Source organism: Eretmochelys imbricata, chromosome 7 (genome assembly GCF_965152235.1).
Source record: "Eretmochelys imbricata isolate rEreImb1 chromosome 7, rEreImb1.hap1, whole genome shotgun sequence".
Taxonomy (NCBI): Eukaryota; Metazoa; Chordata; order Testudines; family Cheloniidae; genus Eretmochelys; species Eretmochelys imbricata.
The window spans coordinates 42,791,485-43,035,277 of NC_135578.1; the positions used below are offsets into that span (position 1 = coordinate 42,791,485).

General features: G+C 41.4%; 1 protein-coding gene across 2 annotated transcripts; it reads left to right on the forward strand.

Annotated features, from left to right (window-relative positions):
- Positions 1 to 102,878: 102,878 nt before the first annotated feature.
- On the forward strand, positions 102,879 to 242,633 carry SFMBT1 (Scm like with four mbt domains 1). 2 transcript variants are annotated; one of them, XM_077821806.1, is made up of 21 exons: positions 102,879 to 102,974; positions 181,073 to 181,229; positions 190,893 to 190,987; positions 205,870 to 206,110; positions 207,375 to 207,463; positions 208,632 to 208,878; positions 210,945 to 211,042; positions 212,403 to 212,504; positions 214,989 to 215,139; positions 216,684 to 216,766; positions 218,260 to 218,386; positions 220,131 to 220,244; positions 221,557 to 221,599; positions 222,943 to 223,007; positions 225,665 to 225,804; positions 229,254 to 229,363; positions 231,498 to 231,673; positions 232,429 to 232,607; positions 232,968 to 233,213; positions 234,546 to 234,674; positions 236,681 to 242,633. In XM_077821806.1, the coding sequence occupies exons 2-21, from the start codon at positions 181,202 to 181,204 to the stop codon at positions 236,819 to 236,821; spliced, it is 2,604 nt and encodes an 867-aa protein (XP_077677932.1). In that variant the 5' UTR covers positions 102,879 to 102,974; positions 181,073 to 181,201; the 3' UTR covers positions 236,822 to 242,633. The 2 variants fall into 2 exon arrangements, with proteins under 2 accessions (XP_077677932.1, XP_077677934.1); XM_077821808.1 differs by having other exon boundaries at positions 234,555 to 234,674.
- Positions 242,634 to 243,793: the final 1,160 nt, after the last annotated feature.

Sequence of the window (243,793 nt, forward strand, 5' to 3'; positions counted from 1 at the left end):
TTCAGCACAATTTTGATTAGGATTCATGGGTGGATGAACCTTTCCATCCCTTACCTGGTCTTTCCTTGATTTGCTTTCCTAATGTTGTTCTCTGCTAGCACCTCCCTGTTCTTTGAAGTCTTCTCTGTAGGAGCAAGGCAAGACTGTATTTACAGTTTAAATTAAAAGGATGCCTCTGCTTTTCCCAGCATGTTCAGCAGTTTGTTGTAAAGTGAGAGACAAGAAAGCCTCTCTTTTTCCCCATTTTACTATCAGTCCAGCTCTGGCAAGACTACTGCCCTGGAGTACTAGCTTACTTTTCTTCTCAACTTCCTATTTTCAGTGAGGAGAGTAAATTTATAGTGGGCCTTACTCTCTGGTATATCTCTCTATAACTGTCAATCCCTAAACCTGCTAACAATGTGGCTCAGGGAAAAGAGGAGAGGGAGCTTCCTCCTCCACCTTTCAGTTTCCATCTGTTGTCTCTTGTCTCATATTTAAGCTGTAATAATAATCTTTCTCTCAGGCTTAAATTTTAATAAACCGTATTACCATCAATTTTATAGTAAGGATTTCAATTCGACGGGTTCTGTAAATAATGCTGGAGAGATGAATTAGTGGATACAGGACAAGCAAGACACTGAAAAGCAAGTGACAAATTGCAAAGCCATATAATTTTTTTCACAAGCCTCTCTTGTCTGTCACAAGGATATCACCTCCGTGTGTGTAAATCATATACACACACATCTAATAAGACACTAAAATAGCTTAAATTCATTCAGATGTAGACTATAGAAGTGAGATAGCATATATATTGACTGGAGTGAAACAATAAACTCACAGGGAGGCTGCATGAGCCAGCTGATTTAACATGTCAGTATTTGTAATCTATAAATATACCTTTCGTAAACTCTATCTCAGTTTAATTGTGATCAGGAAAAGGAAACCAAAAGCAATTTATTATATAAATACAATAGATTTTATAGACTCAGGATTTATATTTTCTGTTTTAACAATGCAAGTTAGACCACCAAAACAATATTGCAGCTGTAATAGGAAAACCGTCTTACTCAGAATTTATGAATTTATAAGAGAGTATAGTCAGTTTTCTTATGAGAGTCAGCAGTAAATCACTACTTACTTATTTACCTAGCACTCTCATTATTCCCCTTACCTTCCTGCACAGCTATGGATGTACTTTCGATACCTTATTATATTTTAACAGTTCTAAGATACATGGCAATTGCCACTTTTATTTTATTTAATACAATAGAATCCTTACTGTTACTTCTCTACATAATATGATATGAAGGATTTGATCATGTATTAGTGTCCGTAAAAGGTTTTGTTCTGGTTTCATATTATAGAATCAGTACATTCAATTTTCAAGGTTTTATTCTCAGTCTGGTTTTCCACACAAGCAGTCCCTCTTTAACCTTGCTTAGGAAGTGGGCCTTATGAGCCGAGTTTTCAAATTGCATGATAACCTTTATGTATATGGGCCCAGATTTTCAAACAGGAGCTTAAATAGGTTTTTTAAATCCATACCTAGGCTCCTAAATAACTGGCCTGTTTTTCAAAAGCACCCAATTCATCGAAGTGACTTTATTGGGAACTACTGAATGCTCAGTACTTTTGAAAAATCTGGCCAGTTACTTAGAAACCTAAATATGGATTTAAAAGACTAACTTTAAGCTTCTATTTTTGAAAAACCTGAGCTGCATTTTCCTGTTGCGTGTAAAAACTGGGTAATTGCCTGTCCTAACTAGTCTGTGTTAGCAAGCTTGTTAACCATACACACGAGTGGATCCCTGGCCTGTTTTAATGTTTGGCCCGTGAAGTCTGGTATCTAAGTGTGCTACTTGGTCTGTAATACTGTTATCTGAGGGATGAGGAAGTTTGGTTTTGGTTAGGAAACTGAAAACTCCATTTTGATTGTCTCAGAAGGTTTTCTCCTATTCCTCTTAAGGGCAGGAAGTAGCTTTGTCTCCACTGATGGATTATTGCCATCCTTATTACAATTTAATAATCACCTTATACCCGGTGTCAGCAGGTGACCTCTCCCACACTGTGGGTATGTTTACTGAAACTGGGCTGTGTGACTGCATCACGTATAAACATATCCATGCTGGCTTTGATCTATCTGATCTATTTGATTTGTATGTGAATCTAGATAGATCAAAGTTAGCTCAGCTATTTCTACGTGTGCTGTGATCACACCTTCCAATTGCAATGTACACATACCCTAAGTCCTCCGTGTGATGACTGAGAAAATAATATGTTACCCACAACAAAGCTCTCTCACTGAAGTGGATGAATAAGGCTTAAAAATGGTGCAGGTCAGCCAACTATGTGCCACACACCCTCTTCCATTAGGCTCTTTCTAGCACTTTCAAGAAGTCCCATAACTGGCGGTGGAGGACTGTAGTAGGGAGTAGAAGAATGTGGCTGAAGAAAATGTATTTCGGACAGCCCTCTTCAGAGTATGCTGCCTGACAGATTTGCATCCATTTCAGAATGCCTTGCTATGCCACTGCTCTCACTGCAGAATGAGACAACGTTCTGAGTGAGGCTTTGAGCCATTCAGTTTGCCTGCCTGCTTGATATTGCATCCCCAGAGTACTAACACAAGGCACACAGGTGGAAGTGAAAGATTATAGTTATGTGCTATTGAATGCTGAGTTTTCCATGTATCACAATTAGAGAAAGTGCTGTGCTCCACAATGTTTTTCCAAATCCTGTGTGAAGTTTCACAGTGTCAGGCTTTAATAGCACCCAGGGTTGTTTATTTTTAATCTGTGATGGAGTCTAATGGGTGCACATCTGGCGTCTCTACGAAGTTTTGAAGAATTTTCTATTAAATTTCATTTTATATATTACCTATGCATCTACTGTTCTTTGGTTTTAAGAACACGCTGATGTCATTTATTTGATGGTTGGCTGTGCACCATAGAGCACATGCAGTCATGTCTGAACAAGAATTGCGGGTCATGCATGGGAGAACATACTGTGAAATGAATAGATTATTTAGGAGCTAAAGAACATATCTGAAACTAGAAATCTGAAACATCATATAGATGTTTAATCTAATGTGATGCTAATCACTGCCTGAAACCCTACATATGGAAAAGGTTGTCAGTACTTAGAGCAGAGGCCAGGGAGAGAAGACTCCTGTTTTCTATTCCCAGCTCTGCCTCAGCTATGTACAACACCATGTAACAAACAATTTACCGTCTCTGCCTTTGTTTATCCCTCTGTAAAATGGGTGTAATGTTAACATTCCTGTGAAGTAGAATAAGCAATTATGAGGATTAATGTCAGTAAAACAATTTAGGAATCTTGCATTAGAAGAAGTAGTTCTGGATTATTATTATTATTATTATTATTGTTAAGGTTAAGATTTTGTCACTGTTATTTTTAGTAAAACTCACGGACAGGTTGCAGGCAATAAACAAAAATTTAAGGAAACCCATGACCTATGTGTGACTTTTACTAAAAATAATGTTGGGGGGGGGCTGCTGGAGGGAGGACTGAAGCCTTAGCCGGGGGGGGAGGGGTGTGGAGAGGGAAAGAGCCTGAGCTCTGCTGCTGCGCAAGGAGGAAGGATCAGCACCTGCTCCACAGCTCCTGCCACATCCCCAGTGGCTCAGAATTCCAGGGCCCTTGCTGTCTGTGGCGGCTGACGGCTCTGGGGTCCCCCCGTGGCACCTTGGAGCTGCAGCATCCCCGTGGCGCCTTGGAGTTCCAGGGCTCCTATGGACTGACAGCTCTGGCCCTTCCACCCTAGGGCTGAAGCAGAAAATGCCATGGAGGTCTCTGAAAGTCACGGAATCCATGACTTCCTTGACCTCTATGACATAATCTTATCCTTAATTATTGTATTTTATGATGGAAGTTTACTTCTAGCCAGGTTTTTTACAAAACTGTTTTCTAAGCTACTTTCCTTCTGCACAAGACATAGGCTTCTCCCCTTATATTTAGCTCACTTTAGCACTTTATATTTTAGGACTTTAGCACAGATTTTCACTGAAACAACAATTATCTTCAATTCATACTTTAGTCATATTCTGAAACAAAAGAATTTAATTAAAATTGATTTCCTTAGTTATTTTAGAGTGTGTTTGTTTGTAGATCTACTTTTAAGGCCAAATTATGCCTGGCCTTAACATGGGCAAGCCAGCGAGTTACATGTCCCATCACTCTGCATGGCCATGTTATCTCTCTCCAAACCTTAGGCCTGGGAGTGGATGGGGAAGAGAGCAGAGACTTTGTATCCAACATTCTTTCCAGATAAAAGACCCTACTCCTCCATTCACCACCGAATGGACCAGCCAACGGGGAATGCTACACCCAGAAATGTGGGGTGAGCAGGTGAGGAAGAGCTACTGTGTCACAATTCCTTCCCAGGATGGTTCCTAGGGCAGCACTGCTGCCCACTGCCCCGTAGTCAGGCATTGAGCAAAGGCTAAATCGAGTCCTGAAGAGACTAATTGTGAAAGATACTATTGATACCATTCTGACACTGGAGGTATGTAAAAAGAATTAGAAATAAACTCCCATGAAGGAACAAAACCAGATTACATTACAGTATCAAAGTGTACTTGACTGGTGAAATGTATATATCACATATTGAAATAAACTGTGTGTCACACTGAAATGGATAAATAATCCACTTGGGGGGAAACTGTACTCAGTAGGAAAGTAGCTTAGCTACTGCATCTGACACATTGCCTGTTAATCCAGATATATTTACTGAACCAGATAATCATTGCTTTTTTTCATTCCAATGTCAAATTCTGAATTAGATGTATTATTCATTGCATATGACAATACCGTATATAACCTTGGATGCAATATATCACAGTGTTGCACTAAACTAAACATCACCTGCTAAATCAGTATATCTACTGAGTAATATATATTCCTGTTAAATCAAATATATCATAATAAACTAGATAATATAATAATAATAATAACCTGCTATATCCAGGATTTAATGTACTAAATCAAAATTACCAATTACTAATTGAAATTATATCCTCTACTGTAGCACAATATAAATCAAAGGCATTTTCTGTAAAATCCATGCATCATTTGAAAGATTAATCCTCAGGCAACTATAAATGTTTTTCTACTACATTCATTTGGCCAAGCTGGAAAATGGTAATAGCCTCGAGGTTAAATACATAACACAGTATGCTGGAGCTGATATAGCAGTTACCGCTGCATACGTCCAAAGCACTGAACACACTACACCAGCTTCTGAATCACCATGATAGTTAATGTACTACATGCATTTTAATGTAGTAGTCTTCCCTGAATCTTAGAACTGAATAGAGGTCATGCATACAACATACTTGGGCATCTCTTATATTGTCCTCTGGGACAACAATTATATAAAAGTAAGTGAGCATTTAACACATACAAAACTAAACTTAAGGAAAAGCAAACACGACAGAGACAATGAGAATGAAGAGTCTTTGCCCTGAGTAAAAATCATGCTCATCTGAAGGCAATTGAAATGACTGAGACGCTCCCCAGCTCTGTTTGATCCCTTTCTTTCCCTCCACTCCCTATTTGGAACTAGATTCACTCTGGGATGCAAAGACTTAAGAGAAGGCCATAAGCTAAGAGGAGCAAGTAGCTTAGTTTGAATACTAGGCTTGACTCCACCTGCAGAAAACAAATATTGATGTCAAGAAGGGGTCACTTATGTCCAGTGGCAGGAGAATAAAATTTAGGAAGCCCTGCCTTGACCTGGTAGGATTGAGAATGATAGCTCTTTCTCAGGTCTGTTGATCACCCATCTAATGTCTCTTGATAGATATGCATATAGTAACTTAATTTAGGGAGATATCTCTCTTGAGGCCACTACTCTAGTATTTACAAACACTTTTTTGAATAGGAAATCAGGAAAATTGCCTGATGTTTGTTCTGCATAGAAAGGAAATGATGGATATCTCCAAAAAGAAAATCTTATAGTAAGTTGGGTTGTATCACTCATTGTCTTCTGCAGCCGCTTCACTAATGCCCTTACTACTCAAATAAAACAAAGCAGAGGTTGTACAAATGTCTAGTGCTTGCTTTGCATTTTATAGGTAGAGGATTGGGCTTCAGTCCAAACTAATAAGCTGAGCCAGGGCATGTCACAATAAATAAGAAAGTGATAATTAGTGTTTTATGTAGAGTGACCTTCTATATTGCTAGGTGTTTATTTACCAGCAACTTTAAATTAAGTAACTGATGTATCTTAACACAAATTGATTGTTTTAAAGAAGCTTATTTTCATAGCTAGTTGTATATTTTTTAAACTAATGCTGTTCTACAAATGAAATAGTTATATATATTCAACACTTTGTTTTATGGACATCTTTCAAACATATATAAAACACACATTTGAAAGATGTCCATAAAACAAAGTGTTGAAGCATTTGATAACATGGGGATGAATATTAGCAAGCAATTAAACCTGATTTTGGTTGCCATTGTTTCTGCCAGGAGCATACATAAGTCCAGTTTCTACAGGCCATTACAATCTGTATGCCAAGTCAGTCACATACTGCCTTACAATTTCTGAGAAGGTGAGTATAGTAGGTATCCCTAAAACAGACTCTTCTATAAGATGGGACATTTTTCCCCCTGTCCATTAAAGTTGTATAATATTGCTATCACAGAATGGCTGTCATGTTCCACCCCAGAGGTGGTGGCATTTCCATGATGAATGACAACTATATACAGTGTCCAGCCTATGAAGACAATTGAAATCATTCTAGACAAAAAGTGCTGGGTTAATGTATTTGTTTTAATTACTTATTTATTGTGTAAAAAAAAAAGACAGCTGTGGTCATTCTTACCCTTGGACAATTCTTATGCTCTTGCTATATCTATCCATTCCCTGTCTGTCTTCCAAGGAAAAGTACTGTGTGCATGCAAATTCGTACTCTTATTACTAGACAATTGTCTGATTTTTTTTTATTCATAAATGTGGAAAAGTAGAAATAAGAGATGGTTGTAAAATCTTTATTGGGGGTGTGACAAAGTTCCTCCTCTACCTTGGTGGGTCTTGCGCTTATTGGCGGATTTGCTCACCTTGGAGCTTCACAGCAGCCCTCAGTTTGGCCGTTTTTATGAACCCACAGTCCAGGTCAATTCCTCCTGTGTCTGACCAGGAGTTGGGAGGTTTGGGGGGGACCCCGGGCCCACCCTCTACTCCAGGTTCCAGCCCAGGGCCCTGTGGAATGCAGCTGTCTACAGTGCCTCCTGGAACAGCTGTGCGACACCTACAACTCCCTGGGCTACTTCCCCATGGCCTCCTCCCAACACCTTCTTTATCCCCACCATAGGACCTTCCTCCTGGTGTCTGATAATTCTTGTACACCTCAGTCCTCCAACAGTACGTGTTCTCACTGTCAGCCCCTAGCGCCTCTTGCTCCCAGCTTTTTACCTGCGCACCACAAACTGAAGTGAGCTCCTTTTTAAACCCAGGTGCCCTGATTAGCCTGCCTTAATTGATTCTAGCCACTTCTTGATTGGCTGTAGGTGTTCTAATCAGCCTGTCTGTCTTAATTGTCTCCAGAAGGTTCCTGATTGTTCTGGAACCTTCCCTGTTACCTTACCCAGGGAAAAGGGACCTACTTAACCTGGGGCTAGTATATCTGCCTTCTATTACTCTCCTGTAGCCATCTGGCCTGACCCTGTCACAGGGGTTAATCTGAACCCAATTCAGTGAAACTATCACGTATTTAAGTGCTTCACTGAACAGGAATGGACTGTTGTATTTAAAGATAAGCATGTGGTTGATTGCTTTGCTGACTTGGGGCCTATGTGCACAAGTTCAATATTTTTTAACAGATACCTAGGCCTACGGGCATGCTATCCTAATCCTTACAACCTAGCAGACAGGATCAGAGAAAATATTTTGAGTCCTCAGTGATTACTGTTCGCACTTGGTGTCATGAAGTGTAGGTAGCTGCTAGATATATCCAGGAACACCTTACTAGTGGGTGAAACTGAATAAATTTTATTTTCAGTTATCAGATTTGCAATAAAATGCAACATTCACCTCACACGTCATACTTTTAACACCAAGAATGGTTTAGGCAAGTTTGAAATAGCTATCCAGTAAATATTTGTAAAATTAAATGCATATTTCACAATAATAATGGGAATTGATGGTCATAGTAAAAAAATAGTGAAGTTTCATGATATTGTGTTTTAATGTGATGCAAAAACTGGTAGTTTAAGCAACTTCAGTACTGCAGCTATATTGTAAGACTCAGCCAGTCACTGAGAAACATCAAATGGTCCTCTGAAACTGCTGCTTCACAAGGGGAAATGAAAGTAGTAGTCCTAAATTATTAAGTACTGGTTGTGTGCCGTTAAACAGCTTTCATGCTTTTCCCTAGAACTGGTTTTATTTCAGTATCCCTTTCTATATCTGTATTATCTGTGTGCGCACATTCATGTGCATCTGTTCTACTTCCTAAGAGCAGTGTAAGCTTTACATAGCTTAAGGGGCCATGTCCACAAATGCTTTCACAAGTGCAACATTACTCAGTTGTGTAAATGTTAGCAAGATTGAGCCCAGGCCTAAGGTTTGTAAACCTCTTTGAGATACTCAGATGGAAGGCGCTACAAAAGTTGGAAGTATTGTTTAGTATTAATAATGATAAATAGTACTATCAACAGATCGCTCCCGATGTGGCCAGAATGAATGAGCTAATGGAATTTAGGTCTTTGTATTCACCTTTCAGCTTGTTGTTATCCTAGAAAAAACACTAATTGCCAGCAGCTAATAACTGGTGTGCTGCTTACCCTTTTAATTAATACCCTAATTATTAAGTGCAGGTATAACCACTTGTGAAAACGTACTTGCTTTTTAAGACTTTTTTGTTTATTCACCCACCCCTGCTTCATACTGACAACTGAGTTGCTCAAGAGAGGACACCAGTTATTTCCCCATGGGAAATGAGTCATTTTGAGCCTACTGAAATGATGTATGATTTTCATTGTGTTTGTAAAGTGGTAATTTGCTTTTCCTCTTTGAACTGTTGGCTCATGATAGACTGTGACATTAAAGTACTAACATTTAAAATTGGGAGGATGAACTGTGGGAGCAAAAAGGTCCAGCACCTCAGTAACATTAGATGCTGTTCAAAGATCTTCCAGCTGTGAGGCAGGCATATAGCTGAATAATGCAGTCACTGGCTAACTTTCTTTAGGTAAAGAAATGGGGGGATTAAGAAAGCTTCCTATGAAATAAGAAAAGGAGTACTTGTGGCACCTTAGAAACTAACCAATTTATTTGAGCATAAGCTTTCGTGAGCTACAGCTCCGATGAAGTGAGCTGTAGCTCACGAAAGCTTATGCTCAAATGAATTGGTTAGTCTCTAAGGTGCCACAAGTACTCCTTTTCTTTTTGCGAATACAGACTAACACGGCTGTTACTCTGAATCCTATGAAATATTCGCTATTACCTGTTTCAAGAGTTGCAAAGCCTTCTTGAGGCATGGCATCCATATAATGAAAGTATTTCAGTATCCACACTTCATTGCTCACACACATTCCCTTGTCTGGTCATCCTAATATAGAAGATGCCCAGTTTCTAAAGTGTCAGTTTTTTTATGAAATAGGAATTTAAATGGAAAACTATGGATAAATACTTGCTGAAAACTCTACATCCAATTGATTAACATTTATGGAGCACTGACATTAATTATTCTAGTTTACTGTTACTGTAGAATCTTACTAATTCACACAACTGATAAATGCATTGTAAATTACCAAAGTTTACAAATTTAGTGAACAAGCACAGTGGAAAAAGCAAATGTACATTGCCATTGCTGAGTTTTATACTTTGTAACATTTGCAAAAATACTCAGTTATTTGTAAAGCTAATGAAATTAGCAGGTCTTCACTGCAATATTTGCTGTTAAGTGTTTGCAGAAAGGTGCAGATTATAAAATTCTGCTCTTAAGTGAAGTGTGAATTAGCAAATTTCTACAGTATTTATTGCCATGTTTTTATAGCACTATCAGAATATATGACACTTCAAACTAATTAGACATTGTCCCTGCCCCAAGGAGCTTAAAACCTAAAGGCTTGATCCTGCAAAGGTGCTATGTATGCAACTTGCAGATTTCAAGGGAAGCTCTGTATACAGAGCATTTCACTCCTGCTGGAATTCTGTGTCACTGTGCAATGCAGAATTTGGCAGAATTAATGTTCCCTGCAGAATTTTATGTTTTCCTGCAGAATTTGTGATTTCCCCCTAGCACTCCCGCCTGTGACTGGCATGGGCGGCTGGGGCTCCCATTGACATGCAGAATTTTGCAGCATTTTAAAATAGTGTGTGCAGAATTTTCAATTTTTTGGCACAGAATTCCCCCAGGAGTAGCATTTGCAAGAGTGAGTGTGTGTGTGTGTGTGTGTATAAAAAAGGGTAACACTGGGAAGTGACAAGAGTTTTAACTGAGAAGGTGGAGGGGAAACAAAAACAAGGCAAAGAAAAAAACTGCTTATGGGAGTGCATTAATTATTGTAAGCCTGATTCTGATCTAATTTACACAAGATGTACTTTACTCTATTCTAGGTATTCTGAATTTACATTGGTTTAAATGAGATCATAATATGGTCCCTCTTTTATCTTATTCATGTGCTGTTAAGAGTGTTTTATTTGCTTGTCTTTTTAATATTTACAGTTGTATCAGGTGTAAGTGGAAGCAGGCAATGTAAGACAGGGTAGTGATGGGGAAGGTGACTGATGGGATTTCTGAGGGTACAAAGATTAAGTATACCCTTTGTGTGCTCCTTAGAAAATCTGGCCATGTATATAGTGGTGGTAAGAAAAAACATCATTTTCCTTCACAACTGCCTGGCCCCTACTAGCTTCCCTAGTGTAAACTTGCCCATGTATAGAAACTTTTTTGCAGGATACCTCTCTGCAGCTAGCCCTTTAAATTTGTTTGAGATAAGCGGCTACAGCTCCAAAGTGGCCATTTTATAAGGGGCTGCTGCTTGCTTTATTTTCTTCTCTCCCAGCTGCCTTATCCTATATTAATGGAGAATTCTAACTGGTATAAATGAATATTTTGGGGGTGATTTTTCCTGGTGTAGCTACATTCATTACTGTTGTTCAAAAGAAACATTTGCCCCCCAGTATGGAGGCATGGTCTATTTGTGGCCAGAGTTTTCAAAAAGAGTACCTTCCTGTGTAAGAATTCCACCCATGACAATGCTGCCCAAGATCAAGGAGATGCGTGGTTACTGGCTCCACAATTGATGGTCACATAAGATAGGTCAGTTTGAGTAGTTCTTAGGCAGCAAGCTTTTCACAGAATGGTCACTTCAGGCTTTGACCTTGGTAAGTTGGTATATCTTGCTCATTCTGGGCAGCATCTGGACCTTTTCTGGCTCCCCACCGCCCTTTTGTACTGCAGTGTGACGAACAATTTAGCTGGCAAAAGAGAGTTTTGTCAAAGTTAGCTGGAAGAGTTGTATTCCTCTTTCAAGAGTGTTAAAATTAGAGGTAGGCCGGGCACAAATCAGGGCTGAATAGGGGCTATAGACACCCCCTCACTTTTTCAGTGTCATCTCCACACTTGACACTTACCAATGGTAATTTCCTTTAAGAAGATATGAGACTTACCTGACAACCAAATGGACTCATTGTGGAAAACAGTGTCAGCAAGAGTAGATGTGACTATAAATGCTTCTGAGTATAGTTGAAGCACACAGTGACATTGTGGTAGTCGTTATTTAGCATCCTCTTGCTGGTTTAAGCAAACCATCTTTGTTTTATTGACTACAGTGAAGTCAATGGCCTGAACACCCTTTGTAAATATTCAGTTTGGTAATATCATTTAATGCCAGTTTCTGTTAGAAATAACTCAGCTAATATGAGCACCATTCAGATTTCTCTCTTCAGTAGGACAGAAACAGAAGATAGTGCCATGCTTCTCATAACCAGCTTCAAGAAAGAACCAAGATAACTCCAGTGTAACATGAAACCAGCGCTGTTGGAAAAGTTTCATTAGGAGAATCCTTCCTTGGTATTGGGATCTGTAGCCAGATCAGCAACAATCATGGTCTGGGAATGAACAGCAACAGATCAAATGTAGCAATATGTTGATGATGGGGAAAGCAGAACTGTTTCCAGAGAGGAAATTGATAATGGGATTTGGAACTAAAACTGCAGTGCAGTAGTAAAAAAACTCACTGTGCCTTTATTTTGGATTGCAAATCCCAAGATTCGCTCTGCTCCTATCACTGTGCTTAACCCTTCAGTATCCCTTGGCCTGCCTGTTACATATTTGACTCTCTGTTGTGACACATTTTGTAGCTTTATCCTCAGACCATTTATAATTGTAGCCATTGACTCTTTTGAATATGTATGGGCATTTTCACTTCAAGTCATTAGTTTCAATGTGATCCAGGCTGGTTATTACGAGACCTGGGCAAATATTTTCAAAATGTTTCATAGATTTTTTTATTATTTTTTTTTAAAAAGGAATTGGCTTCGGTCATGCTTGAATTCCTTAAGTGTTCACTGCAGCAGACAGCCAAGGGGGAGTGAACAGTTGTGGAGACTGAATTAAACTCAGGTGGCCTCACCAAATCAGATTTTAAGACCCTTTAGGAGAGAGGGTTGAAATATTGTGCTGTCTTCTTTCTGCTTCCTTCTAGGCCCAGTTGGATACAGCTTTATCAAACCAGTTTGCTCATCCCTAGATATGGTGGCCATAAAGCATGATATCTCATGATACATAAATGGCAATACACTCAGTCTACACTGGAACCAGCATACAGCTCTGTGAAAGGAGAGTCTGGTAAGGAGCCAATAAACTGTTCAGCATTTCTGGGCAATTTGATGGCCTGTTCTGGGAGCAGTTTTAGCAATTTTTTTAATAAATGGTACTTGCAACCTTCTATGAGACGTGAAGTTTGGAGAATTCATCCATTCCTGGCTTATTGTAGATAGCCTGTTACGTTGTAACCATCACTGTAGTAGTCCAATTACAGGAGAGTATCTTTGCAATTGGAAGTGCCAGAAACTTTCATTTTCTAAAGCAGGAAGCTTTGCTGCTCCACAGAATGCAGCATGCCCTGGAAAGGAGCCTGCATATGTGTGATTTCCATGCATATATTTCTTTTGTGCTTTCTGATGACTAGCACAATAGAGCTCATCAATGTGCAACGTATTGCATCAGGTTTATTCCATTTGACACTCAGGTGTGCATGGAAATACAAAAGCATAACAGTTATAGCTTAGAACCCAGTTGAATGGGTAATTGTCAAGCAACACAAAAGTATTTGAAAAGGTAGAAAGAAAAAGAATCAAAATCTTCTCCTTATAATGGGGAAATGCATTATTATTTGTGAACAATTTTCACTGTTGAGGGAAGATGTAAAATAAAATGGGTTATAAAAAATAAAACACAGTGTTACTTACGTTAAATTGGAGGAAATGACATCAAAACAGCAATGAATGCCAGGAATTTATTTATATACAATTGTTATACTCAAATTTGCATATTTACTATATATTTACCATAACCTCAACACTAAGAAAAACATTCAACATTTTTCCTACAATAGTTTTATGAGTTGAGGGAAGAGAGGCTGCTGCGAAGACAGACTTCACTGGGTCTAGAAGTCAAGTTGTTAGAGTAGAGGATTAGCAACTGACTTTCTCGTGAAGGTTGCTTGAATAAATTAATAAAAATGGGATAATGCTATAAATTAATTGTTGATCTTAATGTTTCTAAAAGTGGTTTGAGCTTCTTGGAAGAAAAGCACTCTGTAGGCATCAAGTACATTATACAGAAAGGTGAATTATATATGGAGTTTTACATTACCCTGAACTCATACTTCAAAGCATGGATGGATCTGAGCTACTAAATGCAGGTCTGAATCTAAACCTTTCCAAATATTGAAGGCATTCAGAACCAGAATTTTGGGTTATGCCTGCTGCTACTGTTCACCTTGAAACTAGTACAGATTTTGGACATCTCTTGTCTCATAGTTTTTCTTATTGTATTATGAACAAGTGATTTGGTAACGTTTGATTAGTCTTCACATAATTGCGTTTCTGTGTATCTGAGTGATATGATTCACTTACTATGGTTACTGTTCCTGCTCTAGAATCTGTTTAATTGTTCCAAATTATTTTAACCAAGATATGTGACATTTTCAACTTTTCACATAGTTAAAATTAATTGACACCTTGTGTATAAGTTATATTTGAAGAAATTAGGTTGTAATTAAGCTAAGTTATTAATAGTTTAATCTAATTCCTATGATTGCACAGGCTACAGAGAAGCTCAGGTAGTTTAAGCAGGGACTTTATGATAAAGGTAACTCAATAGATTGCCACCTTTCCTCTATAGCTAATTTGAAGGCAACAATTCCATTGACTGTAATGACTCAGTGGTATAAGGAAGATGGGATGCCGATATCAAAAAGCTCTCCTTGATAGATTAGTTAGCCCAGATGTCATGGGTCTTCAAAGACATGGCTGCATGTTAGCTTGGGCACTGGTGCTTGAAAGGCACCCTGAAGGCACACAGAGCACTGGTCTCCCTAACAGCCCACTAAACCAGTAAAGCCAGTGCTAATTAAGGGCAGTGCAAAACAGCCATTAACCCACCTTAACTGGCTGGTGTGCTCCAGTTGTTTTGGTATACTGGTGAATCTGCTCTTAAAAGTTAATTTTTGATTTGTACAAGGTTGACACTACATAGCTTCAAATCATAAGAAATATCCCATTGTAGCATTCTGTTTTGATTTCTTGTTTTATGCTCATTTATGACATTTTAAAACGTAAAGCAATACCGTAGCAAAACAAAACAACAACAACAAAAACAACCTGTTAAGATGGAGTTAAAGTTCAGAATAGGTACCAATAACTTAAGGGAAAAGACATTATGGGGATGTTTTAATTAACAGAAAACTAAGTATTGTAAACCCAGAACATTCAGAGTTAAAGTTACACATAAAAGAAATCCAAGCATGTTAAGTTACGGAAATGCACAGATAAGGCACCCAAACAATGTTGACACCTAAAGAAATGGCCTGATTTCAAAAAAGTCCTGAAATTCAGCAGAAGCTGTTGAAGTTCATGGGAGCTGTTGGGTGTTCAACTCTTTTGTAAATCAAGCCACTTATTTGTTTTGAAATGGCCTTAGATTAGGGGTAGGGTGGGCAAATATTATTTGACCCAATCCAGTTAGACTGTCCACAGGAATGAGGTGATAAACATGGCATGGCTCTCAGACTGTATAGACAAATTTAGTGTTATTTTGGAAGCTATGTGAGGATTCTGCCTGTTAATGTGATGGAATGTAGGCTGCTCTTTAGTTTATGCATACCATATGATGACCTGGTTTTGGGATGTCTGCTATATGAGTATATTGGTTTAGTTTAATAACAGGCTGTAGGGAAAAGCAGGGAGGAAGGAATGGCTTAAAATAAAGCACTCCTTGATGAACACTTAAAAGAGTTAAGGCACAACTCCTGAAACATTATCTGTGAATATCCAATCTTCTGGCTCCGGTCCTCTTGCAGAACTGGTTTGGACAAGCAGGGAAAAAGCCCAGAAACCAACGAGAACAAAGGAACCAGGGTGGAGTTAAAAGCAGGGATTTCCCTAGACCCCCCGATGAAGTGAGCTGCAGCTTATGCTCAAATAAATTTGTTAGTCTCTAAGGTGCCACAAGTACTCCTTTTCTTTTTGCGAATACAGACTAACACGGCTGCTACTCTGAAACCTGTCATAGATAGTCTTGTTTTGTTAAGTGACCACTACAACTGAAATCACTGATAATCAGGTCTGAATGCTTAGACCCGCTCTGGGACAGTGTTTCTGTGGAAGTGACGGCCCAACCTGCACTAGCAACAAGATTCCCCCCACCGAGAGCTCAGCTGCAATCACTGAGAGCTCAGCTGAAATCACTGAGAGCTGGGTGGAATCTCAAGAGACCAACTCATAGAGGTCACAGTGGCAGGTGGCAGTAGAAGGTGATGGCGCAGGGCCATTGGCAACTGAGCGATGGAGTGAACGGTGGCACAGCGAACAACAGTGGTCAGAGCAAACAGTGAGCAGCTGGAGGAATGAGCAAGGTGCCTTCTTGGCCCTCACCTGGGAGGTGAATTCACTGGCTCAGAACTCTGAGTCTCCACTGACCAAGGACAACACCGGTGAGTGGGGTGCCATGGAGAGAAAAGTGAGGGGCACGTTAAATAAACATTTATTTGTTGACTATATTTTAGTGACTTTGCTCCAGAATGCTAGATTTGTGACTAGGAATGGAAACTTATATAAATGTTTCCCAGTAGGCCAAGATTTTTAAAATGCATTATTTGCCATAGTTGTTATTTCACATTGTTGCTATCTTGAGAGGTCATTATGTTGGGGAGTTTCTGTACTAAACATTTTTTATTATAATTAATTTTTACATAAGAATTGCCATACTGGGTCAGACCAATGGTCCATATAGCCCAGTATCCTGTCTTCTGACAGTGGTCAAGACCAGGTGCTTCAGAGGGAATGAATAGAACAGGTAATCATCAAGTGATCCATCCCCTGTTAATGAGTTTAGAGTTTACTTAATGAGGCTGTTAAGAATGCTAGAGACGCAACACAGTTCACGTGAACAAACATGACTGTGGCATCCTACTTTCTATTTAAGCAAGAGATACCACACACTACAAACTGGAGGCCAATGTTAAGTGCATTGTCACTTGTTCATCCTGAAGTTGAACACTGGTTCCAGACAAGACCAGCAAATGCTCTTTCTGCAAAAAACATAACTGACTGGCTAGAAGCATACAGTGCAACAGTGAAAGACTCAACAGTTGAAAAAGTGAAGAACTCTCTCACCACTTCAAAAAAATTTGCAGACATGGCTGATGGATGCACCAGTGCGAATGGGCATCAAGTATTAAGTCATTGTGTATGTTATTTTGATGTCAGTAGTAGGCCAATAGATGCATTTCTAAATGTTAAAGTTATAGAAGACACATTAGCTGCATCTGTGACAACCCATATCTTAGAAGAATTAAATGCTTGTCAATTGGACTCCAATCAGATGGCTGCTTGTGCATTTGATGGAGCTGCAAACTTCTCTGGAAGACGTGGTGGAGTACAAGCTTTGCTCAGAGAAAAGCATAACCCTAATCTCTCCTATACGCAGTGCAGAGGCCATCTACTCCAACTAGTGCTAGTACGAGCTGCAGACTCTTCAAAAGACATTTTAAAAATGATACATTTAATGTTTTGATTTCTATTCTTTTTTTTTTTTTTTTAAGCAAGAGTCCAAAAAGACTGAATATCTTGGAAAACATAGAAGATACATTGGTACTGAAGTTCAAATTAGTCCAACCTGGGAAAACGCCCTGGCTTTCTCATGAGCGATCCTTGGCTGTTGTCTTAAAATCACTCCAGCTGTTATTACTGGCTTTGGAAAGTATCTATCAAGATGGGATGGATCTAAGTAGTGAGGCTGGTGGATTACTTTTGCTACCATGTTCAGCGAAGACTATTGCCATTCTCTCTCTTGTAAGTCTACTGTTGAAACCACTTGGATCATTAAACAATGCCATCCCGGCATCTGCTACGACAGTAGTAGATCTTTGTCCAGCAATAGAAGCTACATTTGGATCAGAGAGCTATCCATTGAAAAAGTACTGGAAGAAGCAAAGACTTCAGTCCAGAAGTTGACTAATGAAGGCATTTATACTGAACCCTTAAGTGAAGAGGACAAAAAGATAATGACTAAGCCAAATCCAGGGTTTAACAAGAACGTCTGGGGGGGGGGGTAGGAAAAAACAAGGGGAAATAGGCTACCTTGCTTACCACTCTGGCTTAGTCATTATGCAAGGTAGCCTATTTCCCCTTGTTTTTTCCTACTCCCCCTGCCCCTCCCCCCCCCCCAGACGTTCTTGTTAAACCCTGGATTTGTGCTGGAAATGGCCCACCTTCATTATCATACACAATGTAAGGAGAGTGGTCACTTTAGATAAGCTATTACCAGCAGGAGAGTGAGTTTGTGTGTGGAGGGGGGTGGTTTGAGAAAACCTGGATTTGTGCTGGAAATGGCCCACCTTGATTATCATACACATTGTAAGGAGAGTGATCACTTTAGATAAGCTATTACCAGCAGGAGCGTGGGGTGGGAGGAGGTATTTTTTTCATGCTTTGTGTGTATATAATAAGATCTTCTAAACTTTCCACAGTATGCATCCGATGAAGTGAGCTGTAGCTCACGAAAGCTTATGCTCAAATAAATTGGTTAGTCTCTAAGGTGCCACAAGTACTCCTTTTCTTTTTGCGAATACAGACTAACACGGCTGTTACAATGAAAATATTGGGGTTGATATGAAACAAATTTGTTTCAACAGTACCAGAACATTTCAACTTTTTCAGTTCAGTCAAAGCTTTTGGTGAGCTCTCCACACATTTGTGAATAGTTTTGGTCAACCCAGAACTACATTTTTCAGCAAATAAACTATTAATCCAAAAAGTTTCACCTAGCTCTAATCTCAACAGGAGAGATGGATGGGAAATTTTATTTTTTATTTTTTTTTAAAAACACAAGTCAGCGCATGAGACTTAATTCATTTTTGGAGTGTGGGAGCCAACTTTGGATCCAAATGAAAATATTAACGTGGCTACAGGCCACCTTCCATTTAACTCCGAGAGACACAACTAGTACTCTGGATCTGTATATGGACTCCAGGCCTTCCCCTTTGCAGTCATAAACTGATAAATGGATTACTCTCTATATGTAGGATGTTCCCATCTATATAATCATTCATTTGTGGTTCCAGAGATGCTGAGCACCCACACTTTGAACTGAAGTTAATGGAAGCTGCTAGATGCCCAGTGCCTCTGAAAGTCAGGACCCTTATGAGAGACTACAGCAGATTCCACAAAAGGTAAATATGTTACTGGAATAGCTGTATTTTGTGGTTGGAAATTCACTATTTAAAAAGTAAGCTACAAAGTGATGAACCAGGAGGTGGAAGTTTCAATGTAAACATCCATCTCTCCACTGCCCTACTGTGACTTGTAACACAAGCTGGGGCGGCTTACCAATTTTGCCGCCCCAGGCAGTCACCGCCGAATTGCTGCTGTGCCGGGGCAGAAGAGCGGCAGAGCTGCCGCCGAATTGCTGCCATGGGACACGGACTGCCGCCCCATTCTCAGTGCTTGGAAAGCTGGTGCCTGGAGCCGACCCTGAACACAGGTGTCTGACATGGGTGGATTTACAGGTCTGTGTAGTTTAGTGTGCATACATGGTGACTCACCACTGACGCTTCAGCCTTAAGTTTGCATTTCTTAACTTTCCTCAAATCAAAACTTCACAACCCCAGTGTTACTTTGAAAAGGGAGAGTTCAATTTAGTACATTACTATTTTTTTCCTACACAGGATTCCTTGTACAGGACTTTAGTAGGACCATATAAGCCCTGTACTTCAAATCACTCACTTCATTTTTTGTTTTAGTGAACATTGCTGGCTATGGACAGTAAACACCGAAAGACAGACTTTTCCTTTTCTGTTAAATGACTACAAAACTTTGTATGGTTGTAACATTTAAATTGATGGAGGTAGCGATCAGTGACTGAGAGAACTTAAAGTATTATTAAATTCCCCTTTTCACTTGGATTGATCCAAGTATGAAGTAATAGCTCTCCGTCTTCTATCTGTGTATTTGCTTTTAAAGAATTAAAACTTTTAGAAATTGGCTGCTAGTCATTTGTCATTAACTCAGGATACACATTTTCTATTGTTGCTCCTTTTAGCACTGTAGAGCCCATGAAGTGTGGGGAATACAGCTGGATTCCATTCGGATTTATGCATAATCTAGTTCCAAACTAATTTCTCCTCTTGGATGCACTTGTGCAATCCCATTGAAGACAATAGGGTTAACACAGATGTAGTTGAGGGCAAAATTCAGCATATTCTTCAGTTCTTAAAGTGACATGTAAGAATACCACCACTTGACTTGCAGTTATCATGTCAGTTTTGCAGGGTTGACAATTGGGGAGAAAAAACTTTTTGCTCTGGAAGTAATTGAGATTGTGATGGGGCATCTGCCCCATACTGTGTTAGAAGGGGTTAAAATGGCCAGACAGGCCCACTAAATTCTTCTGGGTGCACCTGGAGAAGGGCTGCAGGAAAGGCAGGCTACAGTTACTCCCTGAGAGGAAGGAGGTGGGGCCAGACCAGCAAACCCAAAGACGGGGGAGCCAGGTAGGTAGAAAGAAGCCCAGGGAAACAGCAGCAAGGACTAAGACGGTACAGACCTTGGCTACATTTTATAGGGCCCCTGCGTTGGAACCTAGTGTAGAGGGCAGGACTAGGTTCCCCTACCAGCCATTAGGTAGTGGCACAGGGCGTTGGAGACGTCAGCTGGACAGCTGGTCCAGAAAGCCTGCAATTTCCCCAGAAGGGGAGGAACTTGGCGACCTGGAGGGAGGGCCAAACCACAAATCAGAAGCTGCCGCTCTGAGAGGGAGAGAGAGGCTACAGACAGAGAAGAGGATGAGTAGAGGGACTGCTGAGGAAGGCGAAGCACCTGTCAGAGCTGATCCCCTGAACAGCCAAGAGGATGCGCCACAAGCAGTGAGGGAACCTGTCATATGTGGTGGAGAATGTGGGCACACGGTTGCCCTGATAGAAGGGGAGGTACAGAGACTGTGGAGAAACTGTATAAGGTAGGAAAAGAGATAATGAACCCCGGGAGCAGGCCACTAATTAGGAGTAGGCTCAGCTGTGTAGGAACAGGTGGGGCCAGCATATAGCCAGGTAGCTGATTGTTGCAAGGTCTGGGAAAGGCTGCAAGGAAGTAGGCTAGAGTCACTCCTTGAGCAGAGAGAGTTGGAGGCTGGCAAACCCAGGGAGAGGGGAAGCCAGAATGTCCAGAATGTAGGAAGAAGCCCATGGAAACAGCAGCAAGAGGTAGGACTGTACAGGAACTGTGACTGCTTGTTATTGGGTCTCTGGGGTGGAACCCAATGTAGAGGGTGGGCCTGGGTTCCCCTACCAGCCACTGGGGACTGGCAAGGGTGTTGGAGGTGCCAGACAGACAGCAGGTCTGGAAAGACTGCAAATTTTCTGGAAGGTGAGGACTTTAGTGACCTGGCCGGAGGGCCAAGCCATAGAGATGAAGCTGCAGACCTGGGAGTGAGCGAGGCAGCAGAGTGAGACAAGATGAGAGAAGACAGCACCAGAGGGAGACCACAAGCTGGCAGAGCTAATCCCAGGACAGCCAACAGGAGGCACTACTTGCAGTGAGTGGACCCCGTGATAGAGGCATAAATAAACATGGAAAGTCACAATCCAATTATTAGAGTCACTTTTCAGAGCATATTTTAATCTTTACAATGTGTAATACTTACTCCCAGTTCTTGAGATATTGGACCAAAGGATAATTATACTTCTAAAGAACAGACTGCACTCTGGTATGCCTCAATGTCCTGAGTACAGATAAGCTCCCCGCAAAAGTGCTTTGAATTACCTCAACCGCTTTAGCCTGCAAAACTACGCTATATCTCCCAAGAAAAAGTTTTTGTCTGTTTCTATCCAACCTAGAAAAATGACCTGGATAAACTTGCTTTATGACATGTCAGCAGCTCTGGTCCCAGTTGGAGCTTGGGAGTAGGGCTAGTCACAAATTCTGTCAAAACTGTTTTTCTGATGGAAAACTTGGTTTACAACAAAAAAAATTGTAATAAGTGTCATCTGTCCCTGGAAAATTGATATTCTACCGAAAAACCAAGAACTTTTTGGTTTTAGGCCAAAAACGTTTCAATGTTGGAGATTTTCAATTTTGACAAAAAGTCCAGGTTTTCCGCGGGAAGAAGAAATATTTTCTGGCCAGCTCTATGTGGAAGTGCAGATGCACAAGGAATAAATGCAGAAGCAGGCAGAGAGAAGTTTAATTTTTCAGAACCTTCTACAAGGTTTCTCTCTAAATTGCACTTCTTCCAGTGCAGTCACTAAGCCATTTACTTAGCTTTCAAGGTTTAAACAAAAAATCCCAACTGCACCAAAAGCCTTCTGTAGGGACAGAGGGGAAGTTATTGTTTACCATAAATTGCAAGATCCTTGGGACAGGAGGTCTGTGTATTTCAGGTTTGTACAGGGCTGAAAACACTAGTGGTGCTTAACTGCAACTAATACTGAGAACATATGAATCTCTGTGGGGGGGAAGGGGCAGAATGACAAAGGAAAAGCTGTGTTTACACTGTCCATTTTTTAAAAAGAGCTGCTCAAGTTCCTCACTGAAACAAAGCCCAGCATAACATATGGATGAGAGAGACATTCATGTTACAACCTTCCTGAGCCATATGGTTTGCTGTACTTGATGCTAAGACCATGGATGTCTCATTGCTACATCTGCATGCAGGGGTGTGAAATGCTCTCTGAATCCTACAGTCTGTGCCTAGCTTAAAGACAAGGCTGAAAAGGCCAGGAATTACTCAGAATTACCTGCTGGCAGCTGTATTGCTTTACTATAATTAATGCAAAATGCTGGGAAGCTGTTCATTGTCTGGGATTGCCACCGAACTACAAAATGATTCAGCATTTGTCCTAGACATCTGAACGTTAAGACATGATCCTGTGAGGTAATGGCACTGGGAGCTGAGGTTGCTCAGCACCTGCCAGGATCAGGTCCTATGGATCCTTAAAAATATTCCGTGTATAGCAAGGAAGTGAACGTTGCATTTAGTTTTGATGCTGCAGACTGTGGAAAGCATGTAGTTTATTCATACTCAAAACTAGACTCTAAATGGGCCATGGATTAGGAAAGCGTGGACTGTGCATATTTAAATGTCCGCAGAAGGCAAATATGACAGTACAAGCTACTATTTTTATCATAACAAAAACCTTATGAATAATTCAGATCTCATGAATAATTTGCTAAGGGACCTATTCCCAAACATATGATATTACATGAATTTCTTAGTTTTGAAAGTAAACAAAGGGAAATGTCATCCACCAGGCATAAGAAGGGACAGACAGTCTAGGCAGCCCCATGGCAATTGAAGGAACTTGAGATTAGGAGACAGCCCTTGAGGAAACAAGTCCACAGCTGTGTGAACAACTTTCACAGTTTCATCTCCAGCAATCCACATTGATACGCAGTGGATAGTGTTTCCATGAAGAAAATGAAGTATGTAGATAACATTTTAGAATCACTAATTTTATGGCAACATTACACAAAGCCTTTAAATTTCTGAAATATTTATAAGTATTGTAATGAGTTCCAAGCTGGCTGTCTATAAGCATGCACAATTTTAAGTAGAGAAATAAAATCCAAGGAAAATTGTGGCCTTGTAGGCATGCTGTCACTCCTTACATTTAGTAAGCAAGGGAATGATATCAGCTGTTATTCACCAGTCTTTCCCTTATTTTTTTGTGTCTGAAATCCTTGAGTGATGTCATGGGAATAAAGATTAGGAATAAGCAAATTCATTCAAATAAAGCAACCTGTACCCACCTTTCTCTGCAGACCTTTGCCCAAAATTCATGCTACACATCAACTGAACATTTTTTGAGGTTTGAAAAAGGTTTGCTAATTTCTCCACTTGACCATTATTTTTGGAGTTCTCACTTTGGCCCTTCCAGGTTCCTGCTGGAAGCAGAAGTCACAGTAGCTGCATATGAGAACATTGACAAATTTTGAGCTTAATTTTTGCAGGCTCAGGAGTTTCAGCAGCTTCAGAGAAGCACTCAAATTTATGGGTGCTTAGGTTTTGTAAAGTCTTAAATTAACAATACTATTTCCTCAATCTTAATCAAAACAAAAACCTTTTATTGGAATTGAATATGCCCCTGCTGTGTTTTAGAGACATTATGGTAGTTCATGAGAAACAGGAAGTAAAATCAGCTAAAAACAAAAGTAAAACTTTTTGTTGTCCAAGCTGAAAAATGTAAAAAAGTAAACCATCTGCATTAATGGGACAGAGTTAGGTTCAATGCTCCATTTTAATCAGCTCAGGTGTTAATGCAAGGAAGGAAACCTGTTTTTTAAAAAATATTATCCCTCTTTCACAGAACTAAATCAAACATCTGCTTATTTTGAGATTCACCAATCAGAAAGGTGTGTCGCAGTAATCCAACTAGAATGACATCTATTTTATATCTTGGTAACCAACCTGACTGGCTATTTTAAATGATATGCTTCACTACTTCCAAAACAAGATGGAGCTCAAGTATTAAAAAATCCACAAACATGGTCACCAGTGAAGGAGAAGAATGTATCCAATGTAACTCTGCCAAATTATGCTCTCTTACAAGGGTTTAACTCAGGGTGACTTGCACCTAGGCTCTATTTTTAGCTTACCAGCCTGCACAGCTTATTCCGTTCAAAGCATCATCTTTTGAAAAACTAATTCCCAATTAAGCCATAAGTCATAAGAAAACAGTAATGCACACAGAAATAACCATCCTTCTCTGGGAAAAGCAATAAAAAGAAAAAAGCTTATTTAATTCTCCATACAAGGAACAAAATAATCCTTCTCTTAGATCTGTAGAGGAGACTCCCAGTTGTTGGCTGGCTGTATGTTGCACTATTCTCCATGGACAATCTGGTCATCCTTCAATCTGCAGGGAACAATATAATTACTATTCCAGTTTAACAGCCACCAGAACACAACCTCATTATTTTCCTCTAGCATGTACTGTACCCGAGTAGGCTAAGTACTCCTTACACTATAAGCTGGAAATAACTGGTTGCTTTAGTTTTTATTTGCTTAGCCTAGATAAAGTGGTCCCTTCCCAAATAGTACAAGTTTAACCGGAGGACAGCTGCTTACACTAATTCCTTTTAGTGTAGGGGTTCATCTAGACACAAACTTGCACCAAAATAACTAAGTTGTTTTAAATTATTTTGCTGCAAGTTTGTGTGGTTACTCATTTCGTATTAGTTTTCCCCACCACCACCTCCCGTGGTGCTATTAGGTTGCTGTTTGCTGACTCAAGCACAATGGAAATAGGACACTTTTATTGCAAAATAAGTGTCCGCATTCCGAATATCAAAACAAAACTCAGGGAGGGCAAATTCAAACCACTTCCAGAAACCTGAAACTCAGTCAACACAGATTAACTTCACCTAGATTCTTGGCTGTAGTATTTTAAAAAAATGTGTGTACTACATGAAACCATCATTTAACCCACGTTTGCTTTGTAAGGGTTAAATCTCAGCAAACCTTTCGAGCAGCCTAAGCTGAGCTTTGAATTTATAACAAAACCTGAAACCAAACAAGTTCACTTTGGTTTCAGTTTTCATAACAAAACATTTGCCCATCTCTCTCCTAGGGTATTTTTAGTCATAATGTAAACCATTTCCCTCAATTTGTATTTTACTAACACTTGCTTTTCCTTCATTTTTCTCAGGTTAACTTGTCCCTATTTTAGTATTCTGAGCACAGCATGAAGGTGATTGATATAATAACATTGCTCAATGTGGTCTCACAGTGTTTACTTTGGGGGCTTTTATGGAAATTCCAAGTCAGTACTTTTAAGTACAAGTATTTAAATATGCAGATTACTAAAAATATGATTATAATTTTCATCTCAAAACTTGTAAATTACCATCTGCAGGTGACTTGCTCTGAGGCTTAGAAGCAGCCTCAGATATTTTTCTAATTTTTGTACCATTCAGTTTTTAATTGACAACAGGGCTTTAACCAAAAAAAAAAGTGAATATTTATTTTTGGTGTATGCAAGCCACAGCATTCTTATCAATGATGTTCAAGGCATGAAAACCTCCAGGAAGTTGTCATTTTGCGGTCTTCAACGGTATGTGTCATGGTTTGTAGCGGCCCACATTGACATAGTGGACTTTCTCTAAAATGCCACCGAAATTCTGCGGCAGCACAAATTCCATGTCTGGTACAAAACCAGTTCAGTAGGCTCCATTGCCTTCACGGTAAATCAAACCTGGGTTGACGTTGAGTGGGGTCTAAGACAAGATTATTTGTCACTTTCTCTGTGGACCATAAAGCTTGCCATGTGACATCTACTGTAAATCCCTCACCCGGTAAACTTATCCACAACATGTGACATGAGGGCAGATGACCATGTGGTGAATAGTGAAAGACTTTGAATGCTGGTGCTTCAGGTTTCATTTTAGAAATAGTGATACTTAGATTTTGGCTTCAGTGGAATTTTATTAATTTTAACCAAAACAGACACCCTCATCTAAACTCACTTATATGGTAATCAAAGGTCTTGATTCTTCCAGTGCTTATGCACATACTTAACTTTACACACATGGCTACTCCCACTGAGTCATGCAAGTCAAGTTAAGCACATGCTTAAGCATTTGAAGACTCAAGCCCTAACACTGAATACATGAGAATCCTCCCTAGGGGAGGCTCTTTAAGTTTGGGAAACTGTTTTACTTCCCACTTGCTGTTTTTCCTTTGGTTTTCAGCTTTGGCCAGGGCTGGGGTTTTCCAAGATGCTTATGGAATTAGCCACCCAAGTCCTACTGAATATCAGTGGCATGTGGGTACCTGACTCCCACAGGTGAAAATATCTCAGTGAGACATGAACTGATATTATATTCTCATTCAAGCAATTCCCAACTTCAGGAGTCAGGTTGAATTGTTCAGGGTAGTGTGGTATTTTGTTAAACTGCTCAGGCTCCTAGATTGCAGAAAAATCTGTTTGAATTGCACAGAAACCTCAGTAACAAATGGTAACAGAGACATTGTTTAATCTCTCATTGAAAGGCAAATTAATTGAAATCAAATTCTAAAGTTTAGCTGGCTAGTATTAATCAAATGAAGCCCAATCCAAGACAGTGTTGCCAGCTCATGATTTTATCATGACTCTCATATTTGGTGTTTGTTGTAAGAGCCCCAGCTTCTGTAATTATGTTCTTCCATGATAAGCTAAAAGAAAAGGAGTACTTGTGGCACCTTAGAGACTAACCAATTTATTTGAGCATGAGCTTTTGTGAGCTACAGCTCACTTCATCGGATGCATACCGTGGAAACTGCAGTAGACATTATATACACACAGAAACCAGTTTTCATCTAAAAGAAAACTAAGTTTTGAGCCCCTGTGGTTGCAGAGGAAAGATTGAAAATGTGAACAGTAAACATTCAAAGGCAAATAAAAAGAACTCTCCATTATTTTGGAGGTAGGAAGGTCTGATGATTTGTGAACGCTTGGGTTGAGCAATACTGCTCCAATCTGTAGTCAGGTTCATTGAAATCAATGGGAAATTTGCCTGAATAAGAGTTGTTGGATTGGGGCCATTATGAAGACGACTTGTTTGTGGGTAACAGTTACCGATTTAATGAGTTTTGTGGATTATAATTTAGTTAGCTGTTGTATTGGTAAAGAGAGCTTTTCTGGCACACATCTTTACTGTACCACAGCCTCCCTCTCTTGAATAGCCGCTAGAACTAAATAGTTGCCAAAATTCCACTTGATAGAGGTTTGACCCATTACATGGAGAGTGGAGCTATACTAATGAATAAAGGAGGGCTTGAAGCAACAAGCTATGGCTTCTGTACTTCTGTGGAACCAGTGGCCTAGATTCATTCTATATGGCATGTAGAAGGCCAGCAGCTCAGCAAATGGACTGAATTGCAGCTCTGCAATTGCAGGTTGGGCATGGATCCTTCACTATTACTTACTTCACTACACACTGGCAGATTGCTTTTGTGCAGGATGGGTGAACTTCACTCCAACATTACTAAATGTAAGAACCATCCCCAACTTTCACCTAAAACATGTATCAAATCCATCTTTCTTCAGGTTCAGAAACGTTTTTAACTCCGCTCTTCATTTCCACAGCAACCTCTGCATTTTGTCATTCTGTCCGGCACTGAAAGCAGAGATGCTGAAGTACTTTGATACAGGCTGCTCTCGTGGGATTTCCAGATAGAGTGGTAACCAGATGTCCTGATTCTATCACCAGGTGCATGTCAAGGATAGTTTGGATCTGGAGTTTTATTCTGGGCTCATGTCTAGTTTTCTAAAGAAAAAAAACCAGCAAGTCAGATTTATATTTGTTTCTTTAAAAAAAAAAATCAGCTAAGAAAATATAAATACCTTGAGTGAAGCCTCTTAAAGTTCCCTCTTTCCTCACCAAACTTATCAAGCATCCTTACACAGAGTCCTCCAGGATTATGCCACTCAGAACAAGTGCAGCTAAACTCATTTTCTAAACTTTGGCTACAAAGCACAAGCTAATTTGGATGTTGGTATTGTAACAGTTTCTAAAAGATTTTTGAGCACGGAGAGGATGATAGAATCACAGCAGCTCTGCCTCCAGATGCCTACCCTTACTCCTATATAAACCCATTAATCTTTGCTGCACAGTAATGACTGTAGATTGATCAAGAGCGAGAAGTCCTCCGTTGATTGCATAAGACCCCCATTTCTTTATTTAAATATATATGTAAAGCTTCTGGGTTAAGGATCCTTCCCTCCATTTTAGCACTTCTTAAAAGACTCAAATTGGCTTCTATAACAGATGCATACAGCAGTCTGTGGGTGAGGATTAGACAAGTACAGATTTACAATAAAAGGAAGACTCAAATGGAGAAACATTCCTTCTTTTCACCCTGTGGGGGAGCAAGTTCAAATGGAGAAATCTTCACACTGCTCGAAGCTTGCTGGCTATTAACTACCTTTTTGCTGTTTTCCTATTGATTGTGCACAAGTCCCACACAATCCAGTTTATTTAACCTTTATATATATATATATAAGGATTGAGGAAAAAGCTTGTGCAGTGTTATTTATACAGCAATTTCACATTGTAGCCAGGGTTGCTGAGGGGAGTAGACCCATAATATTAGGGATTCTATGGATTTATAGAAAGTTAAGCTTTCAAGTAAATATTTTAAGAATGTACTAGATGTGATAGGCAGTACTAGAAACTTGGGGGAGGGTGTCAAGATTTTTTAGAGTGATTAGTGATTTTGAACATTCAACCACCTTGAAAGGGACTGATTTTCAGAGATTGTCACTCAGCACTTTCTGAAAATCAGGACCTTTTTAAGGTGTCTCAGTTTTTGCACATAAAATGATTAGGGTACCCCAACATTAGGGCATCAGCACTACAGTTGGTCAAAAATTTTCAATGAAAAATTTCTGAAGTGGGGCCTAAAACAACTTTTTTGTGAAAAAATGGTCAATGTTGTCAAAGTATTTTGTTTTTCCACAAAAAAAAAAAAAAAAGCCATTGTTTGAATTTTACAATATATAATCAAAATGGTTCATTTAATAAACACCAAGTTATTAAATAAAATATAAACAGTTTGTATAAAAGTTTGAAAACGAATCTGAGCCTGTTTTGAACACTTCAAAATGAACACAGCTTTGTAATTTTGAAATTTGAAGAATAAGTTAACTTTTTCAGCCAGCAGGAAGCCCTACACATGTATAGTGCTCCAGGCGGAAATAACATGCCTTCTGTGTTCCCTGAATACAGGTATGAGGATGGCCGTTAATTCAGCCAACAGGGCTCAGACACCCAGAAGCATGTGCCTCGATTCACGGGGGAGTGGGTTGCGGCCTAGTGTTTTTCCACCCACCCAACAGGGAGGAAGTGTTAGAAGGCCAGTGGTGGAGATGGCACAAGCAACGTCTTTTTTTTAATGCATGACAAGGGGTCACCAGCGTGGGTTCTCCCCCTAGCACGCTGGGAGGTAGTGTGTCTGTACCAGGCCTACATAAGCTATATGCCTCCCAGACACCAGTAACAGCAAGTACATCACCTCTTCTTTCCCCTGCTGTCGGTCTGGAACTAAGAGAATTAATGGAGTCTGGTGTAGCATTGACCTTAAAACAAGAAAGAGGAGATGTACTTGTTGTTACTGGTGTCTGGGAGGCATATAATCTGTGCAGGCCAGGTACAGAGACACTGCCTCCCAGCGTGCTAGGGGAAGAACCTGTCATAGGCCATGCTTAAACGCTATGAATGAAAGAATTTTACCAAGATGCACAATTTTTGCACAAACTCATTTTTACAAAGTTTAAAGCGTCTTTCGCAAAAAGAAAAGGAGTACTTGTGGCACCTTAGAGACTAACCAATTTATTTGAGCATGAGCTTTCGTGAGCTACAGCTCACTTCACTCACGAAAGCTCATGCTCAAATAAATTGGTTAGTCTCTAAGGTGCCACAAGTACTCCTTTTCTTTTTGCGAATACAGACTAACACGGCTGTTACTCTAAAGCGTCTTTGTTACCTTTTACTAATATACTTTAGTAAGAATTTATAGATAGAATTTACATTTTGCTCAGTTTGAATACTGAAATTTGACAGGACAAATACTGTACATTCATCTGAAAGGCTGTTCTATTTTATACTGTCCGTACTCCCTTGCATATATGTGAAGGAGGTGTATATTCTAAAAGGGGAGGAGAAATTGGGAAAAGGGTAGCTCCCAAGAGAGCCAATTCCACTTACTCTGGAAAACAGGAGTTTTTTAAAATAGCCACTCATATGAATAGAAAAAGGGTGGCAGTCCTTTTGAAGTATTACAGGGTCATTTTCATGCTGATTAACTTTTCAATTTTTTCAGCACATTCAGCTCGTGCCTGTTTTTCTTTAACTACAATGCTATTGTATTTACTGTTCCTTGGAGTTAGGTGCTCAACAAGTTATGCATCTTGATGGACAAAACCAGAAACCCTTCCCCTACATGGTGAGAGAATATAGACAGTGCTTTGTGTGTGAATGTGTGTGATTTCCTAGCAATATGCTCCCAGCAACGTAGCTGTATTGATACTTGTTTTCTCTCAAGTTAGGATCTGTTTTTAATTTTACTTTTCCTCATACTGTTGTGGCAGTTGCCAGCCTGAAGAGAAGAGCTGTGGTATTTTGAAAAAGAAATGCTTTCTCTCCCCATCTGTCATGGCTGGTGATATTGTACAAATTCTCTCACAGTATATTGAGCACAGATACCTTTATTTAGCTAACTGCTCCTGTGTTCCTTGCCTTTGAAAGATAAACATGATCAATTTTTATTCAAGTTATTGAAATTATAATCTACATAACTATAGTAAAGGTTTATATTGTAGCCCTCCTCGTCAAGTAACAGTTAGCGTAGTGTTGAGGGACACTGCAGCAGCTGTTGGAGGTATTCTGTGATTCTGTCCTCCCCTCAACCAGAATACAAGTATAAGGGTTCTCATAGGAAGGAAACTACTGCACCATTTATAAAGATGCAACATGGACTCCCTGCAGCACCAGCCTCAGACTAACTGGTCTAGAAGATAGACGTGTAGTTGGCCATGTGTAGTTTGTTTAACCCTTTGGAGTATCTAATTGAGTTGATCAGAAAAAGGAAAGTTTTCTGGGGTGGGGGGGGAAACACATTTTTGAAAAAAATTCATCTGGAACTCAGATAAAATACCAAAAAAAAATTGTGGGAAGGGATTTAAAGAAAAATTCTATTTCAGGAGAGCAGTAGTGGAATCTTTTGGCTTCCTGGCAGCCTTCTGAGGCGGCAGAGAGCTAGAGTGCTCAGCCTTGGCAGCATTCCTGGAAGCAGGCAGAAAGTAAAATTTACAATAGCTTTGCAGGCAGGCAGCTGGGGAGCTGTCATTTGGATTTTCTTGATTTTATTTTTTTAAATCAAAGTTTAAAAGGGCTTTTTTTCCTTTATCCAGAAAGCACATTCTGACCAGTTCTTGTCTCTAATACTGTTAGTTGCAGTATAACACTTACATCTTGCTGTCAATATGATCAAACCTGCTGGAGTCTGGTGGCTTTTTGCATAGGAGGGCGAAGGAGCAGTGGGCTCCATTTGTCCTCTGCATCTGTATTTGTGTAATCAGAATCTGCCCCTGCAATATATAAATAAGAACTGCCATGAGAGGAGCAAAGACCCAAGGATATTGGAGCTACGTGAAAATCAGGTTCATTAATGAACCTCTTACTTCAGTTTTCACTTATATGAACATATATTTTGGTCTCTGTCTGCCTGGCTTCCCCCGCTCTTAAGTTTCACATTGAGATTTGGATGCAAAAACTCAAAGTTAAATAAAAAGAAAAGGAGTCTAAGGTGCCACAAGTACTAACAAATTTATTTGAGCATAAGCTTTCGTGAGCAACTGCTCACTTCATCAGATGCATTCAGTGGAAAATACAGTGGGGAGATTTAGATACACAGAGAACATGAAACAATGGGTGTTACCATACACACTGTAAGGAGAGTGATCAGTTAAGATGAGCTATTACCAGCAGGAGAGCAGCGGTGGGGTGGGGGGAAGAAAACCTTTTTTAGTGATAATCAAGGTGGGCCATTTCCAGCAGTTGACAAGAACGTCTGAGGAACAGTGGGGGGTGGGGGGTTGGGGAAATAAACATGGGGAAATAGTTTTACTTTGTGTAATGACCCATCAACTCCCAGTCTCTATTCAAGCCTAAGTCAATTGTATCCAGTTTGCAAATTAATTCCAATTCAGCAGTCTCTCATTGGAGTCTGTTTTTGAAGTTTTTTTGTTGAAGAATTGCCACTTTTAGGTCTGTAATCAAGTGACCAGAGAGATTGAAGTGTTCTCCGACTGGTTTTTGAATGTTATAATTCTTGACATCTGATTTGCATCCATTTATTATTTTATGTAGAGACTGTCCAGTTAGACCAATGTACATGGCAGAGAGACATTGCTGGCACATGATGGCATATACCACATTGGTAGATGTGCAGGTGAATGAGCCTCTGGTAGTGTGGCTGATGTGATTAGGCCCTATGATGGTGTCCCCTGAATAGATATGTGGACACAGTTGGCAACGGGCTTTATTGCAAGGATAGGTTTCTGGGTTAGCGATTCTGTTGTGTGGTATTTGATTGCTTATGAGTACTTGCTTCAGGTTGAGGGGCTGTCTGTAAGCAAGGACTGGCCTGTCTCCCAAGATCTGTGAGAGTGATGGGTTGTCCTTCAGTATAGGTTGTAGATCCTTGATGATGCATTGGAGAGGTTTTAGCTGGGGGCTGAAAGTGATGGCTAGTGGCGTTCTGTTATTTTCTTTGTTGGGGCTGTCCTGTAGTAGGTGACTTCTGGGTACTCTTCTGGCTCTGTCAATCTGTTTCTTCACTTCCGCAGGTGGGTATTGTAGTTGTAAGAATGCTTGAAAGAGATCTTGTAGGTGTTTGTCTCTGTCTGAGGGATTGGAGCAAATGCGGTTGTATCGTAGAGCTTGGCTGTAGACAATGGATTGTGTGGTGTGGTGTGGTCTGGATGAAAGCTGGAGGCATGTAGGTAGGAATAGTGGTCAGTAGGTTTCCGGTATAGGGTGGTGTTAATGTGACCATCGCTTATTAGCACCGTAGTGTCCAGGAAGTGGATCTCTTGTGTGGACCAGTGCAGGCTGAGGTTGATGGTGGGATGGAAATTGTTGAAATCATGGTGGAATTCCTCAAGACTTCTTTTCCATGGGTCCAGATGATGAAGATGTCATCAATGTAGCGCAAGTAGAGTAGGGGCATTAGGGGACGAGAGCTGAGGAAGTGTTGTTCTAAGTCAGCCATAAAAATGTTGGCATACTGTGGGGCCTTGCAGGTACCCATAGCAGTGCCGCTGATTTGAAGGTATACATTGTCCCCAAATGTGAAATAGTTATGGGTAAGGACAAAGTCACAAAGTTCAGCCACCAGGTTTGCCGTGACATTATCGGGGATACTGTTCCTGACGGCTTGTAGTCCATCTTTGTGTGAAATGTTGGTGTAGATGGCTTCTACATCCATAGTGGCTAGGATGGTGTTTTCAGGAAGATCACCGTTGGATTGTAGTTTCCTCAGGAAGTCAGTGGTGTCTCGAAGATAACTGGGAGTGCTGGTAATGTAGGGCATGAGGAGGGAGTCTACATAGCCAGACAATCCTGCTGTCAGGGTGCCAATGCCTGAGATGATGGGGCGTCCAGGATTTCCAGGTTTATGGATCTTGGGTAGCAGATAGAATACCCTTTTTTTTTCTGAATCTTTTTGCGAATACAGAATAACACGGCTGCTACCCTGAAACCTGTCAAAGTTAAATGAAACTCTGCTCTCCTAGGTGAGTTTAATACCACAACACCATGCAAAACAATGGATTTCTTATGGTGTCAAAATGAAACCTTGACTAGTGAACTCTGGCTCCAGCTTTACCCAAAGGTTTTAATCTTTTTTGGTTTGAGTCTCCTGAAATCTGGGGACATTCATGTGCGTTGCAGGGGTTATTGTAACTGTTTTGCAAAGCTGTAAAGTGTTGCTGATCTTCGGACTCTCTCTCACTGCAAATATGCATACAGCACAACAAGCCCCAGGCACGAGCAGGTGAAATCATTATGGAGGGATACAATGAACATTTTTCGTGCTGATTGCCTCTCTTGTCTTTTACAGCTTAATGTTGAGCTGTGTGAGTGAGTGGTTGTGTGACTGACAAAGCCATGTGGAAAACTGCCAGTATTTGCTTCACGAGTAGGCTTGTTTAACCACTAACAGAATCAACAACCACAGTAGAGATGAGCCAGAGGTGTAAAACTCAGGTCCTGTTTCGAACATGCCTTAAAGTCTGAGCGTTCAATACAAAGCTGTGCTTCAACCTTTAATAAAGAATGGCTCTACTCATAATTTGGGCTTGCATTTCAAACCCCAACACTCCCAGGTGTCACGGTGTTCAGGAGTCTAACACCATATAAGTCCATGGTATGCCCACATCTTGAATACTGCATGCAGACAGGGGCAGCAGGTTTGTATAATTTTTGGTGGTGCCCAGAACAGGTCCAAGTCCTGCCCCTCCTTTCCCCTCCCCCACCCCCCACAACCTAAGGTTCTAGGAGGGAATTTGGGTATGGGTTGCCAGCTCTGGGCTGCGGCAGGGGGTTGGGGTGCAGGAGAGGTTCAGCGCTTACCTCTGGCAGCTCCTGAAAGTGGCCCACACATCCCTCTGGCAGCAGCTAACAGATGGGGGAGCCGGGGGTCTCCATGCACCACTTCCCACAGGAACTGCCCCTGCATCTTCCATTGGCCACAGTTCCAGTGCCAGAGTCGGTGATCTGGGCGGGAGTGCGCATGCATGCACGGGGGCCGCAGGGACGTGCTGGTCGCTTCCGGGAGTGGCGTGTCACCCAGAGCGAGGCAGGCAAGAAGCCGCTTTAGCCCCGTTTGTGCTGCCGGTGGTGGCTGCGGGGGCCCCCACGCCCTTTTTAATCACCCAGAGGCAGCAGGCAGGGCCAGAACACACTTTGGGGAGGCATGGGGGGTAGGAGGCAGGGCCGGGGGAGACTCGGCCCCAAACATTGGTGGATCTGGGCTCCCCTTGCTCTGAATATTCCTGGAGCATGGGCACCAGGGGCCCATACAACTTGACACCCCTGCATGCAGATGTGGTTGCCCCATCTCAAAAGAGATATTTTGGAATTGGAAAAGTTTCAAAAAGGGCCACAAAATGATGAAGGATATGGAATGGCTGCTGTATGAGGAGAGATTAATAAGACTGGGACTTTTCAGCTTGGAAAAGAGAGGGGACTATGGGGGGATATGATAGAGGTCTATAAAATCATGACTGGTGTGGAGAAAGTAAATAAGGAAGTTTTATATATTCCTTCTCATAACACAAGAACTAGGGGCCACCAAATGAAATTAATAGGCAGCAGGTTTAAAAAAAACAAACAAAAGTATGTATTTTTTCCCCACACAATGCAGTCAACCTGTGGAACTCCTTGCCAGAGAATGTTCTGAAGACCAAGACTATAGCAGGGATCAAAAATAAATAAATAAATAAATAACACTAGATTAATTCATAGAAGATAGCCATTGATGGACCTATTAGCCAGGATGGGCAGGGATAGTGTCCCTAGCCTCTCTTTGCCAGAAGCTGGGAATGGGCAACAGGGGATGGATCACTTGGTGATTACCTGTTCTGTTCATTCCCTCTGGGGCACCTGGCATTGGCCATTGTTGGAAGACAGGATCCTGGGCTAGGTGGACTATTGGTCTGAGCCAGTATGGCCGTACTTATGACCCTTCTCATTCTGGGTTCAGACTCTTTTCAGTCTGAGGAGAGTCTGAATTCAAGCTTCCAGTCTGGCCCATGGTAGAAGCAAATCTTAATTTATACTCAGATCCATGTTTGTGGCCAGATTTAGTTCAGAGAGGTCTGGATTTAGGTTACTAATCCAGGTTCCTTTTTCTATCATCTTCCATTAGAAAGCAGTGTGGTAGGACAGTGAGACCTGCCAAAACATCTCCTCAGGAGAGAAAATACAGTTGCCCTCAAGCCACTTGGACCCATGGCAAGTATCTGGACTAGTGCAGATCCACCTCAGAATCCAAGGGTCAAAAAATTGGCAAACCTCACCTTTCACTGAGGATTACTGCACTGACTATATTTATTTTCATTTTTATTTCAACAGCAATGTCTGAGTTTACTCTAAAATGCTGTTAATTACAGAATTCAGCATCAGGTTACAGCAGAAAGCAGTGGTTCTTACTGCAGGATTTAGGTCCTGCTCGCCACAGTTTACAGGGCCTTATTTAAGTTGAACTCAAATGAAAAAAAGGGCCAGATTCTCAGCCAGTGTAAGCAATCATAGCTCCATTGAATGGAAATCAGTGAAGCTTTGCTAATTTACACCAAGTAAGATCTTACCTGAAAGGTTAATTATGTAGGAAACCTCACCGTAATGTCTGATTAAGTGCAAATTCAGAATCTTGCATTGATGATTATTCCATACTAATGTTAGAGGCAGAAGGCTAGAGCCACAATTGCTAACATTAATAGAGCACAGGCATTGCTACAATGAAGGTATGACACCTCCCCCCCCCCCGCCCCCCCAAAAAAGCACATTGGAATGGGAGAGTGCAGAAGCAACCCTATCCTCATTCAAATTCTGCTTTGATGATGCCTGGCTTCTCATACAATGAGAACTTAAAGAACAAGAACAAAAGAAGGAAAAAATGTACAGCATGATTAAAAATACCAACTCCAGCGCAACCCACTTGCGTGGAAATTGTGGCTTCTCTTAAGAGGTAAGGAACAGATTTGTCATGTGTTTCTACGGAAACAAGATGGGACTGCAGTGATTTCAGTGGAACTACTCAGGTACTTACAATTAAGTAAGTGCAGAATGTTTTGCTGGATCAGGGCCATAGTGTTCAGCACTTTGCAGGCTCATGTTCTACATCAACAGAAAAGCAAAGAGTGACTGTAGGGGAAGGTGAGAATGAAGAATGAAGGAGAGTTTCTCCCTCCCTTCTTCTTCCTATCAGTGTGGGTAGTTGTGGGGGCTGGGTGGAAAGGAGCGTAGAAGTGTATATTTCATTTGTTCTCAGTGGCAATATTTTTTAGGATCTGAGGGCACAGCTCCTCTGGGAAATATTCTGAGGTCTTGCTTAAGCTGTCCATCTCTTGGCATAGCATGAATAAAAGGAAAAAATCAGCCTGTGGCAGCTGAATAAAACAAAATTGGCCTTTGACCCTTTAGCGAAGGTAATTTCTTTACAACATGTTGGTTGTTTTTGTTTTTCTGTTTTAACTGAGAAACTAATATCAGAGTCAGGCACTTGTCTGTTTACCTCACCCATGCAAAGAGGGTGAATGACTGTTCAAGAGGTACCTCAATCAAGACGTTGTTTGCACAATTCTGGACTGTCTTGAAAGCTACTGTCCTTTCAGAGGGATTGTTTAACCCACTGATATGGGAAGGCAAAAGCTGCTCTCTTGGATCTGAAGTAGGGGCCTGATCCTGTGCCCATTCATGTCAATGCAAAGCTTCCACTGATTTCAGTGGTGCAGGAACAAGGCCTAGGTTTTTCACACTAATGTGACATAGTAGTAGTATTGTTTTAGTACAAAATAGCCCTAGTCTGTGACACTAGCTCCAGCAAACTCGTACTGTTCGATGCAGGAAATGACAGAAGCCTATATGCTGAGAACCTCAATTGTCTCCAAATAGATCAACAAAGCAGACTGGAGATGTCCCAACCAGCAAAGTTTCCCTTCAAATTCAGAAATATTAGGATCTCAGGGTTTGGGGAGTTTTTTGTTCATTAGAAAGAGATGGAGTGCCCATGAAAAAAGGTGCAGCCCTGGATTCCAAACCCTCCCCCAGTTTTCAGGGTAGGCTGATCTAATTCCTAGAGCTTTTTGAAATCTAAAGTTTGTTTCCATTAGAGCTGTCGATTAATTGCAGTTAACTCATGCAATTAACCCAAAAATTAATCATGATTAATTGCAGTGTTAAACAATAGAATACCAATTGAAATGTATAAAATATTTTGGATTTTTTTCCTACATTTTTGAATATATTGATTTAAATTACACCATAGAATATAAAGTGTGGAGTACTCACTTTATACTATTTTTATTATAAATATGCACTGTAAAAATAGTATTTTTCAATTCTCCTCATACAAATACTGTAGTGCAATCTCTATTGTGAAAGTGCAACTTACAAATGTAGATTTTTTTGTTACATAACTGCACTCAAAAAACAAAACAATGTAAAACTTTAGAGCCCACAAGTCCACTCAGTCCTACTTCTTGTGCAGCCAATCGCTAAGACAAACAAGTTTGTTTATATTTACGGGAGATAATGCTGCCCGCTTCTTATTTACAATGTCACCTGTAAGAGAGAGCAGACGTTCACATGGCACTTTTGTACCCAGCATTTCAAAGTATGTTCATGCCAAATATGCTAAACATTTGTATGCCCCTTCGTGCTTTGGCCACCATTCCAGAGGACAAGCTTCCATGCTGATTACACCTGTTTAAAAAAAAAAAGAGCGGTAATTACATTTGTGACTGAACTCCTGGGGGGAGAATTGTATGTCTCCTGCTTTGTATTTTATCCACATTCTGCCATATATTTCATGTTACAGCAGTCTTGGATGATGACCCAGCACATGTTGTTTGTTTTAAGAACATTTTCACTGCAGATCTGACAAAAACACAAAGAAGGTACCAATGTGAGATTTCTAAAGATAGCTATAGCACTCGACCCATGATTTAAGAATCTGAAGTGCCTTCCAAAATCTGAGAGGGACAAGGTGTGGAGCATGCTTTCAGAAGTCTTAAAAGAGCAACACTCTGATGCAGAAACTACAGAACCCAAACCACCAAAAAAGAAAATCAGCCTTCTGCTGGTGACATCTGACTCAGATGATGAAAATGAACATGCGTTTGTCTGCACTGCTCTGGATCATTATCAAGCAGAACCCGTAATCAGCATGGACATATGTCCTCTGGAATGGTGGTTGAAGCATGAAGGGATATATGACTCTTTAGCGCATCTGACACATAAATATCTCACAACGCCAGCTAAAACAGTGCCCATGGAAACGCCTGTTCTCACTTTCAGATGGGATTGTAAAGAAGCAGACAGCATTATCTCCTGCAAATGTAAAAAAGTAATATTTGAGTGATTGGCTGAACACGAAGTAGGACTGAGTGGACTTATAGGTTCTAAAGTTTTATATTGTTTTGTTTTTGAGTGCAGTTATAAATGTATAGTTATGTACAAAAAATAAGTTCAACTTTCATGATAGAGATTGCACTACAGTACTTCTATTAGGTGAATTGAAAAATTAGTATTTTATTTTTACAGTGCAAATATTTATAATAAGAAATATAAAGTGAGCTCTGTACACTTTGTATTCTGTGTTGTAATTGAAATCAATATTTGAAAATGTGGAAAACATCCAAAAATATTTATATAAATGGTATTCTATTATTGTTTGATCGTGCGATTAATTGTTTAATCTCTTGACAGCCCTAGTTTCTACACAATAGGAATGTTCAATGAAGTTGGGTGCTGTATGCCCAGAGGTGTCCCTGACACCTATATGGATTACAAACCATTGAAGCGATGTATGGAATAATAAATATATCAGGAAACAGGACATTGATCCCCCATAAAAAAAAAATGCAATGTTACCAAAGGCTTTCAGTACATTGGCAGCTCCTTTTAATTTGTACCTGTAGCTTTGCTTTAGTCACAGCTGCTTCTTACAGCTAAGTCTTGTATTCCACTGACAGGCTGAGTCCAGTGCAAGAAAGTAGTGCAGAAGTAGTGAGAAATCTAACTAGTACATAAACTTTCAAAGTTACAGTCAAGCAGGATTGACAAAAGCTGGCCAGTGAAAAATTACAGATATCTCCTATGCAACGCCAAAGACTTATACAAACAGTAGAATGTTCAGAACTGTAGGCTAGTTGCCACCAGGTTCCCTTTTATCTGGGAGATTCAAGCAGCGAGTAAAACTTGATAGAAATTAATATCTTACTCGAATGTGGCTCGGCAGATATTTTGCTGGTATCCTAGAAATATCCAATTTGCCGTTGTAACAAAAAGGAAATGTGTTGAAGAGAAGGTCAGACACAGACTTCCTTTATGGAAAATATAAATGTATATAAAGGTCACTCTGACCATTTCCTCAAACTACTCAGCTCAGACCATCTTACAGTGCATTTGTACAAGAACACAGGTTGGAGAATTTCATCTGGTTACTCCAATACTCAGCCAGTATCTAGTGTATAACTCTTCTGGAATCATTTGGATCTTGCATTTTTGCGCTCAGGGAGGTTCAGGCAGGCAGGGATTGAGTGCTAAAATAGGCAATTTGTATATTCTTTAAGATTACCTAAAAAATCAAAGGCCAGTAAACAAAAACAAATCTATGCTAAAAACAAAATCATTCTGATTTATGCCCTCTAAAATTAGGAGCTCTAGTGCTAAACAGAGATTGTAACCTGTCCTGTTGTGAAATGTGACTATGTTGCAACCCACATAGTATGTAAAATACATAAGGGTACACAATCATACCTTGAAGTTCCAATTCACGTCTTCAAGTGTTTGTGGGGCTCAGGCCCTAAAACTGTAGGGAGGAGCGTGTAAAGCTAGTATGGAAGCCTTAATTCTGATATTCCAGGCTCTTGTCAGTCTAAGCCAAACTCTTCATATTATATTGGTGAGGGTTTGTATTATCATGGCAGCCAGAGGTGAAGAAGAGCTGTTAAATCATCCAGTCAATCTCGAGGCCAATACAGCACTGCTCCCTTCATTACATTTTCAACACATTGCCCAATCTAGCTTTAAAAAGTATCAAGTGAGGAGTGATCAACGCTTCCTTTGGGAGACTTTCACAACCTAATCCATTACATGGTCAGGAACTTTTCCCTTGACAGTCCAGTCCAAATTTTTGCTATTTTAATTTTTCCTCATTACTCCTAGTTAAACCCCCCATATCCTTGGTGTGATGGTAACAACCATATCCTGAGCTCTACCACAACTCTAAGGCCGTGATGTGATGGGGATTCTGTGTGGTTTACTCTCACATATGTTTCCTCCAATGCATGTATTTTTGTGCCTTACTGCTGGCAGCACTGCAAGAACATGATAGCTTTGAAACTCTGTTTTCTCCAGGTCTGAAAATAGAATAAAAGTAGTATTCAGGTCAGCTTATCTAGGGCCTGCCTGCAGTGGAAGGTGGGAATGAGCTACACTCAGCAACTGGAATGATCTTCTTGCATCGAGCAAGAGCTTGTGCAAGTGTGCCCAGGAGGCTTGTGCTGCGGGCCAAAAAAGGAGGTAATCTTTGGGATGACGTGATTTACCAAAGGCCATATGACAGGTCAGTGGCAGAGGCAGGAATAGAACCAAGTCTCCTGAGTCCTAGTCCAGCACCCCACCCAGTGGATTTTACTACCAGTTGCACTATAACATTATCTAATAATATTAGTCTAATACACTGGGTGTGTATATTTGCTTCAATAAGGTTAATTACAACAAATATTCTATATACAGTCTATTATAGACCATAGACTATATTTTTCATTTCATTTATGTGAAGTATCCAAGAATAGTCTGCTTTCAACTGAAACAGAATGTGCTTTTGCCCTTCATCCTTATTCATGGGGCACAGTGCTTGTGGGCTGGACCACATACAATGAAGTTAGAGAACTATTGTTTGTATGGCAGCTGTATAGTATTGTTTATTGCAGGAGAGTAAGCCCACATTGTGTTCTCTTTGGTTTTCCTGTTTTCTAGTTTTCAAATCTTTGCATTTTGACACTTTACTATCAGTCAGGAAAGCTTACCCCTATTAAATAGCACTAAATGTATATATAAGTGCTTACAGAGACCCCATTCTGAACTATTTAGACATGTGCTTTGCCTATAGTCATAGAAATGGAACCCGACCTCCCAAATGCTTACTCATGTAAGCAGCTCTTTCTTATTCACGCCTTTGGTTTCATTCAAGTCAATGGGATGATTGCTGTGAGGAAGACTTTTCAGGATTGGGTCTAATACCTGGGCCCTAAAAAGTTGCTCTCTTTCAGTATTTAACATCAGATTTAGTGGCTGGTATATTAGATGAGCTCATCTTTTAACTTGCAGAGTTTCATACGTTCTGTCAGTTTCATAATATCGTACATTAGGTTTATCAGGTGGTACATTAATATTTTTGAAATGAATGCATTTGATTTTGTATCAGTTTTTGAACTTGGGTTATACACACATCTCATGGTAGGAATGTTTGATTTATTATAGCATGAAGTATCTTGTTCAGCTGGTGTGGCATCAGGTGATGCCTTCCTAAATAGTGGATGTATTTCCTGAATTTTGTTCAACATTTATAAAATGTGGTAACCAAGTTAAGAGATCTGATATGCTTTCAGAACATCATGGCCTGTAGCTAAACAGGAGCACTCAGAGTATAAAAGCATGAGTCAGAACTCATTAACCCTGTCACATCAGTGTTGCCAGTTTTACAAACCATAAAATATGCAGGAGAGGTATAAACTGTTAGTTGCTTCACTTCGTCCTGGTTAAAATGTATGTATATGCATTTAGATGCTGCACAGTACAGTATATTTTACATGAAAATTTGATTTTATACTACTTAAATGATATACTAGACTCTGTAGGTGGTAGCTTCCTTTTTAGTACATGGAAAAAAAGACTGCCATAAGTATTTGCCATAACCTTGTCAAGCTGTCATGTTTCTTTCATTATTTCCTAAGAGTTGCTGGTTACTGATTTGTTTGTGTTTGATGAGATGCTCTCTTTTCTAGTCAACTTGATCCTTTGCCTGATTATGTCAGGGCTGCCCACACACCATTATCAAGTTAAAACTAAATGTGTGTTGTGTATCCTGTAGAACAGACCATCCTTATGAGGCAACCTCCCACCCTGATAGCGCAGGCAGCTATCTCCAAATCAAGTAAGAACAATTCTACAACTAGAAGAACATCTCAGCAACAGTTTTTGTTGGTCCCTTAGAATGGGGTTGTGTGCATGCGTGAGAAATATTTTCAGCTGGCAAGGTCCTTTAAAAAGGCTTGTTTGCTGTGTTCAGGAAACAGTGCTAGCTATGATCATGTTGGATAACATCAAGCATGATTCTGCAAATTGTACCAATAATAAGCAATCAAAGAGAAAGGGCCTATGCAGTAGAATGGCTTCTAAAATGCTGCTTTTCAAATCTCAGAGAGACTTGTGTGATTTTGTTTGGTTCTATGTTGCCTCAAAATGTCTGTCATGAATCACCGCTTTACTTCCACAATCAACCATCCACTTCTTTACATACAAGCTATTGCTAAGAATTAACTAGTTCTTTATCTTTACATACAGTAAATTTTAAACACTACTTAATAGCAATGAACAAAGTGTCAAAAGAAACATCTACAGAAGAGAAGGGAATTAGAAGAGAGAACCAGTTAAAGACAGATAGAAGGCAGTCACAGAGGAAGGGGTGGGAGAGGCAGAAGAGGCCACAGAGATGTGTCAGGAATGTAGCAAAGGTTGGATATTGTTAACTTACTTCACTGTGGATTAATAGGAAGATTTACTGTGACCTCATTTTCTGGCCTTTCTTGATGTACTGAATATGGTTCTGATTTATCCAAACCAAAACAAGGCTTTTGGCTAGGTATGGCTTCTAGAAATGAGCCAGAACTTCAGGTTATTCCCCATATCTTAATTTCTGATTTGAAAGCAGTTTTTCATCTGACAGGTCAAACTCAAAAGATACTAAAATTCAATTATTCTTCTGTTCTACTTGCCAAACTAAAAGGGTGTCAAATAAAAGGAATTAAGTGGATAAATTGTATCAAATAAACCAACACTGAAAGCAAAATACTAGAGTTTTACCACTGTAGTAATTGCTTAGTTATTTGGAAACTTGCAATTAGCACTAATGAATCAGAGCTTCTCTCTGGTGCCTGTGACAATAGAACATTTTACCATCATCACAGTAGATAGAGATGTTACATGAGTGACTGATGTAACTCCAAGCTTTATTACTCTGTCAGGCTACAGGTAAAAAAAGAGTTCCAAGCTTTTCATTTAACTTCTAAAACTTTCATTGATTCTGCTCCAGTTTAAGCTGGAAATACACAAATTGGCACATTTGAACAGACCACTAGTCTATCTAGTTTGGTGTACTGTCGCTAACTGTAGCCAGTGGTGGATGGATTCAGAATAAGGCATAATACCTCTTCCCTCCTTATCCTCATGTAATTCATTGGGTGCAATACTATGCCATGGAAGAAAATTTCTTCCTTATCCCAGGTAGGGATAAGCATATGCCCTGAAGCAAGAGCATTGAGAGCTCTTATGTCTTCATCCCTGCTAGATGTTATTTTTGATTGTGTAAATGTCTAATCCTATTCTGAAACACTAATTTCTGAATCCTGTGTGTTTTTCACAGGTTAGATTACAAGTTGGTTTTTTAATTTATTTTCAGGAGCTTTTTTTTTTTTTAAAGTGTTGAGTGCTCCCTTCTGATAGAACAGTTAAATAGGGCTAATTTATACCATTAGTCCATATTCTTCTACCATATTTTCTCTCCTTTCAGTACTAAGAAACCTGTGGGCAGAATTCTGTTCAGTGGATTTCAGTAGTTCCTCTCAGTCTTATTTGTGTACCAGCAGAATCTGGCCCCTTTTCTTAATTCTATCTTGCATGCAATTTGAGATCCACTCTGTATTGATTCTAGTTACTTTGACTGACATTCTCTCATCTGTTTCTGGTAAGGATAATTTCAAATCAATGAAACTAGAGTAAGTTCTACTTGATGTAAGAGCTGACTAGTGTCAGACATACAGGCGTAAATTTTCCATCGTGCCTATTGATTCTGGTTTCCCAACTTGACACCTAAAGGGACTTTTCTGTAAGAAGGTACTCAGCACTTTTTGAAAATTATGCCCTTTTGCATCTCCAGTTCAACATTCAAAAATCAAGGCACCAAAAATCAATCACTTTTAAAACTGTAGACCGCAATCCAAATTTTAAAAAAGTTAAAATTACTTGTATCCCATTCATCCCATCTCCGACTATTTTAAACCAAATCTTTATCTGGATTCAAAATGGTTCATCAGCTAATACAATACAGGCAAGAGCTTGTTCTATTTCTCTTAATTTATTCTTGTCCCTCACATTTCTGCAGCGGATATTTTTGTTGTTGACATACACAGAGTACACTTCATCAGCTTTCTTATACACTGCACTATAGAAGAAGAAACACTTGATCTTACTTGGCTTGTCTGTTACTAGAACATTTTCCAGATGGGCACAAACCCTGCAGCCTGTCACAGCGGAAGATTAAAAGGCTGTACAGCTGCAGTCCTGCCACTTGGGGAGAGGGTTCTGTCAATCTGCTAATTATCTAGAAATAAGTTGGAGGATTGAATTTCTCTGCTCACCTGTATCACAATCTGCATCACACCTCTGGTTTCGTGCCAGGCAACATTACAAGTTTCATCCTGTTTGAACACTAAAGCTACAATTGTGGACAAGTGTTTGTTACTAGCATTCTTATAATTCAGCTTAAGGTATTTTTCTGCTTTGTATTGATTTGTAGAAATGTTTTACCATCTTCCTGAATATATAAATGTTTAAAAAAATATATCTTTCTAATTCAAATGGAAAGCTAAATGGGGCTAGCAACAATCAAGTTAACTTCCTTAGGTTGTGGAGGCCTTGCCATTCCAAAGCCCAACAGGGAGAAATTAAAATCTAAACCTTCAGCCCACTAAGCTAATTAAGGACATAGAACAAAAGAGTTTGTGTGTGTGTGAAAGCATGAGTTGATTCTCATGCAGGATTTTATGAAGGCCAAAAGAGAATAGTCAATGACTGAAAGTCGCAGTGAATCTGAGAAACAAGAGAGGAGGAGGAGTCTGGAAGAGAGTGGGAACATCAAACAGTACTGCTGAGGAGTCCCTAGCACCCAAGCTGTAAATGCAAGCAACAGCAACAGTCAAGATTAGAGTTGTGGCAAACTATTAAATTAACCATTGTATAGGGTTGTAGTAGACTGTTCTGGAGAGTGGTATTTACCTACTGGTCAGTGGTGTGGTAAGACTTAATATTTGTACATAGCTTTGAGAGCCTCAGATCAAAAGGTTCTATTGAAATGCTAAGTATTTATTAATATCCTTACCATCTACTGAGCCCCTGTATGTCACTTTCCCTTAATATTGTGTGGTATGCTAATAGAGTTTGGTTTAGGAGAGGGGTTGAAGTTCTCAGGTTTTAGAATAGTACATTTGTTTTCAATCTTCCTTACTGTTTCAATCTTCCTCTGCACTGTAAATCTAACAGAGCCTATCTAAATCTCTAAAGGTTTCCAGATGTATCTTTTAATACGTTATTGGAAGGCAATAACTTTCAAAGGGCAGAGGGGCTCTGCTATCTGGCGAGTTCAATCAAAACAGACGCCAAAGTAGAATTGGGAGATTCACAGCAGCACAGTCTGCTCGCAGAAAGCTAAAGAAGCTGGCAAGAAGCAAGCAAAATGGAACTTCATACCAGAGTCAGGCTCTCTTATGCAGGGAAAATATCAGCCTCACTACATGTATGTTATTAAGATATGACTGAAGAGATTGCAGAAGGGAACAGTCAGGACACTGCTGTATGTAGCTCACTGAAGGGTGTTTGGTGCTAAAGGTTTTGATGGGCTAAAGAATGTGGAGATCATAAGGAGAAACTGTGAAAATATATTAAAGAAGACTTCAAGTAGATCATAGTGGCTGTGCCATTTTTATATAGAGTGTTTCCCTCTCAAGCCTACAAAGGAATTACTTTACAAAACAGTGTAATATTGAATGACTTTTAAAAGTGTTTTAAAGGTGATGCTGGATGTCAAAGGGAGGTCAAAACTCTCCAGAGTTTAACAAAAAGTAACCAGGGCCAGTCCAGAGTGATGCCACACTGCTATATTTGTGTACCTGGGCAACTCTCTCTCACTGCTTTGTTGGAGTTTTTAGCAGAGCTATTTATCAGTAGGAGTTGGCTACTTTGGAAGGGCCTGACCACCCCATTTATGGCACAAAAAGTACTAAGGAAATCCAAATAGCTCTGCTTTTTGAAAACGTTAAAGGGATCATGGAAGGAGATGACTAATACTACATGCAACAAAGATGGTTTCAAATGTTTTCGTGATAATGTATCAATGGAATCTTTAAAACAGGAAGCTGTAGAAAATCACCTATCAGGTTATGCTATAGCAAGACTGGGTGTTGCATACTCAAGTTTTCTGATCTTTTAATCGTAAGGTATTTCCCAAATCTGTCACCTTCCTAAAACTGAAGAAAAAATTAGAAAGCTATGGTTGTGATGGCCTGGCTAAACCTCACCTGCTCATTAGGTTTCCATGAATAATGGGAGGAGCACACACCTAAATGATCAGCCTGATTCTTGGAGTGCTTTAGATTAAATGAATGACAGGCATCAAGTTGTGTTAGAAATTTTGTCCTGGGTTTTCTGGGGTGCAAAGAAGAGTGAGATACCAGTAGTGAAAAATACAGGTTATTGAATAAATGGTGTTAGTAGTTTGATTGTTTTAAGTTTTGCAGTGAAATGTGGACCGGAGTTTTACAGACTGCTGTCTCTGTTCTAAATTGTGGGATAGAGGAGATTTACCAATTTAGTTGCTCTTTTTACAATAATGGGAAGATAAGCCAACTTCAACGCTGAGTTAATACATCCATATTCCCTCTCTAGCACAATATCACACATCCAATCTACCTCATGGACAGGTAGAAAATCTACTGCAAGTTAGTGCTTTGCTACAGACTACCCCTCTAGCAGGGCTCAAAGATGATTCTGTAATACGCTTTCCTAACTGTGTGGGAAGGACCCATTCAGGCTGGCTTGCAACATGCTTTTACATGTAGTTTAGCTAGACTAATCTTAGGGTTCATGTGTTTTTCTTCCTTTTGTGGTCATTGTTTGTTCAAATGAGAAGTATCCATATGGTTTTGGGCACACAGTTAGATCTTGGTGGAAACCATGCTGATTTATTTCCTGCCACACTCTTACAGCCGTAACAATCATTCCTTCAACTCAGAGTCTTGTTTCCTTTGGCCTTCCTTGTGCCAAAATCTAGTTTAGTCACATACCTCCTCATGACTGCCACTTGAGTGTGTGCTGTGTTCCCACAGAGTTTCAGAGGTCATATTAATAGAACCAGCACAAAGTAGAGTGAGAGGAGGAGCCATTTGTTGCTGATGCAGCAAAGGAGATGCCTTTATCACCCCACTCTTAAATTTAATCCTGTAAACCCTTCCTGACAAGAGTATCTTACACATGAGGAGTCCCACTGACTTTGATGAAAGCACTCATGCAAGACTAGGTACATGATCATTCTTTATTGGCTAGCCTTTTGGCTTCAGAAGTTTTTAATCTGTGTATCCAGGAGTATTAGCATTTTCCACTTGTATAATGACGCAACCTGAAATAAATACAGTTAACTTAAAAAAATGCATATACTGGACGTACCATTTGTGTGTGTAAATATTTAACTATAGCCATTTTTAAGGGTCCATTTCTGATGCTTAAAGCAGGTTGAATCAGATGGAATTTTAGTTTGGTCAATCACTGTGTATGACAAATAGCAGTTCATGAAAGTTCTGAATCTCACTTCATTGATTCAGGATTAACAGGGTTTCCTTGAGGCTTATCAACTATTCTGTTTAGAAATTTTTTTTAAAAAATTAAAAGGCAAGGACTAGAAGCTGGAATTGGAGAAAAAGTTGACCAAAAGCTATGGCAGCACAGGCTAAAGTTACTGCTGATGCAACAGTTTACTAAAATGGTGTTAGAGCTTACAGAGTATAATGGTACTGAAGAATGCACTAAAAATCATTTGTATCTGGGCTATTTCGGCACAGGATACATTAAGTAAGGCCTATTAAGTGCTAAAGTTCTGCATTCAAACCTGTGTACTGCCACTGGTAGAAATGTCAGCATTTAAGTCTGAGAAATCTACCTCAAATGTCAGGGAATTTGAGAGACGGTGATGCTTACCTTGGCAATATTTTCTGCTATTGTAACAATTATTGTGCTGGCTGGGTCAGTGTGTGGCACATCCATCCACAGCCTCCTTAACTGGGGTGGCTTATCCCAGATGGGAAGAGTCCCTGTCTCAGGGAGTAAGTGAGAGGAAGTTGAAGTATTTTTTTTCCCCCTGCCTTGGGTAGTAGGAGACTGATTGTAGGAGTAGCATGGGGAGGAGAATGGGGGGAGGGGAATTGCTTTTATCCCCTTTGCCAGTAATAAATAGATGTTTTGTTAAACTGAGCTTCTGAAAGTGTCACTCTTCTGGGAACTCTGCATCTCTGTGCTACCCCACTAGTACAAAGACTTCAAGGGCATGTAACAGTATAGTTTTAAAAACTGAAACACAACTGGATGAACTGCTTACTGAAGATAAATTGGAGACCTGGGCTATTGACAACAAAATGAAATTCAACAAAGACAAATGCCAGGTGCTACACTTAGGGAAGCAAAAAACCCAAATGCACGGATACAGAATAGGGGCTAACTGGCTTGGCAACAGCACTGCTGAGAAGGATCTGGGAGCTGTGGTGGATCACAACCTCAACGAGAGTCAACAGTGCGATACTGTTGTGCAAAAAACCAATCCCCACACAAATGCGATTTTAGGTTGCATTAACTGAGGCATAGCATGCAAGTCATGGGAGGTGATAGTACTGCTCTATTTGGCAGTGGTTAGGCCTCAGCTGGAGTACTGTGTCCAATTTTAGTCACCAATGTATAGAAAGGATGTAGGAAAACAGGAAAGAATCCAGAGGCAAGTGACAAAGATGATCAAAGGGATGGAACAAGCCATGTGAGCAAAAGGCTGAAAGAACTGGGTATGTTTAGTTTGGAAAAGAGGAGATAAGTGGGGGGTGGGGGGAGTGTGATGGTCTTCAAATACTTGGAAGGCTGCCATTAAAAAAAAAAAAATGGAGAAAAGTTATTCTGTCTTGCCACAGAGGGGAGGGCAAGAGGCAGTTGGTTCCAACTATAGCATAGCAGATTTAATTAAATCTCAGGGAAACTTCGTAACTGTTTCATTGTCTTCCTGTTCTTACAGACTGCCTAGTAAGGTCTTGGAATCTTCTTCACTGGAGGTTTTTAAAAAGGAGGCTGGATAGCCATCTGTCTTCGATGGTTTAGGCACAACAAGTCCTGCATCTTGGGTTAAAAGGGTTCTATGATTTTGCAGTTTTTTATTCATTAAGCCTGGTTTTTGCTCTTACAACTTATAAGTATTCACTGAATATTACAACCATTTCAATTTGTTCACCACTGTTCTTTCATTCTAGTATTTGCTGTTTGTGATGTGTGTTTGGAAGGCCTAAACTTTTTGGAATAAGTAGTTAAGTGAATGCGTAACAAGCTTTTGTTAAAAGATTTTTGGATGAACAATCATTTGTTAAAATGTATTAGCCTTTTGAGGTTTACAAACATTTTCATTGATACCCAGTGGCCACAGAGATAAATTCATAAAAGTGATTTGATGCTGACCGATACCAGCAAAGCTAACCAAACCAGACTTGTTTTTATTCACAAACACGTTCATGAATCCCTTTCTGTAATATTTGCCTAGTTGTAGTACACACTTAAAGAAAAACAGAATTATAAGAAACTAGAGCTGGAGAAGAATTCAAACAAGATTCCTTAAATAGATCCATTCAGACTAGATGATCACAACAGTCCCTTCTGCCTTGGAGTCTGTGAAAGATGTATAGTTGAGAAAGGATGATCTTGTACTTAAGGGACTGGGCTGAGACTCAAGTAAACTGTGGTTCTACCACAGACAGACCCCAGACAAGTCACTTAATATTTTTGCCTCCGTTCTTGATGTGTAAAATTGGGGATAATAATTACTTTCTGCCAGCCTTTGTCTTGTCTGTTTAGATCTTAAAAAATCTTCCAGGTACTGATGTGCATTTGTACAGTACCTCTGGGGCCATGACATTGGTCAGGGCCTCTAGGCAATAGACTGCAATATGTTCACACTTTGACCATATGTGTGTCACACAAACATTTGTGTAGTTGAATTTTACTGGCCAAAGTGCATGTAGGAAACTAGTTTCACTTATGCCTAAGTATTTGTGGAAAATGAATTTTCAGTTTTTACAAGCAAATATTCACATCAAACATGCTTGTGCACTCATCCAGTCAGGGAACAGAACAAATATTATTCCTGAGCAACAGCCTGCCTTTCCAATATTCATAGAGTGTAGGGTAAACCTTGTGAAGTTTAATCAACTAGTGAATAATATGAGGAAATAGTGATCAGCTTGTGTGCATTTCATGAGCAGAATGCAGCCAAATTAAGTTACTCACTGCAAATCATTCACCTCAGTTTAGAATTCATAGATATTAAGGTCAGAAGGAACCATTATGATCATCTAGTCTGACCTCCTGCACAATGCAGGCCACCAAATCTCACCCACCCACTCCTGCAATAAACCTCTCACCTATGTCTGAACTATTGAAGTCCTCAAATCATGGTTTAAAGACTTCAAGGTGCAGAGAATCCTCCCGCAAGTGACCCGTGCCCCATGCTGCAGAGGAAGGTGAAAAACCCCCAGGGCCTCTTCCAATCTGCCCTGGAGGAAAATTTCTTCCCGACCCCAAATATGACATTTAAATTTGTTTAAATCCTAACTAAAGTTATCTAACGATTAAGACTATGGTTTTGTCATAGAGGTCGCAGAAGCCACAGAATCCATGACTTCCAAAGACCTCTGTGACTTCAGCCCTGGCAGCTGGGAGCTGCAGGGTCCCACCGCCTCCAGCAGCAGCAGGGAGCTGTAAGGTACCCCCAGTGTGAAGCAGCAGGCCCCCAAACTCTCAGCTGCCATAGGCAGCAGAGGTACCCCACAGTTCCCAGCCGCTGCAGGCATGTGGGAGCACCTTGGCAGCTCCCCTGCTGCCACTGCGGGGCAGGGGGACCCCTGCTGCCATGAGGCTACAGGGGGATCTCTGCAGCTCACCACTGCGGTGGTGGCAGGGAGATTCCTACAGTGCTCCCCGCTGCTGGGGAGGGGTTAGGGGGTCCCTGCAGCTCCCCTCTGCCTCTGGTGGCAAGGGTGCCCTGGAGCTCTGAGCTCTCACAGGTGGTAGGGGCCCTAGAGCTCCCAGCCCCCCTGCAGCTGCCCAGTCCCTTCCCATTTTATCATGGATATTTTTAGTAAAAGTCAGGGACAGGTCACAGGCTTCCGTGAATTTTTTTTTTAAATTGCCCGTGACCTGTCCGTGACTTTTACTAAAAATATCCATGACAAAATTTTAGCCTTACTAATCCTTAAAATCCCATTCTTAAAAAGGGGACACAAATTTCAGTTATTTTCAGATGAATGTTTTCCCCTGTTAATCTTACAATTAATTCCCAAAATGACTGGCCCAGAGATTAGGGGAAAGTAAATTTTATTTTTACTTTGTGCTCTTTATATGCACTTAACATAGGAGCTGCAACTATCAAAACTATGAAACTAGCAATATGTAAAGTTAATATTTTGGTATACAGAGGTGAAAATTAACTAAGGACCCATGTTCCCCTTTTGTTTCTTTGACTCTCCAAATTCAGAGTCAGAATTAGAATATGATTCCTGACTCTCACTTGCCTACTGATCTAAGCAGGATATACTCATCTCTCTCTGCATCTGGTTTGGTCCCCCGCTCCCCTTTGGAGACATGTTCCTTTCTCTGATAGTGTTCAGGGCCTTTCCCTCTTTGAATTTTCTAATTCCAGAGCCCAATTCCTTTTGTGCTTGTTGTGTTTTGTTATGGTAGCAACTAGAAACTCCAGTCATGGATTAGGGCTCCAGGGTGGCGTACAGACAAATAAGACAATCCTTGCCTCAAAAAGCTCACAGTCCAGGCATCACCGGATGTAACAGAACTAACCAACAAATATCAAGGGGAAAGGAGGAATAAAATGAATAGAGTTTAGCAGAAAAATGTAAGTCAGCCCCATTTATGTACTTTATCACAATGCAATGATTTAACTCAGAACATAGGAAGAAAAATAATTTGAATGATCACAAAAAGTGCTCTGTTGTAACAAGCAGAGGTTGCAGGTGAAATACTGTGACTAATACTAATATTGCATATTCTAGTATTCAAGCCAAAGAGTTCATGTAAACTGCACCACCTTCCCTGTAAAATAATGTGTTGTCCCAAACAGACTGGACCTCTTTCCCAAACCCCTTAAACCAGATATTCAGATTGCCAGCCAGTTTCCCCAAGCCTGGCCAACGCAGCAGGATATATCAGGGTATGTCTAACTGGTCTCTCCAATCCAGCTGACTCAGCAGTCTATGAATGGGGTGATGGCTCTGTGTGCTCTGAAGTCTACAAAACCAGTACTCCCCCATTGCTCAACACCATTATTCCAAAGCCTCAGGGATCACCCAAGTCAGTTGTTAATTTATACTGTGCACGAGAAGGAGGTAGAGAACAGCGAGTGTGATCAACTAGCAAGAGAACAAGATGAGCTGAACAGCCAGTTTCAGCAGCATACCCTTGACTTTCTCACCCATACAGATGGGTACAGTTACGTGGGTAAGAGGAGATCACAGGAGTGAAGTGTTACAGCTACAGGCTGCCATTTAGACAGAAGAGGATTCATGGGTAACAGGATTAGTGTGTTGTGGGGGAGAGAAAAGAAGTGTTAATGAATAGAGTAATGTTTATCATCCATTTTGACCAGGCTTCAGTGATATAAGTCACACCAGGACTCTTTAAAAGGCTGAGCAAAATATTAGTTTGTTTCCAGTGGCTTGTTTGTGTTGTTGGTTTTTTATTTTGGCTGATTTCTGTGCTTGACAATGTCTGTAACAATGTTCATGCCCATTAAAAAATGTGAACTCAAAGAGTCCCTAATTAGGAGACACAGGTATGAGGCATCAGTTCTCCTGCCAAGAGTCTGGCATCTATTCCTTAGTTTCCAGCCCTCATTTCACTTTGATAAATGTTATGAACCTCTTAACATTAGAAATCTTTATTGATCAACTTCAGTGTACATGCTGTGAAGTAGTGGATCATAGGGTCACAGGTGCCTAGCATAGCTGCCTGTTCCTCAGCTAGTCCGACATTCAACTGGCTCACCATAGGTACCTACTCACCTCCTTTTTAAACACTCTGCTCTAGGTTTTTCTATTACATGCAGCTTCTTTGTGAAGTAGTTACTAATGCCATTCCTGCAAGTCCAAGGCAAATGCATGTAGAGATCGTCATTGTTCATAGCCATACTTCAACTCCTCTCCATACTATGCACAAACTCCCTAAATGTATCAATTCAGGGTAGGGTTTCTTTTTTCCCCCCCTTCAGAATAGTTTGAATGAGTCTAATCAGCATAAAGGATTACTATGAGTGTCTGGCCCCCATCTGTACAGTCCAAATCAGTATTCTATTTCTTCATGAACACATGCTTTGAGGTCTGAAGTTCAAACACATCCAAATTTTGCAGCTCAGGCTCCTTGGAGTTTAAACCATTCTTCTGAAAAGGTGACATCTTAACTCAGTTTTGATGTCTATATTGAGCCCTAATGGAGAAACACTAGACCAGATTCCGCTCTCATTTACACTACTGTAAATTTCTCCTTCAATGCAGATCTCTAAAACCAACACAACTGGGGGTTTTAGGCAGTGGTATTAATACTTTACTTGAACAAGAAAGGTTAAATGAAAGCCAGTAATCCAGAGAAAATACAATCTGAAGGAAAACACCCATTCTTCCTGAATATTTAAAAATACGCCCTCCAATTTGTGGTTTTGCAGCGTGTTTTGTGCTGGATAGTGAATAAAGTCATTCTTCTCAAGTCTCCAAATATCAAATGCACACTAAACAGACTAGTGGGAGTGTATTCATTGTCTGTCATGCTGAGATGCCTTTGCTTGATTTCTACTGATTACTAGCAGAAAATCATTACAATGAAAACCATTATTGGTATCAATAGAATTAGTAATGTTAAGGCAAACAAAGTAGGGTAGAGTTCTATCTATTTTTGGTACAATCATTTCAAATGTTTTTCCAAGCTGATGATTGTTTTCATTCTGAAGGGGACAAGGTTGTGTTTATTGAGACATAGGAGTATTCACTGGGATGCAGCCTAACACCGTTAGGAGTAGAACAGTTGCTGAGGACCAATATCTACTAAGCGTTGTCTAGACCCCAATGGACAGAAGTGAACTATGATGTGCAGGTATACCTCCCTTTGTTCAAGCTGTTAGCAAGAAATGCTGAGTGATGTACACACAACAGTGGTGATGGCGATCACAAATGGATTTCATTGTGCCACAGTACCTTAGTTTCCATGGCTACCACAGAGATCACAGGTTTGTTATATAAATCTGTTAGCCAGCTCAGAACTCAGGCTTATGTGTGACTGCATCACTATAAAACCACTTTTCTACATCAAGAGATTAGCCATGCTTTTCAGGGTCAGGGAGTTCCAGGAGCAGTCTGTGTAACACAACTTTTCCTAATTGCTACACTGCACTCAAGTGGTTTTAAGGAAACTGAGTGGGTCCAAATTCATCACTAGTGTTACTCTGTTTGATTCAATGAGTGTGTCACCTCTGTTGGCACAGAGAAGAGTGCAGCTCCCTGTACCGTGAAGGGTTGCTGTGCCTCTGGTTTTCACAAGTTACGCTTCTACTGCTACCATCCCTTCAGGGCTCCATTGTGTGGCAGTTGATTTAAGTTCCAACATGGGCTCTATAGGATCCCTGCACGGACAAGCTACAGCAGCAATCTACTAAAATGGCACCATACCATATTCCTACCACTGCTGCCCAATTCAAGGGCTGGGCTGTGTGCATGAAGACCTCCCTCTACAGAGGACAGCCTGCAACTTTCCTACACCAGCACACTTCCCCCTCCCCCACACCCACCCATCAGACCTGCCAGCATACACTCAGTCTAGAGTGAATGTTGTTCAGTTAGACTAAGAACAGCATAACATTTCAAAAGCAATCCTGCCATCGAGATTAAGCATAGGTCCGCAATCCCGCACTGGAGAATCAGGTTTGTATCAGGAGCCATTTTTTCCTTTAAAATTTTGGAAGATTCTTACTCCAATTAATAATGTACAGTGCAATCACTTAAATTCCCTTCCTGTCAAAGTCAATAGGCCACATTTTGTCTAAAGTCAATGGGGTTTGCAGGAATGTAACCCATGGCAGAATTTGGTGCAATTGGAGCTGTGTGCATATATCTGAGGGCACAGTTTGCCCTGACACAGGATTTAGGTTTAAGGTTTATTGCTCAGCATGAATTCCTCCTACACCCCCGCAGAAGCAGCAGTCAAGGGCCAAATTCTGATCTCCTTGAAAATTTTGCCCTTGACTTCAGTCCCAGATTAGAATTTCCAAGTGACATCTGCTGGCATAGCTGCTGGGTGGATATCACTTCCAAGCAGTCATACATTTCTTAATAGTATTCGCTGATTGTTACACTCCCAACCCAGGGACAGTTTAAAACAGGAATATTTAGGGTATGGTCACTTTAGAGAGTGGTGTGCTCGAGAGACTCAGCAGCAGAAGACCTTGTACACACTATGACTGTATTTGGGTTTTGGGATTTTAACTTTAATAAAATAGTCCTGTTTTAAACTGTCCCTGGTCTGGGAGTGTAATAATTCTACCTGTGGTCTCACAGTAAGTTGTTGTCCAGACTCAAATAGAGACAGAAAGGGTTAGGGAAAGACCACTGATTGCTACAAGTGTTAATTAATAATAACCCCCAGACCAAAACTGTGCATGGAGATCCTTGAGGCACTAGGAACCATATGGCATCCCTCCTCACCTCTTGCCACTTGGTTTTGGGAAAGGAAACTACAGGGAGGAGCCAGACAGAGGCTGAAGGCAGCACAGCAGCTACAGAAAGCTGTTAAACTAGGTACGGGGCACTGATGTCATATTGCGTTCTGCAAATTTTACTCTGAACATTCTCTCCCTTGTGCTGATGGGCCATTTGCTTCAACTCTTTCTGCACCTTCTCGTGTTCTCCCACTTCCTTAGTCTTGCCATCTAGTTAATCCTCTCTTATCCCACTGAAAGGCATGCAACAAAACCCAAGATAAAAAACAAATCACAGAACTAACATGATGTTTGCTGCTTATATGCTCTACCTGCCTTTCCCCTATCCTGGGTCTGACTTGTCTATTTAGACTAGAAGCTCTTTGGAGCAGGGCCTGTCTCCTATTTGGTTTCTCACAGTGCTTACACAAGGGGGTTCTGTTCTTGGCCACTATTTAAAAAAAATATAATAATAATAATAGTGTTTAGCAGGCACACCATGATATTAGTCACCTGTATGTGTTTTTAATGTATCATTTGCATCTGTTTGAAAGTGAACGGGAACAAAGGTTGCCTTTGCTTTGCATTTGTTATTTAACTCAGCTTGAATTTTAGACAATTTGTTAAGCAGATTTTTTTTCCCAAGACAACGATTTACTGTAGTAGGCAAGTCAAGTGGGTTTTTAAATTCTCATTGTAGCTGGTCATAGAAAAAAAAAAAGTACAGAAGCTGGTAATTGTAAAACACCTAGGCTTGTTCTGTTACAGTATTGAAGTAATGCTGTCACAAAGCATGCAAATACTGAGTGCCCCTGAATTCAACATATTCCTTGCAATGTGTGCATTACGTTGAGGCACTTAGCTAACCAAGAAGTGTGTTTATCTAGTGATAATCAAGTCACTGGAGTGTGTTATTACAGTTCAGTGTGTTATTGCAGTTATTAAATAGCTTTTCCCAAGTTTATAAAAAAAGCTATTTTTCAATATCATTTTGTATCATCCCATCATGAAAAAAGTTTGAGGGTTTTTAAAAGGTGTTGGTACTGTACCAATTTAGTTAAGCATTGTAATTTTGTAAATGAACTCAAAAATCATGAATAAAACATGAAATAGATTTAACAAAATGAATGGAATGTTAAGAGAAGATACAAAATCTCTTTTGGCTAATGCACAGGGTATTAATTCTCTTGAAATGCCTTCTGCATACAGTACTAACTGAAACTGTTGGCTATTTAAATACCAACACAGCTGTTTTCTTCTGAATTTTCCATTTATAACTTTGGCCTGGAGCCCATATTGCAGATTAGCGCGCAATTAGGGTTAATCTAAGAGGCACAGTTAGGCAGTCAAACTGCCTTTACCCTGTCCTGTAATGGTGTCTTGCAATAGCAATACAATTATGATTAAAAACATAAGAACGGCCATACTGGGTCAGAACAAAGGTCCACCTAGCCCAGTATCCTGTCTTCTGACAGTGGCCAATGCCAGGTGCCCCAGAGGGAGCGAACAGAACAGGTAATCACCGAATGATCCATCCCCTGTTGCCCATTCCCAGCTTCTGGCAAACAGAAGCTAGGGACACCATCCCTGTCCATCCTGGCTAATAGCCATTGATGGACCTATCTTCCATGAACTTGTCTCGTTCTTTTTTAACCCTGTTATAGTCTTGGCCGTCACAACATCCTCTGGCAAGGAGTTCCACAGATTGACTGTACATTATGTGAAAATATACTTCCTTTTGTTTGTTTTAAATTTGCTGCCTATTAATTTCATTTGGTGACCCTGAGTTCTTGGGGGAGGGGGGTGTTTGTAATAAGCCATAAACCCAGGCTCTCTATTCAGGCCATGAATTTTAGCATCTAGCAAAATAATGAATTTAAACTCCTAGGCTCATCTTTTGAATGTGTGCAGGGTTCATTTGAGGATGAGGACTGATAGGTCAGATACAGAGTGATCGCTTTGTGATACAGAGTGATCGCCCACAGGTCATGTGGGGGCAAAGGAAAGATGGACACAGATGCTAAGTATCTTCAAAGACTGGGCCCTGTATAGACCGCTAAGGGACACCACTATTTACCGCTCTCCATTTTGAAAACTTACCATTTATTCCTACCCTTTGTTTCCTACCTTTCAATCAGTTACCAATCCATAAGAGGATCTTCCCTGTTATCCTATGACAGCTTATGTTGCTTAAGAACCTTTGGTGAGGGACCCTGTCAAAAGCTTTCTGAAAATCTAAGTACACTATATTCACTGGATCCCCTTGTCCACATACTTGTTAACCCCCTCAAAGAATTCTAGTATATTGGTGAGGCGTGATTTCCCTTTACAAAAGCCATGTTGACTCTTCCCCAACAAATTACGTTCATCAATAGGTCTAAGAATTTTATTCTTTACTATAGTTTCAACCAGTTTCCCAGCTACTGAAGCCAGGCTTACTGGCCTGTAATTGCCGGGATCACCTCTGGAGCCCTTTTTAAAAATTGACATCACATTAGCTATCCTCCAGTCATTTGATACAGAAGCCAATTTAAATGATTGGTTACAGACTTCAGTTAGTAGTTCTGCAATTTCACATTTGAGTTCCTTCAAAACTCTTGGGTGAATACCATCTGGTCCTGGTGACTGTTTAGTTTATCAGTGTGTCCCAAAACCACTTCTATCACCTCAATCTAGGACAGTTCCTCAGATTTGTCACCTAAAAAGAATGGCTTAGGTTTGGGAATCTCCCTCACATTCTCAGCCATGAGGACCAATGCAAAGAATTCATTTAGTTTCCCTGCAATGGCCTTATCATCCTTGAGTGCTCCTTTAGCATCTCGATCATCCAGTGGCCCCACTGGGTATTTAGTAGGCTTCCTGCTTCTGATGTACTTAAATTTTTCCTATTACTTTGAGTCTTTGGCTGGCTGTTCTTCAAACTCTTTTTTCCCCTTCCTAATTATGTTTTTAGGTTTCATTTGCGAGAGTTTGTGCCTATTTTCCTAACTAGGATTTAACTTCCACTTTTTAAAGGATGCCTTTTTGCCTCTCACTGCTTTTTACTTTGATGTTTAGCCACAGTGGTACTTTTTTGGTTCTCTTACTAGGTTTTTTAATTTGGGGTATACATTTAAGTTAAGCTTCTATTATGGTGTCTTTAAAAAGTTTCCATGCAGCTTTTTGTGCTGTACCTTTCAATTTCTGTTTAACTAACTTCCTCATTTTTGTGTAGTCCCCCTTTCTGAAATTAAATGCTACAGTGTTGAGCTGCTGTGGTGTTTTCCTGCCACAGGGATATTAAATTTAATTATATTATTGTCACTATTACAAAGTGGTCCAGTTATATTCACCTTTTGGACCAGATCCTGTGCTCCACTTAGGAGTAAATCAAGAATTGCCTCTTCTTCTGGGTTCCAGGACTAGCTGCTCAAAGAAGCAGCCATTTAAGGTGCCAGGAAACTTCCTGACTGTGTACATGTCACCTCAGGACAATAGGGGGATAGTTGAAATCCCCCATTATTATTTTAAAAAAGTCTTTTTTTTTATAGCTTCTCTAATCTCTGATCATTTCAGAGTCACTATCACCATTCTGGTCAGTACTATATCCCTATTGCTATATTCTTATTATTAGAGCATGGAATTACTCTCCATAGAGATTCTATACTAAAAAGTTTGGTTCATTTAAGATTTCATTTGATTCTCTGCTCTTTCACATATAGTGCCACTTCCCCATCAGCATGACCTGTTCTGTCCTTAGGATATATGTTTTTGTTGCCAGATTAGATCAGTCCTATTTTAAAGGCATAGGATTTTTCTTATTGCAGCTCTACAGGGCACAGTTATTTGAGTGCCTTAACTGCATTTCCATGCCTTAACGTGTATGGATTTCTTTTAAGTGTAACTAGTTATGAATTTCTTGGGTTTATGGTAATTAATTTTGGAATAATTACAACATCCTGTAATAGGTTTACCCTTAAAATTTAGAATATTTATCAGTAACTTAACTCCATCCTTCGATTTTTGTCTGGCAATTTCTTTAGTTTTTTTAAATTAAAAATTACATACTTGAACATGAAATATATCAAACAGAATGCTACTATGGCATGTTTTGGCTGATTTTAGGATGTACAAATTTTAACTTCTTGCCGCAGATTTTCTGATGTGCCAAAGCAGTACAAAGGAAACTGTCCACCAGCCCATTAAACTAGGTTTACAGCTGTTTGCATGGCTAAACCAAAGTTATTGATAAGTCTGGTTCTTAATTTGCAAGGGATTTATTGGTTTAAGAGGGCTGTTATTGAGACAGGCACTATGGGAAAGGGGCAGGAAGAGTCCAGTTTTTAATACTGTAAGGGCTCTGCCTCAGTTCCTGCCTCAAATCCTCCAGCACTGCTGCCTCAAATGTGTAGTGGAGTTCAGCCAGCAGTACCACATGGAACCTCAAGTTAGTATGTCCAAAATAAGATACAGCCACAGAGTCTTTGAAGAGCAATAGAGAGCCAAGGTGGGTGAGGTAATATCTTTTATTGGACCAACTTCTGTTGTGACAGATTCAAGCTTTTGAGCTTACACACAGTCTTCTTCAGGTCTGGGAAGTTACTAGAGTGTCACTGCTAAACACAAGGTGGAACAAATTGTTTAGTTAACACATTTCAAGGTACCATTCAAGGTGGAGTGGCCTGTTAAACCCCACCGGTCATAGGGTGGAAAGGAAGGGGGAAGAGGGGGTAATAAGCCATAACCCCAGGCTCTCTATTCAGTCCATGATTTTTAGCATCTAGAAAAATTATGAATTTAAACTCCCAGGCTCATCTTTTGAATGTGTTGTGCAGGTTTCATTTTAGGATGAGGACTGACAGATCACTCTGTATCTAGGGTGACCAAATGTCCCGATTTTATAGGGACAGTCCAGATATTTGGGTATTTTTCTTATATAGGCTCCTATTACCCCCCACCCCCTGTCCTGATTTGCTGTCTGGTCACCCTATCTGTATCTGACCTCTTTGTGAAAAGTGTTCACCCACAGGTGATGTGGGGGCAAAGGAAAGACTGACAGATAAGTGTCTTCAAGGACCCAGTTTAATTTTAACTCAAGCTAAACCATAAATTTGTAAATTATTGAAATTCTTTCTATACTCAGAGTAAATGCTGTAAGTTGTGGGAGGATGTTGTATTTTTCATACAAAACAAGGAAGCTGAAACGCTGCTTTAAGTGCAAACAAATCTCTGGAGTTGCAATTAGCCCACCCATAACAATTTGTATTGCTGTCGTGCTTAGGGGCCAGAGTCATGATTCAGGATGCCTTTGGGCTAGATACTGTGCAAACAGAACAACAAAAAATGGCCCATGCCCCAAAGAAATTACAATTCAAATGCAAGACAAGAGGATACAGCTAAGTTGGGAATGTACAGAGATAATACAAGACAAACATGAAAAGCAGAGGTCACAGCACATCAGCTGCCTACCCATTATCAAGCTTTTTGTAGGCATGGCAGAGGAGAGTTTTAAGGAAGATTTAAAGGAAGACAATGAGGTGCCCTTGTGGAGGGCTCTTTCCACACATGGGGGCAGCATGGAAGGAGACTAAAGATGCTTGTTTTAAAAGTTAAATGGGAGATGAAGGGTGGCATCATTGGTTGAGCAGTGGTGAAGACTGGTGTCTTAATAGGGTTAAGAGATTATACATGGGGCCAGGGATAGGCCACTAAAAAACTTACAATAATCACAGTGTTCCATCCTTCCCCTCTCTGCCCATTACCTGGCTTCAACATGAATATATAAAAATACATGAAATTTTTGTGGAAGCAAAAATATGGGGATTGAAGTTACAGTAAGTATCTTCCTCCAAAACAGAATGGATTTTGAAAGACCACATATTTTCTCAAGCCCCCCCACCTGCTCACTGCCGCCAAGAGGAGCAGATTAATTTTTAGACATCCAGCCTTATAATTTCAGTGCATTATGCGCAAGGACAAATAATGTAGGTCTTACCTTGCATTCTTCACCTGATTCTGCAGTTTGCTTCTGCACACGGCTGATTTACTCCATTAAGAACTGCAAACACATGAACTTAATCCACAGTGAAATGACAGATTTAAACTGGTCATAATTGACTGGCAGTGGTACTTGATCACATTTTAGTTTATTTATTAGCTGTCCAGGGGGCTAGAAGAGAAGGAGGAGTCCATAAGCTCCCCACCCCAGTTTTTGCATCTCTTATATTAGTTTTATTATAGTTATATATATATAGTTATAGTTATATTAGTTCTCCATTTCTAATGTCTTACTAGTTGCATCACGTCTAATGAGACAGGACCTTTTGTTTTCATTGTAATTTGAATTTTTCTCATGTAACTACTGAGCATGAGATCTGTTGATTTTATCTGTAGAGCAGCAAGGAACAAGGATATTTATGATTAATGTCTAATGCATTAAAACATAAATCTAGCACACTGAAAATTAAAGGAAGAAATTACACAAAATACTGAAAGGTTTCAAGTTGTCCATCACCCAGCTACATTGATGGTGTCCTTTGGAAAAATGATCTAGTTTTAAAATGTCTGTTTGGTGTGACAGATATTTCCCATACACTTTTTCTTTACCATCACAAGGCACTACTCTACTTTTAAATAAGTCCTTTTTGGGGGGGAAAAAAGGAGAGCAGAAGATGATGTTACATCCATAGCTTAGTAGATGGGGACCTTTATCCCCAAATTATATTTTAATCGAAGAACTTTCTTCATATAGCATCACTTCAGATTAACGATTTATACTTAGGCAGAGGTGAAAGTAAGCCAATATGACATACAGGCAAGACTCAATACAGCTGACTGTACTTGCAGAGGGCAGCTTCCCCAGGCTGGCGATTTAAAGGGCCCGAGCTCCTGGCAGTGGCTGGAGCCCTGGGCACTTTAAATCGCCACCAGACCCCACAGCTGCCACTGCAGCTACTGCTACCATGGAGCTCCAGCAGTGATTTAAAGGGCCTGGGGCTCCCAGCCACTGCTGCCGGAGCCCAGGGCCCTTTAAATCTCAATTTAAAGAGCTCGGAGATTTAAAGGCCCTGCCCCCTTCTGGTTGAGGCCCTGCCCCCTGCTCAGGACTCTGGCGTACTGGTAAGTCCTTTAAGTTACTTTCACCCCTGGACAGAGGGGGAAGGGGAGTAGCAGCTGCTACATTGATCCACAGCTCAATAAATTGTACCTCAGTGTAGCCAACATTTTGAAAAGTTATTCATATTCTTGGGCCAAGTTCATCTCTATAGTGCAAACAAGTCCAGTGGAATTACATCTTTTGCATCTTTGGCCTGAGTGGTTAGCCTTTAGTTGGATCTTTGCAGGATTGTTTCCATTAGGATAAGAAATCTGTGCTAGGGTCAGGCATATTTTGTTGTGGGGGTTGGGTTGTAAATAAACAAAAGTATATCAAGTCCTGTTTCCTGAACATAGTAGAAACAGGCTCAGAAATCCAGGCCTGCCACTACAGTAAATTCTGTGTACTAAAAACTATCACTTTGCTACTTCTCCCACAGAGACTTGGTGGGATAATACACATGACTGGAATATTGGTATAGAAGGGTACAGCTTGCTCAGGAAGGACAGGCAGGGGAAAAAGGGAACAGGTTGCCTTATATATTTAAAAAAGTATAACTTGGCCTGAGGTTGAGATGGACATAGGGGGCAGACTTGTTAAGAGTCTCTGGGTAAGAAAAAAAAAGGGGTAAAAAACAAAGATGATGTCATGGTAGGGGTCTACTACAGACCATCTAACCACAAAGAAGGTTGAGGAGGCTTTTTTATACACAGCTAACAAAATCATCCAAGCATCCTCTTGAATACTAATTAACTGAAATTATGATGTAGATACTTGAGCACTGATGTTAACAGGACCCAGTCCATATGGATGTGCTAAAATTAATCATGAGTTACAACCTCCAGTAGTCAATCAGTTCACTCATTTCTTCCTAAATGGCTTTAAAAGAAACAAGCAAACAAAAAAAGCTATTTGCTTCCTTCAGGTTCCTTACATTACCCTCCTCATATTCTTACAGCAGTCCGCTAGGGGCTGCTGTGATCTTTCCCTATAAAAGTACTTATGGATATCTTAAGCTGAACTGCCCCAGATGGTGCACTCTTTGCATAGGTAGGGCACTCAGAAATGTATGTCCTAATTAATGTGTATCTTTAATAAGTATTACATCATTGAAGACAATGGTAAATGAACAGGCCCTGGAAAACTGACAAGAACTTTCATCTGCATTTGTTTTTACTCGAAGTTTGTTCTTAAAAAAGTGCTTAGGTGCAGGGCACTGCCAGACTCCTTCACATATCAGATGCTTCTGTACCTGTATAAGGACTTTCCTTCAAGCCTAGACTACACTGCATTGCTCAAGCCTCCTATGAGTGAGGTATTGTGTGTAGAAAAATCCTAACCAGTGATCAGCTGCAAACAGTCAAGTGATGAGCTTAAGTTCCCCCGCAGGGGTCAAATAAGAGGTCAGGAGCAGTGTCATCCAGTACATGTGGAAATGAGTACAGCATGTGTATGTCTACACTGAGTGGAGTTGCAGAACAGGTAAACTAAATTTGAGGCAGTTTCATCTCTTGGTTAGAGCTTGGGACCTGTAGGCAGGAAACTTTTATTCACTTTGTATTTTGTATCATTACATACTCTCTGATGATCTATGTCAAATGTAAATTTTTCTTTTAAAAGTTAGCTTTCTGAAAGAGAAACACACTTGGTCTAAAAAAAGCTGCTACTCACTACTTCTGAAGTTAACTATATTTTATTTTTGGTGAAAGTAAAGATTTGTTTCAGATACTCACTCACTTTTTTACTTGTTCTATTTAGCTTTCGTCAATATATCTTGATACTTACATTATCAGAAGTCAATTTTCCAAAAAACTAGTTTTAGAGATAATAAAAATTCACATAGTAGGAACACGCATGCCTGGCCCATGACGTACTGGATTCCTCTTCCATATCCTATGTCACAGTGCTGTCGTCTCCCGCCCCCACAAACCTCTGGGGTGCTTCTCTCTTCCACACATCCAACTTATGCAGCAATCTGGATCTAAGTTCCCATTAACTGGAAATGGCCCAAGCCACAGACCAGCCTTTTGTGGAAGCTCAGCATGACATTCCTCCTCCTGGGCTATTCTTTCTGGTTAACCCTTTGCCTGAGAACCAGCTTGTACCTTTGGCTCCAACAACCCTGTCATCACCCTTCCTGGACAATTCAGTGCCCATGACTTTGGCTGCTCCAGTTCCAGAGAACTTCAATTCCTACTAGGAATTGTTCAGGAGAATGACTGCATCTCTGGGTATTCAAGCTAAGCTGGTATGGGAGAATACCCACAAAATAGGTTTCAGCCCTCCAGGCTTCAGCCCCAGGAAGCCTTGACCTCCCAATTAATGATGCTCTTACAGCCAGTGAATCTTTGTGGTGCACACCAGCATCACTAGCCTCAACAGCCAAATGAACAGAAAATTGATACCACATCTCTTCCTAGACATGTGTGTTTCTACTCACACCTGGCATGAAACTCCTTAGTTATCATGGTGACTAATGAGAGGTCACAACAAGGAAGATTTAAGCCTACCCCCAAAGGAAAAAACCTAAAAGACTGGACTCCTTGGGAAGAAAGACTTATTATACTGCTTCATTCCAGATGATGACTGCGAACAAGCGAGCTCTTTTAGCGAGATATGATTCTCAACCGAGAGATGTTGAAAATCATGGACAAATTACCAGATGACTCCAGTGAGGAGTTCAAAGCTTTCTTGACTTAGGACCAGCTTGTGGTGAAGACCTTGCTGAAGTCAGTTCTCAACATTGTGGATGTTTCCTCCAGAGCAATATCTGGGATAAATGAAACCTATGAGTCTCTTGAAGTTTACTTCAGTGCAGTAAGATTGGGACCAAAAGCAGGAGGCACAATCAACTGATCCCTCCTCTACCCAGTTCTGCTGACTTTGCCATGTTATCAAAAGTTACCAAAAAAAATATGGATAGAGAGAGCGGGGATGGTATTGTGGCTAAGGCACTGGGAGTCACCCAGGTTTAGTTCCTAACTCTCCCACAGATTTCTTGTGTGGCCTTGGGCAAGTTATTCGTCCCTATGCCTCAATTCTTCATACCTTAGAGGGGGATGATAATCTCTTTATATTGCCTATTTAGACCAAGCTCTTTGGGGCAGGACATGTACATACACTAGGGTACTAATCTCAGTTGTGGTCTTGATACTACTGCAGTATAAACAATTATGTGCACCACTTTCTGATGTGGTCTTCCTTCTATACCAGTGGTGGGCAACCTGTGGTCCATCAGGGTAATCTGATTGCAGGCCGTGAGACATTTTGCTGGCCCCCCACAGCTCTCAGTAGCCACGGTTTGCTGTTCCTGGCCAATGGGAGCTGCGGGAACCATGGCCACTGTGAGGTGTGGGGGGCTATGCCTGAAGAGGGTCAATATCAGCAAAATGGCTTGCAGCCTGCAATCAGATTACCCTGATGGGCTGCCCACCACTGTTCTATACCTTCTTTTGAATATTCATCCTATCACTTCTTCTGTTGCTTGTAAAATCTCCCTAAAATAGGTCCCATATTACATTAATAGATCTGTTCTTGCTAGACCTTTGATGAAAAGGTGACAAGACAGAATAAGTTTATATTCTTTTTACTATATCAGTGAATCATATCCACATGGACTTTGGGTTTGTCTATACCATGGGGTAATGCATTCACGTCCTGGTCACTGCCAGGGTAATAAATAGCAGAATTGGAATTACTTATTTATAAGTATAAATTTGACTGGTGTAATTAAAATCTGTTGGGAGGAGTCACATTTTTGGTATGTTAAAATAATTATAATCTATTCAGGAAGGATCAAATGGGCAAAAAGAGGAGAGGGAGTGGCACTCTGTCAAAAATGATATTTTCCATTTGAGTCACTGACAACTTGGAAGAAAGTGATCTTGAGTGCTTATGGATCAATGTCCTCACTGATAAAGCACAAAATGGGGGTTCTCACTGATACCTGCTGCAGACCAGCAAATCACACCAGAGTACAGGATGACCACCTCCACAAGCACTGATCTATATAACATGTAGGAAAAAGTGCTGTGTAATCATGGAGACCACAGTCTGAGTGCTGGAGGTCTCATGCTGCCAGTACTACTAAAACATACTTGTAATTTCTAAATTATAGATGACAATTTTCTATCTTAAGAAGTGTTATATCCAACACAGGGGAATTCTATATTGGATCTCCTCTTGAGAGATCCAGAGGCATTGGTCACAGAACTAACACACACAAAATAATTAATTAAAAAATAATTAGTGGTAGCTAAGGTACAAGTTATCATGACTTGATCACATTTGTTATGTGAGTAGAGAATAAAGTTAAAACAAAATTTGAATATATATATATATACACACACACACATACACACGATGCTTTAATATAGCCAGTTTCACAAAACTTCCCATTAGGAGACAGATCAGTTGGTAGAAAGAATTTGAACAGAATAATGTGAATGATAAATGAGCTGTTTTAAGAACATTTTATAAGATGTCCAAACAGCCACAAACCCACAATCAAAAAGGCAGCCCTGCTGGTTAAAAACCAACCTGGCTTAGAAGGGACACAAAACAGCTATTAAAAAGTACAAAAATTAACACATGAAAGAAAAGGGAAGTTGATAATTAATATAAATCAGAAGTTAAGAATTGTAGAAGATTGATGAGAGAAGCAAAAGGACACAAGGAGAAATTTATGTCCAGCAGAGTTAAGGACAATAATTATATAGTTTATTGGGAACAAAAAGAATACAAACTTAAAGAAGTATGGGCTGGATGAATGCACTAAAAGGTGGGTAGAAAGTTGGCTAGATTGTCGGGCTCAACAGGTAGTGATCAATGGCTCCATGTCTAGTTGGCAGCCGGTGTCAAGTGGAGTGCCCCAGGGGTCGGTCCTGGGGCTGGTTTTGTTCAATATCTTCATAAGTGATCTGGAGGATGGTGTGGATTGCACTCTCAGCAAATTTGCGGATGATACTAAACTAGGAGGAGTGGTAGATATGCTGGAGGGCAGGGATAGGATACAGAGGGACCTAGACAAATTGGAGGATTGGGCCAAAAGAAATCTGATGAGGTTCAATAAGGATAAGTGCAGGGTCCTGCGCTTAGGACGGAAGAACCCAATGCACAGCTACAGACTAGGGACCGAATGGTTAGGCAGCAGTTCTTCAGAAAAGGACCTAGGGGTGACAGTGGACGAGAAGCTGGATATGAGTCAGCAGTGTGTCCTTGTTGCCAAGAAGGCCAATGGCATTTTGGGATGTATAAGTAGGGGCATAGCGAGCAGATCGAGGGACGTGATCGTCCCCCTCTATTCGACATTGGTGAGGCCTCATCTGGAGTACTGTGTCCAGTTTTGGGCCCCACACTACAAGAAGGAAGTGGATAAATTGGAGAGAGTCCAGCGAAGGGCAACAAAAATGATTAGGGGTCTAGAACACATGACTTATGAGGAGAGGCTGAGGGAGCTGGGATTGTTTAGCCTGCAGAAGAGAAGAATGAGGGGGGATTTGATAGCTGCTTTCAACTACCTGAAAGGGGGTTCCAAAGAGGATGGCTCTAGACTGTTTTCAATGGTAGCAGATGACAGAACGAAGAGTAATGGTCTGAAGTTGCAGTGGGGGAGGTTAGGTTGGATATTAGGAAAAACTTTTTCACTAAGAGGGTGGTGAAACACTGGAATGTGTTACCTAGGGAGGTGGTAGAATCTCCTTCCTTAGAAGTTTTTAAGGTCAGGCTTGACAAAGCCCTGGCTGGGATGATTTAATTGGGGATTGGTCCTGCTTTGAGCAGGGGGTTGGACTAGATGACCTCCTGAGGTCCCTTCCAACCCTGATATTCTATGATTCTATGAATGGTATCAATCTGTTACTAGATTTAAATGGTAGAATTGTCAGTAATTCAGAAAAGAAAGAAGTGTTCAATAAATATTTCTGTTCTGTGATTGGGGGATAAGCCAGATGAAGTCATATTATGAAGCTGCTGAAACACTTCCCATTTGAACAGAAAACCATGATGTAAATCAGGTCCAGGTAACTTGCACCCAAGAGGTTTAAAAGAGCTGGCCAGGGAGCTCTCTGTAGTATTAAAGTTGATTTTCCAATAAGTTTTGGAAAACTGAAGAAGTTCCAGAAGACTGGAAGAAAGCTAATTTTGTGACAATATTTTAAAAGAGTAAATAGGACAACCCAGGTAATTATGTCAGCCCAACATGGATCCTAGGCAAAATAATGGAATGGCTGATATGGGACTCAATTATGAAGACTTAAAGGAGGGTATTATAATTAAAATGCTTCCTAACATGGGTTTATGGAAAATAGATCCTGTCAAACTAACTTGATTTTTTGTATGAAATTACACATTTGCTTTGTAAAGGTAATAGTGTTGACGTAGACTTTTGTAAGGCATGTGACTTGGTGCTACATGATATTTTGATTAAGAAACTAGATTGTGCCACATTAATTTTGCATCACATTAAATGGATTAAAACCTGGCTACTAGATAGGTCTCAAATGTAATTGTAAACAGACAAATCACCAAGCAGGTGTGTTTCTAGTGGGGGCCCTCTAGGGATCATTCTTGGCTCTATGCTATTAATACTTTATCAATGATCTGGAAGAAAACAAACCAATTACTGAACATTGCAGGAGTGGTAAATAACAGAGGCTATGTCACTGATACAGAGTGATGTGGATTGCTTGGTAAACTGAGCACAAGCAAACAATGTCAAATGTAAAGTCATACACCTATGAACAAAGAATATAGGCCTTCCTTACAGGATGGGGGACTATCTTGGGAAGCAGTGTCTCTGAAAAGATCCTGAGGTCATATCTGATAATCAGCTGAACATGAGGTCCCTGTGTGATGCTGTGGCCTAAAGTGCTAATGTGATTCTTGGACATGTATACAGGGAAATCTTGAGAAGGAGTAAGGCAGTTATATTACCTCTGTATTTAGGACTGGTGCAACTGCTTCTGGAATCATAGAATATCAGGGTTGGAAGGGACCTCAGGAGGTTATCTAGTCCAACCCCCTGCAGGACCAATCCCCAATTTTTGCCCCAGATCCCAAATGGCCCCCTCAAGGATTGAACTCACAACCCTGGGTTTAGCAGGCCAGTGCTCAAACCACTGAGCTATCCTTCCCCCGCTCTTGGGGGGAATGTTGTGCCAGTTCTGATGCCTACAATCCAAGAAGGCTATTGATAAATTGGGAGGGTTCAGAGAGGAGCCACAGGAATGATTTAAAACTGGGAAAACATGCCTTATAGTTAAGGCTACATTTTAGTCACAGGTATTTTTAGTAAAAGTCACAGACAGGTTACGGACAGTAAACAAAAATTCACAGCCTATGACCTGTCCATGACTTTTACTATATACTCCTGACTAAAACTGCCCCCCCTCCCGGGGTGTATGCGTGCAGCCCAAGGGGGGCGCCGCGGGTGCTGGGAGGGGCTCCCTACCCAGCTCCTGAGCTCCACCTGGCTGGGAACTGCAGCCAATGGGAGCTGCAGGGGCAGCGCCTGCAGGCAGAGGCAGCATGTGGAGCTAGGCGCGGAAGAAGGGGAGTTCCTGTTGCCCTTTCAGGGAGTCCCTCCCCCCAGGTAAGCACCACCCCACCCCCAGACAAACACCTGCTGCTGGGGGGCAAGACTGCCCCAGCAGCGACAGGTGCGACTCGCCCAGGGGCTGCCCGAGCTGCTCACGCAGCCTCTGCGCCAGGCACACCAGCCGCTGCCGAAGTCACAGAATCTGTGACCTCTGACAAACAGAGCCTTACTTATACTGAAAGCCTTAAGGAGCTCTATCTGTTTAGCTTTACAAAGAGAAGGTTAAGGGGTTGACTTGATCACAGTCTATAAATACTGATATGGGGAACAAAACAAAACAAAAAATAAGACTCAAATCTAGCCGACAAACTTATAACAAGATCCAGTGGCTCGAGGCTGAACCTAGACAAATTCAGGTGCAAATAAATAAATTCCAGATTAACAGGGAGAGTAATAACCATTGGAACCAAAAAATGCTCAATCTGTAGAAATTTTAAAATTAAGATTTTTTTTCCTAAAATATATGCTGTAGTTCAAACAGGAATTAGTTCAGGGAAGTCCTATGGCCTGTATTATAGAGGTAGTCATTCTAGATGGCTAGAGTGGTCATTTCTGGCTTCATAACCTATGAACCAGGTTCACATGGAGCAGCTTAATCAATTGTATTGTCCCATAAAGGGATACTTGTTAGTGTGGCAAAGCAAAGCGGAAGCATTGGTTGGTGAATGCTATAAAAGCTGAAACTACTGCCTTCTAATATGGTCATAAGCATTAAAGAGCACTCTGAAGTGATTAGGTAAAAAAAGTGTCCCTTCTTACTCAATAAATCTCTCCTTCTGTGTGTTTAGAGTTTCACTTTCTGAGAAGGATTTGTTGTTGCTTTTTACTACTGAAGAGCAAACATAGCTAAATGAGCAAGCTGAATTCTGATGTTTTGCAATCAAACAGAATTGTTGGCTGTATTCCAGCCTGTTACACTTGTAAAAACCCATGAAGACAATCAACATGGAATCCCCAATGTACTATTTTCAGTTGGGTTTTTTAATGTATCCATACTTGAATGCCTGCATTTCTAAATGGTTTCACCATAATCCATAGATGAATAAAAGTGCTGGGGGTTTCTTAAGTCGTCCGATTATTTTAAAAATACCATCTCAGTGAAATGTTTATTATGCAACTTGAAACTGTGAACTCAGCCCAGTTTGTGAAAAAGTGTGCAAATATGGGCTAATTTATGGTTTCACATCAAAACCAAGCTAAGATAGAAACTTCACATGATTTCAAGGTTAAATCCAGAAACTGTTTTGAGTGATTAGTGTTGTTAGAGGAAAGTTGGAACCAAAGCAAGTATGCAGAATTCCCTGGGAAGGAAAACCACCAATTTGGCACACTCTTGCGTGATGGTAGCTCTTGTGAAAATAAAAAATTATATTCATTTAGTATAAGGCTACAACTATTAATTGTGTGGGAATATGTTTTCAAGACCGTATGCAGGGGTATAGCTATATGATAACGCAATAATTGCCCTGGATTCAGAAAGACAAGGATTAAAAGTTATTAAGTTAAAGGTATTTGTACCTGAAATTCAGTGCACCACTTGAAAAATATTCAACTGAGACAACCACATACTACTATTAAGGATCAGATCAAGAAGATATTTTTCTGCTTATTTTGATTACACTTTGTCATCATTGCTCAGTTGTTAACTGACAGGTCCAATGACTATGTATTCAATAATCATCCTGGAAGAGGAGCTCATTCTTAATACCTAAATACCTCAGGTGTGAGCTTTGGGAAGTCATGTACATTCTGGGGGCGTTAGAACAACGTTTCCTTAGCTCTCATCCCCTAACACTCCTACTCTACTTGCGCTACATTGATGACATCATCATCTGGACCCATGGAAAAGAAGCCCTTGAGGAATTCCACCACGATTTCAACAATTTTCATCCCACCATCAACCTCAGCCTAGAGGAATCTACAAAAGCGGTCCATTTCCTGGACACTACTGTGCTAATAAGCGATGGTCACATAAACACCACCCTTTACTGGAAACCTACTGACCGCTATCCTTACCTACATGCCTTCAGCTTTCATCCAGACCACACCACACGATCCATTGTCTACAGCCAAGCTCTAAGATATAACCGCATTTGCTCCAATCCCTCAGAGACAAACACCTACAAGATCTCTTTCAAGCATTCTTAAAACTATAAAACCCACCTGCTGAAGTGAAAAAAACAGATTGACAGAGCCAGAAGAGTACCCAGAAGTCACCTACCACAGGACAGGCCCAACAAAGAAAATAGAACGCCACTAGCCGTCACCTTCAGCCCCCCACTGAAACATCTCCAGCACATCAGAGATCTACAACCTATCCTGAAAAATGATCCCTCACTCTCACAGATCTTGTGAGACAGACTAGTCCTCACTTACAGCCAGCTCCCCAACCTGAAATAAATACTCCCCAGCAACCACACAACACTAACGCAGGAACCTATCCTTGCAACAAAGTCTGATGCCAACTCTGTCCACATATTTATTCTAGTGACACCATCATAGGACCTAATCACATTAGCCATGCCATCAGGGGCTCGTTCACCTGCACACCTACCAATGTGATATATGCCATCATGTGCCAGCAATGCCCCTCTGCCATGTACATTGGCCAAACCAGACAGTCTCTACGTAAAAGAATAAAATGGACACAAATCTGACATCAGGAATCATAACATTCAAAAACCGGTAGGAGAACACTTCAAACTCTCTGGCCACTCAGTAAAAGATTTAAGGGTGGTAATTTTGCAACAGAAAAGCTTCAAAAACAGATTCCAATGAGAAACTGCTGAGCTTGAATTAATATACAAACTAGATACCATTAACTTGGGTTTGAACAGAGACTGGGAGTGGCTGGGTCATTACCCAAATTGAATCTATTTCCTCATATTAAGTATCCTCACACCTTCTTGTCAACTGTTTAAATGGGCCATCTTGATTATCACTAAAGTTTTTTTTTCCTCCTGCTGATAATAGCTCATCTTAATTAGCCTCTTACAGTTGGTATGGCTTCTTTCTCTCTCTCTATTTTATAATCTACTTACTATATGTTCCATTCTATGCAGCCTGTAGCCCACGAAAGTTTATGCTCAAATAAATTTGTTAGTCTCTAAGGTGTCACAAGTACTTCTGTTCTTTTTATCAGCCCATGTAAAATATTATGGATTCTCTTCACCTATCAACCCAGTAGTGGCCTTGCCTGGACTAGAGAATTGAACCAGCAAATGAACTGATTTAAGTACCAATGATTTTAACATTCTGGATTACTTTAAACTTTGCTCCACATTCTTACTAGTAATGTCCTACACAGCTTAGGGGCAATGGCCTCTAGAGAATGATACTACAATTCCCAGCTCAACTGCAGTGGCACTAATTAGTTCAGACTGAACCAGTTAACTTTGAAACAGTTATTATATTATTTGTAAACTTTGTGACCTGTTTGTACGGATGAAAAGTGTTCTACAGGCATTCAAGGGCCTGTAAGCTCTCTAATGTGGACCCAGTTTAAATGAAATACTGTCCCCTTCAACCATATACATAGCCAAATCCAGCACCCATCTCAAAGCCTCAGGGGTAAGAAATAGCTTTAGCCTCAAGTCAGACTAAAGATGTTAGGACAAGATAGGAAGGGAACTAAGTTCCAGTGTAAAGGGCCCTTCACAAAAACTCCTTAGCAATATGCTTAATAGGATTAGTTGATGCAGGGTATGATGGGATGCACTCACCACTGTAGCACCTCCTGCTGGCTGTCTGGGAAATTGGTGCTGCACTCTCTTCTGGTGGTCACTCACCCACTGTCACCTCTAGGACCTGCAGTCTACTGTCCAGCCACTTCCTTCAGGAGCTGCCTTTAGCGAGCGAGCCATAAGGTAGCCAGTCCTTCTCCCTTCTCAAGCTCCAGGGAGTGACTGACCATGCTCTCTTCTGCAGCCCTTCTTATATGGGACATCCTGGCCCTGACTGGCTGCTCCTATAAGCCCTTCTGTGATTGGCAGCCTTCCTAGGGCTGCGTTTAACCTCTTTTCTGCCAGTGTGGGGCAGACGCCCCATCATACAGGGAAAATAGTAGAAGTCAGCAGAGCCAGAGTTCTCATGGATGCTAGCAATGATGCAGCTGAGCCCAGGGTAGAACCACTGGGAATATTTTTTGTAGAATTCTTTAGTGTACACAAGACCATATGACTCAACTGCATCATGACATTTGTACCAGTCTGAGCAAAATACTGCTCTCATTGGAGCATGGCAAAAATCTTCCCTGAATTTTATTGAAAGTGGGTTCAGGTCTTTTTTGAGCAACATTGAGAGGTGGGCTCCAACAAAAATTGTCCATTCACTCATCCCAAAGTAACGTGGCTAGAAGACAAGGTCTTTGTGTACTTGAGGGGGTAGGGTTTTGAAATATGGAAGGGTTTGGGGTGCTATCTGGAACACATCATATCAGAAATGAAAGGCTAAGCACAAATTTCTTTATATACAGTATAGATGAAGCTTGTTTTAAATACTAAGGGTGTTATTCTCCCCTGCTTTTTACTTTGTACAGTCAGGTTTTTTTAAAAATCCATTTTAAGTGGCATGAAGAAGGGCTTCATTTTCCCTTTTAATTAAAACTTCCCTGCACACTAGTATTACCAAGGATTAAAATGTCAGCTAAAAAACCCATCTCCATAAATGAAGCAGTCAGTTAAGTACCAAAATACAGCACAGTGTAATTTCATAATTTTCTTCGGCATACAAGCTCCCGCAGCATAGTAAGTATCACTTTAAAACACCTCAGTCCTTTAACACAGGTCATTCCAGGGTTAATCTGCTGGAATGCCAAGACCACATTCTCTCCTACATGGGTTTTTCCAGATAGGGATTAGAAACTGAGTGTCTACAAAGAGGAGTTGGTTCCTCCTCCCCCACCACCAAAGCCTGGGAGATTTGGCCTCCTAAACCTGCAGCAGGCCCCATATTTGGATGTATCTTGGGATACCCTAAAGGGGCAGGAGCATCCACATGATGGCTGGGGACCTTTTTTACCTCTCTTCCTCCTTCCCCGTGACCACACAAATCTTATGTGAGAGTAAAGAAATTGCTGTGGTGATCTAGAAGTCGGATTTTTAAGAAGTTCACTGTAAAGGGAGGTAAAAGGTAGTTTAAGAACAGACATGGAACATACCTCTCCACTCCCATACTAAAAAAGAGATAGAAGAGCCTGCATTTTAAAAGCCTTTAGACTTCTCCTTCCCAGCATGCTTTGTTTAAAAGGAGATTCATAGATTTACTTTCTTTTCAAACTTTTTGAACGTTTTGTGTATTATTTCTTGAAATTGTTCTCCATCCAGTTAAGGACAAATTTTTATGGCTGGTTTTTAGTTTGTTTGTCTTTTCCTTTTCATCCTTCTTCGAACTAAAGTATTTATTCAGTAATTTTGAGTTACAAAATGGTCTCCCCCCTCCTCCCCACTATTCTAATCTCAGGTTTGTTTTAAACAAGCAAACCAGAAGGAGTAATTCCAGTTTATTAAAAGGTATAGTTTTCTTTGGAGATTCTTTTCTGAATCCTAGTAATGGCTTGTTCTGTCATGGAGAGTTTCTATTTTGCATTCCTGGGCCTGGTTTCCTAGTTGTAGGGAAGATGTCTGCTGTTCCTTTAGAGGAATATGCTTGGGGAGGGTTATGGTGCCACCATGATAGGAATGGGACTATAGTGGAGTCTTGGGACTCTGCTGAAGCGAGTTTTACCAGTGGAAACTGCATTGACTGCAAGAGCTTCTTCTGGTGAAACTTCGTATTATTAAAATGACAATCTTTCAGCATCCAGCATTTTTTTCTTCAGTTTGAATTATAAGTGACTCATTACATTATGGAAAATCCTTCTGTGCAAGTCTGGAAAACAGGTTAGTCATCTGTAGCTTTTAACCTTCTAAACTCTAAACAGAGTAACAATTAAAGCACCTAGTAGCCCGTTAAAACTGAGAATGAATTCCTCCTTTGTTTTCCAAAAAACCCCCATCACTATAGTCTCTTCTACACTTATATCTATTCCCTCATCATTTCTTTTTTCCTCTAGGGGAGAGGGAATGAAGGAGACCCTCTCACTGTCCTCTCAAGAGAAGAAGAGGATAGGAAACAACTTTGCTCCCCTTCCTCCCAGGGGATAAATAGTGCTGGAGCAACAAACTGGCCCTACCAGCTCCTCTTCCCTTTCCAGTGCTCTATGGGAGGGGATGTTAAGGTGTAAATCTGAGAGGTAAAAGGGAGAATGTGTAAGGATAGGAGGGAATAGGAAAATAGAGATACTACAGGAGGAAAGAGAAGGAGAGCAGGGAAAAATCAGGAAGAAAACAGTCACAAAGAAAACTGAAAAATCAAGGGAAAAGCAGAAGGGAAGGTAATATTTGGAGTGATTTAGGAAAAGGGGGAGTGTGGGAGAAGCCTTCCCTCGGCCTCTGCACATTCAGGCTAAGGCCAGAAAAATCTTCTCTAAAATTATTTCAATTTCCCAACATTTTAACATCTTATCTGCCCTCTGGGATCCCCATGAACTGACAGTTTCTTACACTCACTGCCTTTTACCTCTGCTGCCATGGAAACTTCTGGAACCTTCCTCTGCAGCTGCCCTTGGGAGCTCCTCTGATTTGCCAGGCTTCTAATTGGAGCTGGCTAGCACTCCATGTGCTTTCATGGTAGCTCCCTTATTAAAGTCAAACTGCAACTCCGCACGTACTGTTTTACTTGCAGTTCCCTGCTAAGTATCATGGCTATCAGTCTAATTCCAAAAGATGCCTCATTCCACATCACAGGTAGAGAGACTGCCTATAATCAGTGTATAACCTGTGTGGTGATATAAACAATTGGTGAGTAACAGGCAACTAGCTCCAACAGGGAGCAAATGAAGAGGGAATCAAGGCAACCCCTTCCCAAGAAGGAAAAAAGATCAGGTCGAAAGTAAGGCCCCAAGGCTTGAAGGGTGGGGTGATCCAGGGAAATGGTCTTAGGAGGGCTGGCTCAGTGTTGTAGGGGGAGGGATACATTCTGTGACAGTGTAAATGGCATCATCCCAATTTGCAAATGAATAATAAACCACCTGGATAGATTTTTTTTTTTTAAGGAGGCATTAGTAATTGAACCTATCATCATTTTGCATGGATCCCGTGTTCCAGTCAAACCTTTTCATCAGGCTTATGGTTTGTAGGGTCAGCTGAAGGATGCTGGGACAAAGCTGATACAGCAAGAGGGAGGTGGGGGTTGTGCTGAACATTTATTATGGTTCTTCCTTTGAAGTGACTACTGGCAAGTGACATCAAGAATATCTCATTTCCTCTTGATGATAGGCTAGGAGTAAAATGTATTGGTGGTAAACTCCATGTACTGTAGGCATGGGGTAGTTTACTAATTATGTGGTAAACAGTATTACAGATCATATTTACATCTAATGAGCTATCAGTTTCCTTACAAACCAGATTCAAAACATACATGGGGATAAAATCATGCCCACTGGCACAAGAACATGTAAATTGTACCTTCTTGCAGTAGCAAGACCTGCTGCACCTCAGGAAATCATAGAATATCAGGGTTGGAAGGGACCTCAGGAGGTCATCTAGTCCAACCCCTTGCTCAAAGCTGGGCCAATCCTCAATTTTTGCCCCGATCCCTCAAGGATTGAACTCACAACCCTGGGTTTTGCAGGCTAATACTCAAACCACCGAGGTATCCCTCCCCCATCATCCTGGGGAAGGAGAAAACTGTGTCTCATTTGCTGTCCTTTATCAAGTGTTCTGCTGCAGGAGGACAGCTTTAATTTCTGCATTGGATCTCCAGGGCTCTCCAGGAGTGGCAGAAACTAAAGTTGCCCCATTCCCCAGCAGAACACTTGAGAAAGTGCAGCAAAGGTGTAGGCAAATAAGGCCTGGCCAGCAGTATCTAACCAAAGTTTGCATTGGTCTGAGGGGCACAGCTTCACTGTCTTTTCTCCGGTTTCAGAGTAGCAGCCGTGTTAGTCTGTATTCTCAAAAAGAAAAGGAGTACTTGTGGCACCTTAGAGACTAACCAATAACGTGCCACAAGTACTCCTTTTCTTTTTGTCTTTTCTCCCTACTTCTTGGGCTTTATGGCCTGCCTGGCAGAAGTGAGGTTATGGTGAGTTTGTACCATCATCTTTATACCTCTCTTCGGGTATGGACTTTCTATCACCAGGACCTGTGGACTGAATATAACCAGTTTTTTATTAATTGGAGTGAGGACAGTAACTTTACTCACTCTTATGCTGCCCTCCTCAGGCATAATTGCAGCAATGTCACACCACAGTGATTACAAATTATTCCTATTTCATATTCAACAATCAGAGCTCTGGCAAGCACAAATGAAGCACCTTTCCTACAACATAGCTTCTTGGCTTTCTTCTAATCCAGAGGGTGGAGAATGCTGCAGAGAACATAAGAACGGCCATACTGAGTCAGACCAATGGTCATCAATCTAGCCCAGTATCCTGTCTTCCAGCAGTGGCCAATGCCAGATGCTTCAGAGAGAATGAACAGAACAGGCAATCATCGAGTGATCCATCCCCTGTTTGTCAAAAGTTGGGAGTGGATAACAGAAGCTAGGGACATGGTGTTGCTTCCCTGCCCATCCTGGCTAATAGCTTCTTTCTTTCCCCTCTCAAACTTACTTGCTCTTTATATTTTTCTCAAGGCAACAGTATCTTTGGTATCAAAAGACACCTACCTAATTGTGTTCCTTCCCAGACAATGATGATAGCCTTGATATTCAGTTTGTCTGCTCTTCTTCAGGTCTGGGAAAGAAGAGCTCTGTGTGGCTCAAAAGCTTGTCTCTCTCACCAACAGAAGTTGGCTCAATAGAAGATATTACCTCACCCATCTTGTCTCTCTAATATCCTAGGACCGACATAGCTACAACTACACTGCATACTTCTCCCATGATAGTCCCCTGAGCCTTTCTTCTGTGTCTGTGTTTACAACATCCTTCCTGAACTAGTGCACAAGACCGCTAACCCCTATTTTTCAAATCCCTCCTTAAGACCCACTCCTGTCAAGATATCTACTGTCTTGTTTCCCATTGGGTATATTACGTTTGAAATTGGATCCAAATCCTGCTGCATCTGGCCCTTTATTTGTAAACATATACTGGTAGTTTGAGGTGCCTCACATGCTTCTGGGCACTGCCAAAAATAACTCTCATGTCTAACTATGGTGCCAGTGCTACATTAAGTAATACTTTTCAAGCACAAAGACGTACAGTATTTATAATCCGCATGTTCCAGAGACTGAGATGGATGATGAATAGCTAATGCATTGTCTACTTCCTGCTGCTGTTTGTAAGTAAGCAATAAAACTAACAGAGTTCACATAACTCATCTAAAGTGAATAACTGTTTGCAAATTATTGATTGTTGTCTGTAAAATTAACATTTAGGAATGATGAATTCATTTCTCATTGAGAAATAACTGGATACCGATTACTTGTGTCATGCATGTGAACTACACAGTGAAACAGGCCACGCTGGCAACACTCACCTTCAGTACCAGGTTGGCAGGATTAACAAGAAATAACAAACTAAGGCACTTTTGAACAAAGTATTGAGGTTCTGTCTCAAGTGAACAGTGGAAGTATATACTGAGTAAAGACTTTGGGATTTGGCTCCTTTAGCTCAAGATAGTCAGGAACATTTTTAGGATTTTTTTTTAAAGTAATGCCTCTGTAGTTACTTTACCAGTCTTTAGGGCAGTTTCATGTGATTCTGATGAGAGGAGTTGGCTCTCTTTTATTAGAGCTACAATAATACCTGCTTTTATAATAAGCCTTTATTATTTTATTTTGTAATTCATTATAGAATGAGAACGGGATTTAAGAACTGCTGAGGTTTAGTCTAGTGCTTCTTTGGTGAAAATGAACTATTGTGTACAAATTATATTTATGCTGTTGAACAGTTAGCCCCTCAATGGCTTTTCCCATTCTATTTGTACCACTTATTATTGAAAACAAGGTTTATTCTCAGCTCAGTAAGATCAAGTGATTGCTTCTAATTTTGTGAATCTCCTCTGCAACATCCTGATAACCAAACTTGGCTTCAGATTCCTGTGATAACTTGGAGTGCCAAGTGCACATGAGAAAGAAAATAACCTGGTTTACAGTTGGCTAGATTGATCCACAAAATAAGAGGTTATAAATTGTAGCAGAGGTGTTGACACAACTAAATAAGATAATACCATCCAGTACAGTTATCAGTATAAATAGGAGCATCTGAGATCATCTCAGATCTGCTCTGATACTAAAGGGAAGTATCAACATTGTGGAATTAAGGCGTATTGTGGGTTCTTCAGGGGCCTCTGTTCATTTCCCCCTTTTGAGCTTGTCACTCCCAGTATCAAGCTCATGGAGCCAAACCCAAAAATAAGAATGTAGTGGGGGCACAAAACCCACAAATGGGATTGCAGAGGCAACTCTCAAAATAGCAGTTACTAGTAAGCAACCCTTATCTCTGTAACAGCAAACTACAAATGTAATATGATATCTAGACCTTGCTTGCCTCACTTATAAAAGCAGTCCCATTGACTGTTGCCATCTCATAAATAAGACAACCAGGGTTTAGCTGTTAGTCATATTATACAAATATAATCCTGCAATCCTTATGCAAGCAAGCATTGTTCATATGAACAAGAGGCTTAAATTCTGTCCTCCAGAAGCAAACATTGTGGGAAGGAGAGAGTGCTGAAATTCCTCTTACAGAGTTTCTTCCAAATCCTCCCAGTGTAGCAAAGGGGTGTTTTAACTAACCTTGAGATCAGGATTTGATTTTTGCTATGATTCATAACATAACAGGGTAACATTCTGCTGACACCTATTGCCCTATACTCACTCCAAAAAGTTTTGGAGGTTCAAAAACTTCATTAATTTCCCCCAGTTTTTTGATTTTGTATATTTTGTGTTGCTTGCTTCTAGGAGCAAAATTTGCACAATACTACAAGAAAGGCTGTCTTAGCACTATTGCCGCCTGATGGAAAGCAGGAGTTAGTGGAAAGCTCGAGAGCCTTTTTTTTTTTTTTTAAAACAAGGTTTCTATGTCAAAGTTTACATGCAAGAGATCCTTATACTTTGAATTAGGTTTAAGTGAACATCAGAACATTTAAGTGCTTATCTAGGTACAACCACAAACTCTGAATTGGAAGCCTGATCGAGTACTCAGTGAAAAGACTTCCACTGACCTCTATCGGAGTCAGACCCTTAATGAGGGTTGCCCATCCATGGTACAAGTTCAAAGCAAACTATAACAATCTATGTTTGAGTAAAGAGATGGACATTTTAATTTTGAAAATGATTAGTACAATACATTTTAGAAATGCAACTACAGTAACCTGGGAATTTGGAAGAGGGCAAACAGAAGGCCTTTGCTTTCAGGTAGAATTCAGTTACACTGTTTTTTATCGGGCTAACTGAAAATTTTGCAGAAAAAAATAAAATGTTGAGCTTTCCTTTTCATCTCAGTTTTGTGAAATAGGTTGTCACACACAAATCTACAAAATGTCTTGTTTGAAAACAGAACCATTTTTAATGAAATGGGCCCTCTAATTTAAAAATTGTCCTGTTTAAGAACAAAATGCAAAATATAATTCAACTAATATTTGTGCACCAAACATGAAATATTGCAACTTCACTTTTCATAATTTGAGCCACCAAATGAAACTGAGATTTTATTTTTTTAAACTTAAAGGTCATAGAAAATACTTGGTGCCTGCACTTTTGTAATTCATAGTCAGAGACCTTGAATGTGAATGGAATTTCTGTGCCAAGCTCCACTGAAGATAGTGGATTTTCTTGTAGGCACAGTTGTCTGCCCCCTGAACTAATAGAAGGCTGGGGTCAAAGATTCTGAGGGCTAGTCTACATGGTAGGGCAATGCACTTTATGAGGGTGTGATTTCTAAAGCACACAAATGTGTTGTGTTTTAATTAGTTTGTGTAGACCACAGGTTTTCAAACTGTGGCGCACGACCCCCTGGGTGGGTGTGGAAGAATGTTGGGGTTGGGGGGCAAGTGGTGATGCCAGGCTACTCATACCAGCCCTGTGGGGGTGTGGAGGGAGCGCCACCTCCACCCCCTGACTCACCTCAACAAGGCACCCAGCCCGTGGGTCATGACTGCACTGATTTCCACACCCAGCATCCTCTGCACCCAGTACTGGATCCACCCCTAGAGACTGTCGCACATGCCTTCCTCTGCCCCCAAAAAAACCTGAGGTAGGAGAGTTCTGGGTTGGGGAGGGGCAGAAAAGTTGTAATTCAAATGTGGGGCTCATAATATAAGAACAGCCATACTGGGTCAGACCAAAGCTCCATCTAGCCCACTGTCCTGTCTTTCGACAGTGGCTGATGCCAGATGCCCCAGAGGGAATGAACAGAACAGGTAACCATCAAGTGATCCATTCCCTGTTGCCCATTCCCTGCTTCTGGCAAACAGAGGCTAGGGACACCATCCCTGCCCATCCTGGCTAATAGCCATTGATGGACCTATCCTCCATTAACTTATCTAGTTTTTATATAGTTCAACTCAAAAAGTTTGCAAACGGTTGGTGTAGACTCGATTGGTGCACAGTATAGGTTCCCTTGTGCACATCAACACAGTACTGTTTCAAACAGCACTAAATTAAAGCGCACCAGGAGGATCTATGCAGACCAATTCTGGGCACCACGTTAGTGCACTGAGTTTTAGAAATCTCCCCCACGCAGAGTGCATTACCCCACTGTGTGGACAAGCTCTTAATGTTCTTAGCTCTCCTGGAAGTCAACAGAAGTTGAAAGTACTCAGAACTTTCCAGTGGATGCTCAGCACCATACAGGGAAGGGCCTCAGTGACAATTTTATCACCTCTGGAAAGAGACTCTTTGAGAGAATTAAGATTTCTCAAGTTTTCCTAGATTAAATGTTGTCAGGGCTGGATCCAAATTATGACTTAGTGTTTTAGTAATATTGCCAAACCTTTACTTCATCATTTTCAGGGAGCTCTGTAATTCTTTAAATACTGGGTACACACAAATTCGCTGTTTGCACCCCAAAAAAGGGGCGGGGAGGATGGGGAGGCAGCCTCTGTACTGCCTGTACTATCCATGCCTGACGTGGTTCTGGTGGGGTTGTAATTTGACTTGTTGACCCATCACCAAACTAGAAAAGAATATTTTAGAATGAGTGGGCTTGTGTCCAACATCTGCCACAAATATCTTGCTCCATGAGCATCTCTCTCTAAAAGTGATGCTGAAAATTCTCTAGGGCATCTTATGTATGTTTTCTCCATGAAGAAATAGCAGGTAATATATATTCATTTTAGCTCACTTTTGTTTTAGATTAAGACAAACAACAAATACTTTCTCTTTGAGAGTCAAGAAACTGACAGACTTCTGTAACATCTACATCTGAACAGGAACACAAAATGGCAGCTGCCTCTGCCGCAGGGAAGGTGGACTTAGTGGACCTTAAATGTGCAGAGTGTGGAAAAAAGAACAACCTTTTGTGTTCTACAGCTACCTCCACCACAGTAATACTTAGTGCAATGTTCTCAAAAGTCTTAAGTAACATTAATTATAACTTTATAACAAGCTGACCTATTACTGTTATATTCTCTTTGCAGATGGATATATTAAAGCACAGAAAAACCAAATATTTCCAAGGTTTTGCAGTCAGTAATAGAGCTGGAAATAGTACCTAGTAATCCTGATCAAACAGTAGGTTTCCTTTAAATATTATGCCATGATTCTTTATTTTATTTTCCATTAAGTGGGGGCAATGAGGAAGGGACAAATTTAATTGAGAAAACAAAAGTAAATGTCCAATAAGTGTTCCCGTTAATTCCCACTGTTTGCGTTGACTGGAGTCATTCAAAAACTCTGTATTAAACCTATTATGCTTCTCCCAGAAGCATTCCTTATCAAGAAACAGCATATTGAAAGGTGAGCTGAAAAGAGTTGTTAAATGAATAACATTCTGAAATGTCTAGGTTCAAATCAGTATGGGAGCATGTGGGCATTTAAAATATTTGAAAATCAGTTCCTCTTAGTTAGCAAAGTAATTTGCTTTGTCTTGTTTTACTATTTCTTCTGATTTTTCTTTTTCACTTGTAAATTCCCATTCCCTCTGCCCAGTCTTATTGGTCTTGGATATAAGCGTCTGTTACAAAGTCTGAGATGAGCATTCTACAGTATTAATTGCTTATGGTTGCTCTCATAACGCTCCAAACAAAGTATAGACACCGTCTCAAAGAGTTCACAGTCTAAAGGCAGACATTCAGAAAGAAATAATGGAAAAAGAGTACAATATAGAAATAATTGGTCAAAGTGGGATTCAGTCATGTTTTAGATCCTAGTTCATGGCTGTTTTCCAGGATGCCTCATATTCGGGAGAAAAGTGGTGGTGCTTTCATTTTTGGTTACAGTAAGTATTTCAGCACCGACTGGTCCTCAAAAGGTTCTGTATGTAGATTGTGTCTAAATGAGTGCCCGAAAATGGGGATGTTCCTCAAAATACTGCAAATATGTCTGGAATCACAAGTTCTCTCAATTTCTTTCTTGCTTGGCACAAGTAGTTGAACAGAAATAGGGATGGATTTAATAGATTTTCTATTGAATTCACCCACTTCTGATAAGTCCTGAGAATCTGTCTTAGCTTGTCATCTGTTTTAGTCTTTAGAAGCATATTCATTTTGCAGTCAGGGAAGATGAGATTTTGCTTGGTTTTGAAAAGCTTTACTATTGAACATTAGAAAAGTATAAAGCTTGCTGGTGGTTTTTGGATGTCTTGAATTCTGATGCTGGAAATGCTGAGCACTTAGAACTCTCAGGAGGATTTCACGGACACAATGTGAAATGTTGTCTTTCATAGTATTTAGTAAATGTACCTTAAAAGAAGCTAGTAGAAAACTATATTGGGCAGTTGGTTTCCGATATAGGGTGGTGTTTATGTGACCATCATACATTTTTATGACTGACTTAGAACAACGCTTCCTCAGCTCTCGTCCCCTAGTATCCCTACTCTACTTGCGATACATTGATGACATCTTCATCATATGGACCCACGGGAAGGAGGCCCAGGAAATTCCCCCTGGATTTCAACAATATCCACCCCACCATCAACCTCAGCCTGGACCAGTCCACACAAGAGATCCACTTCCTGGACACTACAGTGCAAATAAGTGATGGTCATCTAAACACCACCTTATACCAGAAACCTACTGACCTCTATACTTACCTACATGCCTCCAGTTTCCACCCAGGACACATCACACGATCCATTGTCTACAGCCAAACTCTACAATACAACCGCATTTGCTCCAGTCCCTCAGACAGAGACAAACACCTACAAGATCTCTATCAAACATTCTTAAACTACAATACCCACCTGGGGAAGTGAGGAAACAGATTGACAGAGCGATACGGGTTCCCAGAAGTCACCTACTACAGGACAGGCCCAACAAGGAATATAACAGAACACCACTAGCCATCACATACAGCCCCCAGCTAAAACCTATCCAGCACTTCATCAACGATCTATAACCTATCCTGGAAAATGATCCCTCACTCCCACAGACTGTGGGAGACAGGCCAATCCTCGCTTACAGACAGCCCCCCAACCTAAAGCAAATACTCATCAGCAACTACACACCACACCACAGAAACACTAACTCAGGAACCAATCCCAGTAACAAACCCCGTTGCCTACTCTGTCCCCATATCTACTCTAGCGACACCCTCAGAGGACCCAACCACATCAGCCACATCATCAGAGGCTCATTCATCTGCACGTCGACTAATGTGATATATGCCATCATGTGCTAGCAATGCCCTTCTGCCATGTATACCGGCCAAAGCAAACTGTCCCCACGTAAAAGAATAAATGGACACAAATTGGACACGAGGAATAGTAACATACAAAAGCCAGTAGGAAAATACTTCAATCTCCTTGGACATTCAATGACAGATTTAAAAGTAGACATCCTTCAACAAAAAAAACTTCAAAAACCGACTTCAAAGAGAAACTGCAAAGCTACAATTCATTTGCAAACTTAACACTAATAATTTGGGCTTGAATAGGGACTGGGAGTGTCTGGCTCACTACAAAAACAATTTTCCCTCTCTTGGTATTGACACTTCCTCATCAATTATTGGGAGTGGACCACATCCACCCTGAATTGACTGAATTGGCCTTGTCAACACTGGTTCTCCACTTGTAAGGTAACTCCCTTCTCTTCCTGTATTTATGCCTGTCTTTGTAATTTTCACTCCATGCATCTGAAGAAGTGGGTTTTTTACCCACAAAAGCTTATGCCCAAATAAATCTGTTAGCCTTTAAGGTGTCACTGGACTCCTCATTGTTTTTGTGGATACAGACTAACACGACTACCCCTCTGATATCTTATTGATAGTCATCTCAGCCTGCAGGGTAAGGGAATTAGAAGCATGTATGGCAGATCCACCACTCTGCTTTCCACAAAGACAAGGTTATGCTCAGGCCTCCTGGAAAAATTTTTCCAAAAGTGATTTCCAACTTACATTCACTTGTGTTCTTTCTTAAACCCCACTCCAGCCAAGGGGAAGCAAGACTTCAAACTTTGAATGTTCTCAGGGCCCTCTCATTCTACCTGGACAGAACTAAATCATTCAGGTCTTGGTGAGGCTGTTCATTGCCTTTGCAGAGAGAAAGAAAAGAGAAAGCCATATCCTCCCAAAGGTTATCAAAACGGATCCTGACTGTGTTAGGCTATGTTATCGACTATCTAATTTAGAACCTCCTGGTCAGATCAAGGCTCATTCCATGAACAATTTCTTTTAGGGGTGTTCCCATCTGGGGGGATCAGTTAATACATTTGCCAAAAAATATTCCCATTTACAGGCATCTAAGTCAGATGCCTGTTTTGGCAGAGCTATCATACAGTCTTTATTCAGGTAGGCTCTGAGCAACTGCCTCCATCATGTCAGGGTACTGTTTGTGAGTCATCAAGAGTGGAATAGATATGGACAAGCATTTGAAATGGTTACTTACTTTACAGTAACTGTGGTTCAAAATGTTGTCCATGTATATTCTGTGACCTGCCCCATCTTCTCTGCTACTATGGAGTCTGATGACACCTGGATTCTGAGGGTCAGTTGGCCCTGCTCTGCCCTGTGTGCCCTTAGGTGGGGAGCTTGAGGTACCCAGGGTGCAGGCATAGCCCAACAGACCATGCTGAACAAAAGATTCTGATTCGAGTGCATGGGGTGCATCTGCACCCAAGTCTGGAACATATATATGTGGACAACATCTCTAAAGAACCCCAATTACTGTAAGATAAAGAACCATTTGTTTGTCTCCATCATTTTACTGTTCAAAAGGTCCCATTCCCGGCTCTCACCCGCAACATGGTGCCAGTTGAACACATGCATACATGCATTACTGGACAGGGAAGGACTTAATCATGTGCTGCTGATCAGGGTCCTTCTCTCCTCCTCCTTTGTATTTTCCCATCCCTTCAGAACATGAGTGTTGTTTACAACACTTACCTTTCTCACAAAAGTTTTCCTGTTTATAACCAGAGGAAAATCTGCTAATTCTAATAGGTTTGTATTTTGAAAATGTTTTTTGTCCACTATTGCCTTGGCCATCTAAATGGACTTCACCTCTTCAAGATTATTCTTAACAGAAAATAAAACTGTGAGCTCAAGTAGAGAATGACATTGGCTGTTATTTTCATGTAATCCTTGAAAGCAAACACATCACACATAGCATAGCGGCACCCAAAGAACAGCCTTATATTGGGCTATAGCATCAAAGGTAGCATTTAAAACAAAATGAAGTACAGCAAAAAATGACCTTATGACCTCAGTGTGTTCCGAAAAAGAGAGGGCAGGAGTTCTTATTTAAAAAAGACAGAGGATTATATACAAACTTGAGTAGTGGGGGAAAAGCTGAATGAAAGGCAATGAGGATTTCAAGAAATAGGAGCCTTTCTGGAGATCTGTGAACACTCCATATTAAACACAAAAAATTGCCATGGTACCTAATGCAGTCTGCCTGCATACAGGGCAATCTGTAGCTGAGCTGTGCATTCAAACACAGATTGGTTTCCACAAGTATCATTCAACACATTGTGTGTGTTGATTTATTTTGCTATCTTCCTCCTGCAGTGATAGGGAGACAAGAAACCACCTTGTGGGTATCCTAATATATCTAATGGCAACCCACTTTCAGATGGAGTATAAACGATAATAAATATTACCAGTCACAAGGAAAAAGAAACTATAAGGCACGTTAATTTTGAAGACTAAAAGCTTAATTGAGGAATATTGGCTTTGTCATAATGGAGCAGACTATTGGTCCATTTGATACAGTATGCTACCTCCAGTTGTGGTCACTAACAAAGGACTTAAAAGAAGAAAGAACAAAACAAGCAAAAATGTGCCTACCCAATTGTACAATGACTTAGATTGGGAGGGAAGAGATTGCTTTCTGACCATGTAGTGCTCATCACTTTACACATTGAAGCATTAGAACTGACTGTTTCTATCCTAAGCATGCTATGATTTGTTCTTAAACTTATCTAGCTTTTTTTTTAAAAAAAAAAACAGCCATAATATAAAGTATAATATAACATTCTGTGGCAGTGCTGGCTGTAATCTGAAGCATCTTTTATGTTCTAAATTTCCTTCTTCATGGGTAGGATATTACATGTCATGTAACTTTCCCTTAAATAAGAGGAGAAATCAATGAATATTTAAAACTGCCATTAATTTGGATTGTCCCCTTAATATAGTCACAAACCTGTGCTGAACCAACAGATAGTGGTAGTACTTGCCGAGTATGACTGATAAGAATCCAAGGATCCTTTTACCTAGAATTCCTTCAGCTGTCTTACTTTTGTCTTCTCCTCCATGCACACCATTAGCAAACGAGCCAGACATGTTGCCAGAACAAAATTTGGCTTCTGAGAGACCCTCCTAGAACATGCAAGTGATTCCCCTGAACTAATGGATATCATTCCATTGCAAACCAGTAATATTTTTACAGTGACTTTTTAAGTGACTTCAGTAGTAGTGAAAGCTGCCAGATTAGCAGCCCTAGAGACTGAACACCTCTATTTACTCCCAGAATAGGTACAGCAGGAGCTATAATAGTGAAGCTTCCAATGAAAATCAACTTAACAACATGCCTCAACCTTTCCCACCCCACAGGGAACATCTGTAAAAGTAAGAGGTCAGTTCATTCTCTGTGCACCTTTCAGTTCTTGGCTTTTGTTTCTCGTCTTGGTTCTGTGTCCCCAAAGGGTTTGATTCTGTCTTTAATGCATATAGGTGTCTTATATATATATATGGGAGCTAACCAATATGAATGCAAGAGGAGACATAAGGGAGCACTGCCCTTTGTGTAAAGCAGGAGCACCTCTATGACCTGGTAAATTATTTGCTATCTTTGCTTAGTAATTTTAGTCCTGATAGTACTTTTAAAAGATAAGATCATTTTTTCATGCACGTAAAATATAGGGCCATATCTGCTATTTAAACTTCACTCCTGCAAAACTCATTAATGTTGGTGCTGGTTGCATGAACAAACTGAGGGCAATACAGTATATGGGGTATATATGCCAGTACTGAAAGACCTGCAGTCTTCTCACAAGACACACAAAATAACTTAATTAAAGTGAAGATTGCAAAAATTCAGGAGATTCTACTTCAAAGATGCTTGGGTCTGTCCCCCACCTGAATTAAAAAAATAAAACCCACTAATAACAGGATTCCTGACACCTGAAAATTTATAAATCCACAAGCCAAAAAGAGAAATTAAACAGGCCTGGCTGCTCCATGGTGGTATGTTGTGGGTTTGTAACAAGATTTATAGGTATTAAAAGTTAATGGTGTAAATTGATTATTTAAAGTTAATCTTGATTTGTTTCCAAGATTCTGCATATCAAAGGTTATACTTGAATGTCCATTACTTTAGCTCAGAAAGAAATATTTCCGCATGGCTGCATGTATTGTTTGGAAAAGAATCAGTTTTCACCAGTGGAAGAGGGACAGGTTGTTATTTAGGGTCACACGGTTTGTCCAGGGTGGTGCAAATAGGGAAATGAAAAGATGCAGCCAAGATAACTTATTTGATAGGTTATTTTGGGAAGAAGGATAAGAGTATGTTCCTGGATAAAGTAGGAGGCTTTCTGAATATGTTGACTTTTTAGCTGGTAGAGTTAAATTTCCATTTGATGTTTCTGACTGGCAGTTAATTTATTGGCATATTTGTATTTAATGCTGCTGAGTAGTTGTCATTAGTGGAGGTTTAATTATTGTTATCATGCTCAGAGCTTCTGTATGGTTGTTCTTATCCTAAATAAGATAATCATACTTCCTCATCTGTTGTTAATGAAATTTTGGAGCATGTCTTATTAACTTCTCATGGTCATGGTTTACTTTGTGCATTTCATTCAGCTTGGTAATGAAACTAGACAGGTCAATTTAACTCTGTTTGTAATCTGCACACCTATTCTTTTCTTGAGCACTAGCACAATGCCATTCTTGGTTTCCAGAATTGCAAAGGAAAATTGAAATATAAAAATACCTCTTTGTATTTAAATTAAATTAAAACTTCTAAAAATTAATGCAAACATCTATTACTAGATTTCATAATATGTTAAGTGTTTTGCACAACATTATTTCGGGTCTTAATTTTGTCTAGATATTGCATGCCGCCCTGCCCTTATTATATATCAAAGTGTTTCACGCTAGAAAATGCTGATTCCTTGATGTCTCTTTAACATACAGTAAAAGCTGTTGGCAGAACTATAGTAGAATATGGGATCTTCAATGTCCTCTTGTGTTTAATCATAATAAGAATGTGGTGGCCTTACCTAAATATAAGGTGTATTAGTTTTGGGGGGGTTAACAACAACAATTACCCTACAGGGATGTTAGGCTTAACCTACTGATATTTGCAGAGTGCTGATAAATTTTCAGAAGGGCATTATACATATGCAGATGAGTACTATTATAGTAAAAATAGAAATTACTCTGCTTCTTTACAGGACTGCAATATTCTAGTTTTAAAAGGGGCTTGTCCAGAGCATATATTATATATTTTAACTACTCACTGTACTGAGACTAATTGTAGGCCTTGTATGCAATTTTTTATTCTGTGCTTCTTGGGCCCAATCCTATTTCCATTGAAGTTGAGGTAAGTTTCACTATGGTGGCTTATGTAATGAAGTGGCTCTCTATGCAGGAGCATATGAGCCATGAGGGTGCTGAAGCAGCAGCCAGAATCTGGATGTTTACCTGCTCTGTATCCAGACACTGGATGGTAACACTTCATTTCTCTTCTATTCTCATGTAGTTGCCCTGTACAAAGACCATTTACTAGGTCTTTGTGGTGGTTGAGAACTTCACCTTTTGTGCCTGGAAGTGGTCTGGTTCAGCTGAAGCCCTGACAACCTGTTTAGACTGATGTATGTACTGAAATGTGTTCCTTTTCCCTATATTTTCTGTTCTGTCATTTATTATCTATTGATTGAACAGCTCATGAGAAACTGAAGGAGTTAACACTGGGGTCTCTTTACATTGCTTTTAACATCACTATACGGGAAAATTCTACCCAGTTTAATCTATTTATGTTTCAAAATAAAGCAAGTCGACAAAAATTGATGAAACAATGAGAAATATGACTTGACAAAATAGTAAAAAAACAAATCTGCCCAGCCACCTAAAAGGCCCAATCTTCTGATAAATATGGAACAAATCTACTCCAGAAATCCAGAAATCAAAGTATCTGAATATATAAACAAATAGCAAATTAAAGTATTATGTTAAATAAGTGAGGTTACAGGTATACTCATTCCTGTATGTCAATTTCTTCTACTTTTAAAAGCACCAGAGAATCAGCTAGTATGCTTGGGTGGCTGTAAAAGGGTTAAATAATAGCTCCAGTGAAGACAATGACTCTGCTGTGCCAGTTGCTCATGCTTCAGAACAGCTTATTCTGCAGCATAAGCACCGACTGTACTCTGCTGCTCACACTCAGTACGTGCTGTGATGACTAACAGCGTTCCTACATCTCTAGTGTAGGCAGTAACCATTTTGTGCCAGGCCACATGCTCCTTAGATAACTAGCAGCAAGCCATAGCTGCTGAACACATGATGACCGACTGCTGCAGTACTTGAGAGATGTAATCTTCCTTCTTCCTTGCATTTTTTTAAATGTAGAAGTCCAAATTCCAGAAAAATGTCTTGCCCATCTAACTCGAACCAAACCTCCTGTTGCATCTGAACATGCAGGCATGAAATTAAATAAACTGTTAAAGAATGTTTCTAGGAGCGGTGCAGCAGCTATACATCACAGTGATGTAAACATCACTAAATACATTTTAATGTTGTTGAGAACAACCAACAAAAGCAAAGAGTATTTGAACAAATACTAGAGGACAGGTTTTCACATCAAACATCACCTTCATAATATTCCCTAGCTGGCAATTTCATTAGGTCATTATTAAGAGATTGTCCCCCCTCTGACTGCACAAGTGGATATTTTCTCCTTGCCTCACAGATGGGGAGTTGAAGATCAGCCACCTCTACAGCAATAAGAAAAGGAGTACTTGTGGCACCTTAGAGACTAACAAATTTATTTGAGCATAAGCATCGGATGAAGTGAGCTGTAGCTCATGAAAGCTTATGCTCAAATAAAGTTGTTAGTCTCTAAGGTGCCACAAGTACTCCTTTTCATTTTGCGGATACAGACTAACATGGCTGCTACTCCTAAACCTGTCTCTACAGCAATGTAGAGCAAGAGCAAGGTGGGGTAGAAACGTGGAGTCCCCTTCCAGGCTAAGGAGCAATCTTTTAAGGCAGTTTCCTGGGAGAAGCAGCAGATGGGAAAAGGCCGGGTAGCATGGCTCTATTGGACATGTGCTGTCAGGGAGCAGTAAAAAGGGGGCAGATCTAGTACCAAGGAACAGGGCATCTCTGGATGACCATTTGCCAGTAACCCAGATCTGCAGAGTCTGGCAGCAAACACTTGTATATGCAATGGCATTGCGGGAGCCAACCATCCCTTTCATTAAAAGACTTGGGGAAACTGCAAGGAGAGTCTCAGTTTTCCTCCCCTACCCCTCCCAAGCTGTACCCCATGGATTTCCTTCCCCTCCCCCCCCCCCAGCAGAAGGGGCAATTTCCACCCCTCCTGTGAACTTTTAGCAATGCCATGTGTATACTACAATCCTCAAATATTTAACTGCAAAAAGGAGCTGCATAAATCAGTTCATATACAAATATCCAGCCATGAGAAAAATGCTTGAAGTAACCAGCAGTGGGCATGAATAAAAACACGCTCTGAAGACATCAAAGCTGTGGCTGCTGTGTTGGGGAAGATGCAGATTGCTGCACTTGCTCTGCTTCTCATTCAGCAGAATCTGTAATAAGGGGGCATTGTGTCTGCAAGTGTACAACCAGGTTTTTTGAACCTGCTTGTATTTTGAGATTAAACTCTCACCATCTCCCCACCATTTTCGGTTATATATTTAGGCATAAGTAGCAACACTTCTGTTTATCCACACTGAGGTGCAGATTTCTGCTGAAAGGTTATTGCACTCACAGTGGGGCTAACTTGTAAGCAGTTGTCTGCTTGCACATTCCCTCCTCAATAGATAAGTAGAGGACTTCAGTTTCAAGGACAACAACTCCAAAACTAAACACATTAAAAAAATTAAAACAATGTAAAATTCCAGAAAGGTAACATTAAAAGGAGAGCCCTTGTTTTGCTGGTAAATTATATGTTTGATGCAGAAAATATTTTTTTATTTCTTAATTCCCCCCTCTAAGGAAAAAAAAGTGTGTGTGTGTGTGTATATATATATATATGGGCTGTCAATGACAGTTAACTCAAGTGATTCACTCAAAACAAGTTAACTAGATAAAAAAATTAATCGCCGTTTTAATCACACGTTAATAATAGAATGCCAAGTTAAATTTATTACAAATATTTTGCATGTTTTTCTATATTTTCAAATATATTGATTTCAATTACACCACAGAATACAAAGTGTACAGTGCTCACTTTATATTATTTTATTATAAATATTTGCACTGTAAAAAAGAAAAAATAGTACTTTGCAATTCACCTAATACAAGTACTGTACTGCAATATCTTTATCATTAAAGTGCAACTTACAAATGTAGAATTATATTTTTTACATAACTGCACTCAAAAACAAAACTTGAGCCTACAAGTCCACTCAGTCCTACTTCTTGTTTAGCTAATTGCTAAGACAAACAAGTTTGTTTACATTTATGGGAGATAATGCTGCCTGCTTCTCATTTACAATGTCACCTGAAAGTCAGAACAGACACTCACATATCACTGTTGTAGCCAGGTTGCAAGGTATTTACATGCCAGATAAGCTAAACATTTGTATCCCCCTTCATGCTTTAATTTGTAGATTGTACTACCTTTTGTTTATCTTTTTTACAGTGCAAATACTTGTAATCAAAAATAATAATATAAAGTGAGCACTGTACAGTTTGTATTCTGTGTTGTAATTGAAATCAATATATTTGAAAATGTAGAAAAACATGCAAACATATTTATAATAAATTTAAATTGGTATTTATTATTGTTTAACAGTGCAATTAAAACTGAATTTTTTTTTAAATCTTGCAATTAATTGCAATTCATTTTTTTTAATAATTTGACTGTGTGTGTGTGTGTGTGTGTGTGTGTGTGTGAGAGAGATTATAGACATTTAGTCCCCCATAACTGCTGTATAACTCTGAAAAAGATACTAGGCTTCAGATAGTGAAGGACTCATTTAGGCCCTAATCTTGCACACACTTATGCACGTGTTTTGACATTAGTGCTAATTTTATTACAAAACACTGTATCAGTCCCTGTATTCCCTTCATACGTAGGGACCTAATTTTGTCGTCTTTGCTCAGGAAAAATTCCTATAAGGAAGTCTGTTCTCATTTACATACATGTATTATTTGTATTTTCAAATATGTTTATTTCAATTACAACACAGAATACAAAGTGTACAGTGCTCACTTTATATTTTTATTACAAATATTTGCACTGTAAAAAAAATAGTATTTTGTAATTCACCTCATACAAGTACTGTACTGCAATATCTTTATCATTAAAGTACTAAGGACCCCAACCAAGCCTGGGACCCATTATGTTAGGCACTGTACAAGCAGAATAAGATAGACATTGCTCAGAGCAGCTTAGTCTAAACAGACTAAACAAAGGATTTGGAGTAGGGGAAGGGTATATCATATAGGTAGAGTGAAAAGTGCTATGGTTAGCAAATGTCATGATAGTTCCATTTAAAAAACAAAATTATTTTGAATGGAGTTTTGTTGGGAGAGAATTAGGTAAAGAGAGAAATGTAAGGTACAGCAGATATTAAAATGAGCGGGTGAAGAAGAAGGGGAACATAGAGGGAAGGTGGGGTGAGGATGAAGCGAAGGAGGATAGGCAGAAGGGCTTCGAAAATGATCCAGGGGTTATAGTGGACCACAAACTGAATGAGTCAACAACATGATACAGTTGCAAAACAGGCTGATATCCTGCTCTATTCAGCACTGGTGAGGCCTCAGCTGGAGTAATGAAACGAGTTTTAGATGTCACACTTCTAAGAAAGATGCGGACAAACTGGAGAGAGTCCAGAGGAGACCTACAAAAATGATAAAGGATTAGAAAACCTGACTTGAAAAGAAGATTGAGGAGGGGACATGATAATAGTCTTCAAATATGTTAAGGGCTGTTATAAAGAGGACAGTGATCAATGGTTCTATACATCCACTTAAGGTATGACTAGAAGTAATCAGCATAATCCACAGCAAGGGATATTTAAGTTAGATATTAGGAAAAAAACCTTTCTAGCTACAGGAATAGTTAAGTACTAGCATAGGCTTCCAAGGGAGGTTGTGGAATCTCTATCATAGGAGATTTTTAAGAACAGGTTGGAAAAACGCCTGTCAAGGATGTTGTAGCAGATTGCAGACTCACGCCCCAGCACCTCCTGCTCATCAGTCTGGGAATTAGCTCAATTCCAGCACTTGGAGCACCTCCGCTAGCGGCTGTCCCTTCTGGACCCTGGTGCTCTTTACCTTGAGGTTCTGCCCACAGCAGTTCTCCCACTCTCTGGGTCTCCCCTCTCAGGAGAATCCCCAACCCTCTAAATCCACCTTGCTTCAGTGACTACCACCAGTCATCATCAAGCCCCCTTTCCATGGGGCAAACTGCAGTCTGATAGCCACTCATCGCTAGCAAGGGGGTTGGACCTGCTGCCTTTCTTGGCCCAGCTGTCTCCCTGCAGCCCCAATACTTCCTCTAGCCTTCAGCAAGGCCTCAGCCTAGGGACTTGCCAGAGCTCCCTAGCCCTGCTCTACTTCAGGTACTCCGTACACCCAGCCAGCTAGGGCCTTTCCACTCCAAGGCTGGAGTGAGACTCCCTGTCTCCTGGCTCACTGCCCTTTTACCAGGGCCAGCTGTGCCCTGACTGAGCTCGCCACACCTGGGCCGGCCAGCCAGCCAGCCTCCTTGCCTCAACTGCTCTTAATCCGTTTTCTAATTGGGTCTCAACCACAGCCCTCCCCAAGGGTTGCTTTTAATCCCTGCTCTCCAGGAGTGGGGCAGTTGCCCCACTACAGATGGTCTATACTTGGTCCTGCCTGAATGCAGGGGGCCAGGATAGATGACCTCTTGAGGTCCTTTCCAGTCCTACATTTCTATGATTTTCTGACTGTCAGAGTGTGGGAGCGAGCAACTAGTCAGAGGGGAGAGAATGTCTTAAGAACTGTTAATACATAAAAAAACTATTTGGATGCTGCTGACATCATCAGAGTTCAGGGCTGTTGAGACCCATTGAACCAAACTGTAAACCCTGTATGTAATGGAAACTATTTCAACCCAGGGAGTGCAGCAGCACCCCTAGTTCCAGTATCTATTTCAGAATCTGCAGGTGATTTCCTTTATTGTTCTGGCTGGTTCTTTCTAGCTGTTTTTGTCAGTGACCTAATGTGGCTGGAATGGAGAGAGGGGTGGGGCCACATGAGTCTTGAGGCCCTCCACTATCCAATTCTGGTTCTGGGGATACTGTGGAAGGGTAAACAGAACTGGGTCTTGGCTTCCCCCTGCTCCATTGGTATAGCTGTACCTGTTTCAAAAAAAAATGCACTCCTACTCAGATTGATTTATATGTGAAGGATTAACTGAGTTGTTGATGCAAATGAGAGACATGTTTCAGTAAGGCTTGGCCCCTAATGTCAACATTGCAAAAGTAACTATCACATCGGGCACCTATTGGGATCTTTGCTGGCAGTGTCACTGACCAGGCCAATGATGAAAACAATATGAATTGCACTTGCCTCTAAATGTGGTCTTTGTCAGTGTTGAAGTATGTTGAAGGCACATTGTGGGAGAAATTTATACTACTGCAGAATGTGCTGCACATTTATATGTGTTGTAGCTGTTTTTGTGAATAACTACACAGGGGTTGGAAGCAGACTATGGGACCTGTTTTGTTCTCATGTCGGTGAAGGGTTAAACTCACTGACTCCAACAAGAGCAGGATATGGCACTAAATTGCTTTTAGTGGGCCCAATCTTGCAGTCCTTAATTAAATGAGTCTTCTACCCATTTGAAGCAGGTAACTAAACTTGTAAACTAATGACTTTAATTAATTAATATTAAATTGGATATACATAACTAAAAGTAATTAATTGACCCAGGGTTTCACTGGCAATGTTTCTGATCCTGCAGACACTTAAACTTTTAGTACAGTTGAATACTCCCACTGAACTGAGTAGGAGTACTCAACTGCATGAAGTTACACTTATGCACACAGTTACATGCACGATTGAAACCTAAATCTTACTACCATGTTCAACATGCTGCATCGTCTGATAAAGGGCTTGAGTTTACTATTTCTGCTTCCAAAACTTCCATTGAAGTTAGGGGGGCATCTGGCTGCTTACAAATTGCAAACTTGTGCCATAATATGTAACATAAAAAACAAATGTAAGATGCATTGATATTTAGGAATATTAACAAAAGTGTAGTCAGTGCTCAAACATTTTTTCCATTAGTTTCCAATGGTTATAATGGAAGGTTTGCCTAAGCATAGCCTACTGGTGCTGGCATTTGTGTTTGGAGACTTTGAATGACTTTAGGTTACTCCACAGCCTGAACAACATATTGACAAACTTAACTCCAAGAAAGTGCTTCATTTATTATGATGAAAGGACAAAAGGATATGCTGGGTGTCTTATTAGTTATCTAATGTTCATGTGGCCTGCCAATATAAATACAGAGTTAGGACAAAATCAGGAGCACTTTCTAGTCACTTAAAGTAATTAGTTGAACATGTGTTTCTCCTAAATGTGTTGCTCATAGTCTTAAAAATATTGTGTTTTATTTTGGAAGATGTCTTTATTGTTTAACTTCATAGAAAGGATTACTACTTCGTATTGTCACTGAAGCAAAGGTAGCACTTGCATTAGTAAAATAGGGGGACTGTCTATATAGGTTCAGTGGTTCATTTTTTAAAAGATTAAACATACTTTGGAAACTTGAATGATCAATATTTTATTGCATGCTTATTTCATTTTAAATTTCTGCATGCTTTTAAACTGGCTTCAAGCCAGTTAGGTTGTATCATCCGCTTGCCAACCAAAGAGAAGAGGAACATGAGCAAAAATACCTTACATCAAGGAGAGCCTCTATGAATTGCCACTTGTTTTTAACAGTTGTTAAAGCCAGCATAATGAGCTACTGATACTTTTTCTATTGAGGAGTTGTGGGGAAACAGCTTAAATGTGATATTTAATATTTAGGTCCATGCTATCTGATCTTAGAATTAAGCCAGAACAGTACGAGACTGAAAGTACCAAATAATGAAGTCCTAATTGCCCGCAGGTCAAAGACAGCTCATGAAGATTTTATACTGCAGACTCTTCAAGTTTTGCTCACAGGTCCTAAATTGACATGGAGAGACCACCCTCTAGTGGGCAGACAGAGTATTTCACTCTCCAGTCATTTATTTCTGTGCTTTACAGGAAGAAAAATTATGCATACTGCAGCCCAATATCTGGAAGTGTTTGTAATAAGCATGAAATTGAATTGAAGTGAGATAGTAGGCCTTTTCTCACTTAACACCTTCACCGCCCCTGAGGATAGCTTTCACTTAGCTTTGCTTATGCTAAATGAGAGTTTTTCCAAGATGAGGCAGAGGCAGTGAGACACCAGGTCCCCCTGTGCAATCTTGGTGCTTCATTTTTTTTTATGTCCAATAACCTTTACATATCCGAAAAAAAGCATTTTGTTAAATAATGTTCTAACTCTATCCAGCAGCAGATTCTTTAAGCATTTTCATGAGTTAGTCAAGATGTCTATGGAATTTTATTTTAACCAAAGGGTATTGTCTTTGTTAGTTGGTTATCAAAATTCCCCTTGAAAAAAAATCCATTTAATATAAAAATACATATCTGGAATAATTTGACTTCACTGTATCTCTCAGATACCTCTCCTTTGAGAGAATAAAGAACAACATACATTTTGCCTCTTGGATACCTAATTATCCTGTTCATGCTTACATTTGTTCTTCCTGTCTGGAGTTCCAGCACTGTTTGGTCTATTTATTTCTTGGCACATCTCTGCTTCAGGAACAGATGATGATAGCTTATTCTGTACCGTGTGTCTTTCACCTCTGAACACTTATTTTTATATGCTATCAACTGGGCGTCAGCCACAATGGGATGAATATATATAAAATGCACAGTCTCCCTAGTAAATGTTAAAATGTTGCCTAAACACTAACAGTGGTAGCTTCCATTCTGCAGATCATTTAAGGCGGTTTGATATTTCCAAACACAGCACTAGTGCGATTCATTCAATGGGATGTGCTAACGAAGGGGGTAGATAATAGAATAAAAGCGGTGTGTTTTCAGTAATATGGATGTGTAAAGTATTTAAAACCAATTATTAAAGAGCATGCAGTTAAATCAGTGAAGCAGGGATTTAGGTGGACAATGTCTTCTTTCTTGGGTAACGTGGTGAAATCCAAAGTAAAACTGGATCTGGGATTTAGCGTCAACTTTTTTTCTAATAGAATTCTAAAGCTTATTTTCCATTAGGGGTTCAAATACTTCTTGCCTGCATTAGTCTCCCTGCCTAAGTGGCTTGTGCGCTGTGGAAGTCGATTGCTTTCCCACCCTTCCCTCATTGTACAGGCATCTGGCCATGAGGAGCTTGGTCTTACACAATCCGCTTCCCTTTTCTTCCTGTTTTATGCTGTGCTTCGGTGTTTTTATAAGGGTTTAAAAATAGCGTACGCTGTCTTTCTGCCTACCCTTTTCAAGAGTAGATCGATTTAGGGCCCGCTCCCTGCAACCTTTACTCGCGGAAGCAATTGCTGGTGCAGCGGCACCTCGTTCCAGTGAAATCGTGTCGGGAAATAAATCCGTGGGGTGTATTTTGTGTATGTTGGAGCCAGCTCTGAGTACCACCACTATGAACAATTCTGCATTCTCTTTTCTATTTAAAAAAAAAAATAAGTCGGACTTATTTCAGTGAAATCAAGCGTCAGGGAGCAAACCCCGGCAATAAAACATCAAAGGGAAGAGTGTGGGGGGAAGATCTGTGTGTATCCTGGTTTCGAATGGAATAGACCGTGTTTCCTTGCTGTGGACAAAGTCCTGCGATGAAGAGAAGAGGCCGGGTGAAAGGCTCCGGGGGGCATGTGTCATACACGTCCGCCCTTCTCTCTTAATTTAACCCCTGGAGCGTGACTGAGCGCTGGATTTTAGTGGGTTAAAACGGAGCACCCCCTAGCCTTTTTCTGCTTTTACCCTCGCGTCCCACGGCGCCTTGCTCCCCAGGAGGCAGGTGTCGGGGCAGAGCCGGGGCTCGGGCCGCAGCGAACGGGTGCTAGGGCGGGGGGTGCCCAGCAGCTGCAGAAAGTCCTGCCGTGCCGACGGGACTGAGCGCCGGGGATCGGGACGAGGCGTGGGGGCTGCCTGGCCCGGTGCCGGCGCAGGTGGATGCCCGTCCCCGCCCCGCGCAAAACTCAGCAAGTCGCTGCGCGGGGGCGTCTGAGCGCCCAAAAAGCCGGGAGGGAGGGGAGGGCAGAAGCGGGGAGGCGGCGGGCGCATGCGCTCCGCCTGGCCGTGCCATATTGGAATGAGGCGGCGAGCGGAGCGCCGGAGAGCCCGAGCCCCGGCAGCCAGCGGCGCAGGGCTGGAAAAACTCGCCGCAGGTAAGGCGGGCGCCGGCCGAGCCCCCCCGCGGGCGGAGCGGGGCCGGCCGCAGCTGCTGGGCGCGTTTTGCCGGCCGCTTGCGGGCCCCGCCGGCTTTTTCTCGCCTCCCGAAGTTTTGCTGCGGGAGGCGGCCAGGCAGGGCGGCAGGCGCAGCGCAGGGAGGAGGGAGCGGCGAGCGCGGCTCCCGGAGAGATGCGCGGGCTGGAGAGGGGCCGCTGCGGATGCGCCAGCCCCGCGCGCAGCGGGCGGCCCCGCAACTCCCCGCAAAAGTCGCCGCGCGCTCGGAAGCGCCGGCCGCAGGGGAGCCCCGGCGGCCGCCCCAGAGGAGGCGTCCGGCTGCGCGCCCCTTGGCGAAGGGAGCCCGCGCGGCTGCCGCTTGCCAAAGTTCCCCCTGGGGGCAGGGGCTGTTCCTGTTCTCTGCCCCGGCCTCGCGCGGGGAGCCTTCCACGCGGGGTCTGGGTCTCCCCGCTGCTGCCCGGCCACCCTCCCTAAAGCTCTGGCCCCATTTCTGCTCAGCAGCCTGGGGGGCCCGGCGGGGAGGGGGTCAATCCCGCTGGATGTAACCTCCCCCTCCCTCACTAACTGTGCGGCGGTGTGTGTTTTTTAGTTCAGCCTGAAGTCAGGTAGTTTTGTTCCCCTCCTGCTCGTTCCAAATAATTAAGTTAGGCAATTACAAATGTGAGCTGTCCTACTTGTCCCACGCCTCCCCCCTCCCCCGACAAAATGGCGTGTGGACGGGGATCTTTAAACGCAGGGATCTTTTGGATCTCCCTCCCCCGAAGAACAGCAGTGCAATATGCCGTGGGGCCGCGCTGCTCATGTGTTTTCCAGTCGGCCAGTGCATCCCTCCCGGGCGGAGACGAGTTCCACGGGGATCCGTGGGCGCTGCCCCATTCCGTGAATTGGCCTTTAAATCACTGACACGGAGGTCATTGCTTTTATGCTGTGGCGAGAGCGGCAGAAGCCACAAATGCAGATTCCAGTTGTTTTAGTAAACGTTTCAATTGCAGAGCTGTATGAGGCCTCCCCTCCCTCCCCGAATGTAGGAACTGCTGGCAGCTCCCTCAGGACTTTGCACTGTGTTTAAAAACAATACTGCTCGTACTGCCTTCCCATTTTATATTTTGCTGCTTCTCCCCAGCCCCGTTTTCTTTCACTAACGGGATGTGCTCAAGAAAACAAGATCTTTGTTTCTTTAGGAGTTCATCTGCCTTGATAGCTCATTCTGCCCCTGAAGTGGTAAATCCTCCATTTGTGACACTAGCACTTGGTTGCTGTGGAGATTATGATGATGCCACAGGACTCGAACTTCACTTTAGGGGAATAAGATAGGGGGGAAACAAAAGTAAACTGCAGAGGAGAGGAGAAAATGTGACACAAGCACAATTGTTCCTAAATGGGCAAGATTCTGAAAGCTTTCCATGGGCATCAGCAGCAATTATTATTCTCTCTCTTCCCTCCTCCTCCCCCCTCCCCCCCCGCCAAAAAAAAAAAAATCTTGGCTGGGTGAGGGGAATGAGTCTAGGGTAGAAATAGGGCAGGGAAAAGAAAAACAAGCCAGGCAATTACTGTGAGTTTCTAACAAGGTGGGCTATTAATATCCCACAAGGCCTTCCTTTAGATTACATAATAGGCCAGGGTGATGGCTGTTTAATGGTCCCAGGTGGGCTCTACTGGAATGATTACATGTACTTTGGAGAAACTTGTTGCCATCATAAAAAGTGATTAAAAACAGTAACATTCATGTCATAGTTTTACCCACTTTGACAGTAGAATTCTACTGTAAGATGTTTTAGAGGTTTTTGTAGCGAAGAAAAAAGGCCTACATTGCTGCTTCTCTTCTGTCAGCTCCCTCCAGGGAGCTTGTTGCTGACAGTAGCCTGGGAGGTTACCATAGCGAACATTTTAGTAATCCAGAATGTAAGGTGCATGATTCTGAAATCACTGGAAAAACTAAGATCTATCTTGCAAGTTATAAAGATAACTTTGTGTTGCAACATACAGTAGATTTATGGTGAATGTGGATTAGTTACTTAGCAGTTGGCTTCTAATGACAAAGAATAAAAGTTTGTAAACTCTCCATAGCAGGGAATATCACTTATTGCTTGTATAGCACCTAGTACAATGGAGCTCTGACTTAGTTAAGGCCTGTAGTGTTACTGCAATATAATTATTCTTTGAAGTAAAGTAAATCAATGTAAGATGGCAGTAAGCTAGTAAATTGTGAACATTTTGAGGGACTCACTTACAGTTGGTGTTCTAGCTATACACTTTACAATTTAAAATGTTAAATATGCATTATAAAATGATCTGCTACAGAAACACATCTGTTTGCCTCCTTCCTTAATTTCAGTTTTCTTAGGTTTTGCAAAATAATTGCATTTTACTTTGATTTGTTTCTTGCCACTCTGGTTGGAGGATGAGAATGTGATCTGTCTATTCCAGCACCATTATTAGTGGAGTAATAGGAAGAGATACTTGAATGAGTTATGGAACAACTTAGGCTTCAGGGGCTGTAAAACTGAAAGAGCTCACTTCAAACACCTTTTTGTGGTTTGTGTTGCTTTAAAATGAAAGGGTGGGGAGAATGCAGTTCACTAATTTTTAGTTTACTTTTTGCTGGGTGACTTAATTTCACTTGGTAGAACAGTAAAGTGTTCCATGGCCCTAAAGCTGGTGCACAGATTTCACCACAGGAAAAATGCTGCACAGAATAAATATCGGAGCTAAAGCGACTGACTTAGTAATTATTGATCCATCACAATTTTTCTTTTATTCTTCTTCATTGACTTCCTACTGTTGAATTACCTTATCTGATTCTTTAACTGAACAATTGTTTAGTAGACTGCTGGTTTTACAGCATGGGGAAAATAGAGTGTAAGGAAACAAGCTAGCATCTGACAGTATTCCTGGTTGGATGCTTGGATTTTTATATTCTCTGCACCCTTTCAGTGCCTTGCATCTGAGGTTTTCAAAGGGCTTTACACAGAATTGATCCTCACAACTGTTGCCAATCAAGGATTTTGTTAATATTTTATGGATAGTTTTTGGTGGTGTGTTCCTCAGCAAACCAGTGGCAGGTCTAAGAATAGCATCCTGGCCTTTTGATTTTTCAGTCCCTGTGCCCTTCCACGCACACCTTTTCCAAATCCAAACTGTTCCACTCTGCAGGTCGCTTGTAACTTCACAGCACTGCTTCTGTTTACAAAGTCCTGCCATAGTAACATGCCGCTATGATGCGGACATTGATACTGTCACCTTCTGGTAGCCAGACATAAGTAACCAGATTTAAGTAATGCAGCCCAAAGGGTTGGGAGCTTATTTACATGAGCATGTTATTTACAGAAGGGAGTAAATTAAACTTACTAAAGGTTTCAGAGTAACAGCCATGTTAGTCTGTATTCGCAAAAAGAAAAGGAGTACTTGTGGCACCTTAGAGACTAACCAATTTATTTGAGCATAAGCTTTCGTGAGCTACGAAGTGAGCTGTAGCTCATGAAAGCTTATTCTCAAACAAATTGGTTAGTCTCTAAGGTGCCACAAGTACTGAGCTGTAGCTCACGAAAGCGAACCGAAAGCTTACGTTCAAATAAATTGGTTCGCTTTCGTGAGCTACAGCTCAGTACTTGTGGCACCTTAGAGACTAACCAATTTGTTTGAGAATAAGCTTTCATGAGCTACAGCTCACTTCGTAGCTCACGAAAGCTTATGCTCAAATAAATTGGTTAGTCTCTAAGGTGCCACAAGTACTCCTTTTCTTTTTGCAAACTTACTAAAATGTGCTGTAAATGCAGGGAAAATCGAACATGGGGAAAATATGTGAGGAGGTCATATTAGAAGTTCCTTCTTACACATCTAAACATCAGTCTTACTACATAACTGAAATTCTTGTCATATGTGATCTTCCTGTATCAGTTAGCAGTGCTAACAATAATTTTAACACTACAGGAGAACAGGTAGATTGTCTTGTTATCCTTCAAGGTAGTTTCCTTTTCAGGTGCATATTTTCATAGTACTATAACAAGTTAATTATGTAGTATACAGAGGATCTTACCTGTCATGTCTTCTCTTATTAAATGCATGCTTGTAACAGAAGATTTATGGGTTCTGAGGAAGTGAAGTGTTTACTACTACTACTACGAAACCTGTTTAGCCAGTGTACATCTAATGTAGCTATGTAGAATAGCAAACAGGGATACTACTTGATGTCTAATGGATTTTAAATATTTGCCTGTTTGTGGTTTGGAGCAGTAGCATGTTTCTGTGCTAGACTGGTAGGGGATGTCAGTTTCTTCTGTTTATTTTGTTTTCCCCCCAGTGCTGCTGGAATATGGCTCTAAAGTTAGAGAGGGACTCAACTAGTTTTAGGCCCCCAATTTAGATGTGACAGACTTTTGTTTGTTTTCAGGGACTTTTACAAAATACGATAGCTCTTAATCTAAACAAGCTTTAAGTAAAAACAAACATTTTCCTGACTTTCTGAAGACAAACATCGTTTTAATAGGTAGGATCCTGAAAGTGAAACTCATTAGTCCACTTTTTCCAAACTGAGTAAAGGTGAAAAGGAAATTAAATTTAAAAATATGTTAATTTTTAATAATCTCATTTTAGTAACAAGCAAAGATTTGCTTTTTAAACTGAGTTTCATATGACTGACTTCCTAACAATCCGTAAAATACTCTATTCTTGCTAATATGAGACAAATATTGTAAAAATGTACAAAAGAGGTATCAAAGTGCAACTTCCATGCTTTACTGCTAAGTGAGCAATGCGGGTTCCAACAGCACAAAATATATAAAGTCTACTGTTCACATTGCATTAAAACAGCATGTAAGATGCATGTCGATCCATAAAACTGTCAGCCAAATCCAACAAAAGGGAGGGAAAATCTTTGCACTTGCAGAGCAAAACAAAAATCAATGTTCTCAGGGCGCTTTTTTTAAAAACAAGCTTAACTTATGATAAGTGAGGTCATAGTTCTAAAACTTACTCTGAAACTCACAAAGAAATATCTCTGCTGAAGTACATGACATTGAGTACTGCTGTAGGAATGTTACAGTGCATTCTTAATATGGCATATTTATGGGAACCCACTATTTAAAAATTTAAGAAGTGACTTTCTTTTAGACAAAGTGTGATCTGAGTATAGGTCAGAACCAGAATCTCCTGAATTTTAATTTCACCTCTAGCAATGACTCTCTATGTGGCACTGTGAAGCTTCGTATTTCCTGTCTGTTTCAACATATGTAGTAATAGGGCTATGCTCATATGGTTAATGTGTGGATTAGTGTTTGTAAAACACTTTGAAGATGTAAAGTAGAAGTGCTAAGCAGTGGTAGCTTTATACTTCAATGTTGTTTTTTTGTTGTTTTTTTCCCCACTACTGAAGTAACACCTAGAGTCTCCAATCAGGATTGCAGGGCACTGTGCCAGGCACAGTACAGACAAAACTTAAAATATATGTCAGCCACTTTTTGCAGGGACATGTGACTGTTGGGTAGTATACAGCAACAAGAGAGCATGATCAAGACTTGCAAGAACTGAATCTTTCTAAAGTGTTTTTTGAAAAACACTATGATTTCAGCTTTCTCAAGCCTTATGTATTTATTGGTAATAAACATAGCTGTGTGTACGGCTGCTAACTTTCTGCTGCAGTGAGTACTGTTGGCATGTAGTGCAAGGACTGCAAACCAGCTTTTGAGGGATACCTTCCTCTTAGGCTGAAAAGGAGGTCCCTAAATTTTCAGTATTTAACAAAAATTTCTTATTGTAACTGGTTTCAGAGTAGTAGCCTTGTTAGTCTGTATCTGCAAAAAGAAAAGGAGTACTTGTGGCACCTTAGAGACTAACAAATTTATTTGAGCATAAGCTTTCAGTCTCTAAGATGCCCCAAGTACTCGTTTTTCTTTTTATTGTAACTGACAACTTTCAGCACAAATAACCCTGGTAAATTAACCTGGTTGCAGCTAATTATTTATGGACACTATAACTAGCAACTGACCAGTATCATAAATCTTAACAATTTGTGGGGGTTAAATGGACCATAAGCAGTCCTTTGCTCTCTTTTTGGGTCAGCCTTGGCAAGAACTTGCTGGTATTCAAAGTCACTGTTTGTACTACTGAGCCACTTAATTTATAGTGGTTTGGTTTATTTGCCATTACATTTTAGGATATTCTTCTTCATTACAAAAATGACCTCCTTTCTTCAGAGACATCAGTTAGAAGGGATTTTCCTTTATAAGAAAGAGATGAATCTGATGTTATCTGGAAATGATGGGGCTATCAGACCAACTTTGATATTCTGTGTGTGTGCAGATCTTGGTTTTTAGAACTAAATCCTATGCAGTGCTGAGTACTCTCATCTCCCATTTTAGTTGATAGGAATTGAGGGCTCTCAGTGCGCCTCAAGAGCACCTATCTTGGAGGATTGGGTCTTCGGTTTGAAAATAAGAGTAGAAATTGTGGAATTTGGTAGTAAGAAATCCTGCAGGCTCTTGATGTTTGTGTCATTGCTAATATTTTCCAGGAGTGCAGGTGGGTGAAGCAGGAACGCTGCAGTAGATAATTTTTGGGGAAAAGTGTTGAATTAATGTAATCTCAGACTTCCTTTCTTTTGGGAACAGAGATGAATTCTGTAAACAGCATGTTCAGGATCTTCATTTTCTTTTCCCCAAAAGAATGTGAGTGAGTTGGAAAGTGAAGACCCTTCCCATAATGTTGTCATGCACAATCAAAACTGATATCATGTTTCACTTCAGAGGTGGCTGTTTCTCAGCTTTGGGTTAAGTAGTTTGTCAGTGTGTGTCTTGTCAATTTCTTAGTGCCCTTTGGGATTTGAGATGTCAAATGTAAGATTTTTTCTTCTCTAAAAAGAGCCTGAATGCATAGCGATAAAGTGTCTTACTAAGATTATATATATATATATCTTAGTAAGACAATTTTCCATATATATGGATTATCTAGGTACCTGGGAAAATTGGGAGTTGAATTGTGAAGGTTCAGATATGGTCCAAATTCATCCCTAGAGTAATTCCATTAAATGCATTGCTTTTCTCATTAGAGGAAATGACAACCTTATTTCTAAACATGAATTATTTGTCTTCTGAGATGCATTTAAGGGCCATTACATTTTGGAAGCATTTTGTATAAAGTTTAATGGTGGCTTATTTCAGAATTTCTGCTAGCAAACCTCTTCATTCTGTAAAGGCTAGCCTAAACTAGGGACATCTGACAAGTTTCCCAATTTTGCCGCCACTGTCTCTCTTGCAGGGAGGCTGCCACTGGCTTTCATGACCAGATTTGCTCTGAAAAAGGTTAGATGAAACAGTGCATAAAAAAAGCTGCCTTTCTAAATTTTAAAACTCTCTTAAAATAGCCTCTTCTGTATTGCAAGCCTGACAAATATGCATATACGCTTTCACTTTTTGTAATATCTAACTCTGTGTGGCAGAATATCTAATGGATGCAAAGACTTACTGCAATAAGGTATACTACATAAAAAGAAAAAGGAGTACTTGTGGCACCTTAGAGACGAACAGATTTATTTGAGCATATGCTTCATCAGATGAAAGCTTATGCTCAAATAAAGTTGTTCGTCTCTAAGGTGCCACAAGTACTCCTTTTTCTTTTTGCGGATACAGACTAACACGGCTGCTACTCTGAAACCTGTCAGTATACTACATAGTTGCACGGTATCATATAAAGAACTAACCAAATACTAAGAACTTGAGCAAATAAAAATAGGTGCACAACTTCTCACCAAACGCTATCGGATAACATGTGTTGCAGTTTGGCCCACCCACCTCCTCAGTACAAGATGTGACAATGTTACACAAACTTCAATAGAGAAATAATTGAAGAAAGCAAGTGTTCCTTTTATGGTTAACTCAGTTCAGTGTGACTCAAAGTAATACCATGAGGGTTAAAATTGCCTAATGAATAAAACTCAGAACCAAAGTAGGAACAGTTTTAATCATACAACACTAATTGGCCAGCTGGATAAGACTTGAACTCTTTTAACTCATTAAGACTTGGAAAGCCAGGCCCCAAATATCTCTTCCATCCTTTAAAATGATTGTGACAGGATCGCCTGGGACTGCTGTGCCCCCTAAACTCTCCAGCCTGGGCTATCTCTCACAATGCCTTGCTAGTGAGGAGCAGCAAACCCTCCAGGAGCTGTTATCACTCAGCACAACAGCATGTGGTGCCCCACACCCAGCTAGATTGTATAAATGCTCCCAGAGCCACTCCTGAATCATGCAGGGAAAGGCACCAGCCAAATCCCCACCCCAGCTCGCAGCACTGTACCTCAGGAAATACCATCTTGTACTGCTCCAGATGGGTAATGCAAATTTATTAATTGGTTTGCCACTTCATCTATGGAAAGTGGGTATACACCTGCCTTTGTAAACCTGAGCAGTTTTGTCACATACTTCATACAAACTCCCTGGTAAAGATAAACAGTTAAGTTTGATTACTAAAGATTTTTTTTTAAATGACTATAAGTGATAGGCAAAAAGTCAGAGTTCGTTACCAAAATAAAATATATAAGCACGCAGTCTAAACTCTCAACCCTATTAGACTAGGCAACATCTAGATTAAGCAGTTTTTCTCACCGCACTGGCTATTGCAGTCCTTAATATACAGATTCGCCCCTTAAATCTAGGTCAGTCTCCTCTGTTGTTGACAGGTTTCAGAGTAGCAGCCATTTTAGTCTGTATCCACAAAAAGAAAAGGAGGACTTGTGGCAAGATAGACTAACCAATTTATTTGAGCATAAGCTTTCGTGAGCTACAGCTCACTTCATCGGATGCATGTCCTCCTTTTCTTTTTTTTTCTCCTCTGTTGGAGTCTCAAGTCTTCAGTGTCCTTGCTGGTTTCAGCATAGTGGGGGCAGGAGAAAAGCAAAGCGTGGGCCTGCTATGTTCTGTTTTATACCCTCATGTGCTTGGGGAACACACAAGTCCAGGCATGTCTGGTGGGCATTACTGATTCTCTAGGCAAGCTTTCCCCTGGTGTGGCCTCCTGCAGGTGCATCACTGAATTGTAGCTTGATTGCTGGACGATGGTTGTTGATATGTTGTTTGATACCCCACCCGGGTGTTGGTTAATTTCCTTGATGTTGCCTCTGGGGAGCTGATATTTGGCTGATTCCCTGATTTACAGCATGTTTTAGTGACATCCATACAACACAGTTCTCATAATTTCATATGCATTAATGATATACATATATGGATAGCAAAATTTCTTTCAGCAGATCATAACCTTTCTGCTGATACCTTACAAGGCATGCTTTATATGTAAGATCACGATTATATAAAAATGAGGAATATGAGTGTTACAGGATGCTCCCACAAGGTATAGAATGTCACAGTGATAGATAAATATTTTTTTCTTTCCTCCCTGCTCCCTTTCAAATCTGGATGCAACGAAGTTATTGGTGAGGTGCTATGATCCAGCATCCCATCAAATTGCCTTGAGACCCTGGAGCAGGGTGCTGCTTCTATGGTATTAGTATTGTAGAATGTAGATATTAAAAGTCAGTTTCACTTAATTATCATTAACGCTTGGCAACTGTAAAAAAAAATTTTAATTTACCTGGTAACAATGGTTTATAACAATTGTATACAAACTATATACTGTATCTATGGCAAAAATATCAGCATGGGATGTTTCCAAATAGTCATCTTTTCAGAAAGTCAAACTATAATAAGTTGGACTGATTCAGGGAATTTTTCAAATGTATTTCAGAGCCCATAGACTTAGAGTCTAGGAATTCGGAATCAACTTATCCTGTAGAGGGATAAGTTTCAGAGTAGCAGCCGTGTTAGTCTGTCATCGCAAAAAGAAAAGGAGTGGCACCTTAGAGACTAACCAATTTATTTGAGCATAAGCTTTCGTGAGCTACAGCTCACTTCATCAGTTGTGGGATAAGTACATCCAGTCATGAAGAAAAACACCTTATTTCTGAGAAATTGGATTTTGGTGTACTGTGAAATATCTTCCACTCTTTACTTAACGCCTTTGCAAACTTTTACCTTTATAGTGGGCCTAGGGGTTCTCACAATAAATTTTTTGGTGGCCTCAAAGTGCGACCACCAACTCTCACTAGTGGCTGCACTGTCACTTCTTCCGAAAATACTTAATTAACTTTAGGGAAAACAATTAAGTATGCACAGATACACATCCAAATAATAGTAATTTATATTTGTAGGTTGCTTTGGCAGACTCAATAATAAAAATAATGCTGCCTCCCCCTTCGGGAGTGATATTTGTATTAGGGCTGTCAAGTGATTAAAAAAAAATAATTGCGGTGTTAAACAATAACAGAATACCATTTATTTAAATATTTTTGGATGTTTTCTACATTTTCAAATATATTGATTTCCATTACAACACAGAATACAAAGTGTACAGTGCTCACTTTATATTTATTACAAATATTTGCACTGTAAAAACAAAAGAAATAGTATTTTTCAATTCACGTAGTGCAATCTCTTTATCATGGAAGTTGACCCTACAAATGTAGAATCATGTACAAAAATAACTTCATTCAAAAACAAAACAATGTAAAACTTTAGAGCCTACAAGTCCACTCAGCCCTACTTCTTGTTCAGCCAGTCGCTAAGACAAACAAGTTTGTTTACATTTGCAGAAGATAATGCTGCCTACTTCTTGTTTACAATGTCACCTGAAAGTGAGAACAGGTGTTTGCATGGCACTGTTGTAGCCAGCATCACAAGATATCTACATGCCAGATGCGCAGCTGGGGACTGGAACTGCGTGGCTGTAGCCAGGGATCAGAGCCTGCGCAGCCGGAGGTGGGGTCAGCGCCCTCAGCCAGTGCCTGCCGCCACATGGCCAGAAACCAGGGCTGCATGGCTAGATCCAGGAGTCAGTGCCTGCTGCTTCGTGACTGGAGCCTACACTCACTGCTGCGGGCCAGGGCTAGGGTTGGCATGCGTGGCCAGAGCCTGGGAACAGAGCTGTAGATTGACGCCTGCAGCTGGGGCAGGGGATCAGGGGCAGAGGCTGCATGGCCAGAACTGGGGGCCAGAGGCCAACTGCAGCTCTGTGGATGGAGCCAAGGGTTGGCACCCAAAGCCTTGCGGTTGGAGCCTGCTGCCCCAGATGCAGATTACCCACAGCTGCACAGCCAGCGCCCACCACTGTGCAGCCAGAGCTTGGGACTGGAGCTGGGGGGCAGTGCCTGCTGCCACAAAGCTGGAACCAGGGCCCAGAGGCTGATGCCCTGCAGCTGGAGCAAGGGGGTGTCAGTACCCACTGCCCCATGGTTGGAACCTGGGGTTGCATGGCCAGGCTCCTGAAATCCCACCTCTGGAGCCTGGTGCCAAAATTCCCGCGCCGCCCCCCCCCCCCAAGAACTCACCTTGCTACTGCAGCTTTGTGCCCCACCTCACCTCTCCAGAGGTGGTGCAGGGTGGTGCATCCAGGAGCAACAAGGGGGAGGGGGATGGGCAGATGCTTTACCTGCCTCCCCTCCTCCTCCTGCCCCCGCCCCCGTCCACCCCCACCAGAGGCTGCACAAAACCCCCCGGCGGCTGATAGACTGAAAAATACTAGGGAGAGTCTGACAGCTGTCGTTGAAGAGGAACTGCAGGGAGCTGAATAAAGCATTTTTTTTCTTCTCTGGGATCAGGTTTCATGTCTAGCTTTAGACCATGTCTACACTTCCACTTAAGTGAGTAAAACTTACGTTGCTCAGGGGTATGAAAAAAATCACACCTCTGAGTGACATGTTTAGCAGGCATAAGTGGTAGTGTGCACAGCGCTATGTCAGCAGGAGAGCTTCTCCCACCAATATCGCTGCTGCTGCTTGTTGGGGGTGGTTTAATTTATGTCAGTGGGAGACCTCTCTCAGTTAGCCACTCTACGCCAATGGGAGAGATCTTACAGTGGCTCAGCTGCATCAGTACAGCTGTACTGCCGTAAGGTCTCTAATGTAGACGTTCATTAATAAATGAAATAAGTTTGTGGTCTAAGCTCCATCCACAGTGGAGAGGAGTCTACAGTGGAAGAACAATGCTATATATGGGCCTCAATTCTGCAAGCTGCTTTGCTTCTTTATATTGTAGATGCTGAATGGGAATTCGGGGTGCTGAGCACTGAACAGGATCAGATCCATAACTGAGCACAATTGATGGTACATGCACTGGAGAAGCTGGCACTCAGGTGATACTGTGCTCTCTCTGATTGTACTGAAACTTCCTAGAGTAGGTGGTCTCTAAGTTATATCAGTTTCATAATAGAGTATGAGGAACAATATGGGGGAGCCAAGAGAGCAGCTGTACAATGGGTATTGACCTTTGGGCCTATTCAGAGGGAACTTCAGTTTCTGTTGCTGTCAGTTTCTTAATGTTTATGAACACATGTATTCTGAAACAAGAAATTTAGCCGATGAAGCCTAAATGGAATTATTTTAATACTGGAAAATTGTTCCCATATGCTCCTCTGTGCAGAGGATTCTAATACTGGCAACTGTTATATAAAATGAGTTTTCTGTTTGTGTTTAATTAGTAAAGGCATTCTGTTTCGATGGTGGAAGGTTGGGGTGTATGACGGACATCCTGAGGACATCCCTTTTCTGTCACTGTAAAGGCTTTGATTTGTCCTCAGACTTGATTTGATCTACTCTATTCACTTAACTGTGGTGCCTGTATTTTGTTTTCATTATAAAATGACCTCTGTCTCTGCAACCATGAAATAAAGCATCCTTTAGTTCTGCTGTGCAGCACAGAATATTTTAACTAAACACTGATTATTGGCTGCTAGAAGAGCCTGTTGCACTCTAGAGCCCAGGTTCACTTATTTACATTTTTACTGAACCACAATAAAATCACCTAAGCAATGCTTGCCAACCATTTCAATGTACACTAAACACATAAAACAGTTACCCTGATCAAATAAATAGATTTGTTATCTTTATGTTGTCACTAACTTCTCTCTGCACGATCCCGGTTACAGTCCCGCATCCCCAACACCTCTCTCATGTAAGCACGAGGATATGGGTCTTGCTCGTTCAGTAAGGTTAATCATAGCAATATGTTTATATTTTAAAAATATAAAGGGCCATATCTCCTACATGAACCACTCTTGCAAAAGACATGGAGTAATTTAGAGGGCCTAATGTGCTGCTACTTCATGCCTTGCAGTCAGTTACACCTGAGCAAACCAAGTATAAAATGTTACCCTTGGTAAAAGTGAATGGAGAAGTTGAGTTAGCCAGACTTCTAAAAACATACTAGCCTGACTGAATGCAGTGAAATGAGTTTCCTTGCTGTTAATGAGTGTATCTGTTCAGTCTCAGTAAAATTCACTTCTTACCTCTCTGTACTCTGCATGGTTTCCTTTTCCGTTTGTGACAGTTTGCTCAGCTCCTTCTGAGTTTACATCTGTCTAATTTAGATAGAGAGCACTGCATGGATTTAATCTTCATTTGTGTTTCAAGGGTTATCTCCCCAACCATAAGGGCTAGAAACTTTTTTTTTTAAATGAAAGCTTAGATTCTGGGGAATTTGAGGCTCACCATGGGGAAAAGTTCCTGGGTATTTTTGTAGCCCTGTTCTTTACTCATTTTGAATGTACACTTTGCGTGTAGGTGTGATAAGGCCTGAAGTAATTATTTAAAAAAACAAACAAAAAAAACCTCTTGCTACTCTTAGAAGTAAATGTTCACAGCATTGCTCCGCTGTGCATTTTTGTTTTGGAGTAGAGGGCAGTGCTTAAACCATCTCTCCTTTTAAAGTTGCACACAAGACCACACTTTCCACTAGTGTTCTGTTAGCAGTTAGATGGGGATTTATGCTTTCTTAGCACCAGAGGGGTGTTTTTGAAAAACCCTATACAATAAAGATTTTTTTCAAAATTAAACGTTTCTCATTTTATTAGAATCTATCTTTGCTGATGGATTTGTACAGCATTCTGTATATATGGCACTCTAGAGAGCATTTAAAAAGCATGGTCCCTACTTTAAAGAGCTTGCTAATATACGTGAGACATGTTCAGATACAGCAGAAGAGTACCCAGAAGTCACCTACCACAGGACAGGCCCAACAAAGAAAATAGAACGCCACTAGCCGTCACCTTCAGCCCCCCACTGAAACATCTCCAGCACATCAGAGATCTACAACCTATCCTGAAAAATGATCCCTCACTCTCACAGATCTTGTGAGACAGACTAGTCCTCACTTACAGCCAGCTCCCCAACCTGAAGTAAATTCTCCCCAGCAACCACACAACAAAAACACTAACTCAGGAACCTATCCTTGCAACAAAGCCCATTGCCAACTGTGCCCACATATCTATTCAGGGGGACACCATCATAGGGCCTAATCACGTCAGCCACACTAGGCTCGTTCACCTATACATCTACTAATGTGATATATGCCATCAAGTGCCAGCAGTGTCCCTCTGCCTTGTGCATTGGCCAAACCAAACAGTCTCTACATAAAAGAATAAGTGGACGCAAATCAGACATCAAGAATTATAACATTCAAAAACCAGTTGGAGAACACTTCAGTCTCTCTGCCACTTTCAGGTCTGTAATCAAGTGACCAATATTACAACAAAAAAACTTCAAAAACAGACTCTGAGACTACTGAATTGGCATTAATTTGCAAACTGGACACCATTAAATTAGGCTTGAATAAAGACTGGGAGTGGATGTGTGATTACACAAAGGAAAACTATTTCCCCATATTTATTCTACCGCCCACCCCCCACTGTTCCTCACACGTTCCTGTCAACTGCTGGAAATGGCCCACCTTGATTATCACTACAAAAGGTTTTTTTTTCTCTCCTTCTGGGAATAGCTCGCCTTACCTGATCACTCTCCTTACAGTGTGTATGGTAACAGCTATTGTTTCATGTTCTCTCTGTATATTCCACTGCATGCATCCGATGAAGTGAGCTGTAGCTCATGAAAGCTTATGCTGAAATAAATTTTAGTCTCTGAGGTGCCACAAGTACTCCTTTTTCTTTTAGTAAAAAATTAAAGTCCTGTATTTTATATTTAGAAAGTAGCAATATAACAATGGATTTAACTTTTTGGTCAGTCTCGCTTCTAAGTTCTCCTGCACCAACATAGTGCTGCACTGTGACTTAAAATGGAGTTGTATTGCATGGAGTTGTGTATTCATTTTATTCTACAAATTTTAGCTTTCTAGATTTTTTAAAACACTTTTTTTTTTTTTACATTTTTGTTTAAAGAAAAAAGACAATATTGTCAACCCCAAGCATTAGTGTTTGTGTTTTCATTTTTAGTATTTGAATTACCATAGCACTTAGGAACCCTAGTCATGGACCAGGTCCCAGTTGTGCTAGGTGATGTAAAAACATCTCTGTCACTGTGAGGGCTAGAAATTTATTAAAATGAGAGCAGATCCTTGTGTAATTGCATCACTCTAGGACCTGAGGCTTTGACAATGCAATCAAATATTGTGAGAATTTCAGTAAAATCATGAGCTGCCAATACTGTTGGCCTGTAGACTACCTGGCAGTGTGCCTATGATGTTTAAAAAGTGTGTTGTAACTTGTCAGTGTTCAGTCTTCTGTGTCTTAAATCTAATAATGGGAAATAACAGGACACAGCGCTACATTTTTAGGTGTTTAGGACCATTGTGTGGAGAAAGACAGCTCCTTGAGGCAGTACAGCATACTGATAATATTTTGATTCCACTACTATAACAAAAGAGGTTGAAGGAAGAACTGATCCCCATATTGTATGGTAGCTTTGGAAGGTTATTGGTTGTGATTCACAGTGGAGCTCTCTTTTTTTCAAGAAATTAAAAGTAAGATTTCAGTGGTTGATGTAAAAACATTTCATAAGCTATCGTGAAACTAGGTAGCCCTTTGATCCACTTATCAAGGAGCTTGAAAGTCATGCTAGGTGAAAGAAGAATACTGAATGTGGTTGTTGTCATAGTCATGGCAGATTCTAAAGGGACACGGTCTCCTTGCAGATCAAGCACCACCTGGTTGATCTTTGGCTGAGTTCTTGAGGTGGCCTGGTTGGATGTTAGTTTATGTCCATCATTGGCAGTCTTATTGTGCCTTTGAAGCTTTTGGCACCCATGTGCTCTCTGGCCATGTAGCAGCATTCCTTGGTAAAAACACTTCAAAGTTCATTGGTCTTCTGTTGTTAATATGGCCAGACCAAGTCAACAAAACTGAGGCAGTTGCTGGGTTTGGATTTGCTGCTTGCGAAGAGAGGGAAGAGCATCTTCGCAAGCAGGCTGGCTAACCTAGTGAGGAGGGCTTTAAACTAGGTTCACTGGGGGGAAGGAGACCAAAGCCCTGAGGTAAGTGGGGAAGTAGGATACCAAGAGGAAGCACGAGAGCACAAGAGGGGAGGGCACCTGCCTCATACGGAGAAAGCAGGACAATCGGCGAGTTATCTTAAGTGCCTGTACACGAATGCAAGAAGCCTGGGAAACAAGCAGGGAGAAGTGGAAGTCTTGGCACAGGCAAGGAATTATAATGTGATTGGAATAACAGAGACTTGTTGGGATAACTCACATGACTGGAGTACTGTCATGGATGGATATAAACTATTCAGGAAGGACAGGCAGGGCAGAAAAAGTGTGGGAGTCGCACTGTATGTAAGAGAGCAGTATGACTACTCAGAGCTCCGATATGAAACTGCGGAAAAACCTGAGAGTCTCTGGATTAAGTTTAGAAGTGTGAGCAACAAGGGTGATGTTGTCGTGGGAGTCAGCTATAGACCACCAGACCAGGGGGATGAGGTGAACGAGGCTTTCTTCCAGCAACTAGCAGAAGTTACTAGATCACAAGCCCTGGTTCTCATGGGAGACTTCAGTCACCCTGATATCTGCTGGAAGAGCAATACAGTGGTGCACAGACAATCCAAGAAGTTTTTGGAGAGTGTAGGGGACAATTTCCTGGTGCAAGTGCTGGAGGAACCCACTAGGGACAGAGCTCTTCTTGACCTGCTGCTCACAAACTGGGAAGAATTTGTACAGGAAGCAAAAGTGGATGGGAACCTGGGAAGCAGTGACCATGAGATAGTTGAGTTCAGGATCCTGACACAAGGAAGAAAGGAGAGCAGCAGAAGACGGACCCTGGTCTTCAGAAAAGCAGACTTTGACTCCCTCAGGGAACTGATGGGCAAGATCCCCTGGGAGAATAACATGAGGGGGAAAGGAGTCCAGGAGAGCTGGCTGTATTTTAAAGAATCCTTATTGAGGTGGTAGGAACAAACCATCCCAATGTGTAGAAAGAATAGTAAATATGGCAGGCGACCAGCTTGGCTTAACAGTGAAATCCTTGCTGATCTTAAACACAAAAAAGAAGCTTACAAGAAGTGGAAGGTTGGACAAATGACCAAGGAGGAGTATAAAAATATTGTTCACGCACGCAGGAGTGAAATCAGGATGGCCAAATAACACTTGGAGTTGCAGCTAGCAAGGAATGTTAAGAGTAACAAGAAGGGTTTCTACAGTTATGTTGGCAACAAGAAGACAATCAAGGAGACTGTGGGCCCCTTACTGAATGAGGGAGGCAAGCTAGTGACAGAGGATGTGGAAAAAACTAATGTACTCGATGCGTGGTTTTTGTTTTTGTTTTTTGTTTTTTGTTTTTTTTTTGCCTCTGTCTTCACAAACAAGGTCAGCTCCCAGACTGCTGCACTGGGCAGCACAGCATGGGGAGGGGATGACTAGCCCTCTGTGGAGAAAGAAGTGGTTCAGGACTATTTAGAAAAGCTGGATGAGCACAAGTCCATGGGGCTGGATGCACTGCATCCGAGAGTGCTAAAGGAGTTGGCGGATGTGATTGCAGAGCTGTTAGCCATTATCTTTGAAAACTCATGGTGGTCAGAGGAGGTCCCGGATGATTGGAAAAAGGCTAATGTAGTGCCCATCTTTAAAAGAGGGAAGAAGGAGGATCCTGGGAACTACAGGCCAGTCAGCCTCACATCGGTCCCTGGAAAAATCATGGAGCAGGTCCTCAAGGAATCAATTCTGAAGCAGTTAGAGGAGAGGAAAGTGATCAGGAACAGTCAGCATGGATTCACCAAGGGCAAGTCATGCCTGACTAACCTGATTGCCTTCTATGACGAGATAACTGGCTCTGTGGATGAGGGGAAAGCAGTGGATGTGTTTATTCTTTGACTTTAACAAAGCTTTTGATATGGTCTCCCACAGTATTCTTGCCAGCAAGTAATATGGGCTGGATGAATGGACTATAAGGTGGATAGAAAGCTGGCTAGATCGTCGGGCTCAACGGGTAGTGATTAATGGCTCCATGTCTAGTTGGCAGACGGTATCAAACGAAGTGCCCCAAGGCTCTGTCTTGGGGCCGGTTTTGTTCAGTATCTTCATTAATGATCTGGAGGATGGCATGGATTGCGCCCTCAGCAAGTTTGCAGATGACACTAAACTGGGAGGAGTGGTAGATACACTAGAGGGTGGGGATAGGATACAGAGGGACCTCGACAAATTAGAGGGTTGGGCCAAAAGAAATCGGATGAGGTTGAAGTGCAGAGTCCTGCACTTGGGACTGAAGAATCCCATGCACCGCTACAGACTAGGGACCGAATGGCTAGGCAGCAGTCCTGCAGAAAAGGACCTAGGGGTTACAGTGGACGAGAAGTTGGATCGGAGTCAACAGTGTACCCTCTTGTACCAAGAAGGCTAATGACATTTTGGACTATATAAGTAGGGGCGTTGCCAGCAGATCAAGGGACGTGATCGTTCCCCTCTATTTGACATTGATGAGACCTCATCTGGAGTACTGCCTCCAGATTTGGGCCCCACACTACAAGAAGGATGTGGAAAAATTGGAAAACGTCCAGCAGAGGGCAACAAAAATGATTAGGGGACTGGAACACATGACTTATGAGGAGAGGCTGAGGGAACTGGTGTTTAGTCTGCAGAAGAGAAGAATGAGGGGGGATTTGATAGCTGCTTTCCCCTATCTGAAAGGGGATTCCAAAGAGGATGGATCTAGACTGTTCTCAGTGGTAGCAGATGACAGAACAAGGAGTAATGGTCTCAAGTTGCAGTGGGGGAGGTTTAGGTTGGATATTAGGAAAAACTTTTTCACTAAGAAGGTGAAGCATTGGAATGCATTACCTAGGGAGGTAGTGGAATCTTCTTTCTTAGAGTTTTTTAAGGTCAGGCTTGACAAAGCCCTGGCTGGGATGATTTAGCTGGGGATTGGTCCCGCTTTGAGCAGGCGGTTGGACTAGATGACCTCCTGAGATCCCTTCCAACTCTGATTATTCTATGACTTCTGATCTTGTCCTGTCACTTAACATGGAGCAGCTGATAAAGATGGTGAGTGGGGGGAGTTGAACTGTATGGGATTACTTTAAATACTTAAAGTTTGTGAGGAAGGGTAAATCAGCTTAGATTTGTTCTGACTTCATAGCCAGTTCTTAGAACGTTGGTTTTTTCAGCTCTCGATTAAAAATTCAGTACTCAAGACATGGTGGTTAGTGCGGGGACTTCTTGAAACTCTTGTGGAACTTTGCTTATGCTCGGTACAGCACAAGCCCTGCAACTATATGGATGCTACATGCGTGTTATGTAATCCAGCCAGTGTGGTGAGAAGTAACAGCATTACTTCTACATGATCATCTGAATCTGATAGCTGGTAGGAAAGGGATTTGAGGAGGCTGCTGACGTGAGAACTGAAAGGGTGGATAAGTTTTGTGGTGTAAATAAGAGCAGTAGGAAGAAATTTTTTCCTTTTTTATATTTATATTATATATATATATCAAAAATACTCTGTGGTATTAAATTGGGTGCCAGTAGCTTTTATTGGTGATAAGTTCATTTGTGTGTCTTTCTGAGACATGGTGAACTCTATAGAGGAGAAAAAACAAACAAAAACATGGACTGCAGGTAAGTGCAAGATCTTGCAACTTTCTATTTAATAGGAATAATTCTTTTCATCTGTGTCTAAGCTCTATGGTAAAGTTATGAACCTTTATATTATTGAGGTCCTTGTTTGGAACCGTTATGGGTCCCCTGAGGTGCTGTTTATTTTGTTATCTTTATCATCTTCCAGTATTCATAATTCCTATGAAAAACTATCGACCAGCCTGGACTGGAAGTCCTGAAAACAAAATGTGAAAGAATCCCTGGAAAGCTCTGGGAGATCCTAGAACTCTGGCTTCTAGAGCCTCTTGTGAATAAATCCAGCTTTTCGGAAATAAAAGAAAATGCAATTATGAAGCAAGGAAGGGACAAAGGGAGGGGTAGTTAAATCATTAATGAAGAACAACATTAACAGCCTTTCTAAATGTTATACTTAAGAGTAGTCTTTCTTAGTGTAGTGGCTTTTGCTTACGATTATTTTGTTTGCTGTAGAGAGATTTAAAAAACATAATTAAAAGGCCATATTCTGTTCTTGGGTGCACCTTGTAGCATAATTTGGCCCAAAGAATTGTACTTTTGGACAGGCCAATAAAGTGCGCTGTGTATCTCACTTATTGCTTGCGTCTCAATCTTTTTAAAAAAATAAATAAAGCCCCAATTGAAGAGCGGCTTCTGCTTTTTCCCTTAACTACCAGAGAGAGGAGCAGTTGCCAGCACTACCCATCTTCCAGCTGGCAAGGCAGCAGATAAAACTAAAGCCAGAACAGAGGCAGCTCCTTCATAAGACACTGATCCCCAATGCCTGCACTTATTTCTCAAAGTCTAGTAGTTTAACCCCTTCCATGCTCTTATTTTCTAATTTTTAAATGTTATGCTCTCTTTACAGCTTAAGTGATAAAAACGACCTTATTGTAACAAATTCACAGCCATTTTGTCTCCAGGCCTCTGCACATCATAGTCATTCAGTGTCATGATGGCAGCAGGGGTAGAGTGCATCTCTGCCTGGGTTGTGGTTTTTTTTTCCTTCTTCAAAACCAAAGGACCCTTCTACTTGAGCTAAAGAAATTCTGTTTGCAGTATGGTGCCTATGATAAATCAGTTCTGACTGCAACCAGCAGAAGGCAGTGGCATGTATAGACACTGGTCTCTCTGTTACATATCCATACAGAATCTTATTTTAAATGAATGTATCAAACTAAATAAAATGGCTATATGAATACCATCCATGTATTATTTTTCTTACCATTTTAAAAGTTACCTTGAAATTTGATTTTACAGATGGCAATCATGCTTTCTTTACTGTTTTGTGGAGGAAGGGAGTGCTAACAACATAAAATCAGTACAGAAACCAGTATCTGGTGTCTTCACCATGAAATAGGAAGTTACTGTTCAGTTTCTTTTCTTTGGGATATCTGAAACTGCAAGACTTGGGGGTTTGATAAAATATTGATGGAAATATTTCAGGGACTTCTGTTTATAAAGATTATGGTGTTAGGAAAATGTTTTGAATTACTGATAGTGAATAGTTTGGTTTCCCTGCAGTACCAGCTGATACATGATTTTTATCCCTATGGTTGCTAAAACAAATACCTGCTGTATAAATTATAAGAGTAAAAAGAAAAATGGAACTGCTTCCTATATTGGATGAACTGTCTAAAAACAAGTCAGCAACATGTTGTATAATGTGTATACTTAACATCCCTGCTAATCTCTGCTTTGCTCCCTTTATTTCAGAGTAACAGCCGTGTTGGTCTGTATTCGCAAAAAGAAAAGGAGTACTTGTGGCACCTTAGAGACTATCCAATTTATTTGAGCATAAGCTTCCAATGAAGTGAGCTGTAGCTCACGAAAGCTTATGCTCAAATAAATTGGTTCGTCTCTGAGGTACCACAAGTACTCCTTTCCATTTATTTGTATATTTGATGCCCATCTCTGGCTTTTTAAGAATAACTTGTTCTGACTGTCAGGTTACTGGAAGCAGCAGGTTGATCGATCCAAACATGAAGGCAATTGGAAAACTTTTAACTGAAAGTTGTATTTCAAAGACTAGTCAGTGAGGACAAATCCTGCAAAGTGCTGAAGATTAATCAGCACCTTGTAGGATTTGGTCCTGTCATTCCAATACGAATACCTGTGTAGGATTAAGATGTTATCTGTCTTTCTCCTTAGATTCATGGCATGATTTGAATTAAGAGTTTTTCTTCTGCAGGTACTTTTGACTTCATTGACCCCTAGAGTGCAGCATTTTCCTGTGCTGCTTTAGGTGCTTTTGTTGTTACTAAAAATTGCTGGGGGAGATGCACATGGTGAGTTTTTAAAAAAACTTCACTATGTGGGGTTGCAGCAAAAGCTGTTGTCACCACTTTTGTATTTTTTATGCCTTCATTACATCTTCCTCATGGATTGACATTTCGCTGGTGATGGATTTTAAAATATATGTAGAGGACAACTATGCAGGCTGGGAGCATTCACCTGAAACTCAGCAACAGCCTGATATGTGGAATATGGTAAGTTTTCTTATCTGGAAAATTAAGCCTATACCAAATAGTGCAGAGGCCACTAAAAGAGACGCCGTCAAATAACTTAAATCCAAATTCGGTGGTGTTTTATTCTTTTTATAAAACCCGAGATATGTAAAAGTTTGCTTGGTTATTTGAACATTCCAATATGGATGAGGTCTGTTATTTCCTTGCGGTGTTTAGAGACATCTTACACTACAGAACTGTATTCGTATATAACTAAATTGTTGTTGGAGGCTTTTCCTGGAGGAGGAGGATGCCTGGGTGCTAATAATATTTAGTCCTCTGTTTAGTTGGTATATTGTTTTGTTTTTACCTTTGGAAGAGGGGGTGCAGATTTGTTTATCACTGAGCTCCATCAAGCAACTTGTGTTGTGTTATTGCATATTTCTAAGAGACTAAGAATCTATTTGAGCTCTAGGGGGAGTCAGGTATAACTTGTCTAAAATTGATATTAAAAATATTTTTTGTTTAGGCAGTATTCCTATTTAATGTGAAAATCAGAAAATGAGGGACCAACACTTCAGTGGATCAGTCTAAAAATTCACATAGTGTCCTTGTTCAGTGTGAAACGCTATAGAATACTTAAGTGAATATGGAATATAGGCCCTGATCCTGCCCTGAGAACCACACAGGCAGACCACCTGTTGACTTAATTGGAGCACAGTGATCTATCTATGCATTTCTCAGTCTGGAATTAGTACTGAAGTGTGATTATCTCTTGGGTTGTAAACATTTAAAATATATTTTCAGAAATCCCCCTTCAGCTTCACAAAACTAAAACTTCAGCTTTGTGACTTCTAAGAATTTGGTGAATGTTCATAATTGTGGGGTCAACAAATTTAAACTAAAGTGGAATGAGAATAGCAGTAAGGCATTATATTGGAAAAGTCTAAGAGCCTAAAAATCAAAGGCAGAATCCTAAAGCATTGATCAGTCATGGAAATTTTCAGATTTGGTACACAATCTACTTGCCTGTCTTCATTATGAAGGATGATAAATTACATTTTTACTTGCCCTGGATGATTACCAGAGTATTGTTTTGCACAAATAGCGTATATAAATATAACGGGGTGCCTAATATTAAATAAGACTCATCCAGCATCAACAATGCACTGAACTTGCTAAGTGTAAAGTATTAGCATAATACCATATGGCTATATCTGTGACCACAGATGGCTTTAAAAAAAAAAGAGAGAGGAAAGTTGCTTATTTGGCATAGTGTAGATAAAATTTTAATTGCAAGAAGTGAAGTTTCCAGTTTATTAAGAATTGGAAACTGGGGATTTTAAGACCTAGGTAAGGGCGTGTCTACACGGGTAAGTTTTACCAGTTATATTGTTATAGTTACATCATTAAAACTCCCTATGTGCACCCTTTTTTCAGTAGGAGTGACTTTTTTTTCTCTTTTTTTTTTTTTCAGTTTAGTTTGTTGCTTTCAAAGCAGTTTAAGCTAAACTGAAAAAAGCTGCTCTCATACTGGAAAAAGTGTCCACACAAGGAGTTACAGTTGTATAACTGCAGCAGATTAAATCATGCCTTAGCAAACATGATATAACTTTCCTGTGTAGACAAGCCCCAAGATCCCCTTTCTAAGAAAAGCAGTAGAGAAATGAGATGGATGTTTTGGTTAATGAATAGGTTGGGGGGGGGTTTCTTTTTGTGTTTTTGTGGGTTTTTGTGTGGTTTTTTTTTTTTTTAATAAAAAGGTTCTCATGGCACTGAATTAAGGATGTAGTTCTTGCCATCACATAGGACTTTTCCGTCTTTTGTGATCAGCAGTAGCAAAAGGCTGCTAATTCCAAAGATTAGGGTCTTTCTAGCAGAGTTTCATTTAAGCTGTTTTGGTTGTGAAAACCTTCAAATGTAAACTGATTCACCCTTGTCCTAATGCCCTTTTCTATTCTAGGCTTATTTCTCTAAAGTTTCATTGTTGTGGGCACCCATGCAAACAAGGCACCAAAGATTTACGTAGACCTTAGCAGAGTATAAATCTCCCCATTTTTCTCAATGCGATATTAATTCTGAAGCCTACTTACAGTTACCACTGGCTTTGATCAGTTTTACTCACATGAGTAGTTCCATTGCAATCAATAGGACTGCACACATGTACGTATTGAAGTATTTGCAGGATTAATTTTATGTTTAGGACCATTTACCGTAGTTACTAGGTGACTTGATAACACAGTTCCAGTGACCTTAAGTCCCATGTCTAAACATACAACACTGCAGCAGTGCAGCTGTACCGATTCAGCTGTGCCGCTGCAGCACATCTGGTGATAGCCTGAATAGAATAGTGTTATACTGGATCCCCTATCTCCATGGCAAATCGACGGTAAATGGGACACTTACGACTCATTTCACTACTATTAACCTAGTCAAAAACAAAAAGTCAAAACTCTCATCTAGTATATCTAGGGCCAAATCCACTTTGGGTTTCAACCAAATCAAGGATCAGTGCCTGAGCTGTGCTTAAACAATCTAAGGGTTTATACTGTTTTGAGTGTGGACAGCAACACAACTGTGCCGCTGAAGCTCTTCAGTGTAGACACTACCTGTGCCAACGGGAGGGATTCTTCCATTGGCATAGCTCATCCACCTCCTTGCGAGGTGATAGCTAGGTCAACAAAAGAATTCTTTTGTTGACTTAGTGTCGTCTACATGGGGACTTAGGTTGGCTTAACTATGCCGCTCAAGGGTGTGGATTTTTCCCTGAGTGACTTAGTTGTGCCAAGCTAACTTTCCAGAGTAGAGCAGGCCTAAATACTTACCTGGCCCTCCAATAAACAATCTGAGTTCTGGTCTGCACTAGAAAATTAGGTCAGTTTAACTGTGTTGGTCAAGGGTGGGAAGAATCCACATGCCTGAGTAGTTAAGCTGCCTTAATTCCCTGTGTAGACAACAGTAGGTCTACAGAAAAATTCTTCCATCGACCTGCCTACCGCTTCTTGGAGGGCTGCATTACCTAAGGCGAAGGGAGAACCCCTCCCATCGGTGTAGGTAGTGCCTACACTGAAGCACTAGAGCAATGCAGCTATGCTGTTGTAGCGTTTTAAGTGAAGACAAGCCCTCAATTAGAGCTAAACTAGCTCATATGGATGGAACCAAAGTCTTTCAACCAACTGAACTGTATGCCTGTCCGGATGGTAGAAGACTTCTGGGTCACCTAGGCTGTAACATGATTGGCCTAAAATCATTTAACTTGGTGGTTGTTATTGACAAAAACTTAAGAAATAGTTTACCAAGAGTCATTTTTACTTCCTTTAAAGGACTTTTCAGTGAGGATAATGCCAGGGAATAAAGTACCGATTTTGAAAATGAATAGCTTCTTTCTGTCCTTTAATGGTGACCTCTGAGGCTTCTTAAAAATTGGATGTTATTTTTAGCTGTGTGAGTCTAAAAGCTGTGGGGGTGTGTGTTTTGGGGGTTTTTTGTTGTTGTGTCCCGTCCCCCGTGGGCTCACCCCCACCCCACAGCTTGGTTTTTGCCCCATATGTCAGGCATGTCAAGTCCTGGTCTTCCTTGCTTTTGTTGGCACACTTCTTGGTGGTGATAAACGTTAACGAGCATTTTATCCTAATTTTTCATTGGGCACTAAAATTAAATGAGTTAACAAGAGTCCGAGTAACATCCCATGCCCACAAATTTGTAGTCTTATGATAACATTTAGTTTCTTTTCTGATCGCCATTGTCTTGGAGAGTAAAGAAGATTAGAATTTTTAGTATTAAAAAACCCCCCAAAAAACGGCAACTGTGGGCACACTTACACTTTTTAAAAAAAAATTTAAAAAAAACCTCTTGGGCCTTTACAAGTAATAAAGTCAAAACAAACAAAAACCCAATTTTCCCCTTTTTAAAAAATAACACCATGCTTACAGTAAAAATACTGTTCATAGTTCCAGCAGCAAAGAAGTGTTGGATTTCTGTGGTGCAACTTTTGGGATTTGGTGGGTTTTCTGTCACTCCTTCAGCTTCAACTTTAACTGAATACATTTTTAATGGATTTCTTGTTTTTGAATAGTATCTGGTATTGAAATCAGAGTAGGTCCAAGTAGAGTAGAAGATACCTACCCTATGCCCCCTTAGAGTAGGTGGGGAGGTCAGGGAGTTCCTGCAGGATTGTCCATAATGATCCATGTATTTTCTGTGGCTAATGTTTAAAGAGGTGCTTCTGGAGCTTGAAAATTCTTCTTTGGGTCTTTGTCCTCCAGGAGGGGGAACAAGGTGCTTATGTACAGAAAGGACCTCTCACATCCCATTGTCCATCTTGTTAAGGTTGCTGTTTCACTTTTGACACAGACTCCTAATTTTGCCCACAAGAGTACGGACCTGCTGGGAGCAGCCATACTGATGGTGGTGGTTAATCCAACTGGTAATGTATTGGAACTGAACACTATACCAAGGGTAGCTTGTTTTATGTGCCGACTGCCTGTGAGCTCTTTATCACTGAAGATCTTAATCATCTTCATGAGAAAAATGATCAAATTGCAAGAAGTAGTTTTACTTCTGAAACTCTCTCCACTGAAATGGTGTAGCACGCTCTGGGTAGCACAGACTTCACCAGGCTGGTTACTGTCATCCCTAAATATGAATCTTATTTTGTTCATGGCTTCTCTGCCACTGTGATGGTGGTTCTTGAGATGGCTTTGTGACATAGGATATCAGTGGACATACATAGGCCACATTTAACAGGGAGGCCTAGCCTTTAAGGGCTGGGAGGCATGGGGCAAACCCAGGCCTGTTCAATCACCCCCATCTGTGCCATAATTAACTGCATTTCAGCATGAGAGGGCAGAACTAAGGGAGTTACCATACAGCTTCTGGTCACCATACTAAAAATTACTTAAGAGAACTGTCAGAAAGAAGCTGGGGTAGAAACCCCAGGCTCCTGTGGGAAGTCCTGAGATAGGATCTAGAACAAATAGGGCAGCCCTTGGAAGACACTGCTGGAGTCCCCAGGGAGGGGAGCAGTAGGAAACCTGTCTGGTCCAAGACATGGTTTGGTTTGTATGTTTTGTTTGGCGGTTTAATTAGACTTCTGTTACCCCAATATGGGACTGAACTTTAAGCATGAGACCTGGCCAGAAGGTTGAGTTGGCCAGAAGAGGACCGTGGCAGAACTTGATGGGTGCTTGAGCAGAAGAGTCCCTGTTCTGATGCCAGGGTGTGTTATGGCAGCAAGTAAAGTCGCTTGCACCACTTAACAGCTATCAGATGATGATGGCTTTTGGTCACTGCCTATTTGAGCTGTTCTCACACGTGTAGCCTAGGGCTTGTCTAACCACACAAATTGCAGTAATTTAACAAATTGATTTAGAAGCTGATCTGGTGCAGACCCCTTACGTGGAGAGTCTTACGTTAGTCTGAGTACACTGTATCTGTTAAACTGTTTCCCCCTAACTTAAGCTAATCTGAAATGTGCTCATATAAGAGGTTTGCACTGATTTAAATACATCCATTTCTGAATCAACGTTCAAACTGTGTAGACCAGCCCCTAGAGGTGATGTGATCTAACACCTTTCTAATTCCTTGAGCCATCATGTCCCTTCAATACGTATGTTTTTTGAGTGACATTTTCAGCTAGTTAGTTATGCTTACACTTATTCATAACATACCAAAACTTCATATAGCACATACATATTTCTCTGCTTTCCTCTCCTTCATAACATTTTTTCAGAATTGGTAGGCTTCCTGTTTTTGCAACTCTACCTATTTCTCCTTCTCTATTTGAAAATTCTCTATCCAATTTGTTAAATGTAAATGCAAAAGGAAGCTGTGGACAGCTGAGGGAGCAGGTGAAAATCTAGATAATTTTCTCCTTGTTTATTATAGTACTTGAGGTGAAGATGTTAACACACACTTTTTAATAAGTGGGAGGACAATAAAAACTCATTACTGGAGAAACACTTGAGATTACAGAAGACAACTTGACCTAGAAATATTGAGTAAAGTGGAAATGGGGTGAGTTATTGCAGTAGGCTTTTTAAGTGCTGACATGTCACTCGTGGAATCCTCCCAGCATGAAAACTGAGATTTCTCCAAATTCCAATTTAATTGGAGGTTTCCTTCATGACTGGGCAACATGCTGCCATCCTGCAATTAGGCATCCCTTGCAAGACCTCATTCTGCATTTTTTGGGTGTCAGGAATGGCCCATTTGGGGTAAGTTTTTGATGAAATCCTGCACCACACTTTGATTTTAAAAAAACCAAACTCCTCCAATTTAGCTTTTTATTTAGAAGAATTTTTTTTTAATTATTCCCCTGTCCAAGAGTATTTTCCTTTAATAAAAAGTAATCTTGTGGTTAACACTGGACTGGATCTCAAAAGACCATTGGTTCAATTTCTGGCTCTTACACAGAATTTCTCCATGCTGTAGGACCAGGCATTTATTTGCTTCTGTTCCCTATCTGTAAAACAGACAACACTCCCTTTTCACTGCCCTTTGTTTTGTCTGTCCAGATTGTCAATTCTTTGGGGCTGGGACTATTGTTGTATGTAGAGTGCCTCCCACTGTAGAGCCCCAACTTCTCTTGAGGCCTCGGGGCACTACTGTAATGCAAATAAATTAGGGCTGTCAAGTGATTAAAAAAATTAATTGCATGATTTATCGCTCTGTTAAACAATAATAGAATACCATTTATTTAAATATTTTTGGATGTTTTTGTACATTTTCAAATATATTTCAATTACAACAGAATTAAAAGTACAGTGTTCACTTTATATTTTTATTACAAATATTTGCACTGTAAAAGATGATTTGAAAAATACTATTAATACAAGTACCATAGTGCAATCTCTTTATCATGAAAATTGAACTTACAAATATAGAATTATGTACAAAAAAATAACTGCACTCAAAAATAAAACAGTGTAAAACTTTAGAGCCTACAAGTCCACTCAGTCCTACTTCTTGTTCAGCCAATTGCAGGAGATAATGCTGCCCGCTTCTTGTTTACAATGTCACCTGAAAGTGAGAACAGGTATTTGCATAGCACTATTGTAGCTGGCATCACAGGATATTAACGTGCCAGATGCGCTAACGATTCACATGTCTCTTCTTCTTTGCCCACCATTCCAGAGGACATGCTTCCATGCTGATGATGGGTTCTGCTCGATAACCATCCATAGCAGTGCAGACTGGCAGACATTCATTTTCATCATCTAAGTCAGATGCGACCAACAAAAGATTTATTTTTTCTTTTTTGAGAGTTTAGGTTCTATAATTTCCGCATCAGACTGTTGCTCTTTTAAGACTTCTGAAAACATGCTCCACATCTCGTCCCACTCAGATTTTGGAAGCCACTTCAGATTCTTAAACCTGTGGGTATAACCTGTGCTGTGGGTATCTTTAGAAACCTCACATTGGTACCTTCTTTGCATTTTGTCAGATCTGCAGTGAAAGTGGTGTTAAATCGAACAGTATGTGCTGGGTCATCATCCGAGACTGCCATAACACAAAATGTATGACAGAATGCAGGTAAAACAGAGCAGGCAACTTACAACTCTCCCCCAAGAAGTTCAGTCAAAAATTTAATTGTATTATTTTTTTTAACGAGCATCATCGGCATGGAAGCATGTCTTCTGGAATGGTGGCCAAAGCATGAAGGGGCATACAAATGTTTAGCATACCTGACACACAAATATGTAGCAATACTGGCTACAACAGTGCCATGTGAACATCTGTTCTTATTTTCAGGTGACATTGTAAATAAGAAGGGGGCAGCATTATCTTCTGTAAATGTAGGCAGACTTGTTTCTCTTAACTGAACAAGAAGTAGGACTGAGTGGACTTGTAGGCTCTAAAGTTTTACTGTTTGTAAGTTGCATTTTCACAATAGTGTCCTACTGTACTTATATGAGGTGAATTGAAAAATACTATTTCTTTTGTCGTGTTTACACTGTAAATTTTTGTAATAAAAAATAAAGTGAGCACTGTACACTTCGTGTTCTGTTGTAAATTGAAATTGAAAATGTAGAAAAACATCCAAAAATATTTAATAAATTTCAATTGGTATTCTGTTGTTTAACAGCACAATTAAAACTGATTAATTTTTGAGTGAATCATGTGAGTTAACTGCGATTAATTGACAGCCCTAAAATAAATAAATGTCTGAACTTCCAGGGAGAGCGGTTTGAGCAGATATTAGGTGTTAGGACTCTTGGTTTGTCTTGCAAATTCCATTATTACTTTTCCTCTCTGACCTTGGGCAAGTTTACTTAACATCTTTCTCCATTTCCCCCTCTTTTATTTGGATACTCACTTCAGATGGAAACCACTGAAAACTGCCAAGTGTTTCTTCTTGCTGTCTAGCAGAGAGCATTCCCATATTGCCTTCTGTCTCTTGTGACACACAAACGTGTCTTTGCAGTAGAATAGATATTTTTAGTTTTATAAAATACAAAATGCCTCCCTGAACACTCTAGATATCTGACAAAATACTTTAAACATACAATAAATAAAATTTTAAAATACTAAACAGGCAGCATAAAAATAAACCATATTCACTATCTTTTCCTTAATATCGTCCCAGAAATATCTGCATCTTGAGCAGCCCTCATAAGATGTGCCTTGCGTTGTCCCCTGAAGATCAGTAGATTTTTGAACTGTTTGAGGTTGGTGAGTCCTTAGGACATTTAGTTTTACTCCTACAATATTTAATGTTGTGATACTGCATATCTCATCTTGAGCATCAATGCACAAGCACAGTTGCAGAAATAATCTGTGCGTGCCCTCTGCTGGCTACCTCTTCAGCACAGCAAAATATTACAGGTGGTGACTACTTCTTTTATTTGTTTTTTTTAAACTTTGGAAGGCAACAAAATTGTCTTTGAGGTTTTTTTGTAAAATCTGTATAGACTCTGGAGGACTTTCCTATGAAATCAAAACGGTCTTACATTTATTTAGGAATGGAGTTCATTTAGGCCTTTCCAGTGAGTAATAAGTGTTTTCCCATAGTAATAGGTGATTTTGGTTAAATGTTGTGCTGTCTTTCAAGAACTTGCTGTGCTTAACTTCACTAAAAATGCATTAGCAGCAAAAGTATCATGAGGCATTGCATTACTGTGAAATTTTGTGGAGGTGGGCAGTCAAGACATTAGATATGGCCCTAAGTCTTAGTCATATTAAGGATACTCCAAGTGTTCAGACCTAAAGTGAAGTTTTCCTTACAAGTGGGTTGGAGGTGGGGGGACAGTTCGAAACTAAATTGAACAAAATATTTCCAGATATTATTTTTATTGTTTTTTTAAATGCAAAGGCTTGTTTTTTACTAAGTACTTTCCTGAAATGCTGGAAATAGCCACAAAGCAGCACTCTTAATTATTCTAAGTTTCATTAGAATGAGTACTTGTCTGCTTACAGCTTGGGTTCAGAACCAGACCTATCAGTCACAGGCAACAGGAAAATGCCCAGCCTCCTGAACTTGGGTTGTTTTTGGTAAAAAGAATGTCCTATGCTGTGCAATTTGAGGAATCTGGCTCTTTTCTCAGTCTATTCAACAGTCTAATCAACAGTCTAATCTTAGGAAGTAAAAACGAATTATCCTGTCTGTGGAACTGTGTCAACTGGAGGAAACTTGTGGGGAGCTGGACAATCCTCTGTTGCCAGTCACTGACTGATCTGGTTCTTCCCCCAAGCTTCCAGCAGACTGTAGTACCCATTGTAATGGAACTTCAGACCTTATTCAATGAGAGGAAACTTTCTGGTAAGCACAGATCCTAGAATCCTAGAATATCAGAGTTGGAAGGGACCTCAGGAGGTCATCTAGTCCAACCGCCTGGTCAAAGCAGGACCAATCCCCAAATAAATCATCCCAGCCAGAGCTTTGTCAAGCCTGACCTTAAACTCTAAGGCAGGAGATTCCACCACCTCCCGAGGTAACCCATTCCAGTGCTTCACCACCCCCCAAGTGAAAGTTTTTCCTAATATCCAAGCTAAACCTCCCCCACTGCAACTTGAGACCATTACTCCTCATTCTGTCATCTGCTACCACTGAGAACAATCTAGATCCATCCTCTTTCAGGTAGTTGAAAGCAGTTATCAAATCCCCCATCATTCTTCTCTTCTGCAGACTAAACAATCCCAGTTCCCTCAGCCTCTCCTCGTAAGTCATGTGCTCCAGCCCCCCTAATCATTTTTGTTGCCCTCTGCTGGACGTTTTCCAACTTTTCTCCATCCTTCTGTGATGTGGGGCCCAAAACTGGACACAGTAGTCCTCACCAATGCCAAATAGAGGAGAATGGTCACGTCCCACAATCTGCTGGCAATGCCCCTACTTATACAGCCCAAAATGCCATTGGCCTTCTTGGCAACAAGGGCACACTGACTCATATCCAGCTTCTTGTCCACTGTAACCCCTTGGTCCTTTTCCTCAGAACTGCTGCCTAGCCACTCGGTCCCTATTCTATAGCAGTACATGGGATTCTTCTGTCCTAAGTGTAGGACTCCGCACTTGTCCTTGTTGAACCTCATCTGATTTCTTTTGACCCAATCCTCTAATTTGTCTAGGTCCCGCTGTATCCTATCCCTACCCTCCAGCATATCTACTGCTCCTCCCAGTTTAGTGTCATCTGCAAACTTGCTGAGGGTGCAATCCACACCATCCTCCAGATCATTAATGAAGATATTGAACAAAACCGGCTCCAGGACCGACCCTTGGGGCACTCCACTTGATACCAGCTGCCAACTAGACCTGAAGCCATTGATCACTACCCGTTGAGCCCAACAATCTAGCTAGATTTCTGTCCACCTTATAATCCATTCATCCAGCCCATACTTCTTTAACTTGCTGGCAAGAATACTGTGGGAGACCATATCAAAAGCTTTGCTAAAGTCAAGGAATAACATGTCCACTGCTTTCCCCTCATCCACAGAGCCAGTTATCTCTTCATAGAAGGCAATTAGGTTAGTCAGGCATGACTTACCCTTAGTGAATCCATGCTGACTGTTCCTGATCACTTTTCTCTTCTTCAAGTGCTTCAAAATTGATTCCTTGCGGACCTGCTCTATGATTTTTCTAGAGCCAATGGCTCTGCAATCACAAACTCCTTTAGCATCCTCGGATGCAGTGCATGGACTTGTGCTCGTCGAGCTTTTCTAAATAGGCCTAAACAACTTTTCTCCACAGAGGGCTGGTCACTTCCTCCCCATACTGTGCTGCTCATTACAGTAGTCTGGGAGCTGACCTTGTTCGTGAGGATGAGCAAAAAAAGCATTGAGTACATTAGCTTTTTCCACATTCTCTGTCAGTCGGTTTCCTCCCCCATTCAGTAAGAAGCCCACACTTTCCTTGACCACCACCTTTTTGCTAACATACCTGTAGAAACCTTTCCTGTTACTCTTAACATTCCTTGCTAGCTGCAACTCCAAGTGTGATTTGGCCTTCCTGATTTGACTCCTGCATGTCTAAGCAATATTTTTATACTCCTCCCTGGTCATTTGTCCAGTCTTCCACTTCTTGTAAGCTTCTTTTTTGTGCTTAAGATCCACAAGGATTTCACTGTCAAGCCAGGCTGGTCGCCTGCCATATTTACTATTCTTTCTACACATCAGGATGGTTTGTTCCTGCAACCTCAATATGGTAGACTTTCCTGTTATGCTAGTGTAGGGGTTGGCAACTTGAGCTTAAGAAGGAGCCACAATTTACCAATGTACATTGCCAAAGAGCCGCAGTAATATGTCAGCGGCCCCACCATCAGCTTCTGCCCTCAGTGCCTCCTGCTCGCCAGCAGCCCCACTGATCAGTGCCTCCCACTCACCATAGTCAGCTGTTTCACAGCATGCCGGAGGCTCTGGGGGCAAAGAGGGAGGAACAAGGGCATGGCAGGCTCGTGGGAAGCAGCAGGAGCCTTGGGGGAAGGAGTGGAGTTGGGTCAGGACCTGGGGCAGAGCTGGGATTGAGCAGTGAGCACCCCTGGCACACTGAAAAGTTAGAGCCTCTAGCTCCAGCCCCAGAGTCGGCACCTATGCAAAGAGCCGCATATTAACTTCTGAAGAGCCGCATGCGGCTCCGGAGCCACAGGTTGGCCGTCCCTGTGCTAGCATATGAGCAAGAGAAAACAGTCAGTTTCACTGAATGTATTTTTCTGTTTTAATCTCAGTCATTACTGAGGCCTGGTCTACATTACAGAGTTAGGTTGACATAAGGCAGTTTATGTCAACCGAACTCTGGAAGTGTCTGTGCTACAATGGGTGTCTTGCCAACGTAAGTCGTCCCCCCCCACCCCAAATACATCAACTTAACTCCACCTCTGCAAGAGGCATACAGTTTAGGCCCCTGTAGTTAGGGTAATAGTATCCATGTAGATTTTGCATTACTTACTTGGTCTGTTGGCTGTCAGCCCGGCATAGGACTCACAGCAGAAGCCCACAGGGCTCACAGTCCAGGCTATTAGCCCCGGGGATAGGAGAGCTCCAGCTGTGAGTCCCACACCAGTCTCACAGCTCAGGCTATCAGCCCCGGGTAAAGGGGCCTCTGTCAGTACACCACTTCAGTTGGTGGAAATGCTCCTGGTGAGGATGCTCACTGCCAATAGAAGGAGCATAGCATTTTCACTGCTTTAATTATTTCAGTGGCTGTACATAGATTTCACTTAAGTTGACTTATTTTTGTAGAGTAGAGAAGTCCTGAGTGAAGTGGCAGAGGTATTTTTAAATGTTATTGAAATGAAGAATTTTGGTTAACGCTACAAAAAATGGTAATTAAGCTTGTTTCAGGTGTGTGGTGTTTTTTTTTAAAAGAATTCCTCTCCTTGGAACCAAGCGTAAGAATTGTAGAGACCAAGTTTACTCATTAAGATTTCAGAGGTTCTAGACTACACTATAGTGTAATACAGCCGGTGTAGAATAGGGTGACCAGATAGGCAACGTGAAAAATTGGGATGACAGTGAAGGGGGTGGGGGGTAATAAGGCCCCAAATACCAGAAAAAGCCCCAAATATCAAGACTAGATGTCCCTATAAAATCGGGACATCTAGTTACCCTAGTGTAGAGTGGAATAGCCTTCAATCTTGCCTTTAAAATTTGTGGATGTCTACACTTTAACTGCCGCAGCTGCATTGCTCTAGCACTTCAGTGTAGACACTGCTTACGCTGATGGCAGGGGTTCTCCCATTGGCATAGGTAATTGATTTCCCTGACAGGCAGTAGCTTGGTGAATGGAAGAATTACGTAGACCTAGCACTGTCTGCGCTGGGGTTCTGTTGTCATAGCTATGTCTCTCAGGAGTGTAGATTTTTCAGACTCCTGAGTGATGTGGTATATACCACTATAAGTTCCTTGTGTAGACCAGCCCTCAATTTGAAAAATCCACACCCCTGATGTAGTTAAACTGACCTAAGTCCCCTTGTAGGCCTATGTCGACAGAAGAATTGTTCCTAGCTACCGCCTCTCAGGTAAATGAACTACCCATGCTGCTGTAGCATTTTAAGTGTAGATAAGCCCTATGTAAATCACCAGATGAGAGAGACATTCGTGTCAAGTGTTGATGTACAACAGAAGTTATGTCCTTCCCGATGGAAAAGATCCATCAACACCAGACACAGTATTGTGGGATGTTAGAGGACAGAAGACTTTGTTGTTCTAATGTCCCACTCATGAACATTCCATCATGAACATCCTTCCATCAGCTGAGTTTGCGGCTCAGATCACATGGCCAGAGGGGGATTAAAACCCCCCAACAAGAAGGAACTTATCTCTATGCTGCTTGGACTCTGGGGGGTGGGGTGGGGACAAGGGTTTCCTTGGCATAAGCAAGAGATCCCCAGCTGCTTAGCATGGGTTAGATCTAGAGAATATATAGAGTTTGGTTATATAGAAGCTTCTCTTTTTTATCTTTTGAAACTTAAGATTTGAACTCATTTGTATGTATGTGTATCTGTTACCTGCCTTAACCTTGTAAACAACGCTCTAATTTTGTTTTTCTATTTAATAAATCTGTATATAGTTTATTATAGGACTGATTACAAGAATTGTTTTTGGTGTGAGATCTAGGGTGCAACTGACCTGGGATGAGTGACTGGTCCTTTGTGACAGGAAGTAACCTGAATATTGCTGTGATTCTTGGTGACAGATGGTCTCTTTCACCAAAGGTATACTCACCTGGGTGGCAAGATAGATTGGAGTCTGTGACTCCACGTTTAGGTTGTTTATACTACCTGAAGAGTTCATGCTTGATTGTGGTTGTGAGTTCTGTAATTAGATTTCACCAAGCCATCTTGGGGGGTTTGTGCCCTGCTTCCTAACAGTCTGTCCTTAGGTTCATAATAATACTTCAGGCAACATTACATATACCAGACAAATACAGGGGCTCTTTCCCAAAGAGCTTACAATGTAGTACTATGAGGAGGTATAATCTAACCTAGAACAAATTGCATACACTAGTTAACTTGCGCGTTGGTGGTAACCGGTGTCAACATAAGGTGCAAATGAACATGGTTTAAATTGAGCAGCCCTAGGCCTTGTCTTCATACAAATTTACATCAGTTTAGTTAAATCTCTGTGTAAACACTTTTATATTGATTTCAGTTAAACCTTTTCCCAATTGACTTAAGCCCTTACTTTTGATTTAGCTTTTTCTAATCTCAATTTCTGAGAGAGAAATCAAATTGGATTAAACTGTGATCGAGTTAAACAGGTGCAAACTATGGTGTGAATAAGTTTATTTCAGCTTAAACCTCACTTTGAGTTTACCTTGCACCTGTAACTTAGATGCAAGCTAAACAGATAAACCTAGGAATAAACTGACACAAGTGTCCACACAGGAGCTTTCACTAGTTTAACTAAATGCATTAATGTTTGCATTCAGTATTGCACCATTATAACCAAATCAAGTTAAAATCACACCTTGAACTAAAATAATGCAACTGTATTTACAAGCCATTAGCATTAACAATGGTGTGAAATGTCTGATGCTTCACTGTGGACTCAGACCGACCTCAATTACACTTATTACCAAGTGTAATACGTAATATCCTGAATAAGGCCATTGATGGAAGTGGGACTACATCAAGATTGTAAATCCCACTGTCCCCACCTTGCTTCAGTCTGGGCTACTGCCAGTCATCACCAAGCCCCCTCTCCCTGGGGCAGACTGCAGTATAAAGGCCACTCATCATAGGCAAAGGGGTTGGGACTTGTTGCCTTCCTCTGTCACCCAGTACCTCTATGGGACTTCGACCAGGCCCTACAGCCTGGGGAGTTGCCAGCCTGGAGCACCCCTGCTCAGCTTGCTTCTTCCCCAGCATTGCACCACCCTCAGTACCCTGTTAAGCAGCCAGGCCCTGCTCTCTCCCAGTCTGGAGAGAGAGACTCCTTAGGCCTCTGGCTCACAGCCTTTTTATACAGGCCAGCTGGGGCCTGATAGGGGCATTGCCCAGCTGTGGCTGCTTCCCCAATCAGCCCTCTCCAGCCACAACCCTCTCCAGGGCTGCTTTGAACCCCTTCTATTTTAGGAGCAGGGTAGCCACCCCGCTGCAAGGTCACATGCATCCATGTTGATGACGGGTTCTATTCTATAACAATTCAAAAAAGCGTGGACTGACGCAAGTTCATTTTCATTACCTGAGTCAGATGCCACCAGCAGAAGGTTGATTTTTCTTTTTTGGTGGTTTGGGTTCTGTAGTTTCTACATCGGAGTATTACTCTTTTAAGACTTCTGAAAGCATGCTCCACACCCTGTCCCAATCAGATTTTGGAAGGAACTTGAGATTTTTTAAATCTTGGGTCGAGTGCTGTAACTATCTTTAGAAATCTCACATTGGTACCTTCTTTGCATTATGTCAAAACTACGGTGAAAGTGTTCGTAAAATGAACTATGTGTGCTGGGTCATCATCTGAGACTGCTGTAACATGAAATATATGACAGACTGGGTAAAACGGAGTGGGGACATACAATTCTCCCCCAAGGAGTTCAGTCACAAATTTAATTAACTCGTTATCTTTTAAAAGAGAGTCATCAGCATGAAAGCATGTCCCCTGGAATGGTGGCCAAAGCACAAAGGGGCAAATAAATGTTTAGCATATCTGACACGTAAATACCTTGTAATGCCTGCTACAAAAGTAGGAGAGTTGCCAGCAGATTGAGGGAAGTGATTTTTCCACTCTATTCGGCACTAGTGAGGCCACATCTGGAGTATTGCATCCAGTTTTGGGCCCCCCCCACTACAGAAAGGATGTGGACAAATTGGAGGGATCCAGCAGAGGGCAACAAAAATAACTGGGGAGCAGGGGCACATGATTTATGAGGAGTGGCTGAGGGAACTGAGCTTATTTAGTCTGGAGACAAGAAAAGTGAGGGGGGATTTGATAGCACCTGAAGCGGGGTGCCAAAGAGGATAGAGCTAGGCTGTTTTCTCCATGCTGGCAGATGACAGAACAAGGAGAAATGGTCTCAGTTTGAAGTGAGGGAGGTCTAGGTTGGATATTAGGAAAACACTATATTTCACTGGGGGGTGGTGAAGCACTGGAATGGGTTACCTAGGGAGGTGGTGGAACCTCCATCCTTAGAGGTCTTTTAGGCCTGGTTTGAGAAAGCCCTGGCTGGGATGATTTAGTTGGGATTGGCCCTGCTTTGAACAGGGAGTTGTACTAAATGATCTCCTGAGGTCTCTTCCAATCCTAATCTTCTATGAATCTAAGGGTATGTCTACACTACAAAATTAGGTTGATATGATAGAAGTCAATTTTTAGAAATCGATTTTATACAGTCAATTGCATATGTCCATTAAGCACATTAAGTTGGTGGAGTGCATCCTCACTACCATGGCTAGCATCAACTTATGGAGCGGTGCCCTCTAGGTAGCTATCCCCCAATTCCCACAGTGTCTGCCGCCCATTGGAATTCTGGGTTAAGTTCCCAATGCCTGATGGGGCAGAAACATTGTCACAGGTGGTTTTGGGTACATGTCGCCCCTTCCTCCGTGAAAACAATGGCAGACAATCATCTTACGCCTTTTTTTCCATGTGGACGCCATACTGCTTTCAGCAGATGGTGCAGTAGGACTGCTAACTGTCGTCATCCACTGCTTCTGCTGCAACTCTGCTCTGCTGCTGTTGCCTCAATAACTAATTTCTCCATGTTGTCTGTCCATGGGCTCCTGGGTACGTGTGTTCTTCCTTGGGTAACGTGTGCAGTGCTAACCGTCATCCTCTACCGGTTCCGCTGCAACTCTGCTCTCATGAATCCACCTCGCAGGTCCTCTTGTTGTTCTCTATAAATATCTATTCTCATGGCATCTGTCTCAGTCACCACTTCCGCTGCAACTCTGCGCTCCTGCAGACACCATACCATGGCAAGCATGGAGCCCACTCAGATCACCACAGTAGTTTATGAGCATTGTAAACACCTTGTGCATTATCCCGCAGTATGTGCGGAATCAGAACTTGCAAAAGCAGGCGAGGAGGCGATGGCAGCGCAGTGATGAGAGTGAGGACATGGACACAGACTTCTCTCAAAGTACGGGCCCCAGCAGTTTGGACATCCTGGTGGCAGTGGGGCAGGCTCATGCTGTGGAACATGGATTCTGGGCCCGGGAAACAAACACAGACTGGTGGGACCGCATAGTTTTGCGTCAGAAGGGATATTTCACCAACATCAGCGTGGAATGTTCAGGAAAGGTACATGATGCTCGCATCTTCAGGAACTCTGGTCTGTTTGAACAGCTGTAGGAAGGGACTTACTTCCCAGACCAGAAAATAACCGTTGGGGATGTTGAAATGCCTATAGTTATCCTTGGGGACCCAGCCTACCCCTTAATGCCATGGCTCATGAAGCCGTACACAGGCAGCCTGGACAGTAGTCAGGAGCTGTTCAACTATAGGCTGAGCAAGTGCAGAATAGTGGTAGAATGTTCATTTGGATGTTTAAAAGCACGCTGGCGCAGTTTACTGACTCAGATCTCAGCAAAACCAATATATTCCCGTTGTTGCTGCTTGCTGTGTGCTCCACAATATCTGTGAGTAAAGGGGAGATGTTTATGGCAGGGTGGGAAGTTGAGGCAAATCACCTGGCCGCTGATTACACGCAGCCAGACACCACGGTGTTTAGAAGAGCACAGAAGGGCACGGAGCGCATCAGAGAAGCTTTGAAAGCCAGTTTCATGACTGGCCAGGCTACGGTGTGACAGTTTTGTTTGTTTCTACTTGATGAAAACCCACCCCCTTGGTTCACTCTACTTCCCTGTAAGCCAGCTGCTCTCCCCCCTTCAATCACTGCATGCAGAGGCAATAAAGTCATTGTTTCAAAATCATGTATTCTTTATTAATTCATCACACAAATAGGGGGATAACTGTCAAGATAGCCTGGGAGGGGTGGTGGAGGAGGAAAGGAAAAGGCCACACTGCACTTCAAAACTTATTGAATGCCAGCCTTCTGTTGCTTGGGCAGCCCTCTGGGGTGGAGTGGTTGGGTGCCTGGATCCGCCCCCCCCCCCCCCCCCCGCGTTCTTGGGCATCTGGGTGAGGAGGCTATGGAACTTGGGGAGGAGGGTGGGCAGTTACACAGGGGCTGCAGCGGCAATCTGTGCTTCTGTTACCTTTCCTGCAGCTCCACCAGACACCGGAGCATATCGGTTTGATCTCCCAGTAGCCTCAGCATTGCATCCTGCCTCCTCATCACGCTGCCACCACCTCTCCTCTTGCTCCTGTAACCTCTCATCTTGCTCGTCCCTCCTGTCCTCACGTTCATTTTCTGCTTTCCTGGACTCTGCCATTGTTTGCATCCCCGTATTCTGCTGAGCTCTTTCAGTGCGGGAGGACTGCATGAGCTCAGACAACATTTCATTGCGAGTGGGGTTTTTTTTCGCCTTCTTATCTGTGCTAGCCTCTGGGATGGAGATGATGGGAGCATTGAAACATTTGCAGCTGCGGGAGGGGGGGAAAAAGGGAGAGTAGTATTTAAAAAGACACATTTTAGAGAACAATGGGTAGACGCTTTCATGGTGAACCAAGCTGTTAACATTACATGGCACATGTGCTTTCGGTACCAGGTCACATTTTGCCTCTTATATTGAGGGCCTGCCAGTTTGGTGTGAGAGATCACACATGCAGGGCCAAGCAACAGAATTTGGCTTGCAGACAGCCATGGTAAGCCACAGTCTTTCGGCTTCTTCAACCTTCATAACATGTGGGAATGGTTTCAAACAGCAGGGCCCTCGTTTCCCATACCAAGCACCCATTGGGCTGGCTATTTAAAAAGAGGGGCTGCGGTTTTTGGGTTAACGTGTAGCACAAACCCAGCTAAACCCCAGCCAGTTCTCTGGGATGATCACTTCACCCCTCCTCCCACCACGTGACTAGTATCAGAGAAGATCCCTGCCAGCCAAATGTGAACAGCTCAGCATGAACGGACCCCCTCCCCAATGTGTGGCTAAAAGGGGGGGATGATTTCTTTTCAGCCATAGGCAAACAACCCAGCAGGAACGGCCACCTCTGAATGTCCCCTTAATAATGTCCCTGGAGGATTTCCGCTCCATCCCCAGACGCGTTAACAGACTTTTCCAGTAGCTGTAGTGGCCGCGAATGCATCCAAGTCTTCAGGGCAAATTAATCATTGAACACACTTTCTTTTAAACCGTGTATTATGTTTTCAAAGGTACACTCACCAGAGATGCCTTCTCCGGCTTCATGGTCTGGGAGCCCGCGTTGGGAGAGTATTGGCTCCAGGGTGATAAACGGTTCCTGGCTGTCGGGGAGAACAGTTTCTCTGCTTGCCTATTGTGCGCTCTCCTCCTCCTCCTAATCTTCCTCATTCCCAAAATCCTCATCCCTGTTGCATGAGACTCCCCCCTTGCAGGTGTCCACAGATGGGTGGGGTAGTGGTAGGGGCACCCCCTAGAATTGTATGTAGCTCATCATAGAAGCGGCATGTCTGGGGCTCTGACCCGGAGTGGCCATTTGCCTCTTTGGTTTTTTGGTAGGCTTGCCTGAGCTCCTTAATTTTCACATGGCACTACTGCAGGTCCTGTTATAGCCTCTGTCCAGCATGCCCTTGGAGACTTTTTTTTTTTTTTTTTTGCCAAATATTTTGGCATTTCGTCTTTTGGAATGGAGTTCTGATGGCACGGATTCATCTCCCCATGCAGCGATCAGATCCAGTACCTCCCGTTCGGTCCATGCTGGAGCTCTTTTGTGATTCTGGGACTCCATGGTCACCTGTGCTGATGAGCTCTGGATGGTCACCTCTGCTGATGAGCCCGCCATGCTGGCCAAACAGGAAATGAAATTCAAAAGTTCCCGGTGCTTTTCCTGTGTACCTGGCTAGTGCATTTGAGTTGAAAGTGCTGTCCAGAGCAGTCACAATGGAGCACTCTGGGATAGCTCCCGGAGGCCAATACTGTCGAATTGCGTCCACACTATCCCAAATTTGACCCGGCAATGTAGATTTCAGCGCTAATCCCCTCGTTGGGGAGGAGTACAGAAATCGATTTTAAGAGCCCTTTAAATCAACAAAAATGGCTTCATCATGTGGACGGGTACAGGGTTAAATCAGCCTAACACTGCTAAATTCGACCTAAACTCGTAGTGTAGACCAGGGCAAAGAAGTGGGCAGCATTCTCTCCTGTAAATGTAACAAACTTGTTTTCTTAGCGATTGACTGAACAAGAAGCAGGACTGAGTGGACTTGTAGGCTCTGAAGTTTTACATTGTTTTGTTTTTTTGTACACATTTTGATTTCAATTACAACACAATACAATATATATGAAAATGTAGAAAAACATCCAAAATATTTAATAAATTTCAGTTGGTATTTGTCAAGGTTACTCCCCCACTCTGAACTCTAGGGTACAGATGTGGGGACCTGCATGAAAAACCTCCTAAACTTATCTTTACCAGCTTAGGTCAAAACTTCCCCAAGGTACAAAATATTCCACCCTTTGTCCTTGGATTGGCCGCTACCACCACCAAACTAATACTGGTTACTGGGGAAGAGCTGTTTGGACACGTCTTTGCCCCCAAAATACTTCCCAAAACCTTGCACCCCACTTCCTGGACAAGGTTTGGTAAAAAGCCTCACCAATTTGCCTAGGTGACTACAGACCCAGACCCTTGGATCTTAAGAACAATGAACAATCCTCCCAACACTTGCACCCCCCCCTTTCCTGGGAAATGTTGGATAAAAAGCCTCACCAATTTGCATAGGTGACCACAGACCCAAACCCTTGGATCTGAGAACAATGAAAAAGCATTCAGTTTTCTTACAAGAAGACTTTTAATAAAAATAGAAGTAAATAGAAATAAAGAAATCCCCCCTGTAAAATCAGGATGGTAGATATCTTACAGGGTAATTAGATTCAAAAACATAGAGAACCCCTCTAGGCAAAACCTTAAGTTACACAAAAGATACACAGACAGAAATAGTTATTCTATTCAGCACAATTCTTTTCTCAGCCATTTAAAGAAATCATAATCTAACGCATACCTAGCTAGATTACTTACTAAAAGTTCTAAGACTCCATTCCTGGTCTATCCCCGGCAGAAACCAGCATAAGACAGACCCATTGTTTCTCTCCTTCCTCCCAGCTTTTGAAAGTATCTTGTCTCCTCATTGGTCATTTTGGTCAGGTGCCAGCGAGGTTACCTTTAGCTTCTTAACCCTTTACAGGTGAGAGGAGCTTTCCCCTGGCCAGGAGGGATTTCAAAGGGGTTTACCCTTCCCTTTATATTTATGACAGTATTCTATTGTTTAACAGTGTGATGAAAACTGTAATTAATCACTATTAATTTTTTGAGTTAATTGCTTGAGTTAACTGCGATTGACAACCCTAATAAGAAACTGCTAACATTTATACCTTTGCTGTGTGTTCCTCTCAATAAAACTTGAGTGGCTGGCTGGGGTCCTGTGATGCTCCTGTGACTGTCATAAGTAGTTCCAGTTTTTGCTCTTCATTGGAGTAAGCTACTGAAACTCTTCTTGAAGAAAATATCAGCCATTTATTTATTTATTTATTTATTTACTCCAAGTCCAATATTTTCGAGTGAGCTTAATTAGGTTGTGCAACCACACGTGAATGTAAAAGAGTTGCTTATGACTGCATCAGCATAGGACTCACCAGAAGCAAAATTTTGAGTATTAATGTTTTTCATTTTTGTGAAAGTAAAGCTTGTCAACATAGATTTGGGCTGGGGGGGATAATGAGCTTCACATGTGCTTTAAAGTAAAGTTACTATGATTAATTTATTGCTTTCTCCCCCCCTTGCCCCTAAGCATGAACTCCAACATTATAGAAGTCTGGATATAGGGATTACTATTTCATTACATTTGAAAGTTGGAGTTTGAGGCTTTGAGATATTGAGCATTAGTTCTAGCTCTAACAGGTCTGAAGGTGGTAGCCACAAGTAACCCCAGAACTGTTTTGAGAGTAAGGTGAGGCGTGGAGGGACAAGACTGGTGGGGTAAAAGTTGTTGTGGTTTATATTATATTATGATAATGCCTACGAGCCCTGATCAGGGATTATGACCCCCTTGTACTAAGTGCTATACCACATACAGTAAGACCGTTCCTGTCCTATCTGTGCCTGTTACATCAGTCTAAATACTTGTAACATTAATGACTGAAATTGCTGAATGTATGAGATCTCTCTCACAGTTGATGCAAGAAATGAGTGCTATACATCTCTAGAAAAATAGATCTCCAGTAGGGTATAGTAACATTCATAATGGATTGATTTTAGATCAAAGTGATTTTGAAATCTCCAATTTTAATCAGCAAGCAGGAAACCTTGATTAAGTCATGGATTTTAATCTGGTTTTATGTTACTTTTTAGTTCTCTTCGTAAAGAAAGATTGATTCTCGTGGGTTAGTAATTATTAAAAGATGTTGATTTTGTGACTCAATTTAGCCATTACAGTAAGTTTAGTGTGTCTTTCTGCTGAGTAGGAGGATGCGCTATATCGATATGCAATTGTATAGCTTACCTTACTTATGGTTTCTTAGTTTTTATCTTTTTTATAGTGAATGGGATATACATTTCCCATTAGAGGATTAATTTTTTTACTTCTGATTTGCATCAAGATGTATTTGGATGGAAATTAGAGTTCAGTTAAAATACACAAAAGAAAGTATTTTGAGTTAGTGAATTGGACTGATTTTGGTTAACATGCCCTTCAAGATTTTAGAATTAATGATCTTCTCTTCTCATATCTAATTTTTATTCATAGATTGAAAGAGGAAACAAGCTTTCCTACTTTTTCAACTTCAGATATTTTTAAAAAAAAGTTTGGACTGAACTAGCTGAATAAACTGGATGAAGAAAATGTTCTGTGTACCTGTAGAAGAGGCTATTGATGTCTAAAGTTGATTTAGTGCTTCAACAAACTTTGCATTCTGGGTGCTTAGCTGGTGACTTCCACCAGTTTGACTTTCTTTAAAACTTTCTGGCCGCAAACATGTACTACTTAGTATTTAATTTAATTCTCTTAATAGATCATAGTAACTTTAGGCGTTAACCTAGGTTGTCTTAATTTCAAATTTAATCTGTACTTCAATAACTGATCTTTTACATTGATTTGTATCGATCCTTCTAGCATTGTGAAAGTGCGTGAGAAATTAAACAATGAAAGCTGTAACTAGACCTTCAGCCAGTAATGGTATTTTGGCATAGGTCCGGGATTTAATAGCAAGCTCAGTATTTCAGAAATCAAATGAAGATGAAATGCAGAAATAGACACTGTAGATACTATAAAGAGGGGAAAAAATGCCTGTTTGTACATAGTACAAACCAAATCATGTAGCCTTCACTCAGGCAAAACTCTTATGCTTGTGAGAGTTTCCCTGAGTGAAGCCTGCAGGATTTGATTCTACACTTGTTAGATTTCAAAGTCTCTTCAGAAAATGCTCACTTAATAGGAATAATTCAGAGTGGGACCTGCATTTCTCTGTTTGTGCAACACCTAGCACAATGGGGCCTCAATCCTGAAAGAAGTTGGAGGCTACTGATATTAAATTAGTAAATGGTTACGCTATGTTCACTGGGAGGTTGGTAAAACGATGTCTAGTGGCCAATTGATGACAGTGGTATGTTGGTGGATTTGCACAAAACACAGAGCACAAAAAAACCCACTAGCACTTAACCGAAGCAAAACATGAAGGTTGTCATCTTGCTAAATGTGTAGTTGTTGCTATCTACCCAAGCCATACGAAAGAAGTAGTAAATGGTTGAGTTACAACCTGTCAGATTATTGGCAGATTTATTCTCTTGTTCCATATTGCATAGGCAGTTAACAACAAAAAGAGGAGCTGAAATTTCATTTCCAAAATGTAATGCAAATTGTGAGGTAACCATTAGAGTAACTTGTGAAATGAGTTATGTACTGAGGAAATGAGGAAAATAACTATCTTTAACTTTTTGATTTAAAAAATAATAAATGTAAGCTTTAACAAGCTGAGTAATGAACGTTAACGTTTCTAGTTAGCTAACCATCTTGATTGTTTTTTTTCTCCCTCTGAATCTGTTGCGCTGTCTGATTGCAGCCAGTTTTTTTTTTTTTTGTTTGGTTTTTTTTTTGGAACCAATTGTTTTTAAAAATAATTTTCTTCACAAAGTATTCATTTGGGGCTAGAGGAAGGTAATGGAAAATGTGATAGAAATTTTAGTGTCATAAAATTATTTCTGTATGGCTGTTACTATTTTTATTCTGTGGTACAATATGTTTTTAAAGTGGTTAGTTTCTGTTATGAAGCATGCTGGAATGTGTGAGATGTAATGATTCTGTCCTTTACACTTACAGCTTCTTTTGGAGCAGGTGGCATGCAAGAGAACCAAGGATGAATAGAGGGATAATGCACTAATTTTAAATTAGTGCCCTACATATGGTGCATGGGAATGAGATCCATTTTGTCAGATTTCCAGTGAAGTGTGTTGGTTATTAAAGTTAATCTTGATCCTTAGGAAATACTTGGTGAAATAATTTTTACTTACAGATATGTGTTTAAAACCAGACATACAGTATACTTATTTCCAACTTAAACCACATTAGACAAAGCCACCTGTCCATGGCACCAGGCAGCTGCTGTGTGAAATTGCAGGACAACTGGAGATGTTCACAGCTGCCGGGTGCTGAAATCCACAGTAGGACAGGGGATTAAGATCACAAAAAACAAATTCTGCTTTGTTACATCTATGCTACCCCATTGAAGTTAGACTATATGGATATAACTGAGCAGAACCAGCATTGGTCATCTTTATTATTTAGAGCATTCCTTTTCCGGCTCCCACACACCAAACTGACTAAAGATTTAAAGCAAGAACTATAGTTTAAAGCTGTCCTTTGATATGTAAAGAAAAGCTTATTTTTAGTTACATCTTTAAGGAGAAGTTAAAGTTAGGCAATCGTTCACTTCCAATTGTTTTCAAACTTGATGCTTGTGCCATACAAATAGCTGACTGTAAACCATTGCCTTTATACAAACATTCTTCAATTCAGTTTCTTGTGCTGTGTATCACATTAATAAATATTTCCGCATAAATGGGTATTGGGGAAAGTGGAAAAACTCTTGAGCTTTGGTTTATTTTTGTCTGCTAGAAGTTGTTGATTTTTATTAGTCTGCAGTTGTCAGTCCCTGGAATTATCTGGTCTCCAGTCACTGAATACAGAGTGCCTTTGAAGATTATTTTAACACAGATCCCCTTAAGATACAATTCAGGTGACTGTGGAAGCTACTAGAACAAAAACTGCCTAGCCTTTTCTGAGGTTAGATCCTATGTGTTACTACTCTGCAATATGATCTGATAGATCTAGGCAGGTGACACCTGTGGCCTTCTGTTAGCTGACCTTGTTCATTTTGGAGGCGTCGTCACTGGCAGCCATGGTCTCTGATTTAAGCCAAGGCAAAGTAGCTGCAGTGCTGGTCTTGGGGCAAAGCTTTCTAGACTCTTTTCCGGGATGATGATGGTGTGAGTGCTTTCAAAAGGTAAGTGCACGTGACCTGTTGGAGGACTGATTGCAGTTTGTACAGAGCATCAACTCCTCTGGGACTTCTCTAAAGAAAAGAGATAAATTGGTGTTCCTACAAAGACAGGCTTAACCAGATTAAAATGAAAACAAAACAAAAATGAGATGTCTGTTTGACATTCCCCTGGTGTTATCTGGACCGGTGATCTGCTATGTCCCTCCAATCCTTGACTCTGGGAGCCAGCCTTACCCTGCTCTGCTGTGAGAACCCACACTCCTGGGCTGTTAGACACAGCTTCTGGCATGTAAGCTGCTCCCAGCTACTTGCAACCGAATGACACTGGCCAGTATCTCCGGTCCCAGACACAACCCTAGAAACCTTCATCTTGCAGTTATGCCTGCTGGATGTTGCAAGCTTATACAAGTTCATGAATTTAACAAAGAAAGTGATATGTACCAGGCTTCTTATCCCAAGGGGAGTCTCTGACATGCTTCAAACCAAACACTCTGCTTCAGGTAGAATAAACAATTTATTAACTATGAAAGTTAAGTCAAAGCATAACAAGTCTGATTTGGTCAAATGAAATAAAAGCAAAATGCATTCTAAGTTGATCTTAACACTTTCAATGCCCTTACAAATTTAGATGCTTCTCACTACAGGCTTGCTGGTTGCCCTTCAGCCAGGCTCTCCCCTTTGATCAGCGCTTCAGTTGCTTGGTGGTGGTATCTGTAGATGGAGGTGGCAGAGAGAGAGAGCATGGCAAACATCTCTCCCTTTTATCATGTTCTTTCTTCCCTCTTGGCTTTGCCCCCCTCCTTCAGAGTCAGGTGAGCATTAGCTCATCGCAGTCCCAAACTGACCAAAGGAAGGGGGGTGACTCACTTGAGAGTCCAACAGATCCTTTGTTGTTGCCTAGGCCAGTGTCCTTTGTTCTGCAAGGCTGGGCTAGGTTTGTCCCATACATGGCCTGATGAGGTGTGAACTGCCCCTCTGCTCTTGGAGAGTTTGTGTGGGCTTTCTTTAAGCCATGAGGACTCATTCTCAGTCTCATAACTATATACGTGAAATTACATATATAACATAACTATAACATACTATAGCAACAATTCTCAGTGTGTAATGAGCCTTCTGAAGACACCTGACATGACAAACTTTGCATTAGATACCACACAATCATAAGGACAAACGTGGGGGTGCAGGGTATTCCCATGAGGTACAGCACGTCACAGCTTTAACCATTTTCAGAAGAGCTTTCAAACTTTTGAGTAACTGGACTCTTCCCTATAAAGCAGCAGTTCATTTGGACAAATCTATTATCTGATGAAAGTGACCATGTAGCATTTGATCTAACTCTGTAACCATCTACTCTAAAATGTAGCTCCCACTGACGTAACTCGCCTACTACACCAATTTAATAACTCCACCTCCGAGAGAGGCATAATGCTTAGGATGACGTAGTTAGGTTGAAGCAGTTTCTGCATAGACACTGTGTTGCTTACATCTGCTTTTACTGCACTGCTGCCTCCCACAACGCCCCAAGCTGACAGTTAAATCAGTGCAAGTGCTCCTCTTAACTTACTTCAGCTGTGGAAATTTGTATTTATGGAATAAAAATTTCCTTTATCCTGTTTCAGTCATGGGTCTGTACCTGGATCCCAAGCTGGAAGTACTTGTTAACCACTGAAACATATACATAGTGGTTGATGGGAATAAATGTCATTTAAAATAAGAATACTTAAGCGCTGGTACAAGTACATCCACCTTTATTATGGTAACTGACAGACTGACCTGACTTTAAAATTGAGATACATTAAATTAACAGCCTCACTCACAACCATATTAATTTTACCCAGTTTTTGCTTAAGTTGTTGAAAGGGTCTTGATAGCAGCACTTGACCTTTTGTATCATAATGCAGTGTGGAGACAGAGCTGGGCAAGTTACTCTCCAGTGGAGTCCCAGCTTCATATCAACCTGCTGGAAATACGAGTGATTCTAAATGCCTGTTCTCATTTCCTACCATTAATCCAAAACAAAACGGTACAGCGCCTCAGAGACAGTGGGGCCAGTATGTTCTACATAAACAGGCAAGGGGGAGAGCGGTCACACTCCCTATGTGTGAAAGCCATGCATCTTTAGCAAACACAACGTCCATGTTATAGCATCATACCTACCTGGATGCCAGAACAATACAGAAGACTCCCTAAGCAGGAATGGGAGCAGAACACACAAGTCATCTGAGAGATTTTTCGGAGGTCGTGGTTCCCAGCAATAGACCTCTTCGCAACCACACACAACTCCAAATGTTCCCAGTTCTGCTCCAGAACAGGACTCGGTTACAACTCTCCAAGCAACTCCTTCCTCATCAAGTGGAACGCTCCCCTGCTGTATGCCCCCTCCCCCCCCCCTCCCCCCCAGCCCGTGTACTCCACAAGATAAAACAAGGTGGATCCAGAGTGGTCCTAATAGCTCCCACATGGCTGCAACAAACGTGGTATGCTTACCTCCTCCACATGTCAGTCCATCCCCCACGCACACTCACTCTTCTGCCTCAGCTTCTATCCCAGGATGCAGGTCGCATCATCCATCCAGATCCCCAAAAGCTTCATCTCAAAACCTGGTTATTACATGACTCTCGGGATCTGAAATGACATGTTGCTCAGAAGTACAGAACCTATTATTAAATAGCCGTAGGACAACTACCCTCCACGTATCTATGGACGTAAGTGGAAACAGTTTGAATCATGGTGCCAGCGCAAATAGACTACACCTGCATCAGCCTCCTTATTTCTTATCTTAGATTATCTACTAGAACTGAAACAAACAGGCCTCTCCCTGAGTTCCATCCATGTATAACTGTCGGCCATCACGATATTTCATCATAAACTTGGCTGATTCTCTGTTTTCACACATCAGATTACTAAAGAGTCTCTCCAACTCCTATGCAGAAGTGAGAAAACCTACCCTGCCATGGGACCTCAACCTAGTCCTCCACACCTTCACTGGGCCCCCTTTCAAGCCCATAGCCAAAAGCTTGTTACTGCACCTCTCTGTGAAGTTTGCCTTCCTAGTGGCCAGTACACCTGCCAGGTGGATGGGAGAACTAGCTGCTCTCATGACGAACCCGCCCTATACAATCTTTTTCAAAGATAAAGGATCTCTCAGGCCCCACCCCAAGTTTTTACCTAAGGTGGCTTCATCCTTTCACCTTAACCAAACTATATACCTACCTACACTTTTTTTTTTAACCACATACAGACAGTCGACAATCCAGACTATACTCCTTGGATGTCTACAGGGCTCTCGCCTTGTATACTGACAGAACAAAATATTTTCACAAGTCTCCAAAACTGTTCTTTTCCATCAGCAAATGATCCAAAGGCAACGCTATTTCCAAACAACACCTATCCAAATGGATATCAGACTGCATTAAACTGTTATCTCCAGTATGAACGACAACCCACACTGCATTGGTTTACAAAATGGGGGGGCGTGAAGAAATTCCAAGGGGGGTGTGAGGCTGCCTGGCCCTTGAGCTCCCGGCCGGGGAGGCTAGCCCTGGCCCCTCCCCTCCTGTTCACCCTTCCCCGTAGCTATGCCGCTGCGTGGGTAGTGTGGCTTGTGCCCGCCCACCTCCCAGGCTTTCCAATAAACCCGTCCTGCCACTCTTGGTGGCCTGGTAAGGGACCAGAGGGAGGAGGGATTGGATAAGGGGCAGGATGTCCTGAGGGGGGTCAGTTGGATGGGGCAGAGGTTCTGGGGGAGAGGGTGGTCAGGAGACAGGGAGCAGGGGGGGTTGGGTAGGCGTAGGAGTCCCAGGGGGCCTGCCAGGGGTTGGGGGTGTGGATAGGAGTCGGGACAGTCAAGAGACAGGGAGGGGGGGGGTTGGATAGGGGATGGGGTCCTGGGAGGGGGCAGTCAGGGGACAAGGAACAGGGGGGTTGGGTGATTGGTAAAGGACAGGTGTGGGGCATCAGGGTTTCTCAAAAATTAAAAAGGGGGTGGGGTGCCAAAAAGTTTGGGAACCACTGCCCTTTGGGGATCTGTACACACTCTACTAGGAGACTTTCAACCTCCATAACATTTCTTAACAACCACCCTATTGTGGAAATCTGTAAGACCACAACCTGGACCTCACCACACACTTTTACACAACACTACATATTGCAACAACACTCATCTTCTGATACCCTATTTGGTTACATGGTGCTTTCATCTGATACGACTTCAATTCCAAAGCCCCCTCCTTCCACCCGAGGGCACTGCTCTGAAGTCACCTAAAGTAGAGCACCCACAGGGACACTACTAGAAGAAGAGAGTTACTCACCTTGTGCAGTAATGGAGGTTCTTCGAGTGTGTGTCCCAGTGGTTGCTCCACTACCTTCCCTCCTCCCCTCTGTTTTGGAGTTCTATCAACCAGACTCTGCAGTAGAGCAAGAAGCGGGCATGGGGTTGGTCACACAGTGCCAGTTAACCGCCTGAAGTGGCATGAGATGAGGACTGTGCATGTGCAACTGAACCAGGCATTGCTACCATAAATCTCCAGCTCAGAGCACAGGAGCGCATCGACACCTAAAGTGGAACACCCACTTTATTTTCTTCTGGAATAAGAGTGCCTTATTCTAAACTAGTTTTAACCACTTGTGAAGTGGATTATTCTAATTCAGAATAAAGCACTCTTCTGAAGTAAAAGCTTCAGAGTAAAGCATTCTTATAATGGAATAAATGTGTTCACACCTGGAGTTAATCAGGAGTAGCTATTCTGCAGTAATTCCCCCTATAGACAAGCCCTAAAATGAAATCTGTCCCAAGAAGCTTGATTATTCTAATTCCAGTTTACCATAACCTGTGATATATGTGAACTTCTCACTTGGTTCCCAATGCAGTTGGGGTTCTATCCGTTACCATTAAAACACACATTTTTAATGTGCATCTTCAGGGGACGATATGCAATTTGCAGTCTGGAACAAGTTATCAAGTGATAGCCAACCTTTCCCACTATCTTTGGCTTGACTGAGCATTGTGTGTTCTGATGCTTTTAGTGCCTTGTTTTCTGTAATGTATGCACCTCTTTTAAACTGTATATGCTAAATACAAACAAGTCTTAAGTCTAGGCCTAATACCAACCTTACCTTGTTACGGTTGTTCTAACTTGCAGTTTATTTGAAAACATTCCTAAATATACTGCTTTTATTAAATCTGTACTCGCAACCATACAATACAATACAAACACAGTGGCAGAATCAATACTGAGGAAGGACACTGCCTTTATTTGCTGAGGATCATTGCAAGTAACAATGAGGAAGATCCTTTGGGAAGTGGCTGTTTTTAACCCCTAAAATCAGAATAATTCTAAGATTTAAACATACGGAAAATTACTTAACATCTCCAAGCAAGCACAGTCTACATAAAATGTGCGTTGAAACCCATGTTCAGTGTGTCATGGAGTACACTGTTCAAAATCTAACTTGCTCTAGAGAGAATTTTAAACTGAAGAGTTTGGAGACTAAAACCTGTTTATATTACTAACCTCATCACAACATGTTCACAGCTAAAGGAGTCCAACCTACTACATTCCCTTATTCCTATCCTCAGCAATGCATCACCCCAGGAGGCTTCACAAGCACTGTTTTGGAGTCTTTGCCTGAACTGTAGCTTTGGGTTTCTTATCACATGGATTGTATATGAATCTCATAACACCAGTGTGTTAAATTAATCATTTAATTTGTGAATAGATCTTGTGGTTTGTTTGGTGCAACCTCCCTTCTTCTCTTCCTCCATATCAAATTATAGATTCTCCCTTGTAAAGCCTTGCCCTCACACAGATGCCAGCTCAAATGAGTTTGCTTGAGTTTAACACCTTACACAAGGAGCACTTTTTTATTTTATTTTTTCCCACTGAAATTGTGTTTGCTTTTTAGATGACTGCAAAATTTCATGTTGCTTCTCTTGGCAGGTGAATAACCCTCTTTCAGTCCAGGGCCAATGTGCTCCCGGCATGGGTCATCATCAGCCATCATCACACTTGCCTTTTTGGTCTGCAGCATTGTTCATTTTATGAACTAGAAGCTTGCGATAGCTCCTCATCTGTGTCCCCTGTCATGAAGAACCAGTGCCCCGCCCTATTCCACCATTACTGTATTTCAGTCCAAAACTTGCATGTTAGAGAGACAGTCAGCTAAGAAGATAATCCCTCTTGTAGGGGAACATGCCGTTTTCCCCTGATGGAAAAGGAACAAGCTTGCTGAGATGTTCCACAGTGACTTACCTCATGTTAGCACAAAGCTATGCAATAAGTATTTCAAAATTAAAATTCAGGTGGGGGGATTTATGCAGATTGCCTTATTTAAATATTATTTAAATCTTCTGTAGCTTTTTGATGACTGCTTTATCATTGTTTTCCATATATATGCAGTGATGCTCATTTACAGCCTTCCCCAATCAGTTTTTATACAGCAGATACTACTGCTATAAATAAAATGTCATTTGTAGGAGGCACAGAGAGTTTTGTAAGTTAAATGAGGTGGAAATTCTGCCTTTGAAAGAACGCTCCCAGTGCGCAAACTAACTCTCAGTGCTGCTGTTGAAGAGGTGGACAAAGTCCACTTTTTCGCACCATTTTTTTTCCCCTTTGAGGTGTCTGAAAAAAGAATCTAATTATTTTGTAATGTCTGAAAGGAACTGAAGTAGGGGGAGTAAAGATCTGATGAGTGAAGATTTTAACAGTGGCAGACAGTGATGATCGTCTTTGTATAACCACTTTCATTTACATTAAAAAGTGTTCCACAACTATGGACCAAACTGATCAGGGATACATTTTGAGCTACTTACATTTGTGTGGCTCTCTGTGATGCATACTCCAGTTTAGAGCGGTCTGGTACTCACACAGGCTCTCAGAATTCCCCTTCCTCCTTGTACCAAAGCCAATTTGTTGTTTCATTCTGCCTTTTCTCACCCTGACAGCTTTTGGGGCTAGAGCGCAGAACTGGTAGCAGAAAGCTCATCTCCTGGCTAGGTACTATATGGTTCGTATCACCATAGTATCTGAGCATCTCAGTCACTGATTCCCTGCATGCACCCTTTCCCCTGATCTTTTGCAGTGTCTTCATCTGTGATGTAGGGCTAATATATACTGTGACAGGTTCCCCCACTTAGGATGCCACCTGATGTGCGGAGATACCACTGAGCCTGACTGTTATGCCAGTTTGGGCACTCTCTCTTTTTTACCTGTCTTGCTGAGTCAGGCTGTTAAGTGTGCGTGCGCACACACCCTGCCCTCCCCCCCCCTTCCTTGGAGTTCAGACCCAAAGATATATTATGAAATCTGCCTCCTCCCTCCAATGTGGAGGAAGGTATGCACAACTTCCCCCCCACCCCAGTTAGAAATCACAGAAACTGCGTTTAATCCTAAATGAAACAAATTTTATTAACTATAAAAGGCAGATTTTAAGTGGTGAAAGGGGTAACAAACAGAACAAAGCAGATTACTAAGCAAAATAAAACCAAACATGCAAACTAAACTTGTTTCACTAAAGAAATTGCTTACAAATAGTAATTTCTCACCTAGATATGGCTGCGGGCAGATTACAGAAAGCCTTGAAAGGCAAATGCTCTGGTCTCCAGCTTGAAACCTCAGTTATTATTACTCACAAGCTGGATGCCCTTCCAGCTTGGGCTCAACAGTTCAGTTCTTGCTTCCAGGTGTTTTTTCAGTGTCTCTTTGGGTGGGGAGACAGAGGAGAACCATGATGATGTCACTCCCCTGCCTTATATAGCTCCTGTGTAAGGCGGGAACCCTCTGTCTTCTAGTGGAAAACCACTGGCCTTCCAAAAGGGGAAGAGGGGTATCCAATACCAGGTGACTGGGACCCATGTCTCTGCATGGCTGTGGCAGCCATTGCTTCTGATAATCTTCAGCATCCATAGGAAGACTAAGTCCTTTCACAGTCCATTGTCTCTGCTAATGGCCCATTAGCCCCGTGTGGCTTTTCCATTGTTGTACCTGAAGGGGTAGTTGGGGGTGACACCCAAAGCAACACATTTGAAATACACATACATAGTTAATATTCCTAATTTCAGATACAGAAATGATACAGGGATACAAATTGGATAATCATATTCAGTAAATCATAACCTTTCCAGTGATATCTCACATAGCCCTCCTGCATAAGGTACATCTCAGTTATGTCATATTCATATAAGCATATTTTCATAAAGAATATGGAGTGAAACATCACATATCTCAGAGGATTGTTGAGGCTTACTGCATCATTTGCAAAGCGGTTTGAGATGCTCACAACTTAGATTACTTTGAGATGCTTATACTGACAATTTATAAAGTTATATTTTTACAAGCACTGTGCAATCTAATCATAACACTAACTACAATCCTTGGGAGGGATTTGAGTACCTGAGGGTGGACGTTGCTCTGGGGAGGGAAAATTGCAGCTGTTTGACAGGAAGCCTTTACAGCAGATAAGGGCATTAAAGTATTGACTGTGAAACTGAAAGTACAGGGGGGATGTGGGTTTTTTTTTTTGTTTTTGTTTTTAGTTTGGCACAATGTATTTGCTTAAGCTTGGTCTATGCTAAAATGTTGGTGGACCTAGCTATGTCACCTGGGGATGTGAAAAATCCACACCTCTCAGTTAAGCCAACCTAACCCTCAGTGGAGACTGTGTTAGGTTGACAGAAGAATTCTTCCGTCAACCTACCTTCTGCCTCCCAGAAAGGTGGATTACCTACACTAACAGGAAAACTCCTCCTGTCAGACTAGGTAGAGTTTACACTGAAGCAGTGCAACTCCTGTGCTGTAGGTGTAACACTGTAGTGTTTCAAGGATAGCTAAGCCCTTAGGGCATGTCTACACTGGCAGAGTTACAGCGCCAGGAGTTACAGCGCCACTCAGAGCGTGCTGAAGGGAAACGACTGTTGTGTGTTCACACTGTCAGCTGCCTGCGCAATAGCATGTTCACCACACTCCTGGCAATGCCCCTATTATACAGCTGAAAATGCCGTTAGCCTTCTTGGCAACAAGGGCACACTATTGACTCATATCCAGTTTCTTGTCCCCTGTAACCCCTAGGTCTTTTTCTGCAGAACTGCTGCCTAGCCATTCGGTCCCTAGTCTGTAGCGGTGCATGGATTCTTCCGTCCTAAGTGCCAGCAAGTTAAAGAAGTATGGGCTGGATGAATGGACTATAAGGTGGATAGAAAGCTGGCTAGATCATCCGGCTCAACGAGTAGTGTTTAATGGCTCCATGTCTAGTTGGCAGCTGGTATCAAGCGGAGTGCCCCAAGGGTCTGTCTTGGGGCTGGTTTTGTTCAATATCTTCATTAATGATCTGGAGGATGGCGTGGATTGCACCCTCAGCAAGTTTGCAGATGACACTAAACTGGGAGGAGGGGTAGATACGCTAGAGGGTAGGGATAGGATACAGAGGGCCCTAGACAAATTAGAGGATTAGGCCAAAAGAAATCTGTTGTGGTTCGACAAGGACCAGTGCAGAGTCCTGCACTTAGGACGGAAGAATCCCATGCACCGCTACAGACTAGGGACCGAATGGCTAGGCAGCAGTTCTGCAGAAAAGGACCTAGGGGTTACAGGGGACAAGAAACTGGATATGAGTCAATAGTGTGCCCTTGTTGCCAAGAAGGCTAACGGCATTTTGGGCTGTATAGTAGGGTCATTGCCAGGAGATCGAGGGATGTGATCATTCTCCTCTATTCGGCATTGGTGAGGCCTCATCTGGAGTACTGTGTCCAGTTTTGGGCTGCACACTACAAGAAGGATGTGGAAAAATTGGAAAGCGTCCAGCGGAGGGCAACAAAAATGATTAGGGGGCTGGAGCACATGACTTATGAGGAGAGGCTGAGGGAACTGGGATTGTTTAGTCTGCGGAAGAGAAAAATGAGGGGGGATTTGATAGCTGCTTTCAACTATCTGAAAGGGGGTTCCAAAGAGGCTGGATCTAGACTGTTCTCAGTGGTAGCAGATGACAGAACAAGGAGTAATGGTCTGAAGTTGCAGTGGGGGAGGTCTAGATTGGATATTAAGAACTTTTTCACTAGGAGGGTGGTGAAGCACTGGAATGCGTTACCTAGGAGGTGGTGGAATCTCCTTCCTTAGAGGTTTTTAAGGTCAGACTTGACGAAGCCCTGGCTGGGATGATTTAGTTGGGGATTGGTCCTACTTTGAGCAGGGGTTGGACTAGATGACCTTCTGAGGTCCCTTCCAACCCTGATATTCTATGAAATGGGCTTCCCTAACTGCGGAGGGGCGACAGAAATGGCATGCATATTCCAATTCTGGCACCAGACTACCTAGCCCATGAGTACATTCATCTCAAGGGGTGTTTCTCTATGATTCTCCAGGCTCTTGTGGATCACCGTGAGCATTTCACAGACGTTCACGCAGGCTGGTCCTGAAAGGTGCATGGCGTACACATTTTTCGGAACACTGGCCTGTTCAGGAAGCTGCAAGCAGGGACTTTTTCCCCAGACCAGAAGATCACCGTAGGGGAAGTCAAAAGCCCATCGTGCTTCTGGGAAACCCTGCCTACCCCTTAATGCTGTGGCTTATGAAGCCATACACAGGACAACTTGACAGCAGTAAGGAGCGATTCAACAACAGGCTGAGCAAGTGCAGAATGACTGTTGAGTGTGCTTTTGGCCGTTTAAAAGCCCGCTGGCCCTGCCTTAATGGGAAGTTGGACCTGGCTGATGACAATATTCCTATACTTCTAGCTGCATGCTTTTCGCTCCATAATATTTGTGAAGGGAAGGGGGAAAGCTTCACTCAGGGCTGGACCGCTGAGGCTCAGTGCCTGGAGGCTGAGTTTGAACAGCCGGAGACCAGGGCTATTAAAGGGGCGCAGCGAGGGGCCATGAAGATCAGGGATGCCTTGAGGCAGCAATTTGAAGCTGAAAGCCACTAATATTTGTTGCTGTGCTCGGGAGTGCAGTGCTTGTAATACAAGGAGGTGATTGGTGCAGACGATGCAATATGTGGTTTAACATAATTGTATGTAGCTTTGCAGGGCTCTTTTTGCTTTCAATTAATGAAATAAAAGTTGCTTTCAAACCAACACAATTCCTTTATTAAAAAACAACAACCGGAGGAGACAGTGAAACCAAAAAAAACAAACCATCAGCAGTGAGGGGGATGGGGGAAGGGAAGGTCCCGGGAGGAGGAGGGGTCCAGGGATGGCTAAAGATTTGTGTATGTCCAGGGACTGTATCCAGCCTTCTCCTTTGGAGTACAATGCAGTGGGTACTGTGCTTCAGCAGGGCCAAACTGCAGAGGGATGGGTGTTAAGTGCAGTGGGTAGTGGGAGTCCACAGTGCTGGACTCTGAGGGGGGGAGGAGTGGAATGCCGTAGGTACAGACTGCAGCCAAGAGGTTGATAAGAGTATGTTGGCGGGGGGGGGGGGGGGAGTGTGGAAAAGAATTTTGTGATAGCAGCTGCAGGGGAGGGCGGGCTCAGAGCTGCTCGATTTTGAAGAGCTAGTATCTCCTGGAACATGTCTGCTTGGCATTCCATAACCTTTAAGAGCCGCTCCGTGGCGTCGTTCTGGCGTGCCGTGTTCTCCTTTCGGTCCCTCTTCTCGTAGTCCCATCACTCCTTCAATTCCTGTTTCTCGACAGTGGAGTGCATCATAACATCATGCAGAAAGTCCTCCTTAGTTCTTCTTGGCCACTTTCTAATTCTGCGCAGCCATTCAGCCACCGGTAACAAAGAGGGAGGCTGGGCTCCCAAGGTCATCTCTGAAGTTTAAATACAAAATTTTACAAAAGCACTATTGTTTGCAACACAGAGAACACAGATTCAGTGATTATAAAAAACAGCCAGTACTCTCACACCTGTCACTACTGGCTGACCCTAGGCAAGCACACGTGAGCCACAAGACACCCAAAATGGTGAGTAGGGGCAGGGTAAATCACTCTTCCCGGACCCTGCTGTACACTGGGCACGTGGCTCTTGGGGAGAGCCAGCACTGTAGGGGGGGCCTGATAATCATTCCTGTCCCCACACTTTCCACAGGATGTGATCATTATGGAAGATATCTCACTGCTGAGGGTGAGCAGGGAATTGAGGGACGGTCTTCTCCAAGACTGCGGCTTCCGCCCCGGCCCCTGTGTGGCTCGCCTGTGTGCAGCAGCTCTGCCAAGGAACCTGTGGCAGCGGATTGCCCAGGATCTCCACAAGAGTTTCCTGGAGATCTGAGGGAGATTCCTGTGAAGTGAGGGAGTCAGTCAACAGCCTGTTCCACCGCTCAGACTAGGCAGTGGGAGACAAGCCTGCTTTCTGCAACCCTCCTGTCCACAACAACTCACTTCAGCAATTCCCAAAATCAAATCTACTTACCAGGGGCCTCCTCTCCTGTTTGTGCTTGGCCAAGATCTGACAGCTGTGACTGGCTAGCCTCCTCCGGAGTAGAAAAGGGCTCCTGGCTGCATGTATCTCTGGCCTCTGAGTCATCCTCGGCCTCTGGGTCCCCCTCCTCCTCCTGGCTCGGTCCACTTTCAGCTTGCACGCGAGCCACCAAAGTATCCACAGTGGTCTTCACAGTGGAGGTGGGGTCGCCGCCGAGTATCACGTCCAGCTCTTTGTAAAACCGGCAGTTCATGGGCACAGCACTGAAGCGGTGGTTTGCCTCCCGCGCCTTCTGATATGTGTTCTGTAGCTCCTTCACTTTGACCCTGCACTGCAGTGTGTCCCAGTCATGGTCCCTTTCTGTCATGCATCGTGAAATCTGTCCGTAGGTATCATAATTCCTATGGCTGGTGCATAGCTGGGATTGGACAGCCTCCTCTCCCCAAATGCTGATGAGGTCCAGCAGCTCGGCATTGCTCTAAGTGGGGGATCTCCTGGTGCATGGGGCAGGCATAGCCACCTGGAAAGATTTTCTGAGACCACTGCACACAGTACTGAGCAAACAGGAAGGGAACTTTCAAAATCCCAAAGGAATTTACGGGGGTGAGGCTGATGGTTGGTTACCTGAGGGCAGGGCAGTAGAGGTCAAACTGATGACCGGACAGTCGAGAAGAGACCTTGTGGGACACCTCCCGGGGGCCAATCGCAGTGCTGTACTTGACCAGGGTGTCTACACTGGCACTGCAATGCTGTAGCCCCAGCACAGAAAGCTGTATGCCTCTTGGGGTGGGTTTTTTACAGCGCTGCAACTGTGCAGTTTCTGCGCACTAAGTAGCTTGGCAGTGTGTACGTCTTGGTAGTTACAGCGCCGGCAGCTGCTTTACTGCACAGAAACTTGCCAGTGTAGACAGGGCCTTAGACTGCAGTGTCTCCAGGAAACGGGGTAATGCCCATACTGTGGGCGAACACTTTTCACAAAGTGATCACTCCATATCTGACTTCTCTGTCCTTCATCCTCAAAGGAAACCTGCACAACACCTTCAAAAGACAAGCCTGGGAGCTTAACGTCATAACTTTGCTATCCACTAAAAATAATGATCTTAATAAGGACATTTTGTTTTAATAAGCCATAAATCCATCTGTAACCCACTAATTGCCCTTATCCTGTCCCTACAGGGGTATTAATGAGCCACTTCATCTTGAATGGTCCCTTAGGGTATGTCTACGCAGCAACTAGACACCCGCAGCTGACCCGTGCCAGCCGACTTGGGCTGACGGGGCTTAGGCTGAGGGGCTGTTTTGTTGCTGTGTAGTATTCCTTATGCCACCCTTTCCTAAACCAAATTTCGGACCCCTTGATAATCTATACCTTATTCCCTGATAACCAGAAACTTCTATACTTAAACACTGTACCGTTTTCTTTTTACTTCAACATCATTTTAATAAAATTATTAAATCTGGGTCTCCTGCCTTAATTACAGGGGGGACAGAACTGTGAGAAGGTTGAAAATAAACTTCTAAGACCCCTTCTAACTCATTAGACAAACATCCCAATTACTAGTGAGGAACTCTTCTCCCTTCTAATTATGTACCTAATTCCCTGTTAGCAACAGTCAATTGCACAGTAACAGGCTACAAGTGAGTGACTTTTTAGTGTGAATAAACAGCAGGACACAATTGGGGCCCAATTGGGAGAGTTAAAAATGAATCAGCCTTTGCATGTGGCCAGCTTCTCCCCCCTACCCCACCCCCAAATAGTGATGCCCAAATTTTCAAAATATAGGGACCTAAAGTTGCACTATTGAATCCATATTAGAAATCTGAAAAGTATCCAGTTCTTCAGAAGTATTGAGCATGTAACAGCTCCCATTGAAGTCAGTGGAAACTGCTGAGTGCTCAGCACACTTGAAAATGTGGCCACCTTTTTTAGGCTTTAGGAGCCAAACTTTATGTTCCTGTTTTTGAAAGTCAAGACTGAAGGTTAGGCTGAACCAGGGGTCTCAAACACGAGGCCTGCAGAGTTATTTGCTGCGGCCGCCAAGCTCCCCTCATCCGCCGACCCCCTTCTCCCCCCCCCCCCAGCATGCTCACCTGCCACCCCCCTTCCACCACCCCCTTCTCCCCCCTGCTTCTCTGCCTACCTCCAGGCTGTTTGGTGGCACTTAGCGCTTTCCAGGAGGAAGGGGGGAGGAGCAGGGAGCCACGGGCTCCGGGGAGAAGGCAGAGAAGAGGTGGGGCAGGGTGGGGATTTGGAAAAGCGGTTGGAATAGGGGTGGGAGGGGGAGAGTTGGGGTGGGGACGGGGTTGGAATGGGGGTGTGGAAGAGGCGGGGCCTCATGGAAGGGATGGTGTGGGGGTGGGGCCAGGGGCAGAGAGGGTGGCTTTTATATCTTTATATGAAAAGGTGTCAGTGATGTGGCCCTCGGGCCAATGTACTAGTCCTCCTGTGGCCCTTGTGGTGATTTGAGTTTGAGATCCCTGGGCTGAACCCTTATTGTTTATCATTATAGAGGTAGCCACATTTAAACATGAAACACTAAACTCAGACCTGGTACAATAACTGCAAATATATCCATGACTGACCACATCTGAGTGTGTCCTGTGGTCTACATGGCTACATGCTAGTTGCTCCTCCACTTAAGCAACTTAGGTGCAAAGTGTTTTGGGGAGTTGCCTGGTTTAGGTAAATAGTTTGTGGTTTAAAAGCTGTTCTGAGAAGTAGGTGAAATGTGTTACCTTAGCATTTTGATTGAAATAGTATTTAGTGCAGAGCAGGAAGGAAATAAGCAGGAGTATGTATTTACACGTTAAAGTTTTTCCTCCTTGATACTTCACTGCTTGGATTTAGCGACCTTCAGGAGAAGCAGCAATTTGCCTAGGATTTTCTGGATGGAGTAATTTAATTTCAGGGGATGAATTAGGTAGATATTGCACATTCATGTTTCCTTTACATGACTTAAAAGCCCTGTTTCAATATTTTATTAAATGTATTTTGTATATTGTGCTAGAACCTGGGAATTGACAAAGAGGACACACTTGAATGAATCAAGTCATATTATGGAGGCATATAGCACAACTCCATAGTTAAGACCTCACTGGTCTTTGCATTTAAAGCGGAACTAAAATCATTCACACTGAATTTAGTCTCCAAATCTAACACAATAACCATTCAAAAAACATCTGAATTTTCTGTTGATCTTTCTATGATCTTTATGCTCTAGAGCATTTATGGATAAATAGATGTTGTGGTGCTATTAGCAACAATAGCAGCAGTTACTGGGGAAAGTGTCACTTACTGTGAATCCCTATTTAATGCTGTACTTCTTTGAAAATACAGAAGCTTTTCTTCTTTCATTTCATGGAAGGCATGTAACCAGTATATCTTACTTTAAAAAAAAAAAAATTTTTTTCCTATCCTCTTTTGTTAAAAGTACTGAATTGGTTAGTATTTTTCTTCATAATGGTGTCAGCTTGAGTATGTTGTAGTTAGAGAAAATCAACACTTGAGTTGGAGGAATGTATTTAACAGTTTGTTGACAATGGAAGTGTTCTCTCTCCATGTTGTAAAATGGGCATGTCTTTGTCATTTTAAATCTCTTAAAGCTTTATTCATTTGCCCCGTCCATGAACTGTGGGTGCCTTGTAAGCTCTATGACATGACTCGGCTCACACCTTAGCCTCAAGTTGCCTTTTAGTTGTACCTTCTCTGCTTTTGCACTTCCAGGGTAAAGAGCCAAATTGATTGCAGCTACCATTTAGACAAGTTTTAGGTTTACTCCAAGCATGCACTTGAACTATCTATGTCCTTCACTTCTACATATCAAGTTGCTGTTAGTAGAAAAGGAGTACTTGTGGCACCTTAGAGACCAACAAATTTATCTGAGCATAAGCTTTCATGAGCTACAGCTCACTTCATCGGATGCATGCAGTGGAAAATACAGTGGGGAGATGTTATATACACAGAGAACATGAAACAGTGGGTGTTACCATACACACTGTAACAAGAATGATCAGGTAAGGTGAGCTATTACCATCAGGAGAGGAAAACCTTTTGTAGTGTTGATCAAGGTGGGCCATTTCCAGCAGGTGACAAGAACGTGTGAGGAACGGGTGGGGGGGGGAGAATAAACATGGGGAAATAGTGGCTGTCAGTGTAATTGGAGCCTCTCATTTCTAGTGTGTGCTGACAGCAACCAAAGTTTCTTAACTCTGATGCTAATTTCAGTGGTTTATGATAGTGATCTTAATCCAGTTTAAATTGGATAGTAGTCCATATCACAGACACCACAGTTGACACTAACTTGGGGATCTCATTAAACAAAGGTTTCAGTAAGAGAGGGAGACTGCGTTAGTTTTTTGCCCTTACAGGTGGCCTTTTCACAACATGATGCACATTGATGTGGTGCTGTGAAGAAACTTGCCTATTCTTTTCTTCACGTAGAAGACCTCATTTTTCAGGACTATCAAGCTGGCACTTTGACCTAAAAGCAGATTCTCTTACTTTTTTTTTTTAAAAGAAGCATTAATGTATTATCCTTTAGGCAGTTGCTTGGAATCATGCTGTAATGTAGGTAATAAGACTTCATTGAATGTAGAACTGATTAAATCTGCTCTTTATGGTTTCTATATGTCTGCCAAACAATCCCACAAAAGTGCACTTTGAAGCCCTTTCTGCTGTAGTAGCTAGCTGGAGAGAGCAGGGGTTAGATTGCTTTAAAAAACCTTCTAACTCTGGCTATTGTACCAACCAGGCAATCACTTGTCACTCATCTACCAAAAAGATTAGAGAATTGCTGTTCCCAGATGGCAGGACACAAGTAATTTTATTATTTAAATTTTAACATTTTTTAAACATCAGTTATTTGGCATGCATTTCCCTTGAATGTATTTTTCTGAAGAATATAATTTCTGCTTGGGGAAACAAGTAGGAAATAGATGAGCAGGCTTTTTGGGTACCCTGTTTGTGTGTATTCATTGGTTCTCAAATTTCAGTCAGTCAGTAACTGAAGTAATAGAAGAGGAAGCATGGTCTAGTGTGCACAAGGCTGAGAGCAAGGAACTCCTTTATTCTAATCCTGGCTTTAATACTGCCCTCGCCATCCTTCTCCCCTCCCTCTCACTGGGTGGGAAGATTGTTCCGAGCAGCAGCTAGATGGGCAGCCCAGTAAGATGAGGGAGTGCATGCCTAGGAATGCAGGGCTGGGTTTCTCCTCTAACTCCAGATGGGGAGCCAGGAGTGGATTGGCCCCTGGCTCCCCCATCATTAATTTAACTCTCTGCCTGAGCCTCTTGCTCCTCTTTAGCTTCCGTGTAGTTGTAGTTTTAGAATGCTGTGGGTCTGGCCTGTTTTGGGGGTCAGGAAACCTTAGTTTTAGATAAAATGGACGTGTTTTTGTCCTTATGTCTAAAAGGCTTTGTATTTTCATGCATGGCAACTGTCCTGTTAAAAATTTCATTTTTACTGGAAACACTTATAGTACACACAAATTATATGTGGCCAGAGAACTTTATCCTTCTGAGATTATTTTTGTTTGTATAATATCAGCAGAGTGCAATATCCCTCCTGGCATAAGGACAAATTCCTTACCCCAAGAACTTAATATTGAAATATATATAAATAGTTAGCTGGTTCAATTTATTATTTAACTAAACTATAGGTAAATATTGAATTCCATATAGTTTGGGGGAGGGCGGGGTTAGTGTGTTCACTAGTGATCCCACATGACTTGCCATAAACGGGGGGTATTTGCATGGTGCCATCTTATCTTTTGTCTTAACCTCCATTTTTATAACATACTCAATATCGTAGTATGAGTGCCTGATCTGTAGCTGTGCAGCATGCTGTGTGCTGGCTGACTATTCTTCGGGCCAGAAGTGGCTGCATTTCAGTGTTGGTTTTACAAGTATAGTTTATGAGGGACTCTGGAATCCTTCTGGATGAAAGGAATTGTGTTCTATTGTGTAGGCTTTAATTGTTGCTAATTATTATGGCCAGTCCTATTCATCAAACAAGATCACTGTTTTTTTTTTCTTCCCTGCTTCTGTGAATTTCCCCAGAAGTCTATTGGTGAAAGGTTTGTGTTTATCAGAGACAACATTCTTGTGTGCAGGTGCTCCATGTCATTTTCATACAATTATCCCTCCTTTCAGGAATTTCTGTCCCAGAATACCAGACCAATTCCTTGTAAAGCAAATGTCAGTTCATAAGGGTGTTGGAATTCTTGAATTACTACTTACTTTATATATTTCCAAGGCTAACCCTTTAAAGAGACATCAGAGCCATTTTCTAAAAATTTAAAGAAGTTTGGAGGAGGCAGAGGAATCACTTGTACAATGGAAATGTTTAAACAAAGGAGTCTTCCCAGGTGAGTGGAGAGGATCACTGCATGTCAGTCGCTATTCTCTGGTCCTTTTTAGATCCCATCTCAGGAGTGACAGGGATAGCAGAGGCCCTCAATCAATCTGGGAGGAGGCTTTTTCTCTTTAGGCAGTCTCACCCATTCCTCCTTCTGTAGACCAGGCCGGTTTTATACTGTGTATCCATTGATCCCTTGGGTTAAAGGCCCCATTCAACTGCATTTGCAACCAGCTTGGATCTGTTTGTTTATTGATAACAAATGTGTTGTGCTCAGTACTTTGCTGTATACAAATCATTTTTATGTTATGTGCCAACCTTCTCACCAAGGCCCACAGTGTTTCTCTTCTCATAATAAAACAGGCCATCTCTGTTGTGCATGGTAGAATGCAGTGGTGCTAGTACAGGAGGATTGTCAAAAGATTACTTAAAAGTTGAGCTGGTTACTTGCCATAAGCCTCAGGGTCACTTGGTTTGAGTTGGACCTGCAAGTACTGAGAGAGGTATTTTCTGTATGATGTATTTTTTAGCGATATGGACATGGCCCATGGCAATATATGCTGAATACGAACTCTGTGGTCTACGCTCTTGCCATCTTTATATCTGATTTCAGAGTAGCAGCTGTGTTAGTCTGTATCCGCAAAAAGAAAAGGAGTACTTGTGGCACCTTAGAGACTTTAACCAATTTATTTGAGCATAAGCTTTCGTGAGCTACAGCTCACTTCATCAGATGCATTCAGTGGAAAATACAGTGGGGAGATTTATATACACAGAGAACATGAAACAGTGGGTGTTACCATACACACTGTAAAGAGAGTGATCAAATAAGGTGAGCTATTACCAGCAGGAGAGTGGGGGCGGGGAAAAAACCTTTTGTAGTGAGAATCAAGGTGGGCTATTTCCAGCAGTTGACAAGACCATCTGAGGAACAGTGCGGGGGGGACGGGGACGGGGGGGACGGAGGAATAAACATGGGGAAATCGTTTTACTTTGTGTAATGACCCATCCACTCCCAGTCTTTATTCAAGCCTAAGTTAATTGTATCCAGTTTGCAAATTAATTCCAATTCAGCAGTCTCTCATTGGAGTCTGTTTTTGAAGTTTTTTTTGTTGAATAATTGCAACTTTTAGGTCTGTAATCAAGTGACCAAAGAGATTGAAGTGTTCTCCGACTGGTTTTTGAATGTTATAATTCTTGGTTCATGAAGTTGATAGATTTCCACTCCATATGGCTAAATTCAGTGCCTTGCATAATGCCAGCAATGCCCCTCTGCCATGTACATTGGTCAAACTGGACAGTCTCTACATAAAAGAATAAATGGACACAAATCAGACATCAAGAATTATAACATTCAAAAACTAGGCGGAGAACACTTCAGTCTGTTTTGGTCACTCGATTACAGACCTAAAAGTTGCAATTCTTCAACAAAAAAACTTCAAAAACAGACTCCAACGAGAGTCTGCTAAATTGGAATTAATTTGCAAACTGGATACAATTAATTTTAGGCTTGAATAAAGACTAGGAGTGGATGGGTCATTACACAAAGTAAAACTATTTCCCCCCCCGCTCCCTCCGGCCGCACTGTGCCTCAGATGTTCTTGTCAACTGCTGGAAATGGCCCACCTTGATCATCACTACAAAAGGTTCCCGCCCCCCTGCTCTCCTGCTGGTAATTGCTCACTTTAAGTGATCACTCTCGTTACAGTGTGTCTGGTAACACCCATTGTTTCATGTTTTCTATGTATATAAATCTCCCCACTGTATTTTCCATTGAATGCATCCAATGAAGTGAGCTGTAGCTCATGAAAGCTTATGCTCAAATAAGTTTGGCACCTTAGAGATAAACACAAGTCCTCCTTTTCTTTATATTTGATGATATGCTAGCAGATCTGGATTTAGTTCCCTGTACAGAGGTGGACATAGTATACCTCTTCTGAGACTGTAGGAGGAACTGAATATTTGAACTACCAGTTTAACGCTGGTGAAAGACACTTCAAACATCTAACCTTTATATGAAGGGTTTTCAGAGAGAGAGAGAGAGAGGCTATAGGGATACTATTTCCATATCTGACTTTTCAGAGAAGGGGATGAACTTGAATAAAAGAAGTCATTTACAGTTCATTATAACGCCCACTATACTACTTTGTGGGAGACTACCTAGATTCCTGCTTCCCTATTTTTCAATGGCAAAAATGCTCTGATAATTCTATGTGAACTTTTCTATTTGCTCTGTTGCATTGGTGCCTATAGGTTTGATTTCTCATAGCAGTGCATGAGCTCAGTGTAATACTCCATATCGTGTGAGTCCGATATAGACCCATACTGATTCATCACCTTGAAATACTCTATGCAAACAAGCTTAATGCTTCTTCCATTCACTGTTGAATGGTGTTTGCTTTGAGTTTGCAATAAAGATTTATTTTAATGGGGGAGGGGCAAAGGAGATCTGCATAGCGTATCTGTGGAGTAAGCAGATCAGGATGTGGGTCATAGAAAAATGTGGTGGTTCAGAAACACTTTTGAATGACTACCCTGCATCTCAAATACTGTCTCCTGGTTTCTGTGGATTTCAGGATTACTACTTTTTGCAGGGGCTGGAATTCTGCTTAATATGATAAAGTGTATTCCTTTATCTCTTCAGTCTGCCCTTGTTCTTCATGTAAAGGCATGGATTTAACAAGCAGAAAATAAGTAACAGTGTGATTATCATACATATTGTAAGGAGAGTGATCACTTTAGATAAGCTATTACCAGCAGGAGAGTGGGATGGGGGGAGAGAGAACCTTTTGTAGTGATAAACACCCATTTTTTCATGGTCTGTGTGTATAAAAACATCTTCTACACTTTCCACAGTATGCATCTGATGAAGTGAGCTGTAGCTCACGAAAGCTTATGCTCAAATAAATTGGTTAGTCTCTAAGGTGCCACAAGTACTCCTTTTCTTAGTGTGGCTCTGAGTGAATGTCCAGCTTTCCTAGTACCATATTTCTTTAATTTCTGGTCCTCAAGCTTTTATTTTAATGGGTGACTTCCAAGATTTCTGAGCTACAAGGTTGAGGTGTGGTTTCACCAGTGACTAGTTTATGAGGTTGTGGTACTTCTGGGGAGCGAAAAGGGTCATCCCTCTATAGAGGGGGAATACGGAACAGAAATGTCATAAATATAAAGGGAAGGGTAACCACCTTTCTGTATACAGTGCTATAAAATCCCTACTGGCCAGAGGCAAAATCCATTCACCTGTAAAGGGTTAAGAAGCTAAGGTAACCCCGCTGGCACCTGACCCAAAATGGCTAATGAGGGGACAAGATTCTTTCAAATCTGGAGCGGGGGGACAAAGGATTTTGTCTGTCTATGTGATACCTTTGCCGGGAACAGATCAGGGATGCAAGCCTTCCAACTCCTGTAAAGTTAGTAAGTAATCTAGCTAGAAAATGCGTTAGATTTCCTTTTATTTTTTGGCTTGTAAAATTCGCTGTGCTGGAGGGAATGTGTATTCCTGTTTTTGTGTCTTAAGGCTTTGCCTAGAGGGATTCTCTATGTTTTGAATCGCCTGCCTGTGAGATTATCTTCCATTCTAACCTTACAGAGTGTTTCTTTTGTCTTTGTTTTGTTCTTCTAATAAAGTTCTGTTTTTTTAAGAATCTGATTGGGTTCTTAGGGTCCTAAGAAGCCCAAGCTGGTCTGTACTCAACTTGTTTATTCTCAAGCCTCCCCAGGAAAGTGGGTGTAAGGGCTTGGGGGGATATTTTCGGGGAAGACATCTCCAAGTGGTCTCTTTCCCTGTTCTTTGTTTAAATGGCTTGGTAGTGGCAGCATACTGTTCAAGGACAAGGCAAAGTTTTTATCTTGGGGAAGTTTTAACCTAAGCTGGTAAGAATAAGCTTAGGAGGCCTTTCATGCAGGTCCCCACATCTGTACCCTAGAGTTCAGAGTGGGAAGGAACCTTGACAGGAACTAAGGAGCAAACTTCTGCTGTAAGCAGAACTAGGTCTGGTACACTTTTTTTTTTTTTTTTTTTTTTTTTTGGCTTACAGTTACCAGTGCAAAGGACAAAGATTTAAATGTTTGAATAAACATTTCAACTAGTAAGTGTTCTCAGTTTATAACCAAAAAAAAAAAAAAAAAACCAAGCAAACAGTTCCAGCTTCTGTTGTCTGTTCTTCTTCATATCTAATTTTGTAAATTCTCTTTCCTGATTCCTCTTCTCTACACAAGAATTTTCAGTAGATAAGCACAATAGTCCAGTAAAGTCTGTTGCATAGGACTAAACTTTATATATTACTAAATATGCCCTAATACACACTGCAAAATGATGGAACTAACATGAAGGCAAACAAAAAGCACAGTTCTCAACGCATCAGCAGGAATCTTAGGCTAGTCTACACTGGCAGTGTTAAAGAGCTGCCACGGCAGCTCTTTAACATGGCTTGTGTAGTCATGGCAGAGCACTGGGAGAGAGCTCTCCCAGTGCTCTAAAAAAAATCCACCTCCACGAGGGGTGTAGCTACCAGCACTGGGAGCGCGGCTGCTGGTTCACTGTCTACACTGGCGTTTTACAGTGCTGAAACATGCTCCCCTTGGGGGGGGCGGGGTGTTTTTTCACATCCCTGAGTGACAAAGTTGCAGTACTGTAAAGTGCCAGTGTAGACAAGCCCTTAAAGTAACAACCTCTGCTACAAAAACTACTTGTAAACAAAATAAGTTTTGTTAGACTTAAGTGCTTGTGTTTTTGCCACCAAAAAAAATTTTTTTTTTGCTAGTTAGCAGAGCCCTTTCTTTCAGAGGAAATACTATTCGTGTAAGGGCACTAGCTTTATATGGACACTCTTTGACCATTCTTCAGCAAGGCAGGTTCTGTGGTGGATCTGTAGCCTTTTGTTCCACTGTGGTGGCAGAACAATCCTGTCCTTTGCTGGCAGGCAGTATAGACCCAGGCTCTGAAGAACCCAACACCTTGTCTTTTCCTCTAAGCCCCAAGTGGACGTTGTCAGGTGGGTAGCCAAGATCCTAGTTTGACAGTTCAGATTTTGATTTGCTCTTTTAATGAGTGCCTCTATCCGGGTGATCAGTCTGAATCTGAATTTCTGAGGCACTGCAGACACATCATTATTTGGAGGGTGGGGATGTTTTCCATAAGCAGAAGAATCTCTTACAAGTAAATTAAGCCAGAGGTTCTCACTCAAACTGTGGTCCGTGAGCCCCAGTCAGGTGGTCTGTGGATAGTTCCCTCTAAGGTGTGCGGCCACCCAGGCACGCACAAGAGAATGAAGGGCCACCCACCTAATTAGTGGAGCTGCGCAGGTGTGGTTCCACTAATTGGGAGCCTGGCTCCTGTAGAAGATGTACATGTAAGGTGAGGTGGTGGCCTTGGGGTGAATGGGGGTGTGTGGGAGGGGGCAGTGAGGTGAGAAAAGAGGGTGGGGGGAATTTGGGATGTGCAGGGTTGCGGCGGCCAAAGAGGCGACTTTCCCCAGCTCCAGGGCTGCGGCTGCCGGGGAGAGAGAGAGACACCCCCCCCGGCCCTCCTTCCAGCCTCAGCTCTATGGGTCTCCCCTGCCGTGGTAGCCCACCTCCTTCCCAGCTTGGGGGGATGCAGCATCAGGGGAGACAGGGCACATCCATTACATTAGAAAGGTAAGACTACTGATATTAAAATACGAGTTGTGTGCTTTTATTTGTAGAACAAAAAACATTCATGTATTAAGATTTTTTTCATATAGTGCTTTTATCCAAAGTGTTTTACAGTAGTTAGCTAACGGTACAAACGACACTTGGAAAGATCATTAAATGGTCCACAGAGACCCTCAGCAATTTTCAAGTGGTCCGTGAAAAATAAGTTTGAGAACCATTGAATTAAGCAGTAATGAAACTAAGATAGGTCTGGTATCTTGATTTTCTTGGGTTTGCAGCATATGATGCCACTTCCACGTCCAAGAATCTGCCTCTCCGCAGTGCAACTACTTCCATGACTGTACATTTCCCACTGTACTAACTGCATCCACCTCAGACACCGATCACTGGCCACACACACTTCCTCATTGTTCTCCTATCCCCTCATTTTAAAAACAATATTAGACCTCAAACACCAACCAATTTACTTTAATTCAGCATCCAACTTGGATTTCTTTTCATATTCAAGTGAGCCATCTGGCTTTAATGAACTGTAATTGGTTTTAATGTTGCTTCCAGTTGTTGCCATCCCACTGAACATATCATGTGTCACAGAATATGCAGTTAAGAGTTCTAGGAAGGTTTGTAATACTGAAATAAGTGCTGTATGTTGCAGTCTACTTCCAGAGGCTGGGTTCTTTTCTGTCATTTGTAATCTCTTTTTTGGATGTCGAGGCTAGATTTAGCCAAGGGATATTTTGGGGAGTTTGAACTTCATATTCCTATTGGTAATTCAGCTGACTTCCAGTTCTGTCTGTATAAAAAAATCAGTGCTTCTTGCTAAATAAAGAGGACCTTACTCAGACTTTACTAGGGCAAAACTCACATTAACTTCAGTAGGAGCTGTGGGTATTCAGCGTCTCTAAAATAAAATAGTAGCGTGATTTACGTGTTTACATGTTACTAGGTTCCTAAATTTATACACATTTAGGTATGTATTTTGCTCTGTTTTAGTTGTGGAAGATACTCTGGAGAGCTGGGTAATATAAATTGTGAAAGTTTAATTAAATTAAACTATCTATGTGAGTAGAGCTTCCAGGACCAGGTCCTAAGGTAGTAGGGCTTCATTTCAAAGCATATGAGACTGTAATGATTAACAGCACTCCATTTTGTGCCAAGTCCCCCTATTTGGTTTTGTACTATGACAGTTTGAACACAAAAATGTATTACCAGCTTTTGCCAATCCCAAGAAATATATTGGTTTACAAGAAACTATGATAAATGTATTCTGTTTGGCACTCGATGGTAGAGTCAGAATATTTTATAGTTTTTCCATGGGGTAGCCTCATCTTCCAGCATCCCACACCACTTCAGGCCTATGGAGATAAATGATATATGGTTTAGACTAAGGGCTTGTCTACATGACCCGCTGGATCAACAGGCAGTGATCAATCCCAGCGGGGGTCGATTTATCGTGTCTAGTCTAGACGAGATAAATCGACCACCGAGCGCTTTCCCACTAAGGCGAGAGGCACAGGCAGAGTCGACGAGAGAGCATCAGCCATCGACTTACCACAGTGAAGACACCATGGTAAGTAGATCTGATTACGTCAACTTCAGCTATGTTATTCAAGTAACTGAAGTTGCGTAACTTAGATTGATTTCCTTCCCTGCCTAGTGTAGACCAGGCGTAAGTAGAAGCATTGTAGCAGGAATTTGCCATTTAAATGACATGCATTAGTATGCTGAATTTTGGTAACTATATCTACTTTTGTAACTTTCTACAATTTGTAAACTTCTGTAGAGAGTAAACTGATATTTGCTGAGGGCTGTTTCTGAATTACTTGATTTTTAAATCTTGGCACATCTATTTCTTTCCATAAGGTAACTAATGTAAAAAAATTGGACTCGTTTGTTTTTTGGGTTGTACCTCAGAACTAGTAGAACACCATCAAACAGTTTTAATTGTCTTATTTATTCCTTAGCTTAGATGTATTAGTTTCTTTTTATTATCTGTTAACAATTTCATTCATACCTGTTCATGAATGGATATTTGATGCAGAAAAGTTGCCTGCACACAACTATTTGTACCAATTTAACTATTTCTAAAACTGCTGCAAACACTGTAGACAAGACCTCTCTATGGTTTTGTCTAGGCTATTGTTTTTAGTTGAGTTGTAACTGAAGTTTAATTGAGAGCATTGTACAATATCATCAAGTGATAAATCTAAACTCTCAACAAATGGTGGTTTCAGGACACACACACTTATGAAGTGTCTAGATTCACCTTTGGAATACAGCTGGCCAGAGAAAGTCAATTATTTTTCATGGAGGATTTTGATACCTGCAAATAGTGGGTTTGTTGCAATTCAGAATGAAAACCAACATTTTCAAAATACTCTATGAAAGGAAATGGTGCCTTCATTCAGAATCAGTCCACTTGGTGGAATACCCCAGAGCCAGGCATCCCAGAAACCCTGGGGTCCCTGACTCCAAGGCAGTCTGTCTAACAGGCTGCCCCAGAGCCTTGGGCCCTGGGAAAGCTCTCTGTTGGACTGCCAAGGAGACAGGCAGGTAAGCTGGAAGGAAACCAGGCAAGCTCCAGACACAACAGAACCATCTCTGTGAAATATTTTGATTTAGATAAATTGGCAAACTATGATGAAAAAATGTGATCTGAATTTTCTAACCAGTTCTAATTCACAATCATGTTAACTTGATTAGTTGACAATTAACTCGCTAAAACTATAGCCTATGTAAAGATTCAGTCCCATTCAGACTTAATGTGAAAATGACAGACCCATGGAAAATCTTTTTTTTTTTTTTAAATAGATGTCCAGGGTACAAACTTCCTCTGACTCACTTATAATTTTTTTTAACTAACTCTGGGGTTTTCTTAAGTGGTAGCACCTTAAAAGGCTTAATTTGTGATTTTCATGATCTTGATTAAAGTCAGTTTTACTGTTTTCCTCTTGATAGTCATTTCACTTGTTTGCATGGGTCTTTCACCCAGTAGTGTAGGAAAAAAAGACACATTTAAACAATTAATTGTAAGAACGGTAGGGTTGTCTCTGGAGCAGACATACAGTTGCCAGCTCACACGTTGAGTTTTGGTGTTTTTCCTTAAAGCTCCCAGCTTCTGGAGGTATGTGATTAGGAAAGACCCTCCGCTTTCGTTTTAAAAGCAAGTATTTGTGGTTATGGAGAATCAGGGGCACCCTAAAACTCAAACCAGAATGCAAATAAAAAGTACCCCTCATGTATTTTTAAAATGTTTTCTGATTTAGAAGTCAATCATGTTTTGGGGTTTCGATACATTTTGGATGCTTGGGGTTTTTTTCACAATACTTGATGTACTGCTGGAAATGGCTTTTTTTAGAGGGAAAAAATGACAGCTTGATTCTTCAAATAAATGTAGCTTCATTTGTTCTGGCTCCGAGGCAGTCAAGTAGGTATCATTACTTTCTCAGAACCTGTTCATGAATTGGCTCCAGTGCAGCAAATCATAGTTAGTTACATGCTTAAATCGTACTTGTGTGAGTCTTAAGCTCATTCTAAAGTGCTTTGCTGAAAACTACAAAGGTTGGTGAGAAAATGATCAAGGTTTGTAGCCAGTTAGGAGCTATATTCCCTTGGGAGTTTTTCATATGCAGCAAAATGTGATGCATTTTCTGTATTATACAGTAGTTTGAAGCAGTAACTTACTGCATGACAGAATACATTTAAATTTAGCTGTCCTTACAGTTTCTCCATAAGCAACTCTTGAGTGCAATTAGCAAAGGCAGTGATTTGATGTGCAAAAGTCACTTCAAGTAATTAACTAAGTGGATTTACACCCACTTATGCCAGTGGGAAACTTGTCCCTTATAATTTTAACATAACTAAACTAGACAGCGATGTGTTGGGTGGCACTTTGCATAGTCTGATCACGCTTCATTGGTGATTGAGGACTTCAGTTTACCTAGCAAGAAAACACTTCACTCTGTTTACAGGGGAAAATATAATTATCCTTACTGCATTAGAACTTAGCCAATAATTACCCATCTTCCACCAGATTTTTACATGGAGTGCATTTGTGAGGCATGACGAAAGTTTGTCATGTTTTGAGAAGTTTGACACCTGTCTCTTCAGAAATTAGTACTTTATTGGATGGCTTCCAGTCGCTGATAAATATAACAGTAGTACTCTTAAGCTTTTGAGAATGGTAATCTAGGCTTTTTATGAAAATGAGTACTCCTTTAAGCACCCTAGCAGTAAAATAAAATATATTAACTTTCCATGCACAGAGCTGGGCAAATCTGTTTCAGGACAGCAGATGCCTCTCAAATTAATATTTTAAAGTAACATTTTTGTGCACCACAAAGTGAAATATATTAGTTAAATGAATTGCTAAAGAAATATCTTCCTTTATATTTTATGATAATAAAATCATTAAAAATGATATGGTAAAAGAATATACATGAAAAGGCAATTAAGTCCTCCATCCTGGTGCATGGAAATGTAACAGTTTTTTAAATTTGTATAAAAAGACATAGTATTCAGGTACTAGACAGACCTAATAGATGATTTGCAGCAAAATGGCTTTGCTAGTTTTATTTCTGTTGATCTTGTTAAAGTGAGGGAGTGATGGCTCATTGGCTAAGATCTTTAAGCAGTTTTTTTGTTTAATAACATTGTGACAGAAGACCAGCATTGCTGAATTCCTTGAAGACTTATGAAAGGTGTGTTGCTAAAATGTTTAAAATAAATATCCTTAAATGGACATATAGTTGGCCAGATTCTGATCTCAGTGACACTGACTTAAGTGGTGTTACTTGTCCATTTCACTTATATAGTTGTGATCAGAGGGAGGAAGGATGGCCTTTTGTTAGGGCACTGACCAGGGACATGGGAGACCTGGGTTCAAGTCCCTGATCTGCAGCAGACTTCCTGTGTGACCTTGGGGAAGTCACTCACCCTGCTCAGTTTCCCATCAGTAAAATGGGCATTGGCTTGAGGTGGCTGGCAATCTAGGTATCAAAGCCAAGAAACTGACTGAATATGGCCCTGTCCAGCCTTTCCATTGGAAACAGGAGAGGAGTTGAGCTGTATAACAGGTGAGATATGTACAGTTTGATAAACAGTAGTAGTTTAAAAAAAAAATCTGTGCTGATAGTTCATATCTCTTGCTGAGTCCCATACCACATGCCACTGTCTGGGATCTATCATGCTCTTGTAATCCATTTGAAGGTGGGTTGGAGAGCAGATTTTTTTGTATGTGTTATTGCAACACAAATTCATGATGTCAAACTGGCTTTACTAATGAGAAAAATGAGGGCCACTAGCTGAAAAAATGTATTAAAGTGAACAGTTCCCCTTTCATTTTCCTCAGCAGTAAGCCAAACACTTGTCTTGCGTCTGGAAAAAAAAAAAGTGATTTTTTTTTTTTTAAAGCTTTGAGCCTCCTTTCTTTCTTGTTTTTTTTTTGTTGTTTTGTTTTTTTAGTGTTCTTGCTTGAACTTCCTGGATGTCTGTAGAAGCAAAGGTGGGAAACAGCACATGAGCACCAAACAGTGACAGGGTTGGCTCCCAAGACTTCCTGCTACTGCGCATTACTGCTGGATTGCTGTGGAAATGAATGGAGAACAGCAGCATGATGCAGGTAGTACCACTGATGAGCCCAGGGCTAGAGGCTCTCTCTGCACAGAGATTTTACAGCCAAGCTGAATAGGATCAGCAAATGAGTGCAAATGTTTTCAGTAAAAGTGCGTGACACTAATTTTTGTGTATAAGGGAGTAGCTTCACATTGCAATTACTATGGGATAAATTCCAATTTCCTTGCACATATTCAGTAGTGCCTTACTCCCCAAATAGTATCACGGAAACAATGATCTGGCCCTATGTTAAGAAATTATATTTTAAAAAGTGAGCTTTTTCTTTGCATTGTAAATATGGGCTATTCACACATGTTGCTTTCATTTAGAACAGAGAAGTCTTATTTGGGGGTGGGAGAGTGAAAAGGGCAGAGCAATTATGATAAAAAATATTTTGTACACTTAAAACATGCTGCAGATATAAACTAAGTCTCCTGATACCCTTGTGAAATAAGTCAAAATGATTTCATGTTTACCCTTATATAAGCTGAACTACAAAAGTTGAGTGGTATGCGTCAGTCACTCACGATTCTCCTTCAAACTTCTCCTCAAAACTGCCCTCTGCCATGATGCCTACCAAAAAAAAAAAACAAAAAACTTGACAACAGTTAGGCCACTGGTGTGCTGAGATCATTGTCTATCACACAGACCATTATTGTCTCGTTTCCTTGTACTCCTCCATCTGTCTATACCCATCTGTTGTCTCTTGTCTTGTACTGAGGCTGTGTCTACACCAGTGATGCCCAGCCTTATTACACAGGAGGGCCACACAAACCTAAGCACAACCTTGTATGGGCCAAACAGATTCTACATATTTTAATAAGATTTAAAGTCACCTGTATTGATAGAATATTTTACGTTTTATCTTGTTTTGTATGTGTATGCGTAGCCCTCCCACTTTTAAAAGTGATGGAGCCTTAACTCCCCCATTCTGGCACCCTTGACCAGGACCATCCTTTTCCTCTGTCTTTGTACGTTACCTGGCACCAATGGCTGGTCCTTAACTAGGGCTTCTAGGAACTATATTAATACAAATAAAATAATAAGAGCTTTGGGTAGTCTTTAATTTTGATTTCTGGTCCCATAGTCAAACCACTGGACCAGGTTACCTTCCAAATTTCACTTTGCCTCAAGGAAAAGTACCAAAGAAAATATTTCCCCTCTACCATTGCTATTGTAGTTTCCTACATTGCTTTAGGAAGGTATAATTACTGTTACTGCTACTGTAGCAGTGCAAAAAAGTGACTACATACAATGCATGCAAAAACGTTTTACCTGACCATGAAATATGATCTCTGAGAAATAATCACAGATAGACAGCCTGCTGCTAACCTTGTTCCCTTTGAAGTATACTTAGATGAACAGAAAAGAGCAACAGAGAGGTGGGATAAGTGTTACCCGGCATATACAAACCAGTTTTACAGTAGCAGCCAAAGATTTCTAAAGCACTTGCGTAAACAGGTATCATGTGCAAAAAAGAAAGGGTAAAAATAGTTATCTGACTCTGAAAAGATCATAACAAATATTAAGGCTGTACAGAGGTTAAAAACTCATGTCTGTGCATTAAGGCACATACTGGATTTTTATTTTGCCAAAAAAAGGTAAGTGTCATTAGCCTCTGATACTTACGGAATGTCTGTAAACAGTTCATTGTTTCTTGAATCTTCTGTCTTTCCATTCACCATGGCTCAACTGCAAATATTCTAAATTCAAGGTGTTACTTAGTTGTGATTTTTGTCTGAATCACAAAGTATTGTTTTGAATACAGTAAGCATGTGAGAATTTCTGGCATGAATTTTCAAATTGAGTTTCCATGAATACTGTCATATGCAACTTTTGAAATTCACTTTAAATGAACACTTTTGCTCACAAAATAAATACACGAGATGCAAACATGGTCACATAGTCAAAGTAAATTTATTTAAAATTTAAAGAGAGGTTTATTTTTGCATTATTTATTCACCTCTATTTACTTGAGAATTACAATTGTATTTACCTTTTTTGAAAAATATAGACAGAATATAGTGAATTAATACCTGTCAGGTCCTTCCTTCAGTCACTTGTTGTTGTAAAAGGCATTTCCACCTTAGTCCTCTCTTCAGAAGTGTTAACAAAATAGTTAATTGAAAATTTTCACCCTCACAAAAAAACCAAATAATTAACAAGATGTGCTAACCTCAGTTCAATCACACTGCTTTTAGTCACACCCTCGTCCCCTTACTGCACTCATAGCACACTGAGTTTGTTTATAAACTGTAGGCTGCTACAATATAAATATACGTTTTGACAGATTTTTATTGGGACTTCCCCCTTCCCCCCCCATCTTCTCCTTTGACTGATTTAATTTTTCTTGTGTATGACTTTTAAATTGCTTTCTCCTTTACCTCTCCTCCTTTAAGGTAACTGAAAATAGCCTCTGTCCTATTTTCTTTCCTGCCAACTCTTTCCCAGTGTGAGAATGTGGACTGTTATCAGAGAGATGGGATGCTTTCCCATGCCACAGGAGGAAAAGACAATGCCTACTCTTGTCACTTTCGGTCTTTCAGCTACCAGAATCCCAACCTGACTTCACTTAATTATGGCCTAACTAATTATATTGATCAAGGAGACTAACCATAGTTACAACCAGGTTGAAAAACCTGGTGGTTAGAACTTGGTTTCAGACTGAGAGAGTCTGAAGTTAGCCTTAATTTCACGTCTTGCACACTGTAGTATGATGTACTTAACTCTATCCGTCTGACAGTCTTCTAACTAACCCACATTAATTATGCATGACAGTTATTGGCCACGAGAATTAACATGGGGCAAAGGTCCAGATTTAAAGCAGAGCATCTGTAGTTGAACTTCTTCCTTGGTAAGACCTGAATGAAACTCTAGTGTGTCATTTCACCACCTTCTTCACATAGTAACAGTGTCAAGTGGTAGAATTCAATATCCCTGTGTTCCTGTTGTATCACAGGATGGATAGTCAAACAGATGGCAGAATTAATGCGGAAACATTTGATACTGAAGACAACACTAATGCAAATAGTTCTGGGTAGTAAGTGATATACAGTAGTACTATGCTGGTTTGACACTACTAATCCACACACATAATTTGGCCACAAAAAAGCTGTCTTTTCCCCACTTCTTTTTCTAATTCCTGAAATTTAGGCTCTAAAACCAGTTAGGCATTACAATGCTGAGCACAGCCATGCCTAAATACTTTTTAAAAAACTGGGCCTTTCTGATTTATCAGTCTTTCACAGTTGGTATCACTCATTAGTACAAATAAATAAGATTCTATTGTATTGTCTGAATTCAAACTGATTAGTACATTAAATAATAAACTCACAAGACACGTCTGAAATGCAAATTGAATTCAACTGGTCCTATATGCACCAACTGACTAGATCAAAATATATAATTTAAATGGGGCCCTACTCCGTCATAACTACCTTACCAAAAAATAAAACAGCAACTGAATGCTGACATTTGACGGTTTCCTGTTATCTTAAGCCTTCATAGTGGGACAGACTTCAGCCAAACTTACTAAATACAGTAGAACCTCAAAGATACGTTACAGACGGACCGGTCAATTGGACGCTAATAAGCAATCAAGGAGCAGAAGAGACAAAAAGAAAGCAAATACTGTACTGTACGTGTATTGCATCTTAGAGGTAGGCACATCTGGGCTGCCTGTTACCACCCTTACCACCCCCCACTCCCATGCATGGGACAGCCACTTACAGCTAGGAGGTGAAGACACTGATGCTGCCAGCCCATGGCAGCTGGAGCCAGCCGAGCAGGAGCAGCGCGGGGGTCTGCCCGGCTTTCATCCCCTCCCCTGGCTAGGAGGGAGACAAGCTTGCAAACTCTGTCTGACCTCCTCGAAAGAAGCTGCCTGCAAGGGAGCTGCCAGTGGTGAGGAGGGAGCTGCTGGCCTGGAGTGTCAGCTGCTGGAGCTGGAGCCTGAACTGTGCTTTGTTCAGAGTTACAAACATTTCATAGTTACAGACAACCTCTATTCCCGAGGTGTCCGTAACTCTGAGGTTCTACTGTATTTCTGAATTCTCTGAAATTGAATGCAGAAATTAAGACATTTGTTCACTGAATATATTCATGCATAATGTATCTATCAATGGGGGAGAATGAAATTGTTACCTTTCTCCCCATTTAACATAATGCGGCATTTTAGTGTGGGGACATTACTCAGTAAGCTTTTCATGTTTCTTATTCACCCAGTAACAGCTACAGTAAATTAACTGGAAACTTCAGCACTGTAGAAAGACATGGGTACAAGGCAGACAGATTTGTCACATGATGCACTAGAGTTTAAAGCATTACAACACTGAGAGTTTAGTTATGAAAATTGGAGGGAAAGTCTTAAACTCACTTCCACAAAAGTGAGAGTAAAAGTTTGTAATTTCTTTCCAAAGTTCACTTTCAGTAATTTATTGTGCTTGTTATGCTTTGCTGAAAATAGTGATTTATATAATGTAGAAGATAATAGCTTCTGGTTTTCTACTACAGGTGTGATGAGTGAATAGCTCATATGCAGCTTAGAGCAGACAATGTATATTAGCGAAGTAAAAATAGACACATCTCTCAGTTCCAGTTCATTCAGAACTGTTTCTGACAGCACTGTAATAGTGGGTATATGATACCTAGAAAAGCAGGCAAACATTGCTTCTTTCCTGGAGTTTCTTGTAGTGATTAGGTAGCAACATAAACTAATTGACCCTTTCCGTGTGTTAAGTGACCTCTGCCTCTTCTAAGGAGCTTAACTGCCCCTTAGACAGTGATCTGCTGATCATCATTATATAAGACTTTGGTGCTGTAAGCAGCTCAGCAGTGAGTTTAGTGTGGCTGCATATTCTCAAAATCCATCTAGTATTCCTATGTTTAACCACTTTACTTTCAATCAGTTTGTTTTAGGGCTGTCTTCAAATGGGAGCCATTACCTACAGGTTTCAACCAGTGCCTTCAAAATAAGGACCCATTTGTGACAAATCAGGAAATTCCTGGGTTGTTTTTTAATAAATATTTTGCAGACCTCTGTTTAGTTATGAAGGGTTACTTGGCTGTGTATTGAAATCAAAGGAGGCTGTAAATGGGGAAATTCATAGGCAAGCATCAGGCAACCTCCAGTACACATCTTCTATTCAGATAACAGTGGCTGGGCCACTGAAGGGGAAGAAACTGACTCCATCCAGGCTAGTTTTACTCTTTCCCAAGGCTGTCTGGGATCAAAGGGAATTCTAAACTCTCAAAGACCCTGGGAAAGGGAAGGATTTTGGGTGAGCTCGGAGATGCTAGCCACTGTGTCAATGAAGAGCTGACAGGAAGAAAAAGTCACACAGGGAGACAGACTTAGATGCTATGGGCAGATGCTGTCTGCTTCCCCCAGCTATTCATGCTTTGTACCTTTTGAGGAATTAATAAATAATGCTTTGTTTTGTAGATATTGTTTCTGTATCACTGCAAATTTATGCTCTCATAGCCTCCTTCAGGGAAACTCATACAGGTACCAAAACTGAGTTGGACCTATGTTATAATATGGTTGGTAATCAGGTGTAGCCCAGAGATCCAGTCTGAGTAGTTGGTGCCCCTTGGTTCCACTCAAAATGGGATGTAGGAAGCCAGGCCTGTCAGCTAAAAGTTCATCCAGTAACCATGACCCCATTTCCCCACTGAGTTCATATTCAGTATCTGAGTATTTTGAACTCTAAAACTTCTCAAGGCCAATATGACCAGTTTATGATTATTTCCATTATCAAAATCAGATTGAGAGTAGGTTCCTTTGGCGCAGGTATTGCCATCAACAAATAAGTGCAATCAACAAATGAGACATGCTTTTGTAAACCTTGAAGGAAATCCCACTAGCACTGTAGAATACCTACCACTAAAGTGCTTTAAAACAAAGGATCACCCTTTCAACATCTCCCTTAACACTATTACTCTGTTCAGAAAAAAGGAACCTCCGAGTTAGACTGAAGACTTTATTGTTATATTCTTTGTGTTTTTTACATAAAGAATTTCAAGTTTTCCATTTTGGACAAGCCTATGCCTTTTTATGTTTGAATGAACAAAAATTGCTTAAGAAGTGAATCTGTTTTGGCTTTCAGGGCAGAAAGGTGTGATAAGATGATGATGTAAATGGATTAGATAAGATGGTTTTAAAATCTTACTGTTTCATCACTTGTAGGACAAGTGGCTTTCTCCACCCAACCCACTCTGTCTGCAAGAGTGTTTATTACCTGTCTTAAAAGGGCTGAATGTGTGGAAATGCTTAATGCTATACAACCCTCTAAATAAGCTTAATGAGCCCCACCTAGAATTTACCAAACAAGTAATATTTGTTATAACAACTAAGTACTAAATGATATTTCTTCATGTGCATTTAGTTTACAAACTAGATATAAAATTTCCTGATGTTTTTAGTTACTTTATAAAATGCAGCCATGGTATTCAGTTTATATAATCAGCTATAAAACTGGAGATGGGAAGGTCCTACTTACTGTATTAGTCATCTTGTCATTCCTTTACCAGTGCAGTGTTTGTTACAAGTACTCAAGTGTCTCTTGCCCATTCTAGTTTTAAAATGCTTCCAGCAATGGGACTTCCCTGCTTCTCTGAAGATGCTGTTCCATTGTCAAACAGACTTCATAACTAGGCAGTGTTTCCTGTGACTCATCTTGAATGGTGTATCAAGCTGTACTCCCTTGAAACCACTCTAATTCCTTTCTTCTCTGTCCTTGGTGTTGACACACTTACGTTTCCTTGGTGCCTCTCCCTTCCCTTACCCTCTTCAGCCACTGTTTACTCAATCAGTATTCATTTCAGTCTTCTAATCTTTCTTTTCAAGACCATTCATCTCTTGTCTTGGTACCTTCTGAATACTCCCTAACTTGACATCATTAAGGCTGGATGTATGTAGAATTCTGTCTCGTTCTAAGTGCCTGCATCAGTATGAACTCTCCTTTTCCGAAGATGTGAACAGCTTGTATACCAACAAAACACTCCGGATCTTCCTTTGCAGGAGGCATACCACTGTTGTTGTTTGCGGTGTTGCAACTGTTAATGTTAGAGAGACAAGGTGGGTGAGGTAGTATCTTTCATTGGATCAACTTCTGTTGATGAGAGAGGCAAACTCTTGAGCTTATATAGCTCTTTAGGTCAGTTCTGTGTAAGCTTGAAAGCTTGTCTCAGAAGTTGGTCTGATAAAAGATATTACCTCACCCACCTTGTCTCTGAGGTATACCAAACAGTCCAAAGTGAAGGACGCTTTTAGTTGAGGGCTTGTCTACACTCAGGAAAATTAAGCTAGATTTACTAATGCTGTGGATTTAAAGTCCCTCTCATTCGGAACAAAAAGTGGCCTTAGTTTGCAAAGAATGCTTGTTGTTTCCTGTTTTAGTGCTGCAGCTATGCTGGAGCCAGCTCGCTCCATGTACTCTACACTGAACCCTTCCATGTCTGCTCTTATATCCTAGAAAAATTTAGACAGTTGGACTAGGACAGGGGTGGGCAAACATTTTGGCCTGAGGGCTGCATCTGGGTGGGGAAATTGCTTGCAGGCCGATGAATGTAGGGCTGGGGCAGGAGGTTGGGGTGCGGGATGGAGTGTGTGCAGAAGGGGCTCCGGGCAAGAGTTTGGGGCAGAGGAGGGGTGCGCGGTGTATGAGGGTGCTCAGGGAAGGAGGTTGGGGTGCAGGAGGGGGTGCACAGTGCAGGAGGGGGCTCAGGGAAATGGTGCAGGGTGTGGCAGGGGGTTGGGGTGCAGGCAGGGGGCACAGGGTTGGGGTGCAGGGTGTGGCTGGGGGCTCAAGGCAGGGGGCTGGGGTGTAGGGTATGACTGGGGTGCAGGAGGGGTGTGGGGTGCAGGAGGGGGCTCAGGACAGGGAGTTGGGGGGCGTGCCTACAGGAGGGGTTTGGGCTCTGGCCCAGCGCTGTTTACCTGGAGCGGCTCGGGGGTGGTAGCAGCCCGCTCTGGGGCCAGGGCATGCTGCCTCCTGCACCCGTGCCACTCAGGGAGGTGGCTGGCACCATGCAGCCCCTGGGGGAGGGGAGGGGCAGGGCGGGGCAGAGGGCTTCGTGCGCTGCTCTTGCCTTTGGGTACCTCCCCCAAAGCTCCAATTGGCTGCGGTTTCCCATTCCCATTTACATCTGGCGCTATTGTGATTACTGCTTTCAAATTGCTACATATTTCTAAAGCACCAACAACAGTTTACAGACAGAAAAAACAAGTGAGAGTTTGCAAAAAAAGTGTGTACATGTAATTTGATTCTGGGCTGTGTGCACAAGCCCTCATGGGGAGCTCTCTGCCCTTGCCTGTGGGTTCCCCCCACCCCGAAGGTCCCATTGGCCTGGAACGGGGAACCGCAGCCCCTGGGATCTTCGGGGGAGGTACCCACAGGCAAGGGCAGCGCATGAAGCCCTCTGCCCCTACCTCTCCGAGGGGCCGCAGGGACGTGGTGCTGGCCGCTTCCCTGAGCGAGGCGGGGCCCATGGCACCACTGGGGTGGCAATCCTGCTGGCCGTAGTTTGCCCACCCCTGCACTAGGGTCACTCATGTGGATCAAAGGTCCAACCACCCAATGGTCTTTCAGGATTCTGTTAGGTATTGCGATACTGCTTCACTAATGTCCCATGGAAAGGGCCTGTAGCCTCCTTGCCACATGAGGGCTTGTGCACGCAGCCCAGAATCAAATTACATGTACACGCTTTTTTTGCAAACTCTCATCTGGTTTTTCTGTCTGTAAAATGTTGTTGGTGCTTTAGAAATGTGTAGTAGTTTGAAAGCAGTAATCACAATAGTGCCAGATGTAAATGTAACTCCATAAATGAATGAATATCAATGTTTTGGGTTATTTCCTTCTCCAGGCTTTTTTATGGCGTGAGGCTCTTTTATGTTCTCGGTATTTTTATCTAGAGATGACCTAAATATACCCATTAATTGAAGGAAAAAGAGTAATTACCATTTTATTATTTGCCCAGCTCCATTATAATTTTTCAATCCGTTTGAAAACCTGTTGTCCTTGTTAGTGTTGATAAATGATGCCTTTTTGCCTAAATTCCCAATCACTGATAAAGATGTAACACCAAGCCCTGGAGCATTTCACAGTTTGCTTTACCTGTTGGCTTCTGTATCATTCTCCAGCTACTTTTCAGTCCATCTGACAGTGCTCATATGAAAGCCCATGACTGAATCTCTGCCAAATTAGATTTCATTGCAGCACCTCATCAGAAGCTTTGTAAAGTCCAGTTGCAGAGTGTCTACTGCAGTCCCTTTTCTTATTAGTATTTGTGATACAAAAATCAAGCTTCTTTAGAATCCCTTTAATTTTCTCCTGGTATCTCCTCCATTTGTAAGCTTGCCTAGAAAATTGCTAGCAGATCAGTAAGTTTATTAGCTAATTAAATAGACCTTTTACCAGTTTCTCTATAAATCCACACCTGCTGCTACTGATTCCCTTGCAATTTATAGGTAACTTTTCACGGGCACAGACTTGTCATTTGATCTTTCCACTAATGCATTCACAATAGAAACTGTGTTAAAAGGTGTTGGATGAAGAGGAACCAAAATATATATTTAGTTTGGTGATTAAAGCAGTAAATCAAGTAACATACTCTGAGAGGTACTACATCCATGTCAGATACTAGACTGAGGTTGTTTGTTCTATTCTAGATGCTGGGTCTGGAGTGGAAGAAGCAGAATTCAATTGGGATGAGTATCTAGAAGACACTGGAGCAACTGCAGCCCCGCATGGATCTTTTAAACATGTAAGAGTTCTTTGTTTCTCAGCTCCCTCCTTCTTTGCCTTTTTTCTTTCCTGTATCCTGAATGTATAGGGTTTCTTTGAGTTAGCACACCTGCAAAGCTGTCTTGCCAATGGAAGATTTGTTGATCACATACATTTGAGAGCAGTGGAGAATGCATTTTTTTGCTGGTCTTTGGATTTTCCTGTCTCCTTGGTTATCAGGAGGTGACCTCATTTCCAGTTGGTAGTAATGGAATGATCTAGAGTCTCTTGAGCCCTTCACTATTAACTCTGGATCTCAGCACCTTCTGTGATAGTGTTGATCTGCCCAGTCCCTTTATTTCCCTATACAGTGTGCCAGGGAACTTTGCTGTGAGAACTTGCTCTAAGGGAGCTGTATTCTGGAAAATAGGAGCTGAAGTTCTTGGCATGCAAAGTATTTGAAACTGACCCAGGTGTGCTCTGAAGGGGAAAATTGCATGATGGACTGCAAAGAAATTGGCAGAAAATATTACTTGAATTATGTTGTGCTTTACAAACACTCTCTCGATTACAGTAAAGAGTCTCTTAGGGCATAGGGCTCCGGGGCAGCGTGGAGTGGGAGGGATGCCTGGGTTCCCCCCTGACTTCCTGAGTGGTGGTGAGTAAATCATTTACAGCAGATCCCCAGTATGAGATGTGGTTACATTGTGCCACATCATTGCTGGTGTATGATGATAATTGCTGAGGTGTAGAGCCTCTGTATCTGGCCCTGGGTGGGGCATCATTGCAGGTGTAGAGACTCCTATGCTAGCCAGCCACCCCCTGCTGCCAGCACAGGAGACTTAATTAGAAGAAAGTCTCTCCTTCCCCCCCATGCTATTCCATGATCTGGCTGCAATTTTGGGCCCTTAGGCATTTCCCATAACTTAGAGCAGTCCTTAGGTTGTTCCTCAGGACTGGCCCTACACACAGCTGGCCTGGAATTAGGGAAGTGCAGATGGAGAGCTTTATGTGGCCTTTTCACTTAATGCCCTTCTCCCTCCTTTGTGCTGTGTGGTTTGTGGCCAGAGGCCAAGGATCTGACCCTTAATCTCTACTCCTGTTTCCTCACCTATAAAATAAGGATATTTACCTGCTTACTAAGATTGTTGAGACTCTATTCATGAATAAAGCTGGTCAAAAAGCAAGGGAAACTTTAATTAAAAGTTTGCAGAATTCCACCCACTCCTGTTTGTTCAAAATTTTGTTAAAATTTTGACAACTTTTGATCAGCTATATTCATGGATGTTCACAAAGTCCTTTGAAACCTCAAGATAGGTTGATAACTGCTGCAGAAGTGTGAAACACTAGAAAACTTTTTAAAATTCAGAACATGCTTTCTTTTAATTTTTTCTTTTTATATACAGTAAATTTTTTTAGCCTTTGCAAAGTCTATTCCATGCATTTTGGAAAATAATACTTATCAAGTAGATCACTGAGTAAGAGCTCAGGTATCCAGCCTCCGAAAATGTGAACTATTAATTTTAATTTCTAGCATGTTAGGGTTATGGCATGAACTGAGCTTATTGAGAGTTACAGTACTGATTCAATCCAAGTTTGAAGAGCACATTTTCTATTGGACTGAACTTGATAAGGAATCAGGCCCTTGGTACTCTGACAGTTACTGAAAGTGGATTGCCGTAATGCTCCTGAGATACATCCTATCTATTTGATCTTTGTTATGGGATTCAGTATTTTAACTGGGTGATCTTTGATGTCAAGAGTCAGTGTAGGGTTGAGTCAGTAAATGTAGCAACTTTGTTATGTTGACCGTACGTGCATCTTGGTATTCATTAATGAGTTCATTAATGCAAGCATTCATCAGTATGCTTGTAACATTTTATTAAGGCCATGGTTATGATTCAAACTTCTGCCAGCATATCAGTGTTCCTCAGGGGTATGAAGAGGTGTGATCTCTGACCAACATAGCTGTGCTGACAAAAACCCCTGATGGAACTGCAGTTATACCAGCAAAACTGCCCTTTTCTAGCATAGCATATTTTGCTGTGGGGGGGAGGGTGGGTTCTGGAATAAGCTATACTGGGAAAAGCAGTGTTTTGCTGGTATAAGTTGTGTCCTCACTATGAACACATTGCAGGTATAGTATTGATTTACTGGCAAAACACTCCTAGTTTAGATATGGTCTAAAGTGTCTTCTAATTCTACTTCCCACTTCATCAGTGTAAACAGTGGGTGACCTGTTGTTGCCAAGATAATGTCTTGACCCAAGTAAGTAACATTGTCATGTAAGTTAACCGAAGACAAGCTTAACCAGACTCTCTATTAAACAACTTGTATTACAACTGAATTCAGACTGTTAATACAGTAGTTCTGTGAACTTACTTTCTTTTACACTTGTTGATAGACTTTTACCACTGCCTTCTAGAACAGTTCTTTTGCTTTATAAAACATTGTGCATTTAAAAAAAAAAACATGGGTAGGATGAGAGACAAGATGAATAAGGTAATATCTTTTAGGATAACAGTTCAGCCACACAAAAATGATATTTATAAAACACAAACGAAACTAACAAGTGTTAGATACTCAAATAATTGAAACAAGAGGATTAAACCCCCCCCCACACACACAAACACACACACCTTGTTCAGAGCTCCATTGTATAGGTATAAGAAGCTTAGGAGAGGTTGAATAAAATTTGCTGTAATTATCTTTTCTAAATTGGCCATTTAAACGTGTAGCACTCTGGCTATATCTTAAAAGCTGTCACATCTTCATAATGATGAACTTTCAAAATCCTTTTTTCCCCCCAAACCAATGTTTTGAGTCAGATTTTTCTCACCAGTTTTACATATGGGTAGGTAGTCTGTGGCTGGTAAATAGTTCCTCTTTTATCTTTGTATTAAAGTTTGTTGAACTTTGAAAATATTAATAGTTCACAAATCACCTCAAGAGGCAGCAAAATGTGTGCCTGGGTGCACCCAAATGTGTATCCATCCACCAAAAATTTTCAGATATAGGTGGTTTAAAATTAAATACCCAAGTGGCCTGCTTTTCAGAAGTGCTGAGTACTCACATCTCCCATTGACATCAGTTGCAGCTGCAATTATCTCCTTCTGAATAAGGCTGCCTGTATAAATGCCTAACTGAAGCATGGAAACTTTGCCCAGAGTGAAATTCAGGCAGAACGGAATTTGCAGGTGAATTTTTAAAACATTTGTAATTTCTAATTTTTGTGTATGTAGTTCGTGATACAGCATGGCCAGAAGGCAGCAGGAGAGTGATATAGGAGAGATATGTAAGCCCCAGGATGAGGAGAAGCCTTATTCCCTGTAGAGGGAAGAAAGGTTACTATAGATTAATTAAAAGCACCTGAAGCCAATTAGAGCACCTGAAACCAGTCACCTGATTAAAAACCCCCTGCTTCAATCAGCCAGGGGAAGGAGTCTGAGCAGAGAGCAGTTTAGAGGAGAGTTTGGAGAAGTGCCGTGGCTGGCTAGAAGACCAAGACCCTAAGTAAAGAGACACGCAGCTTGTGCAGAGAGAGGGCAGGAAACCCCACAGCTGAAGATCAGGAGAGGGAAGTAGCCCAGGGGAAGGAAGCACTAATTCAAGTGGTTTGTCACTATCCCTAGGGCCCCTGGGCTGGGACCCGGAGTTGAGGGCGGGCCCGGGCCCTCCCTTTCCACTACCCTTCTTTGGGTTACTAGTGGGACAGTAGACACCCTAGTTCAGGGGCAGAAAAGTGTGCCCTGAACCTTCCCCCCTCCCCGCCACAAGAAGAGGAAGCGCGGGACCCATCATAATTGTGCTGGCAATTTGCCACACGTGGTGTCAGGAGTGGGATCTCCACACTGGGGACTTAAATCAGGGTTAGCCAAAACCATCCCGTCCCCAAGATGGACGACGTGGTCAAGGCTTTAATACAAGCCGCTGCGGCCCAGCTGGAGGCTACCCGACTCCAAGCAACCACCCAACAGGAGGCGACTCAGGTGAAGGAGACTAATCGGCTGTTGATGAATCAGGCTGCCCAGGACCGAGCTCTGCTATAGGAGCTGGCAAACCAGATGAAGGCCCTTATGGAGCGGAACCACAATTGCGATGGGACCTGGACTATATGGGCCAGCCACTGCCTACAGAAAATGACACAGGAGGATGATGTGGAGGCATATCTCCTGGCATTTGAGAGAACAGCCCTGCGGGAGGCCTGGCCCCAAGATCAGTGGTCTAGTATCCTCGCCCCATTCCTGTGTAGAGAGGCCCAGAAGGTCGTCTACAATATGTCTGCAGAGACTGCGGAAGATTACCCCCAGCTGAAGGCAGAGATCCTGGCCAGATCCGGAGTAACTACGACGTTGCGAGCCCAAAGGTTTCATGAATGGCAGTATACAGAGGATAAGGCACCCCGATCGCAATTGTTTGACCTGATCCACCTGACCCAGAAATGGCTGAGCCCTGAGGCCCTCAGCTCTGAGAAAATGATGGAGCTCCTGGTACTGGACCGGTATATGAGGGGGCTACCACCAGGCCTCCAGGCTTGGGTTGGCCAGAATGACCCCTCTACTTATGAGGAGTTGGTCTGCCTCGTGGAAAGACAGCTGGCAGCCCATGAACTGTTCCAGACCCCAGGGGGTGAGACACGGCAAACCAGGAAGCCAGCCCCAAACCCAAGGCCCCGGATTGTCGAGAACTACAGAAGAACCATAACTGGGAGGAAAGACACTGAGGAATGGCCCGAGGCCAAGAAGGGACCTGGGGGTTTGGGAAGAGAGGGCTCGGGGGGCCGACCAAATAGCCCTGGGCAGAGGGCGACAACCGGGATAAGGGGTCGGTGTTACGAGTGTGGGGAATTGGGGAATATAGTAGCCCAATGCTCCAACAGGGAAGAGCCTATGCAGTGCAATCTGTGGGATCCTGGGGAACAATGTGGCCTATCGGCCTGGAAGGGGTCACAGTGACCTCACATGGATATACAAGGTCAGTAAAAATGAATGGTATTGCAACCATAGCATTAGTAGATTCCAGGAGTGCTGGCACGCTGGTCTCGGGAAAGTTGGTGGGGCAAGACCAACTAACCCAGGCCAAAACCACAGGGGTAACGTGCATTCATGGCAACGTAAATTTCTACCCCACAATCCCAGTACGGATTGAGATCCAGGGAAACGCTACCAGGATAACTGCAGGGGTGGTCCCTAGGCTCCCTTACCTGGTCTTAATTGGTAGGGACTTCCCCAGGTTTGAGAACTTACTCCCCCCAGTAGAGCCAGGGGAGGGTAGCAACCCCCATGCTGACACAGATGCACCTACAGATAGCCTCACCCAAATTTTTGCTGAATTTGCCCCAGAGCTATTTTCATCCCCCAGGAAACCCCGAAAGTCTAGGCAGGAAAAGAGGGCAGATAAAAGGGCTAGGGACCAGGATTCCAGCAGAGAACCAGAAAGTCTCCCTTGTTGGTAAGCGAACCCGTTGAGGAGGCCAGGAGACAATTCAGGCCAGTGAGGACTCAAAGGCAGTTCCTAGCCCAAGTAGGGACAACCCAAGGGGCGGAGTAGAAATAGGTCCCATGGAATTAGGTCAGATCGGTGCCTCATGTGAGAATTTCAGGCAGGACCAAGCCAATGACCCACTATATGTGAATGTGAGGGAGGAGGTAGTGGAAGTAAATGGTGTACCCATGGAAGGAAAGACCAAAGGCCCAAGGCTGTATTATGTGATCAAACATGATCTGTTGTACCGAATAGTGCAAATACAAAGGGAAGAAGTAGAGCAGCTCTTAGTCCCACAGAAACACACAAGGGCAGTACTAGAGTTAGCTCACAGTCATTTATTTGGGGAACATCTAGGAGTAGAGAAGACACTGGATAGAGTCCTAAGAAATGTTTTACTGGCCAGGAATACGCACGGAGGTCCAACGCTATTGTACCTCCTGCCCGGAATGCCAGTTGCATAGCCCCCCACCGCACTTGCAGGCCCCATTGGTACCTTTGCCTATTATTGAAGTCCCTTTCGAAAGGATAGCCATGGACCTAGTGGGCCCACTGGAAAGATCAGCACGGGGCTACCAAAATGTATTAGTCATCCTTGCCTATGCCACACAGTATCCAGATGCCATTCCTTTTAGCCCACATCCAAGGCAATAGCAAAAGAACTACTCCAGGTTTTTGCCAGAGTGGGCATCCCTAAGGAGATCCTGACTGACCAAGGAACCCCTTTCGTGTTGAAATTAATGAAGGACTTATGTACCGTGTTCCGCATCCATGCCATACAGACCTCAGTCTACCATCCACAAACAGATGGACTGGTCGAGTGGTTTAAAGATCCGGAAGGTGGTAGCACAGGATGGAAAAGACTGGGATACCCGTCTGCCATACCTAATGTTTGCAATATTGGAAGTCCCCCAGGCGTCCACTGGTTTCTCTCTCCCTTTGAGCTGCTATATGGGCGCCACCCACACGGAATATTAGATATCGCCAAGGAGGACTGGGAATAACAACCCAACCCAGGAAAGAATGTCATTGAGCACGTGACACAGATGAGAGAGTGAATAGCTTGAGTAACCCCTATAGTACGAGAACATTTGGAAAAAGCACAAGAGACTCAGCGGACATATTACAATCACCAGGCAAAAGTACAGAAATTTCAGCTGGGAGAACAGGTGATGGTGCTAGTGCCGACAGCGGAAAGCAAACTCCTAGCCAGCAGGCATGGGCTGTATGAGATAGTGGAAGCCATTGGGGAAGTGGACTGTAAGGTCAGACAACCAGACCGCCGAAGACCAGAGCAGATCTACCACGTAAACTTACTGAAGCCCTGGCGTGACCGAGAGATGTGCCTGGTCATTCGGAGAGCTCCACCTCAAACGGACAACCCACAGGGGCAGGTGAGGATATTCCCCTAGTTAGCCCCAGAACAACAAACAGAGATTATTGATATGATCCAATGGAACCAAAATGTGTTCTGTACGCAGCCGGGCCGTATGACATTGGTCCAACATCATATCGTCATCAGGCCCAGAATAAGGGTGACAATAAGACCGTACCAGATACCGGAAGCTAAAAGAGAGGCCCGGGCCCTCCCTCTCCACTACCCTTCTCTGGGTTACTAGTGGGACAGTAGATACCCTAGTTCAGGGGCAGAAAAGTGTGCCTGAACCCCTCGCCTCCCTTACCCCCCCCCCCACAAGAAGAGGAAGTGCGGGACCCATCATAATCATGCCAGCAATTTGCCACAAGTTTGAGGATCTGAAAAGCATCAAAATCAGGTTTTGGAGGGTGGGGTTGCTTAAAATATAGCAGGATAAAGAAATGATGTCAGTAATACTTCATTTCCTCCCTACATGCTGAAATAGATTTTTAAAGATGAGTCTCTGTAAACTTCCCCCAGAAAAATTAAGGATTTTCTGTGACCTCTCATGAGCCTTCCCTTCCCAGTCTAAATAATAATAATCTATAAAGTGGAAGAGCAAGTCAGATGGCGGCACAGTGATATATACAGTAGCACCTCAGTTACGAACACCTTGAGAATGAAGGTTGTTCATAACTGTGAACAGAACATTATGGTTGTTCTTTGAAAAGTTTACAACTGAACATTGACTTGGTACAGCTTTGAAACTTTACTATGCAGAAGAAAAATGCTGCTTTTAACCATCTTAATTTAAATGAATCAAGCACAAAAAGTTTTCTTATCCTGTTGAATCATTTTTAAACTTTCCCTTCATTTTTTAATAGTTTACGTTTAACACAGTACTGCACTGTATTTGCTGCTTGCTTTTTAGTGTCTGCTGCTGCCTGCTTGCATACAGTAACTCCTCCCTTAATGTTGTAGTTATGTTCTTGAAAAATGCGACTTTAAGCAAAACGATGTTAAACAAATCCAGTTTCCCCATAAAAATTATTGTAAATGGGGGGGACTGGATTCCAGGGAATTTTTTTCACCAGACAAAAGACATTATATACATATACAGTATATATTTTTTAAAAAATTTTAAATGAACAATATAATACTGTATTCAGCAATGATGATTGTGAAGCTTGGTTGAGGTGGTGGAGTCAGAGGGTGAAAGAGGGTGGATTGTCTGGCTGCTCCTCTTGCTGTTCTTTCCAAAGTGCTGGGCGGGGGGTGCTTTACCCCAGACTTTGACCCAGGCCTGATCCCACTCCACCCCTTCTCCCAAGGCCCCACCCCTACCACGCCTCTCCTCCACCCCCTCCCACCGGGCATGCTGTATCCTTGCTCCTCCTCCCCTCCTGAACACGAGGAAACAGCCGATTGCTGTAGGCAGGAGGCACAGGGAGGGAGGGGGAAGTTGTTGATCCATGGGGCGGCCGGCGGGTGGGAGGCACTGTGGGGGAGCTGACAGGGGGGCTGCTGGCCCACCCTGGTTCCCACGGCCAAACAACGTTATAAGCAAACAGTGCACAACTTTAAATGAGTATGTTCTCTAATAGATCCACGATATAACAATGAAATAACTTTAACTGGGATGACATTAAGTGAGGGGTTACTGTACTTCCAGTTCCAAACGGACCAGTTGAGTAGTCAGTTCCTAACTCTGGTGTTCCTAACTCTGAGGTTCTAGTGTAAATGGTCCTCTAAACTTCAAAATGTGATAAAGGATCAAATATCTGACTTCAGACCTAGTTTTTCACTCAGTGTTAGAAATATTGTGAGTCACATTTTCAGCACTTTCTGGGAGCCCTAATTCACCACCATGAATGATTTATATATAATATTTTATTAAGGAACCAATTAAAGGCTTTTACTTTGGTCAGGCAAATACTTCATATCTATTTTTTGTAAAAAAAAAAAAAAAAAAACAAAACCCAACCAAAAAAAAAACTTCCTCACCCATCTTTCCTAATAAACCAGTTTTACATCCCACTGAATATAGCTTGGACTCTAATCAGTGTTACCGAAGGGCATGAAGTTCAGAAAGTGAAATGCTTGATGTCTTCTTCACAGAAACTTGAGTAAAGGGAAAACTGTATTTTTTTGCTAACAAAACAGCTGACAGTAAATAGATACATTTAATGGCATATTTGGGTGGGCCTGTAAAATACTCCCTGACAGTTGCTTCTCGCCCACCTTCTGCCTCCATCACACGTACCCGATTCCAGTCCACAATCACCCTAGCTAAAGGATTTTGGGGGAAAGTTAGAAAATGATTCATTGTGCTGTACTCAGACTGAACTGAACTACTTCTATGCTGTCTGGAGGGCTCTCTTGTTTCCTTTCTGCCATCCCTCTGCGGAAATGGGAGCCACACTCTTTGGTCCTTTTTAAGCACTGGTTTACATCAGTTTGCATTTTCAAGGTTTTTCACTAGTGAAGATAGCGATTCTTTGCATTTCTAGTACTTTATGGATCAGGAAGGCCCGCAGTTGTGTGCTTCACAAGTCTCAAAGCTGTCTTAACAGATCAGTCTCATCTGTCATACTCCCGCATCGGTACAATATTAGAAATAACATACTTGACTATGTTCGACCCTATTTGTTCTGGTGGCACATTTATTTGGAAACATTTTAGTTACTAAAATTAAATAATAAAAGAATGAGACACAACTAAGTCCCTATATAATGTAACAGGTCTATATTTAAAGAATATTTTGTAAACTACAGATTTCAAGTACAGTTCCATAAAACATTTTTCCAAGGTGGGAAAGGAATTCATTTCACCCCTACTCTTGCAGTGGGAGCCCCACTCAAGTGTGGTGGTTAATATTATGAATACTCTATAGTACGTGTTTTTTAAAAAAGGTAACTCGGAGGCCCACCTTTGTTGTCTCATGCTATCAGGACTTTGTGGCAGCCCTGGTTAATCCATCTTTTGTCTCCTTTGCCATTTTAATTATCAACAATTGCTTCTTTTTTGAAGTTTCCTTCAGTCCATTTGTCTTCCTGCATGGCATTCTTTCCATGGTCTTTTTTTGCCCTGCATTTTAGCTGTGTTCATGCTATTCAGTTTAAGAGAATATAGTTGTATGGCACACATTACAAAATCACCATGGCTAGAATGGCATGAGTTGGTGATCTACTCCAGTGATTCTTAAAATGTGCTACGCACTAGGAAAAAGTTTAATAGGACCTCATGCATACTCTCCCTTTCCTCTCCCCTCCCAAATTCGGTGTCTTATGTGACATCTCCCCTCTGATCTCATAATATCACTTGGTAACAACAGCAATTGCTTTAATTGAAAGTAATATTTTCTAGCTTTTAGTATGATTTATATGCATGATAATCTGATGATAAATATATACATATGCTATATACAAAATTAATGCAGAACATGTTAAAAACTGGCTTAGTGATGGATCTCAAAGCAATTGCGAATGGGGAATCATCCAGTGGGGGTATTTATAATGGGTCCCACAGCCAAATGCTATTCAATACTTTTACCAATCATAGGAAGAAAACATAATGCTTAACAAAAAATAATGGTCTTCTACTGAGTGATCTGGATCACGTGAAAAGCTAGGTTTACTTGAACCAACATGCGTTTTAATATATCTCAATGCAAGGTCATCTATCTAAAAACCAAGAGAATATGTAAGCCCCTTCATTTTCAGTTTAAACCAATTTTTACCAAAAAATTCTCGGGTTTTACAAGAAGTGGGTTTTTTTTCCCCGATTTTCACCCTACTTTTGTATCATTATGGTAATACATTAGTCTGCGTGTAAATGCAAAGCTGCCTGTTGAAGTAAGGCTATGTATTAGTCTAGAAGATACACACAATAAACAAACAGGCACGCATGTTCTGAAGTGTGCACGCATCTGAATGTACTGATGAATCTCACTCCCACCACATACACATTTCAAGATGTTAGCAGATGACTGTTTAAAGATTTGACACTAAAATGGGAAGAAACACAACAAAGTATTAAAAGGTTTTTTTAAAAAAAAAAAACCAGGAGAAAAGGATGAAGTTGAGTGTGTGTGCTGCAAATGATGTGGCCCAATTGTTAAATGTAAATATTTATAGGCTAATAGTTCTAAGTCTACAACAGTAAACTGTTTAATCCCCAAATAAATTTTTTTATTTGAATAGAGATACATTGTTTTCTTAAACTCAGAGGTGGCATTGTGTTTTGAGTTCTGTTTTAGTTCCTCATTGATGAATGGAATTCAAAGCATTAATCTACTGAATACTACTTCCCCCCCACCCCTTTCTGTCCACCAAAATCAACCCATTATTTACCCAGAAAAATTAATAGGTTTTAACACTGATTTTCACCTGTTTTAGTTGTTGTGGTAATAAACATTGATAAATTGTCAGGAAAAATAAAATGAAATAAATGAAAATGAAGGGCCCTAAATATAGGTCACCCTTACTAGATGTGGGACTGTATTTTGGAAAGCAGTGTCTCAAAGGACCAAGATAGCAAATGCTTGGATGTATAAGGGGGAGCCTATCAATAAGAAGTGGAGAGGTGATGATATTCCACTGTATATGGCATTAGTGAGAACATCCCTGGAATATTATGTCCAGTTCTAGTGTAAACGCTTTAAAAAGGATGTTGGCAAATTTAGAAAGAGTTCAGAAGAGAGCTATGAGAATGATCTGAGGTCTGGAAAACCTGTTTTACTGTGAGGTTGAGAAGTTAAATTTGTATAGCTAACAAGGAAGGGTCTGAGGTGACTTCCTCAGCTCATAAGACTTACATAGGCAGTAATGTCTAATCATAGATGGCTCTTTAGTCTACAAGACAAAGGCATAACAAGATGTAATGGCTGGAAGATAAAGCTAGACAGATTCAGCCTAGAAATAAGGTGAGGTTTCTTTAGTGAGGGTAATAACCATCAGACCACTTGATGAAATTCCAAGGCCAGTATTATGCAGGAGGTCAAAATTAGATGATCATAATGGTCCCTTCTAGCCTTAATATATGAATCCATGAATGATTTTGCAGCTAGGAACAAGGGAATCAGCACTATAACTAAGCTCTTCATGCAGATATACCATTACCACTAGCATATGTACAGATGGGGAACCTTTGATCTAGTCTGTGACACCTGAGAGAAGTCCATGGGCCCCATGGGTTCTAGTCCATATACTGAGTTGACTCAGGAACCTGGAAGTATTTTGTTTCCTCTTCACATGCAGTTAATAGCAGGTGACTGGGAGGGTGAGGACTGTGATCAAGTTATTTTAATTTATGTGCTCTCAGTGACCAGGTGTCTAGCTTCCTTGTGCATTCTTATACTTGTTTTCCCTGGACTAATAAATCTGTTAATCTCTCTGCCTATACATTCCCATCCACTTTTTCTCATTCCCCTATAGTTGGGATGATAGCCAGCTAGTGATGTGAGGCTGATTGGCAATTGGAGATGGCTGGATTTTTATAGGAAGACCTGGAAGCATTGCCTATAATTCAGATTGCCGGACACTTCCTATTATAAGACACTCTCTTTTTTCAGTGCTTATAACTTTGCTAAACTTTAACTGTTCTGGCTGAAATTTTTCCTGCTAGGTGTCTGCTTTTGGCTGATATTTGTTGGAAAGTTTTTAAGCTAAGAGTTCATCAGTTCCCAAGAATGAGATTTGGAGAAAAATTGTGGTTTTGCCCATGTGAAAAAAAGAAACACCAATTAACCCCTCCCCCTAGCTCTAGCCATCTTTTTCTTTGAGAAGCTCTATTGCTCCCATGTTTTTTGCATGTGTAATTTGTGCATGGCCATGAAATTGAGCACATCATTGTGTTATGTACCCACATGATCGTGGTCCCTTATTCTGTCTGTGCAACCCCTCTTCCCTCCTCCTGTTATACTTATTGCATCTTGTTGTTAATCAGTGTTGTTGTCTTAGGACAGAGAGAGTCTTTCTGTATTTGTAAAGCAACTGGTACAATGGGGCACTGTCCTACTGGGGCCACTATGTGCTATTGCAATACAAACAATAATGAGATGTATTCTTGGTCAGGCAACTCAGTTTTATGTTTGCAGGACATAACATTCTCTTCTCTAAATTCAATGCTTGAAAGTTTAACAGATTTTCAGCGTTGTTACCCAGGGTGTCTCATCCGTTTGAATCTTGTTAGTGGCCAAGCACAAACAAACCATACATTTTGTCTACAAAATTTAATTTTATTGCAGATTTTTTTCTTTACCAGAAGAGGGCACTCACCTCTCTCTCTCCAAGGGATCCTCTGGTGAATGGGCAAACTTTTATTGCAGTTATATTGGACTTTGGCACTACAGTACTTTCATAGGTGGCTACTTCTGTCGGTGTTCATTTCTAATTCCACGTGATTATCTCTGTAACACAGTGAGACAGGACCCCCACTTACTGTCATGGAAATAGAGTTGCTTTGTTGCTTTGCCTCCTTCAGGTTTTGTACAGATGTTGCCAGCTGCAGTAGAGAAGGGAGCTTGTGGCTTTCTTCTCTAGATTTAGAGTGTAAAATATTGTCCTCTTTAAATCTTTATTTTAAATAGCCTAGGTTTTAGGTGATTTTTTTTTCTTAAGGGTTCTGAATGGCAAATAGACAAGGAATCCAAAGATGAAGAGCAAGAGCTTAAGAAGCTGAGCGCTTAATAGGCATCTGTAAACTTATGCCTTGGTTTTCTTTTGGTGTTCCTGACACTTCTATGTATAATAAACTTGTGCTTAAATGGATGATTGATAAAAATCTAATAATCCAAGTAATTACAGACCAGCCAGTAACAAGAAGGTTGGTAGTCAATAACACACACAAATCAATCAATCAATAACTTGTGTCTGATGTGTGGAAAAGTATTTCTAGCAGTTAATCCAAGAGAAATGGGCCTTTGGACCAGCCATGTATCTGCACCAATTACTCAGTCAGCTGTGGAAAGGAGCATGAATGCTAGATTTTTGAATTAAAATTGGGAACAGGGATGTAGAATAAAAGGTAGCTCAGATGTATCCTGTAGTGGTAAGGTAGTTAAGGTCTTCCTACCTTGTCAGAACTACTTCAGCCACTGGAAGGGAAGCATCCTGTACTGCATTCTCATTTTGAGAAAAGGATAGAAGTTTCTGTGTGGAAGACTGTGCAGCCAGACTTCTTTTTATCTTGGAAAGAAGTTAATGATGGTGCTAATGGGGTGAATACGATGAGGCTCCTCAGTGCTCTTAATGTTCTACAGATTGTGTATGTCAGTCTTAGGCTTTATGTAGACATTACTGGAATGCAATGGTAAAACCATTCCAAACCTCTAAGATATCAGAAGTAATAATGGGGTGCAGTGACTGGGGTGAAGGACAGAAACAAACAGAGAGCAAGTGCAGTTGAAGGCAAGCAAAACATGAAGAGAGTAAAATTTGGAACAAATGTGACAGAGCAGAAGCCATCTGTTTAGCGAAAGAACAGGACAGTGTGCTGACCAGGACTCAGAGGGAGCAGCCTCAGAAAATTCATTAAAACCTGGAATTTGCTGTGCAGTTGAGTCCGATCTTATGAGACAAAGAAGCATCAGTCCCTGGAGGGGGAGGTGGTGGTATTTCAGTATGAAGCATTCATTTACATTTTCCACAAGAGGGTTCTTGAGCCAACGAGGTTAGAGAAAATAGGATGGATAGGTGCCAAGTGGAATAGCTCAGAATAATGAAAATGTTATTCTTTTACACCAGGGATCAAAGTATGTTGAAAGATTTTACTTTTAGCGTCAACTGGCCTGAATGCTCAGTTGTGATTTACTGAGCTTTTTGGTAAAGGATGGTGTACTGCAATGAATAGGTTTTATTTTAATTAATGATGAAAAGATCCCTTCACACCACTTAAAATGAGATCATGTTTAATTATTTAGATGATCATATATGTCCCTGAGGAGGCAGACTGGCATTTTGGGAGGTGCCAGTTGTCTGGTAGGGTACTGCTGCTGGCCAAATATAAAAGGGTGTGCTTTACCTCCCTTACCTTAGAGTTTGTATAAGCCACTGAGCTGTGGTTGTTTTTACTTTTTTCAGGTGGACACTAGTTTGCAGAATGGCTTTGCCCCTGGTATGAAGCTAGAGGTTGCTGTCAAGTCTGACCACAACACCTACTGGGTAGCCACCATCATCACTACTTGTGGGCAGTTGCTCCTCTTACGCTATGATGGCTATGGGGAAGACCGCAAGGCAGACTTTTGGTGCGACATCTTGACAGCTGACTTACACCCAGTTGGTTGGTGTGAGCAGAACAAAAAGATTCTCAAAGTGCCTGAAGGTAACAACTCCCCATGGAAATAAGGGAGTGTGGAATTTAGTTTTTGATGTATGTTTGCCCTTTGTAACTGCTAAGAGAAGCAATTTGCACTTGCTATAAAACATCTCAAACTGTTAAGCTAATTTGACTGCCCACTTCATCTCAAAAACTTCTATATACTTGCAGTTATAATGGATCCTTTTATCTGAGATGCACCAGTAGCTTGGACCCAAATTAGACTTGCCTTTAAAACATAGATTTTTGGTACTCACTAGCCATTGCCACCCAAATTCTTTGGTTTTGCTATTTTTTAGGCATTTGCCATTGAGACACTTTTTTTTTCCATAAAACCACCTGTTTTTACGTAGAACCTACTCTGTAAACGACTGTGCCTTGTGCTTGTAATGAGTTTAATTCCCAAATCTATGTTTATATCAGTGGCCGTGATGTACAAAAAATAAAATAAAGCAAATACAAGGTTAATTTTGAGCTGCACAGTCGGTGCTTTACACTTACCTACTTTGCTGTCCCTCCTTGTAACAGACTCTCCGTATGACCACTCCAATATAGGCCTTCTCTACATAGAACGTCATCCTCCTTCTTAACACTCTTTCCCCCTCATTGCCGTATATCTGTGTGGTGCTCCCATTGATGTCAATTTCCAGAGTCTGGAAAGAAAGCAGCCTGAGAATGATCTTTGATATGAAGATGCTGTTGGGGTTGTGCTCTTGGTTTTCACCTGGTGCCTGCCTGTGGAATGGAATGTCTGATTGGCCATCCCCAAGACGGGCTTGTGTTTGCTCCCTCGCATCATTTCTGGGTAACTGCTGAGACCTGATGCCCCAAGAGCAGCTCCCCATACTGGTTCCCTGTGAAACCTGTTTATCAAAGTGGTTGAAGCTCACACTTCAAGGCAGGTGAAACAGAGATCAGTTATTTAACAAAGTTCACTCACACGATTGATTTTATTTAAAACTTCAGACCCGCCCACTTTCTCCAATTCTTGTCTGTTATCTGAAGACATTGTACTCTTGTATTGAAATGAAGGAAAGTTCTGAGTTGACCCTATCTGTTGAAATAACACTAATGTGAAATCTTGCTTATCTTTAAGTAAATCTAAGGTAAAGTCACACTCTGATGTAGGAGCATATGGGCCTTCTTATTGACGTGTGGATGAGAAATGTACCCTCCTGAATGAAATGTCACAAGGGCACTCAAATGACTTGTTGCTTGAAGTAGCATTTTGCTGGCCACAGAAGTAATCTCACCCTTGTTTTTTGTTTAGGTATCAAGGATAAGATATCTGACCAGGAAGAATTCCTTCGACAGACACTGACAGGAGCATGCAGTGCTCCTGCTAACCTGCTAGAGGGTGTGAGTGTTTATTCAAATAGACTGAATTAACTCACTTGAAACAACAGTGAGGCTTCTTTTTTAGGGCTACGACACTCTTAGCATCTTTAACCACAGTATATAAAGTAAAGCCCTTTGTAAGTGAATCATTTCTACATCTTTCTTAATTTTAAATGCTATTGCTGTAAGCTGTTGAAATTCAGAAAAATATGTTGGGTCCACCTTCTGGTATCTGTGTAGCATTTGTGTTTTGTCAAATGCTTTTCCTGAACGTGTTTGTAACTGCAGATTCAGATGATCTCTTCCACCCATTAACGCCTGTCAGAGTAAAGGAGCTCCTCGCAAATTCCCTGAGTGCCCAGCCCTTTCTCTTAGCCTGTTCCTCCTTCCAAATAGCTTTGTGGAATCTCGTCCTTGTCTGATCTTCAAAATGCCTCCTTCCTTAGTCATGTCCCCTGTTAATCTTCTCTTTACTATTGAACAGATATTTTTTTCATTCCTTTTGTCTCATCCTTAACTCATGTACCTCTGCTTTAAATGGGACAAATTCAGAACCTTTTTAACTGTCACCCATTTCTCTGTAGCTAGATCTTTGATATGAATAAAATCGAATCAAGAACAAAAACCTGGCTACCTCATTCAATCTCTAATCTTAATCTGTTCCCCATACAGGGCAGTGCGATGGCACTTTGGAAAATGAGTGATATGCTTACCATTTAAACATTGTTTATATTCCACCTTTCAACATGGGCATCTTTGCTTCTTTTCTATCCTGTCCTCTTACATATTAAAAAGATGTCTGAATTTTTAAAGGGTGGGCTGTATTACTCCACTTCAAGCCCTGAATGTACAACTGGCAAATGCCTCTGAAACAACAGATGACCAGCACACTGATCCCATGCCTTTGCAAAAAACCCCATAATTTTATGGCCATGACTGCAGATACCACAGGAGCTCTGATGCAAGCAACCATGGCTAGTGAGTTCTGTAATCTCTTTGGTTAAGGGTGCTATGCTATTTGACTCCTGTATTCATGTTTCAGTTGGACAAGTGGTCCACAGCACAAAGGTGTGTCTAAGACACAGCATCAGTGACAGTGCAGAATCTATGTAACTCAGTCTATTCTGAACCAGTTCTGTGAGTCACTTACCTTATGGTCCTCTTTTGTTCTCTCCATTTTGGCCTGCAGCTTCACAGAGGGAAGAATCCCTTGGATCTCATTGCACCAGGCTCCAGACTGGAATGTCAAAACTCCCAAGATTCCTTGGAAGCCTGGATTGTCAAGGTGGTGGAAAACATTGGCGGGAGGCTCAAGTTGCGCTACGAAGGGTTGGTAGATTCTGACCAGTCTGATCAGTGGATGTTTTACTTGGATCCATTTCTTCATCAAATGGGCTGGGCAACTCAACAGGGATATGACCTCCAACCTCCAGCAGGTACCAAGTAACATTTTAAATCTATTGTCGATAGAGCTGGTGATCGTGAGCTTGAGACTGGAGTCCCCTCTTCTGTGCTCTAAATCTGGATTCCAGATCCATGTGTGTTCACACCACGAGACTGAGATCTAACAAACATCCCACTCTTTAATGAAAGAGCGTTTCATTAAGTAGTATGACAGAGGTTACACCCACTTGTTTTAATGTTGATAGCTGTTTTTGCCTGTCACCATCTTTATCCTGCTTGTAGTAGGCATTGAATATGGGGGAAGGATTGCCTTTTGACATTTATTTTAATGGCCTTGGGTTCTGGTATGAGGAAAATAATTATTGTAATTAAGTGTAACTAATGTAATGCTATATTTCATCTCTTGGGAGGCTCCATCCCAGGGCTTTTCACAAAGGTCCCCATTTCTTGCTCCTTAACAGCACACTTCTATTAGACCCAGGCCAATAGAGACTTCCCAGCCCACTATGATGCCTAGACTTCCATCTGAAGTAGGAGTACAACAGTGTATAGTAGGTTGTCCTAGAAAGTTAATACACCCTAAGGAATGTGGGGGTGAACAATGCATGTAGTGCAATGCCGGTCAATGTAAAATGGCTCTCTCTGAAGTTCAGGGAAGTGGAGATGGTGCCACTCCAACTTCAGCATAAGTACCTCCTCCATTAAAAAACCACACAAGATAATTTGTCATAATACATATTTTAAAAGAGGAGCTAATTAAACTTTTTATGATAATTGATTATCCACTATAATCGGGTGTCACACCTTCGGCAGTAATTAGCTAAACAGAAGCAAGCTTCCAAAGATGCTGTTTTGCTAAGTATCTTTACTCCACTGGTGGTTTTGGGTATGTGGCTGCAACTCCCCCAAAGGGGTGCCGTTCCTGCTAATTACATTTTGCTGTGTGTTGTAGCTGGCTTAACAGTTGTTGGGAGTGACTAATCGCACGGCTGTTTTGAAAGTATATCCTTCCTCTGCCTTGGAAATTACCCCGTGAGTCACAGTAATTCTTGGTTTTGGTCACCAGCTCAAAAGGCAGTGACTCTTCTGATATAAACTGAAAAGTGTTGGGCTTTTCTCCTAAACCCTTAGCTGCAAAAGACAAATTACTTCAGAAACACAAGGTGCCCCTGGTCTCAGTGATGGGCGTCTACATTAAATTCTAACTTTTAAGCAGTGCGTGTACATTTAGTTTTTTAAAAGTCACAATCTTTTTTTTTTTTTTTTTTTTTAAACGGTTAGGGTAGAAGCCCAATCCATCTTCCTGCTGATGTCAATGAGAGTATTTCCCTTGTTGATAATTGTATCAAGTCCCAAACCAGTAGGATTTGGAATCACACTGAAAAATTAATATTCTGCTTGTTTCACCTGCATCACTATATTGATGGAAAATAAACAAAATTCTATCAGTCTCTCTCTCTTCAAGGATTTGAATAGTGCAGTTTTAAAACACTGGGCATATGGACTATTTTCTTAATCCAGTTTTGGGCTGCTTCCTTGATATTCTGTGAGAAAAGCCTTTTGGTATCCAGTTCCACGAATCCCTTAATAAATCTTAGCAGGAACCCACCATTGGAGGTGGTAGCAACCTGTGATGGGGCATACTGAAGGAAATAGCCCCACCTGACTGTGCTGTACTCTGCGATACTTCATTGCTTGCTGCCTGTTTAACCTGCAGCCATAAAAATAGAGGAAATGACCAACAGTAAATCTCATTTCATTAGTAAATTCAGCATTGTACATTCTTTTATTACACTGTGGCTGTGATCAGAATGACCCCAAGCTTGCTATCAAATTAAAGATGTAGAAGCATATAGTTCACACAGTGGAACTTGATTTATGTAGTCCCTCTTCATACACAAGGTATCCTAAAGCTTTTAGAAAAGCTGGGAGTTCTTAGCCAGAGCTCTGAGGTAAGGCAATATGGTTTCTTAATGGATGCTCTGCTTAGCATTTAATGGGTCAAAAATAAAAGTAATTTAGCTTCACCCTCTTCATTTTCTGTGGGAGATACAAGAACTCTGCTCGTTCACTGTGCTACCTTTTTTTTTTGCTGAAGCTATCCGGTGCCTGAAAAGTGAGGCAGAATGGCAGGACATTTTGACAAAGGTGAAAGAGGAAGAAGAAGGGTCCTCAGTACCCACTGATCTCTTTAAGGTAAAATATCCAGTGCATAGAACTGGATCGAGCAAGGCTCCAGATAGTGTAGTGAGAACTGATGACTTTTGTCATAGCTGTAAGAATTAATTGTGGGAGAGCAAGCCATTGGAGCAAATTGAATGAGGGCTTGCTACTGCTGACTACAATGATGTATTATGTCAGGGTCAAGTGTTTATTGAGCAGTGTTGCCATTTGATGCAGGTTCTGATATTCCCTATTCAGGTGGCTGAAACTTAGGAAACAACTACTTTGTCTCACTTTGTTTAGTGCTCAGGGTTAGAAAAATATTTTAACTGATTTGTTTGGCCTCTGGCCACATTCTGCTGCAAGTTTGCAAAGCTCCTGGGGGAAATCTCTTGGGGCCTGTCATAGGGTGGTCCCACAAGGAACATCTTTCTGTGGCAGGCTGTGGCACAAGTGCGCCTGCCTCAGTTTCCTCTCTCAGGCAACCCAAGAATTCCACTTCAGTCTCTCTTGCTTCAAAAATAACCTTCCTTGGGGCCAGTTTATTTTCAAAACTATAGTGCAAATCAGTCCATAACAAAGGTCCCTACATAGTCCCTTCAGCATCCTGGTTTATAGAGTCCTTAAAATCCCATGACAACACACCACATACCATACGCCAGCATCTTCCACCACCCCAAGGCTCCTCCTCAGTCCTCTTATGCCTCTCTGACAAGACAGCCACGCCAGCCCTTCCAACTAAAGTGCAACCCTGATCTTCCCAGCAGAAATTCCCCCACAGTCACTATACTGGGAGATCATCTTCACCAGGGAAGCATCCCTCATTGCCCCCTGGTCCTCATGCTTTCCCTTACTTCTTGCTTTCTAGCCTTGGAGATAGCAGCAGGTTAAGTTCCTCTGCTGCTCTCCTGTCCAGCTAAGGAGTCGGCACACAGCTCCCTCTACTGCTCTCTCACAGTCATCCCTCTCCAGCCTCCCTTTCCCCGGAAGTCTGGCTTGGAGATACCAGCCAGCAAACCCCTCATGCTGTGCTCCTGCCTACAGCCTTCTCCCAGGAACCAGCTACAGCATCCTTCCAGGGCATTCCTCAGTCTCCTGGTCTCTGGCAGCTCTCACCTGCAGGAGCGCTGGACCTACTTCCTTTACAGGGTCTGGCCACCCCCTGATGATATGGAAAAACTCACAGCTTCAGTGGAAGGACGGTTGCCCCTTATTTTCATTATACAATTCTTGCTGGTACTCAGTCACCTGTGCAAAACTTACAATTTACTAGAACAAGGCAGGATGAGCTAAAAAGGTCTTAGTTAACTTCTAGGTGCTTAAAGGTGAATACTGTCAGTTTTTTTCCATTAAAAAACATGGTTAATCTGTGCTCTAATCTTGTGGTTTTCAGGACAAGCCTGTGATTGGAGTGCATTCATTCACTGCAAGCATGAAGTTAGAGGCTGTGGATCCAGTAGCACCTTTTGTCCTCTCTCCTGCTACAGTTGTTAAGGTACCAGGATTCGTTCTGAACTCTCCAGCTATGGCTGAAGCTCAGTTGCTCTTTTAGTTCTGTGCTTGTTGATTGAGAATTCCCTGCATGCTTTCTAAAATTTTACATTAGAGTTTAAGCTGCAGACTTTTCATAGATCACATGTGGGTCAGGTACCTGCCAGGTGACTTTGACCCAGGGGTGAACACTTTTTAGTTAAAAATTGGAGCAGTGAGAATCATAGCCTGAAAGAATAAACAGCTAAAATTATCAGTGCTGAGTGCCTAAACTTTGACTCCTAAATCCATACTTGGTCATGTGTCACGGAATCACAGGGTCAGTGCTATCTTGGCTCCATAATGTCTCTGGGAGGAAACCCCTTAGGTGTAACAGCCCTCTCAGGAGTCACACACTCTTGGAGCTTAAGCCCTAGGTTTCACTGCCTCCTGGAATTGCACCTTCAGCTTGCCTGTCTCTCTCCATGAGAAACCCTCTCCCCAGGGAGTCCACTAACTATGGACCCCTTGGGGGGCCTCCACACCCAGAGGGAGTAATGCAACCCCAGTCTTTAGACTGGAGTGACTCTCAGCCAGCATAAAAACAGAAAGGTTTATTGTATGGCTGGAACACCGCACAGAAAGTTCTCAGGGGCCTCAAGCATAGAAAATCTTAGCAAAGTCCAGCATCCAGGTGGGCTCAGGCCGCTCTTTGCGGTCCAGAAGTGACCACTCCTTCCAGCGGCCCACGCTGTATCACCTCCAAAGCCCATTCTCTGTTTTTTGTCATCCTTTCCTTGGCAAACAGATCGCCTGGTGTCTCTCTCTAGCCCTTGGTTGTCTCATTGGTCAAAACTGTCTGGCTCCCAAGATGGGGTAGGCCGTCAGTTGCTGAGTTACAAAGTGTCCAGGCTGTCTGGGTCCCGGCTGCTAGGCAGGGTCACAGTTGGTTCTTTACGACAATAAACACCCTTTTCTACCACCTCGTTAAACATGCAGCACATAGGTGGAAACTGAGGCACACAGCATTCATACAAAAATTCCTCACTTCATCACATCCATGCAATTTAGAATGGCCTGATTTTCCCATGATGCTGAATCCTTATAGCTGCCATTAACTTCAGTGGAATCTGTTCATACTTACTTGGCATCTTTTGAAAATTGTATGGATTTAAGAGCCCAGCTTTAGACTCCCGTGTTTGACAGCTTTTACCAACATCTTTGTTTTAGTAAACACCTAAGAGGTTCCAGAAGAGACTGTACACCCACACACTATGCAGGTTCCAAAAGAGACTGCACACCTCAGATTATACAACTTATTTAGTCTTCCTTTATGTATTTTCAAACAAATGTTGTGCTCCCTTTTGCTTTTTACTATAGAATTAATGTTCTTTGAATCTTTGCTCCTACATTGTGTCTTACATTTCAGACATTTTATTTCTCTCTCCTGTGAACTCTAACTTATCAGTCTCTTTAAATATGCAGTACTAATTTAATACTCTGAAGTACAGCCAGTTCTGAAGGGAGTAGAATCATTATGGCACTTGTTGGGGTTTTTTTGGTTTGTTTTTGTTTGATCTGACATTCTAAGTGAAAACACCCAATATGGCGTGCGTGTGTGTGTGTGTTTGTGGCGGCACTGACCCATCCTGTTTAGCATCCATTCTATCATTTTCTGTGGCTCAAGTTCCTAACCATAGTCCTCATTCTTTAGTTATGTATTTTGCTTACTCCTTGCAGGATGTCATACCGTTGTGTGTCTGATTTTTAAATATTTCTTGGACTTCTCAGTTCTTACATTTGTATTGTATTCTCATAATCCTGGCCTCCAAAAACATATTGGACACATTTCTCCAAGCTTTGGATCACACCTAAATTTAATCTTCTCTCACGCTCTCTTTCATCATCAGTCGCTGTTGAAAATAGTGAACTTATGAAATAACTAACCTCTCTAGGATCCCACTCAACATTGTCACACATTAAATAGTTCATTATTGTGAGATTTAAAACAACCAACCTAAGTGCATGTGTTTTGTTTTGTTTTAATAATATTCCATATATCTTGTATGTACTGTGAGGAACATGAAGCCAGGATATAATATGTCCACTCTATTTCCTTTTTTCTACTAAGCTTGTTATCTAATCAAAAAGAAACAAATTAAGTTACCTTAATATGGATTGTTTTGATGAGCCCATTTTTATTTACTTGGAGTCATATAGCTCTCTCGGCAATTACTTATTGCTAGCTATTTATCACCTCATTTGTCTTTAAGTGCCTATAAATTGACTGCTTTATTAATTGTTCTATTACATTTCCAGATATTATCGTGCAGTCTGCTGGTCTGTGATTCTGTAAATCATCCTGTCTTTTTTCTTTTTTTTAATCCCTCTAATATTTGCAAATGCAGAATTTGGAAAATACCTGACAGTAGATTAGCCTTCAAAAATTAAGATATTGTATCTGCTACCCTAAGGCCATCTCTCTGTCTCTTTTTGGATAACTTTGCAGGTGTTCAATGAAAAATATTTCTTGGTAGAAATTGATGACTTGCGACCAGAATGCAAAACCAGCCGGTCATACGTTTGTCATGTCAACAGTACTGGTATCTTTCCTGTGCAGTGGAGTCTGAAAAATGGTTTGCATCTGAGCCCTCCACCAGGTATATGTCTGCATTTTTGTCTCAGGTTTCAGAGTAACAGCCGTGTTAGTCTGTATTCGTAAAAAGAAAAGGAGGACTTGTGGCACCTTAGAGACTAACCAATTTATTTGAGCATGAGCTTTCGTGAGCTACAGCTCACTTCATTGGATGCATACCGTGGAAACTGCAGAAGACATTATATACACACAGAACCTGGATTTGTGCAGGAAGTGGCCCACCTTGATTATCATACACATTGTGAAGAGAGTGGTCACTTTGGATGGGCTATTACCAGCAGGAGAGTGAGTTTGTGGGGGGGGGTGAGAAAACCTGGATTTGTGCTGGAAATGGCCCAACTTGATGATCACTTTAGATAAGCTATTACCAGCAGGACAGTGGGGTGGGAGGAGGTATTGTTTCATGGTCTCTGTGTGTATATAATGTCTTCTGCAGTTTATCAAATTAGATTATCAATTAGTTTATCAATCAGATTATCAAAACTTTTTATGAAAGATTAACTACGATGCTTAATGGCTACATAATGGATTTGCATAGTGATTCATCCTCATCACACTACACTAGTCGCCATTTATTTAATATACAGTACATCAGTGCCTAGCAAATTTAAGGCACTATGTAAATAATGACTTCTATTAAATCTGGATTACAACCCTTCATTTAAAAGTGAGACTCTCTTCAGCTGTGCAGTCTAATCTTGTGGGACACCTTTCAAGGAGTCCTCATGCATTCTCCAGAATGTGGTCAACCTGCAGTAACATGTTCTGGTTAATGCCCTCTCATACCTAGCGTGTCCTAACTATCTCCAAGCAGACAGTCTCTAAAGAGAAACTAAGACCCAGATTTTTAAAGGTATTTAGGTGTTGCTGCACTCAGTGTTGCAACACCAAACTGTGATAGGAGCCTACACCTCATTTTCAAAAGGGATCTAGGCAAGCGTCTAAGATGTAGTTGAACATATCGCAGTACAGCTTCAATTGTAATAACAGAGAAGCTAATGCCAGGACATTGTAAACTTTGTCTTTGCTGCAGTGTTATCTCCTACGGAGGTAGCAGCAAATAACACTTGAACAGCATAGAGTGTTTCCATTAGCAGCATAGAGTAACTGAGTTCTCACTGCATTACTAGCTCCGGTGTTAGCCGCACTCAAACTTCAAAAAACACTGCCTGACAAGCCAGCTAGTTTGAGTTTAAAGCACTACTTAACTTGGCTAGAGACTTGTGTGTGTGAATGGGAGTCAGGTAGGGGCAGCACTCGAGTTATACCTTGAGCTAACGCTGCAGTGAAGACAAACTCTCAAGCAGTAGGGCATAACTTAAAACATGCAAAACCACCCAGGGCCTGATCCTGAGTTGCTTGCTTGGCAAAGCTCCTATATTCTGTGAGAGTGGTGCTGGATTAGGCCTTTCATTGGACTGTGCAGCCCACAGGCCCCAATTGGGAATTAAATCATCCATATCTTGGATAATGCAAGCATTTGGTTGACTGGAGTCATCTGTCTGGTGTAATACAATTAAGCAACCACTTTGCTTGCTCTTTGCTCAGGTTATCCCGGGCAGGACTTTGATTGGGCGGACTATCTCAAACAGTGCGGTGCTGAGGCTGCTCCCCAGAGCTGCTTTCCTTTGGTAAGCTTTTCTGGAATAATGCTTTTTCCTGTACTAGTGGCTACTCCTCATGATGTCCACTTACATAAACAACACCCTTGCTTCTTGTGATTGTTACAGGGACACACAATGCTTTTGACCCTGTGACCTAAACAGCGCTCATAGTTGTTCATGGAACAGAAGTGTCTAGAGAATGTAATAAAGGTGAACTGAAGTGTTTGTGCAAAAAAGTCAGAGTTCCCAGATTAACAGATTACAGTGGCAGTGTGAATCTAACGTAAAAGGCCATTTCACATGAGATGTAACTGTCCATGGAATCACTGCCACTGCACTGGTCTTTCATGTGTGCATCTATGTTAAAATGGTACCCTTCCCCTGCTCAACCCTTGCCACCTATCTAGGGTTTTTTTCCCCACTCTTCTTTCTTAACTGTAATTATGATTTGACTTGAAAATTCAATAAAATGTTCCAATGGGAAAAAATTATTTTTGTCATTCTGTACCACAGTGGTGGTATTACTAGCTGAACACTTTGTGAAAGCAGCACCAGAGGGCTGTTTTCTTAACCCTTGCCAACCCTCTCTCTGGAAAGTATTGAGGCAGATGTAGTCATCAGGGAAACAGTCAAACTTCCTGGTTTAGAAAAGGGGGATGCTGGCAAAGCTTTTCTTTTCATCTTATCCTCCTCTTGCCCTCTTTCCTCAGTGTCTGAAAATACAGACTCTGGGCTTTTCTGAGAGGAGTGGGTTGGGAGGTTCTGGGGATGACTGTAGGGCATCTTTTATTAATTGGTAATACTTAGCCCTGCCTTGCAGGGGACTAGACAAGAAGACCTCTTAAGATACCTTACAGTCCTACAATTCTATGATTCAGATAAGTGTTGTAAGTAGGGAGGGAAATAACATAAAACCATTTTTTTTCCCCACCAGAAAAGCCTGCCTTGCTGTCTGCAGTACCTAGTATCCATTTAGATGAGGAAGGAAATTTAATTGGGATTTAGTGCAGCTGGGATTGTCACGGGTGCTGTTTTTTTTTTTTTTTTTTAAAGGGCTTTCCTAATTATTATAATGGAAAAAGGCAGACTGAGGTTGCCTTCTGCCTGTCAGTCTGATTATTTCAGTTTGCTAGCTACTGATGTTTCACTTGCAGGTAAATAACTGGGAGCAGTTTCTCGATTCTAGTTTTGGTTAAATCTCTGTCAGTGAGTCTCTCAGCTGAATTTTTCTCATGCTCCAATGCAAATGCAACCCTATGTGAGTGCGTCACTACATACTATTCTGCCTTGCTTCTCTGAAATTCCCTTTAACCTGAAATACGGTTACATATTCAGATGTGTTAATTACCCTGAAAATTCTTTGTGAATCCTTGATTACCCACATGAGTTTGAAGTCCCCCATCATGGTCATGTAATCAAGTTTGTATGTTTTAGTCCTCCACATGGCTGTTTACATCTGATAGGCTGGTAAATTCACACATTTTCTCCAAACATCCCTTGATCTGTCATCTTTTTATTAGCTAACTTCCAACCATGGATTTAAAGAGAACATGAAACTTGAGGCTGTGAACCCTGTTGATCCAGGGGAAATTTGCATTGCCACAGTCACCAAGGTGAAAGAGTCCTACCTCTGGCTTCAATTGGAGGGTAAGTGCCCCTTAAGAGAACAGGAGGCTTGTCCCGCTCTGACCTTGCCACAAATCATGTTAGTACACCAGTCTCACCTGGAGATTGATTGATGGTCATAAATCATCAGCCACAGACACTTTCTGCTAAAAATGGCTAGCAAATCCTTGTCTTCTGTAATTGAAGGACGATATTGTTAGCCCTTTCTCTTGCTCCTCTCCTAGTTTTTAAGATTTAAAATGGCAGCGTTCACTTATCTTGGGGTTAAAATCACCCCATGCAGAGAGTTGGCACAAATCACTGTGTAAATCTATTTTCAGCATTATTCTCAGAAAATAAATAAATAAATTCTGGGACTTAAGTGGAGCATGGGCCTTGTGGTATCTCTCTGCACAGGGGGTGACTTTCACTTAAGGTTTTACCCAAGCTGAGCAGCATGACACCTGGAGGAAATAATTTGCAGCAGAAAATCTAACAAGATAGAGCTGGCCTTTGCATGCTTCTTTATATTCCTTTTATTTTTCAGTAGAACCTCAAAGATATGAACACCAGAGTTACGGACTTACCAGACAACCAGACACCCTGTGGAACTGGAGGTCCTCAATCAGGCAGCAGTGCAGACCAAAAAAAATAAAAGCAAATACTGTACTGCCTCAGGGCTTTAGCCAGGGAGGGCAGGGGCTGCAGCCATGGCAGGGGAGAGGTCAGGGCTCCGGGCTGGGTGGGGAGTCTTGGGGCTTCTGATCCTCACAGCACCAGGATTCAGGGCTTTAGATGGGGTAGGGGGAGCACTGGCCCCGCAGCTCTGCTCCTGGTTTCAGTTTCATGGGGGTGCTGGGGCTCAGGGGTTCAGCCCCGTGTCTCTGTTCCTGGCTTCAGCCCTGGGGGGGGGGGTGCTGGGGCTTTAGCTATGAGGGGAGCACCAGTTTCAGCCCCAGCACTCCTCCCATAGCTAAAGCCCCAAGCCCTGGTGTGGTCCTACCCTCCCCCCAGCGCTCCCCCCAGGTCTAAAGCACTGAGCGCCAGTGCTCCCGTGGGGCAGAAGCCCCGAGCCCTGGTGCCCCAAGAGTCCGAAGCCCTGACTCCCATCCTCGCCCAGGGCCCTGAACCCTCTCCCCACCCCGTTTTGCAGCTGCAGTCCCAACCCCCCGGGTGGCTGACATCCATAACCTCTTCTTCAGATTTCAGAGTAACAGCCGTGTTAGTCTGTATTCGCAAAAAGAAAAGGAGTACTTGTGGCACCTTAGAGACTAACCAAGTACTCCTTTTCTCTTCTTCAGAGTTACGGAACATTTCAGAGTTACGGGCAGCCTCCATTCCCATGGTATCCATAACATTGATGTTCTACTGTATTCTTCTTAGCTTATGCACAACATGCTTCAAGTGGCACGTGACTAGGATTCATCACCGAATTTGGTCTGCTAGTTGAATCATTAGCTTCCCTGCCCTGGGTCAGGTACTGACGAGGAACATGACGTGAACACCGATCCATGCCCCCCTTCATTTTATTTAAAGATTTTATTTAAAGGTTCATTTACTATGCATTGTGCTACTCTGCTGAATGAAAGATGACAAACTCCTCCTTTCCCAGCTTTTAGAAGTGAACAAATAAAATCAGGAAATAGTTGCTGATAAATGAAGGAAGGGGAAAATACTAAACCAGTGGCACTATTTTGCAATCACGTTGACATACAGATAGCAGGTCCCAGTACAGAATTTTGAAAACTGCTGTTTCGGTTACATTTTGCTTCTTTTAACTGAACAGGCTCCAAAAAGCCAGTTCCTGAATGCATAACGAGTGTGGAATCGATGAATATATTTCCAGTGGGTTGGTGTGAGACCAGTGGATTCCAGCTCAGACCTCCTCGCAGAGCAATAGGTACCAGTTCTGTTCTCTTTGTAAATTACTAGCAGTCAAGGTGGGGATGGAAAGTCTTTGAAGCTCTAACAAGTGCATCTACTGCAGAATTATCCCCATCATATATCATGAAACTACAAATGAAAGTGTCATCTCATTTTTAAAAATGTATGAAATTACTAGTGTCTGCATAAAATAAACACGTAATATTTTTAGGAATCTTTCACTTGCAAGGGGTGGGGTGAAAAGCGAGACACAGTACAAACTTGTACATTCATATACTTCATATGCATTATGCAGTGCAAAATGACTAGGAATACAGTAGTACGGGCAGCGTACAACCCTTATAGTCCATTCAGAATGAGATTTAAAGTAATGCAAGGGGCATATCAAAGGGGTGACCCCCAGCAACACTACTCTTGATTGCAACACAGTTTGTGTATGAAATACATAGCAGTCTCAAACATGGTCAGTCAGTCAGTCCATAAAGGCAGTTCATGTAGCTTTAAATTCATCATTCTGTTGAACAGTTCTTCGAGGTGTCTAGTTTCTCCAAGCACAAGCATAGGCCCATGTTTCACTAAATCCACGTGTCTGTCTTTCTGTTATAGCAGAATTGTTTTCACTATAGCAAATGCCTGGATTGTAACCTGTATTGGTAGTTGAACACTGCACTTAACATGTAGCTATTTTTATATAACTTCACAGCATTATCTTGGTCACATCACCTTCTCTAGAACTTCTTGGTGACATTAGATTGCCCAGTTAGACCTGTAAAATACTCAGATACCACAGTATTGATGGGTGAGAGAGAAGGCAGGCATGCAGATTTATTTCTTTTTGGCTGTTATACATACTTTGACTGGCCTGAAAAGTACAAGTTTGTGAAGAAGATGGTTCTGTGCACAAAAGCTGAGATTTTCACAGCTGGCTAGGGGATCTGATGCCCAACTTTCGTTAATTTCAGTGAAAATAGGGCATGCAAATCCCCTAAACATTTTTGGATAATCTCAGCCCAGATGACTGGTATAAACCTTGTATCGGAAGGGTAGCAGTGTTAGTCTGTATCCACAAAAACAAGGAGGAGTCAACCAGACCTGTCGTTGTTTTGGTATAAACTTCGTGTCAGCTGTTAAATGATTGCAGCAATTTTTGCATGTAGATGCCTTTGTCTTAAAACTTAGAGGAAGTGCTGCCATAAAAAATATTTTGTAATGGAAGTTTAACTTGCTTGGCTTTTTTTTTTTTAATTTATTTATTCATTAAATCAATCAATCCATCCTTTCCCTTCTCCTCCTCCCCCACCCATCCCCACCCCAATCTGGATTTACAGTGAACAAACAGAGGAAAATTGCTGTGGTTCAACCAGAGAAACAGTAAGTAACAAGTTTTGTACTATTATTATTTATTATTATTATTATTATTTATTATTATAATCCTTGTGGATGGTGATTTGTCTTTGCAACTTTGGTTTCATAGAAAAGGGACAGTGAAGTTTGTCAGGCTTGAGTTTATACCTATACTTAATTCCCACTGATTTTGAAAAACAATCTCTGCCCTTCTGAAATGAGAGCTACAGCACTGTTCAAGGACACTCTTTATGAGTGGGAAGCTGGGATTTTAACAGTTTAGTGCATATAGACTGCACTGATGGTTAATAGATCATCTCACTCTGGGATTTTAATTGTTGCTTCATCCCTTGTTTTAAGGAGCTGAGCGATCTTCCAGTATTGGAGGACGCTTAGGGTTTTTTGCTGTCTAAAAATATTTGTCAGCATTGTCATCATATGGATTTCATGATGGAAGCCTTAAACTACTGTAGTGGTTATCCTAAGTTGGGATGATTGCTTTAACTCTTTTCAGTTCATTTTCAGATTCATACTCCCTTCAGAGCACACAGCCACCTTCATTAGTGTTAATGTGAGTGCCATGTACATGTGCTCTGAGGAACAGAATCTGACTTCCTTAATGTTCTGTTGTGCAATTGAGATTTCCACATTATTTGATAGGAACGTTCAGCTGTTCTGTGTGAGAGCCCTCATTCAAATAGTGTGCAGCTAGTGTGTTCCTCCACAGTTGGCGTTGTATTACATGAGATGCTTACCAGATTGAAAAAGGAGAGAAAAGTGGGAGGAAAAAATAGTTCAAATAGAGACCATCCTTGTGTTCTCATCTTCAAAGGCTTTGTGAAACTATGTAGCATGAGCTTGTTCAAGTGACACATACAATGGATCTCCCTACAGTTAGTCTTGCTGATCTCGATATCATTGCAGGTATCAGATTTTACATGGTTGGACATCCCAATACTTGGTCCACTGTTTTCAGTAAAATAGACTCTCCTAACATGCCAAGCCACCTGTTTTTTAAATGGGGCCATTAGAAGTGTTTTTTAGTTTTTGTTTGAATCCGCATCTTTTCAAACGTGAAATGTAAAAACTGTGATGGTGTCTCCATGATGGAGTGGGCTGTGTTACCAAGCACCTTTGACACACCTGGCTTTTTCAAACAAGGGAAGAACACCACTGGCATAGAGCTGAGCTAGATCAACACAATTGCCTCTTCCTACAGCCTGAGTAAAGTTGTTAAATATTACAAAGATAATTGAAACCATAGGCTTGACACACTAAGTTGGGAGTGAGAAAGGACCTAGCCTTTTCGCAATCAAGATGTTGATGTATCAACCTTGGTCTCTTTCCCAACCTCCTCTCTCCCATTTCAGAATTTTGTCTTCAAGGACTGTCCATGAGAGGCTGAAGAACCAGGAACTGAATTCCACTGACTCAGGTAAGCATCTTGTTTGTTGGGTTAAGAAGGTGTGAGAGTTCTGTATCTTTATGGCATAATTGTCCAGCTGCTCAGTAACTTCAGCAGTCCTGAATTAATACAATAGGGTAAAAACTTTTCCAAAGGATAATCTTTCAAATGGCAAGGAAGACTTAACTTCAGAACAGCATACAATTACTGCTGCACATGGTACAATGAGAACATGTTGTCTTGATGCTGGAAGTTGGATTACTGTACCACTTAATCTTTTCTCCCACCAATGGATGTGCTGGAGCACCTGGAGCCAAAATATTTAGTCTTAATAACCCAGTTGTTTACAAAACACTTCCTCTAAGCTATATAAGTGGTATACATACCTGTAAATCCCATATGCTGTGAGTGGGAAGGAAATTAATTCATGTCTAAGCATCCCCCAACAAAAATGTTTTAAAATAATATTGAGAGATACATAAAACTGTGACACTTGGGTTGGGCTATTATAACAAACACGTCATACTCCACACCGAACTGTTAGAATACTATACTGATGTGAAGGTTTGTTTGTCTTTGTGATAACTTGATCATCAGTCTAAAGCAAGACTGTTCAAAGTGTAAAATAACTCATGTGCCAAATGGCAAAATCTGCTCATTTTCTAAAATGTTGAAAGAATGTATACAAGTACATCTGCTGATGAAACAGCTATACAATTCTATCCGTATAGCATCTAATCCTAAATTGCTCTGTTTCCCACACAGTAAAATGCATGTCTAAGGCTGTACCACTTTGCATATTAATTGGTTTTAAAATGGAGATATAATGTCATTTCATCTGTTTGTCAGTTTATAAACCACTGGAATTATGGCCTTTTTAGATTAAAGTGCTTTTCAATCAAAATTATAGGACTACAAGTGTAAAATTACTTTACTTTTATATTTATTTATACATCCATAAATATATTGCATCCATATATAGCAGCTTAAATTCTGAAGGATGCCAAGGTGTTTTACAGACTTCAACTGACATGCAAACTAAAAACAAGGATTACTTCAGCAACATTAAAGTGTAGCAACTGCTGGTGGAAAAAACAGCAGTTGTATAATATTGCTTTGCATTGTTAAACAGTTTAGGATAGGAAGTAGCAAATAGCTTTTCTGCTTGAAACTGCAAGGGAAATTTAGGGAGCAGTAATTACTGCACTTGAAATTTGTCCAGAACTCTGGTGCTTGATTTACTTATCTTCTCCAATTATATCAGATGGCTATGACCTTTGGGATTTTTCCCCCCTCCAACTGCATAGTTTCCCTTTAGAATCAGGCTTACTTAGAAGAAAGAAAATCTCCCGTTAAATCACCAGCACCATTTCCTTCAGTACGTTGGAGTTTCTTTGTGGACTGCCCCAGGTGCTGACCCAGTATGACCCTGCCTTGCTTGTTCTAACACCTTCCCAGAAGAAGATAGCATGGATGCAGGTCATAGACTTGCATGAGATGTAATATATAATCTCATACCATAAGTTGCAGAGCCACACACTAGTGTAGGTTTGTCATACTTCTATGCCCATTTCACCTGTATAATGCCCTCCAATCCACCTCCGCTGGGACTTCCAAAGTTTCAAACATCTGAAGAACTTATAAATCAAAAGCTGGCTATTTAGTTTTTGTAATAAATTTACCACAGAAATGTTTCCAGACTGTTCCTTTATCCCCTTTCAACTCCTCCCTCTTTGAACAATATTAGATTTCCCCAAAATGACAATGGCCATAGGTCTCTGACACCAAGTGATCAGGACCAATGACTAGCAGTAAGTTCCAGTATTTTCCATCAGGACTAGAAATGTATGCTTTATACCTTTTGGAAAGGGAAACTGCCTGCTTTTAATGTGGTTGTATCCTATACTTCTAGCCCTTTTCAAGAAACCTCTAAAACTGAATTGGTGGTAACTTGCATATCTTTCTGCGTCTAAAGTCAGGTACCTTGTTTACTCTATCTAGTATAAGGCTTTTGAAAGGGTATGCATTCTGGAACCTTTTAAAAATGACCTAAAATAGCAAATTCTTATGTCTGCTTTCTATAAAAATGCTATGGCTCAAAAAAGTGCTGTGTATTCCAGTGGAAAGTTGGTAATCTGCTATTTTTAATGGCCTGAAACTCCCATCTCTAGCCTGGATAAGAAGACATGTGACCCTAAGGCTGTAGCTGGTCTGGGAATGAATATTCCCTGTTATGGGCCTCAGAACATGGACACTTTGTAGGAAAAGGAGGCAACCTTTCTCTTGCTGATTCTCCCCCCCCCCCCCCCCCCAAAGTGTTTTTTGCTGCTTAGAATGTTAAAGTAGCTGCAGAGAATGGATCACTGGCAGAGCACAGATGAGGTGGGCAGTCAAAGGCTCATGATAAATTGCATAGCTGTGTGACTGGATTTATTTTTGGGCTCACTTTGTTATATGGATATTGCCAATACATAAACGGGGTGTGACTATGCGTGTAAAATACAAGAAGTACATCTCAGCAACGTCAATTACGGGCAATGCTATAGCTGCAAATGTGACACTTCAACTCCCAAAATGTATGTGGCTTAAACTATTTTACAAAATATTAAGCTTTTTGAGAAGCCAGTCTTGGCTGGGGAGATTGCATTGCATGATCTAAATCTTTGCTGCTGATTTTCATTTCTCAGTTGTAATTAATGGAAAGTACTGCTGTCCAAAAATCTACTTCAACCACCGGTGCTTCTCAGGGCCTTACCTTAACAAAGGGAGAATTGCAGAGCTGCCTCAGTCCGTGGGACCTGGGAACTGCGTTCTTGTCCTTAAAGAGGTGAGAGGGTTATGAGTGTGTGGCTGTGTGTATAGTACTGCATATTAAACTCCAGAGTGACTCTCTAATTAGAGATAGGTAATGGACTAATCAGTATAAGGCAGGGGTTCTCAAATAGGGGGTTGGGACCCCTCAGGGGGTTGCGAGGTTATTCCATGGGGGGGTTGCAAGCTGTCAACCTCCACCCCAAACCCCTCTTTGCCTCCAGCATTTATAATGGTGTTAAAATTAAAAACACATTTTTATATATTTAATTTAATCAGAGGCTTGCTATGTGAAAGGAGTCACCAGTACAAAAGTTTGAGAACCACTGATATAAGGGAATGATTATTGTTGGTGAGTGTTCTATTTCTTGTCTAAAATTAAGCACAAGGTATTGAGTGGTTAGAGATTTGGTAAAATACCTCTGATCCACCAGAGATGTAATCATTTCATTATTATTGCATTTCTTATTTTTGTGTCAAGTAAACCCTAATTAACATTACTGAAAACTACCAGCTAATGTTAGAATAGTTCAGCCCTATTAAAATCCCTATAATATCCAATTAGTTCATAGTATTTTAGCACTTTTTTTTTTTGTGCATTTCAAGCAGCCCAAAAAGCTGCTGTGGTCTATTGTGTTGTGTTGGAATATGTGAAATATGGTTTCTGTCCTATGAAAAAAGTAGAGCGGTGCAAAATATTCCCAACTGAATGGGAAAGCTGTCTTTTTTTTTAAATAGTTCTTTGTATTTTGTTGCAGATACTTAATTGGGCCTATGTCTGTGCAAATCTGCCAGATTCATGACTTTTTCACTCACAGGGAGCATTGTGAGTGAAAATGGATACATTTTCCAATTGAAAACTGCCTCTTTTCAAGAAAATATTACACAGCAAATCACATGAAAATATCTCTTCTGACAATAGTCATTTTGCTGAATTTTCTGCAACAATATGTGTGGGGTACGATATCTCCTGAAACGAAATGGTGAATGTTTTTTTTTCTTGGGAAGTTCCTTGAAAATATTTTTCCCACTTCAGCACAACTCTCCCAAAATGAATAGAATGTGAGTTAAGTGTGGGAGTTAACTCTCAGTCCTCTGCTTTATTGCATCAAACAAAAATCAGGAAGCAAAGATCATAGGGAAGACTTTCTCAAGCCTCTTGTGACAGCCACTTGTAAGTTTGATTTTAATGGAAAATTCAAACCATGCCATGTATAAAAATCACGATAGTCTTGCATACACTAGGAAAATCTGTAAGCATTTTCCTGTCCTTTGATGACAGCCAAGATGGTGGTCAAAAGACCTGAACCCCATCTACAGCTTCTACCATTGTTATCATTTGCAGAGTTGCACCACTGCAGAAATGTACATTTTTCTGATGCATATCAACTTTCTGTGTGTGTGTGAACACTTTGCATGAACTGGAGGTTTAAAAAAAAAAAAGAGTAAGCCACAGTTGAATACTGTAGCTGAGTTTTCAGAGTTAGATAAACTAATACCTTCAATAAACTTGCAGCTAAGCAGGTTAAAAATAATCAAATTGTATGCTTTGGGTGTAAGGTGACTGCCATGAGGCTTGGGAAATAGTTAATTGTAACTTAAGGTGTACAGTTGGCCAGGCAGCTTTATGGGGGCACAGGAGTCTCCTTCCTCTGAAGCATATGGCATCAGCAACTGCCCAAGGCAGGATGCTGGCTTTGATGAACCATTGGTTTGATCTGTCATGACAAATCTGTATTCCTGTGAGAAAGCACCAGATTATAGAAGCTGCCTCTGGGAGGGACCTTTGTTGCATGTTAAATGTCATTAATGGGTGTTTGTTTTGTTTTTGTTTTGTTTTTTTTTTAAGTAGTAGCTTTTGTGCTCATTGAGTAGAGAAATGGTGTTCTCTCATGGACAGAATATGGTACAAATGCACAAGATCCTTTGTGGAGGAGCTTTTGCATCCTTTCTAGGAGTGATGATCCTTGGTTTGTCTCTTCACTTGTTAAACTGCAAATGTTGCTAGCTCTTCCCACGTTGGATTCTGTTATGTTGATACAGATGTTTCATTTCGTAGAGGGTGAATTGAATAGTTTAATTTGCTTCACTATGGACTTCTACAGCTCTTTTGAGCAAGGCTCGGGGTACTCCACAGCAAGCTGAGCCTAGATATACAGCAGGGCTTCTGGATTCTGCAGTACCCCCAGTGTGGCAGACTGGAAATTCTGTGGCAGCTTCGTTTAAATTTAAAAAAAGGCCTGACTTTCAGAAGTGCTGATGAATACCCACAAATACTACCAAAGTCAGTAGCAGCTACAGGTGTTCAGCATCTTTGAAAATGCATCCAAGAGTTGAATTTCGAAAATGACTACTACAATCAATATAGTACCCCTTGTGTTTATATTGATGTGCTCAGTATATTTTATCCTGCCCCTCATTTTTGGTTTTAGATGTATCTGAGTTTTGAGCTGATGCATATAATCACCTTGAAGAAGCTGATGGGGTAAAGCTGGAGGTTTGGCAAATTGAGGCCTTTGACACCTGGGAATGTGTTTGGAAGTGGTTTGGGTCTGTAGGGATAAACCTCTTATCTAGATCTTTCTGCTAAAAAGAATAGCGCTAAAATAGTTAACTCTGAAACGTAAAGATGGGTTGAACGTCAAAGTGATTAACACCCCACTGACATATGATGTTGCTAGTATTTTTCAGAGCTCTTTACTCAGGTTGTCTGCAGAATCAGGAAGGCAACACTGCACTGATAAAACTGCAAATGTGAGCAGATGATCACTGTGACAAAGGCTAGAAACTTTTTTTTTAAATGAAGCCTTAGATTCTGGTGCCCAGTTCTTAGCACATGGCTGATTCCACAGCCAAGAAGTCATTGAGTACACAGGACCGTACCTTTGGGTGGTACCCAAATTATACCCTTTTTCCCACCCAGAGTCTGTCTTATCTATTTAAATTACAAGCTTTTGGGGGGCAGGCAATCTACTACTCTTCATACAGTGCCCTGCACAATGGCATTCTTGGTTGTCTTTTAGGAACTACCATAATAAACATGATTAATAGTAAAAGCTCAAGAATGAAGTAGCATGCATAGGCAGCAAAATGTCACTGGCATTACCCACAACTGCCTGAGCTTTATAATGTCTACCCTTGAATTAAGTTGGGTGATATGAGATAAGGACAGTGAAGCTCCAAAAATTTCTGGGAGCTGCTGAAATCAGTAATCTTTTGGCAGTCAAATTTTGAAGGCTTGGCAAGACCCTACTTACTGTCTGTTATGATTTATCATGTAAGCAGTTGCTTGTTTTCCAAAATCCCACTATGAATGAGTTTTTTAATGCTCAGATATTAGTGGTTTGATGCTAGTTAATTCAGATAAATGGAATTAATCTGCCAATCCACCCTAACCCGTTAAAACATATTTACTGTATGAATAACCTAATGGGTTTTTCCTCCTCCTTTCATTTCCATTTGTAGGTTCTCACTTTATTAATCAACGCAGCCTACAAACCTAGCCGTGTCCTTCGAGAACTCCAGCTGGATGAGGATGCTGCCTGGCATGGGCATGGAGAGACCCTGAAAGCAAAGTAAATTCCTGCCCCACATCCCAGTCCAACTGATCACAGCAGTAATATCTTCTACAATCTACATTTTTGTTTAACTATTTGCCTTTTAGGAAAATTACATGAGGTTTGTTCAAGGGAGGGAGGGATAGCTCAGTGGTTTGAGCATTGGCCTGCTAAACCCAGGGTTGTGAGTTCAGTCCTTGAGGGGGCCATTTAGGGATCTGAGGCAAAAATTGGGGATAGGCCCTGCTTTGAGCAGGGGGTTGGACTGGATGATCTCCTGAGGTCCCTTTCAACCCTGATATTCTATGATTCTAAGACAAATAAGGACATTGCAAAGCTTAACCCTCCAACTCGTGCAAAATGTTTCAGGAACATCCAGCAGAGTGCAGCTGGTGTGCTGTTGCTTACTGTATCAGGCGTGCTCTGATACTACTTTGGTTTCAGTGCAGTATTACTGGAGTAACTAGCACAACATAGCATTTGCACTAGCAGATCAGCAGCAAAAGGGTAAAAGATTTGTAATTTGATTGAAGATAGTTTTGTGTTTCTGCTTTGAAAGTGTCAGGAAAGGTTTTCAGGCTGTCAGGACCTTCAGCCAAATTCCATAGTGGAAAAAGGTTTCCCTTTAAATATTAGCCTATTTACTGAGCTGGAGTCCAGCACTGGGAAGAGCTGGGTTGGGGAATCCCTTTTACATTTTTGATGCAAATATGCTGCCCAGTGCTCCTGCTGGGCCTTACTGGTCTATGATTTCACTGTTACTGAGAAACCAATATGTGGCGAGGAACCACAGTGAAAGAACGTTGTGATCATGTTAACATAATAGAATTATTAAACCCAGCAATTTTGAGCCACTTGGTTAACTACCCAAAAGAGAAGAAGGATCGTCCTGTAGTTGAGGCACTGGACTTTTACCCAACCAGGAGATCAGGATTCTGTTTCCGGCTCCACCACAGACTTGCTGCATGACCTTAAGCAAGTCACTAGCTCTCTCCTTGCCTCCGTTCCCCAACTGTAAAATGGACATACTTACCTACCTTGTCGGAGTTTTGTGTACTCAGATATAGTGATGAAGAGTCCATAGAAAAGCTTATGTAAATAAAATAGTGTGAGAAAGGAAAGGTCAGTTTTGAGTGGCTTACTGCAGTTATTAAATATATTCATCTGATTTAACAGTGAGGTCAGAGATGAGTGGGCAGGCTACCTATGAAAATCACTGCCTGTTTTTTCTCCATGTTTCAGATTTTTAGGGCCATTATGCAATTCTAAATAGAAGAACTGTGGTCTGAGGTATCCCCAATAGACTCACTAGCACATACCACTGGATGTACTAAAAAAGCAAAGCTTGGGAATGATGCTTGACTCAGCTATGCACAACACCCCCACAGCATGTAGTTCCTCCATAAAATCTGTCTGCATCATATAAGGCTAGTGGACAAATAGAAAATGCCCTTTCTTATTGCTTCATCCTCCACAGGCACCAGGGAAAACATTAGTTTGTTGTCTGTAGTCAAAAGAGAAGTTGTCATTCTGGCACATAGAGCCATGGTGTTAGTAGCCTTTCCATTCCTTGATAAGTTGCTGAGTAGGTTGAGGAAGAGTGGCTGGTGGCACAGGGGGGTTGGTAATGTGATATGTAGCTTTCCACGTCCAGATAACCTGCCAAATGAACCTGAGTTCACTAGGGGCTGTAAGTTATCCATTTAATCGTTGTTCAGTGGCCTCTGCAGTGAGTTGGAATGAATCCAGATCCTAGTAAGCAGGTGTCTACATCCAATGGACGTTAATTGGCAATTTTTGCATTACCATCTTAGATTAGCTGGTATAGTCTCCATACTCATATAAAGTATGGGAATATTTCTTCCAAATTATATTGGAAACATACTAGCAGGGCAGTGTGCAAAAGCTTGGCACAGCAACTGCCCATGCTGTACTAGCTTGTTAATATGTATTCACATGTGCATCTGTCATTTTATATTGCTGAAGGGAGGACTTGGTTTTTATGATTGTTGATCCAAAGCCTTTCACAAGCTCTCTTCAAACTTATTTTGAATATGTAATGTCTGATGTTGATAGTGTAATATAGCATCTTTATCACAGTGAATAACAGTATTAGGACCCGCTAGATTATGATGATATTCTCCAATGGCAGGTACAAAGGGAAGAGTTACCGTGCCACTGTGGAGGTTGTGAGAACAGCAGATCGGGTGGCAGATTTCTGTAGAACAACCTGCATCAAATTGGAATGCTGTCCAAATCTCTTTGGCCCGCAGATGGTGCTAGATAAGTGTTCAGAGAACTGCTCTGTCCTGACAAAGACCAAATACAGTGAGTAGATACCAGGGTTTTTTGCCAATGTAATGATCTTCATTTAGACCATGCCTTTGATCCAGAAGGATCTCAAAGTGTGTTACAAATTATATATCACTTCATTCACCCTGATGAGCAGCCCAGGTGCTAATGATATAGACCTAGATACCCATATCTTGGATCAAAACAATGATTATCTAACAGTGAACTGCAACATCATAAAACCAACTATTATGCCTAATGTTGTATTAATTCCTGCTGATGATTTCTAGGACAAAAACTGATTCCAGGATACTTTCATTAAAAGTTATGTCTCTCCTGCCACTCTGCTTTAGAACAAGCTGCCTCCATAATGTATTTTACTAATTTGAACTCCTGGCCACAGTGAGTGTAGATTATGTATCATCTCAATAGATCTGTACAGGGCATGCCAAATCCTGCAGAACCCCACCACCACTATCTGCCACTCTATAGCTGCTGATATTATTTGCACCAAAATCTGTTCATTTGAGGCCTTTCTCAGAACTAAAGAAATATAATCTCCTTTTGTCGGGTGATTAACTTTATTAATAAACACATATTTAATGTATGGTATTGAAGGAAAGAATAGACCCATTCATGTTGATGTTCTCCACAGTTGGGATTTCTGTTGGAAAGCTTTCTGTTAATGATTCTGCATTCCTGAGGGCTGATAAGTGATAACCTAATGATGCTGAAGTTCCATTGCAACACAACACATGTGAAGCACACACCCTTTGCTTTTGTCTATGTAGCACACTATTATGGGAAGAGGAAAAACAAAAGGATTGGCCGACCACCAGGTGGCCACAGTAATCTGGAAGCAGGCATGAAGAAACCAAGCAAGAGGAGGAAGAGACGAAAACACTTCTTTGTCCATAAGAAAAAACGTTTGTCCACCTCAGTGGACAACTCTCCAGTTGGATCTCTCCAGGTATGCAGCTAGAGAAAACTTGCACAGTACAGTGTATGTTCATAGATTGCCTCAGTGTTGGAACAGGACTCTGTGCACAGCCAGTTACCAGTTCCTTTAGACTCTGTGCAGCCAAACGGTTACTGTAGATCAGAGAGACAAGGTGGGTGAGGTAGTATCTTTCAAAGTCTTATCTCTCTCACTGGCAGAAGTTGGTCCAATAAAAGATATTACCTCACCAACCTTGTCTTTTTAATATTCTGGGACCAACATCATTACAGCAGCACTGCATGCAACTGTGAGTGTAAAGATCAGAGACTATCATAGGATTTTATGTACTAAATTTCCCATTCTAAATTTATTATTTCTCTTCTCTTTCAGGGCAGTGGGGGAGAGGAAGAGGATGACCAGGATGACGTAGATGAAGAATCAATGAGTGAGGACAGCACCTCAGAGCAGCAAGATGAACTGCTTGAAGAGTCGGAAGTGTCGGAGAAGAAATCGCGGTCCTCCTCTCCCACACAGAGTGAACTGTCCCACTGCCTGGCTCAGGATCAAGACAAGCGGAAGAGGAAGCTCCGGACCTTTTCCTTCTCTGATGATGAAAATAAACCCCCTTCACCAAAGGTACCTCTTAAAGCACAAAATCTTTTACTTCCTCAGTGATTTGGTCACTTCCCCAGGTGTGGGGAGGGAGATATCATTAATTCAGAATTTTCCTCCATTTGGCAGTTTGCTGTGAATTTCACTAATCATCCTGATTGAAAGTTGCTTTTAATTTCCAGTGTACACCCGGAGCATTCTGTGTCCTGTCTTCCCAGTGCTAAATGCAAAAGTGACATTCCTTGAATTGCAAGGAGAAGGGTTGACAGAGCAAATGTTGACTCTCTAAAGGGGTTTAATATAGCAGCTGTGATGATTTAATCTGTTCACTCAGCCAAGGCCAAAATTCTCTTGTAAGAGGATCATATCTTTGAAAATTATTATCAAAATTATCAGCAAATTTTGCTATTTCTTAAAAATAAAAACCCCCTATTTGTGATGAAGTGACAAGCTGCTGCTGTACCAAACTGTTCCTTCAGAACTCGAGTATGCATTGAATCTGTAATTATTAAAACTTAAAATTAACATAACTGTAATGAAATGTAGTTTGATTATATCAGGACCCACCCAAAGCTTAAGAAGCTTCTTAAGCATGAAAATAAGAAGGTCCAATGTGCCATTGTCATATTGCTTAAAATGCCATCAGAAGCACTCCATAAAATTTTCACTTCCATCTCCAGTAGAGGCTGAAAAGCAATACATATCACAACTATCACTTCCACACAACCTTAATGGTGACTTCATATTCTCAGATCATCTCATAACGGTCTATTCATTTGGAAAGTTATTTTGCCCTAATATTGCCAAGGTCACAGCTAAGATTTTGCTTGTGTACTGTATGTGATGCTAGTCCAGACTTCTGGTGTGATACAGTGGTAATCAGGGGGAGTTCTGCACCTGAATGGGAAAGATGCATTCTCTTGTTTTCAAAATACGTGTTTTCAGGCCCTGCAGCTACCTGGGAATCCAGGAGCAGAGAGAAATCCAATAAGAGCCTGAGATTGTGCACCACTATGCCTGGTGTTAGGCAGGGGCCATGAACTTGAGGGGACTAGCCCTTCCCATGCTCAAAGCAGCATACAGATATTACTGATCTTCACGACTTGTCTGGGAGGGAGGTGAGGATACTACCCCAATTTAAAAAATGTTAAAATAACGAGTTTGGGGAATTTTTCCAAATGCTGCACAGCAAGCCATTGGCAGAGCTGGGATTTTAGAACTCAGCACTTCCTGACTTCTGATTCTTAGCATTCTGCTAGACAATGCTACCTCTCAAGTTCAGAGTTATTTTAGAAACATGCTATGTGGACATGGCAAATATAACGTTTTGGTATTTGGGGGGGGCGGGTGGGTTAGGAAATAAAGAATGAAGTTGCCGAAAAGCTGCAGCTGGACAGTAATCCTCTGGAATGGAGCGTGGCTGATGTTGTGCGGTTCCTCAAATCCACAGACTGTGCCCCGTTAGCCAGAATTTTCCTGGATCAGGTATGCAACGCTTCTTTTTAAAATACGTGAACCTGCTGCTGCATTATCTGCTGATTGACTGACCACATGAAACCAGTTTTAATTACTAAAGGATAAAACATAGTTGCTGCAGTTTTTATAATGTTTTTGATATGGCAAAATACTTTACACTTTGTTTCTTACAGCTCGTTCTAGCATAGAGGCATTCTATTATGTTCCATGGCCTACTGAACGTTTTGCTATGTGCTGCATTTGATTTCCAAAACTGACTTGGGAGAAAACTGTTAGGCAGCAACTAAAACAGGTCACAATGAATTCAGTTGCCTATTTGAAAGAGGATATAGAGCTTGTTATCTTGACCCAAGTAGCACTCCCAGTGTCAAATGATTGGTAAATATTGTACCGTTTACTATAAATAACACTTACAGAGTGCTTTGTAAACCTTAAAGTTTGGAGACTGCTCAATATTTATTACCAGGCATCACACAGTGCTTTGCTGATGCACTAATGAAGAGGGAGTGTGATAAATAAACAGGGGGATAGCTCCCTTTGATGGACACCCAGCCAGCCAGTTAGCTGTAAAATATCTCTTGGTAGCTGTTCTTTACTTGCTTTACCTGTAAAGGGTTAAAAAGTCCCCCAGGTAAAGGAAAAAAAAGTGGGCACCTGACCAAAAGAGCCAATGGGAAGGCTAGATTTTTTTAAATGGGGGGGGGAAAAACTTTCCCTTTGTCTGTCTGTTTTTTCCTGGACTGCAGGAACACGGAGCAGCAATGCTATAAGTAGAAATGCTGTGTAGGGTTTGAACCAGGTATGAACAAGTATTTTGCATACCTAGAAGAAATAATTTGGATAGAGAATGTTTAGTTAGATGCTATCTGGTTTATTTCTTATCTTGTAACCTTTAAGCTAAACCCCCAAGAAGTTAGTTTGGGTGCTTAATTTTTGGAATTGCTCTTTTAAAATCTAGCAAATGCCTATGTTTTAGCTGTATTTTCTTTCTTTTTGTTTTAATACAATTTACTTTTTTTAAGAACAGGATTGGATTTTTGGTGCCCTAACGGGTTAGGTTTGTGCATGCTGTTTGATTAGCTGATAGCCAAAGAAAACAGCTTTGTTTTCTTTCTCAGCTCTTCCCTGGATGGGGGTGAAAGGACTTGCGGGTACTCCACAGAGAGGAATTCCCAAGTGCTCCTTCCTGGGTTCAAAGGGGTTTTTTTGCATTTGGTTGTTGGCAGCATTTACCAAGCCAAAGGTCAGAGAAAAGCTGTATCCTTGGGAGTTTAATACAAGCCTGGACTGGCAAGTATTAACTTTTAGAATCCTTGCGGGCCCCCACTTTCTGCACTCGGAGTGACAGAGTGGGAATTCAGCCTTGTTTATCACAGGGAGTCATTAGGGAAAGAAACTTTAATCCATATTTAAGAGGGTATCAAAAATACAGCACAAAAGTGAGAATCCTTTTAATGTATTTTTTCGTATTACATCTATTTTTCAAAGGTGGATTTTGCTAGTCTTACCTATTAAGTGCCCAGTACTACAAATTGCCAGGCCCCTCCTGGGTGGTGAACACAAATTTTGCTAAGGGCATAATATGAAGGCTGTAGGTGTTATTGAGGGTGTAATTTGGCTGGCACAACTTGTATTACAGTGTGGGGATGCATGAGAACACAACCCAGATTGCTTCTCTGAACACAGATTGAGTTTGCAGGGCTAGAAATTAGGAAAAAAACATTACTTGTAAACTGAATACATTTTCTCTGGAACCATTGAGACAGTAAGGATGAAACCATATGATATCTTGTTTAGACAATTTAGAATGGACCTGCACTTCAATATGAGGAAGGAAGGAAGCAAGCAAGTAGGTAATGAGAGGGAGATTTCTAGCTAAATGAAGCAGCACAAGTGAAACAGCAAATTCCTAGAGGTAGAGAGTCATGAGCTGAAACTCGAGGAAGCCAAAATTTGAATGGGAGTAAATGAGCAACTAATTCTACCTTACCAGTGTTTTGTTTGTCTCCTGACAGGAAATAGATGGTCAGGCTCTTCTCCTGCTCACCCTCCCCACTGTTCAGGAGTGCATGGACTTGAAACTTGGGCCAGCTATTAAACTTTGCCACCACATTGAAAGGGTCAAACTTGCTTTTTATCAGCAGTTTGCTAACTGAGGAGTGGCCAAATGGAAGTGGACCTTTGAAGCACAACTGCAGCAACATGCTCCTCCCTTTCTGGCAGCGAAAGCCAAATGGGGTTAAAGTGAGGCTCCAGTTCTGGTGACCTACAAACATCTGTTCAGCCACAGTTTTGCACTTTGAGGGAAGGAAGACAACATCTGGAGCAAAATGTCAATGCAAACATAGCAGCTACCCTACCAGCTGGCTGCTAGCTTGGGAACATGAGTCTCTCACTCTGATCATGCCTTTTTTAATTTTTAAAAAATGTTACAGAAACGTTTCCTATAAGGAGACAGACGTTTCAAGAGTTCTGGTGGTGCAGAATTAAAAAAGATAAAGGAGAGACGGATGCCATGTAAGTGAGAAGGCAGCTACTGGAAAATGTTTTTTTCCTATTCCTAACCAATCAAGAAGAACTCCATTTCCTTTCTCCGAAAGAGAACATTTGCTTTAAGACAGCACTAGCTTTGGGATGTGCTCTTTACACATCAGCGCTTTTTTTTTTTAATTTAAATTAGCTCATTGTCAGGACAATGATGTGGCCACAGGGTTCTGAATGTACAGTATAGCAAGAGTTTTTTATATTCGTCTTTTGGGATTTTTTTTTTTAAACTACCTCTGCCGCCTGCACAGTAAAAGTGGTTACTGAGGATGGGAGGGGGTTAATTCTTTTGAGAAGTTCATTGGTAGCTGTACAGGTTTGCGTGCGCTCTCTCTCTCTCCCTCTCCCCCCCTCCCCCCCTCCCCCCCCCCGTGTGTGTGTGTTGGGGGTGGGAGAAAGGGAAAGGGCTCCGTTTTCTGCATCCTGGCTGTCAGGTAGAATTACTGGACCTATCTTTTAAAAACATGGCTTGAATCTCTTTGTCCCTTTTCTACATATACAAAGTAGCTGGGATCATAGCAGAGCATGTTAAATGCTGCTCTTCTCCCTGCCCCCACTACATGAATCTCAGGTCCATGTGTAAACTAGGAAAATTCACCATCAGTTCAGCTCCACCAGAGAAAGCAAGTGTGGGAGCTGCAGTGTGGACATGACTCAGGTTTTTTTTACTCAGAGAAGGCCATTTGGTAAAAGTGATTGAAAACTAAGCCCTGCCTACACTGACTTCTTCCAGTGGAGCTGCACTAGTGGTGACCTGCATGTCAGACCTGAATGGAATCAGATAGCCATCATAAGGAGCTCTGCACAGCTGTTCTCTTCATAAGCTTTTAGTGGGCAACAGAGCCAACCTTACTGTCTAATATGCTGTGTGAAATGGCATCAAACCTCGGACCCACTTGAAAATGAGCACTGAGTTCCAGATTCCATTCATCAACCTCTGCCTGTATTCGTAAATGTCTGGGGGAACATGAGCTGAGATTTTACATATAGGTGGGAAATCAGAAAGCATGCCTCCCCTGTTTTTCCCTCCACTCAAGCTCACTCCTGCAGAAAGCCCTGAGGCAGGTACTAGGATACTTGAAGAAAGTAGAGGATGCTGGTGCTTGCTAAGGGAATTTGTTTGAGGAGGCAATGCAGGAAAGATATGTTTAGTGGCTTCCAAGATGTATGGTAGCTAGAGACTGGCCATAGAGGCAGTCTGAGCTCCATGCAAGCCTACTGGGTTTAGTTCCTAGGATGTTGTATGAACCAAACTGTAGGGTTCAGTTAGGGAATCCTTTGTAAACTGAAAACTGTAGGATTCACCTTGTCCTAGTGTCCATTCCTGGCCTATCCAAGACACTGAGGGGAAGTGAATGCAGTGAAGCCTCTTTCACTGAGAGCAGCTCTGGATAAGCAGAGTGTTTCTTTTGCTAAAATACTTCAGTCAAGGCAAAAATATTTAGAGAAGTGCTAAATTCCAAAGAATCCTCCTCCTCCACCCTAAAATGAAAATCTAAATGTAAGACAAACTATTTACCCGTTTGTACCTTTGCGGGGGGTGGGGGGGGAGGTTGTGAATGAGATGCACACTCCTTTCTTTTGTTTTTCAATCCATAGCTAGCGAGGTTTAAAACAAATTTTTATTGAAATCCTGTTCCAAGCCCCTCCCAATATGCATCTAATAATGGAAATTTTGGTCTGATTTTTCCCTTGGGGAAATGGAATGACTTTTGGCATTTTGCCTTGACAGACTTGACCAACAGGCAACATCAGAGCTGGACGATGATGCAGAACAAAGTTTCCACGACCCTCTATTTAATTGAAGGAAAAGCTGACTCCAAGCTCTGATGGCTCTGTAGCCAAGACTGCTGCATTTCCCTCCTGATAAAAATGGGTGTGTTTAGGTAGATGTCAGAAAATAACAGAACTTAAACATAAAGAGATATTTAACTAACTTTTTATCACAAAGTCTAGGGTTTTGTTTTAAAGTATCAATTTCATACTCCATTTGTGAGCTGCTTCAGAGGCCAGTGAAGTAGCTACAGGTCACCTTGGGCATGTTTTATAGGCTGATTTTTCTGCCTCACTTCGGAAGGCATTGGCAGTCTGGTCCCAATGGGATCCACTTTTATTTGAGTTTTCAAAAGGGATGTTTTCCATTGTTTGTGTATAATGTTTCTATGCTGCACACGTGTTCACTTCCTGGGGAAAATGCACTCTGTCTTTATTGCTAGATTTAAAGGGGATATTTGGGGATTGCCTATGGATGGTCTTTTTATTTGATACTGTTTTAAAAGATCCTTTTCCATCTACAATACAAAGACGTATTTTGGCTTGTATCTGTTGATCTTGCACTGACATGACTTGAAATAGGCTCACATGCTACTGTAGTTCCTTTGTTTCTGCAGAATTAGATAGCTTTGAGTAGCTTGTTGGGTGATCTTGGCATTAGGCTAATCATATCTTCATCAGCAGGTATTGCTGTGACCTCACCTGGCTTCAGGGATTATACTGTATCCACTTGCCATAAGTGTTGCATGGGAGGTGGAGGGAATTAAGGGCAATGGCATTTTGCAAGTCTCTAGGGAATTATCACTACAGGAAAATGAGCTCCTTATTAGGTACCACTTATTGTATATACAGAGGTAAAGGAGGCTCTTCCATGGCTGACCAGTGGAGGAGCACAGGATTTACTTTTCCTGCCTCCCTCACTTCTTTTAATATTATAAACTTGAGTGGCTGCATTATACAGTCTGAGTTTAGCACATCATAGCTTTAGAAAACTTAGGATGCCACCCGCATAGCATTTACTTACAGGGCTACATTTAGCCATGTTGGGCAAGCAGATTTCATTAGTGGGTATTGAACTGCCTGCACTAGTAGAAAATGAGCCCATAGCAGAGAGGCGCTTGGTCTCTAAAAATGTGCATATATAATGTCCCTTGGATGGCAAGTTAACATGACCCAGTTACTATCAGGTTCAAGAGCAGCTTTTAGCCTACTCTCCCAAACAGGCAGAGATGAATGGAAAGAGACCCTTCCAAAAAGGGAAAGGTACAAGACTGATCTAAAGCTACTTTCAATTTTTTTCTAGAATTTTTTAAAAAATCAAGTCACTGCCTGAGGAACCAAGTAGAAAGCCATTCACATTTGAGGATGGTACAGAAGTCCAAAGAGCTTGCCAGACCCTTATGGATTTGATAAAGACAGCGTGTTTGGTGAGACTCAGGTGTAGTTTTTAGATTCTGCCTATCACAACACTAAGAGTTCTCTGTTGTGGTAACAGACTTTGGTGCTAGATTTCTTATTCCCAATTCTAATGATATATATATAGAGAAGAGAGGACTGTTAAGTTCAAAGCAATATAAATATATTTATTACTTGCAGGACTTAGCACTCCATTTTTCCACATGATGTACAAAGATTTTATACATAACTAGCACGAGGCTTGATTGGCTTATGAGATCTTGATGGCAGCCAAATAGGCTCTGCAAACCCATCAAATTCTGCAGTTTAAGATTGGATAGGAAATGGATGCCTTTGCAAATCCATCCCACTGTTGTGTTCAGGACAAAAGAGCAAGGCAAGTACGTTGGCAAGAAAAGTCACTGGATTAGGTAACCTTATCATAAGCCAAAAATATGATACCATACATAGCTTCTTCCGAACTAGCTGCTGTAGGACTGGTTACTGCCTACTATGAGTTTTTAATACATTCACTAAGCACAAAGGCCCAGTCCTCACAGGTATTTAGGCTCCTAACTTCCATTGAAATGAGTTGAAGTTAGGAGGCTAAATACCTTTGAGGATCTGGGCCAATTGAACTGAGTGTGTCTGAAAACTTCTTAAATGTTGGTTAAACACTATTTCAAATTAATGATGTTTGAGCCACATTTTAGTGTGTTGCCTAACTTTTCCCAAATCATACAAATAGCCTTGTTTTTGAAGGCAGCCTTATGGGTGAAAGGTTAGAGTGGGTCATGGTTGGATACACTAATTATGGTATAAGCTTCATTATTGTAATTTGCCTTTTTTTTAATATCATATTTGAAAACTGACCAGCAAAAATGGAGTAGAAGATTGGTAGGACTTCAGTGTCTCCATGCTGGATTCTAGCTCACCATAAATTGGATCTGTCAATGTGCTGCAGCATATCACGCACGGCAGATGAAATTGTTTGATCAGAAGACAAACGTGCTCTGTTTAGTCTGACACCAGTGGTGAGAGGCTGAGCCCTGAGCCATGGAAGTCAGCAGATCTCACTCTGACAAACTTCAGAAGCAGAGGATCTAAGTGACTTAGCACAATCAAGCTGACACCTGTGATTGGCTCTGCTGTCCCATGAGTACCTGTGAAAGTCTCCAGCATTGCGTGAGGAATCAGATCTGGCTTTAGTGGTGAGGCTGAAGCTCTTGGTCAAGCAGAGTGAATGCATAGCTGAGTTTGTGAAGTCCAGGCAAAAATGAATACCTGCCTCTTCCAGAAGTCATCTAGCTCCAGTTTCCAAGAAGCCTCGTGGGAAAATACTTCCTGTGTTTCTCTTAAGGTCTCATGTTTCTCCTCCCTGTTCTTTTGTTTGTTTTTTTACTTGTGTTAAAGCCTTTGTAGACAATCAGAGGTCTGCTGGGAGGTTCCATCGTGGCTAGTATCACCATGCATAGGCCTCTTTCTTATACTAAATCATTGGAATTGATGCACTTTTCCTGTGTTTTGCCTTTTTAAATTTGCTGCTTGTTCTTCAACCAATCAACCAACAAAACCCAATTTAAATGCATATTGTGTTTATGTCCTTCCTGCTTGCTTTTTTTCTTGTTTTTTATATAATATATGCATTGAGAGTGAAATATGAAATGGAGAAGAAATATGCACAAGAAAATATGCCTATCAAGTCCCATCATTTTTGATAGGTATAGCAATTTAATCAAAAGGTTTTTAAAAATATTTTGGATGAATATTTTGCTTCTTTCTCTGTAAATAAGAGTGTATATAAGTTTGTGGTATATTATGACAGTTTTAAGTGGTTGCAAGAAAATTAAAAAACAAAACAAGAAACAGCTATTGCAGGGTTGTTTTTGTTTTTAATCCAGTTGGGGGTAATGTTTTGTACACAAGATGGAAATAGGGGGAAAAAATGCAGCTTTCCCTTTCCAATATGATAATTTGGGAACTTCATATGAAAGTTAAGTGCAAAGTACTTTACCACAACAGTTAACTAAGCCACACAATTCTTCTGTTAGTAGTTTTTCTGAGGTTGTGCAGCCCCATCACGTGCTAAGTCCTGTTTTTTACCTTTGCTTTCTTCCTTAGGGAGGACAGTTTTGGTGTTCTGTAAGTTGGAAAAATTGAGGCAAAGAAGGATGATAGCTTCCCCAGATCATGCAGTAGGTCAGTGGTGGAGATGAAAATAAAATCTTAGGAGTCCTTTGATCCATATTCTTCATCACTTTCCTTAACTGACCACAAGAGTGCTGTTAAAGTACAATTAAAACCAAACCATGTGGCAGCCTAATTATGCTGCTGCTGGCACTCCATCAGAACAGAATTTATTTTTATTCATTTAACTCTGCACTTTTTAAAAAATAAAATAAAATAAAAAAATCTGGCTAAGCTCTGTCTCAATATCCTGTGGCACTGAGTTTCACAGGGCAACTTTGATTTAAAAAAAAATAGCATTCCTTTCATGAGGTTTTTATTCTGGTTTTCAGTAAATGAGTGAGTGCCTTACAGTTTGTTCCCCTGCGTACAGCTTAATTGTCCTGTACACATTTTACACCACCCACTTAAATCAAGTGAGATGTAGCAGTGGGAGTGGGATAGAATTGCTTCTTCTAAATTGAACTGAAATCCTGTATATTAAAAGATATTTTTAAGTTACATCAGCATTTGCTTATATTGCACCTTGCATCACAGAGGTGCCTAATATTTTGCAAATTGTGTAGTCAGTGAAGACTGTCTTTTGCCCCTTTTAAAACCCTGAGCTTTGTCAGAGGGGAGCCCCACAAGAGCCATGTCAGCTTGCAATTGCTGTGAGCCCTACAAGAGGTGTTACGGGAGATGCTCAATTGGAAGCCTGGAGTGTGGGGCTCCTTGGTGAGTAAAAACTTGGTCCCAAAGCTATAACTTATTTCTGTGAGGTGTCCAATGTTCTGTGCATGCCAGATGCACTATAAGTTTAACCAGCCTGAGATTCCTATTCATGGAAAATACAGGTACAAAGGCCTAATGGAGTTTATAACCTTATAACCAGCCAAGTCATCAGAGCTTGGAACCTGCATGTGCACCACTGATGAAATATGGGAGTGAACTTACTCATGTAGAGTGGTGGTGTTAAGGGGGTGCAGTGCTAGACAATACCGTGGTCCGTGTGACTGTTACCCCTCCTGGGTGAGCTGTTGTTTGGTGAGCTGTGCCCTACTTGAATCCTTCTTCGAGCGATTGCCCATGTGTATTCCCCAATAAATGTGCATGCTCGCCACATGCACCGGTGTCGGAAGTTTTTCCCCTAGCGACCCCTGGAGTGGCACCTCCATGGCGCGGTATAAAGGGCGCTGCGCATTCTCCCCACCCTCAGGTCCTTCTTGCCGCCAGTGGAGATGCTTCAG

Coding starts and splice junctions, on each gene's coding strand:
- SFMBT1 (XM_077821806.1), top strand. CDS start 181,202: ATGAATGGAGAACAGCAGCATGATGCAG. Junction 212,505..214,988: donor CTCCTGCTACAGTTGTTAAG/GTACCAGGATTC, acceptor ATAACTTTGCAG/GTGTTCAATGAAAAATATTT. Junction 234,675..236,680: donor CCAGAATTTTCCTGGATCAG/GTATGCAACGCT, acceptor GTCTCCTGACAG/GAAATAGATGGTCAGGCTCT.